The following is a 287,765-nucleotide window of genomic DNA, read 5'->3' on the forward strand; positions in this document are numbered from 1 at the left end:
ACTTACCTTCTGTGGGAACAGTGGAAGAAACATGCTGCTGGGTCAGCTGCCTGGACTACCAATGATAGGAGAGGAGGCAGAGAGAAGTGACCTGCTGCCTCCATCCATAGGAGAGATTTGAGAAGAGAAGCCTCCTTCCACTCTAATCTATTAGCATCATCGGTGGGGTGGGGTGGAAGAAACTTCAGAGCAGCACTTAGGTAGGGCAGCATTGAACCCAAATGCCAGTGAATGTGAAGTTCCATGTTAGGTTGAATGCCGGACTTTGGAGCCTGTGCAGATCCCTACAGAGTGTAGGTCTTGCTTGGCATGTTGTGGGCTCATCCAGCCATCCTGTTCACCAGAAGCAACTGACAATTTACCCTGTGATGCTGTATGGAATTGTGAGACACTTTATATTATTATTAATACCAATATTATAAAATTGCAGTGAATCATGCCAGATATGCCGTGTAAGGTGTCAGTGGAAATGTTATGATTTGCCAAGTATGATAGTCTTGTTTATATGTTTGTATCACCTTTGTATTGTGAATTATAGATATGTATGATATATCTGTATTTCAAAACTTGTGCTGTTTCTGGGTGATACCCCTAGACAGATTGGTATCAGCAGTGCCTAGCCTGTTTGATGGACATTAAGGGACATTAGCTGTACAATGAACCCATTGAAAAAAGCCAGGAACTACACCTTATGTGTCAGCAAGACATGTAGGGGCACGCCATGGACAGAACTCTAAGGCTTTTCCATGCCATGTGCTGTGTGGAACACAGGGAGTACCAGTCACATGGCAAAAGGAATATAAAGGGCAGCTGCATCTTCTCCATTTTGTCTTCATTCCTGCTTCTTACCTCTGGAGTAACTTTTCTACAAACAAAGCTCTGAACAAAGGACTGAATGACCCATTCAAGGCGTGGATGTGTTCCAGAGGGACTTTGAAGCCAGCAAACTCACCAACACTGCTAAGAACCTGACATATGGACTTTGTAGTCTTATGTATATATCTGATTGCTTGATCATTTAACAACTCTCTTCTTGTTCTTTCTTTTTTTCTTTATAATAAACCATTAGTTTTAGATGCTAAAGGATTGGCTGGCAGCGAAGCAATTTGGGAAAGATCCAAACTAATATTAATCTGGTAACGTGGCTGGCCTTTTGGGGTCAGAAGAATATTTTGTAAAGTGAGCAGAGTTTTTAAATAATTTCTCACTGTACTGGACCTAGGTGCTGACTAGGAGCCAAAGAACTGGAATGCAATAAAGGGGGCTGTATGATTTTTTTTTTTTTTTTTTTTTTAGCTTCTTGATAACTTGTGTGGGGGAGCAGGAGCACAGTTTGTGACTGGTTGGTGAATCTAACTTCAGTGTTAACCACCAGTGTTGGGAGAATCTGTTTTTCTTTTTGCAGCCTGCCCTAACCTTGGCATTTTCAGTGAAGGCTACCACAGAAACCCCGAGTTACATACCCTCTGTCCTTTTCCTCTAGAGATGTGGCACATGGACCTTCTGTAAAGATGTAGAAACTTCTAACCATTGAGAGATAACTTACTTAAGAATCAAATAGGTTTTCTAAGTCCAACTCTATTACTTGGATTCAGAGAGCATTTTTTTCTACATTTCAGTCTCTACCCCCAGAAAAATGGTCCCAACAATAAGCCAGAAGCATGTAATTTTTCTTCTTTGAGTTGTAACTCTATCCAGGGCCTCTTAACCAGCTAGCCAACATTAGTTTTAGTCAGGTTGATCTTGAGCCTAATCATTGTTCAGGCCTTGCTCGGATGGTTCCCAACAGGGTTATCTCCAAAATAGTGGCTCCAAGTAGAAAATTTAGCCAAATTATACCCCAACATCCCCAAACTATCCACAATTAATATGTAAATGAGGTACTGCCTCACTCAGTCAACTTCCCTTGCTCTCCAGCAGATGCCAGCAGAAAACTCACTCAGTTATCTCCCTTCTCTTCCAGGTTTCTCAGGCCACATGGCTTACTCGTAGAAAGTAGTTTTAGAGAGGGGATTATATATCTATGATAAAATTCTCAGAAGAAACTGGTGATTTTGGGAGTCCAACTTGAGGTACACCCTAAAGGGGCCTGATATTCAGAGGGTGGCTGCTCAGCATCTTTTGAAAATCAAACACCTTTAAAATGTCTCAAGCTGGATACCTAAATCACTAGTCAGTTTTGAAAATCTTGGCCCAGGTATTCTAGCTGGGAGGTGTCTCCTGCAGCAGATGCAGGTCTAGTTATACTCAACTCAGATTAGAAGAAGCTGGCCATGGCTGTCTCTACGGTAGCTTGATAAGGAGTCTGGGATACCCTGATAATAGAAAGCTTTGGAACATTGTTCTTTTTGTGTGTTTACACAGTTTTAGTCACTCTAAGACCACCTTTTCTCACACTGGATCCTGTTAAACATGCATGCACTCACCACCCACGAGAAACACAACACAGAAACAAAAAAAGAAGACTCGTATATTGTGTGAATGATGATCTCCCAACAGCAGATTCCCTTTCCCCCCTTCTTTCCCGCCCTTCACACCTCCCAGGGTCTGTTGTCATTTCTCGATATGCTGTTTGTTGTAAAGTGCCAGGCACCTTGAGAACAGTTTATAGAGAAATAACAACCACATACAAAAAAACCCATATTAATGGGTGCCCTATTTATGGGCAGCATCTATAGATTACATATAGGGAAATGCTTGCTTGCTTGCTTGCTTGCTTGCTTTATTTTTATTGCAGAGAGGAAAGCACAATAACTGAGGGCAGATTCATGTGATATTTTGCATGCAGGGAGGTCTTGGTATGAATTAAGGAGTAGACTTCATTTGATCACTTAGCAGACAATATGCACAGGGCCCTCTGGTGGCCAAAACAATACCTGTAAATTCCCAATTTAAGAGTTAAAATCAAATTACAGTATATGTGAGGTTTTTTTTTTTTAAATGGAGGAATTTACAAACCCTAGTATGAATGGTTTTTTTTTTTGACAGGTTTCAGAGTAGCAGCCATGTTAGTCTGTATTCGCAAAAAGAAAAGGAGTACTTGTGGCACCTTAGAGACTAACCAATTTATTTGAGCATAAGCTTTTGTGAGCTACAGCTCACTTCATCGGATGCATTCGATGAAGTGAGCTGTAGCTCACGAAAGCTTATGCTCAAATAAATTGGTTAGTCTTTGAGGTGCCACAAGTACTCCTTTTTGTCTTTTTTTTTTCAATCAGATGTTCTTAAGATTTCAACTCTGCTTCAATTATAGATCCCTTATGTCTGTTGCTCAATAACTGACTTGGAAAATGGGATTGGCCAGAAATTTGCAATTTACTTTGAAGGCCAAGGAGGCTGTTTCAATAAAGTTTGAAGAAAATTCATCACATGTTTTTGACATAGACCTCATTTAATATTTCCCTGAATTGGAAGTTGACTAGTCTAAAACATTTCTCTATGCCCTTCCAGCTCAAAAATGGCTTGTTAACTATCCCAAGGGCAGCTGAGACCATGAGAAGCAGAGGGGAACAGAAAAGGGTTTCAAGAAACCAGCACTGGATGCTAATGAACTTGCTAATCACCACCTGAGTCCAACTTCCCTTGCCTGGGCAAATTCATTGAAAAGTAGCCATGACTTAGCCTAACAAAGCATATAATCTGCTCCTGCTTCCTCCATAATATGGTTCAGCCCAAACCCTGGCATGGAGAGGGCTGTAGTAGCGCTGATAGGTGACCTTCCTATTGCTGTAGAAGTCAAACCTTGGAGGTCATGCTGCTGGACTTATTGAAGGTTTTCATACAGTTGATCTCTCACCTCCAGATACTTGATGACACACATCCAAGTCTTGCAGGCGTGGATGGGGTAACATAGTGCCTTTGATCCTTCAGTCTAAACAGATCCCAGAGTAGCAAAGCGTTTTGCATCCTCCAGAGCCCTCCCATGCAAAGTCACAACCAGGATCAACTTTGTCTCTTCCCTTTTTCTAAATGTATATTATGGCGAATCCCATGGCCTGGTGACTCCCGGTGCACACAAAGCCTGCATGAATAGCTTTGTGTGCTAATGCACCCCCTCCTGTGACTCACTGCTTGCTTCTAATAAGGGCAGGGCCCTCTGCAAGCATCAGCGCATTGACAGGTCTTTGCAACAGAAATCCGGTAGGTGGCAGCAACATGCTTTTTATGAAGACATCTGCGCTATTACTCAGCTGCGGCAGAAGGTGGCTGTTTCTTTGAGCGAAGGGAAAGAGCTGGTTCAGCACAAGAGGAAAAGCCAGAGAGAATGAAACAGAATAGTGGTGGGGAGAGTAAGGGGAGTGAAGATTGTTTATAACGAGAGGGCAAGTGTGAACTTTAATGGGGTCAAGGTGGAGTGGGCTTGAACTCCCCCAAACCCAAAAAAGCATTAGTTTGGGGAAACCTACAACCACATCGCCTCCCTCTGGGGACAGGGCACAGGAGTAATTGGCTGGCTAATCTAGAATACGATTAAGTGAGCTAATGCAGTCCCATCCTCATGTGAGGTACCGATTAGGTGAGAGCTGAAATTGCAAGGTGCCCTTATTTAAAGCACCTCTCAGACCATCCCATCCTCTCCTCAGCAAAGGCAATACAAATGTATGTCTTGCACTGTAATTACGTCCTCCAATGGAGCACCTGCAAATTCAGTGCAATGGCTGCAGAGCATTTGTTCCTGTTTTACACCCTCTGGTGCTGGCTCTCTGGACAGGTGCATCTCCAGCACAATCGCTTTGTGTCTGATTGCTAAAAAAAGAATGTAATAGCTGCCGACTGGCAGCACCTGGTGTCTGAAATTCAGAAGAGGCCACATTTCCCCTTCCCTCATAAGTACCCATCTGCAGCACTGGAAATGCTGGTCAGCTGGCATACCTGCTCCTTATGAAATGGCTTCAGGCTCCAACTTGCCCTTGGCCTGTGTGAGAGGAATGTGATCTGAATACAGGCTGGGGTGTAAGTGCTTTTGTATAGAGATCCTGACTCTGACTCCAAGTCCCGTCCCCACAATCTGTGTTTCCTCATCTGACAAATAGGAGGAACAGTAGTTACCTGCCTTGCCGAGCTGTTGTGAAGATTGATTAGTTAACATGTGCACGTGCTTTGAAGATGTTATGATCTTGCAACCTAAGCTGGGTTGGGTCTGAAATGTACTTGGGTGAGCCACCTAATAAAATCCAGGTAATGCTGGGGATACAGTAGTTGCTATGTCACAACATCACACATACTGGGTTGGAAGTACATGCTGGGTTGTCTGTGGTTCAATAACCTGCATCAAGCATAGGAGTCTGCACTCTCTTTATCACAGGACTTTGATATTTTTCAAAGGGACGTTGTTTTGTGTGAACCAGTAACCTTGAGCTAAAAGCTCCATCTCATATCTTCAGTCCTCTGAGCCATCTACTGCGACGATCTCCGCCCTCCCTCCCAAATATATATTTTAATTTAATTTTGGAGAGAATAAAAATGAAGTTCCTAAAGATCTAGGAACCTCAACATTCTCTAGAGAGCTAAAAGGCAAAAATGGAGCTATCTTGGCAGTGTGAGAACTCCAAAAAGTCAGTTTAAAGTTCTAACTTTCTTAAATAACCTCCTAAAACAAACAAGTGTCGCCTTCAGCTTCTCCAGTTTGAAGGTGGAAACTGATCCTCAAAGCGCGGGGCTTGTCTAGAGCCGCAGACCCCAGCCTGTAGTGGGGAGCAGAGTGCAATGAGTTAAATACCTTGGGATGGTAGAGCAGGGTGAGGTAGTGCAAGTCTGTGCAAGGTCTCAAGCAGGTAATTATCATGTCCCGCCCTCCTTTTCCCTTTTTGTTCTCTTGCAACTTGTTCTTCGTTCAACCTTGATCATCTTTTTTTATTTATTTTGGGTTACTTTGCCCCAGTGAAATAATACAATTTTGTCACTGCTGTTGCTAATTGGAAAAAAGTGCTGCTTCAAATCTCCTGCTAAACAAAAAATCGTCTTAAATTCTGTTTCTGTTTGTTGGTGTGACACTGGCAGGCCAGGTTCCAGCTCATGCCAAGGTCCTTGTGTCTCAGCTGGACACTAACAGATACATAGATGGAATCTGTCTGGCTCACTTGTGGGGTTATATTGGTAAAATAGGTGTTAGAATTCTAAGAAACTGTTTAGACTCTGTTGAATGATTTGTAAGGTGCTGCATGCTTTTTTTTTAATATCTGTGTTCTGTATTATAATGTGCTGTTTGAGCATGTGTAGCGTGAGCCTCTGTGGCTGTACAAATGCCATACAGGAGCAGGACATTTATTAGTGTGTGGAGCTGCTTTTCCATAGAAATGACGCCCCTTCCGAAGGAGGAGACACAGCAATCCCAGACTGGCTATGGGCAGATCTTACAATTGGAGTTTCTTGTCTAGATTGAGAAACCTTCCACAAAAGGATTAAAGACTCTTGTTGTTGTTCTGCTCTCCTCCACTTGAAGATGAGTCATGCATGTAAGTGGACTCCTCCCATCAGCTGAGTTTGCAGTGGAGACCACATGGCAGGAAGGGGATAAAACCCCACACAAAAGGAACAAGGTATCTCTGTGATGTTTGGACTCTGGGGGGAGAAAGGTGTTTCAAGGCATAAGCAAGAGATCCCCAGCTGCATAGCTGATTATAGAAGCCTATATTACCTTTTGAAATCTAAGACTATAACTCTTGTGTGTATATGTTTGCTTGCTTTAACTTCGTAAATAACATTCTAATTTCCTTTTCCTAGTTAATAAATCTTCATATAATTTATTATAGGATTGGCTACAAGTGTTGTCTCTGGTGTGAGATCTAAAATGCAATTGACTAGGGTAAGTGATTGGTCCTTTGGCATCAGGTGTAACCTGACTATTACTGTGATTCTTGGTGTAAGGGGCCATCTATCACAGAGATGCGCTCACCTACATGGCAAGACAGGCTGGAGTACCCAAGGGGACTGTCTGTGACTCTGTGTTAAGGCTGTTAAAGTGCCTGAGGAGTTTGCACTTGGCGCTGTTGGTTGGTGGAATCTAAATTTAGAACTCACAACTGATTAGGGGTTTGTTTCCTGGTTTTTAACAGTCTGCCCTGAGGTTGGTACTCATGCCCTTGCTTCACTATTGGAAGCGTTACACCTGGAATTATTATTATTAACATATAGGATACTGCCACGACATAATATAACCATAAATTCCTTTATCAAATCTAAAGGCCGAATGGTATTTCTACAATTGCTCTAAGCATGCCTAAAAAGTCTAAATAATAAGCGATTTACTACATCCGAACAGTGACAAAATATTTATAAGCATTTTATTAAAACACTTACAAAAGGCCTAAATCCATAGTTACTTACATGGGTCGGCTCCAACTTGGTCAGGCAGATATGAGCAATGAGCCCTGTAAGAATTTACTTTGTTATACCCTTTAACAAACTAGTGATGTCATTGCCAATTATCGGACCTTGCTAAGGCCAGATGAAGCAGGTTTTTTTATAACACATTAAAGAGACTTATATAGCCAATTATTTACTGTACCTGGTACCCAGTTAACTATGGTTAATTTCTATTACTTCAGCCCAAACTTTAAAAAAGGTAGCACTGGTATTGGGGGGGGGGGTCACTACAAGTTTAGCACAACAACTCTTCTTTCTCATGATCTCATTCTTTTTGGTCACATGCTTTGGGCCTATTGCTAATATCCCAGCTCAATTTAAAACCTTAGTTCACCCAGGTCTCATGTGGACCTATTTTGCTACACAGCTCTTCTATAGTCAGGGACAATGGGGCTGGTATAAATTGTGTAGCTCCATTGAAGTTGATGGAACTATGCTGATTTAAACCAGCTGAGGAAATGGCCTTATATTTTGGGTGGTTGCCCTCTCCCCCAAAACAATTTACTGTAACAATCTTGGGGTTCATTAAATAACAAACCAGTGAATGAGAAAAGAATCCAACTTTAATCAAACAAACTGGATAGCGTCTGTAGTGAGCTGCTGCATGCAGCCATCATGGTGTTCCCAATCCCTGCCTTCAGGATACAACTGCAAATTCCTATGTTCATAATACTGTCCCGTATGAGGAAACGTCTCTAAATTATAATCTTCTACAAACATATCTCTACATCTTCCCTCTAACAGAAAAACAAGTTAACTCTTATTTATATATATAGCTAACAACTGTCTAATAACACATGCATTACATTCTCAACCTATGTAATACATTTCCATAAACCCAATGTGTCAGCTACCTAGAGAGCTTACCAGTACATCACCTTTGAGTGAGTCTTTACCTCTCACTTTCCTCAAATACCCCTTCTCCAGGAAGGTTAGCAAATCTCTGAGTCTTTCAGGACATTTAATCTCCCCCTCTGATCTTCTCAGTATCAGCCTTTCCTTAGAGTCTGAGTTGTTCTCTTGTTCCTTGACAGTTTCTGCTTTGTGTATTGACGATAAAGAATCAGTCAAATGGGAAATGCCAGAGTCCACATCTACTGTCCACACAGGGCTGGATTTACCTTCCACATCCCTAGGCACATCATCTTCAGCACCCCTCCTCTCGTCCAGCCTCTCCAAGTGGCCCTGCTTGGAGCCCCCTCCTCCCCAGGTAGCCCTGTGACCCCCCCAGCCGCCCTGTGTGGCCCGCTCTGCCTCCTAACCTGGCTCCAACAAGGCTGCAGTGACTTTTCACTTGAAAAATGCATCCACCACCTGCCTGCTACCTGTTTGCCATCACCTGCCAGACCAGTCAGCCTCAGCGGCCTCTGGTGGGCAAAAGGTAGAACTGCAGCACATTTGCTGAAGGAAAAAAATTTCTGCCTCTTTCGGACAAGAATTCTGCACATGCTGCAAACGTCATTTAACGGGGGGGCCACAACATGAGACAAGCGGCGTGTGGGGCGTCTCGGCAGGGGGCGGGGCAGATCAAGAGGCTCCCTCCCTCCTGAGCAGTGGCAGCAGGGCAGAAAAATAGCCCAAAATGCTGCAATTTGCAACTGCTTAAAACCCCTGCAACTGACAGCTAAAAGTAGCCCAGTTGGGCTAGAAAAATCGCATATTTGGCATGCACCCCTAGAACGCTGGTGCTCCTAGGCACGTGCCTATTGTGGCCCTGTGTCTGTGTTGGAACTTTCTGGGATTACTCATAAATCCCTTCAATTACATCGAAATATGTCCCCTGGTCTGTCTGGGTTACATAGAACCTTGGATGCAGCTGTTGTTTAATGGTACCCCTTTGGCCTCAAGTATTAGAGCTGTGAGTCCTCAGGCACACTCTATTATCTGGGGTAACAGGTGGGAGCTCATGGGCCCTTTTGTCAAAATAATATTTCTGCTTCCACTTCTGATTTTCTTTCATCTTCCATATGGTTTCATCAGCAAGTTATCAGGAATTTGGTAAATTCTTCCCATTAACAGCTGAGCTGGAAAAAAGCCATTCTCTAGAGGCATACTTTGGTAAACCAGTAACGCTTTTTTATACAATTCACCCCCTGTGACACATGGCCAGAAAGGGTTAACCATCTTGCAGGCTAATTGACCCAGATTCAACCTCTAGAGACATGTTAAAAAAGTATGTAAATGGTAATTAGGGCCATTCCATGTTAGATAGGCTAGCACTTTGAAATGTAAACTTGTATTGTTAAAGAATTGGAAGAAGATAGTGATTGTAGTAGTCTATGTTTACCTATATCTTGTTAGAGGTTAACAATGTAACCAAACAGTTCCTGTCTAAGGCTGTATTCTGTTAATTCAGAGATCAAAAGGAAATATTAACATTTAGATGAAACTTGGATGAAATAATGTCCTTGTCTATATGTCTTTTTAAAGTTTGTGGTAAACTGTCTGTAAATCTCTTAATGGATAATTACCTTATGTTAACCCATGTAGTTAATTACGAGTGATGTTTAGGAAACAGAATATTACTTCAAAAGCCTATTGATCATCCAAGGACTCTGTGCTGCCCAGGAACAGTATAAAGGACTCTTGGGACCTGATCCTTTCACCTCAGATCTGCTTAGGCTTCATCAGGGGAAGCTTGAGTCACAACACTATGGTCTCCAGTTACATCCTGGACCGCCCTGTTGTTGAATATTTGGACATTGGACTATAATCTATGGACTAATTCTGAAATAACTCTATGCAATTCCTAAAATCACCATCTCTACTATGAAACTGACTTAAGAACTATATTCATGTCTGTATGTATAATGATCTTTTAACCAATACTCTCTTTCTTTTCTTTTTAAATAAATTTTAGTTTAGTTAATAAGAATTGACTGTAAGCATGTATTTAGGTAAGATCTGAAGTATTCATTGACTTTGTCGGTAATGTGTCCGATCTTTTGGGCTTGGTAGAACTTTCATATTTGACTTGGCTGTCTGGGACAGAGCCCAAAGGCTGGGTTGCTTTTAAGGGAACCGTGTTGTGAAGCTGTGTTTTGGCTAGCTCGATAGATCTAAGTATTGAAATAACCACCAGCTTTGGGGATTGTCTGCCCCGTTCTTTGCAGTTTGCCCTAATTGAGCAACCTCAGCGTGGCCCCCATTGAACCCTGGTCACATCCCCACTGTCAAAAGTCTTTTTCAGAAGGTTCTTTACTGTCCGTATAGACCTTTCCACAAATCCACTTGACTGGGGGTAATTTGAACTTGATGTTTTGTGATGAAAATCCAAATCTCTGGCAAATTGCCTAAAATCTGCACTGGAAAATTGCAGCCCATTATTGCTAAAGACTTAATCTGGAATTCCACGTTTGGAGAAGATTCCCTTCATGCCAGTTATTGCTGACTTACTATTAGTACTATGCAGTGTGCACACTTCTGGATACAGAGAATAATAATCTGTCACTATTAAATAATCCTTTGATAGCCAGGTAAATAAATCAGTGCCTACCTTCTCATAAGGCCTTTCTGGAACTAGATGAGGTCTCAGTGGTTCTGCCTGTTGGCATAGCTTGTATTACAAGCATGAAAAGCAGTTTCCTACCACGTCAATAATGTCATGATTGATCCGCAGCCAATACAGCACCTCTCATGCTCATTGTTTGCACTTCTCAATTCCTAAATGACCTGCATGGATCTTCTACAGCATTTCTTTTCGGAGGCTCATTGGAATGACAACCTTACTGCCCTTGAAAATCATCCCATCTATCACAGTAAGTTTATGTCTACAGTTCCAATAGGCTCTTATACTTGAACAGCACTGCTTATTTCTTCAGGCCACCCTTTAATTATCACTTCTTTAAGGATTCCCAGCATTTCATCTTTCTCCATTTCCTCTCTTATTTGTTGCAATTTCCTATTAGCTATGGGAATTGACTTTACAATCAAATCTACATAGGCTTGCATCTCCATCTCTAAAGTCTTTTCTGGTTTTGTGGGAGCCACTGCTCTGGAAAGTGAATCATCAGTGAACATGACCTTACTGGGCATGTAGGTCACAACCAAATCATATTTTTACAGCTTTATCATCATTCTTTGAATCCTTAAGGTACAGTCATTTAGCTGTTTGCTAAATAATGCTATCAGGGGCTTGTAGTCTGTTTCAACTTCCACTGTCTGTTCATAAATATACTGATTGAATCTCTCACAGGCAAACAATATTCCTAAAAGCTCTTTCTCAATCTGTGCGTATCTAGTTTCTGCCTCAGTCAGTGATTTGGATGCATATGCCAATGGTTGCCAACAGTCTTTATGCTTCTGTAAAATCACTGCACTTAACCCACACTGTGGAGCATTTGCTGGAATTTTAATAGGCCTTTCTGGTGCATAGAACTTCAATACTGGTTCTTGTATCAGTTCTTGTTTAAAACCTTCACATATGTCCTCCTTTTCTGCACCCCAATACCATTCATTTTTATGCTCTAGGAGTTTTCTCAAAGTCTCTGCTTAGGTAGGTAGATTAGGTATGAATTGTCCAAGATAATTAACTGTTCCTAGGAATCGTTGGACATCTTTCTTTGGGGACATGGCATCATGTCAATGGCTGAAATCTTCCTCTTACCAGGTTTTACACCTTCGTTGGAAATAATGTCCCCAACAAAAGTCAGTTCTGTAACCCCTAAAACACCCCTAAAATTTTTCTCTATTTAGTTTGAGGTTTGCAACTCTAGTTGCATCCAGGACTTCCCAAACTCTGTGATCATGCTCCTCATTCATTGAGCCCCATATGATGATGTCATCCACTGAGGATCATAGATCATCAATCATAGATCATATGTATGGTTTTGTGGTATACTTCTGGTGCTCAAGCTATGCCGAAGGGTAAGTGTAAGAATCGGTGTCTTCCAAATGAGGTATTAAATATGCATAGCTTTGAGCTTTCTTCAGTTAATTTTAGCTGCCCTGCATATTTGGAGAACTTTTCCTAAAATTAAGTCTCCTTCAAGGAGCAGTCTCTCTCTTAACACGTTGTCTTTGATGCTATAAATGATTCTATCTCTGACCAAAGACTCTGTCAGCTCACAAAAGTCACAGGTTTTACTGAGTTTCCTTAATTCTGTGGCATATTGCTCTATGGTGTCATCGTTTATTTGCATGCATGTAAAAAATGTGTGTCCTTCAAGAATTTCATTCCTTTTTGGCATGCAATGTTCCTCAAATTTAGTCAGTATTTTACTTATCTTCATGCTTTCACCTTTTTCAAACTTAAAGTTGTTATAAATATCCAATGCTTCCTCCCCAGCAACATGCAAAAAGATTGATTTCACATTGTCATTTTTTCCCTCTGCCTTTATGGCTGCTACATACAATTCAAACCTCTGTCTGAATGTTTTCCAGTTCTCTGCAACATTGCCTGACAATTGCAGACTGGATGGAGGTTGCAACATATTTATTTTTGGCTTTTCCCCCCTTCTTGAGCTAGTCAAGCTACTATTGTGCTCACCAAATACAAGCAAAAGCCTCTGTGCCTGGTGCTCCTCGTGCTTCTCTGATGCCTGCCTTCATCTCTCATTTCCAGCTGCAAACACAGGAGTTAACTTCAAAATCACTGTAGTTTCCTTCTCATTCAGCACTTCTGACACCATAGAACAATTCTGGGTTCATTAAATAACAAACCAGTGAATGAGAAAGGAATGAAACTTTAATAAAACAAACTGGTGGGAAAACTTCTGTAGGGAGCTGCTGCACACAGCCATGCAGTGTTCCCAACCCCTGCTTCCAGGGCACAACTCCAAATTCCTATGTTCATGATACTGTCCTATCGGAGGGAGTGTCTCTATATTATAATCTTCTACAAACATCCCTCTACAATTACAATCTCCTTTCTCTAGATTAAAAGATCAGGATAAATCTACACAAAAATTCTCCATGTTTTTTCCAATGACCAGTCATGATATCAACTGCTCATGCTGTCACGCTTGCTGCTAAGTAGAAGGCAGGGGGTACCTACATCTAGTACCTCCAATGAATTTACAGAGCTCTTAAGCACTCCTTCTTTGAATAACAATGGAGATGCTTGAATGTCCCCTACTCCATCTAGGAATTACTGTAACTTCTCTCAGCAATAAATATGCAGTAGAGGAAAATTCTCTCACAATGTGTCAGTCTGTGTAACACTGTGTATGGATGAGTGGTATGAGAGGTACATACCCAATCCCAGGAGATAGCAAACGGTAGCAGTGGCTTAACCCCACCAGACTGTTGTGTAGTTTATTGAATGGGATCTCTGAGAGGGTTCCACTGGACCTGTGGAATTTTCCCCTATTGTATGTTGGGAACTGGAAGAGTGTGTTGTTTTTCTTGTGGAGCACTGTGCAGAGATTGTCTGTTTGGATGCATTAATAGGCAGCAGGTTTAAAACAAACAAAAGGAAGTACTACGTCACACAACATACAGTCAACCTGTGGAATTTGTTGCCAGGGATGTTGTGAAGGCCAAACCTGTAATCGAGTTCAAAAAAGAACTAGATAAGTTCATGGAGGATAGGTCCATCAGTGGCCAGTAGTCAGGAATGCAACCCCATGCTCTGAGTGTTATTCCCTATCCTCTGTTTGCCAGAAGCTGGGAGTGGATGACAGGGATGGATCACCTGACGCTTACCTATTCTGTTCCATCTGAAGCACCTGGCATTGGCCACTGTCAGAAGACAGGTTCCTGGGCTAGATGGACCATTGGTCTGACCCAGTATGGGTGTTCTTATCTTCTTATGTTGTGGGCGTATCCATTACAATCTGTTCCCTGCTGATGCAAGATCTGAGGGTTTGATCTGGGAGACCCTTCTTTTTTTCTTTCCTAATTGTAGATCAGAGTTTTGTGTTTCTTTTTTAGGGCTCTTGCTTTCCTAATGTTTTTCTGAGAAAGCTTTTAACTCTGTTTATTGACAAGGTAATAATGATTTTCTGACAGTGCAGCCTTAGGTGCTTCTAAGCATTTTCAGTTGGGTCAAATTAAAAAGCACACAGTTTCTCAGATGAGCTGTGAAATCTAGATCCTGGCCACTTGAAATCATTAAAAATGACTTTTGCAGGAACATGTGGAATCAACATGTCTGTGGCCCATCAGTAGCCTATCTGGTTCAATATCTTGTCTCTGACAGTGGCCAGTACCAGATTCCTCAGAGGAAGATGCAAAAATCCCACAATAGACAATTATGGAATAACCTGCCCATATGATATCTTCTTTTTAATCCCGGTCAGTTAGTATTTACTTTATGTCCTGGGAAAGAAAAATGTATATCCCATTTAAAAAAATCCTGTCAAATGTAACTGTAGGTATTCATATTATTCATATAAATGCCTTATTTGCATGCTAATCTCTTATGCTCAATATCTTGTGGCAAAAAGTTCCACAGGTCAATTAGATGTTGTGTAAAAAGTATTTCCTTTTTATCAATTTTAAATTTTTAATTCCCTTTCAATTGTATTGAATATCCTTGTTCTTGGAGGGTAAATTTACCCATGGGTGACAGGTACCAGAGGCTGGGGGAGGCTGTGCCTTCCCAAACAGCCAGGCGTGGCCCTGCTCACACTCTGCCCCCAATCCCCCACTTCTGCTTCACGCTCTGTGTGGCTCCAGTCCCCCTGTGCGGTGGCCCCAGCTTGGGCTGGAGCCATCCCACCTGCCCTCCCGGCGCTCTGGGGCTGAGGGGACTGCACCCGTGCTGCCTGCTCTCCTGGCACGCCAGGGTGGGGGCACTAGCCTGGGGCAGGGCCTGTGGACACAGTGTGTGTGTGTGTGTGGGGGGGGGGGTTCTGGGCTCTGGCAGGGCCTTGGACAGAAGGGGCGAGGCTGGGAGACAGCCTCCCCTAGCTGGTGGTTCACACGCCACTTTCTCTATACCATTCTTTATTTTGTATTTCTCTGTCACAACCTCATTTATTTGACTTCTTTGGAAATCAAACAGACCCAGTGTCATAAATAAGCTTAGGGGGTCTTTCATGCGGGTCCCCACATCTGTACTCCAGAGTGGAGAGGGAACCCTGATACCCAGTCTTTCTAATCGCCCCTTATTCTAGAGTATCTCCATGCCTCTGATAATTTTTGTCACCCATCTCTAAACCACTTCTTTTTCTGCTCTATCTTTTTTTTGCAATGAGGGTGAAATCCCAGCTCCAATTAAGTCAATGGCAAAAATCCTATTGACTTCAACCAGGCCAGAATTTAATTTCAGATGATCAGAATTGAACGCAGTATTTCTGGTGACTCTGTATCATTAATATAATGTCAGTATATAAATTGTCATTATCTTCTCTCATGTTCTTTAAAATCTTTACTCTTTTGTCTTTACCAATAACCTTTACCACAGTTTTCAGGGTATTCCCTGTTCTTAGTGGAGAAAGGACCCGACTTCTGTGGTGACATCAATTCCTTGTCAAGATGTTTTTAACAATTAATAGACCCCCTTATTTAACATCAATAAGTGGTCTTGGGTCCTTTAGGATGAATGATGCTGAGGAAAGCTAATTTATTTCCCTTCTTGTAATTATCTCAAACAACTTTCCAGACAGATAATGTGTTTACTTTGCCTCGGTGACTTCTGTGAATTATCACTGAAGTCCTTTGTGATCCAGAAAGATTTAAAACCGTCATGGGACTCAATACTGGTATTGGCCTTGAAGATTCTACCAGGCCTCAAACTGGTGATTCCAGTTAGGTCTTATGATCAGGGAGACAATCTTTCCCATAGATAACCAGGTCCGCATTTAATTATGAGAGAGCAAATGCTTGAAAAGGTAAGGTCTGCTTCAGCACTGTGATATGTGGAACCATTCAAGAATGAATCATTAGGATGGGAGGAAATTGCTTTCTTTCTCTCATGTAGACGGAAGCTGATGGCAATCAAACATTGTGCCAGTCTGTAATCCTTAAATTTATGACCCCAAGCCTAGCCTGTATATCTACCAATCACTTTCTCCATCTACCTACAGTACTATAGCATAGGCCTGAAATGTTTTATATAGTACTGTAGTTACAAAGATGTAACTTTTGTAAATTCAAAGCACACTTTCTGCACAGTACCCTAGATCGTCTATTAGTTCCTGATGGAGTGAGACTAATGGGGCTGTAGCCATGTCTTTTGACCACGTACTTACTTATTGTGCAATGGGAATATTGCTGCTGTAAATTTACTTTTGCAGATTTGAAAATAAATTTACAGAAAAAATATTGAAAACGTAAAAAAAAATCTGGAAATAGTGAAACGTGGGCTTGGTAGGACAGTAAATATGTAAATAAAATAAATCTGAATGCAAACAGTTCTGCAAAATATTAACCCCATCAACAATGAGCCATTCCTCGGCAGCGGACACTGAATAACTGGGTCTTCTGTAGAGCTGGGTGAATTTTTTTTGGTGGATAATTTATTTGGCAAAAATTGCCATTTCAGGTCAGCCAAAACTGTTTTTGAAATTGGGTCAAATTCAGCGAGAAGTTTAGGAAAAAAAAAAAAGTTAAAAAAAATTCCCAAAACATTTAGAAATTTTCATTTTGACATTTTCAGAATGAAACATTTTAACTTTTTGTTTAGAAATGATGTTTCATTTAGACATTTAGGTCGTTTTAACTAAACCAAACTCTCCAAAAGGGTTTTTTTAAAAAAGGACACCCACATAACAAGTAAACATTGCATTTTGGGTTGAAGAAAATGTTTTATTTGACCCATGATTTTTAATTGAATTGAATTTTTTCAGTTTGGCCACTGAACTCAAAAATCAACTGTTCACCCAGCTTAAGCCTTCTGTTTAGGTCTTGTGGAGCTGGGAGCCATGGTAAGGGGAATGTTTCTGGCATCTGAGGCAAGTTGGAGTTCTTATCTGGAGAGAGCCCAAACTCACCCCCTCTCTCTACTGCTGGAAACTCTCCCCATTTCTCTGGACATACGTAGCCAGATGATCCCATCCTGACAGCTGGGTCAGGAACCAAGAAGGGGATGAAACTCAGCAATGGGTCAAAGAGTGGGGGAGTGCATTTAATTACTCCCACCAAGCAATCTTAAATTGTTGCCAACTGGAGGTGGCTTTGGAAATCTGGATTCAATTTCCACCTCTACCAAACCTGTGTAACCTTTGATAAGTCACTTCAACCTCAGTTCAGCAAAGCAAATAAGCACGTGCTTAAGTGCTTTGTTGAAGTAGGCTCTTTATAGCTCTGTGCCTCAGTTTCCCCTCTGTAAAATGTGGATAATACTTTCCCACCTCATCCCTGTTTAAAATACACTCTGATACCATGGTGAGGGGGGCCATGTATGCAAGTAGAATACAAAAAAAGTGTGTTGTTATTTTCTAAATTCAAAAAAATTTGGGTACTGTTGTGGAGAAAATCCAGGGGGCTGAGTTTGGTGTGATGATTCAGGTCACTGATTATTTTATTGCTTGTATCCCTATTGATTATAAGAGGGAGTTTTCATGTAGCTAATGGATGCACCAGTGAATCTCTCACCACACTGAGGAGCAAATAAGTAGTGAAAAATGGAAGACCTTCCCTCCCTTGCCTCACCCAAAAGGCCCATGTACTTTACACTTGATTAATGAGTAAGGCTACGATTTTGGCAGGGGTATTTTTATTGAAAGTCATGGACAGGACATGGGAAATAAACAATAAATCATGGAAATACACACAGGGCCAGTGTTAGGGGGTAGCAAGCAGGACAATTGCCTGGAGCCCCACGCCGCAGGGGGCCCCACAAAGCTAAGCTATGGCAAAGCTGAAACCCAAGCCCAAGCCCAAGCCCTGCTGCCCGGTGCTGAATTAGTGGAATTTTGAGGAAGTCATGGAGGTCTCGTAAAATCACGGAATCTGTGACCTCCAGGCCTGACTCATAGCCTTACTAATGAGAACCCAACTGTAAAACAACTTGGAGGGATATTTAGAGTGAACAGTTAGGCACTGCTATCTGCAGAGATGAAAGTGCGTCAGCCTAAATTAAATATTAGTTTGAACAATGCTTAGCTATTGTGCATCTTGGGGGAAAGAATGTCAATGAGAAACTCAGGAGTGGAAAAGCAAGATAACCCCAAAAGAGCAAATAAGCTTTTTATCAGACTCCCTGGTTCTGTATGGCATATGGTCAAATTCATTAGCATATCTTAATTACGAATTAGCCTATCATTTGTAGAACAAATCATACTGCAAGAAATTTGGGGGATAGAAATAATTAATTTAAGCTTAAAAACGCAAAAATTGTTTTTAAAAAATTGCTGGGTATGTATTTTATATTGCATACGTGGCATTTTACTTCAATTCTTCCTTATGCCCTCCCCCTTAAACACATCCCCACTAACTGTCATACACAATGATCACACAACTTTAAAAAAGAAGTACACACAATGACATGGGCCACTTCACCTCGAATGGTCCCTCGAAATATGTGCTAACAACTTATGCTAAACAATCTGTTCCATCGTGTCTTTAGCTGTAACACTCTGAGCACATTGCCCAGACCCGAAGAAGAGCTCTGCGTAAGCTCAGTAACTTGTCTCTCTCCAACAGAAGTTGGTCCAATAAAAAATATTACTTTGTCCACCCACACACTTACACACACCGACACACTGTTGCCCAGAAAATATGTCCATCTGTCTCTCTCATGTGCGTTTACATGCGCACACACACACACACACACTTTCTCATATACTTACACGTCACCCTTGCATTCAGGGGAAAATATGTTTGGCACAGAAGCATGTGCACAGCTCTATGGACACATGCTCAGTGGCTGAAAACAAGCTGCCACAAAGAATCCCTTTGTTCGTTTCAAAATGCCGGTCAGTCTGCCAGTACTTTTGATCTGCAGGACTGGCTCAATTCCACTGTCTGTCACTTAAAAGCTGAAAAATATTTCTCTGGCCCCTCTCCCACATTCTCGTATTCTTGGCGAAATAGCTTTAAAATGTCTCCTTTGGATGCATGTATACATATTTATTATGCGTGTGTATAATATATTACACAAACATATACATAATGGATGATATGTACCCCTAGACTGAGCCCCTGTTCAATGCATATGCACCACTTAAGCATTATTTTGAGGCCTTAAATGATGCTGAAGTGGTGTAAAAGAGGGACTTGGGCTGACCTTCTATATAAGGGTAAATTTCACTCTATATGTGTAATACAAACAAAACACTTACATAAAAAGATCATAATTAAGTTTGCAGAGTCAAACACTACAGAGTTAAGAAATGCCAGAAGGAAGGTTGCCTATGCAACCTTAATTTGGCTCCCTTATGTGACTGCATTATGGCACAGTTTTGAATTACATGATCACATACTATTTTTTCCACAGGCCCCCTGCCTCATTCAGTGCACGGGATGGTGCTAACTTAAAGAGCAGCTATTTCCTCTGTTGTTTTAGTCTCATTGGTCAGTGTGTGGCCCTAGGCCTTATTTCCTGCACACTATTCAGACTCAGCTCTGCAAGCAGAATTATTAATTTCCTCATGGGCTTTTCTCTGATGCTCGCTACTATAGTATCTGAATGTTTCACAACCATGAATGTATTTGCATAGCACCCTCTGAGAAGAGAGGTTTATCTCCCTTTTACAGATGGGAACTCACGGTCAGCGAAAGATCAAAATTATCCATGAATTTTGGATCCCCAATTTGAGATGTCTAGGACCTGATTTTTTTAAAATTTATTTATTTAGTTATTTATTTAAGAGTAGTAAGCATTATATAGCATTTCATATGTTCAAAGCAGAGTTCCCATTGCCTTCAGTTGCAGCTGTGAGTTTTCAGCACTTCTGCAAATCAGACTAAGGGCCTCAAATCAGGCACCCAGAACATGAGGAACACAGTGATCACCTTTGAAAAGCTTGGTTTAAGTGACTTGTCCAGCATAACACAAGAACTCCCTGAGAGAAGCAGGGACTAGAATCCTATTCTCCAGGGCAGCATTCAACTGCCTTAACCATGAGACCCCACACAGACCACCATGAGTCTGGCCTTTCCTCACTTCAGAGTGCTTGGTTTTGTGAGTTTAATAATGTCCTTTTAGAAGTAGGATTTTTTTTTTTTGCTTGTGCAATTTTTCTCAGTTATTAAAAGAGCAAACTGAAGAAAACCAAATTTCATCATGTGTCATCATACTGAGACCCACATGGGTCACCAGCAGTGTCTGAAATCATAATAAAAAAGGCTGACAAAGGAGGTGCTGACATCATCATGAATAGGTCGGAATATGAACAAGAGGCTGCTAGGCAGCTCTCCAACACCACTTTTTACAAGCCATTACCCTCTGATTCCACTGAGGGTTACCAAAAGAAACTACAGCATTTGCTCAAGAAACTCCCTGAAAAAGCACAAGAACAAATCTGCACAGGCACACCCCTGCAACCCCGACCAGGGATATTCTATTTGCTACCCAAGATCCATAAACCTGGAAACCCTGGATGCCCCATCATCTCAGGCATTGGCACCCTAACAGCAGGACTGTGGCTATGTAGACTCCCTCCTCAGGCCCTACGCTACCAGCACTCCCAGCTATCTTCGAGACACCACTGACTTCCTGAGGAAACTACAATCCATCGGTGATCTTCCTGAAAACACCATCCTGGCCACTATGGATGTAGAAGCCCTCTACACCAACATTCCACACAAAGATGGACTACAAACCGTCAGGAACAGTGTCCCCGATAATGTCATGGCAAACCCGGTGGCTGAACTTTGTGACTTTGTCCTCACCCATAACTATTTCACATTTGGGGACAATGTATACCTTCAAATCAGCGGCACTGCTATGGGTACCCCCATGGCCCCACAGTATGCCAACATTTTTATGGCTGACTTAGAACAATGCTTCCTCAGCACTCATCCCCTAATGCCCCTACTCTACTTGCGCTACATTGATGACATCTTCATCATCTGGACCCATGGAAAAGAAGCCCCTGAGGAATTCCACCATGATGTCAACAATTTCCATCCCACCATCAACCTCAGCCTGGACCAGTCCACACAAGAGATCCACTTCCTGGACACTACGGTGCTAATAAGCGATGGTCACATAAACACCACCCTATACCGGAAACCTACTGACCGCTATGCCTACCTACATGCCTCCAGCTTTCATCCAGACCACACCACATGATCCATTGTCTACAGCAAAGCTCTACGATACAACCGCATTTGCTCCAAACACTCAGACAGAGACAAACACCTACAAGATCTCTATCAAGCATTCTTACAACTACAATACCCACCTGCTGAAATGAAGAAACAGTTTGACAGAGCCAGAAGAGTACCCAGAAGTTACCTACTACAGGACAGGCCCAACAAACAAAATAACAGAACACCACTAGCCATCCCCTTCAGCCCCCAGCTAAAACCTCTCCAACGCATCATCAAGGATCTACAACCTATCCTGAAGGACGACCCATCACTCTCACAGATCTTGGGAGACAGGCCAGTCCTTGCTTACAGACAGCCCCCCAGCCTGAAGCAAATACTCACCAGCAACCACACACCACACAACAGAACCACTAACCCAGGAACCTATCCTTGCAACAAAGCCCGTTGCCAACTGTGTCCACATATCTATTCAGGGAACACCATCATAGGGCCTGATCACATCTGCCACACTATCAGAGGCTCGTTCACCTGTACATCTACCAATGTGATATATGCCATCATGTGCCAGCAATGCCCCTCTGCCATGTACATTGGCCAAACTGGACAGTCTCTACGTAAAAGAATAAATGGACACAAATCAGACGTCAAGAATTATAACATTCAAAAAGCAGTCGGAGAACATTTCAATCTCTTTAGTCATTCGATTACAGACCTAAAAGTGGTAATTCTTCAAGAAAAAAACTTCAAAACAGACTCCAATGAGAGACTGCTGAATTGGAATTAATTTGCAAACTGGATACAATTAACTTAGGCTTGAATAAAGACTGGGAATGGATGGGTCATTACACAAAGTAAAACTATTTCCCCATGTTTATTCCCCCCTCCCCGTCTCCCTCCCCCGCTGTTCCTCAGATGTTCTTGTCAACTGCTGGAAATGGCCCACCTTGATTATCACTACAAAAGGTGTTTCTCCCCCCCCGCCCCCCCGCTCTTCTGCTGGTGATAGCTCACCTTACCTGATCACTCTCGTTACAGTGTGTATGGTAACACCCATTGTTTCATGTTCTTTGTGTATATAAATCCTCCCCACTGTGTTTTCCACTGAATGCATCCGATGAAGTGAGCTGTAGCTCACGAAAGCTTATGCTCAAATAAATGTGTTAGTCTCTAAGGTGTCACAAGTCCTCCAAAAAGTCCAAAAAGATGTTTAAATAATGTTAAGTTTGTAAAGCCAAGCATTCCGAAGTTAGGAAAGGCTAGAATTAAGTATACTTGTGTAATCTTCATTCTGGCCCCATACATATGCTACAAAAAGGGACTGGACTGGGGCCTAGGAGAACTGGATTGAACTCTTGGTTCTACCACGGACTTCCTGTGTCAAGCAAGTTAGACTAAAATTTTCAGAAGAGGCCACTAATTGTCGGTTTCTAATTGCTGGTCACTTGATCATTGTGGGTCCCAAAATGAGGGGACAGTTTTATATTTTGTGGTCTTAATCTCTCTGTGGCTCAGTTCCCGCAATTATAAAACAGGAATAATAATGCCTGTATTTCACAGAGGTGTTTGGGAGATAAAAATATGTTAATGTTTGCGAAACACTCAACTACAGGAGCAGTGAGCATAATAGAAAATCCCATGAGGGATGTGTTCAGTGCAGTGTTTTGATGGTATGCAGAATATAAGGCCACATATTGAATGAGGAGGATAAAAAGAAATATTGAACAGCTGCGTTGTTCCCTGAGTACCATCCATCCTGTGTACTGAATGAGGCAGGTATCTGGTGAAATTAGTATGTGATCATATAATTCAAATTATACCTGCATTTTTAAAGTATTCAGCACAACCCATTTGGTATTAAACCAAAGTATATAGTTTATTCTCAGTGTCCCTTGTGGGTATAAGACTGAGCATTACTTACAGAAAGGCTTTTCATGTCAGTTGTTGAACTGATATCATGCTATTCTGCAGCAGTAGCCAATGGAAATTGTTGATGCACTTACAGTACCCATAACCCCTTTCCAAGGTTCAGAAACTGGAAGAAGTGTGGGTGGTTTTTTGCAAGTGCAAATTGCATTTCTACAGTGTTCTTTCAAAAGGTAACAATTGTTTGTGCCATTTAACGTATGTAGGAATTAAGACTTCACACAGAATAAAGATAAACGGGATGCAATGAATTTACTAATGGCTTTCAGAATCACAGCATAGATCTCGAACCTCTAAAGCTAAAATACCAACTTTGTTAGCTGGTAGCAGTAGCAGGCTGTTGTTCTGTGTGTGGGCCAGCCACTGGGATGTGTGTGCAACAGTCACTTTGTCAGTGAGTTACACAGCTATTTGTTGGCCTTAGCAGTACAGTGCTGGAAATCAGATTCCTGGATTCTTTTCCTGGCTCTTGAGGGAAGTGTTCCCTGGTGGTTAAAGCAAGAATCAGCATTAGGATGTGTTATTTTAATTAATGGTGCTTGGCTTTTACAGTGTTCATTCATTCAGTCTCAAAGTACTTTGTGAAGGTGAGTATGCAGAAGTAGCCCTAGACAGCATAGTAAGCACATAGTTTTGGCCAATTCATTCTGAGAGGCAGAGTTGATAAGACCTAAATCTGCCATATTAGAAACCTGGGTTCTATTCACAGCTCTATCTGAAGTGACTTTATACAGCTCCTCAATGCCTTATCTGTAGAATGGGGGAAATAATACTTGCCTGTGTTGAGTACCAGCCACTAATGAATAATAGGTGTTGTGAAGTGCACAGATCAGTCCCGGTTAATGGAAGAGGTGAGACGAAAACTCATGGTCTCCTGGTTTCCAGCCCTTCACACCTTCTCCAGGCCAAAGGAAATGGAAAAGGAGGAAAAGGGTCCATTTTGCCTGTGTCCTCTTTGGAGCTCTAGCGCTAGGCATATTGTACTGTGTTGTCACAAGAGTGTTCACTGGAAGCCATATGCTGGGCAGTTTGAACATTCAGGAAATGAAGAGCAAGCCTCTGACTGGGTGTGCAGCGTGTGAGCAGAATGGTGGTTTTCTGCTGCATATGACTTGACCAAATCTGGATGGCTTTTCTCAAGAACAGCAAAAGGCACCTGACTGACCCCAGGACTATTTTCCTGCCAAATTTCGTTGCCTTCTCCACAGCATGATGGTGCTAAAGCTGTTCAGGGAATGGATGAGGGGGAAATTTAACATTGATAAAACTATCTATTTTTCTGTAACCTTGTGCTTGGAAACAGATGAACTGTTATTGCTCAGTTTTATTTTATTTATTTATTTATATATTTATGTATTTAAATGAACCTGAGGCAGAGACACCAGCATGGAAAAGCTCAGCCCAGATGGGGAAAACTTGTCAAAGCAATAAGCATCTGAAAACAGAGGTTTATAATGGAAAGTGTTAGGCAACTATCGGCATTGCTCACAGCTGCTCCTCCTAGAGTACAGAATGGCCAGAACCAGAGACTTCTTATCTCTAACACTCTACGCGTTAGTGGCTGGGCTGAAATGGATCCTGGGTTGGAACCAACTCTATCTCTGATTTTGCCACCCAAAGCCTAAATGATCATAGAATCATAGGGCTGGAAGGAAGCTCTAGAGGTCTTTTTGTCAAGTCCCCTGCACTCGAGGCAGGACTAAGTATTATGATGAGGGTTTACAAAATCCAGACTTCCTTACTGGCTCATTGTAGAGACGAAACAAAATCAAAATGTTTTACCTCAAACCCTTCTCCCCAAGTTGGGGGCTCAGATTAACTGGAATCTGAATCCAAACTGCCTGTTTTTATAAAATCAAATGCAGTCTTCTCAGCCCAATTTCTGTGTCTCTGTATCTCCCCCACTTAAGGACCTCTCAAGTGCTACTCGTTTTGCAGAGCACTTCAGAGCCGGGCAGGAAAATGAAGAGTTCCACCCTTCTCTCCCACCCCTCAATCCCCCGCTCATCTTTGACACTTGCTCCCCAACCGCTCCCGTGGTGCTGACTACAGTCCGTCCCCAGCTGGTGCTAAGTGTAAGCACCTCTTTGCCAGCATGCACAAGGAGCAGGAGAGAGAATTACCTTCTTTTATTGATATGGAAACAGAAATCGCTGGATATGGCCACATTTACGGGTACAATAACTGACACCGGGCATTTGTGGCAGTAAGGTCTGAGCAAATCTTTCAATGGGTACACAGCAAAATAAATGACTGCTCTGAATTTTGGCTCCTTGCTGCGTGCTTTGGAGGCCTCCATTATGCATCTGAGCTACATTTGTTGAATGTGGGTGCTTAAAACGAGGTACTTGGTTCAGGGGCCTGACTTCCTGAAGTGCTGAGCACCTACAGGCTTCAAAGGCAGCTCATCAGTTTGAAAAATGGGCTACTGGCTCAGATACCTGTTTGAATTTAGGGGCTGTTTTTTGTCATTAATATTTACAAATGTTGGTCTTGATTTCAGATGGGTGAGAAAGAGAGCATGAGTGAGTGTCCTGCTTTCCTGAGGAAATTGAATAGGGCTCACTTGCTGGGCTCAGGTGGGCATAAGACACATGATCAGTTCCCAGTGATTGCATGGGGAAGTGAAAGCAGATCTTGGGCTCGGTCTGTGCTACAGAGTTAGGTTGCTGCAAGGCAGCTTATGTTGACCTAACTATTGAAGGGTCTACACTTGAATTTCACTCCTGCCAACATAACTGCCCCACTACGCTGACTTAATAACTCCACCTCCTCGAGTGGCGTAGAGTCAAGTTCAATGTAGTTAGGTCAACGCTCTTGTAGACACTGCATTGCTTACATTGTCTGTTACTTGCTTTCAGAAGCTGTCCCACAATGCCCCACACTGAGAGTGCATTCAATACAAGCACTCCTGGTGAGGATACGCACCACTAACACAAAGAGCAAAGTGTAGACATGCACAAATGATGTAATTACAGTGGCGGCGGTATGTTGACATAAGTTAGGTTGACTTAATTTTGTAGTGTAGACAAGGCCTTAGTCCTTCCTTTTCCATGTTCTTCTGTGATGGTGAGATTGGGGTAAATGTTCACTTTATTTTACATCTTACCTTAAAATGCTGGACAGTAGCATCTGTCTGAGAGCTAAAGTGTGTGCTGCAAAGAGCCAGGGTGCTCTACATAGGAACGGCCATACTGGGTCATCTCGTCCAGCATCCTGTCTTCTGACAGTGGCCAGTGCCAGGAGCCTCAGAGGGAATGAACAGAACAGGTTATCATCAAGTGATCCATATCCTGTCACCCATTCCAAGCTTCTGACAAACAGAGGCTAGGACAGCATCCCTACCCATCCTGGCTAATAGCCATTGATGGACCTATCTTCCATGAATGTATCTAGTTCTTTTTTGAACCCTGTTATAGTCTTATTCTCCACTGAGAACAGGCAACACACAGTCCTAGAACAATTCCCTCCCACTCCATCACAGGCCTCAGGGTAGAGATTTCAGATTTCTGCTGTGATTTGCCGATAATTCGGCTTCCAACAGCCAAATCTCATATGCTTCATTATTGAGCTGTAGGATGTGGCAAATTATTATTGGTCTTTCACTGACCTCTAGTGGCAATGTATAAAACAGCAGTCTTCAGACCCGACCTTGATGAGATCAAGGAAGAATGATGCCATAGAAATTAGCATTGGACAAGAGCTATTAGGTCAGTGAGTTCATCTCCACTTCGGGCTGTTCAGGATCACTCCTTGCAATATATTTTCCAGAGCTTTATCCAGTCCTGTTTTCAGTAGTGTCAAGCAATAGGGCTTTTGCCATTGCCCTGAGAAACTATCCTACAACTTAACAATTCTCACCATTGCCAGACATCCCTGGCTTTCAAACCTTTGCTCCATTTTATTCCATTGTACAGGTTACATCCACTAGAGCCATTCTGTACAATGTAGAGTAGTAATTCATAACACAGATCTCTAAGATGCCCGCTCCTGTAGTGTCTTGGCTTCTTCTTTCTTATCCCCTTTTTGTGATTATGACTTTCAGATACTTGCAGATGTCACTTGTTGATTTCTTCCTCCTCCCTAGGCAGGATGGTTCCCTACATCTTCTCTTTTGTGCAATTTAGTTTGGAAGGTGTCTTGCATAATGCTTAATAACAGATCACCAATTCATTTGGATTTTGAGAAGAGTGTTTAATTGTGCACTATGGACACTTGACAGACAGTACCCTTCATATTTCGGTGTTAACCCTGAGTACTTGACTTCCTTGGCTGAAGAATTGTCTCTTTCGCCCCTGCATCCCTCCTGCTTGTGCAAGGACTTTGAGCCCTTTCCAGGGCTCTCAGGGCTGCTCACATTTTTGCCGTAAGAAAGGAGCCTCTTCTCCTTCAGAACATCTTCTGAAATCTCATCTAGTCAGGGAAGTATTCCAGCTGTAAAGATGACACTTTACACTCTTTCGGTCTTTCTCTCCCTGCCTTTTCACCTGTTGATTCTATAAACTCTGTTGGGCAGGGACTTTGAGCCCACCCCTGGTTGATGCTTCCTGTGAGGGGCTGAGAAACCCTCAACTTTCACTGACCTCAATACCTCAAAGGAGATATTCTGCACCTTGCAGAACTGAGCCTCTTTCTTGTGTGGCTAAGTGTACTTGTTCATGGATTGTGCACACACTTATGGCTCTTTGGAAATGATGACATCATGTTGCATGATTTAATTTATATTCTTCTTCTTATCCACATCAGTTCAGATGCTGGGACATTCCTTCACAACCAGACAGTGTGGGATCTAGCCCCACACCCACACAGGTGCCATATTAAAGCTAGAGTCAAGTTTAGAGTGGCCATGCACTGCATTTCAAGGCTCCAGCAGCCAGACTTTGGGCATGCCCATAAGCCCTAAGAACTACCCATATTCCTTGTGAAATTATAGATTAAAAAATAAAAGGGACTACAGTCACCATTTAGTCTGACCTCCTGTATAACACAAGCCATAAGATTTCCCTGAATCCATTCCTGTTTGAACTAGAGCATATCTTTTAGACCAAACCAATCTTGACTTAAAAATTGCTAGGGATGGCGAATCAACCAATAGATAAGACCTTTGCCCAGGGTAATATCAGAGTGGTGACTGAAAGCTTCTTTGTCAGGCATAAAAAACAAACAAAAACCTCAGCCCAGGAATTATTTCCAGAAAAATGTTTCTTCTGCTGCTGCTCCACAAAACTGAAAAACTGCTCTTGGCACAAAGTCAGCCAAGAGCCCCTAAAGTTAGGCTCCGATCCAAATCCCAACACTGAGTCCTGGTGACGGTTGCTGTCTGGGGCCCAGTGGATAAGACTGAGTGATTAGGTGTCCCAGAAGTCAGTTTTGAAAAGCATGCTCCCCCTTCACTTCTAGAGCAGTATTTGTTGAGGACACCCTCTCCCCTTGGGCTGACATTCCCTCTTTTGCATAGCCTTAACCACATTAGCCTGTGAAATTGAGAGTAGATGAATGGGGAGGAGCCGCTGCTTACAGCCATCCGTGCCAATCACAGCAGTTGAGCAGGAAGGCAGCGTCAGTTTTCTAACCAATATAACAAATGACAAGGTGTATATTTATCCTAGATACCCATATACTTTGGGTGAGTTGTGGAACGTAGGATTTGTCATATCGCATCAGATCACTGGCACATCTAGTCCAGGATCATCTCTCTGACAGTGTCTAGTGCCGGATGCTTCAGAGGAAGCTGAAAAACTCACAGTAATACACCTTGCCAACTGTGAAGCACTGTAAATAGGGAGTGGGAGTAGAATTCCTTCCTGATTCCTGAAGCAATCAACTCACACCTCGATTGCTCTTATTATCTTAGCTGGCCTGGCTACAATTGTAAACTATAAGATTAATCAGCCTCTTACAACACTCCGTACAGCAACAGTATATGTCTTCATGGCCTCCAGGGCCAGGATATTCCATAGGCTGAAGGTGCTTTGCATGTAGTAGTATTTTATTTTTATGTTCCAGCTTTCCTCCTCTGAATAGCCTGATGCTAAATTCACCCCAGGTGTAATTCAACTAGACAGTAAAATTACTCCAGGGATGAATCTGGCCCCTAGTCTTTTTAATATCTTCTCCTATAAAAGCCCTTTATGCCTCTAATCATTTCCATCACCCCTTCCTGCCCCTTTTCTATTTCTGCTGTCTTCTTGGCTAAGAGGTGACCAAACCCTGACCACAGTATTAAAGATGAAGGCAGGCCATTATTTTATGTAATGGCACTACCATATTTTCTGCATTATTCTCAGTCCCCTGATAAATACAGCCCAGCATCTGATTCATATTTTTGGAACTGCCACTGCACGTTGAGTGGGCATCTTCATCGAGCTGTCAACAACAGGCCCTAGATCTCTTCCCTGAGCGTTTACAAATAATTCAGAACCCATCGGAGTGTACACACAGTTTGAGCTATTCTGTCCAATGTGCATTACCCACTCATCTAAGATCAGTGTCATCTGCCGTCATTACCCAGTTAACTGTAATCCATCTCTTTAGATCTTCCTAGAAGTCCTCATAGTCTTCCCTTGTGTTAACTAATGAAATAATCTATCCTCTCTCCTCTTGTATTTTCTTAATACAGCTATTGAAACCCCATGCTCTTTGCACTAGTCCCTGGGACATCCCATTATGTTAACTTCTTTCTATGTTGAGAAGTTGCTATGTAGTCTGACTTGTCCTTGCTAGCTCTCATATCAATTTCTAATACAGGATAGAAATGCCCCACATGTCCTTCACTAGCTTCTTGTGAGACTTTATCACATTTAATTTGGTTGAGTTCCTGGAGTTCAGGTATTGAAAGGTATGTGCTGTTCAGGAAAGAGAGAAATAAAGGTAAAGGTGGCAGAGTGGCATATCATATATTAGTGATATGGTTGTCTGTAAAGAAATTACAAGTGATGGAACGGATAAAACAGAATCTGTTTGGGGCAAAATAACTTGGCAGAAGAAAGGTAATAGAGGCCCTACTGGGATAGTGATTGGGGTATGCTACAGACCCCCAGGATCCCATTTAGATATAGATAGAGACCTCTTTAATATTTTAATTAAATAAATACTACTGAGAATTGTGTGATTATGGGAGACTTTAATTTCCCAAATATATATTGGAGGACAAATGTTACTAATAATGGTAGGGGCCAGTTACTCCTGGATGTGATAGCTGACAAATTTCTTTACCAAATAGTCACTGAACCAACAAGAGGTGATAGATTTAATATTGGTAAGAAGCGAGGACCTCCTAGAAGAACCAGTTGTAGAGGACAGCATTGGTTTGAGTGATCATAAGAACGGCCATACCAGATCAGAGCAATGGTCCATCTAGCCTAGTATCCTGTCTTCTGACAGTGGCCAATGCCAGGTGCCCCAGAGGGAATGAACAGAACAGGTACTCATAAAGTGATTCATCCCCTGTTGCCCATTCCCAGCTTCTGGCAAACAGAGGCTACAGACACCATTCCTGACCATCCTGGCTAATAGCCATTGATGGACCTATCCTCCATGAACTTATCTAGTTCTTTTCTGAACCCTGTTATAGCTTTGGCCTGTACAACATCCTCTGGCAAAGAGTTCCACAGGTTGACTGTGCATTGTGTAAAGAAATTTTTTTTTCTTGCTTTAAACCTGCAATAAGATTTGTCTCGACCTAACTCTGAAGTAATTTGTGAGCTAATTCAGTTTAAACTAAATGGAAGGATAAACAAAAATAGCTCTGCAACTAAGGTCCTTGATTTCAAAAGGGCAAACTTTAAAAAATTAAGGGAATTAGTTATGGAAGTGGACTGGACTAAAAAACTCAAGTGTCTGAATGTGGAGAAGGCTTGGAATTACAGTAACTCCTCGCTTAACATTGTAGTTATGTTCCTGAAAAATACTACTTTAAGCAAAATGATGTTAAGCAAATCCAATTTCCCCATAAGAATTAATGTAAATAAGAGGGGTTAGGTTGCAGGGAAATTTTTTTTGCCAGACAAAATATATATACACACAGTATAAGTTTTAAATAAACAATGTAATGCCGTACACAGCAATGATAATTGTGAAGCTTGGTTGAGGTGGTGAAGTCAGAGGGTGGAAGGGGGAGGGATATTTCCCAGGGAATGCCTTACTGCTAAATGATGAACTAGCACTCAGCTGAGCCCTCAAGGTTTAACACGTTGTTAATGTAGCCTCACACTCTACAAGGCAGCATGAATGGAGGGAAGGGAGACAGCATGGCAGAGAGAGACAGAGACACACACTGTGTGTGTGTGAGAGAGAGACGTGCATTGCCCCTTTAAGTACGCTGACCCCACTCTAAGTACACTGCCTTTTTAAGTAGATCAGCAAGTTGAGACAGCAGCTGCTGCCAGCAGGCTCTCTCCCTCCTGAGTCCTGTCCGGTGTCCCCCCTGCTCTGTGGAGATAAGGTACAGGAGTGGGTGGCAAGAGCGGGAAGGGCCAGGGGGACACCCTCACATTAGCACCCCTCTTCCCCCCACGCCCCTGCACAGCAAGCAGGAGGCTCCCGGGAGCAACTCCAAGGCAGAGGGCAGGAGCCCAGCACACGGCAGAAGGGGGAGGGACAGCTGAACTGCCCGGCAATTGATAGCCTGCTGGGCGGCTGCCGCACAGGGAACTTAGAGGGGCTGCTGGTCCATCCTGGTTCCAAGCCCCCACCAGCTAGCTGCAATGCTCTTTCTGCAAGCAGTGGACAAAGCAGGCAGCTGCCAAACGATGTTATAAGGGAGCCTTGCACAACTTTAAATGAGCAGGTTCTCTAATTGATCAGCAACGTAACAACAAAAAACACGTTAACCAGGATGACGCTAAGTGAGGAGTTACTGTACTTTGTTTTTGCAGCTTTGACTTAAAGTAATCTGAAGCCTACATCCCAAGCAAGAGGAAAATATTTATAGGGAAGTGTTGCAGTCCAAACTGGATGAACAAGCATCTCAAACAGGTTATTAAGAGAAAGCAGAAAGTCTACAAGGAATGGAAGATGAGATGGATCAGCAAGGAAAACTACTGAGTGGAGGTCAGAAAGTGTAGGGGGAAAAGCGAGAACTGCCAAAAGCCAAGCAGAGTTGGACCTTGCAATAGAAATTAAAACCAATAGTAAAAGGTTCTATAGCCATATAAATAAAAAGAAAACAAGGAAAGAAGAAGTGGCACAGCTAAGCACTGAGGATGGGGTGGAGGTAATCTAGGCATGGCCCAACACCTAAATGAGTATTTTGCATCAGATTTGAATAAGGGTAACGAGGAGCCTCACTGCAGAGATAAGGAACACACCCCAGGCACACACTCTGCAGGCAGGGGCGGCAGGTTTGTATAATGTTTGGTGCTGCCCAGAACAGGTCCAAGTCCTGCCCCCACCCCTCCCACACAGACACACACCTGCCTTGTAAGCCAATTTGTATATATTTAAATAATGTAAAAATGTGAGGGCTCTGGGGGTGGTGCTGGGGATGAGGAGGTTGGGGTGCAGGCAGGCTGCCCCAGGGCTGGGGTCGGAGAGGAGGATTCCCCACAGCTCTCTCCCCACTGGCAGCAGAGAGCTCTGGGGGAGGGGCCCACCTCTCCCCCTGCCCCCCTAGCGGCACACTCACCTTGCACCACTGTCACTGCACGTCCTCCTAGGGCCCTTCTCATGTCCAGGAAGCCCCCTTGCCTCCCCTGCGATGGGTGCCGGGGGGGGGGACTGCCATCACATGTGCGCCTCCTCCCCTGCTGCTGCCCCTCACTGTAGCCTGGCTGGGGGTGGAGGATGGGGCTATCTCTTGCCCAGTGTGGGGCAGGACCGGTGACTGTGGGGCGGGGGCTGTGCTGGTGGAAGGTCCTGCTGGAAAGGGAAGGGTCCTAGGCGGAAGGGCAGGGGCAGGGGCAGCCTGCCCTGGCACTAGTGGGTGGGGGCCGTTGATGCTGGGAGCCAGCAGAGTGGAGGCAGCATGGAGCTGCAGGGGAGAGGCAGGGATGCTCCACGGGCCCATACAACTTGCCGCTCCTGTTTGCAGGCAGTAGAGGTCAGGCATTGCTAGGAGGTAGGGGCATCAAATAAAGAACTGATGACCAACTCGAGATATTAAATTATAGACTCAGAATTTAAGGCCAGAAGAGACCATCATGATCACCTAGTCTGACCTCCTGCACTCGTAGGCCACAGAACCTCACCCACCCACTCGTATAATAGACCTATAACCTCTGGCTGAGTTACTGAAGTCCTCAAATTTTAATTTAAAGACTTCAAGTTACAGAGAATCCACCATTTACTCTAGTTCAAGCCAGCAAATGAACTGTGCCCCATGCTGTAGAGAAAGGCAACCTCCCCCCTACCCGGGTCTCTGCCAGTCTGACATGGGGGAAAATTCCTTAACAACCTCAGATATGGCAATCAGTTAGAGCCTGAGCATTTCAGCGAGACCTACCAGCCAAACTTCTGGGAAAAAATTCACTGTAGTAAATCAGAGCTCTTCCCATCTAATGCCCCATCTCTGGCTGTTGGAGATATTTGCTATTAGCAGTTACAGATTAGCTAATGCCATTCTAGGCAGTCTCATCATACCATCGCCTCCAAAAACTTATCAAGCTCACTCTTGAAACCTGTTAGGTTTTTTGTCCCCATGGCTCCCCTTAGAAGGCTGTTCCAGAACTTCACTGCTCTGATGGTCAGAAATCTTTGTCTAATTTCAAGCCTAAACTGTTGAGGGCCAGTTCTCTTCTTCGCCCTTTTAAGGCCTGAACCAAAGCACACTGAAATCAATAGAAAGACTTTCAACAGGCTTTGGATTAGTGCCTTACCAGCCAAAGTTTGTGTTCCAGTGTATTAACCTCTCTTGGGCATTGATTCCCATTTGATAAAGGATGCTTTTTTCGGACTGCATGTAATACTGGTTGCATCTCACCTTTTTAGCTCCCTTTTTTTAGGGTGTTCATATATCTGTGACTCTTACAAGATGTATTATACTTACCTAGTGTCCTTGGTGACTCTGTGGCTCTTCATTACCTAATGTAGCAGGACCAGAGGCAAAATGATGACGGTTCACCAGATGAGAGTCTCAGGTGTTTGGAACAGAGATTGGGTTTGGTTAAATTGCAGGGATTTTGGTTTAACCCAAACTGGCACCAACTAGGGAAAGTCTCCAGCTACATTCAGTTCCTGCCCTGTTCCAAGCAGTAAATACAGAGATACAAACCAAACAGAATAGCCCCCTCTCCAGTCTGCTAGGCAGCACAACACCCTGACAGTCTCTCCCCCTCCTCTGGGACCAACTGCCCTCTCCTTTTAAAGGTGTTGAGCCTAAACAGGTTGATTTGCACATAGGGTTGCCAACTGTCTAATCACACAAACCCAAACATCCTTACCCCTCCCCCGCCCTGCCCCTTCCCCGAGGCCCCACTCCGCTCACTCCATCCCCCCTCCCCCATCGCTTGCTCTCCCCCACCCTCACTCATTTTCACTGGTCTGGAGCAGGGGGTTGGGGTGCAGGAGGAGGTGTGGGGTGCAAGCTCTGGGAGGGAGTTTGGGTTCAGGAGGGGACTTAGGGCTGGGGCAGAGTATTGGGGTGCAGACGAGTGATAGTGTGGGCTCTGGGAGGGGTTTGGGTGCAGGAGGGGGTTTGGAGTGCTGACTCCAGGAGGGGACTCAGGGCTGGGTCAGGGGGTTGGGGTGCAGGAAGAGGTGTGGGGTGCAGGCTCTGGCAGGGGCTTAGGGGTACGGGAGGGGGTGAGGGGTGCGGGCTCCAGCTGGGCTGAGCTTACCTCGGGCAGCTCCTGGTTGGCGGTGCAGCGGGGCTAAGGCAGGCTCCCTACTTGCTCTGGCCCCGCACCGCTCCCAGAAGCGGCCGGCATGTCCTTATGGCCTCTGGGGGGCAGGGCAGGGGACTCCACGCACTGCCCCTGCCTACAGGCACTGTCCCCGCAGCTCCCAGTGGCCACAGTTTCCAGCCTAAAATCTCCCGCTTTGGCTGCAGTAGCCTCTGGGAGATAGAGCCCAATTCCAGGAGATTCCTGGAGAAACCGGGAGGGTTTGCAACCCTAGCACGGAATTAGCTCACAGCTAGGAGAACCTCCTGAGCTGGGTTGGCAAGGCCTCCTCCCAGGCATGCCTTGGGGGTGAGACACGGCTCTTCAGGGAGTGAGGAAAGCCCCTGTACATCTGGTCACAGTGCAAGTATTCCTTCCAGTTGGTTCCCATATCCCATTGTGATGTTTCAGCCAGTTTATACTTGTGGCGTAGAAGTCCCACACTATTATAGCTGATTTCTCTAAGGTCCCATCTGTGAATATGTACCACTCTAACTGTGTGGCTTATTTGGTTGGCAACACTTTCTACCAAGATGGCTACCCATGGGCCTGATCATGCAAGCTAGGGAGCAAAGGATGCTTAGCACCTCAGAAAATCACATCCCAGGTTTGCTGAGGCCAGGAAATGCCATTGGCACTTGAGTTCTGATCTCACGTTCTAGACCTGTCCAGGCATTAAATCATAGAAGCTGAAGGTGGAAAAACGGTTCCAGTCAGTCATCTTGTGCATCTCCCAAATAAAGATGTACACAGTAAATCTTTACGATGCTGATGTTGGAACTGGGTCCTACTCATGCCCAGAGTGAGACTGAGGCACAGACACTATGGGCTCCTGCCTTGGGCCTGAGCTTCTGGAGCCATGGGACTGTATCAGAATCTCAGCTTTGGTACATCTAAGTTTCTAGTTCTCATGGCTGTGAAGAAAGCTTGAAAATGGGAACCAACCATAGCCAATTGCAATGACGTTTGCCCGAGTTGCAGAAAACCTGAAACAATAGCCTGGCTCACACCCAAAGGGAAACCCTATCATCTGCACCAGCAGCCATGTAGCAGTATGGCAGCATCATAGCAGAGTGAACTTTGGTTTGGCGGGAAGAGCAACACCTTCATTCACAGTCTCAAATACTTTTTTTTAAAAAGGCAAAAATGTGTAAAATAAAGGGAATTAAATTGTATTTTGTATCCTTAAAGCTAGAAACATTTGTATCAAAATATTTACAATGACTGTATAGAAATAAACACTCACTCTGTCAAAGAAACAGCAAAGTACAGTACTAGAATATGTCTACCGAATTAACAAAGTCTATATGGAAAGAGACTGTAACAGAGAAAGTATGAGAGAAAATACTGTTCATGCTACCCCTGCACCCATGAATTTTTTGTTGCCACCTAACTTTAGTTTGTGGGCCTAACCACAGTGAGTCCTGACCTCTTACCACCAACAATCTCCACTTGCTATTTAAGCTTTTCAAAGGGACAGAAATGTTTAGATTGGATACTCTGATGCAGACAGTAACTCTATTCCTGCAATTATGACACGACAATGCTATTTTTTTCCATACAGCCTTTCGTGTGGGGATTTCATTGTATAGGCATTAACTAACAAAGCCTCTCAGCACCCCTGGGAGGTAGGTATAATGAACATCATTTTACAAATGGAAGAATATAGGCACAAATAGGTTAAGTGACAGAGTTGGGAACAGAATGCTGGATTCCTAACTCTCAGATTTTTTCCACTCTAACTACTAGGCCTTATTTCTTCTGCCATCAAATGTCTTTTTAGTTTGAGGTGACTGACAATGTCACTGTGGGGTCAGTGATTAATGCCCCATCTTGTGCTGTTTTTCCAAGGAGGGGGGAAAATCTATTAAGTACAGGCAGTTATAAAAACCTAATTCAGTGTTTCAACAGTGAGCTCCCACAAGCCTAAGCAGGCTGCCTCAGTGATCAGATTGCAAAGTCCCTTTAGTCCCATGGCTTATAGAGCACATGCATCACAAATCTGCCTGTTTATGGCTTCATAGGGACTTCCTGAGATCTTCATTATGCTGCTGTGTTAGAGAGCTACACAGCCAACTATAGTGGAGAAACACCCCCAGATGACACTCTGGGATATGTACCACTGAGTTATAACTGCATCCTCTGTTACTAGGATCATTGCCTGCCTCCTTCCTTCCCTGGCTCCTCCCCTCCATTCTTATATGCTTCCTTCTCTCCCTCCACCTCACTCCCCGATTTATTCATGGGAATTAGTCTCTTTCTAAAGTAGGAAACAGGATGGCAATGAATTTGTAGTTATGATATTTTTAAAAACTTGAATTTAGTCTAGTTGGCTGTTTCCAGATCTAATGTCTTTAACGCTTCTAAAAATGTAACAAAAGGCCTGTCCCATTGTTCTCCGGGGCAAAAAAGTCTTATCCCTCACTACCCCGCACACAATGCAGGCTAAAGAGACATAGGGAGGAGAGAGGGGAGGAAGTAGGACGCAGCACTCATTTCCTTGAGGTGCCGCCGAGTCGGTGATGTCGAGTCTGGGGGTTCCTGAAGGCACAGCCTGACTTTGCGAGGAAGGAGAGCAGAGTCCAGTGACGAGGCGGTTCGTCTGTAACTTTAGGGCCCAAGGATCAAGGAGGTGCTGGCTGGATTGGAGGAGCTGTTTCTCACTCTTTGGTGGATTCATTTGTGGTGGGTGTTTTTTTGTGTTATTGGCCAAACGGTTCTTCCAGCTGAATGACTCCTCATCCTCCCCATCCCCAATTTCTAACCCTCCCCCTGACCCTTTTACTCCTTATTTCTTTCTAAGGACAAGGTAGAGGACGCCAATGATGAAGCTGAAGCAAAAGCAGATCCAGGCCAATATGAAGGAGTAGCCATGATGGTCTTGAGGCTCTGTGAAGTAGTGTGGAAATCGGGCTGTGTAGATGGAGACTGCAATCAAAATGAACAGCCCTGTAGGGGGAGGAGAGGGAAGAAAGAATTGGAAGATGTTGGAAAACTTTAATCTTTGCAGGACATCTCAGGTACTGCAGTGATATTGTGGCATGTGCTCTATGAAGCTGATGTCCCATTTATTGCTGTAGGGCTGCTCATGAGCACTGAGCACTTTATGCTAATTTTTTATCAGAGGGTTTCTTGTGAGCAGCGGGTCAGTATGTCCTGGTTTGTTACTGGAAGGAGATAGGCCACGGTTGCATACCGGAGCTACTCGGATTCCAGAGTTGTCGGGAATGGTACACAAATTTAGATTCTGGTGTGTTAGTGTCGGCTCCCTTACAAGTACTGAAGCTGTACACGCTAGTGTGCATTTGGGCAGATCACTCACGAGTGGGGCTGCACACACTTGTTTGTTGTTTGCTCGTACATTAACACTGGGGTTTGCTGTTGTAGGGTTTTTCATGAGCACTGAGGCTACTGGCACAGGCTTTTCATATATATATATATATATATATATATATATATATATATATATATATATATATAATTACAAAACCACATAAACATATTGCATTCACTGAAAACAGATTGAAGTGGGGGGAAGTGGATGGCATTTTTGGGCTTGCCAACCTTGACAGTGATCCTTTATCGACTGACTCTTCTAATCACTCTCAGGTGTAAAACCAATAACAAGTCAAACAACCTGCTTCCTCTAAACACATTTCCTTTCCCCCTTCCTCCCTTCCAGTAAGGACTTCCAATTGAAGACTGTGATCTGTATCGACCCTTGGACCCCAAGAGCAGCGCTTATATTGGGAATCTATTTGTAACCAGTGGGGAGCTCTGGAGAATTAAACGCTATTATATTTGACTTGTACTCTCCCCCTTTCATATAGTCAGAGTCTGATCCAAAGGCAATGAAGTCAGTGAAGAATCTCTCATTACTTTAATGGGTTTGGGTGAGATCACCTTCTGTTTACGATTCACAAACGGTAGGTGGGGGCTGGTATGGATAACTGCCTGGAGCAAGAAACCAAACTGTAATCTGAAGTGGAGAATTATATTGCCTCATACATCTAACCTTTAGGTAAATGTGTGATGCCCTCCTTCTCAAAAAGGCAATAGTAATTAGGATGGGCAGAGCAGGACAAGAGGACTTGGCTCTAGACTGTTCTCAATGGTAGCAGATGACAGAACGAGGAGTAATGGTCTCAAGTTGCAGTGGGGGAGGTTTAGATTGGATATTAGGAAAAACTTTTTCACTAAGAGGGTGGTGAAACACTGGAATGCGTTACCTAGGGAGGTGGTAGAATCTCCTTCCTTAGAGGTTTTTAAGGTCAGGCTTGACAAAGCCCTGGCTGGGATGATTTAACTGGGAATTGGTCCTGCTTTGAGCAGGGGGTTGGACTAGATGACCTTCTGGGGTCCCTTCCAACCCTGATATTCTATGATTCTATGACTTCTCCTCTCACTGCCTGATGGTGTTGACAGTTTGAAAACATTATCTGCCATCCCTGTTCTTTCTTTCTTGGAAAGACCCTGTTGTGTTCAAGACCATGCGTTGTGAATAACCAAAGCAGTGACTGCTTTCCTGAAACAGCCATTTTGAATTTTACATCAGAGCCACTGTGGGGTGGAGCAAGATGCTCTGGGACTGTTTGGTTTATGCTGTGGAGAACAACCCGTCCCACAGTGGAGTCAATGATAAAACCTTCAGACACTTTGATAGGGCCCATTGAATCCAGAGGGAGGGATACCAAAGCAGTTTACAGACAATGGACAAAACCATTCCAGCAAGTGTATGCTTGCATCTTCCATTCATTCCAATGGAATTCCACTGGTGCAGCAGTGGGGATGGTTGAACTAATAGATTTGTGAGTGTGTATAAGAGCTAGTTTGAAAATGGTAAGTATTTCCAAAAGACATTTAATCATTTTGATTTTTTTTTCAAAAATATTAATGGAAATTTTCTGTTTATTTTTTTTTTAATGAAAAACAGAAAATGTTTCGGTTCCTTCCCTCATCCCTCAGCCCCCCAAATCAGGTTTTTTTAAATTGAATTTTTTTTTACTAAAAACGTTTTGATTTTCAGTTCTTCAGAATAACACTGGAAAGCTTCAAATGAAAACATTCAACAAAAAATTCCTTTTAGGAAACAGCCATTTTTTGTTGAAAAAATTTTGATAGACACTTTTCAACCAGCTCTATAAGCATGGGCCAACTTTGGGGAAGGTATGGGGGGGGGCATTCCCTTCTCCCCCCCCTCAAAAAAGCTGTATATGTTGATAGTAGGGAGGTGCAATTTAAGGTTCAGATGACCTCAAACAGCTTGAGCCATGGCCTCCCCCTTATCCTCAGTCTCCCCTCCCGAAAAGCAGCGCCTCCTCCCTGCAGGGCCCAGCTATGGCTCCTGCCTCTCCCCGTGGGGTGCAACGCACAGCTCGCCTGGCCTCCAAGGTCACTTGGCTGGTGGCTCCACTTGCTGCGGCACAGGGGAGGGGGAGGGAAAGGGGTGTGTGTTACACACGCGCACACACACACGCATGCTTAACCCTTTTAGCACCCTGCTGCAGAGACACTAGACTTACAGCAAAGCAGCATGCTGGCTCCAGTGATATAGAAGCGTTTCCCTTTCTCCATGGTGAAGAGCTGCACCACAAACATGACCAGTGAGACGAAGGAGAAGATGATAGCCAGGATCATGAAGGCTTGCACTGCTTTGAGGGAAGCTGGCAATACAGAGGCGGTGGGGGGGGGAGGGGAAAAAGTATGTTAAGACACGATCAATATCACAATGTACTGTAATCCTTCAAACTATACAGGTCGTATCAAGACCTAAAAAAAATGTCTCTTACGCATATCCCCTTCAGCAAATGTAATCTGACTGCATTTCCCAGCAATGCAGTTTAGCCAGAGTCCTGTTGAGTTTGCTCCCCTGGGAGAGGTACCTGCCATCCAGACCTGAAATGGAACAAAACAGTCGTGGCAATGTTGTTGCTCTTGACCATTCTGACAATGATTGCTCCAGCCTCTCAGCTGATCTGGGCCTAAGAGGGACAATGATTGCTGGAAGCTTGTGTAGAGATAAAACCTTTACCATGTGCATGGAACTCACAAAGATCTAAAGTTGTCTGGGATAAGAGATTTGAAAGACTTGAGATATTTAGTCTAGATAGAAGAGTTGGTGGTGGTGGGGAACTCAATTACAAAACTATAGTGAAAATTGCTCTTAGGTTCCTTTTTGTCCTGCCCTGTAAAGTGACAATAAGGGGCCACTCAATTACATTAAAGGGCAGTACACTTAGAACAAATAGAAAATTGAAATACTAAACTGGTGAAACTCTCAGTCACACGAGGTCACTGGAGGAATATTGGATGAATTTTGAAAAGGACTGGATAATTTCATAGACACTGGTAAGTATTTTTAGCTAAGGCAGCTAAGATAATAAGAATAAAACACATATGCTTTGGGGGTACAAAAAGATTGTCGGCAGAGGACAAAGAAGGACTCTTTTTACCCCTTTTGTGCACAGCCTTTTCCAGTTGGTCATCTGCACTGTGGGTGCTTAGACACGCTGCTGCTGTGTTGGCTTTGAAAGCATTTGAAAGCAGTTTCAATGTCCTACAAATGGGGCGTGCAGGACACCACACTCACAAATGGAGGTGTCCTATGTGAATCAGAATGTGTGGACACTCCGTGACTGAAGGTGGCAATTAGCTGGAAGCCATGATGTGGCAGGAGTGTCACAGTAAAGCTGAAGCTTTGAGTTTGTCATTGTTATGGTGACCTCCTTTGGGGGGCTCTACACTCTGAATATGTTTGCACAATTTTTAAAATGTGTGCAATAGCCTCTCTTTAGAGCTCCTAGCCCCTCTTTTGGCTGTAGTTCTTTGTCTCGAAAATCTACTAGGCGGGGCAGTCTATTCCCATCTAGGTCTGCTGTGCCAGACTTCTCTAGACCATCAGAGTGCAGGATAAACTGAGAGTTCACTGGGGTTTCTTGAGCATTTTAGTTCTAATTCTTGCCTCCTGTTGTCGGGTTTCAAGGCAGCCCCTTAAATGTGATTTGGAGGCTGTGGAATAATTTTCAGACAGAGGCTGCCACAAGGGGGCAGCATAAACTAAGGCACAGGAACTGCTCCAAATGTTTGCATTGCTGCTTGTGCAGGTGAAGTCTCTGAAAGACAGGAGAGTTCTTCATGTGTATTTCTATGAAGTTTAAAATGGAGCTGGGCTGGCCACTAGAAAGATGTTGGCCTGCCCCTTTGCCTCCCTTCTGCTGTAAAGAGGACTGGGGAGGAGGGATTCATTTTGGAGTATAGTATACAAACAAGACCATTTGTCTAACTAAAAATAGCATCTGTCTTTATAAGCTTTTGGGGCCGGGGGCTGTCATTTTACTATATGTCTGTACAGGGCCTAGCGCAGCAAGGCCCCAACCTTGCTGAGGCCTCTAGGTGTTAACGCTATATAAATAACAATCTGCAGTGGCACTGGAAAGGATACAATTACTAAGAGAGGGGGGCATACGCTTCCTTCAGCATCTAAGCTCTTTAGCTGGCGGTATCAGGAAGAAATTTCTGCTTGTGGCACAAGATTGCACACTGAGTTCCAATATGGAGTTTGTGCTTTCTTTTGAACAATGAAGGAACAATTATTGGAGACAGTATACCCAACAAGATGGAGCAGTAGGCTTTCCCAGTAGGCTGCTTGGCTAGATGAAGAATTGGTTTCTGCTGTTAGGGAAGGATATGGAACATAATGTACCACTGGTTTGCACGGATGTGACAGCATTTGTTCCTTAACAAGGCTTTTATCTTCACGCCGATAAGAATTGTTGGTTTTCCTTTTTGACTTGGTGAGCAAGAGCATGTTGTTGGGAATAAATACCTAGACAGCAGCATCTTGACACCGAGTGGGATTTTTACCAGCTCTTTCCATCTCAAGAAACTCTCCCCTGCAAATCTTTTGGTATTCACACTGCTGTGAGTTACTTGGCCATTGGCCCAACAATTTACAGTCAGGAGTCCCCAGCAACACTTGGCCTTTTTGTGTTGTATGTATGTGCTGTTGGATCACATGCTCTGTGGAATCTGGGGAATTTTCAGTGTATGAACCTTCTGCAGCCAATTCCTTCTAGCCTGGCAGAAGATGAATTGCATGTATTATATAACAAATCTTTTCTCCCAGGTTTTGTGATACTCTCTTAATTTTGACTTATGATTTTAATGTCACAGAAGATCAATGATCTGTGAGCATGTGAGAAAATATGCCCCCTGTGGTATTCACACAGCCCCGCTGACTTCAGTGACATTGCATGAAGGTATCTGAGGGCAGAATTTGACCAACTTACTATACCTATTCCTTGGACTTGGGTGGCACTAATGTGTCCGGAAGAATCTAAAACTGATTCAGCCAATCAGATAACATATTATCCAAACGCTCTTTGATTTTTCTTTTAAATGAGATGCCATTTAATGAGACTGTCTGGCAGATGGGATGATAAATTTCAGCTCAAAACTATCCTCCATTAATCTTACTTGCTCAACTAGTTCTTGAATGGGGCGTGTACCGGTGGTTCCTACTACAAAGTTATGGGAGTGGAAACATCACTGTGAGGCTGCCTGTGTTTGTTTGAGTTCAGGACGAGGAACTTTTCTGTTTTTAGGGTGGCATTTAAATTAAAGAGGCTTGATTTTTTTTTCAGAGATCCATTTATTTCAAGGGAGTTACCTCAGCTTAAAATTGGAGTCACAGAGCAGTGCATCAGGCTCGTTATGTTTTCTGAACAGCGCCTTTGCACATTATTGTTCACTGAAAGAGGGTGCCCTACTCCCAAACTCTATAGGCTGGCATTCCTACAGCGGAACCTTTCAAAGGTATGTGGGGTTATAACTGTGGAAGGGTTGAGCGTTCAGTGTCTGCTGCCTGTCTTGTTTAGAGAGACAAAATGGGTGAGGTAATATCTTCAGCGTCCATTAGTGAGAGAGACAAGCTTTCACGCTTACACAGAGATCGACATGGCTACAACAACACAGTCTTGTTCAGAAGCAGAATTACTTACGTTGGCAATGGTGGATACAAACAGCATGACCACGGTGGCAATGTGGACCACAAAAATACCAGCCAATAGCACCAACATCTTGGCTTCTTAGTCTGTGTGTGTGCGGTGCGGGGGAAGGTCTCAAATGCAGATGATTCTGAGGGAAAAAAGTAGTGGAGAAGAAAATAAAGGTGGGTACTGGAACCAAGAACTTTGTTACAATAAACCAGTATTTACATGCAAGAAAGTAACCAGGTTTGTTCAAAACCCACCCCAGAAACATTGGCCTAGTGCTGAAAAATTACATCTAAAAATACCGGCAACACCCCCCACATCCCAGCAAATCACTCAGAGTAATTAGAGAGAAGCTGTAGCCACTGTAGCCAGTCTTACAGGAAATGCAATGCAGGGTTTTGAAGATACTGTGGGTAGTTTTTAAAAATAGGCTGAATATATGTCTGACCATGAATAAGGTTAGGTGCTGTGAAGGGTAAAGTGATATACTCCAGTCCCACATGCCAGGAAATTGAACTACTTGCCCACTGGGGCCGTGGACGTCAGGAAGGATTTCCTTTTCCTCATCCCCCACACCTGACAATACAGTGTTATCCAGTTGGTCTGGTGTATCATGAGTCGGCTGGGGTGGAGATTTGTCTTCCTCTGACATGTCAGGTATTGGGCACTGGTGGAGTGGACTACAGGACGAAGCAGGCCGGTGGTGTGATCCATTATGTTAATTGAAAATACCAGCATAGATGAATCACTGGGCTGTTCTAGAGGGGGAGAAAATAGGCTACTGTACTTAGTGGCTCAATGGTTGGATCGGGTATGGTGGAAGATGGGATAACTGGAGTCATTGCGGGGCATGGATCAGCATTCATGTTGCGGTCGCTGTGAGTACCTGGCCCAGGCTGGGGAAGCTAATGATCCAACCAGTGGACCAAATTCAATGATGAATCCTGGTCATGTGCCACCTGAGGCACATTGCACATACACTAAGAAGAAGAACTGGAGTCAATGCTTTGCTCAGATCCTTTATTCCTAAAATGGAAATTGTTGCAGTTTCCATAAAAAAAATCCCAAGCATTGGTTTGTAGTGAGGACTACTCTTGATTTCCTTGTAAATTGAAGGAAATCTGCTCAGCATATTACTGCATTAAGACACCCTTCACGAGTAACGCATCTGATTCCTTTGCATTATTCCCCTACGTGCAGCAGGACTTGAATTCATGTGGTGTTCCTTGTCACTGATGAATATTTAATTTAAAGAGAAGTGAGATTTTAGGAACTAGCCTTGGTGGGTTCTGATGGTGCCATTTAACCAAGGGTACTGTTTTCTTTTCTGCGATTATGAAATCTCAGGAGCCAGAGGCCTGATATTGACAACAGATTCACGCCCCCTGCACAGAACTGGCAAGTGGAAAGCATTAGGTTTTCAAATCTCACCTACTGGCAGGATGCTTATCAGTATTTTGTAATTAGAGTCACAGAAATTAGAAAAAAGGAGTACTTGTGGCACCTTAGAGACTAACCAATTTATTTGAGCATAAGCTTTCGTGAGCTACAGCTCACTTCATCGGATGCATCCAATGAAGTGAGCTGTAGCTCACGAAAGCTTATGCTCAAATAAATTGATTAGTCTCTAAGGTGCCACAAGTACTCCTTTTCTTTTTGCGAATACAGACTAACATGGCTGCTACTCTGAAACAGAAATTAGAGACAGCAAAGGCCTGTTGGGTCCTTTAGTCTATCTTCTCTGTCCAGGAGAAGACTGCACCTGAAAATGTAGGGGGTTAAACAAAGGGGCTAAGTTAATTTCCTGCCCTCCCTCTCATTGCTAGGTGACAGCAGTGTCAAACACCTGCTTTATATTTGCAGCTGTTCTGGGCCAGGTGAGTCAGGCAAGGAATCCAGCTGTAGCTTTCTGGATGTGGAGCAGTGACAATGCAATATAATACTGCAGTTATCATTTGTACTAACGTCTGTCATACAGAAAGGCTTTGTAGAGTCACCCAAATGGCATATGTTACTCATTGACTCCACCTTTCCCCTCCTTCCCTTTTGCCTAATTGAAGCCTTGTGTGTGTCAGAGCTGATTTTAGAGATTACTGGGTTGTATCATCACAGTTCAAATACTATTTTCCCACACCTTGTGGGGCTGCCAAGCTTTCCCACTTGCTTACCATTTGTCCAAAACCAGCACTAATTAATAACCAACAGGAATTCCCAGAATTACAGAAAGTGGAGAAAGAAGTGACTTCTGTGCCATGCAGGATTGTTCTTCACTGTAAATATCTGTGTTTTGTCCTGTCCAGTTTGCAAGGTCTCAACCAATGAGGCTTCCACCTCTTCTCTTGGGAAGTTCTTCCACGGCCTAACAGATCTGACTAGTAGAAAATGGTTCCTGATATTCTGCGTCTCTTTGTCCTGGCTTGCTTTTATCCCTTGGATTACCCTAGAAAACTCCTTATACTTCAGGATTTTCAGAGGTGAGGAACACTCACACCTCTCACTGAATGCTGTGGCTGCTGTTGGGTGTTCAGCACTTCTGTTGCTGAAACCAGGCTCCAACTGGATTCCTCCAGCACCTTTAATAATCTGTCATCTGAATCCCCTGTGCTTTGGTTCTGAAACTGAGTTGACTAAAGAGAACATGGACTCACCCGTGCATATAGGCTGTGAGAAATCATAGCTTCCCTGCTCCCTGAGGAGAGGTATCTGTGTACGGTCAGCCAAACCACACTGGCTTTCTTAACCACCATATCACATAGGAAGCTCATAACTCGAGGTCTTCACATTTTTTTCAAACAGAAAACATTTTGCATTGGAAAATGCCATGTTAAAAAATTAAAATATTTGGGGGAAAATGTTTTTTAAATTTATAATTGTTAATGGACATTTAAAAAAAAAAAACAGAAATGATTTTTAAAAATCCTCGCCTGACCAAGCTGACCAGAACATTCATTTTTAAATGTTTCTTTATTTATGAAAATGGAAAATAACTGAAATGTACCTTTCTGCTATAAAAATGGTCCACCCAAAATTTTTAAAAAACCAACCAACCAAACCAAACCAACCCCCAAAAACCACCACCAACAAAACAACCAAACATAAATTGATTTTGGAATTTTTGTTTTTTGTTTGCTGTGAATTTTCTTTTTCTGACCAGTTCTACTCACATCTAGCATGCTGCTCAAGATCAGCCCTAGATAGGTCACTTTTGGCATTACTAATTCCCATGGCCACTTTCACTATGCATGCTACCTAACGTGAGCTCCTCAGGGGATATCCATTCGTAGCTTTGAGTCTTTCTGAGGAAAAGCATGACCACCCTCTCCGTTCATTGACGCTTTTGCCCATTGAATACACAGTAGATAATAATCCCATGTAAACTCAGGGATAGGAGAGAGCAAGATAATTGGCCTTTTCTATTTCTGACTGGGCTACGTGTGCTTTTCTTCTCATTAAGGCACAATAGAAAGTGCCTTGGTGGTTCTGCAGGAGTGAGGCCTGTGTTCTCATTAGCCTGGTGGGGTCACATTGCTGGAGCAGCAGCACATGTCGGGTGCATATCCTTTCTCCTCCTTTCCTCAATCTAATTGTAGCTGGAATTGGAGTCTATCAGGCTTTTATTGGACTGTAGTTCAATCCCAACCATCCTGGAGTTGCCAGTTTTTCCATTGACTCACTCCAAAGAATGCAAACCTGCAGTTACTTAACCCTGCAATTGCTCAGTGTAGCCTGTCCTTTCCAGGTCTGCATCTCGCAAGCCAGGTAGGTGTCATGTCCAGGAACCAGGGCCTGTGGAATGCTCAGTAAGCCCTGTGGCAGCCTCCTGCGGACCTTTATGATGGGAAATCAGTCCCTGGGCCAAGGTGAATGGGTAGAACAGTTACTGAAAGATGCCAGACTTGAGGAGAGGAGAGGACGTGAGCTCATCTGCCTGGTATTCACCTTGGATGGCTTGAAATGGAAGAGAGACTTAGTACTGGTGATGGTAGCTTGAGATTCTCCCCTCTTCCCTGGTCCCCCCCGAGATCATGGTTGGAGAGAATGCTATCAAGGCACAGAAGTGCTAATAATGAAGAACAACAGCTTACATTCCTATAGCACTTGTCATCATGAAGGATCCTACATTGCTTTTACAAACACTGTCCATCCATCTGCTGGAATGCAGCTTCTTCTGGGGAGAGCACAGTGGTTGGTTCATGGCATGCAGCACTGCTACACTACAGTTGAAGGCAGGAAGACCACCATATTTGATTCCCCCCCGCAATATCCCCACCCGCAAAAAGTCATCTACAGAGAGCATATACTTTTCAGGGGGAAAAAATCATTTAGTTCAAACCCAACTTTCTGGCAAAATAGTTCGGATGGAAAATTTTCAACCTGTGCTAGTTGCCACCTTAGAATTAGTGCAGACCAGCAGGACAGATAACAGAGCCAATGGCCCTAATTAGGGCCAGGATCATAGAATCATAGAATACCAGGGTTGGAAGGGACCTCAGGAGGTCATCTAGTCCAACCCCCTGTTCAAAGCAGGGCCAATCCCCAATTTTTGCCCCAGATCCCAAATGGCCCCCTCAAGGATAGAACTCACAACCCTGGGTTTAGCAGGCCAGTGCTCAAACCACTGAGCTTGAAAGTGAAGAGTATGAAGGCTACAACAGAAGAGAAAAATACTGGATGTGCCACCCTACAGCTGGTACAAACTAACAGCTCTGGCACCAGCAAATCACCAGGGCAATAAAGCAAACCTGCAATGGGCAATGCTACTTATGGTATCACCACGACCAAGTGGCTCAGGACAATGCATCACCTATCACAAATTCGTAGAACCGTTCCACAGGCTTGCCTTCCATAGATACATTCTCTGAGCACGCCAGGGGCCATCGCAGTTTTGTCAGGCCCTGTGATGCGAGCCTGCTGTCTCACAATGGATGGACTCAATTGTCATAATACAAAGATGCAAAGATCATCCTGCCATTGTGACTTTATTGTTTTTCCCACAGAACCAATACCAGAGAGTTGGTGGCCCTACAGATTACAAAGGTGAAACATCCCATTTTCCCCTATGGACTGCTTCTCGTTTCAGACCCAAGTGAGGCCAGAGGCCGTGCTGACACAGGGTCTGTGTGTTATTATGCGCAGGCAGCATGGTACAAAGCCTTGGTAGCTTCTGCTCTTGATTCACCAGCCTGACTCAGTTTGAAAAGCAGGTGCCTTTTATAAAGCTGGGGGGAATTTGTCAGATCTCCCTGCACAGAGAGCTCTTGGGAGTCTGTGCGTGTGTACATGTGCTTTTGGAGTCTTTGATTTAAGGGGTGGGATTAAAAGGCCTTACTAGGTGCACAGCTTGGTCTTTACAATAACTAGCGGGGATATGCCAACCACCGCCAAGTATCTGATGGGTGTAAACGTAAAGGAAAGAGAGGAATTGCACAGGGTAGCCCCAGGGGCTATAGCTGAGAGTAATGGGCTGAAATTCAGCAAACAGAATGTTTTGGCTAGGGATTGGAAAACATTTTCTAGTAGTGAGTGAGGACTGTTATGCTGTGGAGTAGTCTCACAAGGGAAGTGGTAGAAGACTCATCGCTTGAGTCACTTGTAACTGGACTGGACAAAGCCCTGGAGAACAACTGTAGGGAACAGTCCTGCACTAGGAAGACTGGAAAAGATGATCTGACAGGGTTTTTCCTCTGTGATGTCTATGATTCATTTAAGAGTGAGTGAACCTCTCAGCACTGAAGGGAAGCACTGAGAAATTGGCATTTTCTCAGGAAGAAAAGCCCTGGAGCGCCAACTCATGTGACAGCCTCAATAGAAACACCGAAGCTCTCTTGGTAGGAGGGAGGGGAAGAGAGAGCTGCCTGAGGTCTAACAAGCTGCCAACAGCCTCCCCTGGAGAAAACTACTGTAGGGAGAAAGGGAGGGGCTGAGTGCCTAAAAAGGGAAGGAGAGAGACCAGGGAGAGGGTAAGGGGAAACTAGAGTAAACGGGAGCCACAGAAATGTTTCAGTGGCTTAGTGAATAGTAATTATAAGACCCTCCATGCTGGTACTTCGGGGGAGTTCAGGAAGTGAGGGAGGGAGCATACACATCTCGCCATGTTAAGAGTCTCAGGATTTCTATTCCTAAAACTGGTTAATTAAAAATGTACAATGTTTGGGAGGGCCTGGAATGCGCAGTGAATTAATTAAAAGGAACAGGGAGAGAAAAGAGCATGCTTAGACGTGTCTGGTCGATGGGCTGGAGGCTGCAGGTGTGTGGGTGTGATTTGTGTGTGTGTGTATGCATGTTTATTTCTGTGCATGTGTCTCTGTGAGTCTGCTTGTGTTTGCATGTGCGTGTATCTTCTCTGTGGGTATGTCTGTGAGCTTACCTGCTCGCGTTTGTGTTTGTTTTATTTTTGTGTGCACATATTTATCTGTTTGTGTGTATCTGAGTTTGGCTGCATGTGCATGCGTGTGTTAGTGCACATATTGTAAAAACTGGTTTACAATCATGATCCCATTAAACTGTCCTTTAAAGTTATAATACAGTACCCTGCTATCAAAAGCCTGAACATGTAACCTGCCTGAACACTATTCTGACTCCATGTGGCCTTTAACTGAAGGGGGATGGTTAGCAAAGCACCCTGCTGCTGTGCCTTTCCCTCCAATTGTTGTTCCGAAAGAAAGAAAGAAAGAAAGAAAGAAAGAAAGAAAGAAAGAAAGAAAGAAAGAAAGAAAGAAAGAGCTGACATAGGAGGGAATATATTTGTGAAACTTTTCTTTAGAGAAACTGAATTGAGAGAGTGAGCAAGAGAGAATCCTGGTTCATGGTCAGACGACCTCTCCTTTTCCCCTACAGCAGTGGTTTTCAACCAATGATCTGTAAACCCCTGGGGGTCCACAGACTTAGTGGCGGATTAACACATGTGCCCCAGGCAATTTGGGGGCCCCTGCAGGAGCACTGGAACCTGGGTAGAAGTGGACAGCCCCTGCCACCCCCGCTCCATGCCTGCCCAGGCTACTATGCCCATGTTAAAAAGTGGGCGGGCATGGCCCTCCGACTTTTAAAAGTGCGGGGGCATGGGCCCCCTGTTCCCTGCAGTTCTGGTGCCCCTGGGCCTCTGGGGCATAGGGGGGCCTAAATGTCCTTTGTGCCAAGAGCCTCAGTAAATCTTAATCTTCTTCTGCACAGAATATGTCTAAGGGGTCTGCGAAAGGTTGTTGGTATCATAGAACCACGGTTTTCAATGTGTGGACGGCTGACCCCGGGCGGGTGCGCAGATTCTGTCTGAGATTTCCAAAGGGGGTCCCGCACCTCCATTTGAAACGTTTGAGGGGTCTGCAGATGAAAAAAGGGTGAAAGCCACTGACCTACTGTGTCAACAATAAACCTGCCCCCTATGTGCCGGCATAGACATGGTGCTCCCAAAGAGCTGTTGAGTCTGAAAACCAGCTAAGAAAAGATTGACCTGGCTAAAGTGCAAACTGTTCAATAGCCCTCTTTCTTGTAATGTCATCCCATAATATGAGATGAAGGGGGACATGGTGAAATGAATGGCTAGTTAGTTTAGAGCAAATTAAAGTGCATTACTTCTTTTTGCAAAGTGCACTTAGCCTGGGCTCTTCACTGCGGCAAGAGGTCATAAATCCTATTGGACTGTAAGAGGGTTGGGAGTTACAAACAATAATAGCGCGCACCGTTATTTATCACAAGGGTAATTAGATCTCCTGTTACAGGGTGTAAACTGATTTCCACAAGGCTCGGGAAAGAATTCCTGACATCTGATGAGGCATGGCAACTGCTCTGCTCCTAGGTCTTTGGTGCAAAATCCTAACAGTAAAATGGCTTACTTCAGCAACATGTGTGATTTCCAAAGAGGGCGGCCACACCTTAGCAAACTCTTGCTCTGCTTGTGTTTTTTTTATCCCTCACCCATGAGTGTTCTGCACTTCAGTCCCCTTGTCCTGATTGCTCACTCTCCCTTCCACGAGGCGTAGTCTATCTCTTAAGAGGGACACAGCTCAGACATTACTCAGTGATGACAAGTGCTCGGATGTTGGACTCCAAAGTTAATAACGTCCAAGCAGACTTTGGCCTGAGCGAGCAATTTGGGGAAGGAAAGGCACTTGCCTTGTGCACCCTCTAATCAGAAGGTGTGTCCACACAGCACCAAAATAATCACCAGGATGGCTTCCCAGGAGCTATAACCATGGCTTGAAAGGAAAACAAGGGGTGGCCAGCTGGATGATGGAAACCTCCCGACTGATTTGGCGGCAAAATGAAGCAACGTGTTTCAGCAAGCATGGTCCACTGATTTTTGCATGTAGCCCAGGAATGTCATGGTTCATGCCCTTAGACTGAGTTATTAGACTCTCACTGTGGAACTCTTACCTCCCCTGCTGCAGACACTGTGTTTCCTATTTGGTGGGTAAATCCTATACCCCAAACTTCATCTTGACAAGCAGGATCCCTCCTTCAAGGGGGGATTGGTTCAGGGCAGGTGGGGAGCGGAGGAGATTGAATCCTCTTCGCCTGGCCTTAAGGCCTTCTCTATCATGAAAATGAAACAGAATAGAGCAGGCCACACTTGGCATTAGTGGGAAAGCTGCTCTCAGAATGCCCTCTGCTCCGCTGTGATGCTGCAACCTGTTCAAGAGGGGCAGTGTAGATGAGGCTGCAGCTTTGGGGAGGATTTTTCAAGTGCATCATGGAGGTTAGCATTTTGCATGTTGGCTGCTATAGCAGTTGCGTTTATGTCTTATGTTTCTAAAGCTCATGCTTCAGGGTTTCAGCCCGTCTCCAGCATGGGTCAGGAAGGGATTTTCCTACCACCCCCACCCTCCTGCCCCAGTGTATTCTGGGAGGGTTATGGATTTGGGGTGTTTTTTTTTTTTTTTGCCTCCTTCCTCTCAAGCATCAGGGATAGCCCAGGCTGGAGATGGGACACTGGGCAGGGTGGCCCAGGCCTCTGAGGTGGCACCAAGCATTCTCTCTCTCTCAGGCACTTGGTTGGTTGCTCACATGCTCAGGGTATAACTAATCTCCACATGCAGTGTTGGGAAGGGATTTTTCCCCAAGTCAGATTGGTAGTGACCTGTGGCATTTTTCGCATTCCTCTGTGGCATGTGAGTGTGGGTCACTTGCCAGGAGTAGATCTCACTTAATCATTTCAGGGGCCTTGAGGATTGATGCACCTGGGTCTCTCCTATTCCCTGCCTGTGGCACACAATAGTCTAGTCTCTTGTGGACTGTAATATTTTGGTCTAATTTTGTTTTTAGGTTTAGTGAGCAGGTGATATACAGGGGGGTCAGGCTAAATCCAGTGCTGCCTTCTGGCCTTAAACATCATGACTCTATGAGGCACTTTTCAAAACAACCCTCTAAGATTTATAGAAATCCTGCCAGCAACTGCAGTCCCATCCAGCTGCTCCTTCTGAAGGTTAGGGTGACCAGACAGCAAATGTGAAAAATCGGGACGGGGCTGAGGGGTAATAGGAGCCTATATAAGAAAAAGACCCAAAAATCGGGACTGTCCCTATAAAATTGGGACATCTGGTCATCCTACCGAAGGTAGTCTCGGAGCAGCAAGCATTATGAGAAAAGAGGTGTCTTGGAATGCTCTGTGCTCTGCAGGGAACTTCACATGAGCAGGCAGGGTAGTGATATGTTGGAAGAAGACGCCTCCAAACCCATTCCGTGCCCCCTTGTTTGTCTCTGTGAGCACTTGGCTTGCAGGAAAGATCCTTGAAAAATTAGGACGCCCATCTTCAAATGTTGGGATGGGAAGTGAACCCCCCCCCTTGGGCTGGAGAAGGCAAAGTATCTCCGCCCTTCATCCCTCCTGCTCTCAGGCCGCTGCTATGCTGGGAAAGTAGGAAGACGAGTTCCTGTGATCCGCCTTACGTTAATTAGCCTTTTTGCCGGAGAACAGAAGCAAGAAGGGAAGTAGGAATGAAATTCTCTGAGCACGGAGCTGCCCTTTCTTCTGCTGCTGTTCAGGTGGCAGGTGACACTGACATAAAAGCGAATGTGTCTACTGTTGAGAAAGTGTTAGTGCTGCCCAATCTGGCGGGAGGAGGACCACCTACGTGGACGCCCATTCCGGTTCCTCAGCGCATTGCGCGCCAGGTACAGTGCTCGGTGTGATGACAGCTTCTGCCCAGCAGGCAGAGGGAATTCAGGGCAGGATTGGAAATCTGCCATTGTACAGGGGACGTGTGACACATGGCCTCAAGCCGACATGGCATCCTCTGGCAGAGGAGGGGAAGCAGTGTTAGTGCAGAGATCACCTGCCTTCAGTGTGGGGAAATTCAGGCACACATATTGAGGAAGGTTCTGGCTGTCTGCCATGCCGTGCTGCCCGGGGGTCATACAGCAGGCTTATGGACAAAGTAAAGGACACCTTTAGGTCTGAATTCCCCTATGCTGAGTCAGTTTAGCCAAATGTATGTTACACGGCAGCTGGAGGCGGCTTCCCAGCATGGGTAGGCAGACGCACTAGCTGTGTTCAAGCCAGCGCGCTAAAAATAACCGCGTTGCAGAAGCAACACAGGTGGCAGCTCGACCTAGCCCCCTGAGTACAATCCTGCCGGACCCCCGCATGGCTGGCCCAAGCTACTGCTGCGGCCACACTGCTATTTGTACCACGCTAGCTTGAGCAGAGCTCATCTGTCTACCTGTGCAGGGAAGCATCCTCCTAGCTGCTGTCCCGGCATACCCCCAAGTTCCCTGCCTCGGGGGCCTCTCTCGAAATACCAAAGCAGCCAATCCGCTACTTTTCATTTCCTGGAATTGGGTCTGTTTTCAAGCTTTCTAGACAGAGCCCACGCTCCATTGCAAGGCTGCAGACGGCTACCGTACTTTATTGTCATGCCCTTGTATCACTTAAGAATGGAATGAGTTGAAGGCCCCGAAGATGCACCCTGTGGGTGCTACACAAGCAGAGAGGGCCTTTCGTGCACAGCTTTCGCTGCCCAGAGAGGGAGAGAGGAGGTGTCAGCCACCCCTGTGGCACTGTGCCCCACTCCCCCAGAGCCAGAGGATTCTCTGTGGGGCCCACAATCCCTGGCCCACTTCCCTCAGGTTTTTCCATGGGAGGGGCTCAATCCCCCTCCTTATGAGTTTTGAAATTGGATGAACAAAAGGTACAGGCTGTTCCCCAGTCAGACACACCTAATGTGCCGCTGTCATATAGAAACTGCACAAAATGCCTGCAGGACAATCAAGGCCGAGATGTCTCCAACAGGACTGCCTGCACAAGTAAAACAAGCAGGATTTGTTCCTCCCTCACTTTAAATGGTCTCCTATAAGAAGCACTGTTGTTCAAAGGGTGCACAGCCAGGCTGGCACTTAGGAGACCTGGGTTCTAGTCCTAGCTCTGCCTGTGACCATGGGCAATATCCCTTTTGTTTTCCTGCCTCCCTTGGTCTGTTTAGACTGCAAGCTCTTTGGGGCAGGCACTGAGTGTGTCTGGTGCTTAGCACACAGGGACCCCCAATATTGGTTAAGGTTTCCAGGCACTACAGTAGTAGAAGTAATAATAATGACCCAAGACACGACAGCATGAAGTGGCATTACTACACTATTTTTGGGCCATCACGCCAGCGGTGCGTAGTTGTGTATCTTTGAGCGGGGCTGCTCTGCATTGTCATGTTCTAGGGAAATCATTTGTGTTTAAGCACAGGAAAAACCTCTTTGCAGTCTCAGTGCTTACCCGCCCCACTTCCCAGGTATTTGTGCAAAGAGTTTGGGTGGAAGGAGGAGGGTGAGTCTGGCAGATTGGAAACCCTTTTTGGCAAACATCTCAGATTGCTGAGGGTGACGCCTAATGGGCCAGTGGCACTATCCCAAGGATGAACCTGGCCCCATCTCCTCAGGCACATCACGTCCCGTGCCCTTCGCTGTGTGTATTCAGAAAAAGAAACTCTCTCCTCATGACAGAGATGTTGCAACAGGGCACGCCTGGACAAAGCCAGTCTCACAAGTGCCTTAATAGAGAGTACCAGTGCCTTCCAGCAAAAGGCTGCTCAGCCATTGTTTTCTTCCCCCAGCTCTTCTAAATGTATTTTAGTATTAACCGTACCAAAAAAACTGCTTTCACTCCCAAAAGTGCCTTTCACCCAGAAGGCTCTGTAAGAGCTCTAGAGCCTCTCTCTGTCTTGGTCACTTCTCCCACCACTGAAATGCAGTTGCCCCTTGGCTGGAAGGCAACAGCTGCAAGTGTGCACAGCAACAGGCTAAACTCCTACTACCTGCAGACAGGCTGAGAATTAAATGGGAGCAGGGCTGATCTGAAATATATTTAGGGGAAACGAAAGAATTGCTGGGGAAAGGCATTTCGTGTGGGAGGAGGGTTGAGTGAGAAATTTGCCAGTTTCTGCAATGCTCTACTTCCCACCAATAGGCTCCCACCACTCATTTATCCCCTCCACTTTTCTCATGTAGCTCTCCTATTGCTTTCAGCACTTCTCTCGTCTGCCTTCCTTTTATTCTCATCACTCCCAACCCCAGGGATTTGGCTGCCAAGAAGGCGTAACATGCAATCGCATTGTTCATATGTCTTTGGTTAGACCTTCTGGTCAGCTTCAGTCTCACTAGCTTGGATTCTGAGAAGCACCCTCCCAGCTCTGATTTGAGCTGTGCCAACTCTTTTGCCATCAAAGACTTAAGTTTTAATTATTTTGTTAAACCAGTGACTTGCAAACCACTAATAAAATGGGAGAGCTTTGACACACGCACAAAAGCATGAGGGACATCTGAAAAAACCAAAGGCCAGCTTCTGATCTGAGTTGAGCTGGTGTAAATCTGAATGAGCAGGACTGATTTCAAAGAGACCTGCACTGAACTTCGAAGTTTGCAAATGTGTCATTGCAAAAAAAAAAAAAAAAAAGTGGCATCTCCCTTACTCCACACTGCAGACAGTTCCGCTGTGTGTCTCTCACACCCTCAAGTCAAGAATAGAGTTACCTTAGCAAGCAGTGTGCAGTTGCAGTCAGACCTTGTAGTGCCTTCTGTTGGTGCCTCAGCCCTATCTGTGGCTGGATTTCAAAGCACAATATAAAGGCATAAATGTCTGCCATTAGTGAGTCTCACTCAGCGATATAGAGAACCATGGAAATAAGGGAAAAGGGAAAGACAGCTTTAGACCAAAGGAATGGGAGATACTGAATGGAGAAAGCAGTTGCAGAGGATTTTGTGAAGAGATCTTACCCTGGAGTGGGGCTGGTTCTGGCACCTTTAGAAGAAGGAGCTTGCTTTGCCTTAGTCCTGTCTTCTTGATGTGCAGAGCTGTAGTGGAGGGAGTGCCCTGCCTGCCGGAGTTGTAAGTTTCCTCTGCTGCTGTGTCAGGAGGTGCGATGGGGTGGTGTCTTTTCCCTGTGTTTTAAAGGAGTTTCTATTAATCAGTCTCGCTTTAAAGAAAAAAAATGTATAAACTACGCCCTGCTTGGCAGCAAGTCAAGAGTCACTGGGAGGAAACCAGCAACTCAAAGAAATCTCTTGTGGAGTTCTGACTGACTCAGAGCACAGTACAGAGACCACAGCCTGGAAAAGGAATGACACGAATCCAGATGAGTAATAGGAGGCACCCAAACAACATCTGTTTACAAAAACGGACTTCTGGTTACCATTTTTTTTTTTAAATCTATAGTTACAAATGTGGTCAAAGATACAATGCACTCAAACAAACAAATAAATGACCCTGCGTAGGGTGTGGTGATGTCTGAGTGAGTCACTGAGCACCACATCTCTCTACCACTTTCAGGAAAAGGGGCCTTTCCGAAGGGAGCAGGGGAAGGGGATATTGATCATTCTTGCAGAATGGGACTGGGTGAGCCCTTTGGAAATACACTATGGAGCCGAGATCCCTGAACGGCAGTCCCTGAAGCAGTGGAGTACCTGTTCGCCTGATGGGTATGGCTTGCCTCCTTGTGTCCAGGTGAGAGCAGGCCGGAAGGAGAGCTGAAATGAGGAGACAGTGTGAGGAACTGTTTTCAGAGGATAATACACTCATCACACTAGAGACATCCAAAAATACAAGAACACTTTCCCCATGGCTGAGGTGCCTTGGGGCCGTTAGATAGTTGTGACTGGGAAGGAGAGGGGTCTGGGTGATGGTGAATGGCAAGGAGATGGCATCCATAGCAAGCTCTCTTGTTAAAAATGTGGCCCTACTAGGAAAGAGTTTGAGATCCTCTGCTTTAGGGAATAAGCCTGCATTTGCAGAGCAGAGCAGTAACAGACAAAATAACTCGGTAAGGCTTTTCCATCTCTAATGACGAGGACACTGGAGTGTTCTCATAAAAAGGAAGCAGATGCTTTTCGAGGTCTGAGCTGGTGAAAAGACATACTGGCTCTTTTTCAGACTACTCCCTCTGTCCGGCACTGCTGCCTTTTCTGTGTCCCCTGTCTAGTTTTAGTACAAAGCGTAAACTGGGCTCTAGTTGGCAGGAGTGAGAACTGCTCACATGCACCGAGTGCAGTGTCTGCTCCATTGAAGTCAATGGGAATACTGCCATTGGTTTCAGTGGAGTCAGGGTTTTGTCCTCCAGCTACAGCATAAGGCTAAATGGGCCCTAGCTCACTGGGCTGTTTTGGTGACATCCTCTAGAATAGTCACGGAAAGCGGAGGTGAAAAGTACATTTTCTTCCCCGCCCCAGAGAGGCTGTTGGCAGAGACACTGCCCCATTACCCCTTTCCTGTTCTCCCAATGCTGTTTACTAGAGTTAGTGATGCTCATCTCAGCATGGGGTTTTCATTTTCTCTTCGGGCACTTGGCGAGATGTTTGTATGATGGCATCTCTGAGACACAACGCTGAGCCAACTTGCCTAGAACACACTGCGACTGCGAAGAAATGGGCGCTGGTGCGAAGTGGTGTGCAGAGAGATCTGTGGTATGTACAGCACTCTTTGTATGGATAAAGGGAATTGTAGTCACACGAATTGCCATACCAGATCAGTCTGTCTGTTCATCCAGTCCAGCACCAGCTGCTTCAGGGGGAAGTTCAAGAATCCCTGAGTAGGCAGGTATGGAATAACCTGCCCACAGGGAGAAGTTTCTTCTTTACTCCCCCATCTGGAAATCTTGACACCTAGTTAGTACAGAAACTTTACCAGCCAGGCCACATAGACAGTGACCTGTCCCCCAAAGGATGGTCATGGGAGGGATCATAGAATCATAGACTTTAAGGTCAGAAGGGACCATTATGATCATCTAGTCTGACCTCCTGCACAATGCAGGCCACAGAATCTCACCCACCCACTCCTGTAACAAACCCCTAACCTATGATTGAGCTACTGAAGTCCTCAAATCATGGTTTAAAGACTTCAAGGTGCAAAGAATCCTCCAGCAAGTGACCCGTGCCCCACGTTGCAAAGGAAGGCGACAAACCCCCAGGGCCTCTGCCAATCTGCCCCGGAGGAAAATTCCTTCCCGACCCCAAATATGGCGATCAGTTAAACCCTGAGCATGTGGGCAAGACTCACCAGCCAGACACCCAGGAAAGAATTCTCTGTAGTAATTCAGATCCCACCCCATCTAACATCCCATCACAGGCCATTGGGCATATTTACCGCTAATAGTCAAACATAAATTAATTGCCAAAATCAGGCTATCCCATCATACCATCCCCTCCATAAACTTATTAAGCTTAGTCTTGAAGCCAGGTATGTCTTTTGCCCCCACTGCTTGCCCTGGAAGACTGTTCCAGAACTTCACTCCTCTGATGGTTAGAAACCTTCATCTAATTTCAAGTCTAAACTTCCTAATGGCCAGTTTATATCCATTTGTTCTTGTGTCCACATTGGTACTGAGCTTAAATAATTCTTCTCCCTCTGTGGTATTTATCCCTCTGATATAGTTATAGAGAGCAATCATATCTCCTCTCAGCCTTCTTTTGGTTAGGCTAAACAAGTTACGCTCTTTGAATTTCCTTTCATAAGACAGGTTTTCCATTCCTCGGGTCATCCTACTAGTCCTTCTCTGTACCTGTTCCAGTTTGAATTCATCTTTCTTACACATGGGAGACCAGAACTGCACACAATATTCCGGCTGAGGTCTCACCAGTGCCTTGTATAAAAGTACTAACACCTCCTTATCTCTACTGGAAATACATCGCTTGATGCATCCCAAGACAGCATTAGCTTTTTTCACAGCCATATCACATTGGCGGCTCATAGTCATCCTGTGATCAACCAAATACTCTGAGGTCCTTCTCCTCCTCTGTTACTTCCAAGTGATGTGTCCCCAGTTTATAACAAAAATTCTTGTTATTAATCCCTAAATGCATGACCTTGCATTTTTCACGATTAAATTTCATCCTATTACTATTACTCCAGTTTACAAGGTCATCCAGATCCTCCTGTATGATATCCCGGTCCTTCTCTGTATTGGCAATACCTCCCAGCTTTGTGTCATCCGCAAACTTTATTAGCACATTCCCACTTCTTCTGCCAAGGTTAGTAATAAAAAGATTAAATAAGATTGGTCCCAAAACTGATCCCTGAGGGTGTTTGTACCATTGGAGTTGTTGTGTCTGTGACTGTCATCTTCACTGGCACTGCACCCATGGAGTTAGACACAATAGTGGGTAGCATGTTGGTTAGCCTTGCTCACAGCAAGCGTAACCCAAACAGTGGTGCAAACCCCAGCCTGCTGTTGGGGACAGTCTTGTGTGTGGACACATGGTGATGTTATGGGCAAGCTAGGGAGTCCACATTGTGCTTAGTACCCTAGATCTCTTGAGTGCAGGCAGGAACTTTGAATTTCCAATGAGAGAAATGGCAGCTTCTCTCCAGGTATACATGCCCATGGATCTGTCTGTGTTTCTAGTCTGGTGGAAAGGGTGGAAGTGAGAAAATAAATTATCTCTTCCTAACTGTGTTAAAAGGTAGCATATCATTTTAAATGAAAATATCTTTAAACTCATAAATAACTGGAGGAACTCACTGCTTCAGGATATTAGTTTAATATAGGTATATATTAAGTAGTTGTTTATACAACAAGAATAGCATTTCTAGTGACATTAACTAGGATAAAAATGAGGGTTTGTCAAGCCTCATTTAAAAATGGAAATTGATTATCAGGAGACGAACTGGATAATTATCCTGCCATATTTTATATTGCCCAGTGAAGAGCATTACTGGGGCTGGAGGGGAAAAGTATGCTCAACTTCCCTTTGAAGCATCCAGAATTGGTCACTTTTGGAGGGTGGGATACCAGACTACAGAAACCAATGGGCTATGTTGTTACTGTATGAGGATTTATCTTAAAGCAAAGGTTTGTTTGAACTATGTATATCCAAAGAGCATGCTAGATTTATCAGAACTCCTCAGCATACAGATTAAACAGGAGCAATTGTAGCACTTGGGTGTATTCTTTTTTTAATTCTTTCAGACAAAAATACACCTAATGTATACATTAAACCCCAGTCCAATTTCCGTCACTTACTGTCCTAATGTATTTGATCTCTCCACTGCACACATGCACAAATCAGTTTGTCACACCATGGAAGACTGCTGTGGGAAACGTCAGAGGTCATCAAAACAGGAGATGAACTCCATGTAATTCACTGCACCTCTACTTGTCATTGCTTGAAGTGGGTAGAGTCGGGAGCAACTTTAAGGTTCAAAATGTAAATTAGTATAGCAGCAGTTCTAGAAATGCCAGAAACAGGTGCAGTAGGTCATTTGTAATAGGCTTTGAAAGGCTTTTGTGGCAGGGCTGGTTCTTTAATATTGCACACACTGTTTTCAGGTTTTACGATTGATGCGTACGCACATTCTGGGGATCGCCATGTGATATGATAATTTGCAGCAGCATATGATACATTTCAGAACCATGTGATAAATTGTGTTTGTCATGCATGACCCTTCAGGGCTAGAAATGGGAACTTTCATTTATGCCACTTGAAAGGAAACAATTCCAGTTTTCTAGTGGGCGTTACACGAGACTTGCTTAAAGCTCTGATAGGTTTTCAGGTAACAGGCATTTGATATCACAGGAGCATTATGTTTTTGTAAGTAATGTTTAGAGCTTTCACAGATGTATTTGTTGTAATTTTCCTCTCTCTCTCTCTCTCTGAGGCCTGTGCAGTTAGACTCATGGTACTAAGGGAGCCTGGCTTTACAGGCTGAGGGATATGAAAAGACGTAGTAGCAGTCAACATTAAACTCATTGTCTTTCTCCAACAGTGTTCTGGCTTTTTTTATGGTAGTACCAATGATGTACTAGGTGTTTTCTAGACATTCAAAAAGGGATGATCCCTGGCTCAACAAGCTCAAGTATTTCTGCAAACCATAGGAAAGGTAACATTTTCAAAACCGCCTAAATCCCATTTTCAAAAGTAATTTAGCACTGAAGTCCAATTGACCTTTTGAAAATGGGGCTTAGGTGCTGTGGAGAATTGTACCTAATGTCTGTAGAATTCAGGCTGGCGTGGTGTGATATGAAGCATTTATTGACAGGACCTTCAATGACTCACTCTTGACTCCACTACACGAGAGTAATATGATATGGCCTGCCCAGAGTCATGGCAAAAATCTTTTACCCACATGTGTTCTTTCTAAACAACATGAAACCATTTACCAGATGAGAAACTAACTTCCCCAGTCACTTTCAGAGTCACTAGAACAACTTTTCTTCCCAGAATGTGAAAATGATACATCCATTCTTCTGCTGTTGGTGTCTGGGGAATTTTGACCTCTCAACTTGTCTTGGAGAACTGTGACTTTTTCACTTGAGACTGGACAGTTTATGACATCGACCTTGGCTAGAATGGACTGTGATCTTTGCATCAGGTAGGAGAACAGCAGACTGAGGAAATTATGGCTTCTCTGAGTGCAGGGATTAGACTAGCTCTCGCATAATATTGGGTAATTATGAATCGCTAACATGGGACCTGGGGATTATGGCCCTGCCCATCAGATTGGGAAATTGTTGGACTGGGAGATTATGAGTTGCATCAGATTGAGATTTTGACTCCCAGGGAGTGGCAGATCGAGGCTTCTTGTGGTAGTGAAGATATAGCAGTGATGTCTGAACTGGGGGGATTACAGCTCTCCTCCATGCACTGGTTAAAGTAGATTGAAACTAGAAGGGGAGCTCTCACTGCATCAGCTAAAGAGGAACGGGAGCTAGGGGCGAACTCAGCCCTCCTGAGGGATGGAGAGGAGGAAGGGCTCTCCCGCTCTGCCATAGTAGAGGTGAGGGAACTATGCTCCCATCCACTCCCCCTTATTTTAACCTCAGCCCCAGTGTCTTCCTTTTGACACTGAAAACTTTCCTGTTGAAGAAGCTCACTAGCTATACTCCAAATGGTGCATTTGCACTGGCTTTCCCATGTGGGCTGGCCAAGTGTCCCTCCCAGAGCCTCAGGCCTCCATTGTCAAAGCGATGATGGATAGAGGTTGTCCCAGTTCCCTTGCTGGAACTCCTTGCTCTCCCACGATGGCAGTGGAGATGATTCTCTTTATTGCCCCCTTGCGCCCCCTGGAATGTCTCTACACATGCAGGTTTATGCCCTCTGGGATGCTGCATTGTGTAGTGTCTTCTTATGAATGCGATGAAGATAACTAGGTGACACCACTTGCGTTTTAAGAAATGCCTAGAAACCTGTCTCCACATCAGTCCATTCCAGCACTTGTTGTCATAGATGGTTCTTTGACAATGGAGGCCCTACCCAGGGTGTGGTGCTGGGCTGCTTCTATCAAAGCATTGTCCTCCCCTATTTTCTTTACAAAGATAACATCACTCCCATGCAAGGAAAACAAAGACAAGAGCTACTGTCTGGTGAGCCCTGGTCAATTGACAACATAGCAGTAGTGTGAGCCGGTACAACATCATGCATCAACTATGGGAAAGGGACCGAGAGACTTTTTCCATTGGACCATATGAACTGGAACCATAAACTCACTGAACATTAAATCCCACCAAATGAGGGTAAATCCATCCTCATCATTGTATCCACTCATTATACTCCACACCTGAACATAGCCATTATATGAACAACATACCCCCATAGCTCAATGTCTGTACTTTGACCCGTTAAACTTTTACCCCCAATTGGGGAGATTGCAGATTATGTATTCTTTACGCCACCCGTTCCTAAACCGAATTTTGAACCCCTTGATAATCTGTACCTTATTCCCTGATAACCAGAAACTTCTATGCTTAAACTGTGTACTGTTTTCTTTTTACTTCAACATCATCTTAACAAAATTATTAAATCTGACTGTATGTTCCTATGTTAGCCTAGTCTAAACTGTCAACAGCCAGGAATTTCAGGGTTAATAGTGCCACATTATTCTCCTTACATTCAACAAAATGGCTCAAAGGATTTGTAGCAACATTGTCTTCAACTGTGATCTTCTCTTCTACAAGCTAAACATGTCCAGACCTTGCCTCTACTTCGCTGGGAGACCCACAAAAACCCAGGCACTACTTGAGCTGATGCTGATGGCTTAGTAGGTGGCATTCTTCCCCTCTGAGTTGGTGCTGCTCCACAGGAGTGTTAGCAGTGCCTTTCTCCAGGGCTAATTACAGTTCCTGTGGCCTTTCTTCCCAGAACAGGGATGTTATCCTGGTATCCTGAGCAGTCTGTAAGATTACAATCTAGCTCTGTGTTTGGTAGGTAGGATTCAGGGGTGGTGCATGAAAATAAACTGCCCTCACTGCTCCCTTTCTGAACCGCTTCCCTTTATCTGCAGATTCATTTATACTGAAGAGCAGCAAAAATGTGCCAGGTGCTTTGCAAACATGCAGGAAGACACGGTCGCAGCCTCGAGAGGCAAGAAGAGCTCTGTGTCACTTGAAAGCGTATCTCTTTCACCAAGAGAAGTTGGTCCAATAAAAGATATTATCTCACCCACCATGTCTCTCTAAAGAGACAAGAATCAGAGGAAGGGTGGGGAAAAGGGATATGACATACAAGCAAAGTGACCAGGATGATGCTAGAGATAGGCCCAAGTAGTTCTATGCTTTATTGATTTATTAATATTATGAACATAGAGATGGGTTTCTTTTCTATGGGGCGGGGGAGTCACTTGCTGGGATTGAAGTGGAGGGAAAGGAATATTTGGTGGGAAAAGAAGGGAATGTGGGAGTAAGCCAGGGCAGGGGTAAAGGAAGAGGGTAACTGCATGGGAGGTGAGGGAAGGATGAAAGGCACAGCAGGCAGGGAGATTGGATTGGGCAGCTGAAGGGCTCCAGTGGCAGAGGAGAGACCAAATGATGGGGATTGAACAAGCAATGGCAATAGAGCAAATGAGGAGAAAAAAACCAGAGCTGAGTGAAAAGTGATTGCAGGAGACAGGGAAGGGTCCTCCCAGATGCTGCTGTTCACCACATGGCAGAAGGGAGGGGGGAGAACTCTGTTTCCATGTGTCTTTAAAAAAAACCAGCCCCCCCCCACCCCACACACACACACAACAAACCACACACTCAGCAACAAGGGGAGAGACACAGAAATCACTTTTCCAAATATAGAGACGTTTGTCCCTTTGTAAAGAAGAAAACATACAATGTACAGTGGACCAGTTTCCATGTAAATCTGGAAAAACTCCACTGAGGCCAGTGAAGTAGCTCTGGTTTGACACCAATATAGGTGGGCTCAGAATTTCAACCAGTGCCTCTTTTTCAGGAAACTAAAGGTAGTTAAAGGGTTCGGGGGGAGACTCTCAAGAGAATGTGAACATGGGTGGGCAGGTCAATATCTCTCTCCTGTGTAGTCCCTCTTTTTTGCCTCTTGCTCTCTGTCTCTCCATCCTGTCCTCTCTCCCTTGCTAGGAAACACTCTCAATGTTCATGTTTTAAGTATTTCTCCTTTGTAAGATACTGTCGCCACATTTGTGGCTCCCTTGTTGTTGAGGCAGGATATGGGCAGGAAATATTAACATGAGAGTCATTTTGGAAAAATGCAACTATATTATCTGGGGGAAAATAAAGTGAAACACGGCTATTCACTGAGAGATACTGGAACTTGAAAAACAGTAAGCTGAAAGCAACTTGTGGGGACAACAGACAAACATTTGGCTACGAACTTGCAATGTGACATCCAAATCTGGGGTGGGTGCAAAGAAAGCTAATGCAATTCTAAGCTGTTCATACAGTGGCTCTTCCTACATCAGCAAACTTCACAGACGTATTTCACCACCAGCCCTGTTTTTCATAGCAACTATGTACCAAAGGCTCTACTTGCTCATCTTTGGGGAGTTGTGCTTCAAAATAAGTGGCGTGGGATGGCCTTGAGTGGAGTCTCACCAGTGCCACAAGAGGGACTATTGTCTTCCTGGCCTGTGAGATCTGGAGCTGCGATCACACTAGCAAACTTCATAGCCATCATTCACCACCCTTGCAGCTCCATTTATGGTAGCAATGGCAGAAGCTGGAGTGTTAGACTGGGCTCAGGAAGGTTTTGCCACCATGTTATCTAGCTCTGCTCTCAGACAGGGTAGATGAACTGGTGGGTAAATGTCTGAACCTTGCTTGCGCTGTAGGCTCTACTGTGGCGATCAATGATGGAGCTTCACTGGCCGTGAATTGAAGTCAATGGCAAGTCTTGTCTAAATATCAATGGCTCATGCCAGCCCCTAGAATACCGTGTGCAATGCCAGTTACCTCAGTGCCCTAGAGACATTGGCAAATGTGAGGCAATTCAGAAAAGAGCAATCAAATGTTTATGAGCCTGAAGGGACTAACGTATGAAGGTGAACAGATACATAACTTGGCAAAATGAAAACACCAAGGGGGAGAGGAAGGGCTAATTAGGGTAGCCCAAAGAAATTTTCTGGGATAAATGGATAAGCAATGAGATTTTAAAAACATACGTTTTGTTTTTAGTAATCAGCAGGCTGCAACTTAAATAGCCCTGACGTCGTTGGTGCTTCTTGCTCAGAACAAGCACTCCCTCCTTTGTTACATGCAGTGATGATTTGGGTTTTTAGTCAAGGCGCCGGCCCAAAGGGAGTAAGAGGATGAATGTGAGCAAAGGGAAGCACAGCCTGAATATCAGGAAATGTTTCCTAATGGTGAGGTCTGATACGTCCCCTGGCCGACAATTACACCGTGTGCCGGAAGCCTTGTTGTTGGGGTCATTTCAAAACGGACTGGGCAAAGGACAATAGACTGTAGGGAACAATCCTGCAGAGCAAGAGAGAGAGTGTTTTAGGGAGTGGCTTGTGGAGGGATAATGGCAAAATTATCTAAGAAGTTGCTTTAACATCCTACCTGAAGTGGACATGGATTGTCACAGTCCTCTTTATAACAGGCCTTAACAGATCTGAAGGCTCTTATCAGGTCCATTTTCAGTCTTCTTTTCTCAAGACCAAGTATGCCCAGTTCTTTTAACCTTTCCTCCTAGAACAGGTTTTCTCAACCTTTGACCACTTGTGTTGCTCCCCTCTGGACTCCGTCCAGTTTATCCACATCTTTCCTAAAGTGCCCAAAACTGGACACAGAACTCCAGCTGAGGCCTCACCAGTGGCAAGTACAGCGGGACAATTACCTCCTGTGTCTTACATACATACAACACTCCTGTTAATACACCCCAGCATAGGCGTCGACTTCCTCTCTACCTGGAGGGTGCTTGACTCCATCCCTCCTCCACCATTGGCTGACCCCAATTCCACCCCTTCCTTCAAGCCCCCACCCCTACCCTGCCTCTTCCCACCCCCACTCCACCCCTTCCCCTAGCCCCACCCGTGTCCTGCCTCACCCCACCCCCACTCCACCCCTTCCCCAAAGGCCCCACCCCTTCCTGCCTCCGCTCCATCCCCGCCCTGCCTCTTCCCTACCTCACCCCACCCCCTCCCCCGACCACGCCCCATCTCTGCTCCTCCCCCTTCCTCCCAGCACCGGCTGCATGCCACTGAACAGGTGTTCTGCAGCATGCAGGAGGCATTGGGAGGGACGGGGAGGAGTTGATCGGCGGGGCCGCTAGCGGGCAGGAGGCACTGGGGGGAGGGGAGGATCTTGGCTGCCGGTGGGTGCTAAGCACCCACTAATTTTTGTCGGTGGTTGCTCCAGCCACAGCTCCAGCTGTTGTTTCTTGACTCATTTTTAGACTGTAAGCTCTTCAGGGCAGGGAACACCTCTTTGTCATGGGCTTGTACTGAGGCCCTAGATGCCTGCAATACCAATAAACAATATTGATACTAATAATGAAAGCAGGTCCGAGAGAGCTGGGCTCGGAAAATAAACATCTGGTTTCCAGGTTAGAGGGCCGGGTACGCGTGTCTCAAGTGGGCTTCCTTCGAATGCCTGTGTGGGGTTCTGCTGCTGTCTTTTGCCATCTTCATTCAGGGAAAATGGGATCTGTGGGTATATTTTGTGAACAAAAATAGATGGGGCAAAGCACCTGAAGGTTGTGTCTCAAGAGTCTCCCTTAGTGGCACTGGAGCCACTTCATTCGCCTCCTGCCCCGGGGCAGTGCTCTGGTCCCCTTAGTCCCAGGCCAGTGTCCCTCTCAGACTGCGCAGCGGCCACTGATGAGCACGTGTCTCTGGGAGGAGTCCCGCAAAGTACACACTGTACCCAGATCATGCATGGGAAACAGTGATGGGAGAGTCATAAAAGCAAGGAAACAAACACTAGCTCTCTGGGAACTCCTCATAACTGTGTGGAAGAATTTGAGCACAGTTTGAGGGCAGGCTGCTGATCAGCCCATCCCTGCCTCGGGGCCGTATGTAATTGGTGCAGTGGGGCCCTTAATTCAGGACTAACTGATTCCAATTGTAATTGGAACTCTCCATTGCATTGTGGGGATGGGCAAACGCCAACATGCAGTAACAGATAAAGGGAGTGTTAGCCGCGCAGACAGAGGTGCTCTTGTGTGCCAGTCCGGCCTAGTGACCAGTGCACAATCTCAGTGGCAGAGAAAACGGTCTCTGGAATTCCACCCCTTGCACAAATGCAGGAGGCATGTGAGGTGAAATGGCCATACCTGAATAGCCACCTGCCTAGCTGTCATGTGAGCAAATGGGATGTTGAAACACAGTGGGGAGGAGCTGGCAACGGGCCCGAGGGAAGGTAGGTAAACTCCTCTGGTGTGGCTGACATTTTTAGACTCTTTGGTTTCCACCTGACTGTACAATCAATACTCCAGCAGCTAGGTGACAAACTCTTCTGTTGTTGAGATTAGCTCCGCAGAGACTGGGGCGGAAAGAAGAGAGGAGGAAATGGGTGTGGGAGAAGGGCTGAGGTGTCTGCAGGTTTGGGATACATTCCTATTTGCTGTATCCTGGAATGGCTGCTTCTCACCTTGAAGGAGGCATTTCTCCTGAAATTCCAGGTCACGCGACTTAACTCTTTCTGTCATCTGCAGCTGCAGAGTTCAAGAGGACACGCATGCCCCTTCCCCTTCCTCCTGGTCAGCATTCCAGCCATAGGGATGGATCATGGAGAAGAGATGTTTTGGAACAGAAAGTGAGTGACAATGATCCGTGTGTGAGTTCTGCTGAAACATGGAGCCTAAGATTTGGCAATGGAAGCTAGCATGTGCTCTGCATTCTTTTCGGGCTTCCTGTCCACTTCTGTGTTGACCTTACAGACCTAGAGCTGGATTTTTCCAGCAGGCTAAAACCACTTTGCGCTAGGTAAACCATGCAAAGTGGCCTTATGATATCCCGAGATGGCCGGTGGAGCAATTCCCTGTGCCAGGGAGCTCTCCACTGGTGTAAATCTGGCAAAGGCAGTTCCCTTGCCTCTTACACCAGCCATCCCCTGCCTCATTGCCAGTTTCAAGATCATGTCAGGGAGGTTCCAGGGCAGGGCGCAGGCAGAACAGGGACGGGGAGATGGTATGGCAGAGTGGAGTGGAAGTACTCTCAACCCTCCACTGGTGTGAGGCCCTGCCAGTGACAGGTTGCCTCTGTGCGGCCCTAACTTCCACAAAGCTGAGTGGCTCTGAATGAGGGATCCATATCCAATGCCCTGCAGCTACCCTTCTCTGCCAGGTCTGAATGTCCTAGTCTTCATGTCCAAGAACCTCAATGGATTAGGATCTGGATAACTATCAGACCTTCTTACCCCACAGGAAGCACAAAGACCACTGAAGCTGGAGAAGCACAGCATCAGGCTTGCGGGGACTAGGAAGTGCTTGGCGATAGGACTTGGGCTGTGGGATGCTTTGCCAAAGGAGATCAGACTGAGCCACGGCCAGCTGTGATGAGATCAAACAGAAAAGAACGCACCTTTTTGCTGCAGGCTTCCCTCAGCGAAAACATCTTTCTCTTGGCCAGCATTTCATAAAGCCTGCCAGGGTCAGGGGAGAGTGAAACAATGAGCAGGAGGAGAGTATGGCAGCTGAGATCTCTTATGGACCTTTTCAGAGGTACCTAAGTGGTTGTGTGCTACCACAAGGCATCCAAATCCTTCCCACATCATCAGATGTCACTTAGGGCTTGACAAACCATGGTGAGAGGTACCTTAATGATGCATGGATGGAGACACATGGGGGAAGGTGAGCAAATGCCATGCCACACAGTTTTAAAACTGGAGAAAACCCGCTGTTTTTCTTATTTACATCTACAGTGCAATAGATGCCCGCTGGTGCTTTACAAAACAAACAGGGCTGGATTCTGCTCTCAGGAAACATGAACAATTTTTTCTGGAAGCCTGACTCTGAGCTACACCATCCAGAACTCTCACAGCAAATTGCAGACTAGGAGACTATTCACAGCAACAATTTGGAGTGATATTCCCCTCGGGGAATTTAACAAGCCTTGTGCTGGCCCTCTGCCCTGGGAGGAATTTCACCTTGGGCAAATAATTTAAAGTAGTGAATACTGTAAATCTGAGAGACGGGTACACTGTTTACAGGCGAGTTTTGCAGAGAAAAAGAAGATTGTCTATAAAATATGCATGGAGCTGGACTAGCAACGAGCCTACATAACCACGGCTGAACCATAATGCGGTCATGGTCTGAGTGCTGGCTCGAAAGGATCTTAGGGAGTTTTAGAATGTAGGATTCAACCAGTAGCGCCCCTTAGGGAAAGAGTGAACTTCCTGTAGGCAAAATTCCTTCCTGTTTCTCCCTTCACTCACTGGGCCCATCCCATTTTAAATTGTTTGCAGTTGGATTTCTGGTGTCTGATGTACCATATGAACTACTAATATACACACAGGGAATATTATTTGTAACACAACATACGTCCTGAATCATTTAGCTGTAGCTCAGTCCTTCTCTTTCTTCAACTCTCCTTTTCTGTTCCTATTCTTCTCCTCCCACCCTCCCCTTCTTGGTGGAGAATGTTTTTCCATTTCACTTGAGAGACTCTCACAAAGCAGTTTCCTCCCCCTCCTGTGTGGAGGAGAAACAGCCACATCTGGAGGCCATTTACATCTGGAAGATCTCATTTGACATTCCTCCCTTTGAAATCCAATCCATGGATGAAACCTTCCATCCAAATGGGCCTCCTGAATTATGTGCGTAGCTGGAAAAAGGCTAGGTGAAGGGGTCCAGGAAAGAAGCCCCTGCCTGCGTGTTTGATTAGCAGGAATCAAACACAAGAATGATATGCACTGTGACATTTATTTCCTGAATGTAGTAGTTATATGGGGATTGGGTTTCATAGTTCTAAGTGCACACAACACCTGTTCTAAAAGTAATATGATAAATAACCTAAACACAGTGAACCTAGTATGCCACAGGCAGGTTACATAGGTGCATGTTAAATCAAATCCTCTCAAGCATTGTGTAAATTACACCAGGAAAAATTAATTAGATGGTAAACTCTTCAGAGTGTGGACTTTCTTTTTGTTCGGTGTTTACACAGAGTCAGCCCAGTGGGGCCCAGGTTTATGATTGGGGCCCGTAGGTGCTATTGCAATACAAATATTAATAAAAATGCTCCCATCCCAAGCACTAGCACTGGAATATTTTGGCCTTGTTGTAGAGAAAGTCACCATGTCCAAACACGAAGTGTGGTAAAGGAAAACTAATCCCTTTGGCCTTGATCCTGCATCACGGCCCACGAGCACTGCACCCCTGCACCGGGGGGAATCCCACGGCTTCAACATTCTGATGTCCTCAGTGGCTCTCTGCTATAAAGACCATCACTAACAGCAACCTTTCATGCCGGAGGCTTGTCTGCGCTGGTGCTGTACAGCGCTGCAACTTTCTCGCTCAGGGGTGTGAAAAAACACCCCCCCCCCGAGCGCAGCAAGTTCCACCGCTGTACAGCGCCGGTGTAGACAGTGCCCCAGTGCTGGGAGCCGCGCCCCTTGTGGAGGGGGTTTTTTAGAGTGCTGGGGAGAGCTCCCTCCCAGCGCTCTGCCGCGACCACACAAGCCACGTTAAAGTGCATTACCGGTGCCAGTGTAGATGTCGCCCTGAGTGAACAGCTTTGGCTACGTGTAAATCGCTGCAGGCTGGATCCCTGGCCCCCTGCCAACCAGGGTGTGTAACAGTATCACGGTTAGGTAAACAGTGCCTCTCATACTGCGCTTCTGCCTGTCTGAAACCACAACCTCTGGCTGCTGCTCACATTGCCAATGTGTGTGGATTTTGTGGTTGATGCTCCTCTGTGTTGGTATAATTTCCCCTTTGATTTGTTTACATAACGTTGCTCCAAGTGTAATTGAGCTTCATTGCGTGGAAAGAAATCCCCTATAGGCCGAATCCTATATACAAGAAGTGAGCGTTGCACAGCTACAAGCCCTTGCTAGAGAGAGGCCATGTCTCCTATTTTCTCCAGGTTGTACCATGAGAGAGTCTGCAGATCTAGCCTTCTGTGACCATAGGTAAGGCACCTGGTCCCGCAGATGGACGGTCCCAGGATTCCTAAGGCTTTATATGCCAAAAGTAAGAACTTCTATGGCACTTAGGGTGACATTTACTCTTGTGCAGGGGCCAGCATGACACTTATGCCCTGCTTAATCCCTCTTCTGTCAGGCTGAGCCATCAAGTCAGCATTATTACTACTTGCCAGCAACGCCCCTCTGCCATGTACATTGCCCAAACCGGACAGTCTCTACGCTAAAGAATAAATGGACACAAATCTGGCATCAGGAATCATAACATTCAAAAACCAGTAGGAGAGCACTTCAGTCTGCCTGGTCACTCAATAACAGACCTAAAAGTGGCATTCTTCAACAAAAAAACGTCAAAGACAGACTCCAACGTGAAACTGCAGAACTGGAATTAATTTGCAAGCTGGACACCATCAAATTAGGCCTGAATAAAGACTGGGAGTGGATGGGTCCAGTGGTGAGCTGGAGCCGGTTCCCACCGGTTCACTAGAACCGGTTGTTAAATTGAGAAGCCTTTTTAGAACCGGTTGTTCCGCGAGAGAACAACTGGTTCTAAAAGGGCTTCTAAATTTAACCGGCCAAAAGTGGCACCTTTGGCGCCGACTCCATGGGTGCTCCAGAGCTGGAGCACCCATGGGGAAAATTTGGTGGGTGCAGAGCACCCAGCGGCAGCTCCCCGTCCCCCCGCCAGCCCCAGCTCACCTCACCTCCACTCCACCTCCTCCCCTGAACGCTCCGCCCCGCTCTGCTTCTCCGCCCCCGCCCCCCCCCAGGCTTCCCGTGAATCAGCTGTTTGTGTGGGAACCAGGGCAGGCTGAGAAGCAGGTGGCGGCTTTGCACTCAGGCCCAGGGAGGTGGAGGTGAGCTGGGGCGGGGGGCGGGGGCGTGCAAGGAGGGCTGCCCGCGCCGCAGCAGGTAACCCCGGGGGGGGGGAGGGCAGGGGAACTGCTCCCCACCTCAGCTCACCTCCGCCACCATTGGCCTGAGCAGGAAGCCACTACCTGTGTCTCAGCCCTCCCCGGCTTCCCACCGAACAGCTGATTTGTGGGAAGCCCAGGGAGTGCGGAGAAGCAGAGTGGGGCGGTGCATTCAGGGGAGGAGGTGGAGTGGAGGGGAGGTGAGCTGGGGCTGGGCACAGGGCGTGGAGCTGCTGGTGGCTGCTCTGCACTCACCAAATTTTCCCTGTGGGTACTCTAGCCCTGGAACACCCATGGAGTTGGCGCCTAAGGAGCCACTTTTGATGTGATCAGTGGGGGGAACAGCCGCTCCCCCTGCTCCCCCCCAGCTATGCTCCCCCACCCCTAGGAGCCAGAGGGACCTGCCGGATGCTTCCTGGGAGCTGCCCCAGGTAAGCACTGCTGGGACTCCCCACCTCGCCACCCCAGCAGGTTCCTCTGGCTCTTAGGGGTGCGGTAGGCACCCACTATGGTGGCCCACGAGACCATCCTTCCCAGTTCTGGGGGCAGTCAGGGGACAGGGGAGGAGGGTGGATGGGGCAGGTGTCCTGGGCGGGGCATCAAGGAATGCTGGGGGTTGGATGGGCAGGAGTCCCGGGGGCTAGGGGTGGGCAACGACCCCCTCGTGGGGTGAGGAGGGAACCGGTTGTTAAGATTTTGGCAGCTCATCACTGGTTGGGTCATTACAAAACCTAAACCTAATTTCCCCCATACTAATTTCGCCCTACTGTTACTCACACCTTCTTTTCAACTCTTTGAAATGGGCTGCCCTCATTACCACTACAAAAGTTATTTTTCATCCCTTGGTATCCTGCTGTTAATTGATTTGTCTTGTTAGACTGACCTCACACTTGGTAAGGCAACTCTCATCCTCTCATGTATTTATACCTGCTCCCGTATTTTCTACTCCATGCATCTGATGAAGTGGGTTTTAGCCCACGAAAGCTTATGCCCAAATAAATTTGTTAGTCTCTAAGGTGCCACAAGGCCTCCTTGTTGTCTTTACTTGTATAATGGTAGCACCAGAAGCCAAGGACCTTTGTGCTAGGCACCATGCAACCATATACAAAGAGACAGCCCTGGCCCCAAAGAGTGTACAGTCTAATGGTGCATCTCTCTGCACTGGCAGTGGGAGGGGCAACCCCTTGGAGAATGTATGGCAGTCCTCTAGCGTGGTAGTTATAGAAGTCCAGGGAAAATGTGAACACAAGAGCCTAAATGGTGAAAACTCATTTAGATTTTCTATATTCTTCACTCTGAATAATTTGGGCTTTATTACAGGCATGTGATGTTGACCGTGACATCAAGGCCCTCATTATCCTATCAGTTGTGACGTTTGTTGGACTCGCCTTTAAATCAGTGCTGCATGTGTCTGCAATTGCAATGATCGCCTCCACCCTGCACCGCCCTGGGCTGTGACACTTCACCTTTCGCTGACACTTGTGGCCTGCCTTCCAGAGGTGCTGAGCACCTGCTGCGCCCGTTGACTGCAGCTGGAATTCTGGATGCCCCGCAACTCTGCCAATCAGGCTCTTGGAACTTCAAGCTTCCCTTTGATTGAGCTGTTTAATTTCCGATTGACGAAGAAGGGCGTCTTCTGAAAACCTGGGTTCTTTCTCAAGGGGAAGAAAGTGAAACTTGGAGGGGTAAAAGCACATGCGATGCACTGAACATTTTAGGTGGTCCAAGAAAATGTGGCTAGCAGTAATGGAATGAATTTGAGCAAAAGGAAACTTTAATTTGGCTATCCAGAAACATTTCCTACCAGTGAACACTGTCAGTGTGCGGAATAGACTCCCAAGGGGAGCACTGTCATGTCAGCCCAGTCACTTCAGTAATTTCAAACTGGACAGGCAAGAGGACAAAATACTGGAAACTAGGCTGAGGGAAAGACTATGAGTGTGATCTTGCTCCATCAAAGCCAATGGGAACTTTGCCATTGCTTTCAATGGTCAATGTACAATGATTATGCCCTATATGATCTAATGGTACTTCTTCTTACAGATCTCTTTCTTACACTCCAAAGTGTGGAGATGGCTTGGGGGTAGTCCAAATAAAGCCCAAACTCTCAAGTTCAGCTCTATTTCCCTTTCCTCAGGGCCAGTTTTATGAATAAACAGAAGATGCAAAAGGCTCAGTGTCATGCAAAATGCTGGGAAACAGAGGCCTATCCTGCTTTCCACAAGCAGGGAAGGGAGAGGACATGCCCTTCCCCCTAGGTAGCCCTTCCTAGCTATCTCCTAGGCCCCAAGAGCTACAAATTCAATTCACTAAAACACACTCCTCTCCCTCTCCTCCCCCTGCTCTGTCTGGTAGATTCTTGTGGATTTCCTCTCCATCAAGCCACATTCCAAAATGCCTGGTCCTGCCCACCTATGAATAATGCCTGCAAACATTTCCTCTCCGTGGACTTCTCTGAACACTCCTCCGTAAAAAATCTCTACTGCCATTCCTTCTAAACTTTCCTGGTATTCCCCAGGCACACCTGCTGCACTAGAGTATATTTGTGTTTGGAGTAGACAGCAGGAGGGAAAAGGTGAAGGCAAATACTGTGATTTCATTAATAAGGAATTTATTTGAGCAATAACCTCTATGGTGCTCTCCACCCAGATAATCACTCTGAACAAACATTCCATATGTCAAAGTGCTCTTGCAGATAAGAGCTAACTCACTGACCCCCATCCTCTCTCAGCTTGAGCTGAACTTTCAGCACTTAATACCACTGAGCACCCTAGCGCTACACTTGCAGAATGGAAGGAATGCTCTGTTCAACTAGCTGGCATAGTGCCACACATTAGACGTTGCATGTTCCCATCATCATTTTCAAGAGAGGCCTTATTTTGAAGGATAGTCCACACAACAGTGGGGGGGGGTCTAAATTTTCAAAGCAGCTTTGGGTTAATGTCTAAAACTTTGCTTGCAGTTTAGAGTGCACAATAATTCACATGCAAGGTTTTGACAATCTGGAAACTCAGATTTGTGTATGAAGACTGTAGTTGTGCAGACAAATCACAGCTAGACTTCTGTTTGAGCAACGTGTGCAAATGCTGCCTGCTGGAGTAAATCCACACCCGAGGTATACATATGGATAACCGCAAAGGTATAATTTTAAAAAGTGCTTCTGAAAATTTGACCTCAAAACTGTCCTGAAATATACTTGGGGCGGACACAGCATCATCATCTTGTGATGGTTGCCGAGCAACATTGTGATTGCTGTGCTGAGACTTCCTGATATCATTGCGGGGTAATTGTGTTGGACCCAGTAATAGTTGCATTGCAACATAGTGATGCTTGCATGAGTATGTGGATCCATCGTGAGATGCTGGTGTAATAATATGGTGACATTTACATTCTGCCTTAGTGCTTACGAAGCCCTCGACACCTTATCATCTGAGTTCCTCAGAATCCTTATTTGGCTTTATCCTGTCAACATTGCTATGAGGTCGAGAAATATTCTCTGCATTCTACAGATGAGGAACTGAGGGTAAATTCAGTAAAAAGGACACGCAGAAAGTGGGTGACTGAGCCTGGAATTGTACCTAGATTTCCTGCGTGCCATTTCAGTGCTTTAACCACAAGGACATCCCTCCCCTTGTAATGTGGTTATTTTTGCTTTATTACATCATAATATAACAGTCAGAACATTGAAATGTAACTTCTCCCTGTCACAAAACATAAACTTTTCCCCAGAGGTCAAGGTTTAGAACATGGAAACTATCAACTATACAAAATCAGTGTAGCTCATATTATATGGATTAAAATCTGGTTAACTGCTAGATCTCAAAAAGTAATTGTAAATGTGGACTCATCAGCCTGTGGGCTTGTTTCTAGTGAGTTTCTGAAGAGATCTGTTTTTGGCTCAGTGCTGTTCAAAATGTTTATCAGTCATCTGGAAGAAAATATAAAATCATTGCTGGTAAAATTTGCAGATGTCACAAAAAATAGTGGAGTGGTAAATAATGTTGGGGATGGTTCAGTTATACAGGCTGACCTGAACTGCTTGGTACAGTGGGCTCATTTTAACAAAATGTATTTTAAGACAGGCAAATGCAAGGTCATACATCTCGGAACAGATAATGTCCATGACATTTACAAGATGGGAGACAGCATCCTTGAATGCACTGACCTTGAAAAGGTCTTAGGGCTTATTGTTGATAACCACCTGAACATGAGCTTCTAGTGCAATGGAGCTAAGTGAGGGAGAGCACACTTTTGGATGTATACGGAGACTATTAAGTAAGGTAGGGAGATGGTATTACCTCTGTTAACTTCGTTAGCGGGACCATTCCTGGAATACCATGTCCATTTCTGGAGTCATGTTTCGAAAAGGATATTGAACAAATGGAAAGGATTCAGAAAAGAACTACAAGAATGATTCACAGAAATGAGGCATACATTTTTAACAATGAGACTAATTAACCTTTGGAACAATTTATGAAGGGATGTTTAAAATCAAGTTTGGATGCGTTTTTCCCCCTAAAAGGTATGCTCCAGGAATTACTTTTGGCAAAGTTCTTTGGCTGTGTGGTGTGATAGAGGAGGTCAAACTAAATGATCACAATGGTCCCTTCTGGCCTTGGAATCTATAAATCTATGGGCTGATCTACATTACATGGTTATGTTGACCTAATTATGTCAGTGTACACACTACAGCCTTGCTCCTGCTGATGTAACTGCCCTACTACACCGATATAATAACTCCACCTCTGCGAGAGGCACAGGGCTTATGCCAGTGTATTTAAGGCGAGGCTGTGTCTGTGTAGACACTGCATTATTTACACCTGCTGTTGGCTGTCTTGTTAATTTCACTGCAGGAGCCATGAAAATGACAAGAAAATAAGGCAGCTAGATCCCAGCTGTCCCTGCTCCCCTGGAGAGCTGGGTGGCTAGACCCTGCTCCCTGCTGGGAGCCGGGGTGAGAAGCCCACGTGACTGGCCCCACTCCCAGTGGGGGAACGGGGAAGCAAGAAGCTCTAAGTGGCTTCTCGCTCCCAGAGGGGAACGGGGAGTGGGGGGCAGCCATTGGGAGCCTGTGTGGCAGCCAGTCTCCCAACAGAGAGCTGCCAGTGGAGCTGAGAGACCAGGCTCTCAGCTCCCCACACTGCTCTTCTTTATTCAGTGGAAGCGCTCCTGGTGAGGACATACACCATCAACCCAAGGAGGGTACTGTGGACATGCACCGTAAATCAACATAATATAGGTTGACTTACATTTCTAGTGTAGACACACCCTATGTCTGGTGTAACCGTGCCTCAGTGGGGCACAACTGAGAATGCCAAATTCAGGACGAAATGCTGAGAAATAGGGCAGATACACCCCAAGACTGGTAGCTAATCCCTCATAGGATATAGCAAACCAGCAACAAAAGTAAATTTCTGTTTCGCCACGCTGGCTAACAAGAAACCAAAAAAAGCAGGTCCTTGGGCATCCCAGTCCTTGTATTACTACTGAAAACACTGGATTTTAAGGTGAGTGGTTCTTTACAACCAGTCTCATCAACTTCTGATTCTGGGTTCTTCTGATCCCAAAGGAACAGCCATACACCCAGGTCAATACAGAACTTAGATCTTACCCCAAAATCATGCTGATGCCAGTCCTTTAGTATCTAAAATCTAAAGGTTTATTCATAAAAGAAAGAAAGAAAGAAAGAAAGAAAGAAAGAAAGAAAGAAAGAAAGAAAGAAAGAAAGAAAGAAAGAAAGAAAGAAAGAAAGAAAGGTGAGAGTTAAAATTGGTTAAAAGAATCAAATACATACAGTAATTACAAAGTTCTTGGTTCAACTGCTGGCTTAATACATCTCTGGTTGCTTCCAAATTATTGGAAGGACCTCAATCCCTTGGTTAGAATGCTCCCATTAGTATAGTCCAGAGGTCTGGGCAAGAAAGAGTCCAAATGGAGGTGTTTTCAGGGCCTTTTATAATTTCTGCCATGTGGAGGGAATCCCATTGTTCTTACTGTGGAAAATTACAGCAACAAGATGGAGTTTGGAGTCACGTGGGCTCCATGCATTTCGCCTAGTCACAGCAGGAAATTCCATTAAGTGTAGATGGGCATCTACCATGGTCCATTGTCAGTTAAGTGTCCTTTCCATGGGCCACTCCATTTGAATAGTCCCTACAAGATGTGCTGGCTAGCTACCTTGTGGGCGGTACCCCAGGAGCAAACATTTGAAATCCAGGTATAGAGCCAATACTTATAACTTCAAATACAAAGATGATACATGCATACAGGTAGCATAATCATAATCAGCAAATCATCACCTTTTCATAAACACTTCACTTGACAACCTTTGTACAAGATTTGCTGCAAATATATAACTGTGATCTATATGGTCAAATATGCAACAATGATCCATATGGTTATATTTTAATCAGATAACGTTACAAGGTAGTGTGGACATGCACACACTGTGGTGACTGAAAATCAACCTAATATAGGTTGACTTACATTCTAGTGTAGACACACCCATAGTGAGAGACTTAAGAAGCTGAATCTATTAGGCTTATTCAAGAGAAAGTTAAGAGGTGATCATGGTCTGCAAATACCTACATGGGGAAGAGATTTCTGATAGAATATGGCTCTTTAATGGAGCAGTAAGAGACATTAACAAGATCCAGTAGTTGAAAGCTCAGTCAGACAAGTTCAGTCTACAAATAAGGCACATATTTTTGACTGGTGAGGGTAATAAACCATTTGAACAACTTACCTAGGTACATGGTGTATTCTCCATCACCTGAAGTTTCTAAATCAAGATGTGGTCTCTTTTTAAATGGTACACTTGAGCTCAGACAAGCAGTGAGCTTCATGCAGGAATTACTGGGTGGTGAGGATCTATGGTCTATGCTATGCAGGAGGTCCGACTTGATTATCACAACGGTCTCTTTAAAATCTATGAACTCCCACAGTACATCAAGTTTATTACAAAGGGAGGAGTGATTATTGGGACAGAGTCCTCAAGAAATCCCTGGGAAATGGAAACAGAATAATTAATTCTCAACAGTAATTAAACAGAGCTCTCAGCTTTAGTGAAAGTGCTCTGATAAAATCTCTTGACAAACCTGCTCCAGTGTGCAGAAGGTGGAAGCCACGCTTGCCTGCAGGTCCATCCTCTGGGGAGTGTGCAGCCCCGGCGTACTCTGGAAGTAAAAAGGAGCCACAGAGCCCTCTAAAACGGGAGACAAAACTTTCTTGATGTGGATTTGGACATTTCAAGCCGTGATCAAATAGCTGGCCAAGAGTCTGAAGAAGAGAAATCATTTTCTCTGGATGTAAATGTAAGTTGTTGGCCAGCAGTGAAGCATCTGAGCCACGGGCTTGAGGGATGGGCATGGGTGGAGAATGTTACAGTAATCACCCTCCCCCCTCCCCCGCCCGATGTAATATAGTAAGTGAAGCCAAAGGTCAGGTACGAGAATTGGCTTTCCCAGGGTCCCTCCCCTTTGCCCAAAATGAGGGCACCCCTGAGGCAACAAGCAAATGTAAAGGTGCTAGCTAAAAATTGTGCTGTGCTAGCTGCCGCCCATTAGTGATGGGGAAACAATCTCTTTCCCAATAACAACACGTAATAGGGTTCTCTAGCACTGGCCATCTGAAAGAGTCCCAAAGCACCCTGCAGACGCCATATGGGCTTTCAGAAGAAAGGCCTCCAGTTCTCCTGACCTTATGTAAAGCTGATGAAACAGCTGCGAATGGGGCTTGTGGGGAACTTTACTCTCTCTAGATTTTCATTTTCATTCAAATCTTTAGAAGGTGGCTTTTCCCCTCCGGATGGAAACCAGATCACGGAGTAGGCACAGACACTCCAATCCAGCAAAACACTTATGCATGTGCTTGATGGACTGGAGACAGGAAAAAACCCACCAGTACTTTCTGGCACAGTTTTGTTGTGACTCTAATGCTGTAATATTCTGTAAGAATCACTCAAGCCTGAGCTAGCACTATTGTTAGAGGGAACGACAGGGCATTGGTCTAGAATCCCATGTTAACTCTAAAGAGGAGGCAGGCCAAGGGAGGGAATGGGAGGGGATGCTGCACAGTAGGACTGAAGTGCTGCAGGTCAGATTTCTAAATGCATGTTGGCAGAGCCATGGGACATCCTTAGGATTGAAATAGGTTTTCCAATGTCACGACTGAGGTTATTTATTTGGCGTACGCAATCCGGTCAAGCCAAGCCACAGCATTCTTTATCAACGATGTTCAAGGCATGAAGACCTCCAGGAAGTTGAGTCATTTTGCAGTCCTCAACAATGTGTGTCATAGTTTGTGGCTGCCTACACGGACATAGTGGACTGTCTTGAGCATGCCACTGAAATTCCGTTGCAGCACAAATTCCATGTCCAGTACGAAACCGGTTCAGAAGGGTCCATTGCCTTCGCGGAAAATCAAACCTGGGTTGAAGCTGAGTGAGGTCCGAGACAAGATAATTATTTGTCACTTTCTCTGTGGACCATGAAGCCTGCCACACATCCTCAACATGTAAACTTATCCACAATGGGCGACTTGAGGGCAGACGACCATGTGATGGATTAAACCAGTCTTTAATTAACAGTAGATGTGGCATATCACTCAGTTTTGTCACAAGCTTTGCTATGCTTTTCCTCTCTGCAATCACTGGGCGGAGCAATATTGCAGAGAACCAGTGACCATGGTAGAGGAGTAGATTTAAGGGTGCCTGAAATAATACGCATGGTGGAGTTAAGTTGTACGTCCATCATCTTTGTGTGAGACAAACGAGCCCATACTGCAGCGCAATTCTTCGCTGCTAAATAACAGAGTGCCAAGGCTGAAGTGTGTAACGACTGGGTGTTGGCGCCCACTACTGAGGTGCATTGGCCTAGCTGAGAGCCAAGTCCCAGGCCTGGAACAACAAAGGACTGGAGAACACTGGCAGAGCTGTTTGGTGTGCCCACACTGGGTTAGCAAAGGGGTGAGACATCAAACTGTGCATTCTGGATTTTAATCTATTCTCGTAATCCCTGATTTAAAAACCCTTTTACTTTGAGAAAATGGGGGAAATCATTAAAAATTCAGTTACTAAAATAAAAATCCTCTTGTGAAAAACGACGGATGAGATCCAGGCTGAAATTGTGCCTTCCCCACATCTCTACAGCTCTCCCTGGAAGTGGGTCTGAGTCAGGCCGAGCAAGGCCGGAGATCACAGCACCTGATTACGGGTAGGCTTGTTCCCTGTCATAGTTATTGTAACATTCTTGTGACATGTAATCCTCACTGCAAGTCACATTTGTCTTGCTGTCCACGTTTCACCCAACTGGGAGCAGCCCCTCAGAGCGGCAGCCACAGATGTTGCTGCCCCTGACCTCTCTTGGGACTTCTTGTTCCTTTCAGGTAGGCTGTCTGGCTCCGCAGCAACTGCAGGGCTGCAGGCTTCTTCTGACTGTATCCTAGCCACGCTCTCCTCTCTCTCTCTGTCACCTGTCTGCCTATTCATAGATCTATTTTCTCTTCCCCTCTGAGATTCTGTAGCTCATGCAGAAAAGTCTCAAACCGTGCTAACTGCATTGTATAAAAACAGCATATCATAGAAATTAGAGATGGGGAAGTCCTGTTAGAGCATCTTGACGATCTCCCTACATTCAACCTGCAGGACTGTTCCCTTACAGTACCATTTCCAGAGCTCTGTCCAGTCTGTTTTTATATGGCTTATGCAATGGGGCATCCATCACTTTCCTCAGGAGACTTTCACACTCTAATAGCTTTCACTGTTTGGAAAGATTTCCTAGCTACACTCTAGATTTTCGTTTTCATTTAAATCCTTCAAGAGTGGATTTTCACATTTGGATGGAAACCAGATAATGTGGTAGGACCAGAGGCCTTGATCCAGCAAAGCTCTTAGGGCTTTGCTGGATTGGCGGTAGAAAGAACATTGCTTTCCACTCAGTATTATCCATTTTCTCCTAGTTATACCTTCGTAATGCACTAACCAGTTTCTGTCGTTCATTGTATTTACACCTTGCAGATGGCCGTAAATATTGCTCATGTCTCCCATATAGTCTTTATTTAGTCAAGCTATTTAGTGTTTGGCTATGAAGTCTGGCAATTATAAGTCTTGCCTGTCTTATGGGAATTGTTGTTAGGATTAATTAGTTAGTGTTTGTACAGAACTTTATAGGCAGGGTTGGTAGCATCGCCTATTATTAAGGTTGCCCAATAATTCCCATTAGGAGACACTGTTTTCAGTTGCATATTACTTTGCCAGGTTTCAGAGTAGCAGCCGTGTTAGTCTGTATCTGCAAAAAAAAAAAAAAAGCTCATGAAAGCTTATGCTCAAATAAATTTGTTAGTCTCTAAGGTGCCACAAGTACTCCTGTTCTTTTTGCATATTACTTTGCCAAACTTTAACACTTTGGACTGAAATTTTCTCTATGCATTGACTGCCTGAGGCGGAATTGTTTTGGAAAATATCTGCCACAACAGTTCAGCCATTTCTGAGAATGAGGCTAAGGGGGAAACACATTGTTTTACTTATGTTAGAATATTCTTTGCAGCCTTCTGTTTTAATAGCTCTAGTGCCACCTTGCTTTAAAACAGGGCCTTGAATTCTGACAGGGGAGTTGCCTTTGCATGAGGGATGCTTAAGTTGGTACCATCCCCATGGAAATCTGCCCAGGTTTGGTCAAGGTACACACCTTTGTAAAATCACAATTCGCACATGCTCAGGAGATATCTTCGATTTTAACAGCTAACATCTTGGAAGAGTCTCTCCTCACTGAGCCTCTCTTAGCTCCTCCCTTTGAGTGGATTGCTTCTGTGTCACCCCCACAGAATAACTGAGTTGGACTGAGGGTAGGAGAATGAGTAGACAGGGACAAAGAGTCTGGTGATACTGGGAATGGAGGACAAAGAGAAACTCTGACTGGGAATTGGAGAGCGGGAGGCTGGAACTGGTTGAGAATGGAGACTGTGATGAGTAACAATGCGGGAGAGGTGGAGATTGTGTTTGGGAGCTGGTGAGGGAAAGGGGATAGGACAATTTGGCTTGGGATGGGAACACTGAGAGCAGATGAGGATCTGAAAGAGGGGATACTGGGACTGGCTGGACAAGGCGATTGAGAGTAGGAACCACTGGGAGGAGAATGGGGCCATGTGCAGGAAGGAGAGACAGATCTAACAAAGAGTTAGGGTGCAGGGGGAGAACTGGGATGGGATGGGCAGAGACTGGGCCAAAGAGATATGGAGAGACTGAGATTGGATGAGGATCCTAGTGTGGGGAGACTAGGACTGGGAACCATTGTGGGGAGGGGAGAGGCAGGTCAGATGATCTGGGAGGGGGAACTCGAATTGACTGGGCAAGGATACTGGGACTGAGTGTGTGAAGGGAAAGAGGCTGGGAGTTGGGGGAAGACAGGGACTCAGACAGCAAGCCCAGAAAGGGAGAGTAGGATTGGCTGGGCAAGTAGACTGTAATGAGAAGTCTGAGGAGTGGAGACTGGGTAGGTGTGACATTCCCCAGGGTACAATCTGGACTGTTGAACAGCTGTGTCCCCTTAACTCTCCTATTGGGGTACCTTTTACACTGCTTTGCTTTGAGAACAACCACTCTACTGAGGTGATTTGTGTGCGCCGGTCTTCCTTCTTATAACATTTCTCTTATTTGAGAATCATCCCCAGCTGGAGTTCAGGTGACAGCAAGTCTGTCTGCTGAGACGTAAATTTCTTGCTCACACCCTTCTTCTTGCCAAAGAATAGCTGCTCAACCCAGTAATACTCCACTTGATTATGTTGACACCTGACTGAGGTGCTGGCTAACCTTTTACCTCTGAGAAATTGGTTTGGGCTGCTTTTTCTAAACTTGGATCATGTCTCAGCAATCTCATAGAGTGGACTCTTTACATACAATGTTGCTACACACATTTTACCAGGACAATAATGTTCAGTAGGTTATAAGTTTTTAAATGATACCTCACAAGGGATACTTTGAACAAAATTTATCATTGTCTTGTAAAAGTGGTGAACAGCGGTCTGTCACAGTAGACTAGTAGGATGAGACTGGGACAAGAACCTATAGATAGGAAAGGGACAGGTCTGGAACAGGGATAGGCTGATGGGGATGAGCTAGAAGGGGGAAAAAAGCCAAATAGTCTGTGGCTTCTAAACCATTTGCCTCTCCAGAGGCTGGGGTGGAACCCAAGTTTCCTGAGTCTCACTATTCCTCTGCTGTCAGAAAATATCTATGAAACCCACTGGCAAAGTGTGTGTCGTCCCCCTCTCATGCTTGTCCATATAAAAGATGACAACCTGCTATTGCTATTGGTTACTCTGTTAGCTGAAATGGCAGAGGTCTCTATGGTTGATCTAAAAGTTCCAACCCTGGTGATTAATCATGTGGGGGTCAATATGGTGCCACATGATAGAATTTCTGTTTTTTCAGTTTGCTTTTTTTATAAACCTAGGAAATTACTTGCAACAAACTATATTAGAAGCAGATTAGGGATGCTAAGTCAAGCAGCCAAGCATTAGCAAATGCCATAATTAAGGTTACCTGTGCAACCGTAATTCAGCCCCCTTGTGTGTGTACATTGTGATACAGACTTTATTTACATGAAGACTTGCTATTTTTTTTCTATCGGACTCCTGTCACATTCAGTGCACAGACTGGACAAGGCTCTGGGGATGAATCAGGGTTGTGTTGTGGAGGAGGCTGTTGTCTGTAGGAACCCTGTGTTATTTATTGCAGAAGGTGGAAGGCACAGGTACCGGCTTCCTCCTTTCTCCGGGGGTGCAAACACCCATTCAGTCCCAGGCCCCACCCGCCCCTCCATCCCTTCCCCCAAGGCACCACCCCTGCCCCACCTCTTCTCAACACCGCTCCACCCCAACCCACCTCTTCCCACCCCCAAACGTGCCCCATCCCTGCTCCTCCCTCTCCCCCCAGTGCCTCCTGTATGCCTCGGACCAGCTGATCGCGGTGCGTGGGAGACATTGGGAGGGACGGGGAGGAGTTGATTGGTGGGGCTGCTGGCAGGCGGGAGGTGCGAGGTGCTGGGGAAGGGAGGAGGGGAGCTGGCTGCCAGTGGGTGCTAATCACCCACTAATTTTTTTCTGTAGGTGGTCCAGGTCTGGAGCACCCACGGAGTCAGTGTTTATATTGGAAAGTCTGTAGTGAATGAGACAGGGATTGCAGGAAGAAAAAGGATGGCTTCATGGTTAAAACAATTGAATGCTGCCCTGGAGAACTGTATTCTATCCCTGACTGTGCCACAGAGTTCCCATCTGATGCTGGGCAAGTCACTTAAACCAAGCTTTTCACAAGTGAACACTAATTGTGTATTCCTCATTTTCTGGGTGCCTGGCTTGAGGACTTAGGTTTTACAGAAGTGTTGAGGACTCACAGCTGCAAATTAAGTCAGTGGGAGCTGTAGGCACGGGAACTAGGGGTATGGGAGGTGCTGTAGCACCCCCAGGTTTTACCCGGGGCTCTACTCCTGGGCCTTCATGTGGGGTCCTGGCTGCTGGCCCCAGCCTCAGCCCCCTTACCCCTGTCCAGATCCCCCCCGCCCTTGGAGACATGGCCCTGCTCCCGGCCCCAGCTCGGGGGTGGGGGGGCACAGACAGAGGTAAGGGGGCTGGCTTTCAGCTCCCCGACTATTAAAAATGTTCCAGCGGCACTGATAGGAGCTGTGCTTTGAATGTATAAAATGACATATTGCTAAGTACTCTGAAAAATAAGGCTCTAGGTGTCTCAAATCAGGCACCTAAAATTTGTAGATACTTTTGACCTTAATTTCCGTATGCCTCAGTTCCCCATCTGTAAATGGGGATAGCAGCACCCCCTCATCTCTCAGGCGTGTTGTGAAAATAAAAATCATTAATGTCTGTGGAGCACTCACATGGTACAGTGGTGAGCACCATAGAAAAGCTCATGAGGAAACTTATAATTCTGTCTGCAGAGCAAGGTTTGGATAGTGCGCAGGAAAAAAGGCCTAGGGCCACACCCTGACAATGAAGAGAAAACAAAAGATTGAATAGATGCTTGTTAACTGAGTATCGTCCATCCTGTGCAATGAATGAGGCAGGGATCTGTGGCAAAACCAGGACATAATCATGTAATTATTGACTATATCATCATGCATTTGCACAAGGGGGCTGAATGATGGCTGCACAGGCAAGCTTCATTCAGGCATTTCCTAACTTTTGACGGCTTGACCTTGCAACCTTAACAATGCTTTTAATAATGTTTTTGGTGTGTACCTTAAAATCTAGAGCTTGATCCTAAGCTGGGTTAAAATGGTCCGGCACCATTGAAGTCATTGGGGTTTTTCATAGACTTTTGCAATCCTGTCCTGTGAACTCGGCCCCTCAGTTAATGAGCTCCAGACAAGCCCTCTAAGGGTATGTCTACACTGCAATGTAAGCCCATGCTTGAGTTTGGACTCAAGCCTAGCCCCTCCCCCATCCCCCTTGTGTCTACACTGCACTTGTGTTAACCCAGGGCTCGGACCCAGAGTCCCAGGACCCTGCAGGGCTGGAAGGTCCAAATTCAAGTCAAGCTGGGATCCAGGGTCTGAGCCCTATTGCTTTAAAATGTAGATGAAAACCCGCTTGACTCAGGTCCTGGGAGTCAGCTGGAAGTAACCCACAATTCCATGGGACAACTTCCTTAGTCCTCTCTATCCCTACTAGCCGCAATCCCCTCTAGTGAAAACGGAAGCCACCCCCCTGCAGGGCAGGCACAGTTTACCTGTTTACCCACAGTACACCACAATCTTTGGGCTAAGCGGCCACATTTTGGAGAGTGGGTGGTGCTAGGGACTCTGGGATATGGTTATTTTGACTAGGGTCTGCGCACCCCAGTGTGGATGCCAGAGCCCTAGGTTTTAGTACGGGTTAGAAAAGTTTTAACATGGAGTTTAAATACAATGTAGATGATCATGCCCAAGGTTCCCTAACATGGGTCAGCTGACTCGAGTCTCACTAACCCTGGGCTTACATTGCAGGGTAGACATACCCAAAAAGAACCAGGGGGCTTGTGCTCCTAGGCTGTGTGAGCCCCAGAGCAGGTCAGTGACACATTATGCATGCATCACATGCACATGTGGTGCTGCATAAAGAAATAATAATACCCATGACTCTCGCTCGGTTAAACACATACACACAGCTGGAAGTGGAGGGAGTGAATGAGAGGAAGGGGGGTTACACAACAGAGACCATTACTATAGCAACCCTCCCCCTCTTCCCCTTGGCACAGTGTGAGGAACGATCAGCTGGGTGTTCCCCTTCAGTTCTCACACCCAGCCATTCCCAAAGCAATAACAGCAGCAGCAGCAGCCGTAGAAAGCCCCTTTTGCCTTGATCTCTGTTTCCCAGCCTACCCACTGATAGGGTAACCAGATGTCCCAGTTTTATAGGAATGGTCCCGATATCTGGGGCTTTGTCGTTTATAGATGGCAATTACACTCCACCCCCGTCCTGATTTTTCACCCTTGCTATCTGGTCACCCTAGCCACTATCGCCTCCTGGCCTTTCTTGTACATGTCACCTTCATAGCCTGATCGAACGCTCTTCCCTCCACTTTTGTCCAGCTACACTTGAGCTCTACTCTTTTGGGGTATTTCTGTCCAGTCTCCTTTCCCTACCCCCCTCTGGACGCTGTCTGCCTTGAGAGTGTTCCAGGAAAGCTGTTATTACCGGCCGCAGGAAATGGAGAGGAGGAAACATCCCCCGCCACACCCATTTCAGCCCCCTTCTGCTGCCCGACTAGTCGGGAGATCTAAGGCCTGTTCTCTGCCTCCAGAATTCACAACATGTTCGGTGTGGTCCTGGGGTTGCCCTGGCAACGGAATGGCTGGCTTTGAGGCAACTCCACGGTAAACAGCGAGAGAGAGGAACAGAGAGAGGGAGGGAGACGCCCAGCCCTGTGACTGTTCCTTGTTCTCACTCTGAGTGGGCCGCTCCCTTTCCATGGGGCCTCGGGAAGGCCGCCAGCTCCCTCCCCCCTGCACAAGCTTCTGTCCATTTCAGTCATCAGCCCGCGTGAGGGGAGCGCACCACAGGCCATGCAGAGGCAGGCTCTGCCATTCTCCCAGCTGGCTGGGAAATGGACAGGAAGCCATTCCTGCTCATCGCACCACACCCCAATCCTGTTACTGGGGGACTCCAAAGCAGGGAGCGGAGGCTTCATAGCTGTGTCTCTTCCCTCAGAAGACAAGGCTGGGGGAAGTTTCCCCAAGCCTCTTTTGGTTAACAGAATTTCCCCTTCACATTAATGGAGATGAGGGTGGGGGCTCAAAAAACCCTGTGTTACTGCAGCACTGAGCTGGACAGTTCCCAACACACACAATTTATGGGATTCAAACGCTGAGGTTACCCCGCCCTCTCATGTTATCCTGGCCCCATTGCACTCACAGAGGCAGTGTTCTGGGTTACACTTTGATGCTGTTAAAGGTGCAATTTAATGCCGTGACCCAGCACATGGTATTTACCAGCCCTGCAGACCATCAATGAGCAGATGATTTCCGAGAACCTCGAAAGAATTACAGGGGATTTAAAATCCTCATTTAAAACAAAACACCCAAAAGCTATAATCCCAGATAATTAACAGATTACGTGAGTTAAAATGTGCCATAATAATATTCAGCACCTTTTGGTAATCATAGAATATCAGGGTTGGAAGGGACCTCAGGAGGTCATCTAGTCCAAGCCCCCTGCTCAAAGCAGGACCAATCCCCAATTTTTTCCCCAGATCCCTAAACAGCCCCCTCAAGGATTGAGCTCACACCCCTGGGTTTAGGGGTGCTCAAACCACTGAGCTATCCCTCCTTTTGTTTTCAAAGCAAGCATCAGAGGAACTAATCCTCCTCCATCAGGCAGCTTATTCTTATTATGACACTTCGACCGACATCTCTGGCCTTGTCTCTTGTTGCACTTTCCACCTGCTCCACTTTGTCAGTTCTGCCAACTTGTTTTGCCACCACTTACTGCTCCAGTCTCTGCACCGCTTGCCATGCTGTCTTTTATGCATGAACACCCACAGGTAGGCAGTCTGTAATAACAAAAGGACAATAACACCTCCTTCGACCCCAAAAAGCTAACTCTCTACATTACTCTCTCCTCTGAATGTTCCGAGCATCTTCTGTCAACTCAGAGTCTTTCTTTAAGGTCTAGATCCTGCAAACACTTATGCATGAATGTAACTTTAATAACATGGTTAGTCCCACTGCCATCAATGAGTAAAGTTACTCACATGCAGCCTGAGCCTTTAGATTTTAAGCAGAGCTGGTCAAAACAAGTTGGATTAAAATTTGATGGGGAAAAATTCATAACGGTTCATTTCAACTTTCTTGTTTCATGTCAATAACATCAAAACTTTTAGTTTTGGTAAGGTAAAAACATTTTCTTTTGACTTTTATATTATATTTAAATTACTTTTCATATTATGTATAATATTGTATATATATTGCATGTATATTATGACGTTTCAACAACATGTAAAGGAAACACTTCTATGGTTCTGAATCAAACGTTTTTAGCATTTTTGTTCTGTGGAAAATAGTGGCTTTTCAGTCTGATTTGGAACGAAAACATTTGAAAAGTCAGAATTTGCCACACCATGGAAATTTTGTTTTCTGACCAACTCTAATTTTAAGCCCTTTGGACCAGAGTCAATCTTTACCTTTGTGTTTTGTACATCAGCGAGCACACTGTCAATGCTAATCTGTAATAAATAATAATATTAATTCTGAAGACAGAATAACCAGAGGCAGAGATTAAATCCCAATCCTGCAATGAACTCCCCAGGGATAACTTTTACTCCTAGGAAGAGCCTGTTTGACTTCATTGAGGCTCCATGTGCAATGGGGTGAGCCCACACAGATCTCATTTAAGATTGGGTGTAAATTACTTAGCCACTACCATAGAGTCAGGTTTCAGAGTAGCAGCAGTGTTAGTCTGTATTCGCAAAAGAAAAGGAGTACTTGTGGCACCTTAGAGACTAACCAATTTATTTGAGCATGCTCGGCGGGGGGTCGCATAACTAGTTAGCATGCCAGAGTCTCATTCGTTATCGGCATTAACCAGACAAATCACTCCACCAACTAAGAACGGCCATGCACCGCCCCCCACAGAATCGAGAAAGAGCTATCAATCTGTCAATCCTTTCCGTGTCCGTGTTAGTCTCTAAGGTGCCACAAGTACTCCTTTTCTTTTTACCATAGAGTCAGTGTCAGAACCAGGAGGAGAACTCAGGAATTTGGGTTCCTTGCTAAACCATTAGCTCACACTAAGCCTCTCTAATAAAATGCATTTATTTGTGGCATTTAAAATAAAATATTTAAAATCATTTTGTTGCATGTCACCTGCCAAGTTTAGGGTTCTGTATCTCCTGTGGCACAGATGATGACAGGCATAACGAATTCCAATAGTTGGAAACTGAAGCTAGAAAAATTCAGACTTGAAAGAAGGCACACATTTTTGATAGGTGAGGGTAATTAATCATTGGAACAATTTACCAAGGACATGGTGCGTTCTCCATCACCTGCAGTCCTTTTAAGTCAAGACCGGATGTCTTTCTAAAATATCTGCTATAGCTCAAACAGAAATTATAGGCTTGATTCAGAAATTAATGGCTGATGTTCTAAGGTCTCTGTTTTGCAGTAGGTCAGATTTGATTATTATAGTTGTCCCTTCTGGTTTTAAAATCTATGAATCTATGACAGTTCTTTTCTCTGTTTAGGTGTTTGTGAGGATATTTATTCTTAGAAGGGATCCCATAATAGGTATAACTAAAACGGTCAACAATTAGTTTTAAGAGCATTTCTAAATGCAAAGAGAGACATTCTGCAAAAATGGAAATCCTGCAGCTTCTGAGACATATTACACAATGCATGAATTAGCAAGCTTAGAAAGAATTAACCCATCAACAAAATGACAAATGTGGTGCATTTCAAGGCATCTGGACAGATTTCCTGGAGATTCATGATTGATGAATGCTTGATGAAAGAAAAAGAATAGCTGCATGTTTCCACTCTTTCATATGTGCCATTTTGGGTATTGTCCCCAAAGAACTGATGGAGATAAATGCTTACCTTACCTAATCTAATATATCTGTCTATGGGCTTGTAGGGCCCACACCACTGCAGTATCCACTGTAGTATCCGAATGCCTTGCTCACACAAGCAAGCTCTGGATCTTATTTAATATAGCTATAGAGGTATAGCCACTGTTTTTTTCTTTTCCCTATATATCATATGTTGGCCTAAATTTTTAGAAGTTCCTCAATTTTTGGGTGCCCAATCTGAGTCACATTAAAGGGGCCCGATTTGAAGAAGGCAGGCTCTCAATGCTTTGTGTAAATTGAGATCCCTTAAGGTATCTTAAGTTGGGCATCTAGAAGTCAAGGCAACAAACATCCCTAGTGAATTCTGAAAATTTAGGCTGCTGCATTTAATTTTTCTTTGTTTCCTGTAACCTTGTGTGTTTCTGAAATAGGTCAAAATCATAAAGATATAAATGAAGAAAAAACAATCCCCCCTCAAACAGAACCTTTTCCTGAAGAAATGCACGAACTTAAAGTCAGGTCCTAAGAGGTGAAAAGCTTGTTTATTCACCTTTAAAATATATTTGTAATGTGTAAACAATGTATATTCGACACGTATATTCTGTTAGTGAGCTTGTGTCCCGAACAGTACAACCAATATTAAAGGTTTTTAAAAAAATTCACCTTTAAATGGATTTAGAATCCAAACATATGCCTAACTAGTTCATTGCAAAGTAAGAGTTAATTCATACATACAAACAGCTAAATAAAGGTTGCAATCTGAGTAGAATTACTTAGGGCTCAGGGAGAAATCTGGCATTTGCAGTCTGTCACTGGTTTCGAAAAGTCTGGCTCTAATGTCACCACCACCCAGAGATATCTGCTGTGTATGTGTCACTGAGGGACGGGACCCCTTCTCTGGACTTTATTCAGACAAAAGCAGAAGAAGGAGCTGTAGGTAGAAGGTAACGCAGGTGTACTGTCTGAGGAGCTTGCAGAATGGTTTGTGGGTATGAGTGTCTATGTGAGTTTAGCTGAGTGAATGTGCGTGTTTTCGTTGATATTGCCATTTTCTCCCAGGGCAACTGAAGAATCCATGTCAGACCATCGCATGACGCCTTACTTACCCCTGAGAAGAGAACTACATAAAGGGATATGAAGAGCCATGCACCTCTTGAGATCCACCGGTTGAGTATCACTGCCACAGGATGCTATCCAGTTAGATGCTCAGCACCCTCAAATCCCACAGCAGTCCTTGGGCACTGAGGGTGCTCACCTCCTTGCAGGATTTGGCTCTGAATGTGTATGTGCAATGGGGTCAAGCTAAAAATGCTGTGGGAAATTTAACTTTTAAATGACCTGACTTTTGTATATGTAAGCCTCGAAGATGTTGCACTAATATTGTGTCTTGCAGTGAAGTTCCTCGTTGTGTTCATATAAGAAAAGCACCTGATTGATCACACAGTGAAATCAGAGTGCTTCCTGTGTTGCCTTCACTAGGCAAAGGAAACCTTTAAAATGGTCAGTGGTGTGGAGCTGCAGATACCCAGAGAGGAGAAAACTGGAAGAAACAGTGCTCCCCACAGCATGCTAAGGCAGTGGAATCGTTTAGGATGTCTGGGAGAGTATTTCTAGTAGCAATGGCATGAAATTGAGCTAAGGGGATTTTAGGTTGAATACTAGGAAATATTTTCCAAGGTTGAAATCTACTGGATGGTGGAATAATCTCCAGATGGAAACCCCATTGCTTAAGATATTTGAAATGAGACTTGGTCAAGCATTGGAAAATACTGTACCGGGCGCAATCCGGCATTAGCCAAAAGATGGAGCAGGTGACCTATTAGATCTTTGCCACTGATAATTTTCACGGTTTTATAATTCTTCGGGGCTTAGCTGATAGAGATAAGCACCTTAGAAAAACCTAACACAGAAAGAGAGAGAGAGAGAGACAGAGACTCAGAGAGAGAATTTGTTCTTTGAGAGAAGACAGAACAAAAAAGGGAGAGAAGATAGATATAAACTGGGATGTTGCTTCCCCGATACACGTGATACAAGTTCGAGCAGCAAGTGAGGCTTCCAGAGAAAAGAGTGAGGAAAAGTTGCCACCTGGTGGTAGGATAAATTCTGTTGCCATCAAAAACACTAAGGGCCAGATTTTTAAAGGTGTTTATGCAACTAAATACTTCCACAATTCTGGACCTTAAGTCCAGTATTTTTAAACATGGGGACCTAAAGGTATACACCTAAAATCCATATCTAGACACATAAATTAGAACTCACTTCCACAATATAATTAAACATGTGCCCAACTTTAAGCACGTGAGTTGTTCCACGTACTATAATGGGACTGCTAACGTGCTAAAAGTTAGGTGCATGCTCCACAGTTGTCTCAGGGATTGCAAGAGGATTTTCAGAGGGGCTGCCCACCTCTCAGACTCACCCTCTGAAAATCAGGCCACTTTTATTGAGGTCTGTAAATATGGATTTCAATGCCAAAATTTACATACTCCCATTTGAACGTTTTGACCTACAGAAAGAATTGCCTCTCTCGCTAGAAGAAGACTCCTAACCAATATTATATATGGGCTTCATTCTTTTCACTCAGACAGAGGAATCTGCATTCAGCACAACTCAACAATTAATATAAGGATCTGAGGACAGTGATTGTCCAAACATTTAGTACTGCTGCCAATTAACCTCAGAAAGAAATATATACATAAGAGTAGCCTGTGCAATAGCTAGGACTAACGTGATCTAAGGGCTATCAGTCCTCCTGCTTCAAGATATAAGTGATCAGGAGGAAATTATGCTATTGACCAGGTAGGGGCATTGTGTGGCATTTTCATTAATGTCAGTGTGGTACTTTGGAGACAGAAAGTACTATACAAGTGCCAAGTATTATTTTATATCTACCTCTCAAGCATCTAGCAATGGGATTTATAAGAACCAGGATCCCTGACTAGATAGACCATTGCTTTATTTGGTATGACAAGAGGCAGGAGAGTAGACTAGCTACATACACAATCCATTCGGATAACCCCGAACAACACTGGGAGACTCGCCCACTCTGTACAAGGACTCCTCCTGACCCCAGATAGGCAGGCGTGCATGGGATGCCTTATGGGCACTTTTCTGTAATGAAGTTCTAACTTAAAACAAATGCCTTGCACCATAGTGAGAGCTCCCCTATGCCCTTTAGTGGCTGTTTGACATATTCATCCAGTTATTTCTTTTTAATTAGAATTTGAAGAGGTTGTGAGAGGTGCCGGATTGATGTCCCTTGGAGTCTCAAATCTTCCATCCTCAGAACGGGTGCAGAGCACCAGCTTTTCCCTTCCCCTGCTCTTTCCTTTTCACATGCCTCAGTTCTGCCGAGGATAATACTACTCAAAGGATCAAGGGAACTCAGCCTCCATAGCCCATTCAGTCCCTCGCCACTCTGTTGTGATTGCCAACAATGGGACCAGCTAGTACCAATGGTGGTTGTAGTTTTTTGGGCTGCTAGGCATTAGGCTGAGAAACTCTGACTCATTTTGTACGGGCTACCAAACATCCATCAAATGGGAGTAATTGGAGGCTCCTCTGTATTATATTGAAACTTTTTCCTCAGTGAATGCAGATCACTCTTTGCGCTTAATCCCAGCCTGCAACACCAATCTCTTCCCGTATAATCTCCCGGAACAGCTGTGCCATGATTGCATTGTGGATTATAAAACAGCTCAAAACAGCTGCTGGCTGGAAGGGAGAGCATTTAATAATCACAGGGTATTGGGGGGCTGGGTGGAGATGAAGGAGAAAGAGCTTTAAAAGCAGTTTGTTTTCTTGAAAGATCTAGCTGGTAGATGCAGGAGAGAGCAAGGCAAAGAGTGAGTCCTACAGCCGTGCCATCCACAAACTAAACAACAGCACGTAAAAGACCCACCAGCAAGGTAACTTCTACTCTCCTTTATTTCAGAAGGTTAGCAGCAGAGGCTTTCCAGATGCCAGAAGCTGTCTGACAGGTTACCACTGTCTGAGGCAGTAAGTGCTTGGCCTTCATAGAAGGAAACTTTTCCGGGTGTGTTTGTCTAAGGAAGTTATTCAGGTTGCCTTCTTATTTTCCTAACCAATGTCCTCCTCTCTCTCAGCTCTTCTACATCCTCCTGGCACCACCATTTTCTGCCCCTTCTTCTTCCCTTTGCCCCAATCCTAAGGTATTTAGAAAATTATGCAGATTCTAAGATGCTGAGACAAATACAGCTGGACAGAATTTTTTTCTCATGGAAAATTTAGATGAAAATTAAAAAAAATTGTTTTTGACAAAAAAATTAATAATAATTATTGATTCTAAATCCCCTTTTAGCAAGTGCCAACAGAATAATTCTGACCAAAAAAAAAAAATGCTGAAAAATGGAAAACTTGGTTTTCAGTGGAAAATTTTCAGTTTTCAGGTTTTCTGCTTCAGATGAAAAGCTGGATATTTTTGAGGAAAGCAAACACTTTCTACAAAAAGAAAAGGAGTACTTGTGGCACCTTAGAGACTAATCAATTTATTTGAGCATAAGCTTTCGTGAGCTACAGCTCACTTCATCGGATGCATACTGTGGAAAGTGTAGAAGATCTTTTATACACACAAAGCATGAAAAAATATCTCCCCCCACCCCACTCTCCTGCTGGCAATAGCTTATCTAAAGTGATCACTCTCCTTACAATGTGAATGATAATCAAGTTGGGCCATTTCCAGCCCAAATCCAGGTTTTCTCACCCCCCCCTCCCAACACACAAACACAAACAAACCCACTCTCCTGCTGGTAATTACCTCTAAGGTATGCCAGTTAGTCTTTAAGGTGCCACAAGTACTCCTTTTCTTTTTGCGAATACAGACTAACACGGCTGTTATTCTGAAACTTTCTACAAAGAATCTGTTTTCTTGACAATCTTATCTTCACCAGAAAAAAGTGTTATTGGACATTTTTTCCCTCAGCCCTGGCCACAAACCCTTAACTAATACTGTGCAGGTGACAATCATCGGCTTCCTGGACACTGGTAAGGCAAACATGCCTTCAGATTAGAGACTGAATGAGTAACTCTGTAGTTGCGGCAACACCCTTCCCAGGGTCATTAAACAGGGAGGTTGCTGAGGGTATGTCTACACTACGAAATTAGGTCGAATTTATAGAAGTCGGTTTTTTAGAAATCGGTTTTATATATTCGAGTGTGTGTGTCCCCACAGAAAATGCTCTAAGTGCATTAAGTGCATTAACTCGGCGGAGCGCTTCCACAGTACCGAGGCAAGCGTCGACTTCCGGAGCGTTGCACTGTGGGTAGCTATCCCACAGTTCCCGCAGTCTCCGCTGCCCATTGGAATTCTGGGTTGATATCCCAATGCCTGATGGGGCTAAAACATTGTCGCGGGTGGTTCTGGGTACATATCGTCAGGCCCCCGTTCCCTCCCTCCCCCCGTGAAAGCAAGGGCAGACAATCATTTCGCGCCTTTTTTCCTGAGTTACCTGTGCAGACGCCATACCACGGCAAGCATGGAGCACGCTCAGGTAACCGTCACCCTATGTCTCCTGGGTGCTGGCAGACGCGGTACGGCATTGCTACACAGTAGCAGCAACCCCTTGCCTTGTGGCAGCAGACGGTACAGTACGACTGGTAGCCGTCATCGTCATGTCTGAGGTGCACCTGGTCGCCTCTGTGAGGTCGATCAGGAGCGCCTGGGCAGACATGGGCGCAGGGACTACATTTGGAGTGACTTGAGCAGGTCATTCTCTTTAGTCCTGCAGTCAGTCCTATTGAACCGTCTTATGGTGAGCAGGCAGGCGATACGGATTGCTAGCAGTCGTACTGTACCATCTTCTGCCAGGAAGGCAAGAGATGAGGATGGCTAGCAGTCATACTGTACCATCTTCTGCCGGGAAGGCAAGAGATGAGGATGGCTAGCAGTCGTACTGTACCATCTTCTGCCGAGCAGCCATGAGATGTGGATGGCATGCAGTCCTTCTGCACCGTCTGCTGCCAGCCAAAGATGTAAAAGATAGATGGAGTGGATCAAAACAAGAAATAGACCAGATTTGTTTTGTACTCATTTGCTTCCCCTCCTCCCCTGTCTAGGGGACTCATTCTTCTAGATCACACTGCAGTCACTTACAGAGAAGGTGCAGCGAGGTAAATCTAGCCATGTATCAATCAGAGGCCAGGCTAACCTTCTTGTTCCAATAACGACAATAACTTAGGTGCACCATTTCTTATTGGAACCCTCCGTGAAGTCCTGCCTGAAATACTCCTTGATGTAAAGCCACCCCCTTTGTTGATTTTAGCTCCCTGAAGCCAACCCTGTAAGCGCCCCTCCCAGCGTCAGAGCAATGGCAAACAATCGGGCATCTGAGAGTGCTGTCCAGAGCACTCACAATGGAGCACTCTGATGGGGCTAAAACATTGTCGCGGGTGGTTCTGGGTACGTGTCGTCAGGCCCCCGTTCCCTCCCTCCCTCCGTGAAAGCAAGGGCAGACAATCGTTTCGCGCCTTTTTTCATGAGTTACCTGTGCAGACACCATACCACGGCAAGCATGGAGCCAGCTCAGGTAACCGTCACCCTATGTCTCCTGGGTGCTGGCAGACGCGGTACAGCTTTGCTGCACAGTAGCAGCAACCCATTGCCTTCTGGCAGCAGATGGTGCAATACGATTGGTAGTCGTCCTCGTTGTGTCCGAGGTGCTCCTGGCCACGTCGGCTGGGAGCGCCTGGGCAGACATGGGCGCAGGGACTAAATTTGGAGTGACTTGACCAGGTCATTCTCTTTAGTCCTGCAGTCCTATTGAACCGTCTTATGGTGAGCGGGCAGGCGATACGGACTGCTAGCAGTCGTACTGTACCATCTTCTGCCAGGCAGGCAAGAGATGAGGATTGCTAGCAGTCGTATTGTACCATCTTATGCCAGGCAGGCAAGAGATGAAGATGGCTAGCAGTCGTACTGTACCATCTTCTGCCAAGCAGCCATGAGATGTGGATGGCATGCAGTCCTTCTGCACCGTCTGCTGCCAGCCAAAGATGTAAAAGATAGATGGAGTGGGTCAGAACAAGAAATAGACCAGATTTGTTTTTCACTCATTTTCCTCCTCCCCTGTCTAGATCACACTGCAGTCACTCACAGAGAAGGTGCAGCGAGGTAAATCTAGCCATGTATCAATCAGAGGCCAGGCTAACCTCCTTGTTCCAATAACAACGATAACTTAGGTGCACCATTTCTTATTGGAACCCTCCATGCAGTCCTGCCTGAAATACTCCTTGATGTACAGGCACACCCTTTGTTGATTTTAGCTCCCTGAAGCCAACCCTGTAAGCCATGTCGTCAGTCGCCCCTCCCTCCGTCAGAGCAACGGCAGACAATCGTTCCGCGCCTTTTTTCTGTGCGGACGCCATACCAAGGGAAGCATGGAGGCCGCTGAGCTCATTTTGGCAATTAGGAGCACATTAACCACCACACGCATTATCCAGCAGTATATGCAGCACCAGAACATGGCAACGCGATACCGGGCGAGGAGGCGACGTCAGCGCGGTCCCGTGAGTGATCAGGACATGGACACAGATTTCTCTGAAAGCATGGGCCCTGACAATGCATGCATCATGGTGCTAATGGGGCAGGTTCATGCTGTGGAACGCCAATTCTGGGCTCGGGAAACAAGCACAGACTGGTGGGACCGCATAGTGTTGCAGGTCTGGGACGATTCCCAGTGGCTGCGAAACTTTCGCATGCGTAAGGGCACTTTCATGGAACTTTGTGACTTGCTTTCTCCTGCCCTGAAGCGCATGAATACCAGGATGAGAGCAGCCCTCACAGTTGAGAAGCGAGTGGCGATAGCCCTGTGGAAGCTTGCAACGCCAGACAGCTACCGGTCAGTTGGGAATCAATTTGGAGTGGGCAAATCTACTGTGGGGGCTGCTGTTATGCAAGTAGCTCACGCAATCAAAGATCTGCTGATATCAAGGGTAGTGACCCTGGGAAATGTGCAGGTCATAGTGGATGGCTTTGCTGCAATGGGATTCCCTAACTGTGGTGGGGCCATAGATGGAACCCATATCCCTATCTTGGCACCGGAGCACCAAGCCGCCGAGTACATAAACTGCAAGGGGTACTTTTCGATAGTGCTGCAAGCTCTGGTGGATCACAAGGGACGTTTCACCAACATCAACGTGGGATGGCCGGGAAAGGTGCATGATGCTCGCATCTTCAGGAACTCTGGTCTGTTTCAAAAGCTGCAGGAAGGGACTTTATTCCCAGACCAGAAAATAACTGTTGGGGATGTTGACATGCCTATATGTATCCTTGGGGACCCAGCCTACCCCTTAATGCCATGGCTCATGAAGCCGTACACAGGCAGCCTGGACAGTAGTCAGGAGCTGTTCAACTACAGGCTGAGCAAGTGCAGAATGGTGGTAGAATGTGCATTTGGATGTTTAAAGGCGCGCTGGCGCAGTTTACTGACTCGCTTAGACCTCAGCGAAACCAATATTCCCACTGTTATTACTGCTTGCTGTGTGCTCCACAATATCTGTGAGAGTAAGGGGGAGACGTTTATGGCGGGGTGGGAGGCTGAGGCAAATCGTCTAGCTGCTGGTTACGCGCAGCCAGACACCAGGGCGGTTAGAAGAGCACAGGAGGGCGCGGTACGCATCAGAAAAGCTTTGAAAACCAGTTTCATGACTGGCCAGGCTACGGTGTGAAAGTTCTGTTTGTTTCTCCTTGATGAAACCCCCCGCCCCTTGGTTCACTCTACTTCCCTGTAAGCTAACCACCCTCCTCTCCTCCCTTTAATCACCGCTTGCAGAGGCAATAAAGTCATTGCTGCTTCACAGTCATGCATTCGTTATTCATTCATCACACAAATAGGGAGATGACTACCAAGGTAGCCCAGGAGGGGTGGTGGAGGAGGGAAGGAAAATGCCACACAGCACTTTAAGCACAGCACTTTAAAAGTTTACAACTTTAAAATTTATTGAATGACAGGCTTCTTTTTTTTTGGGCAATCCTCTGTGGTGGAGTGGCTGGTTGGCCGGAGGCCCCCCCACCGCGTTCTTGGGCGTCTGGGTGTGGAGGCTATGGAACTTGGGGAGGAGGGCGGTTGGTTACAGAGGGGCAGCAGTGGAAGTCTGTGCTCCAGCTGCCTTTGCTGCAGCTCAACCATACACTGGAGCATACTGGTTTGGTCCTGCAGCAGCCTCAGCATTGAATCCTGCCTCCTCTCATCACGCTGCCGCCACATTTGAGCTTCAGCCCTGTCTTCAGCCCGCCACTTACTCTCTTCAGCCCGCCGCTTACTCTCTTCAGCCCGCCACCTCTCCTCCCGGTCATTTTGTGCTTTCCTGCACTCTGACATTATTTGCCTCCACGCATTCGTCTGTACTCTGTCAGTGTGGGAGGACAGCATGAGCTCGGAGAACATTTCATCGCGAGTGCGTTTTTTTTTCTTTCTAAGCTTCACTAGCCTCTGGGAAGGAGAAGATCCTGTGATCATTGAAACACATGCAGCTGGTGGAGAAAAAAAAAGGGACAGCGGTATTTAAAAAGACACATTTTATAAAACAGTCGCTACACTCTTTCAGGGTAAACCTTGCTGTTAACATTACATACATAGCACATGTGCTTTCGTTACAAGGTCGCATTTTGCCTCCTCCCACCGCGTGACTACCCCCTCAACCTTCCCCCCTCCCTGTGGCTAACAGTGGGGAACATTTCTGTTCAGCCACAGGCAAACAGCCCAGCAGGAATGGGCACCTCTGAGTGTCCCTGAAGAAAAGCACTCTATTTCAACCAGGTGACCATGAATTATATCTCACTGTCCTGAGGATAACACAGAGAGATAAAGAACGGATTTTGGTTGAATGCCAGCAAACATACACTGCAATGCTTTGTTCTACAGTGATTCCCGAGTACGTGTTACTGGCCTGGAGTGGTAAAGTGTCCTACCATGAAGGACGAAATAAGGCTGCCCTCCCCAGAAACCTTTTGCAAAGGCTTTAGGACTACATCTAGGAGAACCGCAAATGCCAGGGCAAAGTAATCCTTTCACATGCTTGCTTTTAAACCATGTATAGCATTTTAAAAGGTACACTCACCAGAGGTCCCTTCTCCGCCTGCTGGGTCCAGGAGGCAGCCTTGGGTGGGTTCGGGGGGTACTGGCTCCAGGTCTAGGGTGAGAAACAGTTCCTGGCTGTCGGGAAAACTGGTTTCTCCGCTTGCTTGCTGTGAGCTATCTACAACCTCCTCCTCCTCATCATCTTCTTCGTCCCCAAAACCTGCTTCCGTATTGCCTCCATCTCCATTGAAGGAGTCAAACAACACGGCTGGGGTAGTGGTGGCTGAACCCCCTAAAATGGCATGCAGCTCATCATAGAAGCGGCATGTTTGGGGCTCTGACCCAGAGCGGCTGTTCGCCTCTCTGGTTTTCTGGTAGGCTTGCCTCAGCTCCTTCAGTTTCACGCGGCACTGCTTCGGGTCCCTGTTATGGCCTCTGTCCTTCATGCCCTGGGAGATTTTCACAAAGGTTTTGGCATTTCGAAAACTGGAACAGAGTTCTGATAGCACGGATTCCTCTCCCCAAACAGCGATCAGATCCCGTACCTCCCGTTCAGTCCATGCTGGAGCTCTTTTGCAATTCTGGGACTCCATCATGGTCACCTGTGCTGATGAGCTCTGCATGGTCACCTGCAGCTTGCCACGCTGGCCAAACAGGAAATGAGATTCAAAAGTTTGCGGTTCTTTTCCTGTCTACCTGGCCAGTGCATCTGAGTTGAGAGTGCTGTCCAGAGCGGTCAGAATGGAGCACTCTGGGATAGCTCCCGGAGGCCAATACCATCGAATTGTGTCCACAGTACCCCAAATTCGAGCCGGGAACGTCGATTTAAGCGCTAATCCACTTGTCAGGGGTGGAGTAAGGAAATCGATTTTAAGAGCCCTTTAAGTCGAAATAAAGGGCTTCACTGTGTGGACGGGTGCAGGTTTAAATCGATTTAAAGCTGCTAAATTCGACCTAAAGTCCTAGTGTAGACCAGGGCTGAGTAATTGTCCATGGAGTGGCTCACAGGAGGAAACAGAATCCTGAGCAATAAACTTTGAAGGGAGAGGGAAGGGCATTCTCAGTGGTTGGGTAGTTTCTTACCTTTGCTCAATTCATTCTGCTTGGGCACATTTGTGCCTCTGGCAGTGTTTTGAGGCTATGTCTACACTTACGGCGGCATACAGAGTACGGACTTTGCACCCCTCCTACCACAGGTATACACAGCAGTGTAGATGGTGACGCACTGCTTAGGTGAGTAAAGACACGCCAGAACCATAGGGTATGTACTTCACACAGTCGCTCTCTGCCCAGGCAGTGCCTCCCATGTCTACATTGTAGTGTCCTGCTGCCTCAATGCAGCCCTTCCTCACCACAGGGAAAAACTCTGGCTCTGGGGAAAGGCTCTGGCAGGTGAGAGGCCCCTTGCTGCTGAAGCCTTCCCCTGCTGCCCCAATCCCACCAGGGTCCTTCACTGCCTTGTGTAGCTACATGCTGCAGTGTGGATGCAGCCTGATTTTCACTGCAGCCTGCAGCCATACATGCTCTGCATGCTGCCATCAGTGTAGACAAGGCCTTCTGTGTGATGCAAGGTTAGTCAATCCTACTCCCACGCAAGAGGGAAAGTTGCTCCATCTCAGGCACTGTCCTTTACTGATCAGACTTAATGAGCCTTCTGGTTAGCAGCGCAGGGGTTGTGGCCTCCTTGGACCGTGTCCTTGTAAGTTATCACGAGTAAAGCCACATTCCATCTCTCAGTATTATTTATTTTTGGTGTTTCCCAAACATTGAAAAGGGGGTGGTCCCTGCTTTGGGGAGCTCGCAGTGTAAAGGCAGACAGACAAGCAGACAGAGGTTAGGGGAAAGGAAACAGCAGGAGGCAAGTCATATACTATCACCTCTACCCACGGTGAGCAGCACAGCTGAAATAGGTCTTTAGGAGAATCTTAAATATGGAAAGGTAGGAGCCATGCCAATGAACTCAGCGAGGTTGTACCATGCGTCGGGGGTGCCCCATGGAAGAAGGCACATGAGAAACCGGCAGCTGGACAGATAACATTGAAATACTCTATGGAGTGTTTTGCTGGGAGACCTCAAGAGAAAACCGCAGCGTTCTGGGGGGAAGTGGTGTGGGTTATTCAGCGGGGGTGCTCTTCCCTCAGAGTGAGAAGTTGCCCAGTGCCCTGACATACTAAGGTGCTGTTGGAGTTGCTGGCTTTCAAATGAATTGTAACATAGAGGCTTTTATTGTCATTTAAGATCTTCACTACACTATTGCCATCCCAGTGCCCCACTCAAATTCTGATTTAAGGGCTGGTAGCTTCCAGTGTGGGAAGTGCTGCCTAGTAGGGAGTTAGGCTGGGGAGTCAGGATTCCTAGGTTCTCTTCCGGCGTGTGACCTTGGTTAATTCATGTAATCTTTCTCTGCCTCAGTTTCCCTATCTGCAAAATGACTACATGCATGTTTACCTCTCACAATGTTGGGCTAAATTAATTAAATTAACTAAATTAATTAGCCATTATCTGAAAAAAATAATGCTTTGCAGCCCTCCAATAAAATGTGTCCGGGCATTGCAAATGTGCATTGTCCTGGGGTACAATTGCTTCCTGACCAAAGCTTCCTGCCCAAAGCTGATGCGTGGTGTTCCTGGGAGCTGTTTAACTGCTGCGGCATGCCACCTACCTCATAGGTGCTTGCATTTCATGGCCCTGATCGGTTCATCAGTTTTGTGCACACAGCTGTCGCTGAAGAGAGAAACTCCACTCACTCTGTCACAGAAGGAGTATTCCCTGGAGTCTATTCTCCAGTCCCTTTGTCCAGTCCAATTTTAAATGGCTGAAGCAACCACTTCCCTCGAGTGACTATTTCCACAGTCGAAGGGGTCATGCTGTCAGGAAATGGTTTCTCATTCCTGAGGGAGGGAATAAGATGCCCTGAGGATGGCAGAATGTCCTGTTTCTCCTCCCTGCCCTGACACACACACACTTACACATTTTGGTGGGATATGACATAGGCCCAGCTCCTCAAAGGCATTTAGGTTCTGACTACCAGTGAAATCAGTGGAAGTGAGGAGCCTACACACCGGTGAGGGTCTGGGCCATTGTGCGTGGGAAGGGAGATGCATGGCTGGTATGTGAGTCTTTCATGTTTGTTTGTTGCAGATGGAACTGCTGAAGATCCTGCCCTGGCATCGTGCTGTCTTGGCAGTTGTCCTGAATCTGCTGGCTCTCAGCCTCTCTACCACAGCCTTGCTTGGCAGCTACTGGTGTGTTGGGACCCAGAAGGTGCCCAAGCCTTTATGTGGCAAGGGCAAAGCCACCGAATGCATCGGTGTGCACGTGTCCAGTGACGGAGGTGCTAGCAATTCTTCATCCCAGGATGCAGTGCACTACAGCTGGGAGACCGGGGACGACCGCTTTGCCTTCCGATACTTCCACACTGGCATGTGGCTTTCCTGTGAGGAGAACATGGAAGGGCCAGGTAGCATCTCCATCAAGGCAGCCTCAGCCTCATTCTTATTACAGCAAAATGCCTTTAGTATCAATGATAGGTGCCAGGCTGACAACACTAGGGAAAGGTACCTTCTCCATATCCACAGAATGGGTATAGCTGGGGCAGTGGCAGTGTCTGCCTCCCACCCATACCCACAAACCACACCACCATACTTCATCCCTCGGTGAGGGGAATGATGCGGGGGGAGTTGAATGGGCCTTGGAGACAAGATGAGACTGTTAACAAAAAGGCACCTTGGCACTATTTGTGGTAGGCGGTGGTTTTGTAATGGTTACATCTGTCCCAGCATGAACTGGAGTAGCCTCCCTCCCCCAGTTCATGTCACGTTCAGTAGGGGACGGAGCCTATGTGGCGAGAGACAAGGTGATGGCTTTATGCAGGGCTGACCACTGTTGTTGTTTTCATTGCAAGTACCATAACAGGAGGTGTTTTTCTTAAAGGCCCAGGCCCTGGAGTCCTGTGAATAAGAGAGAATTTCAACTGTCATTTAAAACACCCCCCCCACCAAAGTTTCTCTCCCTCAGAGTTATGGAGAAAAGCTTGCAAACCTGAACCCCAAAGGTGCAAAAGAGGGAGTATAAACAGGAGGGTTATCTTTAGAAGCTCATGGTTTGTGGGGGAGGTAGAGGGGGACACAGTTATGCTTTTTGAATGCTTGGCATTGGCAATATGCTTCATGGCATCTTTGTGCCAACCAAATTCTGCCTGTGCTGGGGGGCTGGTGTGGTCCCCAGTGAAATTTAGGCTAGTGGTCCTGGTCTAATTTATGGCAACCTTACCCAGGCTGCCTGTGGACTGCTCCGCAGCCCAGAGCCCTTTAAACATGCCTCCCATTACCCTGACTTGCTCCTGAAGGCTGCTGTGTTATACCTTGCGTTTGCTTTTGTTTTGTTGCATAGTTTTGTTTTTTCCTTTTTGGTGAGTCTTTGTAAGTGTTATGCAAATAAAATTCTTTTCTGCTTCAAAAAAAAAAAATTACTCTCCTGTAGCCATCTGGCCCGACCCTGTCACACTATGTTCACAGTAATATTTATTTTTCCTTACTCAGCCAGCCAGTGCAGTAGCTTGACTCATAGTTGTATCACTATCTGCAAACTTTATTTCTTTACTGCTTGTCATTAAAGTCTTAGTATTTCACAGAAAAAAAAAATCACCCTGACTTGCTCACCCCCACCCTGCCTCGACTCCTGTGCTGCGGCTTTGGTCAGCCCCAAGTCACACCTGCTCTGCGGGAATTCTCCCCAAGCCAATCTTTATGGCCTGGCATATCTGGGTCGGAGCTAGCCCCAAAGGCAGCAACAGCTAGGTTGAAATTAATAATACAGAAATGAAAGGTGTTTTAGCCCATCCCCATTCCTCTGTGCCAGCCAGCATTCCCCCTTCCTCAAAGGCACTCACAATGGAACTTATCAGTTAAAGAAGGCATTCTGTGCACTATTTCTCCTTCTGTGATCCGCTGGGATCAGCGCTTAAAAACAGAGAGGTCACAAATTAAAAGCAGAACAACAATATTTAAAAAAGCTTCAGTCACTCTCAGGTCTTGCTGAGAGGACTGGTTTGTTCTGGGCATTGTCAGGAATGGTTCAGAACAGGGTGCACTTAGGTGGGAATGCTTAAAGCTGTGATTAATTTCCATGGCAATACCAGGGATGAGTTGGGAAGGAGACTCCATCATTCGACTGAGTTCAAAGGGTTTTCAGAGCTTTCACAGGCCTCTTGGCAGTACTGGAATAAGAGTGAGGCATGAAGGGGAGGAGATCTGATAGATTTGGATTTTACTAATGCATTTGGTACAATTTTTCATGAAATCAGACTCTCAAAATTAATTCAGACTGGCTTGAATATAGCCCCTGTTATGATTGAAGGACCAGAAACAAAGGATTATCATCAGCTGCAAAGTATTGAGTTAGGGGAAGGTGTCTCGTGAGGCCACTGCACAGCTCAGCATTACGGCCAGTGTTGTTAATAACTTCATTAAAGTCTAGATGAGGTAGTGAACAGTGAGTTAATGAAATCTGCAGGTGGTACTGTGCTGGAAGGAATTTTGAACACCGAGAGGAAAGATATAATATAAAGGGCTTACAGAGATTAGAATTGTAGACAGAAAATAACAAGATGAGATTCAGCTGGAGAAAAAAGGCAAGCTAATATATATGGGGAAAATTATCCGCTCAGGGGCGATTCAGTGGGAAAGAGAACTCTGGCAAGCAGTTATGCTAAGAGGTTTTAGGGGTTATAATGGATGTGCGGATTAGACAAAACTTTGCACTGGGATATGGCAGCCAAAGCAATTTTGGATTGTATATGCCTAAGGGTGAGGAAGTAATAGTGATTCTGTATTGAGGGGAGAGTCAGAGTTTCCTTTGGAGAAGGGGTGTCCTGTTCTTAAGAAAAAGTACATCCTTCATCGGGAAGGAGCTGTGAGCTACATTCTGCAGGACAAGTGGCAAGTGAAAATTCCATGTCCTAAGTGGGAGCTGACTCCTCTGGTGCCTGTTATATGAGCTCCTTAGCAGAGGCTGGAATCAACCTGCTGAATGCAGCCTAGAGTATAGCTGGCATGAGGGCCCTGGTGGAGTTAAGCCTCCTTCATAGGTGCAGCAGAGACTAGATACAACTCTGGATATTTTTAAAATCTTGGCCAATTAATGAGAACATAATACATTCTACAGACAAGTCAATGCTCATCTTTCTGCCATTGTCAAGAAGCAATGGCTGAGCTTAGTTTGGTGCCTAGGGTATTCTGGCCTGTGTGTGTTGGGTGGATTGGATGGCAGTTGATAACTGGCCTGGAGCAATGTCTCTGACTCACATCAGAAAATTATATATGAAAATGATAATGGAGTTTCTAGTCTATATATGACAGGTTTCAGAGTAGCAGCCGTGTTAGTCTGTATTCACAAAAAGAACAGGAGGACTTCTGGCACCTTAGAGACTAACCAATTTATCTGAGCATAAGCTTTCGTGAGCTACAGATGCATCCGAAGAAGTGAGCTGTAGCTCACGAAAGCTTTTGCTCAAATAAATTGGTTAGTCTCTAAGGTGCCACAAGTCCTCCTAGGCTATATATGGAAAGTGGATGGGGTAGATTAGAGTTCCATGTCTCTGAGTGAAAAAAGGTAGATGGCCTGTCTATGGAGATTAGGATATATATTGTGGTTTTCTCAGCACAGCTGGAGTGGGACAAGAAGCACCTCTCTGGTTTGTTCATGGAGCGTAAGAGGAAAAGAGTTGGTGTGTTTGGCAAATAACAGGCAGGCAAATGGAGCATGGGCCACGTGATGAGTTTGAGGGTTTGTAGCCGATACTGGAAAATCATGAAATAGAAGAAAGTTTATGATCTCTGAGCTGAAGCTGGGAGGGGTGAAGTTATAGAGTTCAAGCAGCTTGTGGAACTTCTATGACAGCAAAGGAACGTTTCCTCTCATCATAGCTTTCTTTTAGGGTTTCGAATTTATAGCTATTTACTTATACTCAACTGTACTTAATTTTTTTTGAATGTACACTAGCTTTCTCATAAGAGCCCCATCTGAACTAGACAGACCACTGTCCTTCCTTCCCCACTTTTCTGCACTGGACTCCTAAACCAGATCAACGCAACCATCTCTTTGGTCAGAAAGACAGCAGACTCTAGGAGACCTTAAGATAGGTAGAGCCTGCAAGCTTGAGAAATCAAAGAGGCAACTAAGGTGGAATTTTTTCCCCTCCATCCTCCCCTACTATCTTTTGAGAATCCATATAATCTGAGCTTGATTGTGTTTGCATTTCAGATGAGAAATGTCGTAGCTTCATTGAGCTTTCACCCCCCGCAGAGAGAGGTAAGAATGAGTCTTTTCTTTTTCTCACTAGCATTGTCCAATGCACCGTCTAGAGAGTGGGGAACTTCTGCAGGCTGAGAGGGTGCTGTAGGTACCTAAAGGGTTGGGTAAAATCCTGGCCTATTGAAGTCAAAGTACTGAAGATTTCACCCCAAATGTCTACCCAAAAAGCTAGAAATCTAAACCTTCCTCACATAATTTCTGGTACTTCCTGCTGTCAGCCCAACTGGAAATGTGGCAAAGACAGCCTCTTTTGCTGTGTTTCAACATGTCTAATCCTGGTCATAACCTAGAATGCACACAGGCAATCGGTGTACATGATAAATAGTAACAGAGCTGTACCATCGACTCGACATATGATCTTGGGCAAGTCACTTCTGTCAAAAATTTGAAACATGGCCACAATTTTGGGTGCTTTAATTTTTGGGTCCCAACCTGAGACACTCGAGTTCTGAATTTCAGTCATTCTGAGCATCCACTACTCCAGCTGAATAGGAGCAGTGGGTGATCAGAACATCTATAAATTGGACCCTAAGGGTGAAATCCTACTCTCACTGAAGCCAATGGCAAAACTTCCATTGACTTCAAGGCCACTATTTCGGGGTACCCACTTTTGAAAATGTTGGTCCTACTTTCTCTTTAAAATCGTGATAATAATGCATACCCCACCTTTGTAATGCACCTTGAAATCTACGGAAGAGAAACGGAATATGTGAGCAAAGAATTCTTAGTATTAACAAGCTACTTTCCCAGATGCATGCAAGAGGCCTGCTTTCATTCTTAGTTTGAGTCAGAAATCTCTACTGTAGGTGTCAAAATATAAAACACATAGACAGGGCCTGTGGCCAGATTTCCATGGGCTGCTGTGCAGGGCCGAGTTTGCTGTGGGTTAGGATCTGTGCAAGGGAGGGGAGTTTTGTGTTTTGTTGTAGAGGGATTGAGTTCTGGTGGCAGTCAGGGAGACAGTAAATTGCTGTTTTGTTTTATCCTGTTACATTAATAAATATATACATCTACCCTGGTCTCCTTGGGAATAACAAATCTGTATTTTTACTGATGGCACTTGTTAATTAAAAACTGACCTGTAGTCACAACGGGAGCTATTTCTACTGGGTAATTTAAATGTTTGTGCTTTGCCTATCCCCACCCAACTTTGCATGGATACATTATTCAAGCACAAGGTCATCTTCCTAGTCTTTCAGTATTAATTAGTTTTAACAGAGTAGTGTGTGTTATCCATGATCCACTACTAGGCTCAATCCTTCCTCACAATAGGATTCCCTACCACTGTAAAGGAACAGGCAGAAAGCTTGTTGTATTTAAATTACAGTCATTAATTATTCTAACAGGTAGAACTACAGGCTAAGTCAACTCTACAACAGATGGACCAAAACCAAGAGTGGGAATTACTTGTGAACTTACAGAATGGAAAATGATATCCAGAAACAATTATGCAAGAACTTAGTATAACTAGATGCTTCCTGCTCCTTATCAAAACCTGAACTGCAGAATAGGGAGACGAGTCTCCCAGCTCACCTTGAACTTCTCCTGCATTGGGTCTATATGGCTTATTTGGAAACAACCCAGTGATCACTTTTCCTTCACTGGAGTAGTAGCAGGGAGGAGCTGGACAACTGGAGTCTTCAGCCCTCCTTAGCTCGAGGCTTACAAGGCAGCTCAGGCTTTCCCCATACAATCACTTTCCACCAGCTCCAGGGAGTTGGCACTCACGTTCTTGGCTCAAAGCCAGACTCCTGATGCATAAGAGCTCAGCTTCTGTGCTCAAAGGCAGTCCTGTTCGAGCCTTGTTATTTAGCCAAGGCTGAAAAGAAGCTTCTGGAACTGGCATTCCTGGTCTCCCAGGTGACACTGTGATGTCACCTGTCATCTAAGATTCCAAACTCCATCACAGTCCAAACTAAGGCTTTTGCTAATTGCACAGGGGATGAAACAGAGCTCCCAAATGTTTGATTTTCAAATGGTCTTGTACAGATCCTAATTAGTATCCATAATATTTTATATAATTGGAGTAGCTTAGAACATCCTGTAGGAGAGCAGAATAATGTCTATAGAAGTTAGGAGATACACTGTACGCTACACTATTTAATACAATATCCACATCTGTTATTATATAGTACAATATAAAATTAGAGATGGGGTGCCAAATCTTGGCTGCATTCCATCCCCTTTTCACTTCAGAAAAACAACTGATCCTCCCCATCTGGAAATGGGTGAAGGGGGAAGGGGACTCCTTGGGTGGCATAGGGTCATGCCAGAGGTGGGTATGTTGGGAGGAGGAGGGAGTGTAGCTGACATTCACCGGCCTCTGGCTAATTTGAGCTATGGGTCAGTCCTAAAGCCACCTTCCCCCTCCCTTGCAGTGAAAGGTACAGCTCAATTTCAGGGCTAGGGTGTCTATTAGTAGTAATGGTGGTTAGAGCAGGGGACTGGGAGACAGTCGATCCCAGTACAGAGATGTTACAGGACCCCTGTGTATAAGATCATCTCCTACTTTTCTGAGCTCTACTCAACTGCCCTAGATGTACCTGTGTAGAGGATCCACACAAGACCTATGCATATAATTTAAACCCTAATTTGAAGGCTTAAGTGGTATATACGTCCTCTTCAGGCCATCTGCACAGGGGTGAATGTCATCCCTGCAGAATGGCCACATTCTTTTTAGCCAGTGTTTGGCTATTCACTCCACATTGCTCAGCGGGATGTGGGGTATGTCTGGAGTCTTCTCTCTCTCCCCAGTTATGGTGGGGATCCTTTGGGGGGTCAGGGTCAGGAGGGCTGTGGCAGATCATGACCCCATTTTGTGCTGACTCAGAGAGGTCTCTTCTTTCCTCTGGTTTGTGGCAGGAATCCTGTGGCTGTCGTTGGGGTCAGAGATGGTCTACATCAGCTTGCTGCTCATTAGTTTCATCCTGCTGCTGATAGAAATGCTGTACTCTGGGAATCCAGTCTGCGGGCTGAAGCTCAACGCCTTCGCTGCTGTCTCCTCTGTGCTGTCTGGTTGGTGCTCCACTGCAGACACGGGGTCATGAAAGCATTCTGGGGTGGCAGCACAAGTGGCTCAGGGCAGGGAGTGAAACTCATCAAGGAAAGGATTCAAGAAATCCTTTAGGGAAGAAAGTGCAGCCAAGACCTCACACATTCATTAGCCTCAGAGTGACAATGGGGGGCAAAAGGGGAAAGGGGCAATGGAGAGAATGTGAGAGTGAGAGGGAAGGAAATGGGCAGCGTTGAGGAGAATAATGAGGAATTAGAGGAGAGACAATGACACAGGGTGGGCGAACAGGGCCCAAGGGTGGAGATTACTTAGCTGCTGAACCTGCTGAGTGGAAGGATGGATTTGGTTCTAAGCCTTAGTTCCTAGACAGAAGAACAAATCAGCTGGCCCTGGCCTCCACTGTGACAATTGTGCCTTCCTGTCCTCTTGCTTTAGGCCTGCTGGGGATGGTGGCTCACATGATGTACTCACAAGTCTTCCAAGCAACTGTCAATCTGGGGCCAGAGGACTGGAGACCGCACTCGTGGGACTATGGCTGGGCTTTCTAGTACGTGAACTGTGAGGCTCTCCACATCCTTATGGCTGTAGGCTTCAGTCACACTCCACCTCTCCAGAACTCCTCTACTTAGCCCCCTTGCCCTTGAAGACAGCTCCAATATGGCTTCCCCAGTGCTGCTTCTCTGTCATCCTTAGGTGTTTACCTCAACCCTTGTCTCACACGGGTTAATGTAATAGATCTGGGATGGAGGAGAACCAGCTAGGTCACATCTGTCCACTCCCCTGACTCAGTGCAGGATTGCTCCCTGAAACATATATTCCCCAGAGTTTTTTGTCCAGTCCAATTTTAAATGAACCAGGATATGGAGCTTCCACCCCTTACCTTGAGAAACTATCCTACAGTTTAATAGACCTCCCTATTTCAGAAGCTCAGTCATGCCTCTGCTGCTGCTGAGCATGCTGCTGTGGCTACACAGCTATTTATACTCATGCTAGCTCAATGAGAGTTCATGTGAGTATGTGTACACGAGCAGGGGAAATCACACCCCTCGTTCATAGTGCACACGTAGCCTAAACGCCAACTTCTCCAGCAGCACAGTGCCCCCTGACAGCATACTAGGGCACTGGCTTAGTACTGAGTCAGAGGGGCAAGCATCACCAAATTAAGTTCCCGATGTTCCCTGCTTAGTCCATGTAAATACCAACCAGGCCCAATCCTGCTGAGCTTGTGCAATCTGACGACCACCTAGAGCTGCGGGCTAGAGTAAGTGCCCTGACCTTCACTACCAGCCATTTCTCTAGAATTGGATTCATCCATCCTCTCCATTTCATCATGGTTTGCTCATAAAACTGACACATTCCCGCATTTGAATATAAACAGGGGCAAGCTTATCACATCCCATATGGCCCATCTGAACCCATCAATGTGAATGGTTTAGGTGTTGTTTTGCATCTTGTCTATAAACTCGTGCCTAGAAACTACAGGGCCTGGCGCTCTGTTGAAATGATTCACCAGAATCCCTCCTTTCCTGTGGTTTCACAATCTGTCTCCATTGCCACCTTCTACATGGGCCTCCTGTTGCTTGCATCAGTCAGTATAACACTTTTTCTGTAATTATGAGTCTGCAGTCCTGACCATAGTCACCTTAATGCTAAATCCAGCATACTTCTCCATATACAGCATCATAACGGCTCTACAAAGTTCCATCACCACTTATGCACAGTGCAAGATCCTCCTCATAAATGTAGTGAACATGCATTAAGGAAGCTGGTACTGGTGCATCCAAGATACTGAGCACAGTGTCTACTGCTCACTGTTGTCCCTATACAGTCATAAGTCACAGGAACATTGTCTCTTCCACAGGATAACAGGAGCCACCTATTTAAGAGGGAAATAGGCATAGTGCTAGAGAACATGCATATAGTGGCGATAATGGTGTTTTGAGGGTATGGTTCAAGGAGGTGTTGGGAAACTCTGGGATTGAGGGACACAACCGGAACACAAAACCTTTCAGACTTGATCAGAACACTGGTGCATTACATTTGGGATCCTTCTTCTAGCAGTGGCTAATACCTAGTGCTTTGGAGGAACACAGAACTCCAATAAAAGCGTCTGGCCAACGGTGCTATCTTGCAGGGCTAGGAGGGAAGCAGGAAGGTTCTTTCCTGACCCAGACAGTGATCAGTTTATAGCTTGAAGCATGAGATTAGATTAGCAGAACTACATTATTGGCCATAAAATGATCCAGACCTTATTAAATCTAGTTGCAATGTTTGGCTTTGGAACCTCTGGCTGCATTGTATTCCACTGACTGTCTGGTTATTGTGTGAAGTATTTTTTGCATTGGTTTTAAGTTTACTTGCCATTAACTTCAAATCAATTTCAGGTCAAAGTATGGGACAGTATAAAAAAGATGGCCTGATCAGTTTTCCCTGTGCCCTTCTCAATCTCTTCTCTGAGAAGTCCCTCACTTCTGCCACTCTAAATAATCTTATTTACATATTTCATCTCTGCAAGCCTAGCTGCCCTGATGTGGAGCTTCTTAGTCTCAGCTCTGTTTCAAAATAATGTGATCAAAACTGAACACAAACGATTAACATTGTTCTGTCCAGTTTTCCAAAATGCCATTTTAACTGCAGTTGCATGCTGGGCAGTATCCTCAGTGATCTATGATGAGTCCTGAGTATTTATTCCTTGGAAAATCCTGCAGTTTCAAACCTAGATACACATAAAAAGTTTATTTTTAGGGTTTGTTTTCCATGTATGTAATATTGGCTTACTTGAATGTGAAAGGTTATTTTCTTTCTGTAATGATCCTATGAAAAGACCATATCAAAAGCTATTTGAAAACAAGACAAAACAAAGTATCCAACAGGTGCCACAGAGCATGGTTAATGTAACTGAAGACCGCAAAATGAACAAGATACTCAGGATCTCCCTGGCTGGCCTGTTACTCTAAGGGGTCTGCCTCGGGATCATGCTTTCCAGGTGCAGATTTTCCAGCGTCCTCCTGTCATTTTCTCTCGCTGCATCCACTTTTTTCCTTACGGCATTTTCCCCCACCTCTTTCTTTACTGTATGTTATGGATGTAGCAACATTTTACTCCATTGTTTGGGGGAAGGGAAGGGTAACGGAGGCAGGATAAAGCTCAAGGGCTAGAATGGTTTGGGTCTGGGCTACAGCTCTCGTCTATTTAGTTGATGTCCATCTCCAGTTAGTGGCCTCTGCCTGGTGTTCCAGAAGAAGGCCATTAGCTCCTTGCAATGCATCTGGTTCATTTCTTGACGCCATCATACTTCTCCGACAGTGGAAGACTTTATTAAGGTCCTCATTGCATGTGCTGTTCTCCTTCCCCTCTTATAGCATGGCCTGGGCCTCCTTCACCTGCTGCATGGCCTCTGCTGTTACCACTCTCAACACTTACACCAAGACCGTGCTGGAGTTCAAGCGTAACCATATCAAAGGCTACGACGGGAGCATCAAGGACCAGCCACAGCACCACCAGTGCTTCATGCAGCAGCAGCACCACAGGGAGCAGATGAGCAGCTACTACCAGCAGAGAGACAAGCCCCTCCGCTCCGTCTCAGAGGGGGTCGACTTTTACTCCGAGCTGCAGCAGAAGGTGCTACAGCAGGAACCTGAGTTAGACGAGGTCTTGGGACAGTCCGTGGGGGAAGACCACTGTTAGGGAGTGGGGAGCAGGCTGTTTGGGAAGCGGTAGGGAGATTGAGATCTGAACCAAATACTAGTATCAATGTTAACAAGTTCCCTAGGGTTCTGGTTCCTTTCTTTAACGCTTCCGGGGGGCTGGGAGGAGGGGAAGGCATGTGGTCACCGCTATCGATGTCTCTGGGCAGCACTGCAGGGACACTCACAGTGACATTGTGGCTTGTCCTACTAGAGCTGGTCTGCTCTCTTGAGGGCAATGGTACCATGTGAGTTGGGAATGGTAAACGCACAGGCCCTTTCCACTGGAAACTGTTATGCCACCTGTATCCTGAGGCTCCCGTGCTGCCACAGGGGTGCTATGGGAGCCATTCCAATGCCAACAGTACCACAAAAATGGAAAGGGTACACCCAGGGGGACAGTACCAGTTGTCAGCAATTATAATGGTGAGAGTCTGGAACTTTCCTTTTGATCATGGCATTTTGACCTCCATGTTAATAAACCCCTAAGGCTTTGGGCTATGTATGCCCAGCTCTATTTGCCACACAACTTGAAATGGGTCCCATTTTTCAAAACACCCAGTGCGCTGCAGAATGTCACGTCTGGCCCTTTTGAGTTAAACTGGCTCCAGACCCTCCCCCAGAACAGCCAGAGAAATCGCTTCAAACCAGGAGTTTCCCACTGGAACAGGGATAGAAAGAGGGTCTCATTCTGCACTTGCCTTCCAGTCACCTCTTCCCTCCTCCACCCACCAATCCCCCTTTTAAAGCACCCATCACCTCTGGCCAAGTCCTGTCTGCTCCCGTGCCCTCTGAGGCGCCCTTCTACACACTGTGCACCCAACCTCCTTCTCTTTGGGGCTCCCGTCTATGCTCCTTGCTCCATTCTTTCCCTCTTCAGGACGCCTGTCCGTTTCGTTCCCACACAATCCCCTCAGAGGTGCAGTGGTGAGGTCCTGCTCGCTCTTCACTCCCCAAATGCCCTTGAGGGAGCCCTGCCCGTAACAAAAAGCAGTCTCCCTTCCAGGCTAAGGAAAACAACGGTCACACACAAAGGGGATATTGTACATGATATTTATTTGTTTCACTGCAGTTCACAGTTCCCAACAATATACAGACAGAGTCTTTATTCACAGCGGGAACGCATGGGAGAAATTCACAGTATGGGGGAGCTAGCATCACTGGACGTTGACTATCACGCCTAGGAGTTTAAGGAAGCACCTCAGGGGAATTACTCCTTCGGGTAGTGACCCACCAGCCTTTCCCAGCAAGATGGGGTGGGGGGGGGAGGAGGAAGCACATCCCTGTTCCTAACTTGCCTACTGGTCCTTACATTCAGCCACTACCAGCCAGCCCGATTTACAAACCAACCAACACATATAAACACCACACCCAGCTAGAAGAGAACAGAGGCCGGGCAGGCGCCAGGACCAGAGCTCCTTGTTACAGTTGTGCTAATATTTACAAAGCTATTTACACACAAATACCATTAAACATATACAGACTGTTCAAAGGCTCTGGCATTAATAAGAAGAGGCCCAAGGCCCAGCCTCGGGGTTGCAGCTACCCCTGAAGAGACTGCACAGAAGCATTTCACTGGAAAGAGAGCAAGAGAAACAAGCAGTGGGGAGCTGGGCCAAGAGCCCAGGGTACAGAGCCAACCACACCCATAGCTCATGTGCCCTTTTAAAAGGAGGTGCCAAACTGTGCCCTCTCCTCAGCACTAAGAAAAGAAGAACTGGAGGAAAACAAAGGGGACATACTAGCTGGAGGAGAGAAAAATGTACCAAGCAGCAGCCAATTGGCCACTTTACAGCTACAGTTGCTTGGCTCTGCCAAATGTAAAGGGCCAGCCTGAGAGAGGCATGCTGGGAAACCAGTTCCTATAAGAGGGCACCCTGCAGCGGGGAAAGTTAGTAGGGGCCAGACATCACCAAGGAGGCATTGTCCCTATGTCACAGGAGGCTTTACGGACACACTCCAGAATTGGAGCACAGGCCATCGCACACCCCGAGACACAGAGATTACATTTCATAGAATTAAAATATACTGGGGACAGATCTGGCTTTTGCACTGCGAGGAAGGTTGGGGGGAAAGTGATAATATAAAGCCCATCTTAATCCTCTCCTGATTCTGGGGCAGCTGGGAGTAGCACAGGTCCCCACTGTTAAGTCAGAGCAGCCTTCTGGCTATTCTAACTTATGCTACCTGGTGATGGCCATAAAGGACCAAAACTGCAGCTTGGGATCAGTTCAGAAAAGGGTCTCCTGGCTCTACCCCCTGCCTCCAGCCCCTCCTCCTATGCAAGAAGCAAGAGGGTTCAGAAAAGCCTTTACACCATCTGAGGAACCACTTCACACTGCTGAGATATTCCTGGGGCCACATATCCAGGCTAGAGTCTGCCAGAGGCATGGCACAAAGTGGTTGCACTCCCCTGTTCCTAAGGATCTGGCCCACTTCAGTTAACAAATTTGCTTTGGGATCCAAATGGTGTGATGTTCTTGTGAATATTGGGCATGTTTCTACGGAGCTCTGGGCCCGCAAACAAAGCAAGGGGAAAGGGCGACCTAGGAATGGGGAGCCGCTCCACCAACTACTTCAACCTGGTTGGGCGGGACAATTGGAGTGGGGACATGGAACCTTTCTCCTCTGGAGCACACGTTCCCAACCTGCCAAGGGCACAGAGGGCTGGACGGTTCAGGAGACTGGGAACTGGACATGGAAAAGTGGAGTGGCCTGGTGACTGTAAAATAAAGAGGTAGGACAGCTGGTGGAGCCTCCGTGACCAGCCCTGCCACATATGAGCCAGGCAGAGGCTCCACTACAAAAATAAAGAGATTAGAGCAGAATGGCAGGAAATGCTGGATGGATACAAATGGGAGCTTCCTGGAACCAGTTCATAAATTAAACATACAAAAATATACATGTATCTATTCAGAGCTCTACCGCTCTGCCTTCTCATTTCCATGTTACCCGGAAGGAAGCATGCAGGCAGGGTGTGGGGGGGAAGGGGTCACACACAGTTGCTCCCAGTGGTGGCATCTGGCAATGGCAAACCCGGCCCTGCCATTCCACAGCAAGCGGGGGGTGGGGACAGAGAGAGTGCTCAGTCCCCACTCCCTGGGCACAGCGGACGTCCTGAGGAATCGCCGAGCAGCTCCCCGTGCCCCACCCAGACCACACGTCTACCTGGCTATTGAAACTTGATGGGCCAACATGCTAGAACTGGAGAAAGAGAGAAAAGTCATCAGCCAGGCAGAGAAACGGGCTCATGGCCAGGACTCTACTAGCCCCAAGTCCAGGCAGGGGACCCCTGCCTTCCCCATGTTCCCCACTGACCTTCGTCCCCTCCCCAGCTACCATCCCCTGTCCTTGTCCTGCTCCCAAGACTCCTCCAGTCCAACTGTCACGTCCTAACTTCCAAAGCATCTGCAGGCCCTGACAATCCACTCAATTTACGCTCGAAGGGATGGCATCCTGCAAATGCCAGCGCAGAAAGATCCCGACCCTTGCCCATGAGGGGAGGGGCACTGCCCAGTCTGACCCCTGTGACTTAGCAAAGATTCCCTCTGAGTTGTCTCACCTTGTGAGGAAAATCAATAAATTTCAGCCTGGAGAGGAATCTCCTCACTTCCCCACGGCTGATTTTTGGGGTGGTCTCCATCAGCGGCACCATTCGGCTCTGAGTGAGCATGGCCCACCGCAGGCTCAGCTTACTGACCAACAGCAGGCCCGGCTGGTTTTCGGAGGTAGGGCTCGTTGTCACGGTGATGTAAAACGCATCTTTTTGGAGATCGTTAATTCCAACTGATTGATAAGAAAGGGAGAGAAAATACTGGTGAACACTGAGAAAATTACACCCTTCAGGCAAAAGCTTATAGTCTTCACTCAGCCAAGATTCCCACTGACTTCAGTGTGAGTCATGTCTGGGTGAGGGTCTGTTTACACCGCAGTCAGAGATGTGACTGCAGCATATGTAGACACACCCGAGCTAGCTTTGATCTAATTGGCTCCACTAACAACAGCAGTGGTAGCACAGGCTAGCCGCTTGAGTCCATACTCAGGGCCCCAAACCGGGCTGTTTAGCTTGTGCTGCCATAGTTGCATTGCTACGGTGCTGGAGCTAGCTGGATCAGAGCTAGCTCGGGTATGTCTACATGTGCTGCAGTCACACCTCTGACGGCAGCGTAGACAGACCCTGTGTAGGGACTGTGGATCTTTAGTCACATATAAATTTGGATCATTCTGTTCAAAAATCTCGAAGGTGGAAATCTGCAGTGGAAATAAATTGCAATGCAGATCAGAATAGGAAGTTTGAAACTCGACTGGCATTTGAGAGTCTCATGCTGGCAGCTACACATACTTGCATAAAGTAATACATTCTGAGGAGCCTCTCATTCCCAAATCTTAAGGCGCCTTACAAACATTAATCCTCTGTACTCCTGTAAGTAGGCATTTGAGAGAGACACGGTGAGGTGATATCTTTTATTGTACCAGCTTCTGCTGGTGAGAGAGACAAACTTTCAAGCTTACACGGAGCTCTTCTGCAGGTCAGTAGGCATTTTATTCATTTTACAGACAGGGAAATGGGCACCAAGGCAGGGAGGGTAACAGACTTGTCCAAAGCCCCATAATGAATAGAATAATCTGAACAAAACCCAGGAACAACCATCTCCAATTCCCTGCTCTAACAACAAATTTACACTTACTTTCAAGGTGGCCATTTATTTCAACAGTGCTATGAATATTAAAACCATTATGCCCCAGCAGATTTGTTTGTGGCATATCTAGCATTGGGCCCCAGCTCCTGGCACACTAGATTCAATGCCAGTTCATCTAATCCCGTATCTTGCCTCCTGCCACACCAGCCAGGCCACTATTGGTGCAACTGGTCTGGTATGCTCCCTTGGGTGTCCAGCTGATGCTCTTAGGAGGTAGTTTAAACTCCCACATTCCACTTCCCTGATTGTGTAATTTTGTATGGAGGCAAATCCAGGTTTAACCATCCAAGGAAAAACGAATATTTAAACAAAGTATTTAATTTCAATCACCTCTTCAAATGAATGAGGAGGAAGCAGAGCAGGTTCTTCCACATAACGCGAGGTGACCAGATGTCCCGATTTTATAGAGAAAGTCCCAATTTGGGGGCTTTTTCTTATATAGGCACCTATTACCTCCCACCCCCGTCTCGATTTTTCACACTTGCTGTCTGGTCACCCTGCATAGTGCAGAATAGGTGACTTTCTCGGGCACACCACTGGGGCAGCAAGACGATTGGATCTGATTCCTCTTGAAGTGAAATAAATACTGAAGAACTCCACTGAAATCAATGGATCTACTCCAAAGAAAAACCAATGTGAGACCAGAATCAGGCCCTTAGTGTTTATCATATGTTGAGTGATTTGGTGAGTTTTCTACTTGCCAACCTATAGACCTGGTGTTGGGCAAGAGAGTAGGAGTGGGAGTTGAACCTTGGTGGCGGTTTTCACTGCTTTTCTGTAGCTGGCCTATACTTGGTGGACACCAAGGGTCCTGCTTAACCTGAAGCACAGCAAAACCTCATACCATGTCACAGCCAACTTTTCCTTCAGAACAGGGAAGGGTTTTTAACATCCATTTGGCTTTCTTCAAGCTTCCCTTTGTTTCCCTTTGAGACAAGACTAAGCAGCACCCCATGCCCTTGTATACTTACTGGCTGAAGCAGTCACTGTGTCTGTTACATTGGTGAGGTCCAAAAGGATGGTAGGAAAGGTAGGGTGCAGAAGGTAGAGGTGGTGTAGCCCTGGATGCTTGTTTCTTGGGCCAGGCTCCTATTGGAAAGAAAGGCAGAAAAGGGATGGCTACATCTTCCACAACAACCCCTGCTTTGGAAGAAGCCTCCATTTGCTGAGAACCCCCATCTTACACTGACTGGCATGAGCTACAGTAATCATTCTTGATTTGCTGCTATGAAAAGCTCGGTTCTTCTCCAGGATGGACTCTCCTGCTCCAGAGGGAACCATTCACACACGAGGTCTCTCCCACAATGCTTTATCTCAGCTAGTCTCCCTTTTGATTGCACAGCTCTTCCACAGCAGCTGTCCCCAAAGCTCTTTCTCAGTATGAAAAGGAGCCCCTGGAGGATGTCTAGAAAAACGTGTGAGCCCAAGCAGCTTCTCTATGGACTCATGCTGAGGGAGGAGATGGGCAAAAGAAAGAAACATTCTGAGAACCCATCTCTCCGCCAGCCAGGGACAGCTGGTGAACTAGCTTAGGGGACTGGGACCACCACTGTGAGGCAAGAGGGCGGCAGGTGAGACTTTTGCAAATGCAACAGAAGCTATGGGAACTGGCACAACCATCCAGTAGGCAGGGACCACTGTAAGCCCAGCTACCAGGAGAACAAGTCACTAAAGCAAACAAGAATCCCTTCCTCAGAGAGCAAGTTGTCCACAGGCTCCTGCCCTGACAGACGGCTCTGTAGAAGCCGTAAAGCAGCAGTTATCAATTTTCTTTAGCTAGAACTCCTTTTGTGAGGCACTCCTCCACCCATCCCTATGTCCCTTCACGCCACACCCTGGCACATTTCTCGTTCCTTTCCCTCACTCTCTCTGTTCTTTTTTCCCCTTTCTTGTCTTCTGTCTATTTTTTGCTGTATATTTTTAAAGTTCTTTTTGCTCTTGTTCTTTTCCTCCCTTGCCACCCTCCTCTTGGGTGTTGCCCTCCATTGGTGGCTTCATAGTGCCAGGCTGCGCCTGCTCTTGCAAGCATGCTGAATAGCAGAAAAGGGAGGCTTGGCTTGGCAGGCTGCTGTCTGAGCTCATTCATGCGAGTTTTTCATGGGGCTGTCTCCATTAAGAACTGTCACAGGTGCAAGTGACAGCTGTGGTTTTGATCCAAGATCATGCAGCCTTTTTTTGACTCAGCTAGTTCTCCCTTCCTCACTGCTCTCCCCTCTCCTGGACCAGTCTAGCAGCCTGCCCACCGAGCTGTGGAATGCTGGTTGAAATGATTATGGAAGCTAAACCCTGGAGTTCCTTCCTGGAAAACACACGTTTAGCTGAACATTCGCACAACCCCCCACCCCACTTCCATATAAAAGAGTTCTGGGCTTAGGAAGACTATATTTTTAGGAGGGGGCACACTGTCCCAGTGACACTTGGGCTAGGAAAGGCTTCTGCAGCATCCCACAGAGTTCTCTCACTGCTCTCTCCCCTAGACATACAGCAAGCACTGCAGCCATTAGCTACAACCACGAGGGGTGAGACTCAACTGCTATTGACAATCACTGCAGAATTTAGACAGAGCTGGCCTGAAGGCCTTGTACACTTTTTCTCTCCCTTCACTCAGATACCATGGTGATGGTTGACTTTACCGGACCTGAGACAGGTGGAAGATTTCATTATGTTATTCCTCCTCGTGTAGATATGGGTGTGCGTAACGCCACCTAAAATGCATTTCCTTCGCTTCTGTTCTCCCTCTTGGCCTACATACAATTTATTCTCACCTGGTCTCCCATGACAAAAACTAATACGTGCGGGGTCTTGATTGCGTTCCACATCATTACCAATGACAGAGTGGATCTGAACTGCTGAACAGGTACAGGGGAGCTCATATTTATGTGGCGCCTATAAAAATGGCAGCTATTTAAGGAAAAATATTAATAATCTAGTAGTAGATTTAAAAGCAGACTGTGTGTGTGTGTGTGTACATGCTCAGTTCAGAATTTAGAACCAAGAGACCACCCCATCTCACCACCCATCCCATATGGAAGGTTTTAAGTTCAGTAACATTGTAACTGAAGAAGACATAAGAAAAGGGGGAGAGACTGAATACTCCTCAGGCAGAAAGCTTCCAAGTGGGAACAGGGCTCTTGCTTACCAAGTTTTGTAATGCAGGCTGCATTTCGTCAGCCCAGAAGAGAAAAACAGATTTCCTCTCCAAAGTCATCACTGACAGTGCATCAGATTCTTGCATGTGACACGGGAGATCATAGCTCCAAACAGGGAGGCCTGATTTACCATCCACCACCAGCATCTGAAAACAGGGAGGGGGACACAACGTGAGCACCATCAGCCATCGAAATGGGAAGAGACAGATGATTATGGCAGAGACTTGGGACCTTACAGCTAGCACATACCCTGCCCTCTCTTCTGTCCCACCACAGTCCTCCCCAAGTGTTTGCTTTCCTAGGATTTACCTTTTTCACATTGTTGTTGCTCTGCGCCTGCACCATGAAGTCCAGGGTTTGGTCAGCATTGAAGTAGCCAGGGGCAGGCTGGCTGTGAATATTGAGAAAGTAACAGTGACCAGAAAAGCACGGAATATCGAGCGAGACAGTGCACCTGCTTTTAGGTAATCTTCCCCTGATGGACACTCATCCCGCTTCTATTTACACAGGATTTTCCAAACCAGATCAGGCCTTTAATCCACCAGGCATAGTCCTTGACCGGCAGCAACCATTCACGGATACATCAGAGGAGGGAAAAATAACCACAATGCTCCTAAGCAATTCTTCAGTGCCATAAACACAGGGGGAAATTCCTGGCTGAGTCATATGGTAATCAATCAGTTTATCATAATGCAGCCTGACATTTTATTACCCTTTCCTTAGCATGCACAACTACTCATTTGTATTAGCAGTCATAAAATTATCGAGACCTTCTAAAATCCATCAACAGTTTTTGACTGTCTGACCGCCTGCAGCAGTAAGTTTTACAAACTGATTATATGATGTGTGAGGCAGCAGAGGTTCTAAATATATCTACCGTTATTTTTATCACATTACTCCTTGTTCCTTTATTGTGGGCCAGTGTGACAAAGAGTCACTGGCCAGTTTTTACTAAACCCTTCTTAACCTTTAATAGTTCAGCTCAAGTCCCCTCTCACTCTTCTCCTTCTAGGCTATATAATCCTAAATTTGTATCTCTTGCATCATATGTAAACTCCTGAGTTTTCTAACCATCTAGCTTGCCTCTCTGGCTTTTTGACTCTGAGTTCTATCTTTCTTAAAGTGGACAGATCTGGACACAATGCTCCAAATAAGAGCAGACAGTTCTTCAATACAATATCCCCATAGTGTGTTCTGTATTTGCTCATCCCCTTTGTAGTGCACCAAGCATGCCACTTCCTTTTTCACTGCCTCTGAACCCGGTGGCAGATATCTTTAAACTAGCATCAATGTTTCCCAAGTCATTTACCTTGGAGAATCCTGTGTCTTGGCATAAACAAGAAGTGGAGGCTACTTTGTGCCTGTGAATGTTACCTTACATTTTTTTAAGGTGAATTTCCTCTGCCATCAAGATTCCTGATTCCCCTGTGGGTTTGAATTCATCTGGAATTTTCCCCAAACTGAAAACATACTTTAGGTGCTGTCCATCAATCGACATCAACTTCCTCTTCAAAATCAGCGGTGTAACAAACCAATTCTGCCACCACATTAATTACTGGGATAGCCTGCTATTAAACCTTCTCTCCTCTGCAAATCATCCATTTACAACCTGATTTTCAATTGCTTAATCAATTGCTAGTCCACCAGACTTTGTCCCTTAGCTTCTGGCTACTCATTCTTCTTTCTGGTCTTAAAGGATCCTATCAAAAGCTGTTTGAAAATCCAATAAAATTATATCGACCAGGACGCCTTTATCAATGATTGTATTTTGTTACCTTTTTCCAAAAGGGCAAGATTTCCCCGAACAGAAGCTGTGTGGGTTTGACTCTACTGAGTGACACTTATCCAAGTGTTTTACTATTCTATCCTTAGGCCTTGTCTATGCTGGGGGGTTGTGCGGATTCCAACCCCCAATGTAGCTGCACAGGTACAAAAACCCTGGTGTGAATGGGAAAAGCCCTATAAACTGTGCAGCTTGTCCCTGACTGAACCCGGGATGTGTAAGCTGCACATTTGGAAACTGCAGCTTAGCCTGTCTCCCCGATGTGTCTGGGCTGGTATGGCTATACTGGCGGCTGTAACTGGAGCCAATCTCCAATGACGACAAGACTTGAGAATGGCCTTCACTATCCCCATTAGTGAAGTGAGGCTTCCCAGTCTGTTACCTCCAGAATCTTCCTTTGCTCCCCTTTCCAAAATTCTTCAGCCTTCAGGAATGGTCGCTGGGTTTAGACATTGTATGTTTGACACGCCATCCCTCCCGTTGTTTCATGTGTGACACTTCCTGGCAGAGTTTGTACTTCGTGCTATGTTGTTTAAGTAGGGTTTTCATTTATTAAATGATATTCTTTTAGCGCTAATAAACTCATCCCCTTCTCTACTTTACTATGAATGTTTTATCCCCCTTTTTACTCTTTGTATCTACCCACTGAGAAAAAACAGCCTATCTGGGCCGTTGGCACAATAGTCCTGTACAGGCTGTAGAATGATTCCATGATCTAACCATGTTTCCACCTTTATATTTCACTTCCTCTTCACCATTTTCCTGCATAAGTTTTGCAATCTGCCCTTTTCAAAGTAATCACTGTGTCCTCGTAGGCGTATTAGGACATCACACCCAATTGTACAGTGATCGTTACTGGTTAATGAAGATTCTACACTCGCCTCCTCTATAAATTCCTACCTGTTAGTTAACACTAAGTTCACAGTTGTATCCACCTTTGTAGGTACCAAAACAAGTTTTTGGTTTATGCTGCCAACAAATTATTTCTGCCAACTGAGAAATAAGGTGAATATTCAACCAGTTGTATATTCAGGTGTATATTCAACCAGTTAATGCTGCGGTTGCTGGGGAAATTACTTGTTGTTATTGTCCCAGGGGATTTTGCAACTTCCTTAAGCTCTTTGAGTGAAATATACCCTTGTGCAAGGGCCAGCACGGAGCATATGCACCGTCATCTAGAGGGGCTTAAGTGCGGCATAGACCACATGCTGGCTGCCTGCACAGGGATGAATTTCTTCCTTTCAGCATACTAAGATGGACGTCACTCTTTGAATCTAGTATGTTGGCTATTCAGTCCGTCCCTTTAATTCGTTCCTTCCCTCTCCCATTCTCCCCTCCCCACAGCACTAACATACCGACACGCACATGACTCCAGCTCCCTGGTATCCCTGCAAGCTTGGGGAATAATTCCAGATGATTCTCACAGGTGTGTGTGTGCCTGGAGGAGAGAAAGAGAAAAAGGAGAGACAGAAAAAACAAAAGTGTAACTAACCTGTGAATGTCCTGCAGCTCCAGGTTCCAGCGGGGCTCCAGGTCCTCTCCTCGCAGCAGAGTCAGGCTGTGTTTTGTGGTGATGAGGAGGTCGCTGCAGTTGGTATCTGAAGCCGTCACCATCTGCAGGAACTCAACGCCCCCGCTGGGAGAGGCAGAAAGCCGACATTAGGCAATTGCGCTTCACAGGTTTTATTTACTTCTTGAAATAAAAGCAGACAATGCCAAGCTCTAAACTTTTGAATATGTGAGAGTCTAATCCAGGTTTTTTCCTGTGACTGAATCCCCACTTCACTGCCTCATACAAACTGGGGCCTGCTGCTTTCTCCTTGTTCCCAGTCACACTAAAGGATTTCCCAGGCTCTGCTGGGCATTGAATCACTGTGTGGAGAATAAGGGACACCCAGGAGCTACACGACCCTGGCCCACTCTGCTGTGCACAGACAGCGCTGCTAACTTGGACTCTTAATTATTTAAAAACACACCTTTTTTCCTCAGTGCGGGCTTATTCAAATGCACGTGTGGCTGTAAGGGGGGGAACAAGGGCTCAGAGGAACAAGAGGTTCTCTTTATAACACATGGCATTTGCCCACTGCAAACACTGGAACAGGGAGGGAATTGGAATTCTTGATATCACAGGCATTGCCTAGGCGACTCTGATGAACAGAGATATTCAAGTGGAAGGGGCACCCCTAACAGTGCCCAGGCAGAACTACAGCTTAGCCCGAATGGTGAGACCACAACCCACCTGTAAATGTCAATGAGCTCCGATAAGTTGACAGATCTGCGCTTCTCCCACTCTGGCTCCTCCCGCTGCAGCACAGGAGGGAAGCTGTCACGGTTTCTGGCTTGGGCAAAGAGATCCCTCAGGGCGACTGCTTGGACATTACCTAGCAAATACATTACAGGGAGAGCAAAGATTGAGATTCTCACTTGTTGGATGACAGTCCTGAGAGCACAAGAGGCTGGGACCACTTGCAGGTGGAAAGTGATCAAACAAAAGCAGAAGGAGAGTCTCGGCCTCTCCCAGCAGGACATAATGTAGGAAGAGGTGTAGGAGGATCAGTGGCTTTGGGGAGCTCCAAGCCACTCTAGTCCTAGGAGCTGCAACCAGGTATCACTGTTCCTGTGCCATTTCCTACACTGGTGTGGGGAGCTCCCATCTTCTCCAAATCTGAGCCTCCACCAGTGGAAGGCATGGTAGGAACATCCTGGCAGAGCTCACAGCAATCCCAGCTTTAAAGTGCCTTAGAAAAGAGATCAAATGGAAGTGGCAGGGGCCCGTGGCCCATCTTACCAAAGCCAAACAGGATATAGATGGCTCCTCGGCTGGTAATGTGGGCTTGGGGGCCGATCAGTTTTCCTTCTCCATTGATGCTGTACTTCACGGGCCCACCCAGAGGGTTTCCCGTCTTACCCGATACCAGGATAAAGCACAGGTCTGGCTGCAAAGGTGAGAGAGACGCAGGGAATTCTGGGAGTTGACTCACACACAGTAGGCAGCCTCTCTTCCCCAGCATGAAAAGCTCTGCCATTCCCTCCCCACACAGCAGCATGTATCAAGTGACAAACCATTTGGAATCTTTTTCCTTCCCTCCCACTTCCTCTGTTTGTTTCCTGTGTGAGCTAGCAGTCTTGGTCTAGTTCCTTCTGTTACGATGTCCTTGTCACAACCCCCCCAACATGCTAGGCACCCTTGTCAGTAGCAGAGGTGCCAGTGAATGAATGGACGTTGGAGTCTGAACTCCCTCATCAACCTTAAAGGCAGTACCTTCTAAGTCATTGTGCACGGAGCAGCACAGGGGAAGTTTGCACCATGATTGCCAGGCAGGGACGTCTCTTCTGTAGCTAAACAGAGCACATCACTGGGCTGTTAAATTGTCAGCTTTCACTAGTGCTACAAAAACACTTTAAAAACAAAAGCAGTAACTGCTAAAGGGGGAAGCACAGGAGAAAGAGAGTGATTCTCACGTCTCAGCCGGTGGGCAATGATTAATTACTTCAACAATGACATTCGTCAGCTGATAAAAGATAGAGACAATGTCATTACTTCTTGATCCTGTTCTCCAGAGCAAGAGAAGGAAGCCAGGTTTGTACCTAAGGGGAATGTGAGGTAAGGAAACTACTTGGATGAAGGAATTTGTACCATTCCCCCATTATACTCTCTTTAGACCATGGCCCTGCTCCCCCTCCAAAGATTCAGGCCCATTCAGAGCTCTAGTGGGGATGTATCATACCTGGGTCTCTCCAATGGCCAGAACCACCAGATCTCCAACCTTATCCCCATCCAAATCTGGCAGCATGACGGCTGGTGCAGCCAGGGTCCCACTTGGCAGGTGGGCTGGGTTCAATGTCCAGATGGTTTTCCCTATAGGAGGAGAGAACATCTGAGCACTGCAGCACTTCAAGAAAGCAGAATTCATGAGAATCCCCAGGGAGTCCAACTAATCCTTCCTGAAGGAGGAAGGGGGAGAAGGCACTGTCGCCCAACAGCATGAGTAACAAGCCCAACCTAGAACTGGTGGCTGTGGAATTCACACACAGTGGAAAGCAGAATTCTTCCCTCCCCACTGCTGTGAACTGCTCTTGAGTCTCACCCTGCCAATGCTTTGCTTTATTTGTGTACTGACATCTCTATCAGGGTCTGATTCTGAAACTGCAACTCTTCTGGGGTTCAACTGCCAGGATCAGATCCTAAATAAGAGAGAGGCTTTGCAGGACACCAGTTGTCCTAACTGGCCAGTAGTAAAGTGTGATTGTTGATGTCACGGCTATGCAGCCACTCCCAGGGAACGGAACAGATGGGAACGCATAGTTGGAGGGACAGATTTTGGAAATGGAAATCTGTGTCTCAGTTAAATTTCCAACCAGAAAGAGCCCCTGTTGCATCTTTATCTTCTCCACATGGGGGGATAAAGGCATGCAAGCAGAAGTGATTTTAAACACGGTTTGTCAGTGGGGACCCGCGTAAGGGCCCAGTAAAAGAGGATTCGCAATTTTTTTAACCAAATTAAAAAACAAGTTCAAAGTAATTCCAGATGCTCTCCCTGCCCTCTGAGTCCCTCTGCCAATTACTATCCTTTTACAATCACATTTTAACATTCTTTTCTCCCGCTTCTGCTGTGGGAAAGCCCCCTCACCCCTCCAAAGTACAGAACAAAGTTAGGGCCAGATCCTGCAAATGCTTAGGCACACAAGTAACTGTACTCACACCAGCAGTAGTACTGAGTTCAGAGAGACTACCCTGACCCTGCAAACACTTACACATGTAAACAGTCTCACCGGATTAATTCATAACAACCGTTTGAAAGTCAAGCTGTGGTGGTTATTTTTCACTGGGCACAGAAGTCATGGAACATTTCTATGTTCCCAACTGCATGAGTAAAACTCTTAGACCCAAGGTTCCACTGCAAATACTCATTCAAGCTCCAAGAATATTCTCCAACATTTGCCTAAAATTCACTGTTCCCATGAACATTTCTGCTCGCAAATTCAGTTGCAAGGATGTCCATTAAGAGTAAACATAAAAAGAGCGTCAACATAATCAAAATGACTAAAAATGCAATATTCACTCAGATCTGGTAAATACTTTTATCCACCTAAATTCTCCTGAAGATGTAACTGGCTACAGCATACTTCCTCACTTCTTTCTCTAGATATGATGTTTAGTGCATCTGTGTTGTTGTGAAACAGCTGCTGCATTCCACTCAAGAGGTGGCTACATTTCAATGGTAGGTGAAATGACTCCTATATCCTTTATCTATATCACAGGGATGTTATAGGGCTACATTAATGAAGTGCAAAGGATTACATTACATATTATTCCCTGTAATTCAATATTTGTTAATGAGTAGATCAGGGGTTCTCAAACTATATTGCACTGTGACCCCCTTCTGACAACAAAAATTACTACACAACCCCAGGAGAGGGGACCGAAGCCCTAGCCCATCCAAGCCCCTCTGCTGCAGGTGGGAGGTTGGGGAGGCAAAACCAAAGCCAGAGCCGCACCGTCCCCGGTGGAGAGGGGGGCAAAGCCAAAGCCCAAAGGATTGTGCCCCAGGCAGTGGGTTTGTAACCTAAGCCCCGCTGCCCAAGGCTTGGACTTTGGTCCTAGGCGGTGAGGCTCAGGCTTTGGTTTTAGCCCCAGGCCCCAGCAAGTCTAAGTCAGCCCTGGCAACTCCATTAAAATGGGGTCGCGACCCACAGTTTGAGGTCCTGACCCACAGTTTGAGAACCCCTGGATTAGATCATCTTCTGTATTACTCTGCAGTTTTCTTTTAGCTATGGACTTGTTCCTCTGTTGTTACCATGGTGCTGAATTATTCCAGGTGATCAGTTCATCCACACATTCATGCCTGGAACTACCTGAGGAGGCATGGAGAAGGCTGAGGAATTTGGATGTTCCAGTCACAAGGCAGACAGGCTCAGCTGGGGCGGTGAGAATCAGTCCTTTACACTGCACACTCCGAGTCTCTTCTGGAATGTGGCTGGACCACAGGGTGCTGCCGTTCATACCAGAAAGGGCCATGACAGTTACTGATGGCCTAGAAACACCTGCAGACACACAAGAGGGACAGTGAGGTCCTTTGCAATCAAAGGAAAGAGAGGAAAAAGGCAGACTGATCTCAGGGGGACACGCCGTTCAGTTATGCTGCTACTCTGTGCTGTCCCCAAGTGGACAAGCTTAAAGTGGTTTCAGAGTAGCAGCCGTATTATTCTGTATCCGCAAAAAGAACAGGAGGACTTGTGGCACCTTAGAGACTAACAAATTTATTTGAGCATAAGCTTTTGTGGGCTACAGCCCACTTCATAGGATGCATAGAATGGAACATCTAGTAAGAAGATATCTATATACACATACAGAGAACATGAAAAAATGGAGTAAGAGGCTAATTAATTAAGATGATATTGAATCTATTTCCCTAAAGTTAAGTATCCTCACATCTTCCTGTCAACTGTCTAAATGGGCCATCTTGATTATCACTACACACGTTTTTTTTTCTCCTGCTGACGATAGCTCGTCTTAATTAATTAGCCTTTTACTCCACTTTTTCATGTTCTCTGTATGTATATATATCTATCTTCTTATTAGATGTTCCATTCTATGCATCCGATGAAGTGGGCTGTAGCCCACGAAAGCTTATGCTCAAATAAATTTGTTAGTCTCTAAGGTGCCATAAGATTAAAGTGGTAACATTCACAAGAATCCCATGAGTTTGGTTATTTCAGTCCCTTGTTAGCTCACAGGAATAGGACTGGCAGTAACTGTCCATAGAAACACCTGAAGTTACATTTCTGTTCTTGGTTGGCAAAGGAACATAATATTTGCCCTACCCGAGCAACTATTGGTCCATTCAATTCATCACCCTAACTGCTGTCACACCAGACTAGACTATTGTTCTTTTTAATGCTTATTCTTCTGCTGGCCAATGGTTAATGCTTGGAAGTTGCAACTACCCTTCTATTAGGAACCTGGCTAGTTATGCACAGGGTCCTGTATGTTCTGTGATTCTGTGGCAGCAGAATTTTGCTCCACAATCTAGGTTTTTTATTTTTCGATCCCCCCCCCCATGTTTCTAGCCTTCATTGTTGTGAAAAACACTTTGAAAGCATGCAATCAGTGTCAAACAGTGTTGTCTGCCTGAGTCTGCAGACAGCACAAAATAATAGCTAAATGGAGTATGAAGTACCCCAATATGTTTTAATCAAATGTTGACTTTAATACCTAATGATGATAAGTTTAATGTCAGCCTAACATCACACATACTGTTGATCATTTTAGCAGAAACATCCAGCTAATGTGCTTATTAGTCTCCACATCTAAGAGCCCCACATAGGTCTTATCCAGATGGCAAAACTTCCAACTTCTCCCTAACAGCATCTACAGTGCAGTTAATGTGAGGCCAGTACAAAAATCTGCTTCATGTTGAAAACTGAAAATGTGAGAACAGTGTAAAATAAAGAACACGGGGAATACCACACAGGTTGAATGATTCATTTTCATATTTAATTCAGTACAATCACAATTTTTTAATTGAAATGAACCTGCCATCGGATTTTCTATCTGCTGCACCAGAATTCCTTGGACACCAGGGACCCTGGTGTGGAATTTACATCTCACTTGTAATGGAGTACATGGGGCCTTACTTATGTAGCACTCTGCCATGGGGGAGGGAAAATTTCCTTTCTATCTGTATTTGTATTACACCAATCATTGCAATTAGGCACCAGATATTGTCAATACACTCCAGCATAATGGAGCCTTGCTTCTTGACTGTTTCTCTGGGACTGGAACAGATTTCATGTCACTATGAGGTGAAGACAGTCTGTGGAGATGCAGTACAATGGCAGCTGGGAAGCTCCAGAAACGGGAAGCTTGGAGCAGTGGGAAACCAGCAGCACTCAGTGACAAGCTAAGTTATTTCTAGACTTCTGATGGGTTATCCCATGTGTTCTTATGCAAATGTTAGCAGAGAAATTAAAAGCAGCCTGCTGAGGGGGAGTGGGCTGTTTAACATTAAACAGCCAGGCGCAGTAACATTACTACTGTCAATCAATATATCAGCTGGGACTTTCACAGCAGAAGTGAGCTGTTTTAAGGAGAGGTCTGAAGGAGGACAATGTGGCAACTCCGCAGATGGTTAGGGGAACTCCTCCCATGAAGGCTCACAGGGAGAAAAATAAGAAAAAAAACACTAGACAACCCAACAAAAAAGCCATCAAGGCTGGCATCACTGGCGAAGCAAAGTCGGCAGATAACACCTTACCCAATACGCTAGCATTCATCAGGGCTGTGAAGGAGAGCAGGATGTCCGGGAGCCCATCACCATTCACATCGGAGAGCTCCAGTGGGAACAGCACTCCACCTGTGACAGTCAAAGCAAATCAGGAGCTGCTATCAGAATAGCTGCCAAACCCACTCTGTATAATGGGGATGAGGACAAGCCTGAATGAAAAGGGGTCTGAATAACCAGCCATCATGGAATCCACAGGAGATTACCGAAGCAGCACTGTTCCCCCAGCTGTTATGTCCCTCCCCACACAGCACAGCTCCAGCACCAGGCTCAGCCAGAGATCCAGCAGGGGCCTACAGGAGCCAGCAGAGATGAATTATCTGCATCCACTGCAGTGATCTGGCACCACATCTGACTGGCTTCTCAGAGCCCACAAATGGGAGGAGGAAAGAAGGAAAAGGAATAGTATCACATCAGGGCCTAACAGAATCACGTCACCAATCATTCTGTCTCAATGGAGATATAAGAGGGGAAGCACTTTAGAAAATACCACAGATTAGCTAGCTATTCTATGACTGTTTGAGGAGGGACAAAGACCTCAGAACATTTAAATTATTGATTTATAGATTTAACAGGGAGAGAAATATGCAGAGGAAATAACATTAGTTAAGGCAATTTGCAGACACAAAGGAAAATCCATTCCTCCCCACCCCAGGCAACACGTCATATCCCCCCACCCAGATTTGCTGCTTGGCTTGTACTGAGCATGCTCATTAACACTACTGAAGCCAGCTGACCTCACTCTGCCCCCCCACTATTGGCAGGCTCGGGTTGTCTCTGCCTCCCCACACCCCGCGTGAATGGAGGAGCTTGTGGGGTGTAATCTCTGGATAAGGAAGTGATGGGGACCAAAGTGGACTAGCCCATCTATATCTGGGGCAAATTCCAAAATGGGTAACGCCATCCAGGCAGAGGGGTGACATGGGAGGAGAGTCAGAAGAACCCTGCTATTTTTTTGGCACTGGAGAAAGTAAGACCTTATTGGACAACAGATTTATCTCGGACTGGCCTGAGACATGTACCATATTTAATAGGGATCAGAGGAAGGCTAGGTGCATCAGCCATATGCCTGTTTATGGCCTCAGAGCATATGCAGTGGTGAAGAGGATTAAGTTGCTGCTCCTCTGCTCTAAACAAACTCTCCCAGGTGGGTCTTTCCCCCACATCCACCCTGTGAGCTACCCCCTGCCCAATCTCACACAGCTGCTGTTCCTGATGGTCTCTCACCTGCTTCCTGGCCAAGGTTGCGGTTCCAGGTGTTATGCAAGTCTCTAGGAGGACAAGGAATGAGAAAGGCGCACACCAGCACCAGAATCATGGAGATAACCATGGTAAGCAAAAAGACTGCTGTGCGCAGGTAAGGCATCAGGGAGGAGGTTGCCTTCTGCTCCAGGCTGCCAGTGGCCTCTGCAGGGTACCCATCTGGGACACTCTCTGACAGCCGCTGCTTTGTCACTTCGACCTCCACTTCTGAGTCTGGGTCCAGCACCTCCTCCAGGGTGCTCTTCCCGTTCTTGACTCCCCCATTCTTCTGCAAGTTGAGCACAAGGTCATCTTCACTCTCATCACTGTCAGCCTGAGTGAGGGGGTCATACTCCCCTAGGTCCGGGCTCTTTTTTCCTGAGGAGAGAAGCAGGGAGAGAGAATCAAGCATGGCTGGTGGAAAGGAAAGAAAGAACAAGCTCTCTGCACTTTTGGGTCCCAAAGGGAGGAGAGTGCGAGAGAGAAGACAGGATGTCTGTATTTTGTGTCTACTCAGACGATGGGCATGGTTGGAGGGGATGAGGTGTAAGGGAGAAGGTGGGGTCCATGCACATCCACCAGGTCTCAGAGTGGGGGCTACAAGAAAACAAACAGTTTAGTTCCCCAAGGCAAAAAACAATTCAGGATTTGCTTAATTTCCTCTAATTTTGGGGGTCTGTAATGAGAAACAGTTCCATGGAGCTATCATACTATATCTTTAGGCTTGGAAAGATTAGAATCTCATTTGTGTATGTTGATAAGCGCCGATTTCATCGTACACACACAAACCCATGAAAAAATATTTCCATCGATAACAGCTGAAATTTACAGAGAGGCACAGTAAGAAAAATGCTACTTGTGAGCTTATTAGAGTTTGGATTTAAAGATATTTATCTTGTGTATTTTGACATGTGACGTTGACAATTTGTGTTTGAGTGGTTATAAAACTTTAACTTTTTCAATCTTAACATCTAGTGTCATTAAACAATTATTGGTGGACCCCCACTAATGTCGGATTCCCCCCCCATAATTTTCCACACCTGTGAAAATGTAAATTGATAAGAATAAAAAAATGCTTAAAAATAAACATCGATAATATCTGTCAAAAATTTTTTTTAAAAAATTGAATTCTGCCAACCCTACATATCTTCATGCTTAACCCTCTGCATACCTAAGTCCCAGACTCTCCTCAGCAATCTCCTAATTCAAAGCTCTAATCATGAAAGAGCCCTTCCTCACTTGGTAGCCTTTATAGTGTATCCATGGCAGGGTCCTCTCTCTATATCTCATTTTTCTTCTGTTCCTCCTCCTTGATCCACTCAGTGATGTCACAATCTAAATTTCTGTGACATCATAGCTGCTTCCACAGGAACGAGCTGTGATGCCAGATGCTAAACTGTGCCTCCAGGTGTTTAAAGGAACACTTTGCAAGACATAAATAATATATACATGGTAATTGCAAAAACGTGTATTGTATTCACCCTCCGATACTATGATGAATGGGAATGATCCAAAGAAGAGAAATCAGAAAGTTTTAGGTTCTCATGGTAAAGTTAATTCAACCATACTGCTCAGAAGTAATTTTTCCTATTTCTGTTTTTCTCTTTAAATGCACAGCTTAGTACGTAACTGTCATGTTGTTAAATGTATAAAATATGCAGTCTGTGCTACACAGCAGAGTTGACATTGCAACAGCCATCCTTAAATTCTTCAGTTTGGAAAGATTCTATCAGTTTTAGCAGCCAAACCAGTAATATCTCTCCAACCAGTAGAAATGTTGGAAGTGCACCCAGTCTACCATAAAAGAACCTTCACTTTTTCCTTTCTTATGTCTGAAATTGTAACTTTAATGTAAACTATAGGATTTTTTTAATGCAAAAGCCAATCAAATAACACTGTTAAGTCACAGTAAATCCTTAACTGCCTCACTCTAAATAGAAGCAGCCTTAGCTAAGGCAACATTATAGTGACATAGAAGCGCCGTGATAGTTAAAGCTGTGTCACAACTTCTGTTTAAAGGTTGATCTTTCTAAGTCTCTAAAATCTACATGTTTAATCAGATTCCTTTGAAATTTTGTGTGCCTCAGGACAGTGCAGAGTAGGGTTAGTGACCCAAATTTTGGATCATTTGACGAAGGGATTCCTGCCTTACAGGCTCCTCTGGAAACCCAGTTTCCTTCTGCTGCCTTGTACTGTTAAACTGAGAGGTATTAATGACTGGATGAATCACAGACCTCATTGAGACTCACGGCTGTGAACTCATCCTTCAATTAACATACTGAAGGATAAATTAATCACAAGCCCCCACCTAAAACCAAAGGAGTTTTGGACTGAGTGACCAGAGATTGCTGCAATTTGTGAGTCATGGATGGCAATTTTATTCTGGAGGAAATGTAATCAAGGTTTTTGAGGGGAAAAATAGACATATGAATGCTTCCAGGGAGGGGAGAGGAAGTGGGAGAAAGGGATTTGGGGCTGCAGTGAAGAAAGGGGGGGTTATAGGAAGGGAGCCAAAAGAGGACAGGTGGTAAGGGAGAGTGGAGAGAGGTTGGGGGCTCAAGTGAGGGAGAAATGGAGGTTGGGGGAGTGGAGGGGTGGGATATTGGGAAGGCGGATGTTTGGGGGAGGGGTAGAGGAGTTGGGTGAAATAGGGCACCTGTCAGCCCCACATTCTCCCCTCCCATGTGTGCGCCCAGATTGGGGTGGCAGGGGATGGACTCTTGCACCACTAAGGCAGTCTGAGCCCCCCATATAAACTGGGATATGGGAGGTCTTGCCTCTCTGCGGTCAGTATGCAAATTGCAGGACATGATATGGACAACTGCCTAAATGACTCCTAACTCCTATCTCCAGCATATCTTTTCCTGTTCAAAAAACTAGGAAATTCAATGACAAAAATCTGTCCTGAGGCAGAGTTAAGGTTGCTTGGTGGGATGTTGTCCTCTTGCAGAACACTGAGTTGAACAAAACTGAAAACTTCTGAAACCCAGGAAATGCACTGTTAAGGTTGTGGCTTTGGAGAAGGTGACGTAGGCAAACCTCGGATTGGTGGTTTGAGAAAAATCTGTATTTTACTAGACACTGGGGAGGGGAGCAAGTGGCTACTTCCTGATCTCAGGGCAGATTAATGTGGTGCTTCCAAAGGCACAAAGGTTCAGAACTGACAGCACAGGTACCTTGACTCACAGGCACCGGCTTCCTCCTTTCTATAGGGGTGCTCAACTCCCACTCTGCCCCAGGCCCTGCCCCCACTCCACCCCCGTCCTGCCTCTTCCTGCCCCTGCTCTGCCTCTTCCCAACCAGTTCCGCCCTCTCCCCTGAGCAGGTCCCGTCCCTGCTCCTCTTCCTACCCCCAGCACCTCCTGCATGCTGCAGAGCAGCTGATTGTGGCGAGCGGGAGGCACTGGGCGGGAGGGGGGGAGCTGGCTGCTGGTGGATGCTAAACATCCACTAACTTTTTTCCATGGGTGTTCCAGCCCTGGAGCACCCCCGGAGTTGGCACCTATGCCTTGACTGCTGAGGGAAAAGAAATAGGTGTGGATTCTGGGTGATTCCTGGATTATGAGACTGCATTAGTTTGTGGGAGAGCAAGGAGTACACCATGACATGGGGACTGCTGAGTACAGACTGAGTTGGATGGAGAGAGGTGGCCTGCACTGGGCACCTTATTTTGCCCTCTCTGCAGTGTCTAACAACCGGTTACTTAAGAATCGCTGCAGTGTCTAACAGGCGATTTAAGAGATGATCTACTGGACTTTGTGGAGATTCACTCAGGCAGAATCTGGGTATGAGAGCAGATTTAAACTGCATCAGAGATCTATATCCAGGATCTTTGATAGTTTTCTCTGATTTGGCTGAGCGCCTGAATAATTGCTATATATAATATGAAAGATATGAATAAGTGCTGGAATAACATTAACTGGGAAACTGAAGGGTTCATAGATGCCTGGGACAAGGGTATTGTATGACACAGAAACATTGCAAACTCTGACTTCTCACAGTTTCTTGGCAATGGGATACATTTATTGGACAGGGGTCAGAGGATCTTTCTCTCAAACATAAAACTGTCAGTACCTTGGAACAGAAACACTGTCTGTGATTTCTCTCTCCAGTCCTGCCACAAACTCCACCCTCCAACCACTCTGAAACATGAACAGGAATACCATTCCACTGTAACATAGTTGTCCTTCGCTCCAGGCACTGTATGTGAGTTGAGTTATAGGAGGGGAGGAAGTAAAGCAATAGAAGTGTTCCTATACCAGGGAGCTAAGACTTCAGGAAGATGTGTTCCTTGCTTGTGGTGGGAGGTCCTGGGTACAGTAGTGGATGGAGAGACAGGTTGGAATGGGGAATGCAGTGAACGGGTCAGGGGCATGGTTGGCGAGGTCTGGACTGGTGGGGTCCAGCTGATGGGTGTGCGTGGAGGCAAGCTGACTCAGTATGCAAATTGCAGGACATGATATGGACAACTGCCTAAATGACTCCTAACTCCTATCACCAGCATACCTTTTTCTGTTAAAAAAACTAGAAAATTCAAAGGGAAAAATGTACTTTAAGGGAGAGTTAAGGTTGCTTGGTAGGATGTTGTCCCCTTGCAGAACGCTGAGTTGAGCAAAACTCAAAACTTCTGAAACCCAGGAAATGCAGTGTTAAGGTTGCCTAAGCAACCTTAACTCTGCCCTTTTTCAACAATGTCCCAATATGCCGTTAATACACATAACTTTACTCTGCCAACCCCCATAGTTGCTGAAATATACAAGCTCTTCATCTCCTTTGACAACCCATTCATGTTCACCCACAGGATTCCATCTTACACTAGTAAAGGACAAAAAAGATTGCCCATGTAATCTTCCTTCTGTTCCCTTGGAGCTGACAGTAGCCAATGGGAATTATTTGCATACATTGAAAGTGCAGTCAGTGTGTTACGTATACCTTCTCTAAATGGTGGAGACAGTAGTTGGGGCTGCTTGGTAAAAGTGTATTTGTGATAGGAGGACGTGGATTACTTTGAGGTGTGTAGCAGACTTGTAGTTATAATATAACGAAATCTATGTTTTGCATCTTCCAGTATGAGTGAGAGCAAAGGGAAGAGCTACATGTGTAACTTCAGGATCCAGTAGGCACCATTTCAATGCAGAATTGTGTACATTCTATCATTAGCAGGGCACAGGGTTCTTATTACAAAGGGTATTATCAATAGCAAGTTGGAATATGACTACAGTCTAAGCATGTATTATCTGCATGCCTTCCAGGTCACGTGTGTGTCAGGTGTAGCTGTACTGAATGGTGGAGGCAGTAGTTAGCTCTGCTTGGTAAAGGTGTGTTTGTGAGATCTGTGGATTACTTTGAGGAGTGTGACACAGCAGTGACTGTGATATGAGAAGTTCCATGTTTTGCACCCTCTCATGTGTGTGAGGAAAGGGAAGAGGTGCATGTGTACCTTCAGGATGAAGTATGCACCATTTCTATGCAGAAGTGAAGAAGGTTTTGTCAGTAGCAGGGCACAGAGCTTTTATTACAAAGGATATCAGGAGTGAAATGGAATATGAGAGGATTCTAATGCTTTAATGATGGTTAAGTGAAAGTATAGGTTGAGATGGTATCCTGTGAGTAGTCTTTCTGGGAAGTTGGCTAAGGGTGTGAGTGTGTCAGGATCTGCAACCTCCTGAATCTCATAATACCAAGGGTCAGTGTATGTGCTTATTTAGATGTTGCTGAAAGAGGCTACAGGAAGGTGGCATGGACAACTCTTCCCCACTCCCAGCAAGTGTTAGTTGGAATCCTGTGGGTTAGAGTGAATGGGTTGTACAAGCGTTTCACCTACTTTTACATTTCAGCAACTGTGGGATTGGCAGAGTAAAGGTATGTATATTAATGGGGCACAGTGGGGCATTGCAGAAAGAGGGCTGAGTTAAGGTTGCACAGGCAACCTTAACTGTGCATTCCTGATTTTCAGATGTTTTGAGTTTTGCTCAACTCAATGTTCTGCAACAGGATGACATGCCACGAAGCAACACTGCTCTACCTTAATTTAGTTTTTTTGCCATTGCATTAGGTGACGTATTCTTACCAAAAGAGATAAGTGTCACATTTAGCTAAGGTCAGTTATCTAAACTGACTTTTAAAGCCACTTCTATTCTGATCTATGCAGGTCCACACACAGACTTGCACTAAACTAAACCAGTTTTCATTCACACCTGTGGACATTTGGGTACAAGCCTGTGTACAGACTGACTCTTACTTCCCCGTGCCGCACTGGCATCAGCATGGAGCCTCATGGACTGCCATGGAGCTCGGTGCATGGAAAGCAGTCTGCCCAGAGAGACCACAATGCAAAACAGGAACATATACTTCCACAAATATAAATCTCTCTCTCCTGTTGTGCCTGCATGCTATGCTTCACCCAGTGGCACTTTAATTTAGAGAATTCAGGGCTGATAAAAGGTTTCATATTGTCCACTCTGGAGACCGAAATCTATCGAGCAGTTACAACATTGGCAGTGTAAGCTTCCTCCATTCAATCACCCCTGTCCTGGAAGGGTCACCTCTAGGGAAGAGAGAAGAGCTCAGATTCCATAACTAAATCAGTCCATGAGCTCCTTGTTGGGAGCACCCACAGAGATGCCAACTGTGGTGCAGGTTCTGTGACGAGGACACCTTTCCTGCTATGAACTGGTCTGACGTCCCAACTCATTTGACACAAGCTAATGGATGCAATAATGGATTTTAGCTGTTAATGACCTAGGTAAAAAATGAACCAGTGACTTATAGGTTAGACGTTCCATATTATATTCTTAATCCTTTGAGCCATCTACTATTTCCCTTGACCACAGTCCAGTCTGAAATTGACAACCTAAAGGTGAAAGGCTCTATTTTCCATTACCGATGAAATGTGATTCTCTACAAAGTCAAAGCCCTAATTCTAATTTTATTGTCACAATCTGTCAGTAGTTTTGCTCTTCTTGCAGCAGACATGTCAGTGCCGCTCCAAGGGCTGGACCAAATTTTCACAGAGATGTGCCCGAGTTTTACTTTCAGGCAAGATCATTTGTGCAGCTACATTTTCAACTCACCATACTTAAAGCCCACTAGTTGACCAAACAAGCATGAAAATAAGTGGGTAAGCCATGCTTTCAAACCATTTATTTAAGCCCCCAATTGAATTGTAATCAGAGAGACATAAGTAGCACTAAGATTTGTATAAGTCAAAGCATTCACCCATTTAAGGAATTACGATTTACTGAGAAGCTTTCCAGAGATCAAACTATTTGCTTTCTGATTACTGGGTCCTGGACCAGCGCTTGGAGAAGTTGACTGGTCTTCAAAAGAATATCCAGCACTGTCTGGTTCTGATTTATCAGTGATCAGAAAATCCAATACCTTGTGTGGTATCAGATACAAAAATGGTTTTCAGCTTTCCAATGATATAAAGCATAGGTTCCCAAACTGTGGTCCATAGACCAATTGCAGGTCGTCTTTGGCCAAGATACTTAACACATGCTACTAGGCTTTTTGTTTCCAGACACTGAAAATCTCCCCCTTAGTATTTGATATTTTTAAAGGCAGAAGGTAGAGTTAGGAGCTCAACTCTTGCTGACTTTCAATGGGAGCTGGGCACCTAACAGCCCTTTGTGCCTTTAAAAATCTCCTCCTTTCCTAATATTACTTTTCTATGTAAGCTACTGCTGTGGTTGTCATAGGGGTGCTATGTGATCTCACATGAGAGAAAAGGTGCTCCATTCATGCAATTATAAATAGGAGGCGAGGCATCCAGTAAGGCCTGTATTAAAACTACGTCAACATTATGAAAAGTTTAAAGGTTTGCCGGTTTGAGAGATACCAAGCTATCACCAGTCTCTTGGCCAATAGCTGTGCTCTTTTTTAGCACTAGTTTTAGAGTGAAGAGAGCAAATCCTGAACTTTAGACCAGTGTAATTTTCAATGCCTGTTTTTCTTGATGATTAAAAAGCAGGAATCTGCTTCCAATAGTCTTTGAACCCTCTTTGGTGCCATACTTTGTTTTCTATTTTTTGCTGTTAGGAGTTGGCTGATGCCTCTCCGGGCACTCCACATATATCTATCTAAACCCTTAGGGAGATAAGATAGCACATATTTGCAAAATTAATGAAAAGTGAAAGAAAAAGCAGCTATAGGAAAAACAGTTCAGACTTTTCGTGGTTGTTGAAAGCTACATTTTGACTATGTTTTAGTCACACAAGTAGTTTCTTAGCTGTACAAATTAATTTGAGCACAGATAGAAGGATTATTTTTGTAAGTGCACTTGAAAGGCCTTCGTTCAACTAAAAATAGCTTACTTTGTGTACCCAAATTAATGCCGTCCAGTTGCAGGTGGATACACATTATTAGTTAAGTCAAGAAATTTAGGGAGAAGTTTGTCTTTGCAGTTGCAAAATGCTCCTTTTTCTCACATATTTATAACTCTCCCATTTTGTACTTTTATTTTTTCCAAGTAAACAGCTTTGAACAACTGTTCCATCCTCTTTAATCAAACAAACAAATTGTTCTGTAAATGAAAAAAAGCACTAGAGCCAAACTTCAGTTTGGTAGAAGACCTTGCCCTGGATTGATTAATGCTCGAGGTGGGGCCTTATAGGTGCCATAACAGTCGGTTCTCATGGGCCAGTGGAAACGCTTCACGAATTTGCGTGTCATCCTTATGCAGAGGCCATGCTAATCTTCTCTGTATCATTCCAATTTTAGTATATGTGCTGCTGAAGAGAAAGGCCATGTCAACTGCCTACTGAATTTCACTTCAAAGCCATGGGAGCACTAAGAAGCTGGTGAGACCCAGCAGAAGGGAGGAGCCCCAGCAGCAGGTGTACTAGTTCTGTTCATTTTCCTGAGTGCAAGCAATAGACATGAAGGTTGATGGGGCACTTTCCCATTGGTTTAATATTGGCACCTGTATCGGCTCCACCCGTTCTGTAGCAAAACGTTGGCAGCCTGTTCTACAGTAAAATACAGATATTCAAGATGTGTTTTCAGCATAAGTCCCTTTTAATGTTCTCACAGAAATGTACAGTTGGCTGTATCTATGCCTCCGAAAATACGTGCTTCTCTAAACTAACAGTCCCTTTTCTTGAATATCCTATTACCAGGGTGTAGATATATTTCTTTTCTCCCATTTTTAATACAAATGATAACATAGAGATTACTGGAAATTATACAGACAAATTTGGCAGGGTTTTCATATTTACCCAGATAAATGCGGAGACAGAACTTTAATTTGGAGCCTGGTTTCCAAGAGTAGGTTATTTATAGGAATGACACATACTAGCAGACGAGACAAAGACAAACATTTCTTATATTTTTTAGGTGTTCATTCTCCTTCATTTATTTATTTTTTTACACACTGCATCAGTTTACCGCAAAAGGTATTTAAAAGGCAGCAATTTAAACATTGTTCTAAATCTGTTCAAAATCAAATATGTTCCACAATAATATGAGCTGTAGGAAATGGAAAGCAAAGTATTGCAAAGAGTATGCAAAAATGTATTGTTACTTAATCTCAAAATATAGCACTATAAGAGTGCATGACAGGGTGCAGAGAGACTAAGATATTTAACAGAAACAGTGTCAGGGGCATCCAATGAGCAAATGGACCACCTCTGCCATCTGTTTCCAACTCAGGTCCTACTCCCCACACCTTATGATCAGTGATCCCCACTCCCCCCAGGAGCAGTGACCCCCCTCTCTCTCCCCTTCTCCCCCCCACTCCAGGAGCAGTGACCCCCCTCTCTCTCCCCTTCTCCCCCCCACTCCAGGAGCAGTGACCCCCCTCTCACTCCCCCCCACTCCAGGAGCAGTGACCCCCCTCTCGCTCCCCCCCCAGGAGCAGTGACCCCCCTCTCTCCCCTTCTTCCCCCCCCGGAGCAGTGACCCCCCTCTCGTTCCCCCCCACTCCAGGAGCAGTGACCCCCCTCTCTCACCCCTTCTCCCCCCCACTCCAGGAGCAGTGACCCCCCTCTCGCTCCCCCCCACTCCAGGAGCAGTGACCCCCCTCTCGCTCCCCCCCACTCCAGGAGCAGTGACCCCCCTCTCTCCCCTTCTCCCCCCCCCCTCGGAGCAGTGACCCCCCCCTCCTTTCTCCCCACCTCAGGGCACGGACACTGACCTCCACCCAAGCTGCCCGAACCAGGATGTCCCTGGGGGGGGGTCTCTCCCTCCCCGCAGAAAGACCCGGATGTTTTTGGCCCCCAAGGGACGCGCGAGTCGGTCCCGGCCCCCCTGCGCGCAGGGTCCCGCCGAGCTGTCCCCGCCTTGCCCCGCCCTCCCCCCTCGGCCTGTCCCTGCGGAGCCCGCTCCCTACCTGGCAGCTTCAGCGCGCGGGACAGCACCGTGGCCATGCTGAAAGCTCACGGTGCGCATGCGCGGCGGCCCGCGGCTTGCTGGGAAGTGTAGTTCTCTAGCCGGGTGGCCACACAGGGCTCACGCTGCACACAGGAGGCGCGGGGCGGGGCGGGGCGGGGCAGAGACCCCTGCCTGGCCCAGGGAGCCCTCGGGTCATGTTCCCATCGCTCCTCGTAGTTGCTATTGTTCTGTTTCTCTTTCATTGTTATTTTAAAGTTAAAGCTCTATTATGAAATAAAACGATGGGGGGTGAGGGGGACAAGAACCACCAGTTACATTTAAGGTGGGACTCGCCTGGGTGAGACTGGGCTCGCCGCTGTACAAGGTGCAAAGGCAGAACTGCTGATCTCTGCCCTATACAGAGAGACAGGGATCAAATGTCAGCCACACTGAGAGGCCACCAGGATCATGCTAACTGACCGCAGCAGTTTTTTTTTCCCATCAGTCAGCAGCACCAGACCCAAATGTTCAAAAATCATGAGATTGTGCTTTAAATAATGGGAAATGTGGGGTTCTTTGTATTTGCCTTCTGGTTTTTGAGCCTTAGGGTTCACATTTTCCAGGTTTTTTTCACAACCGTGAGGCTATAAATTTACTTTAAAAACAAACAAACACAGATTCTCACATAATCAAATCATTTCGGCAGCTGGATCTTTTAGTAAATCACTACAGCGTACAAGACTTGGTAGTGTTGTTGAGTGGTGGCAGCATTTTACTGCTGCAGATGAGGTTTTTGTGGGGCTGCAGACGCTAGTGAGTTTGTGAGGCTCAATCCTGTAAACATTTACACATATGTTTAACTTAGTCACAGGAGTAGTGTTGAAATCAGGAGGACTCCCGTGTAGGTAATGTTAAAAACCTGTGACAGTTTTGTGACTATGTAAGCCTTTTAGAATCATAGAAATGTAGGGCTTTGTTGAAGAGAATCCGACAGCGTCAGTCTTATACCCGTTAAGGAAACTTGTGATAGAGGAGGTCAAATGCTATCCCGCAGAGAAGTACTTTCTAAGAACCAGCTTCTGGAACAGATTAGAGCTGAAAGCAAGAGTGCAAGCAGAAGGCAGACAGATAGAGGTGTCGGAGAATCTGGACTTTTCATTTCTGTGTTCCGGACATCTGGCTCCCATGCCCTGAGCAATCCCGTGGTTTACAATACTTGTCAATTTGTCCCGCAGTATCCCAAAGTTTAAATAAATGCAAAAAAGTCTCTTTCTCCAACTTCAGAGTTAGGCAGGGGTGCTATGTGAGGTCAAATTCCAGCAAGAGCAAATAGTTTGTGCTGCAAATTCATGCAATTTGATGCATGGATGGCAGAGCATAGTGTTTGGGATTTTAGTGATGTACCAAGCATGAAAAATGAAATTTACCTACTTTACATTGTGAATGTGAGCTAGTGATATGCACTGATTTACATATAAATTGGACACATCTAATTTACTAAGCCCAAGCAACAAACTTTTCTAAAATAACACTAAGGTTGCAAATAGACCATTAATTTACAACAATATTAAAATGTCATTCAAAAAAAAAGTTTGAAAGTCAAGAAATGTGCAGTTAAGCTTGAAGAGTTAAAAGTTTCAATGTCAGGAGTTTAGAAGGCCATTTATAAAACTAAAGTGCCAGAAAGTCTGGAAATATTTGCTCAAGTTCCACCACCAATGATCGCTCTGCAGCCTTACCTCTATTATTCTCTTCTGCCTAGAGGGAAGATCCTATTTACTGCACATGAAAGAAATTGAGTCTGTCCTGACAACTGAGTTTGGTTTTGGGGGGCAGATTCTGTGCCTTTTGAAATCACTCCAAACCCAGTTCCAACAAGGAGCTGCCATTTTTGCCTTTGTTTCTCTCCAGGGACACAGAGACGCCTGCTTGCTGACTTCAACTAATTGTGGCAGCCCATAGCTCCTGTGTTTGGAACCTGGAAAATCCGGCTAGCTTCACACTCCCTCCTCTGGGGCCAGCCTCCAGAGATAAGAATGGGTCATTAACCCATATGTCCCATGTGTCCCCGCTGACAACTCATGAGGTAGTGACCTGAATTGAATCCATACTGCCTGTGGTTTCTCCCTGGAGGACTACTTCAACAACCCATAACAAGTGAGCTATTACATATCTCTTTCATAACAGACAGTCCAACACTCATATGTTTAGGATCATGACCAAAAAGTTGATCTCTGGGCTGTAGCTAAAGTTTGAAGTCCCTGACCAATACTGGGAAGATAAATAGGGTTGAGTGAGGTTTTGTTCCTACAACAGAACGATGAATAAGGTCTGTACCATGTGTGAAGGGTTATATAGGAGAAGCTGAGCTGGTCGAAACAAGGTTAGTAGATTTCATGGAAAAATTGAACAGTGAAAATGTTTCACTTCATTCAAAAAATTCAGTTGGTCAAAAAATTATTTTTCAATAAAAAAATTAAAATAAAAAATTCCCATTTCCCCCCCGCCAAAAAAAGTGTGTTTTGTTTCAGTGCATAATAAACCATTTTCTCACACATTTTTTACTGCCCCCCCCCCCCGGAAAAAGGGGGAGGAGGAAGTGAAAGTGTGAGAAAGTATTTATTTCTCTCGAGAATCAAAACACAAGTGTTTTTGTGTGTGTGTGTGTGTGTGTGTGTTTTGCGGGGGAAGAGACAGCAGGAGGGGCATTGCTGGCACATGATGGCATATATCACATTGCAGGTGAACGGGCCTCCGAAAGTGCTGATGTGATTAGGCCCTATGATGGTGTCCCCTGAATAGCTATGTGGGCACAGTTGGTAACGGGCTTTGTTGCAAGGATAGGTTCCTGGGTTAGTAGTTTTGTTGTGTGGTTGCTGGAGAGTATTTGCTTCAGGTTGGGGGGCTGTCTGTAAGCAAGGACTGTGCCTGTCTCCCAAGATCTGTGAGCGTGATGGGTCGTCCTTCAGGATAAGTTGTAGATCCTTGATGATGTGCTGGAGAGGTTTTAGTTGGGGGCTGAAGGTGATGGCTAGTGGCATTTTGTTATTTTCTTTGTTGGGCTTGTCCTGTAGAAGGTAACTTCTGGGTACTCTTCTGGCTCTGTCAATCTGTTTCTTCACTTCCGCAGGTGGGTATTGTAGTTGTAAGAATGCTTGATAGAGATCTTGTAGGTGTTTGTCTGAGGGTTTGGAGCAAATGCGGTTGTATCGTAGAGCTTGGCTGTAGACAATGGATCGTGTGGTGTGGTCTGGATGAAAGCTGGAGGCATGTAGGTAAGTATAGCGGTCAGTAGGTTTCCGGCATAGGGTGGTATTTATGTGACCATCGCTTCTTAGCACTGTAGTGTCCAGGAAGTGGATCTCTTGTGTGGACTGGTCCAGGCTGAGGTTGATGGTGGGCTGGAAATTGTTGAAATCATGGTGGAATTCCTCAAGAGCTTCTTTTCCATGGGTCCAGACGATGAAGATGTCATCAATGCAGCGCAAGTAGAGTAGAGGCATTAGGGGACGATAGCTGAGGAAGCTTTGTTCTAAGTCAGCCATAAAAATGTTGGCATACTGTGGGGCCATGCGGGTACCCATAGCAGTGCCGCTGATTTGAAGGTATACATTGTCCTCAAATGTAAAATAGTTATGGGCACTGCTATGGGTACCCGCATGGCCCCACAGTATGCCAACTTTTTTTTGACTAACTTAGAACAACGCTTCCTCAGCTCTCGTCACCTAATGCCTCTACTCTACTTGTGCTACATTGATGACATCTTCAGACTACAGACTAACACGGCTGCCACTCTGAAACCTATCAATTCTGTAAACATCCTTGGTGACTCATGAGTGGACTTTTAAGGAGAGTCCAAGCGTGTGGCTGTAGACATCTTTAAACCTGACTCCCCTCTTGGTTCATGTGTGGTTTTAAGAGGTACACAGCCTGTAACTGCAGACAATTCTGTCTCATATTATGCAGTTAGTATTGTTTAATATTTATATTACAGAGTGCCTGGAGGCTCCATTCAGAATTTGGGGCCCCGTTGTGCTAAGCGCTTCACAAACATATACAAAGACACTGGTCCTGCCCTGAAGAGTTCACAGTCTAAAAACTCTCCCGAGTTCTCATAGATTGTGGGAAAAAACCCATATAAACTAACTTTAAACTTAAGCCACAAAGGCTTATGAAAACAGCCAGCTCCCACTCCTCACTGAGGAGAATAGAACAAAACATCTGCAGTTGCTATGCAGCACCATTTTTGAGATGTGGCAAAAAAACATAACGGAGAATTTTAAAAAAGATCCTTGACCTCTCTGCTCAGACAGTTTATGATTGATGCTTATTACAGTGTCATTTTAGTGATGTATAACACAGGACAACAGAGCAGGGGATTTTTGTAATATGGACCCCCATCTGCTAAGAACTGGACTGAGGCCAGGTCTACACTGCAAAGGCTTATTGGCACAGCTGTGTTGGTCAGGGGTGTGAAAAAAACCACACACACCCCAGACTGACATAAGTATTTCAGCAACCACCCCCCCATGTAGACACAGCTAAAGAGTCCGTTTGCTGGTATAGCTTATGTTGTTCAGGGAGATGGTTTAACTACATCCTTTTGCATCTCCACTAGAGGGGCTCTGCTGGTATAGCTATACAGGTAACTGTACAGCTGTATCTGCAGAGCCTTTGAAGAGTAGACCAAGTGGTTCTCAACCTAGGGTTCCCATACTGCTGAGTGTGCACAGAGGTCTTCAACTCATCTAGATATTTGCCTAGTTTTACAACAGGCTATATAAAAAGCACTAGCGAAGTCAGTACAAACTAAAATTTCATACAGACAATGACTTGTTTATACTGCTCTATATACTATACATTGAAATGTAAGTACAATATTCCTATTCCAATTGATTTATTTTATAATTCGATGGTAAAAATGAGAAAGTTAGCAATTGTTCAGTAATAGTGTGGCTGTGACACTTCTTTGTATTTTTATCTCTGATTTTGTAAGCAAGTAGTTTTTAAGTGAGGTGAAACTTGGGGATACTCAATACAAATCAGACTCCTGAAAGGCAACAGTAGTGTGGAAAGGTTGAGAGCCACTGGTGAAGACTAGTCAAGAGACTAACAACTAATTGCACAAGGCCAGAAGGGCCAACAGATAACTCTGATTCAGTAACAAAACAGGCTGCATTTGAACTGGTAATTTAGAGGCTGAAGTCCTGCACACTGAAGTCAATGGAAGTTTTGCCATTGACTCTGCTGGGAGCCCGACTGGGCCTGAAAGACACTATTTACTATGAAAAATAGTGATCAGGATTTGGGTAGATCATCAGAGCTTTGCAGGGACCCTTTCCCAATCTATTGCACCATCAAGTGCCCGTGCCCTGAACTTTCAAGTGGTGAGTCCTTCCAGGAGTTTGTTTCTTCTTCTTTCCATTGAACTGTCGTGTCAGCACATCTGGACTGTGCTAGTCCCTTCTCAACTGGGAACAGCTGTGAGAAATCCATGTGATGTAGATCAGCGTTAGGGTTATAGTTGTATAATTTTTGTTTGTTTTTATCCCTGACAACACGGGTTGCTAACATTTCTGGGAGCTGTATGAGTAGTTTTAATATTTCCAATTGTGGGTTGCTTTATGTAATTGGTGTTGTATAACGCCGTAAGTAAGTGTCCCACTGTTTCAGTGCTATGGACAATAACATTGACATAGAAACCTCACTCGCCATGCAGGCACTTTTTTTTAAGAGATGGAGTGGAGGAAATGTTGGCACCATGTGTCTCTGATACTGTCTAGCTCTGGAGAGCCAGTCCTCTGTAATCACAATCCTCTCTCTGTCAGGGCACCTCTCCATTGGAGATTAGCACGTTTGAAGGGCTGACTAAATGAAGGTAATAATAATGACTGACATCTATAGTGACTTCACCCAGAAGGAGCCAAAGCACTTTACTGATTTACAAACCATGGGTTAGATGCTCAGCTGGTGTAAATCAACATAAGTACATTAAAGTCGGTCTAGGAGCTCTGCTGATTTACACCAGCTGAGGATCCGGCCCTATATACTGCGTGTGCATGCATGCGCACACACTGCTTTTGGTCTCGAGCAATCGTAAAGTGCTTCACTCTATGCAAGGGGATTATTGTACCTACCACTGAAACGCAGCTGCAGCAGGGGTGGAACATGCAGTTATCTCAGAGCACACAGCAAAATCATCAAACGGTTTAGAAAAGGAAGTGAAAAAAGCACTGCAGCCAATTGACACTATAGGAGTAATATCAGGCAGAATTCAAATTTGGCCAGGGAACTAGCAAATCGTGCCATGGATATGGTAATGATCACAGGAAGCCAGAACATAGTACTAAAGTTTTATCCAAAGGATAGCACCTGCAGTAGTTCAGCACATCCTAAGACAGTACTTGTTCAATTCTTACTCACAGGGAGGGACAAGGTCACCCTCTACTAAGTCACCAACATCACTTATGGTGATACCTGATGTTTCTTTGGAGGTCTCTAAGTCAAGTACTGTCCAAGCCCGAGTCTGTTTGGCTTGGCAGCCAAGTAACTTGGGAGCAGAGAAAAACACTGCAGACAATATATCCTCCTCCTTGTTTACTCTGACCAAAATAGATCTGGCACAATGGCTCAGGAATGAACTAATCGGCAGAGAATTAATTGGCATGTTTGTTCAAAGGCAGAAACAACTTGAGGAACAAATCCCAGGCTGGATGGCTCCAGGGGGCTCAAGTTGCCAGAAAGGAACACGGCATAGTGGAAACTATGGATGGTAAGAGAGGTTGCACAGCCGTGCTGGATGCCAAAGAGTTGTGTGCTGTGCAACGGGGAACCAAGGTCACGGATGAGAGGAGACCCCTCAAGAGAGGGTCCACTTTAAAAAGGAACTCCACTGATCGATGTTTTCACTTCCGTAAGGCTCCCATGTGTCTGAGGAGATGTTCAGCTTGAATGGACAGGAGGGGAGGGCAAGAAAGAGCAGCTAGAAGAGGTTCCAGAGAAAAATTGGGGAAATGTGTGAAGCAGAGATATGAAGAGGAACACGTCACACACTACAAGCTGAAATCCAAAGGGGGCGGTGAGGAGAGAAGAAAAAGAGAGAGAGAGATACATTGAAGCCTCATCACAGGATTGCCCTCTGGAGTCCAGGTAAAGTTTATTTACAGTTTTCTGCTCTCCTTACCAGGAAGAAGTTGTGCCTTCTTCATGAGGAGACACAGCTGAGCTTCTAAAAAGCCTGGTCAGTAGAAGGGAGTGAATGAACCTGCAAGAAGATGCAGGAAGAGGAGAGAAAATCTGTCTCAACACCTGTGTCCTTTGTTGGACGGGCTTAGACCTGAAGGCTGTATGAGTGCTACTGGATTGCATTGGAGGGGAGAGGGTACTAGTGTGCAGAATGAAAGGAGGAAGAAAAGAAAGAATGTGCAAGTCCCAAAGACAGGGAGAAATAGAGTGCAAGTTCTGAAGGAGTCTGCGTGTGTATGTTCTGAGACCTAAAAGAGAGGAGGAATGTGTTCTGAAGGAGAGAGAGAATATGCACCCTGAAAAAGTGTGTGTACATTCTGAAGAAAGGGCAGAAACTGTGTACACATCCTCAGGACAGGAAGGACCAACAATATTTTCACTGCTGCTCTGCTTTGCAGCAATACCTTTATTGGTACCAGCCTAGTATCACTCCTTTCAGTCAGTATGCCTATCTGTCTGAAGCAGGGGTGGGCAAACTACGGCCCGGGGGCCACATCTAGCCCTCCAGCCGGTTTAAACCGGCCCTCAAGCTCCTGCTGGGGAGCGGGGTCAGAGGCTGCTCCGCAAGCGTGTGCCGAGGCTCCTGGAAGCAGCAGCATGTCTCTGCTCCGGCTCCTACATTTAGGGGCAGCCAGGGGGCTCCCTGCGCTGTCCCCGTCCCATGCGCCACCCCGCAGCTCCCACTGGCCGGGAACTGCGGCTAATGAGAGCTGTAGGGGTGGTGTCTGCGGACAGGGAAGTGCGCAGAACCACCTGGCTGCACCTCCGCATAGGAGCCGGAGGAGGGACATGCCACTGCTTCCAGGAACTGCTTCAGGTAAGCACCGCCCGGAGCCTGGACCCCTAACCTCCTTCCGCACCCCAACCCCCTGCCACAGCCCAGAGCCTATTCCCGCACCCTGAACTCATTTCTGGCCCCACCCCAGAGCCCACCAGCCCAGCCAGAGCCCTCACCTCCTCCTGCACCCCAACCCCAATTTCGTGAGCATTCATGGCCCACCATACAATTTTCATACCAAGATGTGGCCCTCAGGCCAAAAAGTTTGCCCACCCCTGGTCTAAAGCATCAGTTTCTGTAGCTGCCAGCCTGCAGGTCTTCCATTAAGGTCAGAGGATCTGTCTGGTTATCAGGATGGTCAGTCTATTTGCAAGATCAGTCAGGTCTGCTTTCAAATGACCATATGCAAAATGAACAAATTTGTTTATAATTACATGCAAAACAGCACTAGTGTCAATGGGGCGTGAATGCAGAAATGGCAAGCCCTTAAAAGTCAGGAAATTCCAAAAGTTAATGTTACTCCCACCTAGGGTGACCAGATGTCCCGAATTTATAGGGACAGTCCAGATTTTGGGGTCTTTTTCTTATATAGGCTCCTATTACCCTCTCACCCCCATCCCGATTTTTCACATTTGATGTCTGGTCACCCTACTCCTACCTGAACTCAATAAGGTATTCCATTCTCTCTCTCTTTCTCTCTCTCAGTATATATATTTGTTATATATATATATATATAACAAATTATACGAATTACAATTAACATTTAACAAGGAATAGAAATAGAAAACACAGCAGAGATACAAAGTGCTGAGTTAATATTGTGGGATTTTTTCAGACATTTCTGTGGTATTTCAACTATAAATAATTAAGTTTATATTTATATTTCCCTGCTTTTTTACTTGGGGAGCTTATAAACAGAATCATTTTTTAAGCGAAGCTTGTAAACTCTTTGATTGTGGGCTTATGTTAAAGACCTCCCAGCCTTTCTCTCCTGTGGAACTGTCAGTATTTTCAACATCCTGGCTCTCACAGTTCTAATGGAACTATCCTTAACTGATGTGTTCTTTACTCACCGTGTATGCTCCCAGATATGGAGCTATTTGGCTGGAGGATTTTAGAAGCTCATTTGGCTTTACCTGTGGAATAAGACGGCGTTAGCTGGGTGTCCAATAAGAAATGCATCCTCAAAATATTGCACATTAAAAAAACAAAAAATAGAAAAGGGCTAGCAGAATGTGCAGAAATTACATATTGAACATTTTAAATTATTTTTTTTAAAAGCAAATTTGTCTTGCTGCATAAGTGTCCATTAAATCTACAAAATGAGTCTAGCTTGATTTTTCTAACTTCTGGTGGTTCTGATTTACTCAAGCACAACATTTCTGATAAGACTATGTGTATTTTATTCCTGTGCAAATAACGCAAAAGGATTCATTCGCTATTGTTGACATTTTTCAAGAAAATTGAACTTTGGGCGAAAAATAAACAGAGAAAATGTCAGCCTTAAAAGGAATTTGAGAAAATCATGAGTAACTGAAAACAAAGGGAAAGGAGTTTCACATAGAAGGCACAAGCCTAATTCACTGTTGCCCTTCATTTTCTGCAGTGAAATCAGAATGGGAACATTTTACACCTACTTTGCATTCACTTTTTTTGGTGTAAATGACAGTGGGGGCATAGGCCCCACATTTTAGACATAACTATAATAATTGCTACCTCTAGTCACTGAAATCCTGATCTCAAACTGAATTGAGGGTCGAGCCAGTATCAACCACCCCAGTATGCTCAGAAGTAGAATCAGAAGACAATATGCATATAGCAGCAGGTGGAAAGGCAGTTAACAATTTCAGCCCATCTTGTTATAAGGCAATCTCAGAGTCCTGATCCAATGTAATGAGTACAGTATGTACTCATCAGGCTTCCGAAGGCGTTGGCCTCTTTGAAATGGAGGCTGTATTTGGCACTGGGACTGCATAACCTAGAAAATTCCCAGCTGCACTAGCAGAAAACATTAGTTGTGTACAGTACTGAACTGAGCGGTTGAATGTTTTCTCTCTGTGGGATTCAGGGCAGACACAAGGGAAATCTCCCTAGCTATATCTTTGTCTCTGCTTACCTGATATTTATAGGGATTAGAACGCTTCAGCAAGGCCCTTTGTTTTCAGTTTTTAATGAAAAATTCCTGGGTTTTGCAAAAGTTATTTTTAATTTTTTACCCATTTTCATGCGAATTTTGGACCACTCAGGTACAAGAATATACCGATTACATTAAGAAAATCCAATCCATTCCATTAGGTGCATGTGTTCATGTTAGTAATGAATTAGGGTCTAGGTCTAGGTGTAAATGTGAGGCTGTCTGTCAAAGCAAGGCAATGCAGTGGAAGACACACACACATGTACGTCAGTGCTTAACTTCTAAAAAATGAAATGCCAGAACTCCCTGGACCTGGCTCCTTGCTCGGGAAGGAGAGAGGGTGGCTTTGTAACTTGGACAGCCCAGGAAACCGAGCTCCTGTTATTCCTCGGGGGCGCTGCACTGCAGGAGCCATGTGGGCTGCCGCCTGGCCCTGCGCACGAGCCCTGTTGCTGCTGCTGCTCCCCTGGCCCTGGGGCTCCTGATGCTGCCTGGTGGGTCCCCGGCTGCTCTGCTGGGCCTGGGCTGCCTCCTGCTGCTCTCCCCATGAGCACCCACCACCCTGCCTGCAGCCAGCCCCTGCCTCCAGCCACCCCTGCACCCCCTGCCCTGCCTCCAGCCACCCCCGCACTCCTTGCCTGCAGCCAGCCCCTGCTGCACCCCCTGCCCTGCCTCCAGCAATCCCCACACCCCCTGCCTGCAGCCAGCCCCCGTCTCCAGCCACGCCCTGCCCTGCCTCCAGCCAGCCTCTGCCACACCCCCTGCCCTGCCCGCAGCCGCCCCTGCCTCCAGCCACCCCCACACCCCCTGTCCACAGCCAGCCTCTGCCACACCCCCCGCCCTGCCCGCACCAGCCCCTGCTGCACTCTCTGCCCTGCCTGCAGCCAGCCGCTGTCTCCAGCCAGCCCTGCACCCTCCTGCCCTGTCTCCAGCCAGCCCCACACCCCCTTGCCTCCAGCCAATCCTGCACCCTACTGTCTCCAGCCAGCTCCGCACCCCCTGCCCTGCCCGCAACCAGCCCTGCACCCCCTGCCTCCAGCTAGCCCTGCCCCACGCCCCTGTCTGCAGCTAGCCCCACGTCCACTGGTGCCCTGCAGTTCCCAGGGCAGTAACCCTGCACACCTGCTTCAAGGAGGGGGGGCAGGGGGCAGCTGGGACCCACACATGTGCACACCCTAGGGTGACCAGACAGCAAGTGTGAAAAATCAGGACAGGAGGTGGGGGGTAATAGGAGCCTATATAAGAAAAAGACCCCAAAATCGGGACTGTCCCTATAAAATTGGGACATCTGGTCACCCTAGCACACCCCCAGGGAGTGGCGGGGACCCGCATATGTGAAACGGAGCTCATTTCTAGTTCAGGCCCATCTTTTTAAAGAAGAACTTTAGGCAGGGTTAACATACATCCGTATTTTCCCAGACAGGTCAGGTTTTTTGGTTCTTAAATTGCCGTCCAGGAGGAAAATACGGACATATGGTAACCCTGTTGGTACAAAAAAATACATACTGGGGCACATCCCTTAAATCAGAACTTTTTATAGGGAATCAGTTGTTAAGATTTTGGCAGCTCATCACTGATTACATCACTTCCCGGCCGAAGCCCATCAAAGCCTCAGCACCCCCTGCAGGGAAGCGGGTTAACAACCGGTTCTAAAACTGCTTCAAAATTTAACAACCGGTTCACGCAAACCGGGGCAAACCAGCTCCAGCTCACCACTGCTCCTGTCTCTCCTTCCAGAATGGGCCCAGAAGTGGAAGAGATGGAGGAGGCAGCAAGAGGACATGGCACTCTCACCTCCTCAACCTCTTCCACTTCTGGACCTGCTCTGGAAGGAGAGATGGTGGCTCAGAAACCTGCCCAGTTTACTAAGTTGCCTTTTCTCCTTCCAGAGTGGGGAGCAGGGTCAGAAACACTCTCACATTTCTCTATTTGTTGCTTTTTTTCTGTCCTTCCATGCCCCAGTATTAGCCTCAATATTTACCAGAAAACTTATATTAATTTTTTGCACCGATTTTCATCTGATTTTTACGTTTTTATAATAAACATTGATACATTCCTGGGAAATTTTAAACAAAATAAAAACCCAAAACACAGGGCCTTGCACACTGGAAATACAGTATCTCGGGGACAAATGTTTAACGCAAACAAGAGAGGGTGAATTGGCAGGGAACATGGGGCTGGAAACTGAAATGCTTGCAGCATTAATTTATTGTAGAGCATGGATTCAAGGAGACTTGGAAAGCGCAAGTGTTGATCCTGGAAGCGCTGCTCTTGAGGTAGTGAGCTCACACAGCTCTCTTATTATGTGGGAGTGCGGAATTAGCAGGCCGAAGGGGGGAGACTATTACAGTTTAATATTTAGTAGGGCTGTTAAGCAATTAAAAAAATTAATTGCGATTAATTGCACTGTTAAACAATAACAGAATACCATTTATTTAAATATTTTTTATGTTTTATACATTTTCAAATATATTGATTTCAGTTACAACACAGAACACAAAATGTACAGTGCTCACTTTATTTTTTATTACAATATTTGTGCTATAAAAACAAAAACATTAGTATTTTTCAATTCACCTCATACAAGTACTGAGATGCAATCTCTTTATTATGAAAGTTGAACTTACAAATGGGGAATCATGTACAAAAAATAACTGCATTCAAAAATAAAACAATGTAAAACTTTAGACCCTACAAGTCCACTCAGTCCTACTTCTTGTTCAGCCAGTCACTCAGACAAACAAATTTGTTTACATTTGCAGGAGATAATGCTGCCCACTTCTTGTTTACAATGTCACCTGAAAATGAGAACAGACATTCGCATGGCACTTTTGTAGCTGGCGTTGCAAGATATTTACATGCCAGATGCCCTAAAGATTCGTATGTCCCTTCATGCTTCAACCACCATTCCAGAGGACATGCCTCTATGCTGATGACAGGTTCTGTTCAATAATGATCCAAAGCAGAGCGGGCCAACATGTTCATTTTCATCATTTGAGTTAGATGCCACCAGCAGAAGGTTGATTTTCTTTTTTGGTGGTTCGGGTTCTGTAGTTTCTGCATCAGAGTGTTGCTCTTTTAAGACTTCTGAAATCATGCTCCACACCTCTTCCCTCTCAATTTTGGAAGGCACTTCAGATTCTTAAACCTTGGGTTGAGTGCTGTAGCTATCTTTAGAAATCTCACATTGATACCTTCTTTGCGTTTTGTCAAATCTGCAGTGAAAGTGTTCTTAAAATGAACAACATGTGCTGGGTCATCATCTTAGAGTGCTATAACATGAAATATATGACAGAATGCAGGAAAAACAGAGCAGGAGACATACAATTCTCCCCCAAGGAGTTCAGACAAAAATGTAATTAACACATTATTTTTTTAACGAGTGTCATCAGCATGGAAGCATGTCCTCTGGCATGGAGGCTGAAGCTTGAAGAGGCATACGAATGTTTAGCATATCTGGCACGTAAATACCTTGCAATGCCGGCTACAAAAGTGCCATGCAAATACCTGTTCTCACTTTCAGGTGACATTGTAATTAAGAAGCAGGCAGCATTATCTCCTATAAATGTAAACAAACTTGTTTGACTTAGCGATTGGCTGAACAAGAAGTAGGACTGAGTGGACTTGAAGGCTCTAAACTTTTACATTGTTTTGTTTTGAGTGCAGTTATGTAACAAAAAAAATCTACATTTGTAAATTTCACTACAGTGCTTGTATGAGATGAACTGAAAAATACTATTTCTTTTGTTTATCATTTTTACAGTGCAAATATTTGTAATGAAAATAATATAAAGTGAGCACTGTACACTTTGTATTCTATGTTGTAATTGAAATCAATATATTTGAAAATGTAGAAAAACATCCAAAAAATTTAATAAATTTCAATTGGTATTCTATCGTATACAGTGCAATTAAAACTGCGATTAATCACGATTAATTTTTTTCAGTTAACTGTGTGATCTAACTGCGATTAATTGACAGCCCTAATATTTAGACAAAATTGTCTAATCTTCAGACATTGATCACGTCAGGGTATATCTACACTGTACCTAAACATCCACAACTGGCCTGTGTCAGCTGACTCAGGCTCATGGGGCTCAGGTTGTGGGGCTGTAAGACTGCAGTGTAGACGTGTAGACATTTGGGCTCAGCTGGAGCCCAAGCTCTGGGACCCCTTGAGAGGGAGGGTCCCATACCTCAGGCTCCAGCCCAAACACCTCCAAGGCAATTTTACAGCCCCACAACTCAAGCCCTGCGAGCCCGAGTCAGCTGGCACACATCGGAAACTGCAACATTTAACATCTTGCCCTTCGTATACAATCCATCAACCCTCCCCCTTTTTCATCTGCCATCTCATTGTGGGCCAGACAGCTCAGTCTACCTTCCACGCCCTCCCTTTCTGCACAGGCTGGAAAACCCACAGTACCCGCCCCTGGCCACCCTCCTGACAGAGGTTGGGGAGCATGCCCTTCAGATACAGAGAGCTCTCTTTGACCTGTCCATTTTACACATACTGGCTGCAGACCTTAGAGTATCCCATGCACTCAAATGGGGGCTTTACTTCTGCCACTTCTCTGGAAGGCAGAGTGGAGCGGGCGAGTGTGTCCTAAAGCTGCTTGGCAGCCTCTTTGCATCTCAGGCAGCATGTGACTGACAATGTCCATCTATCCCACCTCCATTCTCTCAGTCAATCACCACATCAAACAGAGTAACCTGAGTGTGATTGAGACACAACCCGTTTCTCTTGTCTTTCAATCTATGCCCTCCAAGTGGCACTGGCAGCAGGCCATCAGCAATCCGTTTTGTACTAAGGTGCCTGCTAAGAAATCAAGGGGGCCTTTCCAGTACAGAGTTCAAATTTCCAGGCTGGCAAGGTCTGTCCTTAATTCACTCTGACTCCCGGGTGAAACATTGCAGACAATGTCCCAGACCTGGTGTAGGCTGAAGGGTTATATCATCACACACACAGAAAAAATACTGGGGACCTCACATACCGTGCTACACAGGGTAGACTTGGCAACTGGTCAGGGCCTCCAGGCTATAAATGGAAAGTGGGGAGGATGAAGGCTAAGGCTGGAGTTGGAATCTTACAGCAAATTTTCTGAATTTCTAGCATTTAGGACTTTTTTTATTACAAATATAACAGTCTACTAGCATTGTTTTAAACTGCAACAATAGACCTTCGGAATATAATGCCTGATCCAAAGCCCATGTCTTCAAAGTTCTCTAGTTCAGGCCTATAAAGAATATGATCCTGCAAGCTCGTACTCGTGTGAGTAGTCCTTACTAGTGAATTGATTTCCATGGGACTACCTAAGGGAGTAAAAATGATTTACATGGGTAAGGGTCCGAGATATGGGACCTTAAATCAATTATTATTATGCAATAATACTTATAGGATAATAAATAATACTGTAGTTGACTCTCAAGAATTCAAGGAATCGGGCAGAAGGGGAACTGGTCTAAGGGGCCCTGGAAATAAAACATCTGGGTCTTTTATTTTATTTGAACATTTGATGTTTCAGAGAGCCTGAGATCAAATAGGTTGGGTTTTCAATACCAGATGTGGGGAGGTTTTATTATCACCTTTTATTTCATACATCTAGACTGATCAAAGTAACCCGGTACTGAAATAGGCAGAGGCTGGGGATAAGGATTGTGGTGGATGATTTTCTTTTTTTAAATGAGTTGAAAAGCAACCCAGCCTCCCTGATCTGAGCTGCACTGTAAGACAGTTTGAAATTAGAAGCCGCAGAGTTTAGTAAACTCTTTCCTATTGGGAAAGCTTAGAAAGAGATTTTCTTATGTAGACAATAAACAAAATAAGCCCAATAGGCTAGGGCTCATTTATTCAGAAAGGAGAAGAGAAATGGGAGCCATGGTTCCAACAATGAATAGTACAGAGAAGGTCAGTGAAGGTATTTTTACCACAGGCCACAGTGATGCATTTCTGGTAAAAATCAAACTTTTTAAAAAGAGTTCTGCATTTTGGCAGCTTTTGGTGAGAATAGCTCTGTGCATGCATGTGAGTGGGTGGGTGTTACGGGAAGGACAATTCCCTTTTTTCCATTTAAAAAATGATTAAGAGGATGAATTTTGATCACAAATCCCTGATATGTGAAATGCATTACTTTTTAAATAGTGTGTCATTTTAATATTAATATCGCTGTATTTATATTGCTAATGTGACTATGAATAAAAATAAGCATGATGTAAAATAAAAAATAATTAGTTATTTAAATATAATGAAATAAAATGGTGCACTCAGATTCCTCCTTATTTGTCTCAATTTCTGCTATACATTGAGAATGCTAAATGGTTGGACTGAAACTTCTCCCAGGCTACTAGGAGACGAAGGTCATATGTCACTGGAAAGGTAATTTAATTTCCTCAAAGTTTGCAGTAAGGTCTTCGATTTGACGTATGACCTGAATGTCACAGTAATTTGGGCTTTCTAAATGTGCCCATTTCTGAAATGGGCACCTCCATGACTATGATTAATAACTAGAATATAAATCACTGCTAATAATCCTGAATGGTAACATGAATTTGGCAATGTACTATTGCATCAATGGAACAGATTTCTATTTATACACAGTATGTGCAGAATTGGTGTTTCTAGTCAGTTCCTATATGGACAGCTGTCCATGTTACAAAAACTATTGGCATCACCAGCTGGGATTACCTGACTCCTGTGTTGGCAGTCTTAACAAAGGGGCAGAAAGAAAAGGTCACAGACACTGATTTGTCCTCTTACATTTATACATAATCCCTACACAGTAAATCCGATAGGCTAGGGATGAATTAAATTATACTGGGAAAGATCCTGGAGTAGAAGGAATGTGAGGAGCTTTCCCCTCTGATCTATATGTTATATACATCCTGGAGATAAACTGAGGACTTTGGTTTGCAGGGGTAGTCATCTTAGTACCTTTCACCCAGCACCAAATTATGCTTAAAAAATTAACTCTTCATAGTTCAGATTGTCTGCAGGAAGGAAGGACAATATAGAAGGTAAGACACAAACGAGGGAATGCAGGGCTTGATCCAGCATCCAATGACATTAATGGAAAACCCTACCCATTGACTTCATTGGACACTGAATTAGTCCCTAAAAGATGTGATTTGCATTCTTGCCTCTACCATAATCTTCTAAAGCTTGACAAATCAATTCACCAATTCATACCTTAATCTTTGTAACTGTAAAATGGGGATATGTTTCCTTACCTCATGGTGATCTAGTAAGACTTACTTTGCTAGTATTTGTAAAGTGCCTTGAAGTCCTTGGGTGGAAGGTGTTATCAAACTGCAAAGAATTATTAAGAAAAAATATTGTATTAGTTACTTCATATTTATGAGAGCCCTGTACCCCTCAATTGTTTGAGAAAAACACTGCAGGGAATTGCAGGATAGGCCCCATTGCTTATATAGAAGTTGAATTGACCTCAGCATTCTCTTAAATGGATTTGCCATCAGAGGGATAGAAAGAGAAGAGAGAAGGAAGGATTAAAGGGATGAATGATATTATCTGTCTCACTGCAGAAGTAAGGAGCTGAAGGTCCAGCTAGCCTCCATCATGGGTGTTCTCCCAGTTCTCCTCTTCTTCCTCCTCCTGCTCAACTGTGGTTGTCAGAAGGACTTTCTGAATCAGCTTCAGAGGTGGAACTACAGAGAAGGAGGTAAGAGACACAGGTAGGGGGAATCAGAGAGAGTATGGAGAAGATTATCTTCAAGTGGCTGACAAAGGTTTAGGTTAGTTCTTATTTTATCCCTAGTAAAACCTGCAATCCTCAATCTGGACTGCTCGTTTTAAGGTCCTACTGACAGAACAAGGTATGGGGTAGGAGCGGGGTTACCATCCATTGTTTAGGAACAGGAGAGATGTGGTCAGGACAAAAATATGAACCGATATAATTCTTCACTCAAAACACAACCAACACCCCCTCACTCCATGCCCAGCACAACCATTGTGTGGTTTTCTCTCCATTTCCTGGATCTGGCTGTTCTAGCAGCTGGGAATAGCCATGGCATACGAATGCCTCTCAACTACACCTATATCTTCCAGGGAACATCCACAGAAAATACTCTAGGCTCCACTGACTCCAAACCTGTCCGTTACTCCCCTTATATAAAAAGAAATCTCCAGGGGACTGATGCTTTACAAATCCCTTACATTGTGAGAGAGAGCATAAAAGGTCTGTGAGGCAAGGATAAATTGGGGCCTCTTTGTCTGGGAGGATGGGTCAGTTTGATGCAGGGGTTTTGAGAGAGGCAAGTAGTCCTGAGCGCACTACCCTATTTTCAAGCAGATAATACAGAGAAACCTACAGATAAGAAAAAGGTCTATTGTTCTCCATGTGTGAGGAAAACAAGAGAGTTCCTGCATCCAGGAGGAGGGCTGTGTAGAGTACATGTTTAGGAGATAGGAACCCAGTGAGATTGGTGAAGAATTTTTGTCCAGAAGTAGTAGGAGGACCCTGGCAACTGGGAGTCAGGTTGAGAGGTTCTTATTTTAATCAGTGCAGTGGGGCTCGGGAAGAAGGGTGTCCGGTGACAGTAGGAGGGTAAAGCAGTGGGAGGCGGTGGAAGGTATTTGTTGGGGAAGCGTTAGCTCTCATACATAGTCTCTCAAGAGGAGTATATCAATGCAATTTACTGAGAATGAGCATATGGTTCTCATCCAGGTTGCCCTCTGAGTTAAGTGGGGAAATGTGAAGGTCTGTCTTACCAAATGAGACAAATGGCTAATGAGTTTCTTTGTTCCCTCAAATCTCCTCTCCCATGGCATCCTGCTAACACAGCAGACAAAGTCAACATCCACGGCATTAACAGTGTCACTCGTATGCTGGAGAAATGGGGGAACAGCATCTTCTGGCAAATGAAACACTCCTTACTGAGTCACCCTAACACTCTGCTGCCTGAGTTCTCCAGGTAACTCCCATCAGCTAACAGCAGGATTCAGTGTTCAGATCAGTGTCCTCTCTCTGTGTATGTTGCATCATTCCACTGTCCGCATCCTCCTACTCATCCCAAAGCAGGAAGAAATAGCACGTACTACAAAATGCTCCCTGAACAATTTTTGAATAGCTGAATATCCTGTAGGTTAAATATTCCTAAATATTTCCTAATAACCATTATTAGACTGTGGAAAAATTATCTCAAAGGAAGAGCAGGAAGCCCCATTATGTGAGACATAGAAAGCTTGGCTGGACAAAGTAGTTGAGCTGGGAATACGCTGCAAGGAAAATCTAGAATTGGCCGGGGGGCAGTGAAGGGGAGACCTGGAATCTCTATGATTTTAGTCTATGGAACTTCTCTAGTTACACAAAACTGCTCTCTAGTCCATCAACTCACATTTTCCCAGCTCGTATTTCAGAAATTACTAACCACTATGAGTTTAACACAGTCCTCTTATGTTGCTGTAGCCCCAGGCTACTGACAGATAGTGAAGCATGAGTCTAACCATAGGGAAGAGAGAAAGAGGAAAGGAAATAAAACAATGTATAAAAAGTTGAATCTCACTCAGAGCAATGCTACTGAATGCTGCCATTGCAGAACAAGTAGTTCTCATTCATAACACAGGCTTTTCTCTAACGAGAAACAGCTGTCTAGGAAATGGTAGAATCAGAGGATCAGAGGGAAATGCCAGAATTGAAAAGGGGGAGGGGGGGGCAGGGATTTGCAAAAAGGTTTCTCCCTGCTTTGTTTTGTTTCAAAAATTTCAAGTTAGAAAAAAAATGGACAAGCTCTATAGCTGGTCCAAAAAAAAAAAAAAAAAAAAGGAAACGTTGCAAAAATATCATCGCTATCTTTCCTGTTTATTTTCTGACTTTCCACCCAGCTCTAGGTATCAGGGTGAAGTTCACTTGTGCAGAAGGCCTGTACAATGTCTATTCAAATTAAGGTTTAAGTGGGATTTAGTTGGTAGTTAGGTCATGTGTGGGCTCTTCAAAAAGGGCATGAATTTCCCTGTAAATACTGGTATCAGTATAGTTTGTTCCCCATCCAATTTTATAGCATAGTATTAGTTCTTAGATTGTAAATTCTTCAGGGCAGGGACTGTGACTTAAATACCTGAGGGGGGGGGCGGAATCTTAACACATGATGGCTGCTACTGGATTAATAACAGCAATAATAACAAATAACAGTTCAGATTCTAAAGTTATCAGATCTCTTCAGTTAGGCAGGGTTGAGACTTGGATGGAAGATCTCCAAAAGAAACTAGACGCTGGTATAGCTAGCAGCGTTAGTGATTCAGGGCAGCTCTCTTCCCTCTAACTCTGTACTGAGCCAGATGGTCCAGCATAGTGCTAAGGGGTGTGCTGTCTTTCAGACAGGATGTAAGACTTTGGTCTGGGACATTTGTGCCCATTAAAGATCCCCTGACACTTTCACAAGACTAGGGGTGCTAGCCTGGTTATCTTGGCAAGTTTCAGCTTGGATAATTCCATTCTGCCCACTCAAATTACTCTGGTAATTTCAGTAGAAAATGCTATTCTTCACTTCCTGCCCTAAAGGCTGTGAAGTGGTCTACATAGCCCAGTATTTGGAGATATATATCCCTTTGCTCACCACTGGTCTAAATTTTCAACAGTAACTAGTGATTTTGGAAGCCTAACTTGTGACACCTTAAAGGAGCCCGATTTTCAGAAAGTGCTGAGCACTTGTCCTCTAAAAATCAGGCCCCTTTAAGGTATCTCAAGTTGGGCACCCAAAAACTGAAGGACTCTAGATCACCGGTCCCTTCTGAAAATAAAAGAGCCCATTTTATATATCACTTGGGAATCTGCCAGGATGAAAGACACTATAAAAGTATAAGATATTAGTTGTTTTACTTTCTGTCTTAAGTAGTGGTTCCTGGTCAGTGGTCATTCTACCTGTGCTGTCCCCTCTTTCTACAGCCTCCATCCCGTCTCCGAGGCACTTGATGACCTTCTGAAGGAAGTACGGTCAATGAAGAAGAGGCTGGAAGAGCTGAACGAACGACTCAGTGTTATGAGCAGGGCCTTCTTTCCTACCCGATTCAATGCCCTGAGGCGCCAGAGGCTCAGCAGTATGCAGCTGAGAAGACTCCCTTTTCAGAGGAGGAGGATGTATATCCGCAGGAGAGTTCAGCGGAATTAGCTCTTTTCCAAAAAAACAACAACAAACATTTCTATCTTTCTCTTTTCTGCAAGTCTTTATCAATGAGAGACTATTAGACTGAATAAAGTAACACATGTATGAGTGAGGGTCTGGATGCCTGAGGAGACTGGCAATTATGGGTTATGGAGCTGCCTTGCAAATCTAGGTCATTGGGTCAAATCCCGTGCAGCTCTGTGATGATGGCTGTGTGGTGACCCATGTGTGATGAGTTGTTGATCTCAATCCAGTTAAGCGTTTGTATATTTCCCCTATACAGTCGTCCCCACATTTCCTAACTATATCCCTTCTATACAGATCAGATGCCTTTTTCTCTTTATCCGACTTCACAGAGAACTATGGACTCAGGGGTTGGGGGATCACGTATACAGATGGATACTTAGGCCAAAATTTTCAAATGTTAGGCACCTAACTTCACATTTAGGTACCAAAATAAAAGTGATTTGATTTTCAATGTGCTAAGCATTTGACTTCCGGGAGAATTGTGCTTGCTTAGCTCCACTGAAAACAAACCAGACCACTTTTATTTAGATGCAAAACATTAAGCAGCTACATTTTAAAATTTTGGCTCAATGAGCTATTACCAGCAGGAGAGTGAGTTTCTGTGTGTATGGGGGTGGGGGGATGTGAGAACCTGGATTTATGCAGGAAATAGCCCAGCTTGATTGTCATGCACATTGTGTAAAGAGTTGTCACTTTGGATGGGCTATCACCAGCAGGAGAGTGAATTTGTGTGGGGGGGTGGAGGGTGAGAAAACCTGGATTTGTGCTGGAAATCACTTTAGATAAGCTATTACCAGCAGGACAGTGGGGTGGGAATAGGTATTGTTTCATATTCTCTGTGTATATATAAAGCCTGCTGCAGTTTCCACGATATGCATCTGAGGAAGTGAGCTGTAGCTCACGAAAGCTTATGCTCTAATAAATTGGTTAGTCTCTAAGGTGCCACAAGTCCTCCTTTTCTTTTTGCAAATACAGACTAACACGGCTGCTACTCTGAAACCAATCTATAAACTGTACATATAAAGCATGTTCTGTTGATAAGCAGGTGTTTTTAAAGAGTGTGAGGGAGGAGGGCCTTCACAAGGCATTGGATAACAGGGAACAGTGCCTAAATTATCAAACATTGCTAGTGGTTTAGGATGCCTCAGTTTTGGGGGGCCCACTTTAAGACACTGTATGGGGCTTGTTTTTTGATAAAGTGCAGAGCACCCACCTTCTGAAAATCAGGTCCCTTTTAGGCATCTATTTAGGGGTGCAAAAATCACTAATCACTTTTGCAATGTAGGCCCTGATCTTGACAGCAGTCTTTAAAACACTGCACTGCCAACCAAGCCACTTGGGCCCAGATCCTCAAATGTATGTAGGCACCTCACTCACACTGATTTCAGTGGGATTTAGGCTCCTAAATACAGTTAAGGATCTGGGCCTTGGAGACCAGGAGCCAGATTTTCAGAAGCATTTAGGCTCCTAAAGATGCAGATAGGTGCCTAGTTGGATTCTCAGAAGTGCCTCCGTAGGTTAGGTGCCGAACTCACCACGTTCCAGTCTGTCCCCAGATGATTAACCAAGGAATTCTGAGAGGAGCTTTCCTGGTTCAGTTCTAGCACAGATCTATCACTCAGTGAGCATATGATACATACTCTTGTAACCACTATATTCAGTTTTGTTTGATTTAAATGTGGATTTCTGGACCAGTCAGATAGTTAGCATGCTTAGCTCTTATGAGAGAGACGCTGGTTTGATTCAGGAGAAAATGGAAGATTTTCTTTCCAGTAAACCTCTGTGAAGTACTTCTCCTCTTAAGGCCTTACATCTCAGGAGTTTCCTTGACTCACAGGACTTCCCTTTTGAAGTTCATCAGTGAAACTCCATTTGAATAGCAGAAGGAAGTTGTAGGAAAATGATGCACGCTCTCCTTCCCTAGTCACCCTCCCTGCAGTGTTTCTGCTCTTGCTAGCTTTGGGAAGAAAGTGATCCCTGGTCTACACTAGGAGTTGAGGTCGAATTTAGCAGTGTTAAATCGATTTAACCCTGCACCCGTCCACACGATGAAGCCCTTTTTTCCGACTTAAAGGGCTCTTAAAATCAATTTATTTACTCCACCCCCGACAAGGGGATTAGCACTTAAATCGGCCTTGCCGGGTCAAATTTGGGGTACTGTGGACGCAATTAGATGGTATTGGCCTCCGGGAGCTATCCCAGAGTGCTCTATTGTGACCGCTCTGGACAGCACTCTCAACTCAGATGCACTGGCCAGGTAAACAGGAAAAGGCCCACAAACTTTTGAATTTCAATTTCCTGTTTGCATGGTCACCTGCAGCTTGCCACACTGGCCAGAACTGATCAGCAGAGGTGACCATGATGGAGTCCCAGAATCGCAAAAGAGCTCCAGCATGGACCGAACGGGAGGTACAGGATCTGATCGCTGTATGGGGAGAGGAATCCGTGCTATCAGAACTCCGTTCCAGTTTTCGAAATGCCAAAACCTTTGTCAAAATCTCCCAGGGCATGAAGGACAGAGGCCATAACAGGGACCCAAAGCAGTCCCGCGTGAAACTGAAGGAGCTGAGGCAAGCCTACCAGAAAACCAGAGAGGCAAATGGCTGCTCTGGGTCAGAGCCCCAAACATGCCACTTCTATGATGAGCTGCATGCCATTTTAGGGGGTTCAGCCACCACTACCCCAGCCGTGTTGTTTGACTCCTTCAATGGAGATGGAGGCAACACGGAAGCAGGCTTTGGGGATGAGGAAGATGATGATGATGAAGTTGTAGATAGCTCACAGCAAGCTAGCGGAGAAACCAGTTTTCCCGACAGCCAGGCACTGTTTCTCACCCTGGACCTGGAGCCAGTACCCCCCGAACCCACCCAAGGCTGCCTCCCGGACCCACCAGGTGGAGAAGGGACCTCCGGTGAGTGTACCTTTTAAAATACTATACATGGTTTAAAAGCAAGCATGTTTAATGATTAATTTGCCCTGGCATTTGCAGCTTTCCTGGATGTACTCCCAAAGCCTTTGCAAAAGGATTGTGGGGAGGGCAACCTTATTCCACCCACCATGGTAGGACACTTTACCACACCAGGCCAGTAGCACATACTTGGGAATCATTGTAGAACAAAGCATTTCAGTGTGTGTTTGCTGGTATTCAAACAACATCCGTTCTTTATCTCTCTGTGTTATCCTCAGGACAGTGAGATATAATTCATGGTCACCTGGTTGAAATAGAGTGCTTTTCTTCAGGGGACACTCAGAGGAGTCCATTCCTGCTGGGCTGTTTGCCTGTGGCTGAACAGAAATGATCCCCGCTGTTAGCCACGGGGAGGGGGAAGGATTGAGGGGGTAGCCACACGGTGGGGAGAGGCAAAATGCGACCTTGTAACGAAAGCACATGTGCTGTATATGTAATGTTAACAGCAAGGTTTACCGTGAAAGAGTGTACCCATTGTTTTATAAAATGTGTCTTTTTAAATACCACTGTCCCTTTTTTTTTTCCTCCACCAGCTGCATGTGTTTCAAGGATCACAGGATCTTCTCCTTCCCAGAGGCTAATGAAGATTACAAGGTGAAAAAAATGCACTCGTGATGAAATGTTCTCTGAGCTCATGCTGTCCTCTCACACTGACAGAGCACAGACGAATGCGTGGAGGCAGACAATGTCAGAGTGCAAGAAAACACAAAATGACCGGGAGGAGAGGTGGCGGACTGAAGAGAGTAAGTGGCGGGCTGAAGAGAGGGCTGAAGCTGAAAGGTGGCGGCAGCGTGATGAGAGGAGGCAGGATTCAATGCTGAGGCTGCTGGAGGATCAAACCAATACACTGCAGCGTATGGTTGAACTGCAGGAAAGGCAGCAGGAGCACAGACTGCCACTACAGCCCCTGTGTAACCAACCGCCCTCCTCCCCAAGTTCCATAGCCTCCACACCCAGATGCCCAAGAACATGGTGGGGGGAGCCTCCGGCCACCCAGCAACTTCACCCCAGAGGATTGCCCAAGCAACAAAAGACTGGCGTTCAATAAGTTTTAAAGTTTTAAACTTTTAAAGTGCTGTGTGGCCTTGTCCTTCCCTCCTCCACCACCCCTCCCTGTGCTTCTCTCCTCCACCACCCCTCCCAGGCTACCTTGGCAGTTATCCCCCTATTTGTGTGAAGAATTAATAAAGAATGCATGAATGTGAAGCAACAATGACTTTATTGCCTCTGCAAGCGGTGATCGAAGGGAAGAGGGGAGGGTGGTTAGCTTACAGGGAAGTAGAGTGAACCAAGGGGCGGGGGGTTTCATCAAGGAGAAACAAACAGAATTTTCACACTGTAGCCTGGCCACTCATGAAACTGGTTTTCAAAGCTTCTCTGATGCGCACTGCACCCTCCTGTGCTCTTCTAACCGCCCTGGTGTCGGGCTGCACGTAACCAGCAGCCAGGCAATTTGCCTCAACCTCCCACCCTGCCATAAACGTCTCCCCCTTACTCTCACAGAGACTGTGGAGCGCATAAGGAAAACTGGGTATATCAGCTGTTTTTGGTGAACTCACCTGAGGGGCTCAATCTGGTAAACAGCCTCTGAGTATGCCTATCAGATCAGACTCCACACATGACTTAGGCAGCTGAGCATCCATCATCTTCCCCTGGTTTATTAATCACTAGGTGCCTCCCTGCAGCATGGATTTAGGCACTTAGCACACACTTCTCTCATCGGCATCTCCCATTGGCTAGCATAGGTGCTGGCTTTGTGGATAGCCTTCTAAGGCACCTCTCTCCCTGTTCAGGGTATAGAAGCCTAAGTGTCTAGCTCTGACTTTGTTGATTATAGTCTTGCTCCTATGAGTTTCTAGTAGGGCTGTTGATTAATCGCAGTTAACTTATGCGATGAACTCACAAAAATTAACTGCAATTTAAAAAATTAATCGCGATTAATCGCACTGTTAAACAATAAAATACCCATTGAAATTTATTAAATATTTTTGGATATTTTTCTACATTTTCAAATATATTTATTTCTATTACAACACAGAATACAAAGTGTACAGTGCTCATTTTATATTATTATTTTTATTACAAATATGTGCACTGTAGAAATGATAAAAGAAATAGTATTTTCAATTCACCTCATACAAGTACTGTAGTGCTATCTCTTTATCGTGAAAATGTAACTTACAAACTTACAAAACAGATTTTTTTTTGTTACATAGCTACACTCAAAAACAAAACAATGTAAAACTTTAGCGCCTACAAGTCTACTCAGTCCTACTTCTTGTTCAGCCAATTGCTAAGACAACAAGTTTGTTTACATTTATGGGAGATACGCTGACTGCTTCTTATTTACGTCACCTGAATGTGAGAACAGTTGTTTGCATGGCACTTTTGTAGCCGGCGTTGAAAGGTATTTACGTACCAGATATGTTAAACAGTCATGTGCCCCTTCATGCTTTGGCCATCACTCCAGAGGACGTGCTTCCACACTGATGATGCTCATTCAAAAAATAATGCGTGACTGAACTCCTTGGGGGAGAATTGTATGTCCCCTGTTCTGTTTTACCTGCATTCTGCCATATATTTCATGTTATAACAATGTCGAATGATGACCCAGAACATGTTGTTCGTTTTAAGAACACTTTCACTGCAGATTTGACAAAACGCAAAGAAGGTACCAATGTGAGATTTCTAAGGATAGATACAGTACTCGACCAAAGGTTTAAGAATCTGAAGTGCCTTCCAAAATCTGAGAGGAATGAGGTGTGAAGAATGCTTTCAGATATCCTAAAAGAGCAATACTCCGATGCGGAAACTACAGAACCCAAACCACCAAAAAAGAAAATAAACCATCTGCTGGTGGCATCTGACTCAGATGATGAAAATAAACATGCATCGGTCTGCTCTGCTTTAGATCGTTATCGAGCAGAACCCGTCATCAGCATGGATGTATGTATTCTGGAATGGTGGTTGAAGCATGAAGGGACATATGAATCTTTAGCACATCTCTCACTTTCAGGTGACATTTTAAACAAGATGGGGGCAGCATTATCTCTTGCAAATTGTAACCAAACTTGTTTGTCTGATCAATTGGCTGAAGTAGGACTGAATGGACTTGTAGGTTCTAATGTTTTACGTTGTTTTATTTTTGAATGCAGTTATTTTTTGTACATAATTCTACATTTGTAAGTTCAAATTTCATTATAAAGATTGCACAACAGTACTTGTATTAGGTGAATTTAAATATACTATTTCTTTTGTTTTTTACAGTGAAAATATTTGTAATAAAAATATAAAGTGAGCACTGTATGCTTTGAATTCTGTGTTGTAACTGAAATCAATATATTTGAAAATGTAGAAAACATCCAAAAATATTGAAATAAATGGTATTCTATTCTTCGTTAACTGTGTGATTAATTGCAATTAATTTTTTTAATCGCACCATTAATCTCGATTAATTTTTTTAATCGCTTGACAGCCCTAGTTTCTAGGCATCTAAGTTAGGTGTTGTGATGCTCACTGTCACAATTCCTAAGTCCCTTTGGTGGAGTCCATGTCCACCCTGACTTTCTAAGTGATCTTAGGTAAATCACTTAATCTACACTGTGACTCAGTTCCCCACCTGTAAAATGGGGTATACTTTACTTTACAAGTGTGTTGGGAGGATACATTTCATTAATGACCATGAGACAGTCAGACAGCAAGATGAAGGGGACCATATAAGTATCTAGACAGACAGTCTGCCATTTTGAAAGAAGTTAAGGTTATTAAGCACTCAAATGCCATTAATGTCATTGGGAGATGGGCACCTAACTTCCATGTGTACCTTTAAAAATCTATTGCATAAAGATTTTGGAAAACCCAAATAAATTATAGGGCTTTAGCTAACATTTATTAACTAGACAGAAACTGTAATCCCCAGCATCCCCTTGGCTTCTTTCATTCAAAAATGAGCATCGTCTTCATGATTTTACAGCCTTAAAGAACACTTACCTTTCTTCAGCGTATACTGTATATTACACATATTTGTCTGTATTTCCTGTATTTCACCTGTTATTTCCTTCAGATCCCCCTCTACATCTGTCAAGGCTGAATCCCAACTCTGTCACTCCAAGTGCAGAAGTGGGGCCTGCAAGGATTTTAAAAAATAATACTTGCCACTCCAGGCTTGTATTAAACTCCCAAGGTTAACTACCAAGAGGGATTTTACAGTTAACTGTCTGGCTGGGTGTCCATCAAAGGAAGCTATCCCTCTCCCCCCTTTGTGTATCACAACATTCCTGGAGGAATACCATCTGATCCTGTGCTTTATTATGCCAGAGTTTCTCAATTTGTTCCATTGCTTCACCCTCAGAGGCATCAGCTTTTCCCAGTTCCAAACCCCAAATTATAATCCTTCCTATATTAATAAAATCTACAGCTAAACTATTTACATCCTTGTACGAGCCACCCCTTTACACACACCTAGGCCCTGAGGATCTCAAAACACAAAGAGAAATAACTGTGGAGCAGATATTACCCCATAGCCCAGTGCTACTGATAGGGGGGAAGGTGGTACAGAGAGTTGAAGCCCCAGATCTTCAAAGATATGTAAGCACCTGTCATTGAAGTCATTAAGAATTAGACACCTAAACACCTTGGAGGATCTGAGTTCAAGTAGGGTTTAAGTTTCACAGACAGCAAATGTGGAAAATCAGGACAGCGGGTGGGGGTAATAGGAGCCTATATAAGAAAAAGACCCCAAAATCGGGACTGTCCCTATAAAATTGGGACATCCGGTCAGCCTAGGCTTAAGTGACTTGCCCGAGGCCACATTGGAAAGACTGTGGCAGGGCTCGCAAGAGCTCTTCTGATTGCCTGTCCTGCAAGTTAGCCCCCAGACATCGCCACCGAGGGGGCGATGGCAGAAGGATGATGCCGGGCCCCCGGGCGGCGGGCGCACGCGGGCTGAAAGCGCAGGGGACGGGGCTCAGCGCCCGGCTCTGGCCTTTCCGGTGCCCGAGATCCAAGGCACGTGGGCCAGTCACCCAGGATCAGCCCGCTCCCCGCTGAGGGCCGCCCCCGCGGAAGCCCGGGCGTGGGAGGGCCCCTGAAAGGGCCCCTCTGCTCGGACTCGTCGGGTGCACCCCCTCCCCCCCCCAGCCCCCACGCAGGCCAGCAAGGGGGGGAGCGGGCAGGTGACGGCTGCCGGGGCGGGGCCCCGCGGGGAGGAGGAGCCGCTGCAGGCGCAGCGCGGCGCGGCCCGGCGCAGAGGGGGGACGGCGCGCTACCCCGGCAGCATGTTTGGGATGATCAGGAACTCCCTGTTCGGGTCGGTGGAGGGGTGGCCCTGCCAGGTGCTGAGCAGAGGGGAGAAGGTAGGAGCGGGCTGCCCGGGAGGAATTGCCCCCGCCCCCTCCCAGAGATCTGCCCCGGAGTTTGGGGGCAGGGTGACTGGGTTGGGGTGTTACACGGGGATGCGCCTTCTCCCCCCCCATCCCCCCGGACGCCTCTGCCCTCCGTGTAAGCTGCCTAGCAGGGAAGCGTGTGCCCCTCCTTCCCCTAATCATCCAGTTCCTGGGGGTTGACACACACAAAGAAGCTGCGGGCAGTGAGTCGGGGTCCTTTTCTTTCACCCCAAGTTTGCTCACGCCTAAGCCTCCAGTAGTCCCGCTTGTTGGTGTTGTCAGTATGGGCCTTTTCCCCCTGGGTGTGCAGCCCCAGCACCAATCACCCTGCACAGACGTCCAGGAGGTGACTTATTTCTCCTTCCTTTTTAAAGGAATTATGTCACTGCCATTGCACAACTGGCCAAGTTGCAGATAGCGCCTGCTTCCAGTGTTTTGGGCGTGGAGGCCTGCCTGCCTGCCTTATCTCTGCACGGGGTGCACTCTTGTCAAACAGGGCTTCAGAGGATTAAGCTAATGTAGCAAACGCTGAGAAACTATGGCCTTACATTGTGACCCTCTTTCTGGCTGATATCCATTGCTGTGAACTGTATCCATGCAAGGAGAGAGTGTTCTGGTTTTCCCTGTTCCACCCCCCCACCCCCAAAACACATGTGCGCACTCATGCATACACACACTTGCCTATCAAGTTCTACCACTCCTCTCTTAATATCTTATGCACACCAGAGAATCAGCAGGGCGTTGAGTCCTCAGTGGATAGTAATGTGAAAGTAGCTGGTCTGCTCAGGTCTTTCCTTGTTCAGAATCCAACTTGCTCATTGTTCCAAAAGAACTCCAATGTGATCTGTTAAGGCTTGCTGCTGTGTGTAACTGATTTGATCTGCATTTAGATGATGATGGTGCTTCCCAGGGGTGCAGGGTGGATAGGGGAGCCTTCACTTGCAGGGCTGCTCCAACGGGAGCAAGGTGACCTAGCACGTTTAATTCGCCCGTGCCTTTCAAGTCTAGGTTACGTTGTCCTGTTCTATCTCCATTTTGTTTTCCCTGCCCCCATCATCATTGGTACCACAAATGGTGGTTAACCCCACATTGAGATCTGCTCTGTTGCAAAGACATGATGACATCTGAGCTGTTTGTTACACGCTGCTAAGTAGGCCACCAGGAGAGAGGCAGGAAGTGTTTCCACTCAGGAGAGAGACTGACAACTCCATGGTCAGTCTCTCTCCACCTAACATTGAAACTGGTCTTTGCATAGGGGGGTTATGTGGAGAGGGGTGGGGGGCAGTGTATGTTCCTAGGATCTAATTTCCCCCAGAGAGGCAATTTCCTTGAGGTGAGAAGCGTTGCATCTCTCAGGTGAATGTGTTATCTGCCTGTGTTCTCTTTCCAGGAGGAGGTAACCTATGAAGAAAGGGCATGCGAAGGTGGGAAATTTGCTACAGTGGAGGTAGCTGGGAAACAATTTGATGAGGCCTCCAAGGAAGCGGTGCTCAAGCTTCTGAAATACGTGGGAGGAACCAATGATAAGGGTCAGAAACTTTGCAGACCTCCTTTGTTCAACTTCTAGTTTCATCTTGTCTGTGGGAAGGATTTGTAATTGTATTTTCTAAAGGACATTCTAAGTGGTTTCTTAGGGGAACTCCCAGCATGTAGGCATATGGTGTGTGGGTTTTGTGCCTTAACTCACTGTATGTGCGGGGGACCCACCCTTTTATGTGGTGATGGCAGAGATTACCTTTGTAGCTTTTATCTTAGCTAGTGTAATTGCACAGGCTAGTCTAATTAATAATAAAGTGTAATAATAAACTTGCTTTATGTAAGTACGTACATTAATTTCCAATTTTCATCGTACTAAGCAAGGTGCTTCAGTAATATCCCACAACAAGAGTGTGGGGGGAGGGTCACAGAGTAATTACAAGTCACCTAAAAATGCTCCTGCATCTTTCCCAGATGTCTGAGGAAGGCAGGTGTACAGACTCCAGTAGCACATGGCAGGAAGAGGGGGAATGAATGGAAGAGGAAGCAGGTTGCAGTTCTGGAAAGAACAGCAATTGCACCAGCACAAAGTTAGTAAGTGTGGTGATGAGGGAAGGTACCTCTAGCCATAATCCATAGCACTGAAATGAGAAGTACTGCAGCTAAGTGTATGAACAGGTAAGAGAGCACTGCCAGGACAGAGCACTGGACTGGGACTCAGGAGAGCTGGGTTCTATCCCTAGCTTGACCACTGGCCTGCTGCATGACCTTGGGTAAGTCACTTCACCTCTCTGTGCCCCAGCATCCCTGTCTGTAAGATGGGGATAATGACCCTGAGCTTTGAGATCTACTGATGAAAAGTGCTGTATGACAGCTAGATCGTTGTTGTTATTCTGCTGCTTCTCTTTGAGTGATTTGAGGTTTCACAACCAGTGACAGCCTGGAGAGAAGGAAAAACAATCATCTCCTGTGCGAGTTGTAGTCATAATGTGCTGGATATACCTTCTGAGAACAACAAATTAATAGCTTACCATGTTGGGGTGGGATCACACACAGTCCTGGACGGAGCTAGAACAGCTCAGAGTTCTGAGTCATTGGCTCCCGCAGGGAGTGCTTTGTGCTGCCCCAGCTGAGGCTCGTAGGCTGCTTCATGCTTCAGGGCCTACACTGATTACCAGGTGGAGTCAGTGAGAAATTTCCCACAGTTGAGTTCATCACAGAATTTTTAACTATCCATAAAGCATCTGTCACTGGCTACTGAAGGACACAGGATCCTGACCCAGATCGGTCGCTGGTCTGTCTCATTATTGAAACTCCTGTGCTGTTAGGGTTTGATTTTCAGAGGTGCTGAGCCCCGGCAGCTCCTGCTGATTTCACTCTGAGTTGTGAATGTTCAGCATCTCTGAAAATCCGGCCCCTAATGCTTAGTTTCTCAAGGGCTTGGACTCTGCTTGTAATACCTCTGTCTGTATCTGCCTTAGGGGTTGGGATGGGCATGACTGCGCCAGTTTCCATCACTGCCTTTCCTGGTGAGGACGGCTCTTTACAGCAGAAAGTGAAGGTCTCACTCCGGATTCCGAGCCAATATCAGGACAGCCCTCCCCGTCCTGGTGATGAGAGCATTCAGATTGAAGAGCGAGAAGGAATCACCATTTACTCCACGTAAGGGGCAGATCTCAGTGTTCCCAGGCAGCTGGAAAGTGTTGGGGTTTGGATGCCCTAAAGAACAGGGTGCTCTAAAGAATATAGTTATGTTTGCCAGCTGACTCATCATTGGTTATAGATTTGTGTGCCACAGTGGAAGATTGAGGGAGCCTACTACACATAACAAAAAAGCTTCCCCCTTAACGTTGTTCATGTTTCAGCACAAAGCAAACGGAATTCTTTTAACTTTCAAAGCAAATGTAGTGTCTGTGAAAGATGGCAGCTTGCAGTCCTGGAGATGAGAGTGGTCTCTGTATGTAACACGGACACTATCAGTGCAAGTTTCTTTTTCACACCAGTGAAGTGGGGATGAGACTGATGACAAAGGGAGTGAACAGTCAAGTAGCAAAGTTTGGAGGTGATACAAAATTAATCAAGATAGTTAAGTCCAAAGTTGACTGAAAAGTTACAAAGGGATTTCACAAAACTGAGTGACAGGGCAACAGAATGGCAGATGGAAATGCAACATTGATGAGTGCAAAGTAATGTACATTGGAAAAAATAATCCCAACTACACATACATAATGATGGGGTCTAAATTAGCCGTTACTACTCAAGAAAGAGATTTTGGAGTCATCACAGATAGTGAAACCTTTAGCTCAATGCGCATCAGCAGTCAAAAAGGCTAACAACGTTAGGAACTATTAGAAAAGTGATAGAAAATTAGACAGAAAATATCATGATACCACTATGTAAATCCAAGGTGAGCCCACAACTTGAATACTGTGTGCAGTTCTGGTTGCCCCGTCTCAAACAGGATATTGTGGCACTGGAAAAGATGTAGAGAAAGGCAATAAAGATGATTACGGGTATGGAACGGCTTCCATACAAGGAGAAACTAAAAAGATTGGGGCTGTTGAGCTTATCAAAGAGATGATTAAGGAGAGACATGATAGAGGTCTATAAAATCATGATCGGTGTGGAGAAAGTGAATAGAGAAGAGTTATTTACCCTTGCCCACAATACAAAAACCAGAAGCCACCAGATGAACTTGATGGCAGCAGCAGGCTTAATACAAACAAGGAGTACTTTTTCATGTGATGCACAATTAACCTGTGGAACTTATTGCCAGGGGATATCGTAATGGCCAAAAGTATAACTGGGTTCAAAAAAGAATTAGATAAGTACTTGGAGGATAGCCACTGATTAACCTATTAGCCAAGATGGTCAGGGACACAAGTCTAGAGATCACAGTGGTCCTTCCTACCTTAACGTCTGAGTCTATGAGGCCCATGCTCAGAGCAACCCTATACCTCTGACTGCCAAAGCCAGGAGGGGAAGATGGGTGGATTTCTCCAAAATAGTCCTGTTCCGTACACTCCACCTGAAGCTGTGGTACTGACACTGTTGGAAACAGGATACTGGGCTAGATGGGTCACTGGTCTGACCCAGTCTGGCAACTCTTATGCTCTTAAAGTGGCATATTAGTGCAATAGTGGTGATAGCGGCAAAGAGTCCTGTGGCACCTTGTAGACTAAAGACGTATGGGAGCATAAGCTTTCGTGGGTGAATACCTGCTTCGTCGGATGCATGACACCCACGAAAGCTTATACTCCAATACATCTGCTAGTCTATAAAGTGCCACAGGACTCTTCGCCGCTCTTACAGATCCAGACTAACACAGCTACCCCTCTGATAGTGGTGATAATTTGTGTGAATACGGGAGGAGTGAATACCTGCCTATTAGGAATTGGACTGAGATCATCAACTTATTTAACCTAAGTCAGTAAATTGCTGTCAGATAAGAACAACTTTCAGGCACTACCTGGGTCATGCCAGGGTCCTAAACCTGTTGCTAACAAAAGCAATGTTTTCAGAATAGGTTCCTCATCACTTCCTATAAGGCAGCTCCTGTAAACTGAAGAGAGAAAACCTGAATAAATTCCAGCTGCCACTTTCAGCTAAGAAACTGGGTTGTGAACCCCTTGGAAATAACACTCTGTCGGCCTAACTGGCCACTGGGGTGTCACTGTTGTGCCAAGGAAAACCATTGTTTTGTTCAGCTGCTGTGATTGGGCTGCCACTTTTGAATGGCATTTCAGGCGGGACGTCTCTTTTAGGGAGGCAGGGGCTGGAAATAGGCACAAAGGAGTAAATATAATTTAAAAATAAATACATTAGGGTTTTCTCCTCTCCCGTTTCCTTTGTGGTTAGTTTTCAAGGAGCAGAACACTCCTCTGTCTCTCCTATCAGTCTGGAGGTCCTTCGGCAGATTTCTGTTGAAATTATTGCTGATACAGATGTTGGCTATAGACCGTAAGAGGGTACGCCAGTAACAATGAGAGAGTTAGGAGCAGATTGATAAATAGTGGTCATGGCCCACCAGCTGTCTAACCCAGGGGTCAGTTAGTGCCACATGGTAATGTGGACACGTGTCCTCTAGAAATTAGAATCAAACCATCAATTGTCATTCAGAATTGAACAGCCATTGGGTATTTTCCTTTGATTGCTACATACACTTATGCTGGATTCAAATCCGTTCCCCCTTGGTGAGATGTTTCTGTCTGGCCTGGCCTTTCCCTTTGCAATCTGCAGGCTCCTGCTGTTTGCCTGAATGCTGCCACGATCCAGCTTTTGTGTTTGGTTGCCTCCATGGGGACAGGCTGCATTGCCAACAAAGATGAGCTGCATGCTGTTGGCTGTTCCTGCAGGAATCAGTAGCAGCCCTTTGTTGTTTTTTATCCCTCTCTTACTTGAACTAGCTAGCATTCGGCTTCTGCTCATAGTGCAGTTTCCAGCAGGCAGGTGTTTGCCCCACAATTAACATCTGTATTGGCAGGCTTAGCACAAAGGCCAAGAATTTAGTGGGCTTGAAGATACCCATCCCTTCACTACAAGAAGCTGTCCTTTCAGCTTGGGGTTGAGACGTGGGGCAGGACGTGGGGAGCTAGTACAGGTGATGTCCATGCTTTATATATCTGTGGATGACTAAAGCTGCCTAGTCTTTGGGGCTCTCAAGCCAACACATTTTGACTGCATTAGATTCAGACAGGATAGCTCAGGAAAAAGCCGCAGCACGGATCTACATCTCTATGTGTTTTTAGCATCTTGTTCCCTTTTTCCCCTTTGTCATCATATTTCAGGGTTGTCTCACTCAGTGTCTCCATGTTTGGCTCCTTTGCAGGCAGTTTGGTGGTTATGCCAAAGAAGAGGATTATGTGAATTATGCCGCCAAGCTGCGCTCTGCCCTGGGGAGCGAGGCAGCCTACCACAAGGACTTCTACTTGTGTAATGGCTACGACCCCCCCATGAAACCATACTGGCGACGCAACGAAGTCTGGTTTGTGAAGGAGTGAGCCACTGGCTTGCAAAGGTGTAGGCTGAGGCTGATGTCTTCTCCAGCTTGTTGTATGTAGGTGGGGAGTTCTTGCCCTGTTCCAAACAAAACCACAGGCTCGCAGAGTCAAAAAGGAAGGGGATGGGGAAGTGCCACCCTTCCCGGGGTCTCAGTTATAAACAAAAATATAATTTAAAAATAATACAACATGAACCCTGCCCAACAAAACCTTCTGCCCAGGCTTATCTCCTCCTAGGATCCCCTTGCTTTAGGATCTGACTGTCTCAAGTTTTAGTGCTCTTCCTGTTTCCTAGACTCCCTTATTCTCAGGTGGGGAAATGAGCCAGCTGCACAAAGGAGTTTGCAAGATCAGCACTCGCTAACAGGTGAGTGTTGCGTGCATTCACTGGCAGCCTGTTATGCTCCTCTGAAACGGGAGAGAGATGCCTATTGCCGACCACAGTCTTTATAACAAGTGGCTTTTCCACTCTGATGGGGTGTTATGATAGCTTAATTCCATGCTACACTGATGCTTTTATCTGTTCCGTTCTGGAAAAGAGTATAAAGGGGCTAGATTGCTGCTGCTGAGGCGCTGTGCAGTGAAGATAGTATCATCTCTATTTCCTATTAGCGCACAAGGGAACAGCATGCCAATAATCTGGTTCAGAAACTTGCTCCAGAGGAAGAGCCAAGATTATTTTCACAGCTTTCTGACTAGGAGATGGTGCTCTTCATTGTCAGCTACTGACCTGTTGCAATTAATCACTGGATAGTGTATGATATAATCTTGTGACTATTAAGTGTTTATAATATGCTTTCTCTGAAACTAGCCTATGAAGGGGTCAAAATCGGACATGACAGTGAAATCTGTATTGGCCTAAATGTGTACAGAGGGGTAAAGATTCTCAACAGTTGGTACCTCCTATTTAGGCATCTGACTTTCAGAAGAGCTGTGCACACACAACAGCTCCCACTGAAGTGAGCACAAGCTCCTTGGCCCAGCTTTCTTGTACATACGGATTTGGGTGTCTAATTTTCGGTAGACACTTTTGCAACCCTTGGCATTCAGGTGTGTGTAAGGGTGTAACTAGTTCTATGAACACTGTAATTTCTTTAACCGGTACATATCAAACCAACACTTTAGCTCTCAATAGTCCTGCCAAACAGATGTCGGAAAGTAGGAGACAGGTGGACAGACACACATACTACACAGGGTGTGTCTATAATTTCAGCTAACTCAAACTAAGAGCAACATTCTTATAACGTCTCTGAGCATGAATGCCCAAGGGTGCTTACTAAAAGGAACAGCTTCATCCTGAAAGCCAGAGGAGAAGCTGTTCAGATGGAAGTCAGGCTCTGGCCAGTCAAGGTGTTTTATGTTAAGGTGATCCTCTTGAGATGAAAGTTTTTCAGGGGGAGGGGAAGTTTAAGGTCCTGATCCTTCTCCCACTGAAGTTAAAGAAGAGCTTTGGACTTCAGTGAAAGTTGATCAGGCCCTTTACTGTCAGAACAGTTGGCTGGTTTAGGAAAAAGAATAGGTGGGTAGCTTATTGTTGCAGAAGAGAGGAAAAGCTATAAATAAAGTAACAGTTGGCTAGAGTAAGACATTGGAGCATAATTCCTGAAGGGGAGATGGACCAAAAAGAAATAGGTAGACAAAGTTATATTTGTAAAGTTGAGGTTTTGCTTTTAAGACACGAAAACAATAGGTAGGACTGAATATGAAGAACTGTTAAAGAGCAGGTGTTACCTTTAAAAGGTTCTCCCCTACAAAAGGAACCTGTATATGCACACGTTTATTCTTACCTAACCACATGGGGAATGGAGGGGTTGAGTTTCTAAATTCTAGGGTTTATTTGGGGATTCTTGCGTATGAATTGCATGCAGTGTAAGAACTGTCCTCTCTGGCTCAAGGCGACAGGTGCGCTACAGTGATGTGAACCCACAGCTGATGAATTCTAGAATGTATAGCGGCTAATAATAAACCTGATGTGATCACGCTCCAGATTGCAGCAGCATACGGTAGAAGATTGAGGAGTTCACAAAATGTATAAGCACCTTCCTAACATCAAGCAGTGAAGGGAGCTTGTGACTAAAGACTGAGAGTTATGGAATCCACCGGCTTTGCCTCCATAGACTTCCTAGGGGTCAGATTTTGATGCCCTTATGCAAACTAAACAGAACATTATCCCATGAGTAATCCCATTGACTTCAGTGAGTTTACTCCAATTGAATAGCGCCTTACTTCACAAGCAAAAGTATCTAAACTCTGTTTTCCCATTCTTTGCAACATTTAAAAAATCATGACTTTTTAAATTGCAACTTAGAATTTCCTGACTTGATCAAAGGATCTGAGCAGGCAGTGGGAGCTTTTGATTGCTCAGCCCTTTTGAAAAGCAGGCCATTAAGGTGCTTTGTCACTGATTGAAGAGCCTGATTTTAGGTTGAAAACCTTGGCCTGTGTATATGTTTGGGATACAGATCATGTCACAGTACCTTTACTTAGCCACTGATCCCTCTTTTAATAAAGAACTGTTTGGCTTTACATTACCTAAGTCAGTGGTTCTCAAACTTTTGTACCGGTGACCCCTTTCATATAGCAAGCCTCAGAGTGCAACCCCTCCTTATAAATTAATAACGTTTTTTTATATACTTAGCCTCCAGCATTTATAATCGTGTTAAGCGGGGCTTGGGGTGGAGGCTGACAGCTTGCGACCCCCCCATGTAATAACCTTGTGACCCCCTGAGGGATCCTGACCCCCAGTTTGAGAACCCCTGATCTAAGTGTATGTGTGGATAATGAAGGGTTGATATGACTCCATTATAACATTTTATATCATATGCCCCATAAACTCTTAAACTCCTGTGTAACTTTACTTATGTGAGTATTGCCATTGAATAATATGGGGCTACTCACCTGAATAAAATTACAAACTTGCTTTTATTTACAGGAAAACCCACTTCATTGCACACACTGATCAACTCCTTAATTGACTTTAAAACTGCACAGTCCTCCCTCTTTTCTTTTATGTTCTCTGTACCTTTTAAACACGTTTCTTCTAGGAGAACAATACAATTAATCTCATCAAAAAATGTCATGTAACCTCTTTTGTGCCCGTGAGGTGCCCTTATCTGTGCTTTACATGGACGCTGAAAATGACACATTTTATGCTCCTCTGATCTTCAAAACTGAGTGATATTGTTAATAACAGAGTATGCATTTAAAAGATGTTAACTGAAAATAAAATGTAAAAGGAGATTGTTTCTATTGGATGATACAAAACCAGCCCCATTTGGATTTACCTTGTTAATTTCTTCTAGTGCCTCATATTTGAATGACAAAGGTTTTTTTTTTTATTGTTTATATCTCCTTTTGTGTACTTCAGGTGTTACAGTTCTCAGCTCTCTATCCCAGACTCAACTGCAAAGAATTAATTGGAAGCTAACTTTGTTACTTCATGGATCTTGCTGTGCAGCCAAAAACATTTAGAAACCTGAAACTATCTCCCCATTAAATGTGAAGGAGCTACATGAAGCAATTTGGTCTTATTAAAAAACATCTCTAACATTTATTCTCTTCAGCATCACTAACAAAATCCCACTCTGCAGAAGCAAATAGTTTTTTTTCTTGATTAATAGAGATAAAGAATCTGCAGATATTTTAGCCGAATCTCTCATTCTGTGCAGTTGACCAGCCAGAAGGCTGAGCAGATTGATGCTCATGTATTGGGACAACAGCTTGCAATGTAATAGTAATAGAGACAAAATATGAAGGTCCACATTAGAAAAAAACCCAATATAGATAGGAAGCACCTACAGGACCAGTCACTCTGGCCTGACCATACTGGCTTGAGCAAACAGGTAACTCATGCTAGTCCTGCAAACACATACATCATTGCATGCGGTGTAGTTATAGTGATGTTGGTCCCAGGATCTTAGAGAGCCAAGGTGGCTGAGGTAATATCTTTTATCGGACCAACTTCTGCTGGTGAGAGGGACAAGGTTTCAAGCTGTCTCTTTTCAAGCTGGTAAGCTGCATAAGCTTGAAAGCTTGTGTGACGGGTTGGATCACAGAAATCCCCTTTGGAACTGCCACGTGATGTGCCTAGACTACCTCTGAGCCTGTTTTCCCTGCCAGCTTGGGACTTCAGTGCCTTGCCTAGTTTGAGACAGACACACTTGCCTGCTACAAACACAGACCCAAAAGCTGCAGGCTTAGCTGAAAACAGCTTAAGAAGTGTTCCTGTCTCCAACACTCAGGTACCCAACTCCCAATGGGGTCCAAACCCCAAATAAATCCGTTTTACCCTGTATAAAGCTTATACAGGGTAAACTCATAAATTGTTCACCCTCTATAACACTGATGGAGAGATATGCACAGCTGTGTTCTTTCCCCCCCCATATTAATACATACTCTGGCTTAATAAGTAAAAAGTGATTTTATTAAATACAAAATGTAGGATTTAAGTGATTCCAAGTAATAACAGACAGAACAAAGTGAATTACCAAGTAAAATAAAATAAAACATTCAAGTCTAAGCCTAATACAGTAAAGCAATGATTACAGATGAAATCTCACCTTCAGAGATGTTCCAATAAGCCTCCTTCTAGTCTGGATCCAGCAATCTTCCACACCCCTGTAGTTACTGTCCTATGTTCCAGTTTCTTTCAAGTCTCCTTTGTGGGGGAAAGGCTACCTCTTGAGCCAGCTGAAGACAAAATGGAGGGGTTTTCCCAGGGGCTTATATAATTTCTCTCTTGTGGGTGGAAACCCCTCTCTCTCCCTGTGTAGAATCCAGCTACAAAATGGAGTTTTGGAGTCACATGGGCAAGTCAGATGTCCATGCATGACTCAGTTTTCTGCAGGACATTCGCAGGAAAGCTCAGATGTGGATTGGCGTATATCAAGGTCCATTGTTAACCACGTACTCCCAATTACTTGAATAACCCCATTACACTATGTTGACCAAATCTGCCTTAGGTGCTTTCTACAGCAAACACTTTAAATACAACCATAGAGCCAACGCTCATAACTTCAGATATAAAAATGATACATGCATACGAATAGGGTGAATACATGCAAAAGAACATAAACTTTGCAAAGATACGTTACAGAGCATATCTAGCATAAAACATATTCCAGTTATGTCATATTCACACTCATAAGCATATTTCTATAAAGCATTGTGGGGTGCAACGTCACAGCTTGTCTCAAGAGCAGAATTTGGTCCGATAAAAGATATTACCTCACCCGCCTTGGCTCTTTGAGACATACACCAGTACTTAACTCATGAGTTTTCCTACGTGTGTGTTTGTAGGCTTTGGCTCTACGTTTGCAAGAATCAGAGCTTTGCTGATGTATGAAGGAAGAACCTGTTTTGACAACACATAAATATATCTAATATTGCGTTAATAAGAGCATAATAAGAGCTAATCTGATGGATAGACCATTTAATTCTGGGCTGTTCTACAGCATTCTACTCCCATTGAGGGGACAGGTGATTTTGGATGGGCGAACAACATATCATTCAGGGTTTGTTTTTTTCATTCTCATCAGTTATTGTGATAAAGGCAGGAGAGTAGATTTTATGGTTAGAAGTGGCAAATTTTCATGATAGTTTTGCAAGGCTGCCTCAGGTGTTTCTAGACTGCCCCCTGACTAGCTATAGTTATAGTAATTTCTCTTTTGTAGTAGGGTTATCAAGTGCAACTGCTTGCTCTTCCCTAAGTATTTTGAGTTCATTTATCTAAAACCACATCACCTCTAACTGGACTCTTAAGTAGCCATAGATGTATGATACTACTATAAAACTGTTCCCAAACCTGATTTATTGGAGTGGGATCACTGGTAATAGTACCATCCTCGACAATGATAGATGGAGCAGCAGGAGTCTATCTACTCAATCTCTCCTGAGTATCCAAGCCAGCAGCTTATTATTTTTGTCAGCCCATTCATAATCTTTCTGCTTAGCTCAAAATAAAATACATTGCACAGAATGGGTATTGATCAGGCCAAATTCTTGTTTCCTAGTGCTCTGAGTTTCAGATGTTTTAGGAGATCAATCTGTGTAAATACTGTTTGATTTCTAAGACAGTGCTTGGGAACTAGAAGCTTGGGAGATTTTCAAAGACACAAATAGGAGTTAGACACCCAATTTCTATAAAAAATTGAATGGCTGTTTGTGCCTAACTTCTGCCACTTGTACCTTTTGGAAATCTCTTCATTTCGTGTTTCTTTTTTAATACCTATTGCAAAACAACAAACAACCAAACAACTGGTTGTCCCCAACTAGCTTTTGAAAAGCTTTGTGTTCCATTCCAGGACTTGTAATATCCCTTGTATTAATGTGAAGACATTCCCTATTTTGAGCATGAGCAAGTAATAGAAACCTCCTCGATGTAAGGAGATAGCTAGATCACCTTTTCCAATCTTGATGAAATACCGAGTCAGCATAACTAAATCCTGTAATTAGTAAAAGAGGCGAGAGGCCCAGAAACAAAGTGCATCTAAAACTCTAAAGACAATTATAAGGCAAAAAGCAAGCAAAAAATGTTACCCAAGACAACATATTCAGATGGAGAGTAGCATGCAACATGACAGTTCTGGGGTTGTTTTCCTACAGTCTGGTCTCTACTAATCCCAGCTTTTTTAATCAAAGATTGAAGAGTTTCTAATTCCTGACCAAGCTCAGTAAGGAAAGATCTTGGATCAACATTTAAGGGACAGTTAAAATCCCTTTCCCAAACTAATGTTATTTAACCAAGGTATAATTAAATGTAAGGGGAAAAAACTAGGTTAATGCAACATTAAGGTTGCAGAGTTAGAATTTAAAGTCACAAGAAACATACAAGTGAAGGCTCCTAGGCGAGAGCAATGTTACTTGGCCATGTGGCATATATGTAGTACGCACCCTGTTTGTTTTGCTTATGTTCTTTATTTTAGGTGGTTAAAGCCATAGTCAAAGCAAGGGCCTGATTTTCCCCTACTTTATGCCTTTGAGCAGTGATTTTACATCTGTGTAAAGTGAGTATAAACCACATCCAAATCAGCGAGATAGCACATTTACACTAGTGTTGCATGGGTGTAAGTGACTGCACAAAGCAGTGGAGAAGCAAGCCCTCATTAGGGCTGCCAGTTTGGGTTGGATGTATTCCTGGAGGTTTCATCACAAGACATAATCTTTAATTAAAGATTAATCTTTAATTCCTGGAGACTCCCGGCGAATTAGCAGCCCTACTCCATGGGTCGGTTGTGCAATGTGCGGGAGTTAATGTTGCATTAACTCTTGCCTTTCCTGACTTTTTGTAAATGTTAACCGTGCAACCTTAACACTGCACTAAGGGCTTTTTCATTTTTTTTTTAATTTAGAAGGAAAACAGAACATAAACTGCTTGCCCTGAATAATATAACATTTGTGCTTTCCCAGTTACATTTTGAAGATCGCACCATATTGTGGTAGGCTCAGCTGCAGAAGGGAGTTATTCTACTTCCCCTTGAGGTGAATGGAGTGGAGGAGGGGCAGGTCTTTGCCAGTGTTGCTTGTTATTTGCCTTGCAGCAGCATACTATAGGTGCCAGCTGAGTGTGGGGCATCACTGTGATAGGCACTGTATCCACAGAGTGAGAGATGGTCCCTACCCTAAAAGGCTTACAGTCTTAATAGGCAGGACACACAAGGAAGGGTCATTACCCTCCTTTTATAGTTGGGGAACCAAGAGACAGAGATTAAGTGACTTGCCCAAAGTCACACAGGAAGCCTGTAGCAAATCCAGGAATTGAACCCAGGTCTGCAGGTATGTGCAGACCTTAACCACAAAACTATCCTTTCCCAATCATTTGGCTGGAGGCAGTTTTCTCCCAAGCTGGGTTAATAACATAGGGCAGCAGCCCATCTGTTTACATTTTGATGGCAGTTTCTTGGCAACAGAAAAAGAGAGAAAACTTACGATGTTTTTTGTAGTTATTTTAACAAAAGTCTAGAATTTTTGAAATGCAGCAAAAAATGGAGAGAGACACAAATTGTGAAATCTGCGTTTTTTTTCACATCCAGGATTTTCTCCTGTTCCTGGTGCTGAGGAAGTGATGTTTGGGAGGGGTTAGCTCTGTGTATGTCTCACTGGCCCTGGAGGGAAAAGTCTAACAATAAAAATTGTGTGGGTGAAGTCTGAATGTCACTACAAACATGCAGAATTCAGAAAAAAACTTTATTTTAAAGCAGCAAGGTGTAGCACGGAGAAGGATGTGTTTCTTCTCACATCTTCCTAAAGGGAAATGCCTCTGATCTATCTAGAAAAGGAGTACTAGTGGCACCTTAGAGACTAACCAATTTATTTGAGCATAAGCTTTCGTGAGCTACAGCATCCGATGAAGTGAGCTGTAGCTCACGAAAGCTCATGCTCAAATAAATTGGTTAGTCTCTAAGGTGCCACTAGTACTCCTTTTCTTTTTGCGAATACAGACTAACACGGCTGCTACTCTGAAACCTGGTCTATCTAGGTGTTTATACTGCACTAACCAGTAGTGAATTTGAGCATTATAGCATTGTGATACTCAAACTCTGGCAAAGCACTGTGGATATTGACAGTCTGCTCCAAACTACTCTAAAGTAAAAAACTTTTCCAGCATTTTCAGTTCTGTAACCCATCTATCATAAAGAACGACTGCATGACCCATTGGTATGACAAACTATAGTGGAACTCGTACAATATTATGAGCATACCCAAAATAGACCCCGTGTGTGTACCCAGAGCTTCTGGCAGTGCAGTGCACTTCAACAAATGTAATACCTAGTTCCACAAAAATAAATAGATTAAGAACTTGATTTTCTTTACAAAGCTGATCTTTATCTCTTTGGAATTATTTGACATTTGGAAGGTGTTTTCATTTTGCTTGGCTCAAAATGGACCCATTTTGTCAGGGAAACTCTCATGATATTATTTAAAAGTGTTACCAAAATGTTTAATTTATAGGAAATGTAGTTTTCAGTAAACAAAGCATTTCAATAATCATTTTAATAAAAGTTTTGCTTTAAAAATAACACACACCCCCCGCAGCAAGGGTAGTCAATAGGTGGAATGTGAGCCAAATCCTCACTGCCAGACACTTTTGAATGGACTCCAAAATATTTTTTTATTTATTTATTATAATTATATAGTTTTTCTGGAGTCTGAACGTTGACTGTATCTTGACCAAGAAATTTGGACCTTGACAAAAAATAGTTGACTACCCTTACCCTACAGTTGATTGTAATGTCAACAATTTTAAATGAAAAATGTGGGTGTCAGAAAAGGCTATTTCTTTTAATTGAAAAAAAAAAAGTATCCAGAAAAATGTCAACTAGCACTGATCGTGGCTGTTGCGATGGCTTCAAGGCAAAGAAGAAAGAAAAGATCCAGCCCGGAGAGAAACTGGCACTGTGTAAAAATAGTCTCTTTTAATTAAGCAGCCCTAGTTTCTCTATAGGTTGGGTCTTCTCTTATTACTTTGTTTTTCCTTTTTCTCTCATCTGCTTACACATCCCCCTGCCCTCCTAGCACTCAGCCCGATAGAAAAGCATGCCTGATAGTGGGAGGCAGTGCAGAGTCTTTCTCTCCATGGAGTCTTGTAGCCACATCATCTTCCCCTCCTAACAGCTTAGCTCAAAGAAAAGAAGATGGAGGTACGGAGGGCTTACAGTTGTCTTTGCCCTGGGATTTCTGATTTACAGTTCCTCTCCCTTCCAGTGACTGGATTCATGGAGACATGTATATACACGTTACAGAAGGAGGTCAGGCTCATTCTGCAGTTGCTTGGTTGTATCACCTGATGGCCAGACTCATTGGAAAGCATAGGAACTTTGTGGGGATGGGTGGGATGGAGTCATTCTTGCTCCAAGGGGTCTCATCAACACACCCCATTCCAGCGACCTGACTTAAGAGAAAGTGCACTTAGTAGTTGCCTGGATGGAAGATACTCGACTCATTTCAAGGGCAAGGTCTGCTCTCCACCCTGCTGCTTGGGTGAATGTCCTGCTGATGCCAGAATATTTCAGAGGGCCATAGGACCAGAAGAGACTTCCTGGGTCTTCAAGTCCAGTCCCCTGCTATTGCAGGCAAGCCTATCATGTAGGTCCATCATTTGACAGGCTCCATCCTAAACCTAGTTTGGTTGTTTGCCCCCAGTATTGCTATTGGAAGGCTTCAACTTCAGCCCCTGGCACTGGGGGCCAGATCCTCAGCTGGTGTCAATCAGTGTAGTGCTATTGAAGCCCATGGAATTAGGCTCATTTACACCAGTGGAGGAGTTGGCCCAGGAGCTTTATTTTCCCAGTGGTCCAAGTCATAGTGGTACTGAAAGAGGTGCATCTTCTTTGTCCATGGTGCTTTTTAGCTGCCCTGGGAGTGTGTGTTTGTTGCCCGGTTGCTCAAGGAACGATTATTAATAATAATAAATTAGCACCTTATTTAGAGCTTCTTCTCCTCAACACGTTACAGACATAAATCACGTAACACTCATAGTGCCCCCGGAGGCTTGCTAAGGTCTCCAGCAGCTGACGTTATCTTCTGCATCCTCATTTGGGAGCAAAATGAATTCCCTTACGTTAGCCACTTCCACTGATGCTCCAGCCCCCACCCAGCAAGGACAAAGAGAAGGTAAGTCAGAACCGCCGAGGATGTGACATTCTGTGCTAACGGGGGCGGTGGCTGCAGTGCGTATCTGCAGGGACGTGGAACCTTTCTGAGCATCAGGGATGTCATCTGGACATTTGAGTTGGAGCTAAATTCCTGCAGAAGAGCCTGATGGGTGCCTTTAGAACCCATTAGCTCCAAGTCTTTGGGTCTGCAGGCCAGGACCATGAGGGACTGGGGCCATTGTTCCTGTTTTATACTTTCAGAGTAACAGCCGTGTTAGTCTGTATTCGCTCTTCTGACTTTGTCCTTACCCATAACTATTTTACATTTGGGGACAATGTATACCTTCAAATCAGCGGCACTGCTATGGGTACCCGCATGGCCCCACAGTATGCCAACATTTTTATGGCTGACTTAGAACAATGCTTCCTCAGCTCTCGTCCCCTAACGCCCCTACTCTACTTCCGCTATATTGATGACATCTTCCTCATCTGGACCCATGGAAAAGAAGCTCTTGAGGAATTCCACCATGATTTCAACAATTTCCATCCCACCATCAACCTCAGCCTGGACCAGTCCACACAAGAGATCCACTTCCTGGACACTACAGTGCTAATAAACGATGGTCACATAAACACCACCCTATACCGGAAACCTACTGACCGCTATTCCTACCTACATGCCTCCAGCTTTCACCCAGACCACACCACACGATCCATTGTCTACAGCCAAGCTCTGCGATACAACCACATTTGCTCCAACCCCTCAGACAGAGACAAACACTTACAAGATCTCTATCAAGCATTCTTACAACTACAATACCCACCTGCGGAAGTGAAGAAACAGAGTGATAGAGCCAGAACAGTTCCCAGAAGTCACCTACTACAGGACAGGCCTAACAAAGAAAATAACAGAACGCCACTAGCCGTCACCTTCAGCCCCCAACTAAAACCTCTCCAACGCATTATTAAGGATCTACAACCTATCCTGAAGGATGACCCAACACTCTCACAAATTTTGGGAGACAGGCCAGTCCTTGCCTACAGACAGCCCCCCAACCTGAAGCAAATACTCACCAGCAACCACATACCACACAACAGAACCACTAACCCAGGAACCTATCCTTGCAACAAAGCCCGTTGCCAACTGTGCCCACATATCTATTCAGGGGACACCATCACAGGGCCTAATAACATCAGCCACGCTATCAGAGGCTCTTTCACCTGCACATCCACCAATGTGATATATGCCATCATGTGCCAGCAATGCCCCTCTGCCATGTACATTGGTCAAACTGGACAGTCTCTGCGTAAAAGAATAAATGGACACAAATCAGACGTCAAGAATTATAACATTCATAAACCAGTCGGAGAATACTTCAATCTCTCTGGTCACGCGATTACAGACATGAAAGTTGCGATATTACAACAGAAGAACTTCAAAACCAGACTCCAGCGAGAGACTGTTGAATTGGAATTCATTTGCAAATTGGATACAATTACCTTAGGCTTGAATAAAGACTGGGAGTGGCTAAGTCATTATGCAAGGTCACCTATTTCCCCTTGTTTTTTCCTACCCTCCTCCCCCCCCAGACGTTCTTGTTAAACCCTGGATTTGTGCTGGAAATTGCCCACCTTGATTATCATACACATTGTAAGGAGAGTGATCACTTTAGATAAGCTATTATGAACAGGAGAGTGGGTTTGTGGGGGGCGGGGTGGGGAGAAAACCTGGATTTGTGCTGGAAATGGCCCAACTTGATTATCATGCACATTGTAAGGAGAGTGATCACTTTAGATAAGCTATTACCAGCAGGAGAGTGGGGTGTGGGTGGAAAGGAAACCTTTTGTAGTGGTAAACACCCATTTTTTCATGGTCTGTGAGTATAAAAAGATCTTCTGTACTTTCCACAGTATGCATCCGATGAAGTGAGCTATAGCTCATGAAAGCTTATGCTCAAATAAATTGGTTAGTCTCTAAGGTGCCACAAGTCCTCCTTTTCTTTTTGTTTTATACTTGGGCTTCAAGCTTTTGCTGTACAGAGCAGAGAACTCTCTCCTGCCTGTCGCTGATGCTGTAGATACAACCATCTCTGGCTAGTTCATAGAGCACGTTTTACATTCACTGGTGATCCCAAAGCCACAACTGTAGGGGAGAATACAGGGGGTATTTGGATTAACTTTTCAGTCATTTTCAGAGCCGTCACTTACCAGCACATAACGAGGACAGGTAAAGCCCTGCTCACCAATGTAATGACACACATGTTATGGTGGAATGGGGAATTTTCATTAATGAAAGCGGGGGGGTGCACTGTGTTAACAGCAGGTAACCCTAAGCCCAAATATCAAAGCTGTTACTGCTCTTCCCATCCTTACAGATTGAAGTCTGGGAAACATTAGCTGCCACCTGCTTTACTGCCAATTGCTTCTTGTACTCTTTGCTTCTTCTGTGGCACAGGAGGATTTCCCATGCCCATGTGTCTGGCACCTGCTTCAGTGTCCCATCTCTGCATCTCTTTTCTGGTCACTCCATGCTAGTGTGTGTCTGAAGCGTCGCTGTGTGTCCGGCTGTTTGTTAGTTTGAATGTCACTACCGGCCTAGCCATTTTACCATTCACTAAAAGGCTGCTTATGTGGTGTCAACTGACCTGGTACTCTTCTGTTTCATGGGATTCAGGTTTGCCAGCATCGTGCCAGCAGATATGCCTATTATTATTGGCATTGTGGAAATGTCCAGGGACTCTGAATTAGGATCAGGGCCTAACTGTGCTAGGTGCAGTACAAACTCATAGTAAAAGACAGTCATTGCCCCAAAGAAGTCACAATACAAAAACCCGACGTCATGAATGTAAGAGAAAACCAAAGCTATAATGATGCTGTATTGTGAATAAATTAAAGCAGTCAGCTGCAAAGTCAATAGCAGGCAGTGAGAGAAATTCAGAGACCTAGGAGAAATGGAGAGGATGGTAGAGGCGCACATAGAGCAATGCTTCAACAATCCTGCCACCAGGAGCTGGAATCAGGGAGAGGTCACTAGGGTTGACTGAAGGGGTAGTGTTCCTTTCCCCACCCTGCTTCCACAGATGTAGCACATTAACCCTCTTATGCTCCCCGGGAGCCTTCATCAGAAGATACTTTATTAAACCGCTTTCAACATATGGCTCATCAACCTCACCGGCTTGCACTCCATAACGTTTTATTGAAATATGCTTATGAGTGTAAATATGATATAACTGGAATATGTTTTATGTAAAAGGTCTCTTGTAAGGTATCATCATGAAGCTTATGATCTACTGAGTGTGTTCATCCTATTCGTTTGCATGTATTATTTCTATGTCTTGAGTTAGGAGAATAAGATATAAACTTGTATTACTGATGTAGACATATTAAGAGGAAGTCATTAAGGGTGCTTCAGAATTAGTGAACTGTGAATGGGTTTGTTTACCTGTAAGCCTTCCTGTGTACTTATCGGCCAGCTCCTAGGTAATGAAGGAGGAGGTCTTACAGTGACATGTGATCATATCACCTGAACTGGAATTCATCTTAAACCTGGTGCTTTTCCATTTGGAAAGAGGGGCGGGGACCCAGAGAGACAAAAGATTCCCACCTTGTGCCAAAGCTATAAAAGGGGGTGGAACAGAACAAAGGGGGTCCCAGTCATGAGAAAGTCCCTGCTTTTCACCTAAGATGCCTGCTGGAACTAACAAGGACTGTACCAGGGGAAAGGATTTGGGCCCAGAGTAGGAAGGAGTCTAGTCTGTGAAAGAAGCTTCTTGGAACATCTCTGAGGGTGAGATTTTACCTGTAAACAGTTTCTTAATGTATTAGGCTTAGATATGCGTGTTTTTGCTTTATTTTGCTTGGTGACTTACTTTGTTCTGTCTGTTATTACTTGAAACCACTTAAATCCTACTTTTTATTCTTAATAAAATCACTTTTGTTTATTATTGAACCTAGAGTTAGTGATTAATACCTGTGTGTATCTCTCTATCAGTGTTCTAGAGGGTGGACAATTTATGAGTTTACCCTGTATAAGCTTTGGAGATAGGCGACCTGCTGATCAGTTTTTGGTTAAAGTCTGCAGCTCTGGGGACATGGACTGTACCCTGGGTCTGTGTTGCAGCAGGCTAGTGTGTCTGGCTCAACAAGGCAGGGTTCTGGAGTCCCAAGCTGGCAGGGAAAACGGGCTCAGAGGTAATCTCAGCATGTCAGGTGACAGTCCCAAGGGGGGTCTCTGTGTCCGAATCCGTCACAACTTTATTAAACATCTTTCAAACATATGACTCATCAACCTCACTGGCTCCCTACTCACAAACTTCCTTTTGGTCACATGACCATTCTTCACATCTCGGATGGCTAAGCAGATGGTATCCCACCTACGGTACCAGGCAGGCAAGGCTGAGAGCCAGGAGGATACTTGGCTGAGTCTCCAACTTACCGACTACTTTCTCTCATTTGGACCTTCTCAACAAGCACAGGCACTGAGTGTCCCGGCCAGATCAACTCCCCACCATGAATTCCAGCAGAAGTTACAACAGAGAATTCTTTCCCAGGTATCTGCCTGGCAGGTCTTGCCCACAAGCTCAGGGTCTAACTGATCACCAGATTTGGGTTTGGGAAGGAATTTTCCCCCAGGTCAGATTGGCAGAGACCCTGGGGGTTTTTCGCCTTCCTCTGCAGCATGGGGCAGGGGTCATTTGCAGGTTTAAACTAGTGAAAATGGTGGATTCTCTGTAACTTGAAGTCTTTAAGTCATGATTTGAAGACTTCAGTAACTCAGCCAGAGGTGAGGGGTCTATTAGAGGAGCAGGTGAGGTTCTGTGGCCTGCAATATGCAGGAGGTCAGACTCAATGATCACGATGGTCCCTTCTGACCTTAAAGTCTATGAGGAGATAGCTAAACTCCCCTTTCCCAAGAGAATTTACTGTGTAACATAAATTGATGGTGCTAAAGAATTGTTTTATAATAATTCAGGCTCAGAAAAGTTGCTTAAGCCTCATTGACTTCAATGAGAGGTAAGGTTTAATGTTAAGCCCCCTTCCTGAATAAGGATGTCTTCCTAAACTGGGGCCATTCGTATGTGCTCTATAAATATCTCTGCCAAGAGGATCCTAGAGAGAACACAAGTACCCTGTGGGTTCCCATTGCACATTAACAGCTGGAAGTGCTAGTGATGTAAGAAGTGATTCACTTCGCCTCAAGTGGGATTTTTAATAAAGCTGTGAGAGCAACAAGGATGGGCGTTCTTCCTTTGCCACATGGGCCGGGCAATTTCCACACTCACACACACACACACACCCTGGCCCAGGGAGCAGTGGGGAAGCAGGGAGCACAGCTGTGCAGAAGATGCCTTATAATCACATTGGATTTTCTCTTTTAGTGCTCTGGAGCAGCGAGAATCTGGGACGCTCACGCCCCATGCCTGGCTCCATGCCAGTGAGGCAGGCTGCTGCCCTACTTACAGTTTGAGAGCAGGGTACGATCATTTCAGGCCCATGATCTTGAAACCTTTGCTTTACAAAATAAATTCTGAATTCAAATGAACTGTAGCTCTCCTGAGGGGACGTAGAGAAAGAACCAGCCATTCCATGGCTTGATTAGCCTTTTCTCCTTATTCCCAGGATGCACTACCTATTTGAGGTCCCGATGGGTTTAGCCCCCTGCTAGAGTTTCCATCAGGTTACTGCAAAAAACTGATGAGCCATGGCCTAATCCTGCATGCCTGTGAGCAAGTGTGGGTTTGCAAAAGCTGGCACAGCATGGCTTCGTGATCAGCTATTGCTGCCTATGGGCATAAAGGACTGACAGCGGGGCAGGAAGAATGCATGGGAGGATTTTATCCGTACATCACGTCCATGAAGGCGGGAGAAAGGATGGGCCAGTAGTTAGAGCACTAGCCTGGAAACCTGAGATCACTTCCCTGCTCTGCTACAGGGCTTCCTGTGTGACCTTGGGCAAGTCACTTAGTCTCTCTGGACCTCAGCTGTGAAATGCAGATAACAGCAGTCCCCTGTCTCACAGGGTTGTTATGAGGCTAAACCTATCAAAGATGATGAGGTGCTTAGCTACCTTGGTAATGAGAGACATAGATGGATTTAAAATAACGGGAATAGTTAATAAGTGCCAAAATTAAGATTCCCAGGACAGCATCAGTTCCAACCCCTTGGGTATATGTATTATGATGTGGCCTTTAATTACATGCCACACAACATTCCCCCCTCCCTGGCTTCTCCCACAGGACCTCTGGAGATAAATACATACACAGCAAGGACACCTGGGGTAAAGTCAGGCTAAGAGGATTGGTGTCCAAGCTACCTTTGCATTTGGATCTCCTTCTTGGTATTTTAGGGATGGGAAGGTGGAGTTCTTGGAAACTGAAAGAAAGAAAGTGCTCTTTTGGTTCTTAATTACAATTAATGTAGTAGTGTATTGTACAATCCTGCCTTTAGGGTTGCCAACTGTTCAATCACACAAACCCAAACACCCTCGGCCCCGTCCCTTCCCTGAGGCCCCACTCCTTCTCTGAGACCCTGCCCCACTCACTCCATCTCCCCTCCCTCCATTGCTCACTCTCCCACCCCCACTCACTTTCTCCGGGCTGGGGCATGAGGTTGGCTCCCTGCCTGCCCTGGCCCCGGCCCCACACTGCTCCCGGAAGCAGCCGGCACATCCCTGTGGCCCCTGGGGGAGCCTGCCTTAGCCCCGCTACACCATCAGACTTTTAATGGCCGAAAATCTCCCAGTTTGGCTTCTGTAGCCTCCAGGAAATAGAGCCTGATTCTGGGAGGCTCCCAGCCAAACTGGGAGGGTTGGCAATCCTACCTGCCTTGAATGCAGGGCACTGGACTCGATGACCTCTCAAGGTCACTTCCAGTCCTATACTTCTATGATTCTGTGATAAAAAAAAAAATCCCATGTTTTTATTTCTATGGCTGTTGCTAAGATCCACATGTCCATAAAAAAAAGCACAGGAACAGATCTGTGCAGACATGCCTGGAACCCCGACCTGGGGTATTGTATCTGCTTCCCAAGATCCATAAACCTGGGAATCCTGGACACCCCATCATCTCAGGCATTGGCACCCTGACAGCAGGATTGTCTGGCTATGTAGACTCCCTCCTCAGGCCCTACGCTACCAGCACTCCCAGCTATCTTCGAGACACCACTGACTTCCTGAGGAAACTACAATCCATCAGTGATCTTCCTGAAAACACCACGCTACAGGACAGGCCTAACAAAGAAAATAACAGAACGCCACTAGCCGTCACCTTCAGCCCCCAACTAAAACCCCTCCAACGCATTGGTCCAAGCAATGGTCACATAAACACCACCCTATACCGGAAACCTACTGACCGCTATTCCTACCTACATGCCTCCAGCTTCCATCCAGGACATGCGGGTACCCATAGCAGTGCCGCTGATTTGAAGGTTTATAGTGTCCCCAAATGTGAAATAGCCGTGACATTATCGGGGATAGTGTTCTTGATGGCTTGTAGTCCATCTTTGTGTGGAATGTTGGTGTAGAGGGCTTCTACATCCATAGTGGCCAGGATGGTGTTATCAGGAAGATCACCGATGGATTGAAGTTTCCTCAGGAAGTCAGTGGTGTCTCGAAGGTAGCTGGGAGTGCTGGTAGCGTAGGGCCTGAGGAGGGAGTCTACATAGCCAGACAATCCTGCTGTCAGGGTGCCAATGCCTGAGATGATGGGGCGCCCAGGATTTCCAGGTTTATGGATCTTGGGTAGTAGATAGAATATCCCAGGTCGGGGTTCCAGGGGTGTGTCTGTGCGGATTTGATCTTGTGCTTTTTCAGGAAGTTTCTTGAGCAAATGCTGTAGTTGCTTTTGGTAACTCTCAGTGGGATCAGAGGGTAATGGCTTGTAGAAACTCGTGTTGGAGAGCTGCCAAGCAGCCTCTTGTTCATATTCCGACCTATTCATGATGACAACAGCACCTCCTTTATCAGCCTTTTTGATTATGATGTCAGAGTTGTTTCTGAGGCTGTGGATGGCATTGCGTTCCGCATGGCTGAGGTTATGGGGCAAGTGATGCGGCTTTTCCACAATTTCAGCCCGTGCACGTCGGCGGAAGCACTCTATGTAGCAGTCCAGCCTGCTGTTTCGACCTTCAGGAGGAGTCCACCTAGAATCCCTCTTTCTGTAGTGTTGGTAGGGAGAACTCTGTGGATTAGTATGCTGTTCAGAGGTATTTTGGAAATATTCCTTGAGTCGGAGACGTCGAAAATAGGATTCTAGGTCACCACAGAACTGTATCATGTTCGTGGGGGTGGAGGGGCAGAAGGAGAGGCCCCGAGATAGAACAGCTGCTTCTGCTGGGCTGAGAGTATAGTTGGATAGGTTAACAATATTGCTAGGTGGGTTGAGGGAACCATTGCTGTGGCCCCTTGTAGCATGTAGTAGTTTAGAAAGTTTAGTGTCCTTTTTCTTTTGTAGAGAAGCAAAGTGTGCGTTGTAAATGGCTTGTCTAGTTTTAATAAAATCCAGCCACGAGGAAGCTTGTGTGGAAGGTTGGTTTTTTATGAGAGTATCCAGTTCTGAGAGCTCATTCTTAATCTTTCCCTGTTTGCTGTAGAGGATGTTGATCAGGTGGTTCCGCAGTTTCTTTGAGAGCTTGTGGCACAAGCTGTCAGCATAGTCTGTGTGGTATGTAGATTGTAATGGATTTTTTACCACCACCCTATACCGGAAACCTACTGGCCGCTATTCCTACCTGCATGCCTCCAGCTTTCACCCTGACCACACCACACGATCCATCGTCTACAGCCAAGCTCTGCGATACAACTGCATTTGCTCCAACCCCTCAGACAGAGACAAACACCTACAAGATCTCTGTCAAGCTTTCTTACAACTACAATACCCACCTGCTGAAGTGAAGAAACAGATTGATAGAGCCAGAAGAGTTCCCAGAAGTTACCTACTACAGGACAGGCCCAACAAAGAAAATAACAGAACGCCACTAGCCGTCACCTTCAGCCCCCAACTAAAACCCCTCCAACGCATTATTAAGGATCTACAACCTATCCTAAAGGATGACCCAACACTCTCACAAATCTTGGGAGACAGGCCAGTCCTTGCCTACAGACAGCCCCGCAACCTGAAGCAAATACTCACCAACAACCACACACCACACAACAGAACCACTAACCCAGGAACTTATCCTTGCAACAAAGCCCGTTACCAATTGTGCCCACATATCTATTCAGGGGACACCATCATAGGGCCTGATCACATCTGCCACACTATCAGAGGCTCGTTCACCTGCACATCCACCAATGTGATATATGCCATCATGTGCCAGCAATGCCCCTCTGCCATATACATTGGTCAAACTGGACAGTCTCTACGTAAAAGAATAAATGGACACAAATCAGATGTCAAGAATTATAACATTCATAAACCAGTCGGAGAACACTTCAATCTCTCTGGTCACGCAATCACAGACATGAAGGTCGCTATCTTAAAACAAAAAAACTTCAAATCCAGACTCCAGCGAGAAACTGCTGAATTGGAATTCATTTGCAAATTGGATACTATTAATTTAGGCTTAAATAGAGACTGGGAGTGGCTAAGTCATTATGCAAGGTAGCCTGTTTCCTCTTGTTTTTTCCTACCCCCCCCCCCCAGATGTTCTGGTTTAACTTGGATTTAAACTTGAAGAGTGGTCAGTTTGGATGAGCTATTACCAGCAGGAGAGTGAGTTTGTGTGTGTATGGGGGTGGGGGGAATGTGAGAAAACCTGGATTTGTGCAGGAAATAGCCCAACTTGATTGTCATGCACATTGTGTAAAGAGTTGTCACTTTGGATGGGCTATCACCAGCAGGAGAGTGAATTTGTGGGGTGGGGTGGAGGGTGAGAAAACCTGGATTTGTGCTGGAAATGGCCCACCTGATGATCACTTTAGATAAGCTATTACCAGCAGGACAGTGGAGTGGGAGGAGGTATTGTTTCATATTCTCTGTGTATATATAAAGCCTGCTGCAGTTTCCACGATATGCATCTGAGGAAGTGAGCTGTAGCTCACGAAAGCTTATGCTCTAATAAATTGGTTAGTCTCTAAGGTGCCACAAGTACTCCTTTTCTTTTTACAACAAAAACACTAACCCAGGAACCTATCCTTGCAACAAAGCCTGATGCCAACTCTGTCCACATATTTATTCAAGTGACACCATCATAGGACCTAATCACATTAGCCACGCCATCAGGTGCTTGTTCACCTGCACATCTACCAATGTGATATATGCCATCATGTGTTAGCAATGCCCCTCTGCCATGTACATTGGCCAAACCGGACAGTCTCTACACAAAAGAATAAATGGACACAAATCTGACATCAGGAATCATAACATTCAAAAACCAGTAGGAGAGCACTTCAACCTCTCTGGCCACTCAGTAAAAGATTTAAGGGTGGCAATTTTGCAACAGAAAAGCTTCAAAAACAGACTCCCAGGAGAAACTGCTGAGCTTGAATTAATAAACAAACTAGATACCGTTAACTTGGGTTTGAATAGAGACTGGGAGTGGCTGGGTCATTACACATGTTAAATCTATTTCCTTAAGTTAAGTATCCTCACACCTTCTTGTCAACTGTCTAAATGGGCCATCTTGATTATCACTACACAAGTTTTTTCTCCTGCTGATAACAGCTCATCTTAACTAATTAGCCTCTCACAGTTTGTATGGCAACTTCCAACTTATCTGTATGTGTATATATATCTTACTATATGTTCCATTCTATGCATCCGATGAAGCGAGCAGTAGCTCACGAAAGCTTATGCTCTAATAAATTGGTTAGTCTCTAAGGTGCCACAAGTCCTCTTGTTCTTTTTGTGGATACAGACTAACACGGCTGCTACTCTGAAACCTGTCCATAAGGATAATTAAATCACTAGAAGTATATAATTCAAGGCTTAAAGCCACAAGGAGTTTTGTCATTGACTTGATTGGTAAGGACTTGACTTTTCTCCCATGGATGGGCCATTTTCCCACTCTGAGGATATCTTTCTGCTCCAGCTGACTTCAATGTGAGCAACAGCTGCACAGGTGCAGGCAGAATATGCTCCACAAGTCTAACTGCATTTTAAGAGTGTACTCTGAAGGAGGAAACCAGAAGAGAAAGCACTGATGGGTCGTCTTTTTAAGGAACATTTTTCTGTTTTCAACATCTCATCCCTTCAATGCCCTGAAGTCGCTTCCAGCCTCAGCATTCCTTTTTTTAAAAAAACCCAAAAAACAGTTTCACATATTTTCAAAAATTATAACAATAAAAACAAATTAAATCTTAAACAAGCAAGATAGATTATCTATCTTACACTGCCTTACATAGAGAATGAAAACATCTCAGGATTTAGAAAGAATTATCTACAGCCTGTAGATCTCCCCTTAGGGAAGCTTCAGCAGGCCAGGGAACACCTGACCATGAGGCTCTGTTGGAGCTGTGCTGCTCGGGATTGCAGGGGTAGCGGGATGGGGACCCTGTTTAATATGTATCAGTGTTGCCATAACCCCTAGCAGTCTCACCAAAGGTCAGGGCCCTGATGTGATAAGTACTGTATAAAAACATAGACAGACCCTTCCCCCAAAGAGCTTCCAGGCTAAGTAGGGAAGAAAAAGGAAGCTCTCCCAAATTATAGTCTGGTGCCTTAACCGGAAGGCCAACCTTCTTCTGACTCAGAGGACCTGCACTTCATGTAGATAGCTCTGGCCTCCAGTTGATTCCTGAGATCTGCTGTATAGTAGACTTCCCCTATATGGAACAAGGGAGGGGTGGAGAGGGGCAAGGCCCCACACTCCAATGGAATGATTTCATGAAAACTCCTCAAGGTCAACCTCAGAGGCCCCTGACCTCCCAGATCCCTTCCTCTCTCCCTCTCCAGAACAGGGAGATCAGCATGGTCCAGAGGATCGGGCACAGAGAGGAAATCAGTAGATCTAGAGTCTATTCCTAGCTCCACCACTTACTTGCTATGTGTCCCTGGACAAACCACATCACCTTCCTATCCCTCAGGATCTGTAAGAAGGAACAGTTAGGTTTACCCTCCTTGCCCAGTGCTTTGTGAGCTCTCTGATGCAGCACTCATCATCTGCAGGAGTTTTATATCTCATTAACTCTGTGTGTGTGTGTGGGTGGTGGGTGGAGGGTTTAAACAGAATATAAATACCCTAAATCAAACGTGGACCATCTACCAAGGAGAAAATCTCTGCTGCTGTGTAACCCTGAACAAAGCACTTCACCTCTCATACACTTTGGCTTGTCTGTTTAGACTATAAGCTCTCTGGAGCAGGTGCTCTCTTACTAGGTGTTTGTTCAATGTCTAGCACAATCTTTCTTCCCTTTCTTTCCCCAGTGTCATTTGGGGCCTCTCAGTGCTACTGCAATGCAAATAATAGATTGACTTGCAAGAAGTGCAATGGGCTTTTTAAGGACTGCATGTGGTCAGGACTTCAGTTTTGCATTTCATCTGAAAAATGAATTTGCTCAGTTCAGCCAGTGAAAGGAAAGTTCATCTGTAGTTCAGGCATGCATGGTGGTGTAGCTGAGCAATGACAAACTAACTTTCTGGCACTGATACTTCAATCAGAAAAGGTAAAGAGCATCAGTGATTTTCTTAATTCTCTTATTTGTTACATCTGGTGGACTAGATGAAAACCACCTGGAATGTTGTTGTTTTACATAGCTGGGTTGCTTTACACATCTGGGTTGCTTTACATATTCCTTGTATAGTAATTCGGGTCATGTGCTTTATTCTGGGCATATAATTACAAATAAACAAGACTTGGGGCCATGCTCTGGAACTACTCAGTATGAAGCCAGCCAGGATTCTGGGGGAGCATCCCTCCTCTCTCTGACCAGACTGTCTCCAGAGCAAGAAGCTTACACAGCTTTGATCTTCCTGCGTCTGACCTCAGAGCATTCAGCATCCCCTTCCACACCGGGCTCTTCCCACAGCGAGTCAGAGCTGCAAAGTCCAGATCCAGATGTGAATCTGGACTTTCCCAAAGGTCATGGTGCGCAGATGGGGAGTTGTTGCATAAGGGCCATTTCTGAAATAAACCTTCCTATACCATGTACATTGTCACGGAAGCCTCACAGCCTTATTAGTTTCACCATTCCTTGTACAAATTTCAAACCAGCACATAAAGTATGTCACTAAACTCCGTTCTGTGTGGTTATGGCCCTAGACTGGGACTCAGGAAATCTGGGTTCACTTCCTGGCTCTGTCACAGCCTTAATATGCAACCTTGGGTCAGTCACTCAGGGTATGTCTACTACACAGCAGCTGGGAGGTGTAATTCCCAGCTTGAAGAAACATACACATGCTGGCTCTGCCCAAGCTAGACGCTAACAATAGCAGTGTGGCTGCAGCAGCCGGGGTGGCGGCTCAAATTAGCTGCCTGAGGGTATGTCTACGCTGCAATTAGACACCCGCGGCTGGCCCATGCCAGCCGACCTGGGCTAGCAGGGCTTGGGCTGCAGGGCTGTTTCATTGCTGGGCTTGGGCTGCAGCCTGAGCTCTGGGACCCTCCCACCTTGCAGGGTCCTAGAGCCAGGGCTCCTGCCCAAGCCCAGAAGTCTACACTGCAATGAAAGAGCCACACGAGCCCAAGCCAACCAGGGGTTTTTCACTGCAGTGTGAGCATACCCGGAGAACAATCCCACCTGAGCCTCTGGGCATGTACTTGAGCAGCTAGCTGGAGCAGCTGCCTCTGCTGCCATGGCCACACGACTATTTTTAGGTGCTAGCCCAAGAAGCGCTGCACGTGTATGTTGACCTGAGCTGGAAATCACACTGCCCAGCTGCTGTGTAGACTTATCCTTAGGATACATACGTCTACACTGTGGGCGTCACTCCCAGCTCGAAGAGACATAGCCTCACGAGCTGCGATCAAGCTAGTGCACTAACTCAAGCTGTGGTGAGCAAGTGGTGGGAGGAGCTAGTTCAACTCAGCTAAACTGAAATAAACCCCTCTTATTATCAAAATAAATGTGTCCAAACAGCCTTTCGTACTGGCTCCAGAACAGATTTAAAATGATAATTGTGCAATATTTTTGTGTAGACAAGACTAGAGCCGGTCAAGCGTTTTCCAGTGGAACAATTTTCCATTGGAAAATGCTGATTTGATGTAAACAAAATGTTTTGCAGAAACACATCGATTCGATATTCTTGTCAAATATTTGTATGAAAGTTCTTCATTTTGACTTTTATAATTATGTAATAGAGAAAAGTCAAAAGGAAGCACTTCAACCTTACAGAAGCGAAAACTTTTGAAAATTTTGTTTCGTGGGAAGTTTTGACTGTTCATCTGATCTAGGATGAAAGGAAAATTTCCAATGGCAGAATTTCCTGTGGAATGGAAATACCCAAATTTCAACCAGCTCTGAAGAAAACCTTTAATTAAAAAAAAAAAAAGAAAAAAATGCAGAAGCTGAGAGTCTCCTGTTTATCACGGGATTCTAGGAGCTGGAGCTTTAAGGGGAAAAAGCTAACCAAAACCCAGCCAAATATGGTGAGACTCTCAATAAAATCGTACGGTCTGGCAACATTGCTACTTCTCAGTCTCAGCATGGTAATCTCAGGCTCACAGAGAGATCATGAGAATTAGTAGAAAATTATACATTAAAAGCAATGTTAAAGGACAGCTTTTAAAATGGACAATGGAGAAGGGTCCATCACAGACTCATGGTGGTGTGTGGCCAGTCAAGCAGATTTCCCACCTCCCAGACTCTGCAATGTTCTCTCCTGTATTTCAGAGCCACTTTGTGCTCAATTTTTTCGAAAACAGCTGCATTTCCTTGATACAAGATTGCCACCTAGTGGCCAGTTACAAAATTTCACAGTGAAGCAATAAGCATGAGAACCAGCTAACAATGGCACAGTCCACAGGCAGTTGGGATTTATTCCTGTATCACCTGTTCCATGAATGGGAGCCAGCATTCATTACAGGCTACCCAGTAAATATGTCCACTTGTTTATTCACTTTGTTAGTGATGAGATCGGAGCTGTTACTACTTAACAAAAATTACTAAGATGATGAATTTCTACAGGGAATTTTTCCACTGACAGTTAAAAATCAAAACTACTTCAATGCACCCGATGAAGTCAGCTGTAGCTCACGAAAGCTCATGCTCAAATAAATTGGTTAGTCTCTAAGGTGCCACAAGTCCTCCTTTCCTTTCTGCGAATACAGACTAACATGGCTGCTACTCTGAAACCTTCAATACATTAGGACACTCAGTTGGGGTGTTGATGTTTCGTGGAACCTTTCAATACTAAATCCCTGTATCCCTTCTCCAGGGGTCACTTCATGGGCTTGACCCTACAAGCTGCTCAGCACCGCAGTCAATGGGTGCTGAAAATCTTGCTAGGTCAGGCCCCATGTGTCACATATTTGATCCTCCCCCGCCAATCCTAGGACAATGGTAAGAAATCAGTCACAGAAAGCTTTGCTTCCTTCCAACACTGAACAAGGAACGTTATTAAAACCAAGAAAAGCTACTCAATCTCTCTCCCCACTTCACTGTAGATCTTCCGCTTAGAAGTAACATTTTCCAGCACTCCTCTTGCCTGGATTCCTGCAACAGTTTTAAGAACTAGCGTACATCTGTATCCTCATCAACTCCATAGTAGATTCAGTACAAAATTCTGGACCATGTTAATTCTGTGGTAGAGCAATATATTGTATTTTCACAACTGAATAATTCTCTAAAAAACAAAAAACTCTCTTTTAAACTCCACTTTTTTCTAATATACACCCATTACTGACAGTGTGATGAGATTCAATCCACTGTTGGAAAGAGCATGGACTAAAACCCGAGAGACACAGAGCATCTTCAAATGCCCACTGAAATAAGCCAGATTTACAGACACCCAGCCCCTCTCAGGATTCTGCTGCATCTGTTGGTTATCACTCACCAGAGCCATAAACTTTTGGTTTGGTTTGGAAAGACTTACAAATTGTTAAGCCGTAATGTTCATGCTGGAAATGTGCAAGAGGGTGCTACTCATGACATAATGTACAATGATGTAGGATCACCATAGTGAAGGGAAAGCAAACACCAGCTTCCTTGGAAATGTCTGGCTCACCCCATACTGGCATGTTGACTTTAATAGGGAGGGCGAGTATCAGACCTAAGAATGACATGTCGGGGAGGAGAGGCTAGATCATAAAGACTCAGTGAATCCAGGGGAGGGGTGGGTCACATGGAGGGGAAAAAAGGGAAGTATGGGAGCTCCTGGGGCTCAGACAGTGAAAAAGAGGGGAATGAAGAATCAAGCAAGGGAGAGCCTGTACCTGGCCTGAAAGAGAAGGGGGTGAAGAACAGAGATGTTAGATTCTAAGGCCAGAGATCATGGAATTACTTCAAGTCAAAGTTGCAGAAACTATTAAAAGCCTGCATCCCAAGAAAGGGAAAAAATTCATAGGCCGGAGTTGGAGACCAAGCTGGATGAGCAAGCATCTCAGAGGGGTGATTAAGAAAAAGCAGAAAGCCTACAAGGAGTCGAAGATCGGAGGGATCAGCAAGGAAAGCTACCTCACTGAGGTCAGAACATGTAGGGATAAAGTGAGAAAGGCCAAAGCCATGCAGAGTTGGACCTTGCAAAGGGAATTAAAACCAATAGTAAAAGGTTCTATAGCCATATAAATAAGAAGAAAACAAAGAAAGAAGAAGTGGGACCACTAAACACTGAGGATGGAGTGGAGGTTAAGGATAATCTAGGCATGGCCCAATATCTAAATAAATACTTGTCTCAGTCTTCAATGAGGCTAATGAGGAGCTTAGGGATAATGGTAGGATGACAAATGAGAATGAGGAGATGGAGGTAGATATTACCACATCTGAAGTAGAAGCCAAACTCAAACAGCTTAATGGGACTAAATTGGGGGGCCCAGATAATCTTCATCCAAGAATATTAAAGGAACTGGCACATGAAATTGCGAGCCCATTAGCAAGAATTTTTAATGAATCTGTAAACTCAGGGGTTGTACCGTATGACTGGAGAATTGCTAACATAGTTCCTATTTTTAAGAAAGAAAAAAAAAGTGATCAGGGTAACTACAGGTCTGTTAGTATGACATCTGTAGTATGCAAGGTCTTGGAAAAAAATTTGAAGGAGAAAGTAGTTAAGGACACTGAGGTCAATGGTAATTGGGACAAAATACAAGATGGTTTTACAAAAGGTAGATCGTGCCAAACCAACCTGATCTCCTTCTTTGAGAAGGTAACAGATTTTTTAGACAAAGAAAATGCAGTGGATCTAATTTACCTTGATTTCAGTAAGATATTTGATACGGTTCCACATGGAGAATTATTAGCTAAATTGGAAAAGATGGGGATCAATATGAAAACTGAAAGGTGGATAAGGAACTGGTTAAAGGGGAGACTACAATGGGTCATATTGAAAGGTGAACTGTCAGGCTGGAAGGAGGTTACTAGTGGAGTTCCTCAGGGATCGGCTTTGGGACCAATCTTATTTAATCTTTTTATTACTGACCTTGGCACAAAAAGTGGGAATGTGCTAATAAAGTTTGCGGATGACACAAAGCTGGGAGGTATTGCCAATACAGAGAAGGACCAGGATATCATACAGGAAGATCTGGATGACCTTGTAAACTGGAGTAATAGTAATAGGATGAAATTTAATAGTGAAAAGTGCAAGGTCACACATTTAGGGATTAATAACAAGAATTTTTGCTATAAGCTGGGGACGTATCACTTGGAAGTAACAGAGGAGGAAAAGGACCTCGGAGTATTGGTTGATCACAGGATGACTATGAGCCGCCAGTGTGATATGGCCATGAAAAAAGCTAATGCGGTCTTGGGATGCATCAGGAGAGGTATTTCCAGTAGAGATAAGGAGGTTTTAGTACAGTTATACAAGGCACTGGTGAGACCTCACCTGGAATATTTTGTGCAGTTCTGATCTCCCATGTTTAAGAAGGATGAACTCAAACTGGAACAGGTACAGAGAAGGACTACTAGGATGATCCGAGGAATGGAAAACCTGTCTTATGAAAGGAAACTCAAAGAGCGTAGCTTGTTTAGCCTAACCAAAAGAGATATGATTGCTCTCTATAAATAAATCAGAGGGATAAATACCAGGGAGGGAGAGGAATTGTTGAAGTTAATTACCAATGTGGACACAAGAACAAATGGATATAAACTGGCCATCAGGAAGTTTAGACTTGAAATTAGACGAAGGTTTCTAATCATCAGAGGAGTGAAGTTCTGGAACAGCCTACCAAGGGGAGCAGTGGAGGCAAAAGACATATCTGGCTTCAAGACTCAGCTTGATAAGTTTATGGAGGGGATGGTATGATGGGATAGCCTAATTTTGGCAATTAATTTATCTTTGACTATTAGTAGTAAATATGCCCAATGGCCTGTGATGAGATATTAGATGGGGTGGGATCTGAGTTACTACAGAGAATTCTTTCCTGGGTGTCTGGCTGGTGAGTCTTGCCCACATGCTCAAGATTTAGCTGATCACCATATTTGGGGTCGGGAAGGAATTTTCCTCCAGGGCAGATTGGCAGAGGCCCTGGGGGTTTTTTGCCTTCCTCAGCAGTGTAGGGCATGGGTAACTTGCTGGAGGATTGTCTGCACCTTGAAGTCTTTAAACCACGATTTGAGGACTTCAGTAGCTCAGACATAGGTTAGGGGTTTGTTACAGGAGTAGGTGGGTGAGATTCTGTGGCCTGCGTTGTGCAAGAGGTCAGACTAGATGATCATAATGGTCCCTTCTGACCTTAAAGTCTATGTAGTCTGATCCTATGTAGTATGACCTCAGGCCTAAGAGGTAACACCTGGCCTCAGCAGTGGATCCTCAGCCACTGGCACAGGGTTACTCAGGGTGCATTGGGTCTGCTTGAGTCACTCAGTGCTGCAGTGACAAGTCACTTGAGTTGAGGAGACTGGACTCTCCCTCACCACACTGCACAGGGCAGAAACAGATGGGCCTACGTGAACCTGTGCTCACCAAATCTCATCTGAGCAACACCCAACAAAGGCCCCCTGTGGGGCCCATGTGTTTTGTTTTCCTACTAAGGGAACACGGCCACTTGGGGTTCTCGGACTTCCCCAGTGTCCAGGCCACACCCTAGAGAGATTACTTTGTGAAATGCCTCCCCTCCCAACAGGATTGCACAGGCCACTTCCTCTCCTGTTTGCAGCCACACCACTGCTCCTTTGGCAAATACAGAAATTGCCTGCAGGGAAAAAGTGACATTAGGAATATATTCAATGCATTGCAGTTGTCACCATAATTGTGATGCAATTTAGCAGCTGAAGGAGGAGCCAGTGGCAGTATCATGTGACCAGGCCGCTCTCTGCAGAGCACAGTTTGGGAATGTACAGGTTACAGGCCCTCACACAGGGTAAAGTGACAGATACTGAAATTCAACTCTGGAACTAACACTGAGTCCTATGTTTTGCCAGTAAAGTACAGCAGCGCCACGCCGTCCTGGGGGAGCCCAGGGAGGGATGTGAGAGAAACAGACTCATCCTGGGCACCCCTGGGTACTTTGGAAGCATACAGACATGGCACATCATGCTTTGGTGGGGCAACATGCTCCCCTTATACACTCAGCCTGCTCTGCAGGCTAGTGAAGAGGGCCTGCAGCACTGCTTCCATCCTGCGCCCTGAGTGCAGGGTCTGCAACTGTTCCTGGCCTTTGCACAGGCCTTGCAATGGGGAACAGGGTGAAGAGGGCAGGCTCTTTGAAGGATGGTTTTGTCTTACTGATGTTTTTGCTTTAGTAACTTTAGTTTAAGGGGAATTATTTAAAAACTGTAGAGACAGGAGCAGGAATTGTAGCAGGAAACCCCTTGTAAATAGATTCTGCAATGGAACTATGTAGCATAGTGAGACTAGACTCGCAGAGTTGTCTCTCAGCTCATCCCGAACACCTCCTGCAGTGTGTTCACACAGACAATTTGGACACAAGCTGGTGCTCACCATTCCTTCACTGGATCAGGGAGGAGCTGTGCAAATGGAGTCTCCAATCCTCCTTTCCTGAGGATTACAAAGCAGCTCAGGTTCTCCCCACACAGTCTCCTTCCATCGCCCTAGCGACTTGGCCCTCACCTTCCTGTTTTGAAGTCAACCCATAGGGCTCATCTTCTGTGCGCCAAGCCTGAATCCTAACTGAACCTCCCTAGCCAAGTTAGAAACAATGCTTCGGGGTGGGGAGGGGGATGGGACGGACCATGGCGCCATCACTTTTTACCAGCCATAAGGGCAAGCAATGTGGGGGAGGGGAGGAAAGGAGCAAGCAGGGGTGGGGCCTCGCAGGAAGAGGCGGTGCAGGCGTGCAAGGGAGGGGGCTCAGGGAGAAGGGGTGGCGCGAGGGTGGGGTCTTGGGGGGAATAGGTGGGCTCGGGGGGAGGGGCGGCATGAGGGCAGGGCCTCAGGGGGAAGGGGCAGGGGGGAGGCACGGGGCCTCAGTGGGTCTCAGGCACTGGTGCCCGCCCCACACTTTTAGGGAGCTTTTGCCACTCCTGCCTCTGTGACGTCACACCTAAGATTCCCCAGCACAGGATTAACAGTCTGAACACAGCCAGAGGAAGCAGCGACAACTGCTGTACTATGGCCTAGTCCTAGGGCTCCATGTCTAGTTGGCAGCCGGTATCAAGTGGAGTGCCCCAAGGGTCGGTCCTGGGGCCGGTTTTGTTCAATATCTTCATAAATGATCTGGAGGATGGTGTGGATTGCACTCTCAGCAAATTTGCAGATGATACTAAACTGGGAGGAGTGGTAGATACGCTGGAGGGGAGGGATAGGATACAGAAGGACCTAGACAAATTGGAGGATTGGGCCAAAAGAAATCTGATGAGGTTCAATAAGGATAAGTGCAGGGTCCTGCACTTAGGATGGAAGAATCCAATGCACCGCTACAGACTAGGGACCGAATGGCTAGGCAGCAGTTCTGCGGAAAAGGACCTAGGGGTGACAGTGGATGAGAAGCTGGATATGAGTCAGCAGTGTGCCCTTGTTGCCAAGAAGGCCAATGGCATTTTGGGATGTATAAGTAGGGGCATAGCGAGCAGATCGAGGGACGTGATTGTTCCCCTCTATTCGACATTGGTGAGGCCTCATCTGGAGTACTGTGTCCAGTTTTGGGCCCCACACTACAAGAAGGATGTGGAGAAATTGGAGAGAGTCCAGCGAAGGGCAACAAAAATGATTAGGGATCTAGAACACATGACTTATGAGGAGAGGCTGAGAGAGCTGGGATTGTTTAGTCTGCAGAAGAGAAGAATGAGGGGGGATTTGATAGCTGCTTTCAACTACCTGAAAGGGGGTTCCAAAGAGGATGGCTCTAGACTGTTCTCAATGGTAGCAGATGACAGAACGAGGAGTAATGGTCTCAAGTTGCAGTGGGGGAGGTTTAGATTGGATATTAGGAAAAACTTTTTCACTAAGAGGGTGGTGAAACACTGGAATGCGTTACCTAGGGAGGTGGTAGAATCTCCTTCCTTAGAGGTTTTTAAGGTCAGGCTTGACAAAGCCCTGGCTGGGATGATTTAACTGGGAATTGGTCCTGCTTCGAGCAGGGGGTTGGACTAGATGACCTTCTGGGGTCCCTTCCAACCCTGATATTCTATGATTCTATGATTCTATGACTACAGAGCTTTCCTTTGAAGACTCCTGCCAAGGGGGGGAATAGAGTTGGCCAGTCTTTCCCCAAGAGTACTGCGGCCACTGTAGAGACTAACGCCTTAGTTCCCCTGATACTCATTAACATTTGTGTCACCTTATCACCATAGTCACAGGTGCTTACCCTAAGGCAGTCTCTTAACACTTCACCCCATCTACCACCGGTCATCTTGGGGTGGCTGCTGATCTCTCGTAGACACTCGGCGTATCACAGACATAGACACAAGCTCAGCAGGTGTATTATTAATTTACTTATGCTAATTTAGCCCAAGTCTGATGGCCTCATCTGGCAAAGCTAAATATCTTACAGGGCTGAGGCTTGTCGGCCCTTTGTTACAACATTAATCAATACTTATATTTCACCTCTACATCCTAAATATACCTGATACCTTTGACCATTGGCTACAACTACCATTAACAACAGTAGAACCTTTCATGATGGGTTGTTGAGTTATTTGCTGCATGTTAGATGACACTCCTCAGTGTTGCAAGTTCACAGAAGAAAAGGTCTTCCATTATGCAACAAGAGGGTTGCTTACCTCTTTGGCATCAGTTTCCCTCTTTTGTGCCTCAGTTTCCCTCTCCTGTTTAGCCCTCAACCAAAGTAAAGTGTCCTCCAGTTTTAGGGTTAAACAAAGTCCAAAATAAATGCCAAAATGTCTCCATGTCTCTGTCAGGCCTTTCTTCCAAGGTCCCTGCACCTTCAACTATTCTCCCCTTGATACCTGGAAGTGGATAGAAGCAGTTCTCCGTTCCTCCAGGGTTCTTCATCCCTTCCAAGATCTGTCCACCAAACACCATCATGTGCTGGGTTATCCTTTCCCAGTCGTTTGTCTCTGCTTGCAGTTCCTCCAACAACCAGTGCAGTGTCTCCCTCCAGGACGCACTCTCAGAGTGAGAAAAGTGGCTATCCTTTAACTCACTTCCTTTCCCAAGAGGCCTTGCTCTGAGGTCTACAACTACAGTGGTCCCTGGACTACAAGTCACAGAATTCTCTTGATCTGGGAAGAAAACAGGCACAAGTCAGAGCTAGGGTGTAAACTTTGCTTAAAGGCTCAGCTCAATGTGTGACAAATGCACAAATACTCTCTCTTGCTCTCTGATTACCAGGCCAGTCAGCTAAGCTCCCAGGATTTTATATTCCTTAATCAGTGGAAAGAGATGCATCTTCCAACTCTAAATGTCTAGGATCATATTTAAGTGTTTTTTCTGGCAGGAGCCAATTTGAAAGGCCCCGGATTGTTATTGAGAATGACCTAACTCCTTCACCTGCCAGCTTCAGCAATGAGACATCAAGTTTCATCATTCTGGATGATTGTAGGTCACATGGAGGGTTGGGGTTAGAACTTAAGGTAATGTAGAGCCTCATCCATGTTGGTCCTTGCATATACCTACAAATATCTTGAATTTCACTTAGCAGCTGATTGACTGCCAGCATGGAGAGTAGAGCACAGATCTGATGTGCTCAGTCTGGCCTATCTCACATAGAAGGTGAGTGGCTGCATTCTAGACTAGTCAGAGATTTCGGTCTTTCCCAGATAGCTCAGAGATCATTAAGACATGGATAAGTGAGGAATCCATGTGTAACCCTTCTGCCCGTCAGAGTTGGCAGCAACAAGGGCCAGGTTCAATATCTAGGGGATCCATTCCAATAACACAATGCAAACCGGCTCGAGCCCCCACCCAGTGACCTGGGACAAATATATACCACCCCCGCTGGGCGCCTCCAAGAGGCAATACTTCCCCTCTCGCAAGTACATAGTCTGAGTGTAGCAAAAAGCCTTTTAATAACAGATAGAAACAATGTGGCATTATGTTGGGGAAACACCACCAACAGGATTCCTAACACAACCCATGAGCAAAAAAACCCACCCCAAGCAAATTGGGGCATGCCCCTTTCCCTTTGGTTCTTGAGTCCAGCAACCCCAAATCACCCAAAGTCCAAAAAGTCTAATGACCCAAAAGTCTCTGTCCCTGGTCAGGGCAGCCCCAGAGTTCGAAAGTTTATCTGCGGAGCTTTACCTCCCAACCTGGGTGGAGATGGGACAGGGGTAAGAGGCACCTTACATGATCTGAAGCTGACCACCCCACAGCTCCATAGGCCTTCGCTCTGCTCCGCCAGCTGCCCCACAAACTCCTTCGCTCCGCAGCCCACAAGCAGCTCCTGCCGTCCCACGAACTGCTCCACCAGCTGGTCCACAAACTGCTCCACGTCCCACCAGCAGCTCCCGCCGTCCTACGACTGCTCCACCAGCCTGTCCACAAGGCACTCCAGCCATCCCGCAAACTGCTCCACAATATATCTTCAGGCTCCCCCACTACTTAACACAACGCTCAGTGATTTCAGCTCTTAGTCAGTTCAGCTCTTTGGTGAATTCAGCTTGTAGTAGGGGAGCCCCAGTGCTGGTGCACTGTCAGCCTAAAGTGAGCTCAGCAGCCTGTAACTAGACTTCTAATAGAATCAAAATTAGCTCTGATATTCCACAGTGGAAAGAGGATGAAGTGCAATTAGCATGTAAGGCCCCCACCAGGGGGCCCATGCCACCAAGTATTAATACTTGTCCCCAGCCTCTCTCCATTCACAAAGTTTTGGAACCCATGACCCTTGCCTAGCGAGTGCCACTTAGTTGATGGTGAGTCCCTCCATCATAACAAAAGGCCAAGTACAGTTCCAAGCACAGTTCCCATAATCAGGGTAATAACAATTTATTCTTCCTGCCCCAATAACAGAGACACTGGGGATCCCACAGCAGCAAAAGTGACCATTTGGCCTCATTCTAGGCGGGGTGGGTGTGCCTATGCAAATAAGATCAGCCCCTGAAGTTCTTTTCCACAACTTGCCACACCTCACCACCAGATGTCAGGGTGGAGCTCACCCTGACACTGCTTACACATGGATAAGTCTTGCTCTGTAGCTAATTAAAAACGGACAACAAAACTCTGAAAGTCACTTGCAGGTTTAAACTAGTGTAAATGGTGAATTCTCTGTAACTTGAAGTCTTTAAACCATGATTTGAGGACTTCAGTAACTCAGCCAGAGGTTATGGGTCTATTACAGGAATGGCTGGATGAGGTTCTGTGACTGGCAATGTGCAGGAGGTCAGACTTAATGATCATGATGGTCCCTTCTGGCCTTAAAGTCTATGAGTCACAGCTTTTGTTTGTCACAGAAATCATGGCCTTACAAACTTACAGTCTTTATTGCACCTATTACACGTGTGCATGAAGCCCTGTAACGCCTCTTCTTATTCCCATTGCACTGTATTCCCAGCACTTGCATGAGTGCTGGGAATACCACCCTGCCCTTCTTCTCCTTGGTTCCGGGATGTCCTGGGCCCATGATGTGAAGCTCTGCCGACTGTCCTTGGTCCTAAATTGTACGATAGGCTGGCTTTATAAAACAGGCAGGTTCTGTGCAATTCCCTGGTTTGTATGTATTTACAGTATTCTAGCACACTATAATCTCTAACTGGTTTCCCTCTCTCTACACTTACTAACCTACTCACTCTTCACACGCACATAGTTCTGACAACCCTTGGTTTCCGTGTGCAATTCCAGGTATTTATTTTAAGTAATAAAATATTAATTGGGCTATGTCCTGGTTTCCTTAAGAGACCACACGTCTATCCAAGTGTGTCAACACTAGCAACATTTGCACCTGTGATTCTTCACTAGTGCAACTCCACTGCTGAAAGCAGCAGGTGAAATGCTAGTGTAGACTGGGCTCTGACCATGGTTAGACACCTGAGACTGGTTTACATTAGCATTTCCACCATTGCTAGTTAGCGCTGGTTGTGAATTACGTGTCTGAATTTTGCTAATGCAGACATGACCTTTGTTTTAAAACCACAGAAATTAAGATTATCTGAGGTGCTTCAGATAACAGCTCCCTGGTTTAATTGTGAGGGGATTAGAGAGAAGGAGGCAACTGTGAGGAGTCCACTACTGTGGAGTTTGCTTCTTCTGTTGGTTCTCCAGAGCCTGAATTTGTTGACTTCAGCTGACACTGCAAGGCCTACTTGTTTCCTGAGGTGTTTTCAAGAGTGTGAGTGTACATAGGATTGCGTTTAGGGTTGAGTAAATAGGTGGAGATGGGGAATCCAGGAGGTCTCTGCATATTAGGACATTGGCTTCTAGCCGCAGTCTGTAGATTTTTCAATAAATATGATACATGTGCCCAGAGCATTAGACAGGTGCATTTTTATAAACTGAAATAAATAGATACACATTATTATTTCTTCTTATTTATTATTAGTTACATTCTGACAGTGTGCTCAGTGTGGAACAAGACACAAATAATATAATCCAGACCCACACACATGCACATCCAAAGCTGCAATGCTTGCAGCCTTCTGCATACATGTCTTGTAGGGCCTGGTTCTAGAGTTCTTCATTTCTTGGGCAACGGGCAATCTGAATCGCCTTTTCCGTCTGGAACAATAGCACAGAGAAGCCAGTACTACTAAATCTTCTTCTCCAACAGCGCATCACCTTACAAAGTTGACCCTGATCCACAATGACAACTCCTAAGGGGGTCAGTGCTTGTTGCCTCACAGAGGGAGCAGGGCGGGGACTTATGCCAACTCTCTCACTACAACCCATGGAGTGTCACAAATGACAAATACTGGCCCCTACTCCTCCACTGCACTAGAAGGTTCATTTCACTGATGAAGAATGACAGTTTCTGCGAGCCAGGCTTTTATTAAATATTCCGCATACAAAGTATTAAATAAATATAGAATCATCAGCCACTAACATACCAAGCCCGTTCACTTGGAGATGTCTGTGTATTTATATATAAATGCAAACAAGACTATTTACAAAATGCATCGCAGACTCCAGGAAGAGTCAACTCTGCAGACTCATCACTACTGGAAGGAACCAGAAGTCAATTTCAGAAAGGAGGTCTGGGACACTGAAATCAGGTTAGGAAGATCAGAGTTCTAGGGACTAGGAATCAGTGCTGGGAAGGAGCAATGTGGGGGTGCTGGTGGTCAGTGCTGGGAAGGTTGTCTTGGGGGCAGAATTTGGGAATCAGTGGTGAGCAGCATGTCTACAGAGGGAGCTGTTAGGAGAGCTGGTCAGGAAATGTGGAAGGTTTCAAAATTTCAATGAAAAATAATGTCCCCAAAACTTTTCATTAATTCCCCCCCGGCCATTTTCCAACCAGCTCTATTGGGGGATAAAGTTGGGATGAAAGAAAGAAAGAAAGAAAGAAAGAAAGAAAGAAAGAAAGAAAGAAAGAAAGAAAAAGAAAATTCTCTTTGCCAGCCAGCTCTAGTTGTCAGTCAGTGCTATGGAACTGGAGATGGGAGAAACTGCAGTGCTTGGGTGGATCAGTGCTGTATGGGTCAGGTACTTTCAGCAATACATGAGACTTTGGTACCTGGGTGGGGAGGCAGTCGGAAGGTGATTGCTGAAAATTCCTGCTTGTTTTAGTTTACCAGCTGGCAGTGTGCACAAGAATGCCAAGGTGATCAGGACTGAGTGGCTTGGGGTCAAAGTCTCTGCTGAAAAGGTTCCTGGGCCTTACAGCAGGAAGCTCTGGAGCTATCAGGAACCCACTGCCTCTGGACAAGAACAGCTGAGCTCAGTCACATGACTGAGGGCAGGGAACTGAGTGAACAGGGGCAGGCAGGGGGATTGCTCTGCTGGATGAATGTAAGGGAATTAAAGTGCTGCATGTGTAAAGCCAAAGGGAGGTGGGGAAGAAAAAGGGCCCGTCCCTTTCATCAGCCGCAGTCCTATCAGTCTGGTTCTGTCTCTGTTTAGCAGGATAGAAGCAATGGCCTTTCCCTGAGCCCCTACTGCTTGTATGTAGTCTCTTGGCTCATCACTGGGCTGTTACTTTGTGCCTTGCCCGCCGGTGTAATTCTTGTACGGACTGACCCAGGTTTTAGGCCGGGGGATGGAGAACTCCTGCTGGGGTTTGAGGCTCTGAAAAGGAAACAATCATGCGATCAAACATCAGAGCTGGAGAAGAGTAAATGGGATGAGAATGAGTAAAAGGGGACCTGGTACACTGTATCAGGAAACACTTCCCGAGAGCACAAGCTGTTAGGCTGTGGAGCAGTCTCCCAAGGGAAATGGCAGAAGCCACATTGCTTATTGAGCCCTTTGAAACAGGACTGGACAAAGTACTCTAGAATAGACTATGGAGAACAATCCTGTATTGGGCAGGGTATGTGCAGGGCAGGGAGTATGGCTAAGACATGAACTATTAGGCCTAGCCCAGCTCTGACAGATTCTATCATCCCTGGTGGGAAAGTGAGTTTTCACTGAGGCAGGTAGGGAGCTGTCCGTAAGTTACACATTGCATTAGGGATGGGTGGGTCCTTAATTTTGCATGTTTGTTTCAGCGTTCCAAGGGGGTGAGTAGTGGGCCCTGACAGTCACCAAAATTATGTGTTACACAATTTAGGGAGAGCCCCTCGCCTGCCCAGGATTGATTACACTACCACTCCCAATAGCCAATGAATAGTGAGCGGGGATACACCACAGCCTCACTCAGACAGGGCCACCCTCTCGCCAAATGAACACATCAACCCCAATTCCACCAAAGATTCCTCAGCCCCAGGGCTTGCCCAGCTCTGCCTATCCCATACAGAAGGCAGCTTCATATAAAGCATCCTGTTCATCCCATTTCCCTGGTGAAATAGATGAAGGAAGGGATGACTTTACCTCCATCTGAAAGTGAGCAGAATGTGGGACGTAGCGTGTGTCCCCGTTGTATCCTGGGCCTAAAAAAAAAAGGAAAAGAGAAGAAGGCAGACAGTAAGTGTCACTGTGCCACCATGACAACACCATGACAGAGGGGGCCCAGTGCTGTATGGAGAACTGCCTCTGACTGTCCTCTAGGTAACCAGCAGGCAGGAAGAGTGTGAATTCCACAGGTGATTTTACCGTTTCCCATTTTCTTATCAACCAGAGACTGATAGGAAGTATCTTAAGTAAAAGGACATGGTAGGGCTAGGGGCATTGAAATTACTCTCTCTTCTTCCATAGCTGTTGTCCTCCTCACATCCCAGATCCCTACACACAAAAAATCCTCCCGTATGCAGACTTCAACAGAGCCCTCCACCCCAGAGCTCCTCACACACACACACATGCATGACCCCACTGAAGTGTTCAGTGGGAGGGCATGTCTTTTCCCTAATACATTCCTGGGAGACTGCGATGGGAGTCTGCCATCCAGGGCATGAGTGTACTCTGACCAGCAGATCCACACCTTGCGAGTGATCACTTCCTTACCCTTGGCCCTGGGAAGCATGAACTGACATGTGATTTGGCCCTGTGCCACTGTAAAAGAAATTCCCACAGAAAAGATTTCCCCCACCCCCAGATAATTTTATTTTCTAAGTGGGTCTTGGAAACTAGATCAGAACTGGGAGAAACAGTTTACCAGAGTGATCTGGATAGCTCTGCAAATCCCCAATGCTGATACTAGTGAAAAACAAACAAACAAAAAAACTGCCCAGAATGTTTACTCTTCTGGTTTTCCCAACTTTCAACAGGGTCTCTCCCAGATCACCTCTGTGTCCTGATATTCATGTAATCTCCTGCTCGCTCGCTCCTCTCCCCCATTCTTAGCCTCCTTCTTGTCCATAATCTTTCCCTCTCTCCAGGTTGGGAAGTTCTCTTTCACCTGTGGTTTCCCCATCCATCTGGAACTCTCCCTTTTCCTACCTCATTTACTGTCTTCAAATCCCTTCTTAAAACCACTCTATACCTTCGAACTCATGGTTGGTGCTGTCTCTCTCTCTTCTGCATTCTATGGCACTGCAAGCAGGGATGCTATATAACAATACACTTCATCATACCTGTTGTGGTCTCCTCCTTGATATAGGCTTGGTTCTCCACTCCAAAGCTCTGCTTCATGAGTTTAGGTTGGCAAGAATAGTTTTCTGGAGGGTAGTCCTCAGGATTGCGTGGGCTGGTGAAGAAGCAGAATTCAGGCACCATGTACATCATCAGGAAGACCCATCCGTTGGACACCAGAGCGATGCTGATGACAGGATCATCCCAGATGGGCTGTTTCTTTAATTCTGGGTTGCCTCGCATGAGCATGGTGATCCACACCACCCAGATGGCTATGGAGAACAGGCCAGTGACATAGATATGTGCTCCATGCCTCTTCCAGCCTTTGTATGTCCCACAGAAGGTGAACATGGAGACCAGGAAGGTGAGCGCCATCAAGAGGAGCACGTAGATCAGAAGCATGACAAAGTCCATATTGCGTTGTTCTGGACTCATCTGAGTAAAGTTCATATTTTGTCTGGCCACTGTGACGACTACATACACTATGGCTATAATAATCTGCACTACAGTGAGGCTAATGGCAATAACTAGCAACACCAGGTAGCAAAAGGGGGCCTTCCCCCTCACCAGTTTGACAAGGTTGAAAGCATGGGTCAGGAGGCAGGAAAAGCAGAGGGCGAAGAGGACACCAAAGAGAAAGAAGCGGGTGGGGCCGGTCCGGACATTGAGTTTAATGATGAAAGCAAAAGTGAGGCTGAAGATCCCTAGGGTGCCTAACAGGAAGAGGAAATAGATAGGGATCATGCTTCGCTTGGTGGAGTCTTGGACCTTACCAGTGAAGATGAGTAGCAAGAGCATGAAACTGATGGTGACAATGACACCAGCTGTAGCCAGTGTTTCCAGGACGATGCCCCAGGCTTGTTCAGTGTCACAGAGTAAATAATAGTCAGAGTCAATGTTCTTGTTGCAGCCTGGAGGAGGTGTGGAAGCCATGGTGACTCACAGAACAGCCCTCAGCTGAGAGTTGGGTTTAGCGTGTGGAGCTGGGTAGTGCTGGTGTCCGACGATATACAGGAGATCAGACGAGACGATCTAGTGGTCTCTTCTGTCCTTAAACTCTATGACTCTATGAATATTCTTCCAAAGATCTGCAGAAGAAGTTGAGACACCAATGTAGCATAAACCTTGTTTAGTTTTACAGCAGCTGGGGAAAGAAGGAGGATAGGATCCGATACCTATTTCTATTTGTAAGTCAGGCTATTTGTAAGAATTACTGCATGACAACTAACCAATGGCTGGTCTAGTCTGGCATAACAATCTCTGACAGTGGCAGGTGCCAAGCAGACCTTAGAGGAATGTGAATCACTCCCTAGCCCCACCTCAGAATGTCTCTAATTGTGCAATACTCTAATGGGGAGAGTTTTCTTCTGGACTCTAGCTGAATGCTGTGATGCATAAAGATTGATAAACCTTGCAACTCTTATCCTAGGTAATGGAATGGCAGGCATTATTGTTATTCATAGACATACTTAATCCTTTCCTGAAATTCACTAAGCTACAGTATTTGCCTCCATAGCCTGCAGCAATGAGTTGCTAAGGTTACTTATACATAGCATGAAAATGGACTTGTTTTTTGTTAGTTTTCACTTTGTTGTCTTATTCAAAGCACCCTCTTGTCCTTGCTTTATAGGACTGTGTGACCTGAAGCCCTCAATTAGCTTTCTTCATTCACTTAATTATTTTGTATACCTCCATCATAGCTCCTTTTACCGTTCTCCTGTCCAACCTAAACAGTTTTGGGGAAGGCCAGTAACCAAGGGGCACAAACTAATTCCTATTTTTCATGCCTAAAGGATAACAAGAAAACATTTTACAAATACACTACAAGCAAGAGGAAGAGCAAGGACAGGGTAGCTCCATTACTCAATGAGGAGGGAGAGACAATAACATAAATTCAGTAATGGCCAGAGTGTTAAATTCCTCTTTTGTTTCACTTTTCAGAAAGGTTAACAGTGATCGGATGACTCAGGGCGAAGTCTACACTGGCAACGTTAAAGCACTTTAACGTGGCTTGTGGGGTCGCGGCAGAGCGCTGGGAGGGAGCTCTCCCCAGCGCTCTAAAAAACCCACCTCCACAAGGGGCACGGCTCCCAGCACTAGGGCACTGTCTACACCGGCGCTGTACAGCGGTGGAACTTGCTGCGCTCAGGGGGTGTATTTTTTCACACCCCTGAGCGAGAAAGTTGCAGCGCTGTAAAGTGCCAGGGCAGACAAGGCCTAACATAGTGAACATCAGTAGGGGCAGGATCTGAGGCTAACACAGGAAAGAAAAAATTAAGAATTACTCAGTCCTGGTCTTAACCACAAACTTCTGTTGGCATAACTACTGATCTCTCAGAGGTGTGGAACATCCACACCCTTGTGTGACACAGTTATACTGATCAAACTTCTTGTGTAGACAGTGTCAAATAGATGGGAGTTAAATTAAGCTGGGAGGGGATGACAGTTAAATTAAAGTGGGAGGGGTTGCAAGCACTTTGGCGGACAGGATTAGAATTCAAAATGATCTGGACAAACAGGAGAAAGGGTCTGAAATAAATAGGATGAAGTTCAATGAGGACAAATGCAAAGTACTCCACTTAGGAAGGAGTAATCAATTGAATAAATATAAAATGGGAAATGATTGCCTAGGAAGGAGTACTGCGGAAAGGAATCTAGGGGTCACAAGCTAGATATGAGTCAACAGCGTAATATTGTTGCAAGAAAAGCAAGCATCATTCTGGGATGTATTAGCAGGAGTGTTGTAAGCAAGACACGAAAAGTAATTCTCCCACTCTACTCAGCACTGATAAGGCCTCAACTGGAGTACTGTGTCCAATACTGGGCACCACACTTTGAGAAAGATGTGGACAAATTGTAGGAAGTCCAGAGAAGTGCAACAAAAAATATGAATGGTCTAAAAAATATGACCTGTGAGTAAAGATTGGAAAAATTGGGCTGGTTAGTCTGGAGAAGAAAAAAACTGAGGGGGGGGGCATGATAACTGTTTCAAGTATGTAAAAGGTTGTTATGAATGGGAGGGTGGTAAATTGTTCTCCTGAACCACTGAGAACAGGACAAGAAGCAATGGGCTTAAATTGCAGCAAGGGAGGTTTAGATTAGACATGAGGAAAAACTTCCTGACTGTCAGGGTGGTTAAGCACTGGAACAGATTACCTAGGGAGGCTGTGGAATCTCCATCTTTGGAAAGGTTTCCAGAACAGGTTAGACAAACACCTCTCTGGGATGGTCTAGATCAGCGGCTCTCAACTGGTGGTCCACAGCCCCCTTGGGGTCTGTGAGCCCTTTCAGGGGGGCTGCGGGGCACCGTGGCTGAAACGCAGTGCCCCGAGCCCTAGCTCCCCCCCACGGGGCTGAAACTGGGAGCCGTGGGGCTGAAGCCCTGAGCCCTGGCTCCCCGCCCTCCCCCGTGAGGCTGAAGCTGGGAGCTGCGGGGCTGAAGCTGGGAGCGGCATGGGGCTGAAGCCTCGATGCAGGCAGATGCCCTGAGCCCACGGACAGAGTTGAGGGGGCACGAGGGTGTTGCCACCACAACTGCAGTGCCTTACCCAGAGTGGGGCAGTCCTGGGGCAGCTCCACCCCACCACCTCCTCCTCTCCCCCAGCCCCCTTCAGGCCCTGCCCTCTTGCCAGGTCATAGACAGAGGGGAAGTTGGAGCCAGGCAGTGCGGGGCAGCTGCTCCTCTGGCTGGTGGTGCCATGGAGCAGGCAGTCGTGGCATTCCCCCATCTGCTGCTGGTGCCCAGGGTTGTGGCTGCTCCGCAGCTCCCAGCCCCCTGTGACTGCTTGTGCAGCCAGTAAGAGCTGCCTGGGCAGGGGGACTTGGCTCCAGGCCAGCAGAGCCCTCAGGGAGCAGCCACCGCAATGGGAGCCCTCCCAGCAGACAGCCCCTTGCTACCCCCTCCCTGCGCCCTGAGCTACCCCTTTGCCCACACACAGCCCCTAGCTACCACCTGCCTGCATCCTTAGCTACACCCCAACTGCACAGCCCCTAGCTACCGCCTGCCTGCACCCTGAGTGGTTTTCAAACTTTTTGAGCTGAATCCCCACTTTGAATTAAATTTTTTGGTTGCGTCCCTGCACAGCCCAGGCAGGCTGGGTGGCCTGCTGAGGTGAGTCAGGGAGTGGAGGTGGCTCAAGCCCCGCCGGCCCTTGCTCCCCCAAAACAGAAGTCAAACTATGTCTGTGCCCAAGGATCCCACCCCTGGCCTGGAGCTCCGAGTCCTCCCTCCTCCCCTGGTCCCTGGAGTTTTTATAGCATGTTGAGGGGGGTCTCAGAAAGAAAAAGATTGAGAACCCCATGTCTAGATAATACTTAGTCCTGCCTTAATGCAGAGGACTGGACTAGATGGCCTGTCAAGGTCCCTTCTAGTCCTGCATTACATTTCTATTATTTCTATGTCAGTCTGGCAATAGAAAATATACAAAGGAGACCTGTTCACCCCAAATGCTTCCCCATTGCCCTACAGTGGCTGGAGGCCTGAAAGAGAATGTCGGTGCTAATGTTGTTAATATCTCGGAAACATTCTTCTTTGTCTCAGGCAGTAGTGATGCTGCTTTGAGGGTCCGCAGTTCAAGATCCTATGTAGGATGTGTCTCTAACACCCCAATATGCTCAAGCTTGTTGTTATTATTAAGTCTTAAAAGTGACTTCAAAAGGGGAAATGGCCTTTGCACTCTACTTTCTGATATGTAAAGAAATGTTGAGTGATCCCATGATGTTCATTGTTAGGTGCAATCCCCTGCCCACGGTTTTGTTTTCTCTAGACCATTTTCTCCATTTGTGGGTCAGTCCTGAGATCCTTTCTGCTGACTTCAATGAAGCAGGACTGAGTCCTTAAAAAAAAAAATATAGAAAATCCAACAAAGGGTTGGACTCTTGAATTTCACATGAAGCACACCTATGCATGCCCCAGGGTGAACTGTCTGGTAATGGTGTATTGTATCTCTTCTCGGCATCTCACCCCACATTCAGGGAAATGCAAAATGTACTGCTCTCTAAAAACACAATGGTTACAAAAGTGATAAGTATGTAAATATACAGGAAATCTGGAAGTCCGTGGGAAGGAACTGGGGAGAATAGAATCAAGGCCTCTGGTACCAGGTGGAGAGCACTGTGGTGTGATGTTGTCTCCACAGATCCCACCACTAAACCAGACACCAGAACTGACTGAATTACCATAAAAAGAAAAGGAGGACTTGTGGCACCTTAGAGACTAACAAATTTATTTGAGCATAAGCTTTCGTGAGCTACAGCTCACTACATCGGATGCATTCAGAAGTGAGCTGTAGCTCACGAAACCTTATGCTCAAATAAATTTGTTAGTCTCTAAGGTGCCACAAGTACTCCTTTTCTTTTTGCGAATACTGACTAACACGACTGCTACTCTGAAACCTGAATTACCATAGTCACTACAAACAATATTATTTATGAATTTAATCCCTTTGGTTAGCAAATTGTTCACAAGCTAATCCTGATTTGTTTCTAATGTATTTTGTGAATTGGGATGACAAATTTTCTTTCTGTAGGATGTTTTCCAGCTACTCCCTAGGGCTATTTACTCTGTGTTTGGCTATCTAAGTCATAAAGCAGAGTTTCTATTCCTCACTTGGAGGGCTGAACAATTTTAAACAGGACAATGACCAGTCACAAATAGTGAATCCCGATAATGCATGTCCACTGGAGATTTTCAGATGAATTGTCATTCATGAAACTTTGGGGATTTTTGATTATTTATACAAATGCCTGGCAGTTGTCCAAACACATGTGAGTAAGGAATAACGTGAATTTCAGGGAAGTAAATTCAACACTTGTATTCACATAAAAATTCACACCTCAGATTATTTCACTCTTTGACCAGCTCTAGCAGACACACAGACAGGGGCACAATGTACAAACAGCTGGAGATCGCAAAGAGCAAGCGTGGGACACAGAGACAGGCATGGGACACGCAGACAGTGAGATACACTGAACAGCACACGCTGGTAGTGAAAGAAATATTAGAGATTCACCAGTGCAGCACCCAGCTTTGGCCAAGCTCTGACCAGATGGGATGGGAAGAGTTCTAAAATTTTTGAGATGGGGGTCAGAAGTCACCTGCTAATTTCTCTTCGCACACATATTTTTTATAATCAGTGATTACTTGTGTAATAGCATTGATATGTACAGCAGTCCACAGCCATCCCTGAGACCTGACATCTCTTTTAAAACGGGAAGGCACCCTTTTCAGAGTGTGTGTGTGTGTGAAATTTTCCGGATGTATGCCTCTGTCCCCCACATCTTAGGCTGGAGATTCAAGGACACCTCTGAGCTGAAGGGGATGAGACATGCCCCCTCTAAATCTTTTCTCTTGGGATTATGCCCGCTCCCCACTACACACTCATTTTAATACTGTAGTATACAATACTTATAAGGGCTTTACATCTGTCAATCTCCAAGCACTTTGCACGGAAAGAAAGCATTATTATCAGGTAACAGGTGGGGAAACCAAGTCACAAAGGGAGTCTAGCATGGGGGTAGGCTTCAGAGCCCATGTTTCAGCCTGAGCCATAACTTCAACATGCTGTTTACACAGCTATAGTGCTAGCGGGAGCCCCACTAGCCTGAGTCTGGCAACCTGGGCTGGGAGGCTAGCTGCCATGGGCTCCAAAAGGCTGTGTAGACATACCCAGAAAGGCAAAGTAACTTCTCCAAAATTACACAGTAGGTCAGTGGCTGGATCAGGAACAGAAGCCAGACTCCCCAGCCAAGGCTCTGTCCACAATACCAGGCTGTTCAACTTGGTCACCCTTGAGAAAGGTCTGAGTTCCCTGCCTCCACTCGGAGGCTGTTTGCAAACCCCAACCCCATAGCTTAGCCTTGGCTGCGCAGCTCTGAATTACCTTATCGGTATTCTGTATGGAAGCTGAGACCTCAGAAATAGTGGCTGAAGGAAGGAAATTCCTACCTCACCCAGGTGGAGAGTAATGCCAGGCAGCTCCTGTAATCTCGGGCATGCAGCAGGTCTGCACTCATTCTCTAAAGGCAGCTTTAAAAGTAACTGGGATGGGGAGGGCGGGGAGTGGGACACGCCTATTCCAGTTCCACTAGTCCTGGTGCTGTTATGAAAATAAGGTCCTGGTGCCAGGAGATGAAGTAAAAACTTCTGATGTCAGTGGGGTAATCACCCTGCAGCTGGCTGGAGGAACCTCAGGCAGGCCCAGCCCCAGGACTGAATCAAATACTATTCATCAAGGCAACTGATAAACTGCACCTCCCTGAGAGTCCTGGCACCAGCAGGGCAGATGACTGTGGGAGCCCTTAGGGCAAGCATAACAGTGCAGCCCCACGCCATCATACCTACATATGCTTCCCTGCCATGGAGCTAATCACTGGCAAGGGTTGTAAGCACAAGAAACCCTGTGATGAGAATGACCCTTCAAACTGTACTCTGACCCTTGTACTCTGTATCCCTCTGATTCTGACTCCAAACCGAGATGAATTCCCTTCTCTTCTGTCCTTGGGCAGAGAGGGGAATTCTGTCATGTAGCTAGGTCCACAGATAAGACCACCTAAGACCTCCCTTGCTTCCGATTCCTTCATGGCCACTACCTCTCACTATAACCTGTGACTGCACCCACAAGCCCATAATCATTCCCTGGAAAGAGGAGTTTCCCGTTTCTTAGTTCTGGTGCCCCAATAAAAGGAGGACTTGGGGACAATGCCTCGTGCGCTATCAGGAATCTGAATCACTTTGCCACAGTTATTGCTCTGATAAAAACTATAACTCAGGGCGCAGGAGGTCTCCATGACAAATATCCTCTCCCAGGGTCTGGCTCTGAACCGTCACACCTATAACAAGGAGCCTGTCTAAAGGTCAACAGGGTAATTGGAATGTGAGCGTTATTTCATTTTATTTATGGAGTTATTTAGTTTGAATGGTGCTTCCTGGGAATAGTCTCATTATTATTTGCAGTACAGTAGGCATCTAGAAGCCATAACCAAGATCAGGCCCCATCATGCAAAGCATTGGATCTTATTACTATTATTTATTATTTGTATTTTCCTAGCATCGAGGCGCCCCTATCAGGGACCAGGACCTCATTGTCCTAGAAGCTGTACAAACACAGAAGAAAAAGATGGTCCCGTCCCAAAATAGTTCACACGCTAAGTATAAGACAAGAGCCAATGGATGGATACAGCCAGGCGGATAGTGGAGTACAAGGAAACAATGCGACAATGTTGGTCAGCATGGTAGGCTGTGGTCTCAGCACGCTAGCAGCCATACATAGTACGAAATGCACAGTAAAAGGCAGCTCCTTACGTGAAAATCTGACACTCCCATGAAGTCCACTTGTATTTTCATCATCTGACTTCTGGCCAACATTAATATAGTGGAGGAGGGAGGGAGGGGTGCCCGTCCAAATGATCAGAGCATTACACTGATCCATCCCAATTTCATTTCAGTGTACACTTAAGAAAAGGGATTTAAAGTTTCTTAAAATCAGTCCTTGTAGGTCCCTGCTTTGGTGAGTTAGGAAAGAAGCAGGCAATAGTGAAAATCACAGGAGAGGAAAGGGGATTTCTCTCAAGATTTCAGCACCAACTCTCCAGACCCACGAGGGTATGTTTCACAGAACTGATCTTGGTTTTGTATCTATCTGAACCAACCCTCTGAACCATCTGAAGTTCACCTGTCTCTATTCCTGGGTATATGCATACTATATAATGGATGACTGATATAAGTGGAAAGTTAATTACATGTATTTAAAAGAGACAGCGAACCTCACTAGGGTGCAGTGTCATGTTTGATGACATTTTCCAGGATGCCACACAAATTATGATTAACTCTTTCAGCACCCAAAGGGCTGTACAGACTTGTGAAAATATGAGGTAACATTTGTACAAGCACCTCAGTGATTTAGGAACCTATGTTCCATTGACTTTCAATGGAACATAGGCACCTAAGGGTACATCTACACTTTGAGCTGGAAGTATGATTCCCAGTGTGGGGAGCAGGAGTGGTGGAAGCTTCCTAAAAGTGTGTATGTGCCCAAACCATTGAGCTAATCCCCCCGCACCATGCCATCCCAAGTGGAGTGCCCCACGGGTCGGTCCTCGGGCCAGTTTTGTTCAATATCTTCATAAATGATCTGGAGGATGGTGTGGATTGCACCCTCAGCAAGTTTGCAGATGACACTAAACTGGGAGGAGAGGTAGATACGCTGGAGGGTAGGGATAGGATACAGAGGGACCTAGACAAATTAGAGGATTGGGCCAAAAGAAATCTGATGAGGTTCAAGGACACGTGCAGAGTCCTGCACTTAAGACGGAACAATCCCATGCACCGTTACAGACTAGGGACCGAATGGCTCGGCAGCAGTTCTGCAGAAAAGGACCTAGGGGTTACAGTGGACGAGAAGCTGGATATGAGTCAACAGTGTGCCCTTGTTGCCAAGAAGGCCAATGGCATTTTGGGCTGTATATGTAGGGGCATTGCCAGCAGATCAAGGGACGTGATCATTCCCCTCTATTCGACATTGGTGAGGCCTCATCTGGAGTACTGTGTCCAGTTTTGGGCCCCACACTACAAGAAGGATGTGGAAAAATTGGAAAGAGTCCAGCGGAGGGCAACAAAAATGATTAGGGGATTGGAACACATGAGTTATGAGGAGAGGCTGAGGGAACTGGGATTGTTTAGTCTGCGGAAGAGAAGAATGAGGGGGGATTTGATAGTTGCTTTCAACTACCTGAAAGTAGGTTCCAAAGAGGATGGATCTAGACTGTTCTCAGTGGTAGCTGATGACAGAACAAGGAGTAATGGTCTCAAGTTGCAGTGGGGGAGGTTTATGTTGAATATTAGGAAAAACTTTTTCACTAGGAGGGTGGTGAAACACTGGAATGCATTACCTAGGGAGGTGGTGGAATCTGCTTCCTTAGATATTTTTAAGGTCAGGCTTGACAAAGCCCTGGCTGGGATGATTTAGTTGGGGATTGGTCCTGGCTTTGAGCAGGAGGTTGGACAAGATGCCCTCCTGAGGTCCCTTCCAACCCTGATATTCTATGATTCTATAATCCTTCTCCCTGAGCCCCCGCAACTTGCACCTCCTCTTCCTCCGAGGCTGTTAGGGGGCTTATTCCTTCACCCACTTACTTCCCTGGTCCTTCTTGCATGAACAGAGAGCAACAATACCCGAAGTCCAAAGGTGCAAACAATTAGATGTTTATTGGGGTGAACTTCCAGCAAGCATGATTCCAGTTTCCTTCCTTAGTGTCCCCCTTCCCAGCTCTGACACCACAGAGCCTTACTTGTGTCCCTGTTCCCATTCCCCCCTTAGCAAAACATGATTCCAATTTCCCCACCCCATTCCCTGTTCCCATTTCCCCACTCCTTACCTCCTGATTGGATCCAGACTATATAGTAAAACTTGAGTTTTGCTTAGCTATATTTTAACTAATTATTTTATTGAAATTTAATTAACTAGTTTTAACATATTGTAACATGATTATTTAACTAATTATATTTTACTATTTTAATTAGTTTATACCTAGCAAAATGAATTATACAGCAGACAGAAACAATTACAGAACCAGACAGAGGTTATACAGACAAACAATAGGGAAATGGGGATTACAATGTTAGAACAACAAAGAAATGAGTATTTCACATCCCAGCTACTGATAAGTGAGTTCTTGCCCGACAGGATGCTATCAAACTAAGTTTCCTTTTACATTTTCTAGACACTTCCCTTTCTCTGGAGGCGATAGGCATTATCAGGACAAGATTGTATTCCTAACAGCCCAGTAGCATCTTCTTTCCATGTGACTAGGCTGGAATGTGAGGATGTGACCATTCGCTTCCCACCTTATAGCTGCCTCTGCTGCTTAGCCAAAGGCCTTAGCCCTGTTCTACACTAGGACTTTAGGTCAAATTTAGCAGCGTTAAATCGATGTAAACCTGCACCCGTCCACACAATGAAGCCCTTTATTTCGACTTAAAGGGCTCTTAAAATCGATTTCCTTACTCCACCCCTGACAAGTGGATTAGCGCTTAAATCGACCTTGCCAGCTCAAATTTGGGGTACTGTGGACACAGTTCGATGGTATTGGCCTCCGGGAGCTATCCCAGAGTGCTCCATTGTGACCGCTCTGGACAGCACTCTCAACTCAGATGCACTGGCCAGGTAAACAGGAAAAGAACCGCGAACTTTTAAATCTCATTTCCTGTTTGGCCAGCGTGGCAAGCTGCAGGTGACCATGCAGAGCTCATCAGCAGAGGTGACCATGATGGAGTCCCAGAATTGCAAAAGAGCTCCAGCATGGACTGAACGGAAGGTACGGGATCTGATCGCTGTTTGGGGAGAGGAATCCGTGCTATCAGAACTCTGTTCCAGTTTTCGAAATGCCAAAACCTTTGTCAAAATCTCCCAGGGCATGAAGGACAGAGGCCATAACAGGGACCCGAAGCAGTGCTGCGTGAAACTGAAGGAGCTGAGGCAAGTCTACCAGAAAACCAGAGAGGCGAATGGCCGCTCCGGGTCAGAGCCCCAAACATGCTGCTTCTATGATGAGCTGCATGCCATTTTAGGAGGTTCAGCCACCACTACCCCAGCCGTGTTGTTTGACTCCTTCATTGGAGATGGAGGCAATACGGAAGCAGGTTTTGGGGACGAAGAAGATGATGATGATGATGAGGTTGTAGATAGCTCACAGCAAGCAAGCGGAGAAACCGGTTTTCCCGACAGCCAGGAACTGTTTCTCACCCTGGACCTGGAGCCAGTACCCCCCGAACCCACCCAAGGCTGCCTCCTGGACCCAGCAGGCGGAGAAGAGAACTCTGGTGAGTGTACCTTTTAAAATACTATACATGGTTTAAAAGCAAGCATGTGAAAGGATTACTTTGCCCTGGCATTCGCGGTTCTCCTAGATGTACTCCTAAAGCCTTTGCAAAAGGTTTCTGGAGAAGGCAGCCTTATTGCATCCTTCATGGTAGGACACTTTACCACTCCAGGCCAGTAACACATACTCGGGAATCATTGTAGAACAAAGCATTGCAGTGTATGTTTGCTGGCATTCAAACAACATCTGTTCTTTATCTCTCTGTGTTATCCTCAGGAGAGTGAGATATAATTCATGGTCACCTGGTTGAAATAGAGTGCATTTCTTCAGGGGACACTCAGAGGAGCCCATTCCTGCTGGGCTGTTTGCCTGTGGCTAAACAGAAATGTTCCCCGCTGTTAGCCACAGGGAGAGGGGAAGGTTGAGGGGAAGCCACGCGGTGGGGGGAGGCAAAATGCGACCTTGTAATGAAAGCACATGTGCTATGTATGTAATGTTAACAGCAAGGTTTACCCTGAAAGAGTGTAGCCACTGTTTTATAAAATGTGTCTTTTTAAATACCGCTGTCCCTTTTTTTTTCTCCACCAGCTGCATGTGTTTCAGTGATCACAGGATCTTCTCCTTCCCAGAGGCTAGTAAAGCTTAGAAAGAAAAAAAAATGCACTCGCGATGAAATGTTCTCCGAGCTCATGCTGTCCTCCCACACTGACAGAGCACAGACGAATGCGTGGAGGCAAATAATGTCAGAGTCCAGGAAAGCACAAAATGACTGGGAGGAGAGGTGGCGAGCTGAAGAGAGTAAGTGGCGGGCTGAAGACAGGGCTGAAGCTCAAATGTGGCGGCAGCGTGATGAGAGGAGGCAGGATTCAATGCTGAGGCTGCTGGAGGATCAAATCAGTATGCTCCAGTGTATGGCTGAGCTGCAGCAAAGGCAGCTGGAGCACAGACTGCCGCTACAGCCCCTGTGTAACCAACCGCCCTCCTCCCCAAGTTCCATAGCCTCCACACCCAGACGCCCAAGAACGCGGTGGGGGGGGCCTCCGGCCAACCAGCCACTCCACCACAGAGGATTGCCCAAAAAAAAGAAGGCTGGCATTCAATAAATTTTAAAGTTGTAAACTTTTAAAGTGCTGTGCTTAAAGTGCTGTGTGGCATTTTCCTTCCCTCCTCCACCACCCCTCCTGGGCTACCTTGGTAGTCATCCCCCTATTTGTGTGATGAATGAATAAAGAATGCATGAATGTGAAGCAACAATGACTTTATTGCCTCTGCAAGCGGTGATCGAAGGGAGGAGGAGAGGGTGGTTAGCTTACAGGGAAGTAGAGTGAACCAAGGGGCGGGGGGTTTCATCAAGGAGAAACAAACAGAACTTTCACACCTTAGCCTGGCCAGTCATGAAACTGGTTTTCAAAGCTTCTCTGATGCGTACCGCGCCCTCCTGTGCTCTTCTAACTGCCCTGGTGTCTGGCTGCGCGTAACCAGAAGCCAGGCGATTTGCCTCAACCTCCCACCCTGCCATAAACGTCTGCCCCTTACTCTCACAGATATTGTGGAGCACACAACAAGCAGTAATAACAGTGGGAATATTGGTTTCGCTGAGGTCTAATCGAGTCAGTAAACTGCGCCAGCGCGCCTTTAAACGTCCAAATGCACATTCTACCACCATTCTGCACTTGCTCAGCCTGTAGTTGAACAGCTCCTGACTACTGTCCAGGCTGCCTGTGTATGGCTTCATGAGCCATGGCATTAAGGGGTAGGCTGGGTCCCCAAGGATAACTATAGGCATTTCAACATCCCCAACAGTTATTTTCTGGTCTGGGAATAAAGTCCCTTCCTGCAGCTTTTGAAACAGACCAGAGTTCCTGAAGATGTGAGCGTCATGTACCTTTCCCGGCCATCCCACATTGATGTTGGTGAAACGTCCCTTGTGATCCACCAGAGCTTGCAGCACTATTGGAAAGTACCCCTTGCGGTTTATGTACTCGGCGGCTTGGTGCTCCGGTGCCAAGATAGGGATATGGGTTCCGTCTATGGCCCCACCACAGTTAGGGAATCCCATTGCAGCAAAGCCATCCACTATGACCTGCACATTTCCCAGGGTCACTACCCTTGATATCAGCAGATCTTTGATTGCATGGGCTACTTGCATCACAGCAGCCCCCACAGTAGATTTGCCCACTCCAAATTGATTCCCAACTGACCGGTAGCTGTCTGGCGTTGCAAGCTTCCACAGGGCTATCGCCACTCGCTTCTCAACTGTGAGGGCTGCTCTCATCTTGGTATTCATGCGCTTCAGGGCAGGGGAAAGCAAGTCACAAAGTTCCATGAAAGTGCCCTTACGCATGCGAAAGTTTCGCAGCCACTGGGAATCGTCCCAGACCTGCAACACTATGCGGTCCCACCAGTCTGTGCTTGTTTCCCGAGCCCAGAATCGGCTTTCCACAGCATGAACCTGCCCCATTAGCACCATGATGCATGCATTGTCAGGGCCCATGCTTTCAGAGAAATCTGTGTCCATGTCCTGATCACTCACGTGACCGCGCTGACATCGCCTCCTCGCCCGGTATCGCTTTGCCAGGTTCTGGTGCTGCATATACTGCTGGATAATGCGTGTGGTGTTTAATGTGCTCCTAATTGCCAAAGTCAGCTGAGCGGCCTCCATGCTTGCCTTGGTATGGCGTCTGCACAGAAAAAAGGCGCGGAACAATTGTCTGCCGTTGCTCTGACGGAGGGAGGGGCGACTGACGACACAGCTTACAGGGTTGGCTTCAGGGAGCTAAAATCAACAAAGGGGGTGGCTTTACATCAAGGAGTATTTCAGGCAGGACTTCACGGAGGGTTCCAATAAGAAATGGTGCACCTAAGTTATTGTTCTTATTGGAACAGGGAGGTTAGCCTGGCCTCTGATTGATACATGGCTAGATTTACCTCACTGCACCTTCTCTGTGAGTGACTGCAGTGTGACCTAGAGGAATGAGTCCCTTAGACAGGGGAGGAGGCAAATGAGTACAAAACAAATCTGGTCTATTTCTTATTTTGATCCACTCCATCTATCTTTTACATCTTTGGCTGGCAGCAGACGGTGCAGAAGGACTGCATGCCATCCACATCTCATGGCTGCTCGGCAGAAGATGGTACAGTACGACTGCTAGCCATCCTCATCTCTTGCCTTCCCGGCAGAAGATGGTACAGTATGACTGCTAGCCATCCTCATCTCTTGCCTTCCTGGCAGAAGATGGTACAGTACGACTGCTAGCAATCCGTATCGCCTGCCTGCTCACCATAAGACGGTTCAATAGGACTGACTACAGGACTAAAGAGAATGACCTGGTCAAGTCACTCTAAATTAAGTCCCTGCGCCCATGTCTGTCCAGGCGCTCCCAGCCCACATGGCCAGGAGCACCTCGGACATGACGATGATGGCTTCCAATCGTACTGTACCGTCTGCTGCCACAAGGCAAGGGGTTGCTGCTACTGTGTAGCAATGCCGTACTGCGTCTGCCAGCACCCAGGAGACATAGGGTGACGGTTACCTGAGCGGGCTCCATGCTTGCCGTGGTATGGCGTCTGCACAGGTAACTCAGGAAAAAAGGTGCGAAATGATTGTCTGCCCTTGCTTTCACGGAGGGAGGGAGGGAACGGGGGCCTGACGATATGTACCCAGAACCACCCGCGACAATGTTTTAGCCCCATCAGGCATTGGGATCTCAACCCAGAATTCCAATGGGCAGCGGAGACTGCGGGAACTGTGGGATAGCTACTCACAGTGCAACACTCCGGAAGTCGACTCCAGCCTCGGTGCTGTGGAAGCACTCCGCCGAGTTAATGCACTTAATGCACTTAGAGCATTTTCTGTGGGGACACACACACTCGAATATATAAAACCGATTTCTAAAAAACCAACTTCTATAAATTCGACCTTATTCCGTAGTGTAGACATACCCTTAGCCTCAGAACAGGGCCTCAGACTGTCACAGTAAGAGAAGGCCCTTACACCAGCAGACAGTGATTTTGATTCTTTTATACCTCTATAACTAGCTAAGTGATAAGAATACACCCAAATTCTTAGAGTATAGGCCTTTACAGACAGGCCTGAATATCCTAACAGAGGCCCCACCCTCGTGTTCCTCCAAAGCATAGTCCTCCCACTTTTAAAAGAGATGTGGTTATAGCCACCTGGCCCCCTCCCCTGCTCTGGCACCCAAGGAGACATACCTATGCCAGCTGTGATCGAGCTAGTGCACTAAAAATAAAGTGTAGCTGCGGTGGCATGAAGGTGGGAAGAGCCAGGTGCCCCAAGTACGTCTCCATCCAAGACACAGGAACAGACTCTGAGGGTAGGTCTACATTAGAATGTAAGCCAAGAATTCGAGTTAGCAGACCCTGGGTTTGTTAACTGAGGGCATAAGCATCTACATTCATCTGTAATCCTAGGTTAGGAATTATTGAACCCTGGGCTCCAGCTTGGAGCTGCAGCATCTACACTGCATTATGCAGGCCTCAGTCTGACCACCCATAGCCCTATGTTTCCAAGCACCCTCGCAAAATGTGGCCGCTGTGTGGTGCAGTGTGGGAAAACTTGACTGCTTATCAAACTTGCCAGTCCAGAGGAGAAAAAAAGTCCGTCTGTGGGACTTTTGGCAGACTCCCAGAGCACAAAGCCAGTGGGGCTGCATTTACACTACCAAGTGAGAGGGCTTGAATCCTGAGTCCCAGCTTGACTCAGCGCTTGGACCCTCCACCACTGTGGGTCCTGAGTTAATGCAATTTGTGTGTAGATGGAAGGAGAGTTAGGCTTGAGCCTGAGTTTTAACCCTGGGTTTACAGTGTAGTTTAGACCTATGCTTAAGGGCTTTAGAAAATGTTACACATGGTCCCTGCCCTGAAGCACTGGCGGACCAAATGCAACTAGTGTATAGGAGGGTTGCCATATTTCTGCAGCCTGGGAATTACAAAGGTATATTGGTCAGAAACAATGAGTCTGAGCCTGCTCCCATTCAATTCAGTAGCAAAACTGCCCATGGCTCTCAATGAAGATCAGAGTTCTACAGTCTCTCTTTCGTTGGTTGGGGAGAGACCAGTGAAGTACACAAGAGAGTAAAGGGGTGTATAGGAAGAGATGGCTCTTAATCCTCTGGAACACATCTGGATTATGTGCTTTTTTTTTTTTTTTTGGTCAGCAATATTGGCTGGGTATCAACTATGTCTATTAATTCTTTCTGCTCAACTCCCTTATAAAATGTGCGTCAGTAATGTCACAGAAACACCTCTTTCCTTCAAAACATGTTTTTAATGCTCAGAATCATGCTGACCCAACATTACCCTAATTTACACCCTGTCCAACCCCATTGGCTTCTTCTGTCTTTAAATTCATTTCGATACAAACTTTAGGCCATCCACAGGGACTGCCGTGGAGTAGGGAATTGGCACTGAGCTTCAAAGCCTTAAATTTGGTCATGTATGTTGTCAATTCAAATCCTGCCTCTGCTCAAAACCGTTCAATGCCGCAGTTTAATGTCAGCAAGGCACTGGAAGAGAAAACCACGAGCCCCTTGTCAAAATTCTGCCATACATTTGAAGGGAAATTTGGGATGATTTGGGATGATTTTCCTGCCTCTGAGTTCCCTGCTCGCTGAGTGCTGCTATATCGGTTGGTTGTTGCTTGGGGGTGGGGAAGAAAAGAGACAAACAGTGTCATAAAAGTACATCTTAAGAACAAATTATTTTCCTTTTGGAATTGACCCAGATGGCATCAAATAGGAGGGAATTGCTAAGAAAAAGTTGAATTCCAAAGCTCTACAATGTTTCAGAGTAACAGCCGTGTTAGTCTGTATTCGCAAAAAGAAAAGGAGTACTTGTGGGACCTTAGAGACTAACCAATTTATTTGAGCATAAGCTTTCGTGAGCTACAGCTCACTTCATCGGATGCATCCGATGAAGTGAACTGTAGCTCACGAAAGCTTATGCTCAAATAAATTGGTTAGTCTCTAAGGTCCCACAAGTACTCCTTTTCTTAAAGCTCTACAATGTCTCTTTATCCCACTTCACCTCCTTCAGATTACTCAAGCTTCACACTGTGCTATCTGCCATTACACAGCACAGGAACAAACTAGAGATATGTACAGTACGTGACACTCAATATGCATATTTGCCAAGCAGTGCTGGCTGCTTGCTCAACTGTGAAGAAGCTTTCTTGTTTAAATGAATAGAACTCCAATCCTTTTCTCTCCCTAACACATGTACTCCTGGTACATGGGGTCCATAAGGCTATGGGCAGGAGGAATTTTAGGGGGTGCTGGGATGGGGTGTTCACCCCACACATACCAGGAAAGATATACTATGGGCCTGAGATGAGAATTAACCTGCCTGTTCACACCTGGAGGGTGGGCCAGACTAATATGAAATAAAGCCCCAGTGGGGAAGAGCAGGGTTTGGGGCCATTAAGTGCTGGGTGAGGTCAGTGGAAAGAGGAGAGGAGAGACGTAACCTGAAAGAGGGTGAGGACCAGACCAGTGTGGCTTGGTTCCTTCAGGGTTGAGGTGGAAGTGGGGGCTGTGAGGATCTGTAGTCTATCTGAACCCCTGAGCAAGAGGAGCAGTGTGTTGGGGTTGATCAAGGCACAGAAGCCTGTGGTTAGGTGGGAGGACAGTCTAGAGCAACAGGCATGCCTGCAATGAGCTGGCTGCCAGCTGATCCCAGTTTTATTTATGTTTCATTTGGACGTTTCATTATGTTTCATTTGGACGTGGCTCCGGAAGGGGTAGGCCCATCTCTGCAAAGTGGTTGGGCTGAATGGCTAGGACACTCCTATGGCCAGAGTAGCCCAAAAGACAGATGGGGAGAGAGGGGGAGAAACTGAGGCAAAAGTTGCTGTAATATCATAGCCACCTAGGAGGGTTCATGGTGGGGTGGCAACTTTGCCACAAGGGCCAATGTTAAAATATTCCAAACAAACACTCTTTAATATTCCCTCTGAACACAGACACCAAAACACTGGAGCTACTTATTGAAACTGAAAACGGGAGAAGGACCAACATGCCAACAACAGACAAATATGTAGATATAAAGAGGGGAAAAAAAATCTGTTCTTCCTGCCATGGATCTGCTACTGCCCTTTCACAAAAAATAGGGAGTTGTTTTAAATAGTTAGGTTTCAGAATAGCAGCCGTGTTAGCCTCTAAGATGCCACAAATACTCCTTTTGTTTTAAATAGTGTTATCTACTGGGCACCAACAGCGTGTGGTGTTTGTATAAACACCTGAAGATCTGGCTTCTGCCTTATGGAGTTTACAATATAAAATTACTTGACTCCCCGCCACTGGGGAGAGGAATTAGGAGAGAGGAGACACTGAGCCAGATCCCTCGCTGGCACAGCTTCAATCAGTGGAGAGCTCTGTCAGTTTATACTAGCTGAGGATCTGGCCCATTGTGTGTTTGTATCACATCTCTGCTGATTCCTGTTTTCTTGTTGTATTCTTCATTTTTAACTCATGCCAGAGTGTCCAACTCCAATCATGGCACACACCAGCGTTCTCTAACAGGCGAGTGGGTAGAGGCATTCCTCTTCTTGGCACTAGGGTGTCCTCTGCATCCCACGATAAATCTCAAGAATCCCTTGTTCACCACATCGCTACCGCCACCTTTCTGGCTGGAGCAAACTGGATGGGATTCCCATTCCGAGCCAATTAGTGCCTCTCTTCCCTCATCCTTGGCATTATGATGTGAGGTAGCTGATCTGTATGGGAGTTTGAAGCTGATTTGTCCTGATCGCAGGGGCTTAGAAGTCTGTTTAACAGTGGCTGCTGCTGCGTGGGAAGCTTCCCTGGAATGAAGAGGAAAATGAGGGATCAGCTAATTGGGGTAGTGTGTGCCAGCCAACCATAGCTTGTTAGCATAATTAATCAAGCTTTGTAATTAGCCTGAGGGGGCAGGTGTCAGAATATGAAAGACATCTGAGATGGAGAATACCTACTAGGTCCTTTGTGTTCATGCCCTTGCTAATGCAGGAGATTTTCCTGCAGTCTTTGTCAAGCGCTTTGTCCTGTCTAGTTCCAAATGACTTAAGTGATGGGGCTTTCACTACTTCCCCTGCCCGACTATCCGCAGCCTAACAAAGCTCACTGGTAGGAAATAGAAAAGGAGTACTTGTGGCACCTTAGAGACTAACAAATTTATTTGAGCATAAACTTTCGTGAGCTACAGCTCACTTCATCGGATGCATTCAGTGGATAATACAGTGGGGAGATTTATATACATACACTGTCATTACAGTGTGTATGGTAATACCCATTGTTTCATGTTTTCTATGTATATAAATCTCCCCACTGTATTTTCCACTGAATGCATCCGATGAAGTGAGCTGTAGCTCACGAAAGCTTATGCTCAAATAAATTTGTTAGTCTCTAAGGTGCCACAAGTCCTCCTTTTCTTTTTGCGAATACAAACTAACACGGCTGCTACTCTGAAACCCGTGGTAGGAAATGTTCACTTCCTTTGTTTCATCCCATTGGTCCTGGTTATGTTCCTTTTCCGCAGCCTCAGAAACTCCTCACCGCATTTGGTCTTTATTCCCTTCAAACAATTCTATTTAATAGAGCCAGGTGGAGAAAGGTAATTTTCTTTCCTGAGGATTGTCATGGTTCATTCCAATTTGGAACAAATCCCCCAAATGTAGGACTTCTCAGAGTAAGGGAATGGAGCCCCTGAACTGGGGTAGTCTGCGTGGGGGACTGCTGCAGAGCTGCAGAGCCTGGAAGCCCTGAAGTTTCCAAGGCAGAGGCAGTCAAGCAGTCTGCCAAGGAGCCGGGCGGGTGAGCTGGCAAGAAGCCAGGCATTTCTGTTGGAAATTCCTCAGCATTGAACCATCTCTACAAAACATCTTGGGAAGCATATGTGTGGTTTTTTTTTTTTTTTTTTTTTTTTTTGGCAAATTCCTACCCAAAATGTTGCTAGAATTTTTTTCAGCCAGCTCTAGTATCTAATCTAACTGTGTCCCTCTCGATCCCCTGCTCATCGCTTTCTCACTCCTGTTGTCATTTAGCCAAATTAAACATTTAGGTCTTTTAATCTCTTCTGGAGCTAGTTTTAACAACTTAATTGTTTTCCCAAAGCCAAGTGCGTTGGACTTGAATTACCATACTTTTTATCACTTCTATTATAGTACGCACCCAAAGGCCCATGTCAGGACTAGGCCCCACTGTGCCCTGTGCTGCACATAAAGAGAGATATGGTCCCTGCCCTGGAGAGCTTACAATCCAGTGAAATCAGGTAAGAAAAATTAGGTCACTGTGGACTTAGCCCAGGTACAACTGTGACACTAAGCCCCATATTCTTCCTAAAAATATTGTTATAATATGAAAATGGCATAATTAAGATGCGTTTAATGCAAGATGGTTCATGTGAGGTATAGTTGGAAAAGTTATGATGTACTGACTATGATGATCCTATTTGTATGCATGTATCATTTCTGTATCTAAAGTTAGGAATATGGACTATGTATCAATTACAAAAGTGTTTGCACCTGGGGAATGCCCACCAGACAGAATGCAATCAGTCTGGTTAGTTAGTCAATGGATGAATAGGGAGAACAATAGGACTTTGAAGATGCTAATCTCCCACCTTCCTGGGAAGCCTTCCTGAGGATTTATGGCTGCTTTGACGCTGCAGGGTCATGTGATCATGTCACCTGGTACTGGACTCCATGTTGGACTGCTAGTATTTTTCCACAAAGGGGGTGGGGATCAAATTGGGAAACAAAGGATTCCAGCCATATGTAAATCCTATATAAGGCAGGGAAGTGAGTTAATCAGGGTCAGTTCTTCACTGAATCCCCATCCAAGATGACTGCTGAAAATGCCTAAAACTGACTTAGGGAAGAAAGGACTGGACCCAGGCTAGAAGGTGTCTAGCCTGTGAAAGGAATACCTAGAGTTCTAAGCTGCAAGCAAGAGCAGTTTGTCTTCAAGAAACTCTGCAACCTGCTTAAAACAACATTTAGGGTGGGAAATTACTACATGTAATAGTAGTTGTAGCTAGGTTCTTTAGTGTATTAAGCTTAGTTTGCATGTTTGTTTTATTTACTTAGTAATCTACTTTGATCTGTTTGCTATCCTTTATAATCACCTATCTTTTGTAGTTAATAAACTTGTTTTTGTTTATTCTAAAACCCAGTTTGTGGAATCCATAACTGGGGGCGGGGGTGGAAAAAAGCTGTGCCTATCTTCCTCCACGTTGAGGGAGGGATCGCATGTCATGAGCTTACGCTGTACAGTTTTCTGTGCAGTGCAAGACAATATAATTTTGGGTTTACGCTCCAGAGGGGGTGTGCAGCTGAGTGCTGGGCAATTCCTGAGGTGAGTCTTCCCATGCAGAGCTGATCTCAGTGTCTGTATCTTTCTGCAGCTGGGTGTGGCCCTACCTGTGTGTGTGCCGGAGGAGGCTGGCTCAATAGGGCAGTGTAAGAGAACTCAGACTGGTGGAATCGCCGGGCTCAGTGGTACCCCAGTACATCAGGTGGCACCGCGGTGGGGAGGCAACCAGTCACAATAACACTCCTGATGGTATTGCAGGAGTTCTTTCTTCCTCTGTCTAGTTTATCTAAGGTATTTCTAGTGTCTGGCACCACTGTAGCAAAGTCTAGATTAGACTCTTTTTTTTGCGGGGAGGGGAAGCTATTACTGCTCAACTTAATTGGGAGCATTAGCATAGTCAGGCTCCTGGGGGCTGCTAGCATTTTAAGCATTGTGTTCTTTAACCTTGCTTCAGAGATCATCTAGATTACACAATTAAAAGGCCGGCTGTCATTGGTGCCCAGTCTACACTAGAGATCTCACCATTGCTACAACTGGTAGAACTAAACCACTGCAATGGTGCTTTGGGGGTCGGGCAGGGGGAGCCCATTGTAGACAAAACCTATGCTCTGTCTCTTTGTCACATCACCTGGGGTGGAACTCACTGCCAGAGTCACACAGTGCACTGCCATAAAATGTCTCAGCCCAACACCACAGTGGTCAACACACATACACATTCTGGAAGCTTTGTGGAGAGACTCAACTTTGCTTGCCTGGCTCCCTTGCTCAACTCTGCGCCTATGCAGAAGAATCAGTGAGAGTCTACTGAACTCAGAGAGCTGGTTGCAAAGGAGGTGTGGGTGTGGGCGTCACTTTTCTTTTCTGCTGTTTCATTTTGATGAAAGTTTCCCGACCAGCTCTAATAAACAGGCATTTTAAAAAGGCTTTTGATAAAGTCTCTCACATGAAACTGTAAAGGAAAGTTAATAACCACAGGGCGAGGAGTTAACCCGTGGGTTGAACACTGGATAAGATTTAGGAAGGAAATAGTAGATAACTGAATAAATAGAGAATTCTCTGCATGGAAAGACACCAATAGTGGAGTACACCAGGGATAAGTACTAGGGCCAGTTTTGTCCAGTGGGTGAGATCCTTGGCTCCCCACCTCCAGCTGCTTTGCACTGCTCAGGAAATGCATCAGAAAGCAGCCTGCATATGGCAGCTGTAGATTTCCCTGTGGTAAGGAAATCCCCAATTAGCATCAGGTTGGTATAGATGCTGTATGCGACCTGCTCCTTAGCCAGGACCAGGAGCAGAAAGCTTGCTGCTATTATTCAGTGTTACTATAGTGCGTAGGAGCCAGTGTCATGGATCAGGACCCCATTGTGCTACTTCTTTTCCCTCCTTCTTGGGTCCTGTGCTGACCCCAGCTTGGCCACATTGGAGAATCTGACCCAGCATATTTAACAGACACATGGAAGAGGGAAGGTGAATAGTGAGCTGGCAAACCCTGCAAATGACATGCACTGATTTAAGGTAGTCAAGACCAGAGAGGATTGTGGAACTCCAGAATGATCTAGAAAACACAGGTAGAAGCAGGTTTCAGAGTAGCAGCCGTGTTAGTCTGTATCCGCAAAATGGAAAAGGGGGACTTGTGGCACCTTAGAGATTAACAAATTTATTTGAGCATGAGCTTTCGTGAGCTACAGCTCACTTCATCGGATGTATTAAGTCTCTAAAGTGCCACAAGTCCTCCTTTTCTTTTTACAGTTAAAAGCAAAACACGATAGAGGACACAGTCCATTCTGGACAAGTACCAAGTACCGAACAACAGAAACGAAGTTTAAAGTTACTCATGTACTAATGGCTCTGAGTGCGTTTAAAAAAATCTCAGAAAATAGCTTTAGACACAGCACTGTGGATAGCTCAGTGTGGACATGTGCTCAGTGTGTAACAGCTGCCAAAGAAAGCAAATAAATGCTAGGTTTGAGAGGGGGAAATCACAGCTCCTCCATAGAGACCCTTCCATGCTAAGGCTCTGTTTCAGGTACTTAGTTTTTCTCAGTTAAATAAGTCTTTATGCTTAAATTTCACATGCAGCTGCTCAGCTGTGTGGGAATTTAATTTGGGGAGTCTGGTAAAATTCCATGCAGCTGCTGTGTTATTTGAATGTGCATAATAAAGGCATTTACCCACACACTGACATTGTTCACATTGGATTGTTATGTTGGATACCTCAAAGTTTGCTAAACACAGGCAGCCTGGTTCTGTGTTTACTTACCAGTGTAAATCAAGAATAACTGCCATGATACCAATGTTGTTAACCCAGTATAAGTGAGTAGAAAAACAGGCTTCAGTCTTTGTCCTCATTGGCCTTGAGCATACAGGCAAAAATATGATCTGTAACTCACAACTGGAGCAGCTCCACCAGTGAAAGCTATCGTGCAGACAGGGCTAAAAGCTTTACCTCTGTCACCTGACTACATCTCCTAGTGCAGCTCCTACCAGTGGGACTGCACCGGTGATAAATTATGGGTCCAGTTTTTGACATGTTTGAAGAAAATCTGAACAAGAAAAAAAACCAGCCCTCTGTACTATGTGATTGGAAATCCATAGCTGTGGACCTCTGGACTGAAGACCCAGGCACATTCAAACACTGTAGAAGCCAGTTGAAAGGGAGAGCAGCAGCTGATCTTAACATGGCCCTTCTAAATTCTTCTTGCCCAGCTGCTGCAAAACTGGCAGCTCTGCTCACAGTCTCTTCTCCGACAGAAAACATCCTCACTTTTCAGACACATTGGTGCACACAACCCCATCACACTGAGGTCACATGTTTCATTTTAAAGTTGCTTGGGGCTCTGCATCCTACATTTTGATCTAGGTGCAATGGAACTTGAAATCTGAAGTGAACAGATAACAGGTGTGGGAATGGTCGACTTCCTGGGTCCCTTCCAATAACATCGCTCAGGAAAGGGGCCACATCAATTTTCACAGTGCATTTGAAGAAGCCCAACAGCTTTCTGGCCATTTTTCTTAAGTGCTGCATTTTGTTAAAATCACAGTAAATGTTAAGGTGCAAAGGCCTCAAAAGCACAAATCTTGAATTTCCCCTACCTGCATTTCTTTCATTGATTCCTAGAGTTTAAGGCCAGGGGAGACCATCAAATCATCTAATCTGACCTCCTGTATATCACAGGCCATTAAATTTCACTGTTCCCTCTGTACTGAGCCCAATAACTTGTGTTCAGTTCTGCATTCTCCTTCAACATCCTTGCTTTAAATAACTTCTTTCACAAAACCTTTCAACAATAATTGTCTGATAACATATCACCGTAATCAGGTTTCAGAGTAGCAGCTGTGTTAGTCTGTATCCGCAAAAAGAAAAGGAGGACTAGTGGCACCTTAGAGACTAACCAATTTATCTGAGCATAAGCCATCCGATGAAGTGAGCTGTAGCTCACGAAAGCTTATGCTCAAATAAATTGGTTAGTCTCTAAGGTGCCAATAGCCCTCTTTTTCATATCACCGCAAGAATATTTTCATGACAGCTGCCCTATTTTGCACATCAATTGCTGCTGCTGCATTATGATACAGATATCCTCACTCTATTGGTTGAATAAGATTTTAAATTCCTTGGGGGCAAAGAGCCACCCTTCTGCACATACTGAATGACTAAATAACAATATACATGTGATCTAATGATAGCCACACCAGTGCACGGCTGAGAGAGGTGTATCTGCCCCACAGGGAGAGGAATGTGTCGGGTGTGCATGTGTGTGTTTTAAGTGGTCTGGTAGCATCCCTATTCCAACCGATTGCTCCTGTAGAATGCTACCTGTATCTTTTCAGCCATCAATTAGTCTGTGTGTGCAAATGTACACACTAGCCCAACTGCTCCCCACCTCATTCCTTCTCAAACGGATTGTGGCAAGCTGAGCTCCACCTTTTGGTTTTATGTGATTATTTCCCCAGTGTTTAAAACCCTATACAAATCTAGTAAAGTGCAGGAACTGTATCAACAGTGAAATACAGCCACAGCTGAGATGGAGACAGGCAAATCACCAGCACACTATGCATCTTGCAGTGAGGGGAAAGTTGGACCAGGCTCACCAATGCAAGTGCTTACCATGGGGTCCTTGGCGTGCCCCCACACATCAGACAAAACTTATTTCTTAGAGTCACAGTTGAAAGATCCACACACATTAAACACTGAACTTTATCTGCTTGAGAAAGAAACAGCATTGAGTCAACCCTGCTGGGATTCAAACCAGAGGCTCTGCGTATATCAGTACCGATACTTAGGCCATGATGTAGTCTCTTATTATTCTCCTTCTAATGCCATTTTAAAGTAAGGGGGAAGAGTGGTGATCTGGTGCGTAGATCTGCCCCCTCCTCCTGCAAATTTAAACTTTTCATTAAAAAGAATCAATTTGGTTTTCTTAAAATTAGACACTTCCCAAGAAAACTTTCCTTTAGTCTAAACCCCAATAGTCCATAAAAAAAATGTGATGGGGGAAAATTTGGATTCACCCTGCCGGCTGCTAGCCCTACTAGCTCTCCTGACGGGATTTACAATGCCACCCAGAACCACTTGGTGGGTTAATTTCTTCATGTCTCCCACCGCCCATCCTTTGTCCTTTCACTACAGCTAAGCATTTGGGAAGCCTGCTATTTAACGGGCTCCCTGGAGTTGTCCAGCTTGGTTTGGTTTTGTATTGATTGATGAGGCTGGTTGGTTCTCTGTCTCCTTATGCTCAAATAAATTTGCCACAAGTACTCCTTGTCTCCTTCCTCTTTTCCTTCACTCTACCCTCCTGCTCCTCCCCCTGAAAGATGTGAAAGGTTGTGGGTTTGGAATCATGCCTGTGCTCCCAGGGCTACGAGAGAACAGGCAATGTTCCTGCTCTCCTAATAAATAAGCCCACAGGCACATGACATTGGCTGTTTGCTAAACAGAGACAAAGTGTGTGAGTCACAGCCAAGCCCTGTGCAAGGATTTCATGTTTAACAGGCAATTAGCAGCCAATGAAATGTGAAAGGGAAACGCACCCAGTCAAAGACAAATAGTAGGCATGGCTGTAAAAGGGGTGGTGGCAGGGTCTCCTAGAAAAGAACAGGTGCTGTGTTTATCACTGGAAGGGCAGCAGTACCCGTCTCTTCTTGCCAACAGGCTCTGTTCCTCTTCAGGTCACAGTAGTGCCAGGGGAGCGTTCAGTTCATTATTAGTATAACAGCTACCCTCACTGCTTATTAAAAACAGCAATAATGTAAAAACAGTGTTACAGAGCAACTTTCAAAGACTGTAAATTGCTTTACAGGACCACTGTACTTGTCACTGAAATGCAATCATCTCTGGGGAGGGACACACCAGCTATTTAACAGCGCACAGCAACATTACAGCACAATTTAGGACAGAGTGGGCAGAAAACTGTATCCAATTGAATTCAGAGGGCACGTTCTATTTTGGCAGAATGTTCATAGATTTATTTATTTAAAAGGTCAGAAGGGACCGTTATAACCATCAGTCTAACCTCCTGCATGGCACAGGACACAGAATTTCAGCTACTAATTTCTGTATTAAGCCTAATAACTGGTGGATGAACTAGAACATTTTACAGAAAGATACCCAATCTTGGCTTTAATAAATTGGCCTTGTAATAGGATTCAGCCAAGTTACTGGGGCTAACACCCCTCCTCCCCTGCAAACATTATCTGTTATCTCAGAGTCTGGCTTCTGCATCTCATTGGCACACAGAGGGGCAGTGGTTCTGTACTGGCATAGCGAACACCGGGTCACCAGCAGCAGGCTGTAGGTCAGTGCCCCAAGCATCTTAACTTTCATAGCTGTCAACACCCAGAATAATACTTGACCATATGTTATGGCAGCGATGAACAGGATTCGGGGTGCACAGTTATACCAGATACTCATTCTAGGTGCATTAGATTCTGGCCTCCTCAGAGGTGCCAGTACCTGCTAGGCCCACACTTCCTCTGCTGTCTTGTTGGGATTCTAAAATGTCTTGTGATGAATGGCTGATGAGCCCCACCTTTCACGTGGTTAAGCCAGATGGTCAGAACCTCCACTGGCCAATGAGATTCTTCCTTTCATAACCACTCATGCATAATATTATCCATTATATGTTCAGTGGCTGAGGCTATGGTAAAAATTAGGACCCATCCTGAAAATCCAGGAAAGCGCAGACTGTCCGAAGTCCCAGGAGCCTAGCCTTTGCTGGACAAATAGATTTAAGAGTAATACAATTAGTGCGTGGTCTGCACTAGAAAATTAGGACTGTTTAACTACGTTTGTCAGGGCATGAAAAATCCACACGCCTGAGCAATGTAATTAAAAAAAGAAAAGGAGTACTTGTGGCACTTTAGAGACTAACCAATTTATTTGAGCATGAGCTTTCATGAGCTACAGCTCACGGAAGCTCATGCTCAAATAAATTGGTTAGTCTCTAAGGTGCCACAAGTACTCCTTTTCTTTTTGCGAATACAGACTAACACGGCTGTTACTCTGAAACCAATGTAATTAAGCCGACCTAAGTCCACATGTAGACAGTGCTAGGTTATTGGAAGAATTTTTCTATCAACCTAGCTGCTGCCTCTCAGGGAGGCTGATTACCTACACCCATGGGAGAATCCCTCCTGTGTACACTGAAGCACTACAGAGGGGCCCATGCAGTGGTGCTTTAAGTGTAGACCTAAGCAAAGTGGTTTCTGAATATGACCATTTCCTAACAACTCACAGACCTACCTTTATTAAACAATGGAATAGTCTCCCAAGAGAAGTGACAGAAACCTCATTGTCTGAGTCATTTCTAATATGAATGAACAATGCCTCTGTGAATGTAACAGAGCGCAAACCAACATGAGCTGGAATTAATGGGGTGGGCCTAAGGGAGACGGAATAATGGGTCTCCTGAGAAGTTTGACAAGAGGCTGAAAAGAGCTGCCAGGGAGTCTTCTTCTGAAGACTAGCCCTGAGTGATGAGGCATTTCTGTTCTTGTTGACATATTAACCGGTCTTGGTGATAGCCTGTCAGCATTGTGCAAGAACTGATGGTAGTCTGCGGCACCTTTGCTGGAGGAATGTATGAGAGAACGGAGCTGGGACGGCAGGGAGAACAGCGATGCTCAAGGCCAAGAGCCACACTCAGTCTGTTTATATTACTGATCTCCAGGGCTGAGTACCAGCCACAGCACAGTGTTTCCAGGCAGGCTGCTGAGAGGGGCAAGGCTAGGTGGGCTGTCGAGGGTGGCTCATGACTGTGAGTGCCGACCTCAGGGCAGACTCAGAAACAGGGCAGGCAGCCCAAACAGGGGATGGGTTCTAGGATTAGATTTCACCAAGCCAGTGATAAATGTGCACTCCTAGATCACTGTAACAGTCTGACCATGGAGTCATAGACAGTCCCCTTAGATCCTCCAGTCTATCTTACCACCCAGACAAACTAACTTAGTGATAAATGGTTACTTACCACCAAAAATCAGGTTGCTTCCAATCCCACAAGACTAGTCACTTATCCCAGATCAACTGGCACTCTAGATCTTACCCCAAACACAATGCCTGGAGCTAATTCTGTAATACATTATCCAAAGGCTTATTAACTAGGATTGAGAGAGTTATTTACAGGCTAAAGCAAGCGCTGGGAGGGATGGGGGAGGAGGGAGAACACGGTGCGCTTGGGGAAGAGGCAGAGCCGCGGCAGGGATTTGGGGAAGGAGTCCATTAGGGGCAGGGAGGGGGCGGAGTTGGGGCGGGGACTTTGGGGAAGGGGTTGGAATGGGGAGGAGCAGGGGTGGGAGGAGCAGGGGCGGAGTCGGGGCGGGGCCAGGGGTGAGCACCCATTGGCACTGGGAAAAGTTGGTGCCTATGGCCAGGAGGGCAGCCCCTGGGGATTTCTGGCTTCAGATTAGATGCAGTTTCTTCTTGTCAGGGATTTTTGTTCCCTTCCCCCAGTGTTCAAGATGATGGGACAAGTTCACACACATTTCTCTTCTTCCTGAGTCAGGGGGAGCAATCAATAAAGTCTTTTGTCCTCTGATGTTCCACAATGGTTTGTCTGGTGTCTTTGGGCCTTCTTTTGTTGGGCAGGAAATACCACCTCCTGGTAACCTAGTTTTGGTAACGCTTCTCTCCTGACTGGGGGAGTTTACACTGAGAGAACAAACATTTTTCCAGTTACAGAGCAACCACTTAAATATTACCTTATAACTTGGGATATAGATATTGTAAGTGGGATTAATACATGCAGAAATATACAAGCATTTCATAGAGTCTAAATACTAAATACATTCTTATAAGACTAATACCTATTTTGAGAAAAACTAACATATAGGTGACCTGGTCTGGTCTCCAGTGATGAGATTGTTAGTTCTCAGTTCTCAGTGGTTCAATCAAAGGGCATAATGAGTGGGATCCCGCAGAGATAAGTTCTGTTCAATATCTTCATCAATGATTTAGATAATGGCATAGAGAGTACACTTATAAAGTTTGTGGACAATACTAATTTGGAAGGGGTTACAAGTAATTTGTAGGATAGGATTAAAATTCAAAATGATCTGGACAAACTGGAGAAATGGTTTGAAAAAACAGGGTGAAATTCAATAAGGATAAATGCAAAGTACTCCACTTAGGAAGGAACAATCAATTGCAGACATAAAAAATGGGAAATGACTGCCTAGGAAGAAGTACTGCAGTACTGGGGGTCATAGTGGATCACTAACTAAATATGAGTCAATAGTGTAACGCTGTTGCAAAAAAAAGCAAACATCATTCTGAATGTATTAGCAGGAATATTGTAAGCAAGACACAAGAAGTAATTATTCCGCTCTACTCCATGTTTATTTGGGCTTAGCTGGAGTATTATTACTGGGTGCCACATTTCAGGAAAGATGTGAACAAATTGGAGAAAGTCTAGAGAAGAGCAATAAAAATGACTAAAGGTGTAGAAAACGTGACCCATGAAGGAAGATTGAAAAAATTAGGTTTGTTTAGTCTGAAGAAGAGAAGACTGAGGGGGGACATGATAACAGTTTTCAAGTACATAAAAGGTTGTTACAAGGAGGAGGGAGAAAAATTATTCTCCTTAACCTCTGAGGAGAGGACAAGAAGCAATGGGCTTAAACTGCAGCGAGGGAGGTTTAGGCTGCACATTAGGAAAAACTTCTTAACTGTCTGGGTGGTTAAGCACTGGAATAAATTGCCTAGGGAGGTTGTGGAATCTCCACCATTGGAGATTTTTAAGAGCAGGTTAGACAAACACCTGTCAGAAATGGTCTAGATAACATTTCATCCTGTCATGAGTGCAGGGGACTGGACTAGATGACCTCTCGAGGTCCCTTCCAGTCCTACAATTCTATGATTCTTAGTTAATGCTCACAGCCTGGGCAAGAGCTGGCATCTGGCCTGCCAGCATCACAGCTATAAGCCTGATTGTCAAGGCAACAGGAACCCAATTATTGAGCAGTACACAGGGAAGGGGGTGGGGTGGGACTATGATGTGTGAAGGAATGGAAAGATAACAGAAGAAGGAATAGAAAAACGGGAGGGATGCATGAGCAGAGAAGGGAATGGAGGATTTATCAGTGCAGAGAAATGATGTGAGTGACTGCCTAAAGAGAGGGGTGCAAAGATGGGGCTCATTCAGGAGGTGTCAGCTCATTCAGGAGGTGTCATTCAGGAGGTGTTATATTTCAGGAACACCCAGAGACCCCATTCAGTATCAGGGCCCCAGTGTGATGCATTCTGTACAAACACACAGGTTTAGAAATGTCATGTAACAAGTGAATGACAAACGCTAGGAAGGAATTTGGATTCAAGCCTCAACTTCCAAGTTCTTTGATCAGAACATACCCCCTGAATGCCCAACTCCCACTCCCTGGCTGAACAGACCATGTGATCTATTCAACTCCAGTTATTGATCCCACCACTCCCCCCTACCCCCTGCCTCTTGAAAAGCCTCAAGACCTCCCTTCTAATCACCAACAGGCCCCTGGTCATTTTCCCAAGGTCTGACCACCACTGCCATAGTTTTACAGGCCAGCTGGTGCCTTCAGTTCAGACAGGTTTGTGGCTTCCTGAGAGCAAGAGTGAGGGGCAAGACACCTTGAAGCAGCCTCAGTCCAAGGAGACCCCAAGTGCATGAGATTTCAGTTGCTCTCTGAAGGTCTAGTCTAACTGTAATCATGCAGGTAAGAGAAGGCTCCTTTGACATTTTAAAACAAGTCAGTACTTTGAGAAGACCTTAGGGGAGGGGTGTGGGGAAGGGTGGATACTGCACCTGCCTATTAGAGATTCACCCCCTCCCCAAGAAATTCACTTGTCACAAGTGATAGCAATAGGAAGTTGTCTTTCTTCCCCTCCCCTCCCCCATCGTCATTTCATTCTGGGCAGCATAGTCCATAGGGGAGCCTGGAGGTGCCCCTCACTGAATGGTACCCTGAGGTGAGGTAAAGTTGTGGAGAACTGCACTGAACAGGCCCTGAGACCCTCCAGTATGTGGGAGCAGAAAATATCATTAGGGCATCTGTTGTTACTATGTCCAATCCAATGCGGCCAGTGGAGTCAATGGAAGGACTCCCACTGAGTTCAGTGGGGGCTGGATCAAGCCTGAATTGTGGCAGGGAGCAGAATCTCACACACTGTTCTCTGGCTCGTGCAGTGTTTGTTTTGAGGCTCAACATTACTTTTGTTTCCATCACATATCAAACCCAGGATGCAAAGAAACATGGGTGGTTGGTCACTAGCCTGTCACACTGAAAACAGGAGGGCTAACAATGGGAGAGACTTTAGAGTCTCTCATTTTTACATTACCAGTTCCAATTTTGCCTCAGGTCATTAAAGAGGAAGGGTCCTCCTTAACCCCTGATGACAACTACTCAGTGAAGCATATAATTGAGTTTGATAGGCAGGACCCCATTTCACAGACACGGCTATTTATCCCCAGACTTCCTCCTGGTCAGTAGTTGAAAACTCTTTCCTGAACTATTGTCCCATTTCTTGTCTCTTAAATTGTAAGCTCCTTTGTTATTTTTAGCTGCACTGCTGTAGCTACTTTAGTGAAGAGCTTCTCCTGATGGCGTAGTTAATCGACCTCTGTGAGAGGCGGTAGCTATGTTGATGGGAGAAGCCCTCCCATTAATATAGCGCTGTCTACATCGTGGTTAGGTCAGTAATGTTGCTCATTGATGTGGATTTTTCACACACCCTCCCCTCCCCGTTATACCAATGTACGTTTGTCGTGTAGACCTGGCCTATGTCGAAGCATTCTTCCATCAACATAACCCCTGGTCTAGATGCAGCTATGTTGGCATAGATACGTCTCTCAGGGGTGTGGCTTTTTTCGCATCACTGGCCAGCATAGCTATGCTGATATAACTTTCATGTGCAGACCTAACCCAAGGGTTGGTAACAAGTGATTATGGTGTCCACTGGCATTGATTTAAGTTATTTCACATCACCACCATCCAACCATTCGAAGTTACTGTAAATTATCTGGATTGCCAGAAAACCTTTGACAAGGTTTCTCACCAAAGGTTCTTAAGCAAACTAAATAGTCACGGAATAAGAGGAAAGGTGCTTGCATGGTTCAATATCTGGTTAAAAGATAGGAAATAGAGTAAGAATAAATGGTTAGTTTTTCAAATGGAGAGAGGTAAAGAACAGATCTGTATTGGGACTTGTGCTGTTCAACATATCCATGATCTGGAAAAGGGAGTGAAGAGTGAAGTGGCAAAATTTGCAGATGGTCATTTTTCTTGTGAGTCCATCCAAGACCATAGTGATTGTAGTAATGATAAAACACAAAAACACCATATCACCTGTGCATGTACTGTACACTTTTCACAATGCGAACACTCTATCTGACCACACAATTCCTCATCCTCAAAAGAAACCTGCACAAAACCTTCAAAAGACAAGCCTGGGAACTTAAATTAATAATTTTGCTAGATACTAAAAAACATGGATTGAACAGAGACACTGGATTTACATCTCACTACACCAATCTGTAACCCACTTAACTTCCACTTGCAGCCTTCCCTTCCCACCTTATGACTGGAGAAGTGTTAATGGGTCACTTCACCTTGAATGATCCCTTATGCTAAACAATCTGTTCCATGTTGTATTTAGCTGTGACACTCTGAGGGCAGGTCTACACAACAAACGCTGCATCAGTGCAGCTGCACCACTGTAGCAATTCGATGAAGATGCTATAAGCCGACGGGGAGAGCTTTCCTGTCCGTTTAGTTACTCCAGCTCTGCAAGAGGCATAGCACTGTTTACGTGGGGGTGGGGTGTTAAGGTCAGTATAACTAGGTCGCTGAGGGGTGTAGATTTTTCACACCCCTGAGTGGCATGGTTCAGTGGCTGTCAACCTACTGTACCCCTTTCAGGAGTCTGATTTGTCTTACATACCCCCAAGTTTCACCTCTCTTAAAAACTACTTGCTTACGAAATCAGACATAAAAATACAAGTTTCAGAGTGGTAGCTGAGCTAGTCTGTATCAGCAAAAAATGAGGAGTCCTTGTGGCACCTTAGAGACTAATTCCCATATTTTCATGTGCTGTAACATATATACTGCCTACTATATTTTTCACTCCATGCATCTGATGAAGTGGGTTTTAGCCCACGAAAGCTTATGCCCAAATACATGTATTAGTTTCTAAGGTGCTACAAGGACTCCTCATTGTTTTTGATAAAAATACAAGTGTCATAGCACACTATTACTGGCAAATTGCTGATTTTCTCATTCTTACTATGTAATTATTAAATAAACCAGTTGGAATATAAATATTATACTTACATTTCAGTGTATAGTCTATAGAGCAGTATCAACAAGTCATTGTCTGTATGAAATTTGTTTGTACTGACTTTGCTCGTGCTTTCTGTGTAGCCTGTTGTAAAACTAGACAAATATCTAGATCAATTGATGTATTCTCTGGAAGACCTCTGTGTACTTGTAGGGGTACACGTACCCCTGGTTGAGAACCACTGATGTAGATATACTGAAGTAAGTATGTAGTGTAGACCTGGCATCAGTATGTTTCTCAGACCTGAAGAAGAGCTCTGTGTAAGCTCAAAAGCTTGTCTCTCTCAGGCCATGTCTACACTACAAAATTATGTTGACCTAAATTACATCAGCATACAGCTTCCACAGTTATTAAATCACTTGTGTGTGTGCACTTGGCTCCTTGTGTTGATGGCGTGTGGCCTCACAACAAGTACTTATATGAATGCAGAATGTAGTGCACTGTGGGTAGATATCCCACTGTGCAACTTGCCACCTTCCAGTGCAGGGTCTTTTGGGAAGTTCTTGCAATGCCTGATAGGGCTGAAACAAGTTGCGCAGGGGTGACTGGGAGATGAGGTCAACATCTCAACGTCTCATAATACAGTGTTCTCCACCCAGTAATTTCATCTGCAGGCCATAATATTTCAAGCCTTCTTTCAAAGTCCCAAAGTCCCTCCTCGCTGTTTGCCATCTCTGACAGAAGCCTGGAGCCTGCACAGCTCTATGCTATTGTCATAAGCACTGAAAGCACGGGGTGCCTGATCCAGCAGTATTTTCAGAACCACAAGAAGAACCACAGGGAATTTGACAATTCCTTGGAAGCTGCTGCGGGACCAAGAAAAAATTCAAGGCAGTGGGTGGCTTTCACGGAGCAGCTGGAGATGGTGTGTGCCGGTTTGGGCCAGGAAACAAGCACTGACTGGTGGGATCTCACTGTCATGCAGGTTTGGGATGACTAGTCATGGCTGCAGAATTTTTGGATGCACAAGGCTACATTCCTGGCTCTCTGTGCTGAGCTCACCCTGGTCCTCTAGCGGCGGGAAACCAAACTGAGAGCTGCACTGATACAACACACTGAGGTACCACTGTCTGTGTATTCATGATGGAAATTGAAACCTAAGATGCTGAACTCACTCCCCTTGCTCCCCAAAAGTTGTAAGCGCTCCATTCTCACTTCTGCTTGGGATTGATAGAACACGGCAACCAGTCGCAGCTCCAGCCACGATGAGTGTGGTCTTCCGGGGGTTTGGGATGTGAGGTGCTAATAGGTGCTCACTTGCATGATTCTAGTTGTCTAGGCCGATGGACCTGAATGCTGGCACCATTTTTCACAGGTGGTGGTGATTTTAGCTGATATTTTACTCCTGAGGGTAACGGAGGCAGAGAGAGCAACAGCTGCTACTGGGTCCTGATGCCACCCAGGTATGCTACTAGCCTGTGCACAGCAATGGTGGCTGCTGAAGTAGTCTCTGAATCTCCTACCGAGGAGGAAGAAATAAGGCAGCCCTCCCCAGAAACCTTCAGCAGAGGATAGCAGAGTATCTCCATGAAAGTTTCATTGAGATCTCTACAGAGGATTCACAGGACACACCGGTGCTCATAAACAAACTGTTCGGTGTGGCCCCCACTGCCTAACTCTAGAGGGGAATGAAAAGTAGATAGCAACTCGACTTCTCTTGGGTGTACCACTACCTCTTCTAGCACAATTAAAAATGAGCAAATTGAAAGATGTGTCCTGCTGCTTTGGCTGGGCCATCCCTGTAATTTCAAAGTAAACAGCACACTTACCAGAAATACCTTCCCCTGTACTAGGCTTGCCTGGGCTCGACTGCTGGGACAGGCCGGACTGCGGTGGACTCATAAACAGCTCGTGGCTCGCTGTGCAGCTGGATCTCCCAGTTGCCTGTCCCCCAGACTCCTCCTTTTCTTCATGCATCTCCTCCTCCTTGCTATTCACAGCAGGGGCCTATGACTCAGGGTCCTCGGAAGTATCCACGGTGTTCTTCAGGGTTGGGTCTCCACCGAGGATGGCACACAGCTCTTTGTAAAAGTGGCAGGTCTGTGGCTCTGCACCAGATCTACTGTTGGCCTCCCTGGCCGCCTGTTATGCTTACTGCAGCTCATTGGCTTTCACGCGACACTGCTGCTGGTTCCTCTTGTAGCCCTTCTCCTGTATCCCCTGAGAAACCTGCTTGCAGATGTCTGCGTTTCTATAGCTGGATCAGAGCTGTGTCTGCACAGCCTCTTCTCCCCACAAGCCCAGGAGATCCAACACCTGCTGTGTGCTCCACGCAGAAGCATGTCTGGAGCGTTTAGCCAGTATGGTGACCTGGCAGTTACACTCAACAATGAAGAGCTGCTAGATGTGCTCGCCAAGAGGGGCAACCAGGAAAAGGAATTTCAAAAATTCATAGGGAATTAAAGGGGAAGGAACAGCGGCAGTCTCCTGTTTATCTGGCCCCTGGGCAGCGGGGTTCACAATGGTGACCACAGTGCTCAGTGTAGGGCATTGCGGGACAGCTCCTGGAGGCCAACAACAGTTGAGACAAGTAACTCAGTGTCTACACTGAAACTGCATTGACCTGATTACAGCGACCCTGATTCTATGCTGCTTGGGGAGGTGGTGTTATTAAGTCAGCGTAGTGGGGCACTTACGTTCAAATTAAAGTGACGACATAAGTTGCCTTGCGTAGACCTAACCGCGTAGTGTAGGCCAGGCCCCAGCAACAGATGTTGCTCCAATAAAAGATATTGCTTCACTCATCTTGTCTTTCTAATATACTGGGACCAACATGGCTACACCACCACTGCAGGCGTGAACGGAGAAGTGGTATGTGCCCTTTTCCACAATACAAAAACCAGGGGTCACCCAATGAAATGAACAGACGTTAGGTTTAATACAAACAAGAGGAAATACTTTTTCACACAGTGCACAGTTAACATGTGGGACTCACTGCCATGGGATGTTTTGATGGCCAGCAGTATAACTGGGTTAAAAAAAGACCTGGATAAGTTCACAGAGAATTAGCCAAGCTGGTCAGGGATGCAGCCCCATGCTCAGGACAACTCTGAACCTCTGACTGCCAGAAGCCAGGGGATGATCACTTCAAACCTGTCCTGTTCTATACACTTTCCTTGAAGCTCTGGTACTGGCTATTGTCAGAGACAGAATACTGTGTGCGATGGACTATTGTTCTCAATCAGTGCAGCAGCTTTTATATTCTCTTGCTTGGGTAGATTAATAACATGCTTCCTCCTATGTTAGATTAATACAGTAGTGTTAGTGAGGGCAGATCAGTGTAGATCCTGCTGTAATTGACTCCCTGTCATTCATTTGACAAAGTTACAGAGTAAACAACAGGGTTGGTACCATTTCCAACGTTTAAATCTGCAGACTCAAAAAAAAGATTTATGAACAACAGAAGTAAACATTACGTGCACATATTATAGAAGGAAAACACCTATGCAGGAAAGAGTCTGAGCAATAACCTATTGCAACTAAATGGTTATTGTTCCTTATGTTAAACTGAACTATATATAGTAACAACAGCAAATCTTTATGATCCACAATCCTCATGCAATGTCTGTCTATACCATTGATTGGGATACCCCAATGATCACTCTTCTCTGGTGTAACGTAACACTCCTCCAATTGCTTTCTTAAAGGCTTAAAGTTCCTCCTGTGCACTATTCTTCCATTGCCCCAGGGAAGGAAGGCTCAAAGCCAAAACCTGATGTGTGGGAGCTCACTTCCTCTGCTCAGAGCCAAGCTCCTAACTGAATCTTATCAGTTACCCAATTTAAAGCCTTTCTAGAACGCTAGGTTCTTTGGGACAAGGTTGAAGTGGAGACCCCTCTACACACCCCACAAAAGAACAAGGTAAACCCAGCCATCACTACTTACACTTCCTGAAAGAAGTTGTGGGAGAAAACCTACTGGGAGAGGGAGGAAAGGAGCGGATGTATGGGAAGATTGCACCCCAAAAACAATGTCCAATGTAAGAGGTGAAGGGAAGTGGTGGAGGGAAGGGAGGGAGTCTGCTTGGAAAAGGACTTCTAGAAGGCTTTGCTCTACTACATATTTAAACCCTATGTTTCACTTTTATGTAGAGAGCTCAGAAATACATTGCCTTTCCCTCTCACTCCATGCACATGCAAATCCATTCTAGGGACATGATTCAGCCTATGGGTTGCCTGCAAACGATCAGTCTTTAATTATTTGCTACTCTTGGAGTGTGGCTAGCCACCTAAACTCACCTAGTGGTAATTTCTGCTGATGACAAGTTTTTCAACATGAGGGAAAGTCTGATTTCAAAATAGCCAAACACACACTTCTGGTTTTGTATGGAATTTGGTGCCAGGCTTACGTGTGCACGCATGAGATTTTTGCAAGAATTAGTCACTCACTCAAATGTTTGCAGAAAGTAGTCCAAGTACAGCTACAGAAAAGACAAAAATTCTCTTGGAACAAATGTTTGCACATACTTGTTTCTGTTGTGCAAGTCACTGAGCTCAAACCTTGACCGATACCCATTCCTTCCTTGGTGCTTACACCCTTCAAAATACTTGTAAAGCAATTACAATATGGTATAGATATTTGGCTAAAGAAAAGGAGGACTTGTGGCACCTTAGAGACTAACCAATTTATTTCAGCATAAGCTTTCGTGAGCTACAGCCCACTTCATCGGATGCACAATGCATCCGATGAAGTGGGCTATAGCTCACGAAAGCTTATGCTGAAATAAATTGGTTAGACTCTAAGGTGCCACAAGTACGCCTGTATTCTAACACGGATGCTACTCTGAAATATGGCTGTTTAGTTATTTCAGTCTCACTTCATCAATTAGTCCCTCCAGACTCCAAATCATTTGTTATTCTGGGAGCTCCCTCCAGAGTTGGGCCTCTTCCAAATGCTCACTGTATACCACACACTAGTGGTGCTGGTAGAAAATTGCCAGGTTTAGCTCCTAAATTATTTAGGTCATTGGTAAGGAAGGGGGTGCCTGTTTCACATACCCTGTTTCTGTGATGGGTCACAGGTTCACCCTGTGTAGTCCAGGGATCTGACTGAGGCAGCTTGAGTTCCAACCCCTCTGGTTGATCCTAGACTCTAGCAAAAGGAGACAACTCAACTCCTTGGTCTAATCTTTTTAGGTTGCCTCCCTCCATTAACAGCATGGTGTTGAAAAGAAAGGCGCCCTTTACTTTTTAAGACAAGGACTCCCATCCAGTAACAGGTAATAGAGACCCCCCCAAAAGGGAAATGTATTTCAAATTATGCATAAAAAGGGCTCTGGGCAGCATGTCATCACTTTAAATTACAAACCAGTACAATCCATTTCCTGATCATCTTCAGCCCCCACCCCCTTACAACAATACACCCAGTGGTGAGCTGGAGCCGGTTCGCACTGGTTTGCTAGAACCAGTTGTTAAATTTAGAAGCCCTTTTAGAACCTGTTGTTCCACGGGGGACAACCGGTTCTAAAAGGGCTTCTAAATTTAACCGGCCAAAAGTGACGCCTTAGGCGCCGACTCCATGGGTGCTCCAGCCCTGGAGCACTCAAGGGGAAAATTTGGTGGGTGCAGAGCACCCACCAGCACCTCCCCCCCCCCCCAGCTTCCCGTGAATCAGCTGTTCGCGCAGGAAGCCGGGGCAGGCTGAGAAGCAAGCTGCGGCTTCCCGCTCAGGTCCAGGGAGGCGGAGGTGAGCTGAGGCGGAGGGGCGTGAGGAAGGGCCGCCCACGCCGCAGCAGGTAACCCGGGGTGGGGGCGCAGGGGAACCGCTCCCCACCCCAGCTCATCTCCGCCACCCTTGGCCTCAGTGTGAAGCCGCCGCCTGCTTCTCTGCCCTCCCCGGCTTCCTGCCGAACAGCTGATTCGCGGGAAGCCGGGGCGGTGGGGAGGGGGGGGGGCGGAGAAGCAGAGCGGGGCGGTACGTTCAGGGGAGGAGGCAGAGCGGAGGTGAGCTGGGCTGGGCACAGGGTGTGGAGCTGCCGGTGGGTGCTCTGCACCCACCAAATTTTCCCCGTGGGTGCTCCAGCCCCGGATCACACACGGAGTCAGCGCCTAAGGAGCCACTTTTGATGTGATCAGTGGGTGGAGAGGCCGCTCTCCCTGCTCCCCCCAGCTATGCTCCCCCAACCCTAGGAGCCAGAGGGACCTGCTGGATGCTTCCTGTGAGCTGCCCCAGGTAAGCACTGCTGGGACTCCCTACCTCGCCCCCCGGCAGGTGCCTCTGGCTCTTAGGGGTGGGGTGGGCACCCACTACAGTGGCCCATGAGACCCTCCTTCCCGGTTCTGGGGGCAGTCAGGGAACAGGGGATGGGGGTGGATGGGGCAGGGGTCCTGGGAGGGCGTCAAGGAATACAGGGGGGTTGGATGGGGCAGGAGTCCCGGGGGACGGGGGTGGGCAATGACCACCTCATGGGGTGAGAAGGGAACCCGTTGTTAAGATTTTGGCAGCTCATCACTGAATACACCCATTGTCAAATACATCCCAGTGCCCTACAATGCCTCAGGCCATATTCCTCATCTGAATTTCAACCCTGAATGCCACCAAATTCAGGCTATGTAGACCAAGCTGAGAGGGAATCAGATCCAGGGTCAAGGGTCACATTGAACAATTTGCAACCTAACTGAAATGAACTGCTGGAGTCTAATGCCGCCTCAAAATTAGTACTTCATGACTGCCTTATTAGCAACCTCTGCCCAAGGACTGAGGCCACGTCTACACTACAAAATTAAGTCGACCTAATTTCCATCACCATAGAGCTGCCGCAGTAATTACAATGCTTGTGTGTGTGTGTACACTTTGCTCCTTGTGTTGGCGGTGCATGTCCTCACCAGAAGCGCTTATATTGATGGTACTGTCAGTGTGAGCCTCCTGAAAGCTAACAGTCGACATAAGCAATGCAGTTTTAATAATTTTATTAAGATGATGTTGAAGTAAAAAGAAAATGGTACAGAGTTTAAGAATAGAAGTTTCTGGTTATCAGGGAATAAGGTACAGATTATCAAGGGGTGCGAAATTCGGTTTAGGAACAGTTCATATGGTCCAGTGGAAAAAGTCTCGCAGTCCCTTTCCCATAGTTGATGCACGATGTTGTACCGGCTCACACCTGTTGGTGGCCGGTGATGTGTTTGATGTAGATGTTCCTGGATCATCGGATGGTGTCCACGACCATGAGGCGCCGCATGAGCCGTGCGTAGTGTCGACCGATCCCACAGGTCCGCAGCACACGCTCGTTGCAGGGGTCCTAAGCGCCCAGGGCTCCGATGATCAGGGCATCCATCTGCACCTTGTAGCCCTTTGCTCTCAGGGTGTTGGCCAGGGGGGCGTATTTTCCAGCTTACGAGCTCAGGCCTCGCAGAAGGCCGGGGTCCTGTTCTCAAAGGAGACTGTGATGTCGACGAGGATGACCCCCCCAGAAGGTCCCACTTTTTTCTGGGCCTCGTCGGTGACTACCACGTCAGGTCACAATGGGCTGTCAGTACCGGAGATGGCGCAGTTCATTGTGACCTCCCCCAGGCACGGTGTGATGGCTTTCACCAGGCGGCTCTGGATGGCGTTGTGGCGCAGTTGCCAGGCTCTGGAGTGGGGCTTGCAGCTGCACAGGGTGTGGGGCAGGGTCTCGTTGGAGTAGCCGCACTTCCTGCAACGCTTGTCTCAGTTCCCGTGGCTCCGTTGAGCGGGACGCCATCTACACTGACACTGCGTCAACCTAATGACATCGACTTTGACTCTACGCCGCTTGTGGAAGTGGAGTTATTAAGTCAGCATAGCACAGCAGTGACATTGGTGGGAACATGGGCAGTGGGTGGAGTCCCCTCTGGGGAAGCTAGGCCCCAGCTCTGCCCCTTCTGCCCACACTGTCCCCATGACCGGAGCCCTGAGACACCCTGCACCCTCCCTCCCCCGTGGCCAGAGCCACAAACCCACCCTCGCCTGGAGGAGCCCCAGGCCAGACGCAGCCTGGAGCATCCCGCATCTTGGGCTAGGGGAGCCCCCAAGCCTTCCCCGAGCAGAGGAGCCCTGGCTGGGCTGGCCGAAGCTGCACCATGCTTCACACTTGATGTGCCCCATGCAGGTTCTGGGGTGGCTGCCGAGGCAGCATGTGCCTCCTCTGCCATCCTGGAATCTGCATGGGGCATAATAAAAGCAAAAACTTCGCCACCAAACCCTGCAACTGGGGGTCTGGTGGCCGCACCAGAGGAGGCAGAGCCTCCCTTGGCCTATTATACCTGCCGCCCACGGGTGGCAGTGAAATTTTAAGCGTCACTGTTGACACTTCCATAGTTAGGCTGACATAAGCTACCTTCCACCCCGAAAGGTGTCCTGCTCATATCCTGTGAAGTCAGATACAGGTGTTGCTAATAGCCTGGGTGAGATTAGCACTCTCCCCTCCTGGACAGAATGAGTATTAGGACCCTCTGCTTCCCCACTCCCTCTTGTTTCGGTTACGTAAGCACCTGCTCTTGGCACAGTCATACCAAGAAACTATTTCCTGGTATTCAAACAAGCTGTGATATTTTTAGCTGAAATTAACACACATCACTTGAGTAGGTGAGGCACAGACAGGAATGTGGGTGGGGAAAGCACTTTGGTTTTCTAGTGCTAGGAATTTTATAGCTCTTGGTCATTCCAGCCCTGGAGAGGACAACGTCAATACCTCTCCTCTCAGGACCACTCCTCTTTCACCAGGAATGCCCTGTATTCCTTCATAAGGAGTGGATTCGCTTTCTTTGAAATATGAGCATTCCTTCTCTCACATTCTCCCTATAATTTTCTAGGAAACAGAGAATCTTGGATTCTTAGTTCACAAGCAAGACAGAATCTTGAATTGAGGACAGAATTCACAATCTGCTGTGGAACAAGAGCCAATGTCCACTGGAAGGAAGAGGCTTGTGTTCTGGTTCGCCTTTTACCCCTCTGTGCTCCTTGAGTTGTGGTTTAAGTTTCATCAAAAGGCAGCCCCCTACTCCAACACCATACACAGTACCCCTTAAATCATACTGCAGCGCTTGTTCAGTACTGACTCAGACAAAAGCTTGCCACGCGCTGAGTCACCAACACCACTCTCAGCTATACAAGGGCTTTCCTTGGAGGCCTTTGAGGGTATATCTACACCAGGGGTGGGCAAACTTTTTGGCCTCAGGGCCACATTAGGTTTCCGAAATTGTATGGAGGGCCGCTTAGGGGAGGCTGTGCCTCCCCCCAACAGCCAGGCGTGGTGTGGCCCAGACCCCAACCCCTATCCGACCCCCCTGCTTCTTGCCCCCTGATGGCCCCCCTGGGACTCCTGCCCCATCCAACCCTCTGTCCCCTGACAGCCTCCCCACCGGGACTCCTGCCCCATCCATGCCCCCCCACTCCCTGTCCCCTGACTGCCCCCTCCAACCCACCTTCTCCTTCCTGACTTCCCCCACAGGACCCCTTCCCCCATCAACCCCCGTTGCTCACCCTTTGACTGCCCCACCCCCTGACCACCACCCCAAACTCCCCTGCCCTCTATCCAACACCCCCCTCCCTGCCCCCCTTACCGCGCTGCCTGGAGCACCGGTGGCTGGCAGCTCTGCAGCTGCGCTGCCCAGAGCGCCAGGACAGGCAGCCGCACCACCCGGCTGGAGCCAGCCATCGTGCCACACAGAGCACCGGGTCTGGCCACAGCTCTGCCGCCCAGAGCATGGCACCAGCGGCGCAGTGAGCTGAGGCTGCGGGGGAGGGGGAACAGCAGGGGAGGGGCCGGGGGCTAGCCTCCCGGGCCAGGAACTCAGGGGCCAGGCAGGAGGGTCCCGCGGGCCATAGTTTGCGCACCTCTGATCTACACAGCAATTAAACACCCAGGGCTGGCCTGTGTTAGCTGACTCAGGCTCACAGGGAATCAGGCTCTTGGGGCTGTAAAATTGTGGTGTAGATGTTCAGGCTAGGGCTTTAGCCTGGGCTTTGGGACCCCGTAAGGGGAGAGGATCCCATAGCCTGGGCTCCAGCCCTAGCCCCAACATCTACACTGCCATTTTACAGACCTGCAGCCCGATTCCTAGGAGCCTGAGTCAGCTGACATGTGCCTGGCGTGGGTGTCTAATTGCTGTATGGACATACTGGCAGTCACATATTGACCGGCAGGGCCAACCCTGCTTAGCTTGTGAGATCATAAGCCAAGGTGGAACGCACACTTATAGGGGTGGAACACCTTAGGATAGCAATTCCCAGTCTTTTTGTTAAAAGCTCCCTTACTCATGGGTGGATAAACACGCTCTCCCTCCCCACCCATCACCCTACACAGGTGCCAAGTTCCTACGGTTTCCTCTCCTTTTTCATTCCCCGCCCCCCTTCTCTTTGTTCCGGGTGGTTATTTTCAGTTTACTCCCTTTACTCACTGGAAAGCTCCATGCTGACTGAGATGCTCTCACAGCGTTTGTGCTGGTGAGCTGCTATTTGATCCTACAGGCAGTCATGCTAGAGATCACTGCAGCCGCAGGGAGAGAATGTCGATTTTAAGGTCATTTTCAGTAGGGGAAATCAGTGGATTCAGGGTCATACAACTCTTGCCCATCACCACTACTCTTCTTTTGCCCCAGCCCCTGTGACTAGTTTGGAATCTCCAACATCGGGAAGCCATGTTTTAAACATTGTCTCTGTAAGAAAGTGGCAGGAAGCATGGAGCACTGGGAATGTCTCACAGCTCCTGGGAATACAGAACCATAAAAACATTTTTGCCAGGGCAGAGGCAGTACTATTGTTAATGGCCAGAAGAGACGAAGACTCTCATTGCCTTCTCATACCATACTAATATTTAGAACGGACGATAAGAGGATTATGCAACAAACATGCTAATCAGCACGAGTTTGGCAGAGCTGGCTGTTAAGTCACAAGTGATAAAGCTACTAGGCTGGCAGCTCACTAATGAGCCCCCCCCCCAAAAAAAACAAACACAATTTACACAACAGGTGTAGGGTAGCTTTTAAAAAGCTGGGTTTTTTTTTTAAAATCTATTCCTCCATCTGCAAAGCCAGGGTTAATTACCATTAGTTCAACTGTGTAGGGCTTACGGAGAAAGAGTTTATCATTGTGTAGCAATGTGTTATATGGGCCGCAGGTTGAGAATCACAGCGCCCCCTCGCCCAGAGACCCCTCAGAGCAGGGCCAGGAGCAGAGCCCTGTTACGCTGGGCACAGGACCCAAGCCCCATTGGGCACCAAAGACCCCTGATGCAGGGCCAGGAGCGGAGCCCCACATAAAACCTGGGGGGTGCACCAGCACCCCCCACTCCCATAGTTCCACCTACGCTGACCAGCACCCCATACCCCCTCATACCCAGAGCCTCCCCACAGACCTCCCAAAAGCCCTACTCTCCCACACCCTGCAGCACTCACAGACCCACTGCTGGCAGAAGCACTCCAGCAGGGCCGCCTGCCACTGTCTGCCCTGCCAGGCAGGAGGAGGAAATTTTGATTTTTTTTTAGTGCACAGTTGTGTGCTAACTAGGCTGCATGCGGCCCATGGGTTGAGAACCACTCATTTAAAGCTTTTAAAAGGGAAGGAGCACCTAGTGGTTAGAGTACTAGCATGGGTTGTTTTCCCTGTTCCACCACAATTCTTATGAAGCTTGGTGCAAATCACCACTCAGGGTCTGTCACCACAAACAACTGGATAGCAGCAAGCTGGGTGACTGTTCTTTTGCACCTTGCAGATGTTTGTTAATGTGCTTTCTCAAAAAGAACTACTAGATCGAAGTGCTGTAAGGAGCTGTTACATACCAGCAGAGTACCCACAAAGAGACTGTAGAAGGCTGATGGGGAGTAGAATCACATCCAGCTTCCTGCAGGCTATTTGTTCCTGTAAACAAGCTCTTAGTCTGTGCTTCAATTCCCCAATTTGATAATGGGGATAACAGCACTTCCCTACCTGACAGAGGTGTTGTGAAGGTTAACTGTATCATTGTAAAAAGAAAAGGAGGACTTGTGGCACCTTAGAGACTAACCAATTTATTAGAGCATAAGCTTTCGTGAGCTACAGCTCACTTCCTCAGATGCATAGATATGCATCTGAGGAAGTGAGCTGTAGCTCACGAAAGCTTATGCTCTAATAAATTGGTTAGTCTCTAAGGTGCCACAAGTCCTCCTTTTCTTTTTGCGAATACAGACTAACACGGCTGCTACTCTGAAACCTGTATCATTGTAGTAGAACATAGCCATTATATGAACATACCCCCATAGCTCAATGTCTGTACTTTGACCTGTTAACCTTTTACCCCCAATCGGGGATATCGCAGATTATGTATTCCTTACGCCACCTGTTCCTAAACTGAACTTCGCACCCCTTGATAATCTGTACCTTATTCCCTGGTAACCAGAAACTTCTATGCTTAAACTCTGTACAGTTTTCTTTTTATTTTAACATCTTAATAAAATTATTAAATCTGATCACCAAAAAGTCTTTAAATGAGTACTTAAGATAGTTTTAGGTAAATTTGTACATAAGATCACAGACTTAAAGTCCAGTATCCTGAGCTGTTCCTGAGACAGCAACAAATGCTTGAAGTCCCACTGAAAGTGTGAAACACTCCTTTACAATGACATAATGCTCTTGTGTCAAGCCCTGATGAGTTACAAGCTGTCACACTTACACAGGCTTCAACCAAGTGACAGAATTCTACTCTTTTGGGAGGACTCGAGAATTTGGCGGTGCACATCCATTTGAAGCTGCTTGGATGTTTGGTATGAATAAGTTGCTATTGTAATTGACCAGGATAAATAGCTGGTAAGGCAATCAAGGTTAATGATAAATATTATGCATCAGATGACCACCACCTTAGGCCCATGTTTATATTATAGGCAATAGAGCTTGTCAACGATTTGACAGAAGTATTGCTGGAAAATGCTATTTAATGTAAACTGAAATTTTGCAGGAATATGTTTGAGCTTGATGAACTTTCACAAGAAAGTTAGAACACTTGCTTTTGATAAACACTTTTACCTTAACTAGCCCTGGCTTTTATATATTATATTTCATATTTAATGTTTTGACATTAACTGGTAATAAATCAGTTTTTCAGAATTTTTAAATTTCAAAATGTTGGCTTCTCCTTCCCATTCAGAACCCCCTCCGCCAAGCATCCGCATTTCTAGGGGAAGGGAAATTCTTGCTTCTGACCAGCTTGGACAGACACTTTATAAACCACCCAGACAGCAGAATTATTCAGTTGCCTGAGGAGGTGGCATGTTTTAGAAAGTAACTGAAGAGCACCCTTACAGGGCATATTAGCATTGGTTTACTACTCGTGGGAATTAGAACCAGACTGCTGGTGTACTGAAAAGGAAGTTGAAAACTTTCTTCCACTTTTCACAAAAAGATTCGCTTGCTTCTTATATAGTCTACTAAGCTCAGAAGCAATACACAAAAGAAGCACTATTGGGACAGAGAGGAAGAGCCAGAAATAGAACATCTGATAAGGATCCATTGCCATTCCTCCAGCATAAAGGGCTTCACTGCTTGACTGTGTAACATTGCCCCCTGGCGTTGGCTCTCAGGTACTACAGGAGTCAGTGGCTACTAGTGGGAGCACAGAAAGCCATATACTAAGTCTCTGCCCACAGCCACTGCCAGCCTCTCTCTATTTTCGTGGCATTTCTCCTCCAGTGGGAGTAGACTGTATGAAGTCACTGCAATGTCTGGAACATCAAACAGCTGCCACAGAAAGCATGGTGATAGCATATGCTGAGTTGACTTCACAGTAAGGGTGTGGGTGGAGATGTTGACCTACATGGGTTGGAAACCCCTTAAAACAGGTAACTTTGAAAGTTAGCAGAAGTGGCACAATAAGTTATAATACACGGAAAAGCAAACTGATTTGTGGTTAAGCAAAATATATTTGGAGTTTTTGCCCCAGCATGAGTGTCTCTGTTCAAGGCGAGAACCCCATCCTGGAGCGTCATATGCATACCCTGGAAAATGTAGGGTGCTTTCTCAGTTTTCTTCTTCCTTTCAATTGTCTTATAAAGAGGCACTCGCTGAGGTTTGGATGGTGAGTGATAATAGGCTGCAGCATGATTGGGGGGAAAAAAGTGTCCATAGGGCAACATTTCACATTTAACCCCTATAAAAATGGGCTTTGCCAGGAGACTGCTGCTTCCAGGTCCAGGGGACAGTCCAGCTGCAGATGACTCCCTCTTACAGCCCAGCATTAGAAGTGATACCAACCCTCAGTAGGATGATGGGTTCCAGCATACTACCAGGGTGCAGGTTCAGTCTATGACCAAAGACAGTGTTGGAACATCAAACATGATGGAAAAATCTCTTTCCAACTGGCCTGCCGTTTACAAGTGTAGTTCTGGAGGCTTCTGATTTGATGGAAATACTGTGTGGTAGGTACCGCTCCAGCCCATGTAAACTCAAAGGGCATAGACGTTTAAGTATCTGGCTAACGGGCTTTCCTCTTCTTCATTTTCCCACCAGCCACCTTGTTCCTGACACCTGTAGCTCCCTCTGTGTCATCATCATCGGCCTCATCCCGGGATCGCTTCTTTTTCTCTCCCTGCTCCCGCAACTCCTGAAAAAACAAAAACCCCACAAGGTGAGCAATCGCTCGAACTCTCCACATTCAGAGAGAAATTCAGGGCAATGGAGACAGATAAGGGATAAAGTGAAACATACCATACGAGCAAATCTCTGGGCTTCAGCCACACGCTCCGTTAGCATCATGACCTCCTCCTCCTGTGTGGGGAATACAGGTAGCTTCTTGCCAATGAGGTGCTCAATGCGCTGGAATAGTTCCACATCGTACCTGGTAAAATGAAAGCCCATACAGATCAGTCTTCCCAGGAATACTTTGGTTCCCTTTAGCCACAGCCTCTACCCAGAGCCAGCCAGACGTACATGGTTCCTATCAAAGCTCACCACACTGAACCCTGTCTGCTCCTCAGGGCAAAAAAAGATGCTTTCTACTCATGCAGGAGGACGACAGGTGCGTCTGGATGGAAGAGGCAGCACACCCTGATGTTACTTACTGAGTGACAAAGGTGATGGATTTGCCAGACCGCCCAGCTCGAGCTGTCCTCCCCACGCGGTGAATGTAATCCTGAAAGCAAATATCTCAGTCAGCAACAGGATGTGCTCTGCCCAATACTGAACTGAAAACAGTCCCTGGAAGCGTGCTCTGTGCCCAAGTATACTGAAGCCCCACAAGCAGCAGGGTAAATGGCTATGCAGGGAGGACTATGCATTTCCCTAGGACAAAACAGAAGCCATGAGGGAGGGGAGAAACAATGGTCAGAACTTATGCTCAAAGGAGTAGCATGTGTAGCTCCCTGAAAATTGAGGGGGACGGTGAAAGCAGCTCTCTAGTTTGTTCTCTGGTATTAACCCATCTCTGAATTATGGTATAGGCCTATAACAGTGCCCCTCTTCATTTTTTCTTTTTCTGACAGTCAGTCAACCACACTGCCAAATCTGCAGGACAAAATTAAATCATGATATAAATAAGGTGAACTATCAAGACATTTTTGGGTGCAATCTGTTGGATTGTGGAATGGTCTACGGGAAGTGGAAGTTCCATTGCTAAGGTAATTTAATACTAGACAAAAGCTCTGGAGAACATACAGTGGGAAACAGCCTTGAGTGGGCAAGACTAACTGGATCTGAAGTTTCCAAACTGATCTGAGGAACACTTGCTGGTTATATGGTACTAACTCATTTCCTCAACCGCAGTAAGGCAGATAAAGATACTTCAGCCACTTTTCTATACCTGCGCCATTGGCTTGTCACATGATTGCAAGAAATAAGAGGGGAAGAGATCTGAGACAGTGAATTGCAAGGGGAGGTGTCCACACATAACTATTAAGATATGGGCCACTTTTGAGAAATCCTGGACTAGATGACCTAATAGGTCTATTACCCCTAATCTACCCGTAGTCTTTTCATAATACTCTGAAACCTTTCATAATTTAAGATCTTCAAGAACAGGGACTATGTACATTTTATTTGTTTGCAGTGTCTAGTACACCACAATCATTACAGGAAACAATAGTCAGTTTTAATTTCTAGAATACTGAATATTGTTTACCTAATAGCAAGTCTTGAGCTATGTGTTAGTCTTAACAAGGGATGCCATCAATTTGAAAGGTCACATCTGACAATGCTATGCCTTCCAGAGAGAGACATCCTAAGATTTTAACAACTCTTCAGGTTTAGTAAAGTGTCTGTTTCAGTTTGATAAATTCCTACATTTTCACAGCACTCTAGTCTAGTCAGTTTCTCCCTTGCAAAGAGAATCATCATGAATACAGAAGAGAAAAACCCTAACACTAACTGACCAAAAAAAAAATTGCAACATATAGAAACTGGAATCATTTTAAATTGGACCGTTTCCCAAGATTAAAGTTTATATTTTCCCTTTAGCATGATGCAACAGAAACTGGAATTTATCCCCCTGGCCCTCTCCCCACGCACAGAGAAAGCATCCCAATTTATCATGCCCCTGCTCTGCAGTATACACCAATGTACTCAAAAAGCAACACCAAGTAAAAACATCACCACAGAAAAGAAATGGTACAGCTTCATCTAGACAAGTGAACTAAGAGCTCCAGTCAGCAGAGTAGAAAGTCTTCTGTAGCGAGCTTCGGTGATCAATCTTAAGCCTCAGATGATAGGAACCCTCCGTTATCAAGATGAGTATCTCACCTTGGAATGTGTGGGAATATCAAAGTTTATCACAACATCCACATGTGGGATGTCCAGACCTCTGCTTGCAACATCTGTAGCCAGCAGAATGGAACGGGCCTTGGCCTTGAACTTGTTCAGGGACCCCAGTCGCTTATTCTGTGGTAGTAGAAAGAAAAATAAAGAAACAAGTTTATAACTTGAAAGTTAAGGAATCAAACAGCAAGAGACTGAACCTACTCTTGTTAAACTATTGTTATCCTTCTGTATACAGAAAGATTAGGAGATTAAGCTTTCACCTGGGACAACTGATACTGGTACACTGGAATTTGGTGGCTGCATGAGCGTTAAATTAAGCTCTAGGGAGCCAGTCCTACACATGTTATGGTCTCTTTCCTCTCGGAGATGGTCACGACACTGTGACACATCCTTATCTCATATACACCTACACAGCAAGGGTGGGATAGGCTGCTACCTGACTCATCTGTCCATGGAGGGGTATGGCAGTGAAACCCAAGTTGCGGAGCAGGAGAGCTGTCCTTTGAGTGTTGTTGCAGGTACTGCAGAATATCATGAAGGAGTTCCCAGCCAGTTCATTCAGGATATAAACCAGGTAACTGTCCTGCAAGGATCAACGAACACGGCAGTGGTACAGACGACATGAGAGCAAAGGGCAACTTCAATCATAAGCCAGAGAAGGTGGGAAAGAGCAGGAGAGTAACTATGAAGGAGGAGCAAGAATGGCTTTGAGGATGGGGAGAGAAGAGGCATTACCTTGAATTTGGAGGGGATGAAAATATAATGCTGTTGCAGTTTTTCAACTGTCTGGTATTTGGAGGAAACAGCACATTTAACAGGGTCCTTCAGTGCAGCACGCTGGAGCTTTTGCACCTGAATGAAGAATCAAAATAAATCGGTATTAGCAAGATGCTAATCCTCCAGCAACATGGCTCTACGGCTAGGTCTACACTACGAGCTAGGAGCACGATTCCCCTGCTTGTGTACAGGTGCTAGCTCTCAAGACTGAGAGACCACGAACGGCAGGGCAGCCAGAGTAGCACCGGTAGTGGAGGCACGGCTGGGCCGTGCCAAGTATGTACCCACCAGTTTCAGGCAGATTTGTACTCGACACGGCTAAGCCATTCCTTCACTGCTACGCCACTGTTTATATTGGTGCTAGCTCAATGAGAGCTAGCACGAGGGAGCATACATACACGAGCAAGGGACTCGCATCCCTAACTCACAGTGTAGATGTAGCCTTAGGGAGGAGGAAAGGGGAGTAGAAACATCTATCAGATAATCCACTACCCCTTCCCCCACTTTCAGCACACACAGGCTGATCTGAGAAAAGTTATGCACTCACCTTCTTGGTCATGGTGGCAGAAAAGAGGAATGTCCTCCTGTCTCGGGGAATCACTTTTAGGATCTTATCCACCTGTAAAAGAAAGAGGGGAGGCAAAACCTGCTATTGAGGCACAGCAGAAGTCAAGACATGTGCCCCTTCAAGTGAGTGTTCCAAGCAGAGAATGCAGAGAACATATGAACACAGGGCCATATGCTAATCTGTCTGATATGGGAGGAGTGGCCGTCCCAATAAACCCCTTCCTTCTTTTAGGACAGCCATATAAAATGAAGCTTCATTGTGGGCTGGGACACCTAGACAGTCACCATGGACTCCAAAAGTCAATAGGCAGTATATCTGCAGGAGTGCATATATCAGCATTGTGCACCTAATAAGGAACAACAAGAGAAACATTTAGAGAAGAATCCAAAAGAATTTAACAGAGATTAGATCATTTCTAAAGTGTTTAAACCATTGTGTAGAATTTAAGAGCGAATTCTATGGGATGTTAAAAGTTCAATATTATTTACTATTAAGTTCTGTGGGATAGTTTAATAAAGCTACAGCAAGATCTTATTTTCTATTACAGCGGTTCTCAAACTTCATTGCACTGCGACCCCCTTCTGACAACAAAAATTACTACACAACCCCAGGAGGAGGGACCAAAGCCTGAACCTGCCCAAGCCCTGCCACCCCAGGGGGGCGGGAAGGCAAAGCTGAAGCCCAAGGGCTTCAGTCCTGGTTGGGGACCTGTAACCTGAGCCCTGCTGCCCCGGATAGTGGGGCTTGGGCACCAGCTTCAACCCCAGGCCCCAGCAAGTCTAATGCCAGCCATGGTGACCCCATTAAAATAGGGTGGTGACCCAGTTTGGGGCCTGACCCACAGTTTGAGAACCGCTGTTCTATTGAGTCTTATAGACATTTAGAATAGTTTCCTTAAGATTGTATTGATTTCATCTGTTAAATTCTACAGGACTTTTCCTTTAGGGCGGGTATCATAGTCCTCACCTCTGTCTCAAAATCCATGTTGAGGATCCGGTCAGCTTCATCCATAACCAGGTACTTAAGAGCTCGCAAGTTGAAACCTTTTGTGTTCTCCAGATGGTCAATCAGACGGCCAGGTGTTGCTATCAACAGACAATCAAAAAGAAAGGTAAAGGTGACAGCAATGGGAAAAATGCCCCAGAATGCAGTCCACATAAGGAGGGAAGAGCCACTGCAAGTGAGGAGGGCGGGACTCTGCTACAGAGTTGGCGTCTTTTGCTTAAGATTGTAAAGGCAGCCACAGCAATGGGGAGCTGTGCTGGGAACTGAAGGTGGCTTGGTGAGAAGCCAAAGCAGACTGATTTTCCCTGGAGGGAAGAGCTCCTGTATGCCAGAGCTATCTTAAAATGAGGACCACCAGACCAGGCCTTCCAAGGGAAAAAGTGGGCCAGATCAGAGGCATCCTGAGAAGAGCTCTAGACCATGGTGGTTGAGTTCCTAGGGGAGAATGGGAGACCAGTCGCAAGGCAACTTGGCTGGACAATTTTGAGATGAGCTTGCATTGCATCCACTGTTCCTTCTTCGAAGCCAAGAGGAACACACTGAGGTTACACTCATTGCTCCCTCCAGACACATACAGGCACTTCTGACAACCAACACCGCCATTCTGCATTCCTTAGGATGCCTGTGATCTTATTACAAGCATCACTCTACATGTGGATTTCTTACCAATTATAACATGGGGCTTCTTGGCTAAGGTCAGAGCCTGTGACATCATGTCAATTCCACCCACAATAACTGCTGTGGGGAAGAAGAAAGGCAGAGTGAGTCCCTCTGGAACAGAACCAGTACAAGCCACCACTATAACCAACCATCTACCTAGTCTGGTTTCTTCTCAAATCCACCCACAACTTATGTATAGGAATTAAAAGCCACTTATCTTAATAAGAATTCCCTTTAATTTCATTTTGGCATCCCTGACCAGTAACTGTCTTCCCTCAGATATCCTAATCCAGATTTCGAGTCCCCAGATCATTTACTGTCATGGACCGATGTTTTCCACGGTCACAAAGCTAGCTGCAAAATCCCCCCCCCCGTGCTACTAAGTTTAGCTGCAAATCTGTGCACTCATTCAGAGTTCCTAGCCCTTATGGTCGCAAACTAAACTTTAAAACATCAGTTTGAATATGGAACTGATGCAGGGAGTCTGCAAAGAAAGCCTGATGGGTGTGAACTCCCCTATCCAGTTCAGAGAAGACAGATTGCTCCACGCTCTTTCACACTGAAAGGTGATATACCACCACCACAAATACTACCCCCTCACCAATGTTCCTTTCCCAAACCCACTCCCATGCTCTATTCCTCTATCTCCCCTCATTCCATACTCTCTACTCCCTTCCTTACAGTTCAACAGCTTTCTTCTACTCCCTCAAATTTTCACACAGTAACATCCAAATACTGTACAATTCTGAGGCCCGTTAGAAGGCCACTCACCACTCTGGACACCAATGGAGGATCCAAGAGCTTCAAACTGCTCTGAGATCTGGAAGGCGAGCTCTCGGGTTGGTGTGAGGACAAGAGCAAAGAAGCGTTGGGGTGTTTCCAGCAGTGTCTGCAGGATGGGCAAAGCAAAGGCCCCTGTTTTTCCAGAGCCTGTCTCTGCCAGCCCAATGATATCCCGGCCTACAAGGGGAAAGGTGGAGGCAAAAGACTGTGATACTTGAGCCTAGAGAGAGAGAGGCCCTCCCAGCATCGTAAGAAAAGAGAACCCTATAATGAGATTTGAGAGACCTGTACCAGCAAGTACTCACAGGATTGAGAAAAGAAGGGGTGCAAGGACACAGCACCCGAACAGGGAGCCTCCACAGATCTTTGCAGCGTTTAAACATGGTTTTATTTCTATGCAACTGTTAACTTGAATGTCACAGTCCCTTTCATTTTCCCCACTAGGTTCCAAGCAGTATATAGCTTGTCTTAGAACGTCAGGTCGCAAACCCTCACTTTACATTTCACTAAATCCAGCCATTTTATACACCATTCCCCTCATATGTTTAAATATGTCTAAAAAATTCATCAGTCATGAAGTGACAAAGGTAAGGAAATCTGGTCCAATTTTAGACACGTTCCATGGCTTGGGAGCCTTGCTGTAGCAGTACCAACCTTGCTTTTGCCAAGATACCAGCTGTTCCGAGCCACATGTTAAAATAACAACAATCCTTGCCTTCAACAAGGAAAGTGCCTAAAGTGTAACTAATTTTAGGAGTACTAATACCTAAATGTGGCTTTTATTCAAATGCCCTGTCAATATGTAAGTAATAGGACAAGACAAACACTGAAAAAAAACCTCACGTTTTAAAACATGTTATTGAATTGTCTTCCTATCCCCAATAGTATTCACTTTATGAATATTCTAGTGAATGAGTTTAGTGACAGGAATGTTAGCTAAAAACATAATTGAAATCAGCAGTTACAGGATGTTCACAGAAAGCCATTTTAAATGAGCAATTATTCACTCTGGAAAGTCTGATTCTAAGATACACCTTCTTTTAAGCAGAGAGCAGAAATGTACCATGCATCTATTAGGGATGTAAAAGGTTAACCAACCATAACCGTTAACCCCTAACCTGCGCCAGGCCAGCAGGAGGGACCTTGGTTAATCAGTTACACAATATAATTTTAATCGTTTAACTGGTTAACTTTTTAAATGATATTTACATCCCTAGCATCTATGTGACTAATCAAAACAGCTGAAATATCAAATATTCACTACAAACTGTTAATGAAGTTGCTACAGAGCAAGATTTATTTACTGGCATTAACTGGAAAACAGTTTTGAGAAAATCATGATATGCACTAATATTTTGCAAAGAGGAAAAACAAAATTTGCTGAATTATGTGCTATGAATTTTTCATCCAGCTCCATTAAACAGCATGTTTACCCAATGCCATATTTTAACAGTGCACTTCAAAGGTAAACGGCAATACAGGGAGTGAGGAATACTGTATCCATCTAGTATCGCAGGGGAGTTTAGGGAGATAGACTGTCAGATCTGAACTAGAATCTGGACAGGATACAGAGTAAACATTCATACTCCTGTGGAGAGTGAAGAATTGTCTTCAATCATTTCAAGAATTAGAGAACCCTACAAGATTCACCCATATTAAGTCTACACCCTTCTTTCCACACCTGTTCGTGGAAACAGACAAGCAGACTCTGCTCACCTTGGAGAGCCACAGGAATAGCCTCAACTTGAATTTTAGTTGGTGTCTTCCATCCCAACTGGTCACAAGTTTCACATAGTACATCTGTTACTCCCTGAGAGTGAAAGAAAAAAGGGGACAAACATCAACAAATGGCCAACTACCACCAAGCCAGCCAATCAAATGAAGCTAAGTCCCTCCTAGCCAGACTCCAACCCACTCAACCCCTGGACACTCAATGCTGCAGCCACAAACTGTGGGGATCGCTTTTAAGGAAATCCCTCAACTTTAAAAAAAAAGAAGTCACAAATCTGCCTGAAAAAACACATTTTTTTTCCAATTCATGCATTTCACAGCACTTTGTATACAACCAGTTGCATTTCCCCATGTCTTCCCTGTTACTTGGCTGTTTTTTTTCCTTCATGTAGAAACAGGGCAGAGAAAAACATTTAAGAACAGAATAAACTGAGTTTAAAAGAGAAAAGTTACCTGGGAGCAGAGAGCTAGGATAGGTATAGCATCTTCATCTACTTTAATAGCCATATTTTATGTTAATAGCATCTCTTTAGCTCTCCTATCAAGGGTAATTGAAGCCCCAAATGAAAGCTGGACACTTTGCCAGTTAATACCCCCCCCACTCCCTTCCAGGATACCCCTGACACAGAGAGGCAAACAGTGCCAGCACAACAGGAGGCCTGTGTGTTCAGGTCCCACAGCAAGTGCTGGCACCAGGTCTCCTTTAAACGCCCCAAGATTAAGCAGTAAGCAGCAAGACTCAGCAGGCGGGGAAGGGCAGAGGGTGGCACCAGCCACGCAGAACAGGAGGGCTCGCTTTGGTGCTTGGCCCCGAGGCCGCCCTCCCACCTGAGCACCGCAGAGTCTGCAGCGTGCGTCTCCTCCCCGCGCGCGGCGAGCCGGGGCCGGGCTGCGCGGTCCTTCCCGCCCCACAGATGGGGAAGGGAGACAGAGGGACGCGCCCCAGGGAGCCGGGAGCAGAGCAGGGAACTGAACCCAGGTCCCAAGTCCCGGGGTCCAGAGCAGGGCGGACCCGGGCAGGAGACGCCGAGCCCAGGGGAGAAGGGTGCGGGGAGCTCGGTCTCTGTTTCTCTCACCAGGTCCTTGAAGCTCCGCAGCTCTTCCACCGCCTCCTCCGGCGCCCCGTGCGCCGCATCCGCCGCCATCTTGGGCTTCACCTTTGACCCCCCCCCCCCACCGCGGGGAGCGCCGGGACATGCGGTTTCCCGAGAGGCGGCACTTCCCAATGACGTCACATACGGTCTCCTGGGCGGTGGAGGAAAAATCCGTCTCGAGGCACGGCCACTCGGACGCGGAGCATTGTGCGGCTAGTTGTCCCCACGCAGTGGGCCTCCAGCCAATCAGAGAGCGCAATGGGGTGGGGCGCGCTGCGGACGGAGCACGTGAGCCGCGTTCCCGCCTGGCTCTCGAGCGGTGCGTGTGATGATAATATGACGGCGGGGGGGCGGGGCGCTCTGGGAGCCAGTGTGGCCGCGGCGCCCTGCGCGTGTGCCGGGTGTGACCGTGTGCGCGTGCGCGGGGGGAGGGCGTTACGTGTGGCGGTGAGTGTGTGTAGGGCGCAGTCGCGGGGGCGGGGGTTACATGGGGCTCCCGCCGAGGGTCAAGCGCCGCTGGGGCGGGCGCTGGTTTTGTGAGGGGCAACTCTGTCCCCCCAGGCGGAGCTGACCTCCGGCGTCTGCCTCGGGGTGTGACCTCGCCGGCCTGGTCCGCTCTGCTCCCGCCGCGCTCGCTCCTGCTGGGGGCTTTGTGGCCCAGCCGGGGGCAGGGGCTCCGGGGAGGGTGTGACTGCCCGGGCGGGGCAACAGGGTGCGAGCGCGAGGGTCGCCCGAGCATCTCTATCAAGTTGCCCATAAAGTAGGCGAGAAAGGAAGCGGAGAGCTCAGCGGCGTCTCATTTTGGTGCTATCGGTGAATTGTGCTTGGCAGATTCCACCGTCCCCACCGATCCGTGGTGTTGTCAGAAGGCCAGAGGGGAAGAGCAAATCAGGACTCCTCCCCCTTCCCTCCAGAGCAGCCGGAGCTTGCTGTGCTCTGGTGGTGGGTTGGGGTGAAAGGAGGAGAGAGAACAGGGAGAAGACAGAAATACCAGGGAGGTGCTGAGGAAGACTCTTAATAGAGGCTCGAATTACATGTATATCCCAAATAATTAAAAAAAAAAAAAAAAAAAAGGACCAAAAAGTGCCAGGATGGCTGAACAACAGAGTAATAGAGGCAGTTTGTTGCAAAAAGGCATCCTTTAATAATGGGAAGTCAAATCTTTAGGAGCATAAAATTGGGTACATTAAGTATCAAAGTGTAAGGCAGGCCAATTCAGAATGTGAAGAGCAGCTATCTCAGGACACAAAAACTAAGAGCAGCATTTTTGTAAGTACAGCAGAAACAGGAAGCCTGCCAAAAATCAGTTTAAAATAATTATTCTCAAATGAAATAGACTATAAGCAACAAAGGAAAATAAATATGTTATAGAATTCTATAACAGATTTGAAAGTAGCTATACTTGAACAAAAAGAAAAGGAGTACTTGTGGCACCTTAGAGACTAACCAATTTATTTGAGCATGAGCTTTCGTGAGCTACAGCTCACTTCATCGGATGCATACCGTGGAAGTGAGCTGTAGCTCACGAAAGCTCATGCTCAAATAAATTGGTTAGTCTCTAAGGTGCCACAAGTACTCCTTTTCTTTTTGCGAATACAGACTAACACAGCTGTTACTCTGAAACTTGAACAAAAATACGTCAGAAACAGACTTCAAAGAGAAACAGTAAAAATAAAATTAATTTGCAAATTTAACACCATTAATTTGGGCTTGAATAGGGACTGGGAGTGGCTGGCTTATTACAAAAGCAGTTTTGCCTCTCCTGGAATTAACACCTCATCTATTATTGAGAGTGGACTACATCCACCCTGATCGAATTGGCCCTGTCAGCACTGGTTCTCCACTTGTGAGGTAACTCCCTTCTCTTCATGTGCCAGTATATTTATGTCTGCATCTGTAATTTTCACTCCATGCATCTGAAGAAGTGGGGTTTTTACCCATGAAAGTTTATGCTCAAATAAATCTGTTAGTCTTTAAGGTGCCAAAGGAAAATAAAACATTCATAACTCATTTATTGGCATGAAGGGAAAAATAAAATCTTTGTTCATGGCATCTCTATTGAATATATTAAAATCCATGACAATATTCCATACAAATATAGGTGGGGAAAAAAGCCCCCAATTAATGTTTAGGGTTTATATTAATGAAAATTATGTTTAGTGAGATCATATTCTTCAGTTGCTACCACTGCCTGATCATTGAAGATAAAGTAAGATAATCATAATAACAAAACAACCCGCAGAGGCTCATCATAGTCCAGAAAGATCTACTTCTTGTAGTTGTAAATTACATGGAGTTTAGCAGGGTAAAATATAGCTATGGTATCTCTAGTGTAAATGTACTTAAGTCTTCTTTCAGAGATTGAAACCTCATGCTTCTCACTTGTTTCAATGGAAACATCAGGGAAATAAAAAGTCTACGACCTTGATAAACAGTTTTCTTTCCCGGAGAAGAATAGAAAACAATATCATTTTACATATTATTTCCTTTGCAGTAGCTTCATGTCATATGATAATGCAAGAGGGAGATAAGCAAAATGGCTTTTGTCTAGTTAATGCAGGCTCAATGCTTTCTCCAGTTAGTTCTTCAAATAACATTGGTAAAACTGCTAGAGATTCTCTCTGTCCCCTCTTAGGGTATGTCTACACTACGAAATTAGGTCGAATTTATAGAAGTCGGTTTTTTAGAAATCGTTTTTATATATTCAAGTGTGTGTCCCCCCACAGAAAATGCTCTAAGTGCATTAACTTGGCGGAGTGCTTCCACAGTACCGAGGCAAGCGTCGACTTCCGGAGTGTTGCACTGTGGGTAGCTATCCTACCGTTCCCGCAGTCTCCGCTGCCCATTGGAATTCTGGGTTGAGATCCCAATGCCTGATGGGGCTAAAACATTGTCACGGGTGGTTCTGGGTACATATCGTCAGGCCCCCGTTCCCTCCCTCCCTCTGTGAAAGCAGCAGCAGACAATCGTTTTGCGCCTTTTTTCTTGAGTTACCTGTGCAGACGCCATACCGCAGCAAGCATGGAGCCCGCTCAGGGACCCGTCACCGTATGTCTCCTGGGTGCTGGCAGATGTGGAACTGCATTGCTACACAGCAGCAGCAACCCCTTGCCTTGTGGCAGTAGACGGTGCAATAGGACTGGTAGCCGTCATCGTCATGTCCGAGGTGCTCCTGGCCACGTCGGCCAGGAGCGCCTGGGCAGACATGGGTGCAGGGACTACATTAGAAGTGACTTGACCAGGTCATTCTCTTTAGTCCTGCAGTCAGTCCTATTGAACCATCTTATGGTGAGCAGGCAGGCGATACGGATTGCTAGCAGTACTATTGTACCATCTTCTGCCGGGCAGGCAAGAGATGAGGATGGCTTGCAGTCCTTCTGCACTGTCTGCTGCCAGCCAAAGATGTAAAAGATAGATGGAGTGGATCAAAACAGGAAATAGACCAGATTTGTTTTGTACTCATTTGCCTCCCCAGCCCCCCCGTCTAGGGGACTCATTCCTCTAGGTCACACTGCAGTCACTCACAGAGAAGGTGCAGCGAGGCAAATCTAGCCATGTATCAATCAGAGGCCAGACCAACCTGCTTGTTCCAGTAAGAACAATTACTTAGGTGCACCATTTCTTATTGGAACCCTCCGTGAAGTCCTGCCTGAAATACTCCTTGATGTAAAGCCACCCCCTTTGTTGATTTTAATTCCCTGTAAGCCAACCCTGTAAACCATGTCGTCAGTCGCCCCTCCCTCCGTCAGAGCAACAGCAGACAATCGTTCCGCGCCTTTTTTCTGTGCGGACGCCATACCAAGGCAAGCATGGAGGCCGCTCAGCTGACTTTGGCAATTAGGAGCACATTAAACACCACACGCATTATCCAGCAGTATATGCAGCACCAGAACCTGGCAGAGCAATACCGGGCGAGGAGGCGAAGTCAGCGTGGTCACGTGAGTGATCAGGACATGGACACAGATTTCTCTGAAAGCATGGGCCCTGACAATGCATGCATCATGGTGCTAATGGGTCAGGTTCATGCGGTGGAACGCCGATTCTGGGCTCGGGAAACAAGCACAGATTGGTGGAACCGCATAGTGTTGCAGGTCTGGGACAATTCCCAGTGGCTGCAAAACTTTCGCATACGTAAGGGCACTTTCATGGAACTTTGTGACTTGCTTTCTCCTGCCCTGAAGCGCATGAATACCAAGATGAGAGCAGCCCTCACAGTTGAGAAGTGAGTGGCAATAGCCCTGTGGAAGCTTGCAACGCCAGACAGCTACCGGTCAATTGGGAATCAATTTGGAGTGGGCAAATCTACTGTTGGGGCTCCTGGGATGCAAGTAGCCCACGCAATCAATGATCTGCTGATATCAAGTTTAGTGACCCTGGGAAATGTGCAGGTCATAGTGGATGGCTTTGCTGCAATGGGATTCCCTAACTGTGGTGGGGCCATAGACGGAACCCATATCCCTATCTTGGCAGCAGAGCACCAAGGCAGCGAGTACATAAACCGCAAGGGGTACTTTTCAGTAGTGCTGCAAGCTCTGGTGGATCACAAGGGATGTTTCACCAACATCAACGTGGGATGGCCAGGAAAGATACATGACGCTCGCATCTTCAGGAACTCTGGTCTGTTTCAAAAGCTGCAGGAAGGGTCTTTATTCTCAGACCAGAAAATAACTGTTGGGGATGTTGAAATGTCTATAGTTATCCTTGGGGACCCAGCCTACCCCTTAATGCCATGGCTCATGAAGCCGTACACAGGCAGCCTGGACAGTAGTCAGGAGCTGTTCAACTACAGGCTGAGCAAGTGCAGAATGGTGGTAGAATGTGCATTTGGACGTTTAAAGGCGCGCTGGCGCAGTTTACTGACTCGCTTAGACCTCAGCAAAACCAGTATTCCCACTGTTATAACTGCTTGCTGTGTGCTCCACAATATCTGTGAGAGTAAGGGGGAGACGTTTATGGTGGGGTGGGAGGTTGAGGCAAATCTCCTGGCTGCTGGTTACGCGCAGCCAGACACCAGGGCGGTTAGAAGAGCACAGGAGGGCGCGGTATGCATCAGAGAAGCTTTGAAAACCAGTTTCATGACTGGCCAGGCTACGGTGTGAAAGTTCTTTGTTTCTCCTTGATGAAACCCCCCGCCCCTTGGTTCACTCTGCTTCCCTGTAAGCTAATCACCCTCCCCTCTTCCCTTCGATCACCGCTTGCAGTGGCAATAAAGTCATTGTTGCTTCACATTCATGCATTCTTTATTCATTCATCACACAAATAGGGGGATGACTACCAAGGTAGCCCAGGAGGGGTGGTGGAGGAGGGAAGGAAAATGCCACACAGCACTTTAAAAGTTTACAACTTTAAAATTTATTGAATGCCAGCCTTCTGGTTTTTGGGCAATCCTCTGTGGTGGAGTGGCTGGTTGGCCGGAGCCCCCCCCCACCGCGTTCTTGGGCGTTTGGGTGTGGAGGCTATGGAACTTGGGGAGGAGGGCGGTTGGCTACAGAGGGGCAGCAGTGGCAGTCTGTGCTCCAGCTGCCTTTGCTGCAGCTCAACCATACACTGGAGCATATTGGTTTGATCCTCCAACAGCCTCAGCATTGAATCCTGCCTCCTCTCATCACGCTGCCACCACATTTGAGCTTCAGCCCTGTCTTCAGCCTGCCACTTACTCTCTTCAGCCCGCCACCTCTCCTCCCGGTCATTTTGTGCTTTCCTGCACTCTGACATTATTTGCCCCCACACATTCGTCTGTGCTCTGTCAGTGTGGGAGGACAGCATGAGTTCAGAGAACATTTCATCACGAGTGCAGTTTTTTTTCTTTCTAATCTTCACTAGCCTCTGGGAAGGAGAAGATCCTGTGATCATTGAAACACATGCAGCTGGTGGAGAAAAAAAAAAGGGACAGCGGTATTTAAAAAGACACATTTTATAAAACAATGGTTACACTCTTTCAGGGTAAACCTTGCTGTTAACATTACATACATAGCACATGTGCTTTCGTTACAAGGTCGCATTTTGCCTCCCCCCACCGCATGGCTACCCCCTCAACCCTCCCCGTGACTAAGAGCAGGGAACATTTCTGTTCAGCCACAGGCAAACAGCCCAGCAGGAACGGGCACCTCTGAGTGTCCCTGAAGAAAAGCAGCCTATTTCAACCAGGTGACCATGTCCGATATCTCACTCTCCTAAGGATAACACAGAGAGTTAAAGAATGGATGTTGTTTGAACTCCAGCAAACATACACTGCAATGCTTTGTTGTACAATGATTCCCGAGTACGTGCTACTGGCCTGGAGTGGTAAAGTGTCCTACCATGGAGGACGCAATAACGCTGCCTTCCTCAGAAACCTTTTGCAAAGGTTTTGGGAGTACATCCAGGAGAGCTGCGAATGCTAGAGCAAATAAATCCTTTCACATGCTTGCTTTTAAACCATGTATAGCATTTTAAAAGGTACACTCACCGGTGGTCCCTTTTCCGCCTGCCGGGTCCAGGAGGCAGCCTTGGTTGGGTTCGGAGGGTACTGGCTCCAGGCCCAGGGTGAGAAACAGTTCCTGGCTGTCGGAAAAACTGCTTTCTCCGCTTGCTTGCTGTGAGCTATCTACAACCTCCTCCTCCTCATCATCTTCTTCGTCCCTAAACCCTGCTTCCGTGTTGTCTCCATCTCCATTGAAGGAGTCAAACAACACGGCTGGGGTAGTGGTGGCTGAACCCCCTAAAATGGCATGCAGCTCATCATAGTAGCGGCATGTTTGGGGCTCTGACCCAGAGCGGCCATTTGCCTCTCTGGTTTTCTGGTAGGCTTGCCTCAGCTCCTTAAGTTTCACGCAGCACTGCTTTGGGTCCCTGTTATGGCCTCTGTCCTTTATGCCCTGGGAGATTTTGACAAAGGTTTTGGCAATTCGAAAACTGGAACGGAGTTCTGA

The 287,765-nt window shown here is 45.7% G+C and overlaps 7 protein-coding genes across 12 annotated transcripts; 3 read left to right on the forward strand and 4 right to left on the reverse strand.

Moving 5' to 3' along the window:
- Positions 1 to 36,364: 36,364 nt before the first annotated feature.
- Positions 36,365 to 57,575, reverse strand: EMP1 (epithelial membrane protein 1). Its single transcript, XM_084632820.1, has 5 exons — positions 57,395 to 57,575; positions 44,213 to 44,348; positions 41,003 to 41,108; positions 40,736 to 40,876; positions 36,365 to 38,162 (listed from the first exon to the last, which is right to left on the reverse strand). The coding sequence occupies exons 2-5, from the start codon at positions 44,288 to 44,290 to the stop codon at positions 38,002 to 38,004; spliced, it is 486 nt and encodes a 161-aa protein (XP_084488946.1). The 5' UTR covers positions 44,291 to 44,348; positions 57,395 to 57,575; the 3' UTR covers positions 36,365 to 38,001.
- Positions 57,576 to 76,877: 19,302 nt separating this feature from the next.
- GSG1 (germ cell associated 1) lies at positions 76,878 to 117,477 on the forward strand. Of its 4 annotated transcripts, none has more exons than XM_084625801.1 (7): positions 76,878 to 76,986; positions 93,958 to 94,064; positions 106,077 to 106,395; positions 110,199 to 110,246; positions 113,112 to 113,264; positions 113,698 to 113,809; positions 116,625 to 117,477. In XM_084625801.1, the coding sequence occupies exons 3-7, from the start codon at positions 106,077 to 106,079 to the stop codon at positions 116,947 to 116,949; spliced, it is 957 nt and encodes a 318-aa protein (XP_084481927.1). In that variant the 5' UTR covers positions 76,878 to 76,986; positions 93,958 to 94,064; the 3' UTR covers positions 116,950 to 117,477. The 4 variants fall into 4 exon arrangements, with proteins under 4 accessions (XP_084481927.1, XP_084481925.1, XP_084481926.1 ...); XM_084625799.1 differs by lacking the exon at positions 76,878 to 76,986 and adding an exon at positions 93,746 to 93,842; XM_084625800.1 differs by lacking the exons at positions 76,878 to 76,986; positions 93,958 to 94,064 and adding exons at positions 94,660 to 94,709; positions 96,833 to 96,897.
- A 510-nt stretch (positions 117,478 to 117,987) lies between these two features.
- Positions 117,988 to 146,518, reverse strand: FAM234B (family with sequence similarity 234 member B). Of its 2 annotated transcripts, none has more exons than XM_084617885.1 (13): positions 146,438 to 146,518; positions 136,093 to 136,485; positions 134,839 to 134,937; positions 132,437 to 132,625; positions 130,309 to 130,439; positions 129,369 to 129,516; positions 128,820 to 128,961; positions 128,073 to 128,216; positions 125,107 to 125,188; positions 124,788 to 124,943; positions 122,620 to 122,737; positions 120,511 to 120,734; positions 117,988 to 120,152 (listed from the first exon to the last, which is right to left on the reverse strand). In XM_084617885.1, exons 1-13 carry the CDS (start codon positions 146,472 to 146,474, stop codon positions 120,147 to 120,149), a joined length of 1,869 nt encoding a protein of 622 aa, XP_084474011.1. In that variant the 5' UTR covers positions 146,475 to 146,518; the 3' UTR covers positions 117,988 to 120,146. The 2 variants fall into 2 exon arrangements, with proteins under 2 accessions (XP_084474011.1, XP_084474012.1); XM_084617886.1 differs by lacking the exon at positions 146,438 to 146,518 and adding an exon at positions 137,347 to 137,524.
- Positions 146,519 to 148,536: 2,018 nt separating this feature from the next.
- Positions 148,537 to 168,018, forward strand: LOC311515114 (uncharacterized protein). The gene is made up of 5 exons (XM_084617998.1): positions 148,537 to 148,575; positions 153,098 to 153,567; positions 164,118 to 164,254; positions 165,377 to 165,506; positions 167,477 to 168,018. The coding sequence occupies exons 3-5, from the start codon at positions 164,152 to 164,154 to the stop codon at positions 167,697 to 167,699; spliced, it is 456 nt and encodes a 151-aa protein (XP_084474124.1). The 5' UTR covers positions 148,537 to 148,575; positions 153,098 to 153,567; positions 164,118 to 164,151; the 3' UTR covers positions 167,700 to 168,018.
- A 7,877-nt stretch (positions 168,019 to 175,895) lies between these two features.
- On the forward strand, positions 175,896 to 186,064 carry HEBP1 (heme binding protein 1). Of its 2 annotated transcripts, XR_014709922.1 has the most exons (5): positions 175,896 to 176,042; positions 177,463 to 177,601; positions 179,030 to 179,210; positions 182,377 to 182,915; positions 185,916 to 186,064. XR_014709922.1 is itself a non-coding variant. In XM_084617377.1 (4 exons), exons 1-4 carry the CDS (start codon positions 175,965 to 175,967, stop codon positions 182,546 to 182,548), a joined length of 570 nt encoding a protein of 189 aa, XP_084473503.1. In that variant the 5' UTR covers positions 175,896 to 175,964; the 3' UTR covers positions 182,549 to 184,773. The 2 variants fall into 2 exon arrangements, 1 of the variants encoding a protein (XP_084473503.1); XM_084617377.1 differs by lacking the exon at positions 185,916 to 186,064 and having other exon boundaries at positions 182,377 to 184,773.
- Positions 186,065 to 220,087: 34,023 nt separating this feature from the next.
- Positions 220,088 to 223,671, reverse strand: GPRC5A (G protein-coupled receptor class C group 5 member A). Its single transcript, XM_084617644.1, has 3 exons — positions 222,636 to 223,671; positions 221,497 to 221,555; positions 220,088 to 220,752 (listed from the first exon to the last, which is right to left on the reverse strand). Exons 1-3 carry the CDS (start codon positions 223,564 to 223,566, stop codon positions 220,660 to 220,662), a joined length of 1,083 nt encoding a protein of 360 aa, XP_084473770.1. The 5' UTR covers positions 223,567 to 223,671; the 3' UTR covers positions 220,088 to 220,659.
- Positions 223,672 to 270,788: 47,117 nt separating this feature from the next.
- Positions 270,789 to 281,158, reverse strand: DDX47 (DEAD-box helicase 47). Its single transcript, XM_084635821.1, has 12 exons — positions 280,837 to 281,158; positions 279,746 to 279,839; positions 278,018 to 278,206; positions 277,253 to 277,324; positions 276,548 to 276,666; positions 275,561 to 275,632; positions 274,972 to 275,088; positions 274,673 to 274,819; positions 274,219 to 274,356; positions 272,547 to 272,617; positions 272,194 to 272,323; positions 270,789 to 272,089 (listed from the first exon to the last, which is right to left on the reverse strand). The coding sequence occupies exons 1-12, from the start codon at positions 280,903 to 280,905 to the stop codon at positions 271,961 to 271,963; spliced, it is 1,347 nt and encodes a 448-aa protein (XP_084491947.1). The 5' UTR covers positions 280,906 to 281,158; the 3' UTR covers positions 270,789 to 271,960.
- Positions 281,159 to 287,765: the final 6,607 nt, after the last annotated feature.

The sequence above is a fragment of the Lepidochelys olivacea genome, assembly GCF_965140295.1.
Source record: "Lepidochelys olivacea isolate rLepOli2 genome assembly, chromosome: 1".
Lineage (NCBI taxonomy): Eukaryota > Metazoa > Chordata > Testudines > Cheloniidae > Lepidochelys > Lepidochelys olivacea.

What these genes read in the sequence shown, in the direction of transcription:
- EMP1 (XM_084632820.1), bottom strand. Translation starts at nt 44,290, where the DNA reads ATGTTGGTGCTATTGGCTGGTATTTTTGTGGTCCACATTGCCACCGTG. An exon ending in ATTTGCTGAAGGGGATATGC is followed by an intron (nt 40,877 to 41,002) that starts GTAAGAGACATT and finishes CTGTATTGCCAG; the next exon opens with CTTCCCTCAAAGCAGTGCAA. An exon ending in AGCCAGCATGCTGCTTTGCT is followed by an intron (nt 38,163 to 40,735) that starts GTAAGTCTAGTG and finishes CTCCCCCTACAG; the next exon opens with GGCTGTTCATTTTGATTGCA.
- GSG1 (XM_084625801.1), top strand. Translation starts at nt 106,077, where the DNA reads ATGGAACTGCTGAAGATCCTGCCCTGGCATCGTGCTGTCTTGGCAGTT. An exon ending in GGAGAACATGGAAGGGCCAG is followed by an intron (nt 106,396 to 110,198) that starts GTAGCATCTCCA and finishes TTTGCATTTCAG; the next exon opens with ATGAGAAATGTCGTAGCTTC. An exon ending in GACTATGGCTGGGCTTTCTA is followed by an intron (nt 113,810 to 116,624) that starts GTACGTGAACTG and finishes CCCCTCTTATAG; the next exon opens with CATGGCCTGGGCCTCCTTCA.
- FAM234B (XM_084617885.1), bottom strand. Translation starts at nt 146,474, where the DNA reads ATGGCCACGGTGCTGTCCCGCGCGCTGAAGCTGCCAG. An exon ending in CTATATCCTGTTTGGCTTTG is followed by an intron (nt 128,962 to 129,368) that starts GTAAGATGGGCC and finishes TGTATTTGCTAG; the next exon opens with GTAATGTCCAAGCAGTCGCC. An exon ending in GCAACAACAATGTGAAAAAG is followed by an intron (nt 124,944 to 125,106) that starts GTAAATCCTAGG and finishes CCCTGTTTTCAG; the next exon opens with ATGCTGGTGGTGGATGGTAA.
- LOC311515114 (XM_084617998.1), top strand. Translation starts at nt 164,152, where the DNA reads ATGGGTGTTCTCCCAGTTCTCCTCTTCTTCCTCCTCCTGCTCAACTGT. An exon ending in GTGGAACTACAGAGAAGGAG is followed by an intron (nt 164,255 to 165,376) that starts GTAAGAGACACA and finishes CTGCTAACACAG; the next exon opens with CAGACAAAGTCAACATCCAC. An exon ending in CTGCTGCCTGAGTTCTCCAG is followed by an intron (nt 165,507 to 167,476) that starts GTAACTCCCATC and finishes CTCTTTCTACAG; the next exon opens with CCTCCATCCCGTCTCCGAGG.
- HEBP1 (XM_084617377.1), top strand. Translation starts at nt 175,965, where the DNA reads ATGTTTGGGATGATCAGGAACTCCCTGTTCGGGTCGGTGGAGGGGTGG. An exon ending in TGCTGAGCAGAGGGGAGAAG is followed by an intron (nt 176,043 to 177,462) that starts GTAGGAGCGGGC and finishes TTCTCTTTCCAG; the next exon opens with GAGGAGGTAACCTATGAAGA. An exon ending in GGGAGGAACCAATGATAAGG is followed by an intron (nt 177,602 to 179,029) that starts GTCAGAAACTTT and finishes TATCTGCCTTAG; the next exon opens with GGGTTGGGATGGGCATGACT.
- GPRC5A (XM_084617644.1), bottom strand. Translation starts at nt 223,566, where the DNA reads ATGGCTTCCACACCTCCTCCAGGCTGCAACAAGAACATTGACTCTGAC. An exon ending in CAAGGAGGAGACCACAACAG is followed by an intron (nt 221,556 to 222,635) that starts GTATGATGAAGT and finishes TTTTTTTTTTAG; the next exon opens with GCCCAGGATACAACGGGGAC. An exon ending in CTGCTCACTTTCAGATGGAG is followed by an intron (nt 220,753 to 221,496) that starts GTAAAGTCATCC and finishes TTTCCTTTTCAG; the next exon opens with AGCCTCAAACCCCAGCAGGA.
- DDX47 (XM_084635821.1), bottom strand. Translation starts at nt 280,905, where the DNA reads ATGGCGGCGGATGCGGCGCACGGGGCGCCGGAGGAGGCGGTGGAAGAG. An exon ending in TATTCCTGTGGCTCTCCAAG is followed by an intron (nt 278,207 to 279,745) that starts GTGAGCAGAGTC and finishes TTCCCCTTGTAG; the next exon opens with GCCGGGATATCATTGGGCTG. An exon ending in TCCATGGACAGATGAGTCAG is followed by an intron (nt 274,357 to 274,672) that starts GTAGCAGCCTAT and finishes CTACTACCACAG; the next exon opens with AATAAGCGACTGGGGTCCCT.